The 288,358-nt window shown below is 38.6% G+C and overlaps 3 protein-coding genes across 6 annotated transcripts; 2 read left to right on the top strand and 1 right to left on the bottom strand.

Moving 5' to 3' along the window:
• Positions 1-84,476: 84,476 nt before the first annotated feature.
• FAM13C (family with sequence similarity 13 member C) lies at positions 84,477-218,773 on the top strand. 4 transcript variants are annotated; one of them, XM_059900591.1, is made up of 15 exons: positions 84,477-84,492; positions 85,417-85,455; positions 91,875-91,931; positions 95,423-95,618; positions 146,760-146,878; positions 165,013-165,070; positions 177,797-177,881; positions 194,240-194,450; positions 195,800-195,938; positions 200,832-200,913; positions 202,320-202,531; positions 211,656-211,751; positions 213,074-213,273; positions 214,798-214,899; positions 218,057-218,773. In XM_059900591.1, the coding sequence occupies exons 4-15, from the start codon at positions 95,544-95,546 to the stop codon at positions 218,178-218,180; spliced, it is 1,503 nt and encodes a 500-aa protein (XP_059756574.1). In that variant the 5' UTR covers positions 84,477-84,492; positions 85,417-85,455; positions 91,875-91,931; positions 95,423-95,543; the 3' UTR covers positions 218,181-218,773. The 4 variants fall into 4 exon arrangements, with proteins under 4 accessions (XP_059756574.1, XP_059756573.1, XP_059756572.1 ...); XM_059900590.1 differs by lacking the exon at positions 84,477-84,492 and adding an exon at positions 84,983-85,279; XM_059900589.1 differs by lacking the exon at positions 84,477-84,492 and having other exon boundaries at positions 85,288-85,455.
• On the bottom strand, positions 212,253-221,411 carry PHYHIPL (phytanoyl-CoA 2-hydroxylase interacting protein like). Its single transcript, XM_059899663.1, has 2 exons — positions 221,302-221,411; positions 212,253-220,721 (listed from the first exon to the last, which is right to left on the bottom strand). The coding sequence occupies exons 1-2, from the start codon at positions 221,409-221,411 to the stop codon at positions 220,181-220,183; spliced, it is 651 nt and encodes a 216-aa protein (XP_059755646.1). The 3' UTR covers positions 212,253-220,180.
• A 2,803-nt stretch (positions 221,412-224,214) lies between these two features.
• LOC132350481 (HAUS augmin-like complex subunit 6) lies at positions 224,215-226,643 on the top strand. The gene is given in 2 exon segments (XM_059899662.1): positions 224,215-225,278; positions 225,380-226,643. Coding segments are annotated over 2 exon segments (2,328 nt in total).
• The last annotated feature ends 61,715 nt before the right edge of the window (positions 226,644-288,358 follow it).

Raw genomic sequence — 288,358 nt, 5'->3', positions numbered from 1 at the left:
GAGCTGAACCCTGAGGGAATAGTCACAGCAAGTCCTTGCATGCCCATTAGTTTGCTGTAGTCTTGTGGGTCTCGTGAATGCAAGCTTCATTGTCTTTCAGAGCTAGGCATTTTGGAGGGCCCATTCTTCAGGTAGGAGTCTTGAAAGTTGGGGCACTAAATGTGGGGTCCAAACTATTCACTCAGGGGGAAGGTAGGGGTTGGGGTTTTCCCCCAATTGTATGATGTTATGCTGGAGGTTGGGAGAGTGGGTCTCAGCCTTTTCTACCTATTTCTGTGTTGGTATTTTCTCATCTGCCCAATGCATAGGAGTCACTCAGCTGGTTTTTGGACTTCTTTCAGAGGGAATTGTCTCATGTATAGTGGTATATTCAGTGTGTCTGTGGAAGAAGAGAAGTTCAGGAGCCTCATGTGTCACCATCCCTCTCTTCTCAGTTTTTGTTTGTCTCAGAAAATCTTTACTTCTCCTTCACTTTTGAAGGATAATTTTGCTGGGTATATAATTCTAGATTTTTTTTCTTTCATCATTTAAAATATTTCACTCTGCTATCTTCTTGCTTGCAAGAAAATTTTTCTTCTTTTTTCTGAAGAAAATTATGCTATAATTCTCATCCTTTTTACTCTATAGGTAAGGTTTTTATTCTCCCCTGCCTTCTTTCAAGATTTTCTCTTTGTTTTATTCTGGAGTTTAAATATGATATTCTTAACTGTAGAGTTTTTGGTATTTAGTCTGTTGGTGTTCTCTGAATTTCTGGATCTATAATTTGGTATCTCTTGTTAAATTTTGAAATTTCTTGGCCATAATTACTTCATATATTTTTTTCTGCTCTGTTGTCTCTTCTTTTTCTGGTATTCCAGTTATTCTACGTTATACCTTTTGGGATTGCCCCATAGTGCTTGGTTGTTCTGTTCTTTTTTTTTTCCCGTCTGCTTTTCATTTTGGAAAGTTTCTACTGATGTTTCTCCAGATTCTCTGATTCTTTCCTCAGCTGTGTCTAGTCAAAGGCATTCTTCATTTCTGTGACACTTTTTTCTTTTAACATTTATATTGATTCTTTCTTACACTTTTCATCTCTCTGCTTACATTATTTATCTGCCCTTGCATATTGTCTACTTTTTCCATTAGACCCCTCAATGTGTTAATCAAATTTGTTTTAAATTCTTGGTCTGATAATTCCAAAATGTGTGTCATATCTGAGTTTGGTTCTGATCTCTTCAGACTTACTTTTAGCATTCCTTGTGATTTTTGTTGTTGTTGTTGTTAAAAGCCAGACATAACTTATAGTAAGAAATAAGATACATAGATCTTTAGATTTTATGTTAATCTGGCTATCAGGCTGTATTTAATGTTTGTTTGTAACTGTAGGTGACACATGGACGTCAACTTTCTCTAGTGTCCTTGAGTTTGTCCTCACTATTACCTTTGCATTTCCCTGAGAACCCCTTCCTAAAGAATCTGAACCTTGCAGCTCTTTGAGTTGTAATCTACTGTTATACTGGAGTTCTGTTGATGTGGTGGTTAGGAGTGGGTTAGGAGTAGTGTTCTATAATCTTAAGATTAAATCTCAGTTTTTAGTGGGCTGTGTTACTGGGATGTGAGCTTCACCAGAGTTTCTTAACGTTTTTCCCTTCTCTCTGCCCTCTTTGGGTGAGAAAGGAGGCTATCGAGGACTGGGGCTGGGTAATTGCTCTTAGGCCTGTGTAAGATAAGGCTCTGCTGAAGTCTTTTCAGTGGAGAGTAGCCCTTTGTTATGGAGAACACAATGAACATATTTTTAAACGATTATTTTCCCCCACCCTTGCCAAATACATGAGGTGATTTTTCTTGGCTCTCCACTGTAAGAACCTGGTGAGGTTCCTGGAGGTATAATCCATGAAAGTGTGAGGGTCTGCCTAAAACTGCAGCCCCCAGGAACTTCTCATTTTCCATGCTAGTCTACACTCAGCCTCCAGCAATTCATCAAAATAACTATTGAAGTGTTCCTACCAATTTATGGATCTAGTGGCTTTTGCTCTGGATAAGCTGACGTCGGCTGTGTTTCTTTGTATTCTTCTGTCTCTCTAGAATTCAGAGTGGCTGTCTGCCCTGTGACCTCAATTCTCTGATGGTCCAAGAAAACTCATTGATTTTAAGTTTATTCAACTTATTCTTAGGATGGAAGTGACAACATCTAAGCTCTTTATGTGTCAGAGATAAAGCCAGAAGTCTCTTAATATTTACCTTTTATATTTTAAAAGTTTCTTCAAACAAGAGGCTTTGATAAATGGCCCTCTATGAATCTAAGGTACAATTATTGTTCAAATTTTGTGAATTTGATAGACTTGTCATCTTGGAAAAGAAAGGAAGGAATTGCTGTTTGAATGATGAAAGAGGATATCTTTTTTCTGCTGTCTGCGTGGGCTTGAAAAAGATGTGTCCTCAGTATAGATCACATTTGGGTCTTCTGAATCTGAAGTGAAGTTAATTGGAAAGACGTGACGTTTTATCTTAATTAGATTATAAGTATTGCTGTATGGGTCATTTATCCCCCTCTGGAAGCTTGCAGAGAGGAACCATTAAAAATCTTCCACCTTTGGCAAAATGTAGAGCAAATAAAGTGGCATTTCCCCTGGCCCTTCCCCAGTCTGCAGACATCAAAAAAAGAGAAGTGAAAATGGAAAATAATGGTATATCTGAACTGTTAGAAAATACACTCAAGCTTACTGGCTGGAAAATTACAAGTGTGCACACACAGAGAACTTTAACAGAAAGCTGGATCACCCTAATTTATTTCAAATGTGTCTGCTGTCCTATCAGTGAGAAATAAATCATGTCAACTTGATAAGATGAGTAGACATTCAACTAGGCTGTGAGACAAACATGAAATTCCACACAGAGAAAGACCCGTAGGGGAACATGCTACCAATTTCTTCTGTTAGATTTTATCAGAAGCAGCCAGAGGGTAGCACAGCAGTTTGGTTTTTTTTTTTTTTTTTTTTAAAGAAGAATTCTTTTTTTTTTTTTTTTTTAAATTTTATTTATGGCTGTGTTGGGTCTTCGTTTCTCTGCGGGGGCTTTCTCTAGTTGCGGCAAGCGGGGGCCACTCTTCATCGCGGTGCGCGGGCCTCTCACTATCGCGGTCTCTCTTGTTGCGGAGCACAGGATCCAGACGCGCAGGCTCAGTAGTTGTGGCTCACGGGCCCAGTTGCTCCGCGGCATGTGGGATCTTCCCAGACCAGGGCTCGAACCCCTGTCCCCTGCATTGGCAGGCAGATTCTCAACCACTGCACCACCAGGGAAGCCCAGCAGTTTGGTTTTAAATGCCAAAAATCTCTCTAAATGGACCCTTATGCCAAAGAAATGAACTACAGATGGTGTTTCTTATTCAAGGTTCACAGACACCTCCCACAAAAACCAGACAAAGATATAATCAGGCATTCAAATGAGAATAAGAATAAACATCTAAAATTGAGAAGCTATCTGAAAAATGGCAGTAAAACTTTGATCGACTGATCATAGCAAGTAGCAGAAGACTGAATATATAGAAGGTAGGCAGATATATTAAATAGCATCCTACTAAATAGAACCTCCAATCCTAACCAGAGCTGAAATCCTTTTAGACAAGTTGAAAAACAAAATATTATTGTACAGGTATAACTTTTTAAAGCTCATTGCCACAAATATCTTTTAGAAACTGTTTTAAAGTCCGTTCACCTTTAGTCCAATGGCCTGCACTGTCTGCCAGTCTATTTTCAGAAATAATCTCTGAAGAATTAAAGTCTAGAACGATGATCCTGAACCCATAAAAATAGACTTAATTCCATTCCCCATATTTATATTTTTAAGAATGACTCATACATTTTGGAAACTCTATTTTTGCAAAAGTTGTTTCTGCCTAATCCTTAGGTAATCAGAAAATCTGATTAGCGTGAACATTTTATTATTGTTTAGTATTTTAGTTAATGTTTTCCTTTTATCTGTTGTCCTTTAGCTTGGACCATAGTCAAGTACAAAGTCAGTTATATTCAAGGGCATTTGGGGAGGTAGCATTCAGTCTATGAAAAAAGTAGGTCAACATCAAGATAAATTCTCTTTAGTTTATAAAAACATAACAAGTTTAAACCAAGCTAACATTCCTGTTGCATCATTTTATAATCATGAGCTGTTGTACAGGAAGGGACTTGATCCATAAATACACAGGCCAGTTTTTCTGAACCCTAAATCAGGCTATATGGTAATACCTTTATGGAGAATGATCAATTATTTGAAATGTTGGTCTCTCCTAGAAAATTCAGGATGAAAGTCACTATATTCACCATTATTCTTTTCCTCTGGCTTGGAAAATTTTAGAGACTTCTTGAAGAGACTGCCAAATCTATTCATTTATTCATTTAAGGTTCAGGCTTTCCAGATGCCAGGCATTCAAATGTAGCAGAAGGTCTTCTGGTTTGAGTTGCTTGGTTTCTGCTTGACCCGTGCAAAAGCACTTTTCTTGAATGGAAGATGGGCCTCTTCTTAAATTTCACTGTGATGGAGAAGCATGCTTTTCCTATTCTGACAGATGTCTCACTTAAGTCTGGGTTGCAGACTTTACACCAGCTGGCCTTAGCCCAAATGAAATTTTTGATCAGTCCAGAATCTTTAATTAACAAAAGCAAAAAGCTTTGGTTGCTTCTGATTCATGTGAAGGTCAACCAGTGGAAATAAGAGCTCTAGGCCAATTTATGAGTGCCCCAGAATGTCTGTAGTTCTTCATTTTGAAAAAGGGAACAAATAACAAAGATAGAGGCAGGTGTTCAAGACTTGGTCTTTTGATTTATTTGTTTGTTAGACTTTTTTTTTCCCTTGAGGAAGAGTCGACATGTCTTGCACTCTTTCAAAACATGAATGTGAAGACAACAGTATGCTTAATTTGATATATAAAAAGCTGCTTATAGGTCTTTAACCTTTTGCATTTTAAGGTGATTATTATTGTTATTATTAATAATATTACCATTATCATGTCTGGCTTCATCTGGTTTTTTCATGTATTTAATTTTTTTCATTCAATAAGTATTTCTTAGGCAAAGCACTGACAGCATGACTGCTCTCCCCTTTCCCTGATCATCCACATTCTCTTTTCAGGTAAACCTTAATAACCCCTAATCATTTCTGGCATTCATTATTATCTGTTAAATAGCAAGTGTTTACTGTTACACTATAAGAGAATATAAATGTAGACCTTTCCATGGCTTGAGTCTGTCCTGGGCACAATCCTGGGGTTTAGGAAAAATGTGTGTGTGTGTGTGTGTGTGTGTGAATCAATTCGCCTTGCTTTCAGCATTTCCAACTATACCTTCTCCTGGTACCCAATTTCTTCTTCCTTTCTCTGCTGAATACCTGTATCCCAGACTCAAAGGGCTTGACTAATCTTTCCAAGATGTAAGCTAATAGTGGCTTAGCTGTTGTCACCCAAAGGATGACTTCCTACTCCTGGTGAACACTTGAAGGGTAGAAAATCTTCGAAATTCAAGGCAATATATCTCTAATATCAGAATTTCAGGTTACTTGAGGTCTTGGTGGAGATAGATTTCGTTTCGGCCAGCAGACAGCCCGTCACATGTCACTTCACACCAAGCGATCCATCACCCATTCTACTTCTAATGAAATCACACTTGACCTTCTTTGTTTACAGAATTTGACAGCTAAATTTTTTTCAGACTCTGGCAGGTGCACCTTCTGGATGCAGTATATTCATTCAGCTGAGATGGAGGAGGAAGGGAAGAAGTCACTAAAGTTATATTTAAGAGTCCAAGTATTAATTCTCTTGGGAGCAGATTCTTTCGGGCTTGGATACTTTTGGGCTTGCACCAGCTCCAAGTTTGACATCTGGAAGTTATAGATTTTATAGTGTTTTTTGAGCAGAGGCTCTCTTATGAACCTAAGTATCCTTCAGTACAACTTACTCAAATATGTGCTCAATAATTCCTTAATGATTGAGTGTATAAAGGCAATTAGTGGTTGTTCTCCTCATCAAAGAGAAATATATCTGTCCTCATTTTTGTATCTGTGTGAATCCAAACATCAGGCACCAGTAAACCAAAAATGATTCCTTTCAACTTATCAAAGATGATGAAGATTAGTACTTAAGTATTCAAACTAGAGTACACAAATAGAGTTAAAAACCAATATACTTTAGAAACAATTTGGGGGGGGAGGGATAAATTGGGAGATTGGGATTGACATAGACACTACTATATATAGAATAGATAATTAATAAGAATCTACTGAATAGCACAGGTAACTTCAATACTCTGTAATGACCTATATGGGAATAGAATCTTAAAAAAAGTGGATATATGTGTATGTATAGCTGACTCTCTTTGCTGTATAGCAGAAACTAACAAACATTGTACATCAATTATACTCCAATAAAATTTTTTTAATTTGGATTTTTAACCTTTTTATAAAACAAAAACAAAAGCAGAAACCTGGACATTAATAGTTTAGATGTAATATGACCTTTTATCCTTCTAATGAGAAACATTTTATATATTTTTCTTTCTAATTATGGAAATAACACATTCATTGGAGAAAAAAATTTAAAATCCAGAAAAAAAGTTTTTTAAATTTATCGTTCCAAAATAACCACCATTAGTATTTTGCTGTATAGCCTTCCATTTTTTTCAGTGAATATTGACATGTATTTCCTTTTTCGATTTTTACATGGATTGAATCATGTTAAAGCATACAGTTGTGTAACCAACCTTCTTGTCCTACGTATACTTGGCTTTGCATATTGATTGATAGCGATTTAGATCGCCACATGGCAATTCCATGACACTAATTTACAGAGGCAGATGGGCCTTTTCACTGTTATCATAGTTTTACTACTACTAACACAACATTTGTTGAAACTTCTTGCTCTTGACCTGCTTTGAGAATGTGCTTTCAAGGCCCCTGAAGTGAGGATGTTGAGTGAACTTTATAAATCACTGAGCAATCACCATATATGCTAGACCTGGGTTGCTACTGATTCTGGTTATTTAGAAATATCTGAATTCTCAGACCCCTGCCTTCATCAGGAAGAAACATGCTGCCCTCACAAATGGGGCAGTGCACTTTGAGAAACTGAAATTGGTTTTTCAGGCAACTTGAAAAAGTGTGTATCTTTCTTCCCATCCCCTCTTTCATATCATGCTTACCCTGAAGGATTTGGAAATCCTTTCACATTTATCTACATAGCTCTTACTTTTCCTACAGAAACATTTTACTTTTCAGAAATACCAAGTAAATATTTGTTGAAATCTGTGTCACGATGAATTTTCTGCCTACTAATAATAATATTATCTTATGTGCAGTAGGAGTGGGACATTTCAAATTTAGGAACAAGAATTTTTCTGCAGGAAGACTTGCCATGTGGGTTCAGCTTGTGGGTTGTTTTTCAATTATCTTTTTTTGGAAATAAATCCATTTGCTGATTTAACTCCAACTTGGATTACTCTGATTTTGCTGCTGAAGCAGGAGGAAAAACTAGTTTCTCTAAATATTTTTATAAATATTTTATCAGATTGCGTTTTGACATCCCAGAATTTTAGCTTCTGGAGCCAGAAGGAATTTAGAGAGTGCATAGATCCTTAACCTGGGGTTAAGGAGTCCATAAACCCCCAGAAATAACTGCCAAATGTGTGTGTGTATCCATTTTTCTTACAGACAATGTCCAAGGCTTTCATTAGATTCCCGAAGGAATCCATGATGGAAAAAATGGTTAAAAAACGTCCAAAACCCTCATTTTAAAAAAGAACAAACTGAAATCCAGAAAGCTTGCCTAAGGTCAGAGACCTAGTTGATAGCAAAGGACAAGTTGTACCCTCCTCCTAAGTTCTCTTTCTAGGCAAGTGGAGTCCAGGGTTTTGTGCCGTGGTGTGATGGTCAAGGTTTAACAATCAGCTCTCAAAAAAAAGTATGCATATATATAAAAACATAAGTTTATTAGAAATTTTATAGGCATAAAGAATGTATATCACATCATGTACAAATAATGAAATAGTATAATATACTTCCTTATAAGTTCCATGCGCCTGTAACTTCAGCGTGACTTGCTATTTCTTGCAAAGTCTATCCTTTTCATAACTTGCCAACAGTAGTGTCACAAAATCAAACTGTGACGACTATCCAGTGAAGAAGTCACTTACCTCACTGACAATCAAGTGTAGTTCCAACATAAATGGTGAGTATACAAAAGTGAAGTCACCCATTTGACAGTGAGGTGCGTCACTTCTTGGCTGAAGCTGACAGTTATTTTCAAATACTGTGATACTGACAATCTAATGACTATAGACACCCACACTTCTCAGTTTAATCTGAATTATTAACATATTCCTCATCACTTTTTTAGCCTAAACAATCAACAAAACTATATACTTCAAGCCCCAATTCGCATTATTTATTGTTTTCCATTGTGTAGGTATTCCCATCATGGCAGGTTTCAAGCTAGCAATGAAATCTCACTGGCTGAGGAGTTGGGAAGAGATGCCTGATAGCACACTATTATGTAGTGTCTTTACTGTTCAGAAATAATAGACATAAATAACCTCATAGCAGAGATAATAGTAAAATGTAATAAAAGATTCAGAAGTGATCATCTTTTAGGATTTTTTACCCTTATTTTTAATGTAATTTATTTCATTGTAAGTTTGTATGATTTAATTTTTAGTAATGACTGAGTTTAACAACGAACTTTCAAAGTTCCTGAAATTTTAACTGTTGGCTTTCGTGATACAGTTAAAGTCAAGTCCAGCCCACCCCTGCTTCTGTCCCTGCAGTGGTTTTCGAGGCCCTGGGCTGCGGGTGGAAAAGGAGCAAAGCTGGGCTAAGTAAGTCCCAGGATTATGAAGCATGAGGGAATCAAAACAGTATGTGTGGCAAAGACAGGGTCTACAGTCAAGGAGACTCTAAGTGCTCGAGACGTTATTAAAGAGAATGAGATATATCTATAAGCACTAAAGGAGAAAGCTGTCCATAACTTATTAGGAAGTAAAAAGTTTACTTACCAATAAAAACTCATTGTTTTTAAGTGTCTGTGACTGTGTGTGTGTGTGTGTGTGTGTGTGTGTGTGTGTGTGTGTGTGTAGGTGTAGGTCAATATACGGATACACCCTGAACTATTAACTGTGTCTAACTGGAGAACTGGTTAGGTAGAGGGAAAACTTTTACTCTTTACTTATTACCATTGTTTTTCAATGAATATTTGTACGTTAAGAAATGGCAAAGGCAAAAAAAAAAAAAAAAGAGAGAAAGAAAAAGAAAAAAAAATGAAGGACTAAGCCAAAATATAAACAAAGAAACGGTCCAAAAACTATGGTAGGAAGCCTAGAGTCTATAACCAGGGAATATCCATAGGGAGTAAGAAAATGAGACGATTCTAAAAGGCAGCAGGAGACAAATCCCAAAGAAATTTCCTTGGTACTGAAACATAGAGAAGCAGATATGCTTCTATCAAGAAGCCTGCAGCCTTTGTGCTGGGGAGAAGAGACTTGCTAGCAGTAAAAATTCCTGTTGCCATAATCAGCTGCTCTGCCTTCTTGGTTCTTTTAACCATTTTAACAAAAAGCGTCAACATCAACAGCATTTTAGAAAAGAGAAGAATGTTATTTTCAAAGAGGTACAAGGGAGTTGGACATCAGAAACATTTTCTCACCAAATAAAAATATAACATTCATTAAAAGGAAAAAACGCAAGATGTCAATGGTTACTAATTCATAATGGTCTGCACACGTTGAAAAAACTAGAAATTTCTCACAATGATAGCTGCAAAGGCCAGGGCATGTCTTCAGACGATAGTATTATAAACACCAGGAATAAAATTGTTTCCTTGAACAGGAAATGCTCAATGTTTCATTTATTTCAGGGAGCAGAACTTAACAAACTGACCTGTTATTTTTGGTTTATCTCAGTGCAAAGTGTTTTTTTCTTCCTTTCTGAAGATGGGTCATGATGTATATACTTACTTATAATGACAGAGGGCAATGTGTCCGTTTTGCTTCCACACTCAGAAACAAAGTAATTCAGAAAGATTGACAGTGAAGGAACAGAAAAAATATGTCTGGCAACTGAAAACCAAAGCACAGTACGTGTCACACTATTAATATTAGAAAAAGTTTAATTCAAACCTATGCTGAGAGTATACTGATGATCAAGCAAATCGGAAGAATAAGTTAAAATTCCCGTAAGATAGTCTTCTGAGGGAAACTGGTTGGCTAGAGAAAGAATGAGATTTTGTTAATAATCAGTTAATTATTATTTTGAATCAAACTATTGATAATTTCATGAAGTTCAAATTCAGTAGTGGAGGGAGATATAAGAGTTGCCCAGCTTATGCACGATTAAGAATGTTTGTGTTACTATATATAAAATAGATAAACAAGGTCTTAGTGTATAGCACAAGGAATTATATTCAATATCCTGTAATAAAGCATAATGGAAAAGAAGATTAAAAAGAATATATATATGTATAACTGAGTCACTTTGCTGTACAGTAGAAACTAACAACATTTGTAAATGAAGTATACTTCAATTAAAAAAAAGAATAAGTTTGTGTTAGAATACTTGCTAAACTTAAATGTTTCTTTAAAGCCATCCTAAACCTCACTGGATGGTACAAATGATTATTATTTTGATGTTTATCCTTCTCCTTTTTCCTTTTCATAAGTGGTGTAAAAGTTGCAGAAAGAAAAACGATGAGCAATTTATAATTAAGAAGGCTTGACCAAGCATCGGGGGCGGGGGGCGCTGGGTCAGTACTGCGTTACTCTCAGCTGTGCTCATCTCTGGAGATGCCTGAAACCATAATGCTGACCTTGGCTAAAGCTAAATGCAGTGTACTGTATTCCTGGGCACTAAGGTCAGGGGTAAACAGCTAGTCAGCATTGTTTATAGAAAACGTACTGAGAGATTTTTTTGCATCTGACTTGTATTTTCTTGGTTCTGCTATTGAGAATGGTCAATGTCCTGGTTTTGGCTATGTGACCAGAAGGGTACAAAAGACTCCTCTTTGAGTAAGTCGTTCTTCTGAGACCAAGTATCACGCACGTATCTTGGAGGTTCTGGACCTGAAGACAAAGCCCATCCTGTGAAATTGGGAAAGGACACTAGAATCTGTGCCTAGGAACTTGTTCCTCTCTGATGTTTGCCTGGGCTTTATTTCTGCTACTGTACAGTAATCCCTTACCTTCATTGAAACCTTTCCTGAGTACAACTTGAGGAATCCATGCATTCTTTCAGTTATCTGAGCCTGTATAATTACTGCAGCAAAGCTAATTTTTCTTCCATACACCTTAACAGTGACTCAGAAAGGTTGAATAGACAAAGATAATCAGGCAACTACAAAAGAAAGGAACCCAGACATCACATGACTAATATCAGGCAACCCTCCATTCATGGGTAAAAGTCTTTAACAGTATAAAGATGAGTTTATAATGATAAATAGTATTGGCGTTGGCCAAAAAGTACCTTCAGTTTTTAAGTAAAAATAAAAGAAAATTTTCATTTTCACCAAGAACTTTATTAAACAACATATTCACCCTTTTGTTCCACAACCTTCTGCCATTTTTCAGACAACTTCATAATTCCATTTTCCCAAAACTTTTTATCCTTTTGAGCAAAGAACTGTTCCAGGTGCCTTTTATAGTCTTCCAGGGAATTGAAATTTTTTCCATTAAGAGAATTTTGTAAAGACCTAAATAAATGGAAATCTGAAGGTGCAGTGTCTGGTAAATATGGCGGATGAATCAGAACTTCCCATCTAAGCTGTAACAGTTTTTGCCTGGTCATCAAAGAAAAATGCGGTCTTGTGTTATCCTGATGGAAGATTATGCGTTTTCTGTTGACTAATTCTGGACACTTTTCATCGAGTGCCGCTTTCAGTTAGTCTAATTGGGAGCAGTACTTGTTAGAATTAATCGTTTGGTTTTCCGGAAGGAGCTCATAATAGAGGACCCCTTCCAATCCCAACATATACACAACATCAGCTTCTTTGGATGAAGACCGGCCTTTGGTGTGGTTGGTGGTAGTTCATTTCGCTTGCCCCACGATCTCTTCCATTCCACATTATTGTACAGTATCCACTTTTCATCGCCCATCACAATTTGTTTTAAAAACGGAACATTTTCATTATGTTTAAGTAGAGAACTGCATGTGGAAATTTGGTCAAGAAGGTTTTTTTTGCTTAACTTACTTGGGACCCAAACATCAAATTAATGAACATAACCAAGCTGGTGCAAATGATTTTCAATGTTTGATATGGATATTTTGAGTATGTGGGCTATCTCCCGCGTGGTATAACATCCATTGCTCTCAATTAATGTCTGGATTTGATCGCTATCAACTTCAACTGGTTTACCCGACCATGGAGCATTGTCCAGAGAGAAACCTCCAGCACAAAACTTTGCAAACCACTTTTGACGCGTTCGACCAGTCACAGCACCTTCTCCATACACTGCAGAAATCTTTTTTTTGTGTTTCAGTTGCGTTTTTACCTTTCTTGAAATAATAAAGCATAATATGCTAAAAATGTTGCTTTTTTCTTCCATCTTCAATATTACAATGGCTACACAAAAATTCACCAATTTTAAGTCTTTTTTAAAATGCACGCCGATATGACAGCTGTCACATACAGTCTAACAAACTATTTTGAATGCAGTTAAGGACAACGAATTTCTACTAGAGCCATCTTATGGGAAAAAACCAAACGAATCTTTTGGCCAACCCAATACAATTCACAATGACGATATAACTGTGAATCTTTTGGAGCAAATAACAGCATTATGGGAAGACTAACAGAAATCTCAAAATCAGAAAGGAAGGTGGTATATGAGCACTGGACAAGCAGCTCTGTGTCCTTTTGGTCATCACACAATTGTGACACAATGATCACCTGCTCAGGCTCTGCAGACAGAAAGCCAAGGTTAACATCCTAGCTCTTTACATCTTCATAAGCTTCACATCTAGCTCTGCGATGCTCTTCAAGTTATCTAATCACTTTAATTGTGTTTCCATAGAGCAAAAAAGGAGATGATGACAATATTACCTACTTCATTGGTTACTCTTTGGGTTTAATGAGATAATACATGTAAGAGTGCTTGGCATTTAGTAAGAGCCAAATAAAAGTCAGATGTTTTTATTTTAAAAAGTATTATAACAACCTTGTTTGAAGGTTAGTATCGTTTCTCCCAAAGTCTTCTTTCTGGTTATCTTGACCACTGGGATGGAGGAAATGAAGATCTGCTTTTTTCACTTACCATACTTCATAATTTAAGAATCCCATTTCATAAAAGGGGGTTTACAAAGAAGTGACCTGTTCTTCTTTGGGTGTATGATTAAAAAACAACAATAACAGCAACTTTGTCTCTGAGAACTATAGCCCCCAAAGAGAATCTATTCTATTTTATTTCCATTGCTCTAACAATCTTATAAACTCTTAAAAATTTTTTTTAATTGTATATTGGAGTATAGCTGATTTACAATGTTGTGTTAGTTTCAGCTGTACAGTAAAGTGATTTAGTTATACATATACATACATCGGTTCTTTTTCAGATTCTTTTCCCATGTAAGTTATTACAGAGTATTGAGTAGAGTTCCCTGTGCTATATAGTAGGTCCTTGTTGATTATTGATTTTATATGTAGTAGTGTATATATGTTAATCCCCACCTCCTAATTTATCCCTCCCCCCCATCTTTCCCCTTTGGTAACCATACGTTTATTTATTTATTTATTTTTCTATTCTATCAGTTTTTTTCTTTTTTAAAAAAATTTTAAATTTTATATTGAAGTATAGTTGATTCACAATGTTGTGTTAGTTTCAGGTGAACAGCAAAGTGATTTAGTTGTACATATTCATATATCTATTCTTTTTCAGACTCTTTTCTCATATAGGTTATTACAGAGTATTGAGTATAGTTCCCTGTGCTATACAGTAGCCCCTTGTTGATTATCTGTTTTACATATAGTAGTGTGTATATGCCAATCCCCAACTCCCAATTCATCCCTCTCCCCCACTTTCCCCCCTTGGCAACCACAAGCCCACCCTCTAAGTCTGTCAGTCTGTTTCTGTTGTGTAAACAAATTCACCTGCATCATTTTTTTAGATTCCACATATAAGTAATATCATATGATATTTGTCTTTGACTTAGTTCACTTAGTATGATAATCTCTAAGTCAATCTGTGTTGCTGCAAATGGCATGATTTCATTCTTTTTGATGGCTGAATCATATTCCATTGTATATATGTACCACATCTTCTTTATCCATTTATCTGTCGATGGACACTTAGGTTGCTTCCATGTCTTGGCTTTGGTAAATAGTGCTGCAATGAACATTGGAGTGCATGTATCATTTTGAATTATGGTTTTCTCCAGATACATGCTCAGGAATGGGATTGCTGGATCAAATGGTAGCTCTATTTTTAGTTTTTTAAGGAATCTCCATACTGTTCTCCATAGTGGCTGTACCAGTTTACATTCCCATCAACATTGTAGGAGGGGATTTATTGTTTCTAGACTTTTTGATGATGACCATTCTAAGCGGTGTGAGGTAATACCTCATTGTAGTTTTGATTTGCATTTCTCTAATAATTAGCAATGTTGAACATCTTTTCATGTGCTTTTTGGCCATCTGTATGACTTCTTTGGAGAAATGTCTATTTAGATCTTCTTCCCCTTTTTTGGTTGGGTTATTTGTTTTTTGATATTGAGCTGCATGAGCTTTTTGCGTATTTTGGAGGTTAATCCCTTGTCGTTTGCTTTGTTTGCAAATATTTTCTCCCATTCTGTGGGTTGTCTTTTCGTTTGGTTTATGGTTTCCTTTGCTATCCATTTTAAGTTTAACTAGGTCCCATTTGTCTATTTTTGTTTTTATTTTCATTACTCTAGGAAGTGGATCAAAAAAGATACTGCTGTGATTTATGTCAGAGTGTTCTGCCCATGTTTTTTTCTAAGAGTTTTACAGTATCCAGTCTTACATTTAGGTCTTTAATCCATTTTGAGTTTATTTTTGTGTATGGTGTTAGAGAATGTTCTAACTTCATTCGTTTGCATGTAGCTGAGCAGTTTTCCAAGCACCACTTATTGAAGAGACTCTTTTCTCCATTGTATATTCTTACCTCCTTTGTCATCGATTAATTGACCATAGGTGCATTGGTTTATTTCTGAGCTTTCTATCCTGTGCCATTGATCTATGTGTCTGTTTTTGTGCCAGTACCATACTGTTTTGATTACTGTAGCTTTGTAGTAACCATAAGTTTAATAATATTTTAAGCAAGATGTCTAAGTCCATGGAACATAGTAATTGGATACCCTTTATGCGACCTAGTTAACAGAAACAGATAAAAATCTATTAAATGTATGTAGCAATTTGACCTTTGGAGTTGGACTCAAGGCTGAATGGCAAAAGCCATAATTTAGTACCTAAATAACTTTATAATCTTATTTGTACATATTTTACTGAAGATTATTTGAACAAAAATATTCTGATGTGAAAATGATATACCACCTTTAAGTGCTTCATTGGGAATAGCATTTGAAAGACTAATGACAAGCATCCTTTTCTACTTAGCCCTGGTATTTTGAATTCCACATATAAATCATTAAGAAATGATTTGGAGAACTACATATGTGATTTAAAATGGCATCACTCCATTTTGCTGCATATAACCTTGTTGACTCATTTTTCTTTTGAGATCTATTAAGCAGAGTCTTTGGGGGAAATTTATTTTTGGCTGTGTTGGGTCTTCATTGCTTCACACAGGCTTTCTTTAGTTGCCATGAGCGGGGGCTACTCTTCGTTGTGGTGCACAGGCTTCTCATTATGGTGGCTTCTCTTGTTGCAGAGCACGGGCTCTAGGCGCACGGGCTTCAGTAGTTGTGGCTTGCAGGCTTCAGTAGTTGTGGCTCATGGGCTCAGTAGCTATGGCTCGCAGGCTCTAGAGTGCAGGCTCAGTAGTTGTGGCACATGGTCTTAGTTGCTCTGCGGCATGTGGGATCTTCCCGGCCCAGGGCTCGAACCCATGTCCCCTGCATTGGCAGGTGGATCCTCAACCACTGCGCCACCAGGGAAGCCCTGCTTCTCTCTTATAAAGATCCTCGTGATTACATTTAGGTCTCCCACGTCATCCAAGAATCATCTCCCAAATCAGGATCCTTAACTTAATGACCTCTGCAAAGACCCTTTTGCCACATGTAGTGACATATTCACAGGTTCTGTAGATTAGGACATCTTTGAGGGTCATGATTCAGCCTACAGTAGGTGGGTAGAGAGGAGAAGGCAGGGACTTGGATTTGTTCAGCTTTGCTCTCTCCATGCTTAGCACTATACTCAGTGCCTGGTGAATATGCATTTGCCAAATTGAGGAGAGGACAGGAGGAAAAGTACAAAGGTGGGAGTAAGCAGTATGTGGCCTGGACCCTGACTAGATTGCTAGATGTGGACTGAAGGGTTCTAGCGTTAAGGGGGGTTGAAACTGGAGTAGAAAGGCAGGTTGGGGCCACATTGCTGAGTACCGCAAATATCAGGCTTTTAGACTTAAACTCGTGAGGAATTATTAAAGGTTTTTGATTATGGGAAATAAATGATTAGAGGGGTTTTTTTTTTTTTTTTTTTTTTGAAAGGAACTTGATTAGATACAAAGGGTGGGGGAATTCTTTTTTTTTTTAGACACCAATTGTACTTGAACATTTGTTATTTTATTTTATTTTTAATTAATTTATTCATTTTTGGCTGTGTTGGGTCCTCGTTTCCGCGCGAGGGCCTTCTCTAGTTGCGGCAAACGGGGGCCACTCTTCATCGCGGTGCGCGGGCCTCTCACTATCGCGGCCTCTCTTGTTGCGGAGCACAGGCTCCAGATGCGCAGGCTCAGTAGTTGTGGCTCACGGGCCCAGTTGCTCCGTGGCATGTGGGATCTTCCCAGACCAGGGCTCGAACCCGTGTCCCTTGCATTAGCAGGCAGACTCTCAACCACTGCGCCACCAGGGAAGCCCTAGAGGGGGTTTTGATCAAAGGTTAATCTGGTGAATACCAATCAAATTAGAGAGGAAATACTGGAGGCAGATATACATTTAGAGGTGACTTCAGCAATCCAGCCATGAAACGCTGAGGTTTCAGCCTTAGCTGGAGTGGTCCTAAGAATGACAAGGCAGAAGCTGAAACAATATGAATAAAGAATTGCCAGCATTTAATAGTTGAGTCACTATAAGGGGGTATAACTGTTAAGATTAACTGTAGTTGACACATATATACTAATATGTGTAACATAGATAACTAATAAGAACCTGCTGTATAAAAAATAAATTAAATTAAATTGAAAAAAAGATTAATTGTATTTGTGCTACAAGGAATATAAATTCCAATGTAATTCAAGTTGTTTATTTTCTTTTATAACATAGAGACTGAAGGTAGGTGGCTGTGAATTCACATAAGTGATTTTTCCTATGAAAAATTCTTGAGCAAAACCCAGATGGGAGTAATGGGCTACTGGGAATTAGAACAATCTTTTTGAAATAAAGTGGGAAATGTAAATACAAAATAAACAATGTTACCCCTGCAAAATGGAATGGGCTGGAAGAATGTTACCCTTAGGAACTTTCAGGTGTTTCTCAACAATAAGTGATACTTGACTAGGTCCTCACCATCCTTTGAATGACCTTAAGAGAAGGCAAACTATAAACTCAGGACTTGTATAAACCTCACAGCCTTGGACCACTTCAGATCTTTTGCTGTCTATTGATTGTATCTGCCATTGGAGTTGGAAGGTGTGAGGAATAGGAAATGTATTTTTTAATGGCTATTTAGTGATTTTTGGCAATGACCATATCTCCTTTCTCTCTAATATCTTAAGAAAAAAAAAAAGAAGAGAGCCTTTAGGTCATCTTTGGTGGTCACATATGGGCAGGAAGCAGAGTAAAAAGCTTTTTTATACAAAAGTTTTTCCTTTATAATTATACACAGCTGTCTGAAAATCTTTTAAAGTTCTTATTATATTGCAGATATGGTGAACTCATAAATACACAGATAAGGAGAGATTGAATATTGGCAATCTTCAGAAAATAAGAGGACATAAACTAATAATCCTGAAATTAACCAAGTTACTGACGGTTTGAAAAAATAGGCTGAATTACCTTGAAGGTATTCTAGGATCATAAATACGGTAACACTAAACATTAATTCCACCCTTTACTATAACTTTAAAAAGGAAGCTTCCCAGAGCAGAAACTTTGGCTGCCTGTACATGGCATTCAACACTGCCTGCATATCCCAATGAGTCCCTTCCATCGCTGAAGGTTTTTACAATTTCATGAAGCAAGAAGACATGAAAGTTTCAACCACTACCACGCTTTAAGAAAAAAGTTTAAAAACGTTGGTTGTTTATCAGTGTGGTAAAAGAAAATATCCACCATCACAAGAGCAAGTCACATGCCTTGCCCAGTTCTGCAGTATTCTTCCCAACACCCGAGGTGTCAGTTTTCCTTTCAGGGAGGAGCAGTTTCTTGTATTTCAATCATAAATTAGACCACATTTACCAAATGGTTCCCATCTTACAGCCTCTCTCTCACTCTTCCGTCTGCTCTATGCCGGCAGCGGGTAGGTGAGTTGAGAGGTTTTACTCTCCAGATTTGGACTTCTCTTCCCAGGTCGTGTGGGCTCAGATCCTATCCTGCAAACTGGCTCTCTCTACACATGTGTCTGAGAGAGTTTAGGATTTAGAGTCAGAAGGCAGTAGAAGACCTATGCCTTTTGTTCCAATTCCATTTCTTCACCTCTGCCTCAGGGGTCATCAGATGCTGGCTTGAAGGGTACTTTTTTTTTTTTAAGTATAGTTGATTTACAATGTTGTGTTAATTACTACTGTACAGCAATATGATTCAGTTATACATATATATATTCTTTTTTTTAGTATTCTTTTCCATTATGGTTTATCATAGGATATTGAATATAGTTCCCTGTGCTATACAGTAGGACCTTGTTGTTTATCCATTCTATATATAAAAGCTTACATCTGCTAACCCCAACCTCCCACTCCATCCCTCCCCCAACCCCCTCCCCCTTGGCAACCACGATTCTGTTCTCTATGTCCATGAGTCTGTTTCTGTTTCATAGGTAGGTTCATTTGTGTCATATTTTAGATTCCACATATAAGTGATATCATATGGTTATTGTCTTTATCTGACTTACGTCACTTAGTATAATAATTTCTAGGTCTATCCATGTTGCTGCAAATGGCATTATTTCATTCTTTTTTATGGCTGAGTAGTATTCCGTTGTATATATGTACCACATCTTCTTTATCCATTCATCTGTCGATGGACACATAGGCTGCTTCCATGTCTTGGCTATTGTGAATAGTGCTGCTGTGAACATAGGGGTGCATGTATCCTTTTGAATTATAGTTTTGTCTGGATATATGCCCAGGAGTGGGATTGCTGGATGATATGGTAATTCTATTTTTAGTTTTTTGCGGAACCGCCATACTGTTTTCCATGGTGGCTGCACCAACTTATACTCCCACCAACAGTGTAGGAAGGTGCCCTTTTCTCCACACCCTCTCCAGCTTTTGTTAATTGTAGATTTCTTAATGATGGTCATTCTGACTGTTGTGAGCTGATACCTCCTTGTATTAATAATCTTGATTTGTATTTCTCTTATAATTAGTGATGTTGAGCATCTTTTCATGTGCCTATTGGCCATCTGTATTTCTTCTTTGGAGAAATGTCTGTTTAGGTCTTCTGCCCATTTTTGAATAGGGTTTTTTGTTTTTTTGTTGTTGAGTTGTATGAACTGTTTGCATATTTTGGAAATTAAGCCCTTGTTGGTCGCATCATTTGCAAATCTTTTCTCCCATTCTGTGGGTTGTCTTTTCCTTTTGTTTATGGTTTCCTTTGCTGTGCAAAAGCTTGTAAGTTTGAGTAGGTGCCATTTGTTTATTTTTGTTTTTATTTCTATTGCCTTGGGTGACTGACCTAAGAAAACACTGGTATGATTTATGTCAGAGAATGTTTTGCCTATGTTCTCCTCTAGGAGTTTTTTGGTGTCATGTCTTATATTTAAGTCTTTAAGCCATTTTGAGTTTATTTTTGTGCATGGTGTGAGGGTGTGTTCTAACTTCATTGATTTACATGCAGCTGTCCAACTTTTCCAGCACCACTTGCTGAAGAGACTGTCTTTTTCCCATTTTATGTTCTTGCCTCCTTTGTCAAAGATTACTTGACTGTCGGTGTGTGGGTTTATTTCTGGGCTATTCTGTTCCATTGATCTGTATGTCTGTTTTTGTACCAGTACCACACTGTTTTGATTACTGTAGCTTTGTAGTATTGTCTGAAGTCTGGGAGGGTTATGCCTCCTGCTTTGTTTTTTTTTCTCAGGATTGCTTTGGCGATTCTCAGTGTTTTATGGTTCCATATAAGTTTTTGGATTATTTGCTCTAGTTCTGTGTGAAGGGTACTTTTTAAATTCAATCCCACTCTTGTCCCTTGAGTAGAGAGGAAACTTCCAGGGGCAGGAAAGAGGTGGTGGTCAGCAGAGCATTGTTTCCTCCCTGGCTGTACTATCACTGAATTCCTTCACACTTAATTGTCCTCCATATAACTTGGTATGGCCAGTTTGGAGAGTCATGTGGCTATATTGAGTAAAGATAAACATGCATATATACTCTGGCCAGCAATTTCACTCTAGATGTAGTGCTTGAGAAGCTTTCACACATAAGAAGATACATACAAGAGAGTTTGTTGCAGCTTTGTAATAGCAAAAAAAAAAAAAAAGGAAATAGCCTAAATGTTTATCAATGGGAAAATGGATAAATTTTGACATGTTGATAGAATACAGTTTTATTCAGCAGTAAAAAGTGAACCAGCTAGAGGTTCCACACCTCTCATTTATAGAAATACTATGTATGCATAGAAATGCATATGTATATGAGAATAATGGTACGTATTTCAATGGAGGCATACACATTGAAATGAAAATTGAGTTAAATTAAATTTAAATTGAACAATTTTTTAAAAATTGAATAAATTAAATTGAAAATGAGAGACCAAATTTTGGAGAATGATTAATTCTGGGTAGGGATACCAAGAAATAGAATTGTAGAGAGGTGGAAAAGGGTTTTAACTGTAATATTTAAAATTTTCAGGCCATGTGTGGGATACACATATGCTCATTACCTTATTTTATATACATTTTCGTATGCTTGAAATATTTTATTTCTAAAAATCTTCCAAACCCCTAAGAGATGCCAATAATATGACATATTGAACATTTACAAAAATAGAGATATATTTTAGATCAAAATACAAGTAATAACTGATTTCTCCTGAGAAGCTTTGCTGTTTTCTTTTCACTAACAAGGTAAATCACTCACTATTAATATTTCCCATTTCCTTTGCCTGCCTGAAAGCTCAGAACCAAATTTGAGCTCCAACTTTAATAACCAAGTAATATCTGTACGCTTTCTCCCTGAACTTGATTTTCTATCAAAATGTGCATTTTCCCTGATCCTGCATTTGTTTATTCTATTTTGTAGTGCTATAGCCTCTTCCCCATTCTTTGAGGGAGAAAAAGAGTTATAAAAAATATAAAAACATTTTTCACGTTCTAGTTTTCTCTCTGTTCACACAAGCAAACAGTATTCGCACAGGGCAGGACTGTGCATCTGCTTGTTTACCTTTGTACCCCTCTGTGTCTAGCATAGTGTCTGGCACACAATGGGCATTTCATTATTTGCTGATTAAATGAGTTTAATAAATCCACAAATTTATCCTTAAACAAATCTTGATTTTTACACATTTCAGAGGTATCCAATTTGTCTTGTTACAAATTTAGCTTTAGTAAACATCTTGGTGAATAGAGTTCTGGGTTATTTCCTAAGGTTATTTTTCCAGAAGTAAAATTACATGGGTCAAAAGATATGAGCACTACTCAGCCATAAAAAGAAATGAAGTTGAATTATTTGTAGTGAGGCGGATGGACCTAGAGTCTGTCATACAGAGTGAAGTAAGTCAGAAAGAGAAAAATACTGTATGCTAATGCATATTTATGGAATCTAAAATAAATAAATATAAATGGTACTGATGAACCTAGTTGCAGGGCAGGAATAAAGAGGTAGACATAGAGAATGGACTTGAGGACATGGGGTGGGAGGGTGAAGCTGGGGCGAAGTGAGAGTAGCATCGACATACATACACTACCGAATGTAAAATAGTTGGCTGGTGGGAAGCAGCAGCATAGCACAGGGAGATCAGCTCCGTGCTTTGCAATGACCTAGAGGGGTGCGATAGGGAGGATGGGAGGGAGGCTCAAGAGGGAGGGGATATGGGGACACATGTATGCATATGCCTGATTCGCTCTGTTGTACAACAGAAACTAACATGGTATTGTGAAGCAATTATACTCCAATAAAGATCTATTAAAAAAAAAAAAAAAGGTACATGTACACCTTCCCTATGTCCCAGCAATTCACTTCTAGAGAAAGAAAAACATATGTCCACAAAAAAGAAAAAAAAAAGTCACTTTGACTCCTGTGTTCATTGTACCATTATTCCCAGTAGCCAAAATGTAGAAACAACTCAAGTGTTTATCAACAAATGAATGCATAAACAAAATGTGGTCTATACATACAATGGGATATTATTCACCCATGAAAAGGAATACATTTGTTATATATGCTACAACGTGGATGAACTTGAAAATATGCTATGTGAAATAAGGCAGTGACAAAAAGACAAATATTGTTAATTCTATTTATATGACATAACTAGATAGGCAAATTAATAGAGACAGAAAGTAGAGTAGAGGTTCCCAGTGGCTGGGAGAAGAGGGGGATGGGAGATATTGTCTTAGGTTTATAGTTTCTTTTCGGGATGTTGGAAAAATTTGGAAACACAGAGCAGTGATGGTTGCACAACAGTGTGAGTGTAATTAATACACTGAATTTAACCCTGAAAATGATTAAAATGACATATTTTATGTCATATATATTTTATCACAATAAAAAAATTTAACCCCCCCCCCAAAAAAAATATGAGCACTTAATGGCTATTGAAATGTTTTTCCAAATTGTTCTCCAAAAAAGCTTTTACCAGTTTCTACAGCAACGAGCAATGTATGAGGGTAGCATTATCCCCATAACACTGTCTTTGTTCATGCAAAATTTTGGTTTGTTCTGTTTTAAAATTTAATAGATGTAAAATTATAGCTTGATGTAGAGTTAATATTTTTTAAATGTTAGTTTACCTACAATTTTTAAGGTGAACGTTATGTGCTTTTGTGAAAAGTCACTTGACTTTTCCAGACCTCATCATAGATTTTCATCATTTAATATAAACCAGCAGAGAAAAATCATCGATGGAAACTCTTGAGGCTTCTTAATTCCTCAAAACTGCCTTTGTGACCTATGGATAATAAACCTCTTTGGGCTTTGATTCCTGATCTATAAACTGGAGATGAGAATATGTACCCTGGATACCTATTGTATGACAAATCATGTATATAAAATACTTACTACCACATGGCAGGTGTCCAGTAAATAATAACTATTATTATTTTAATTTTAACCTATAAAATTAGGTCCACGATCTAGATGAATACTGAGTTCATTTCCTGGTCTGTGTGCATAAGGAACAAATATATACTAATGAGGGATTCTTTTCATAACCCATCTTGAACTACCTTAAGCAAAAAGTGGAATTTACCAACAGAAGGGTAGAATAGTGAGGAAGAAGAAAGGGCAGGGGTCTAGCAGGGCCTCTAAGTACAGAAGCCCTCAATCCTGATATTGCCAGAATGTTCTCTCATCAGCTCCTATCTTTGCGTCTGAGTGCCATTCTCTTTCTCTACAGGTGGACTTTCCCCACACACCTACCGAAAGCCCCCAGGTTTTACACCTTACAATTTCAGTTTTTGAGGAGAGAGTGTCTGACAGGTTCCCTCATGTTCTGAGTCCAAATAGGGAAAGGGCTTTTTGACCTAGCTTGGCTCAGGTGCCCATACCCCCAAGTCTGAATCAATTCTGGCCGAGGTGAGGGTATGTCTGGGTCACTTGAGAATATAACAGCTTCTACAGAAATTGTCAAGAAAAAGAGAAGGGGTATTTCCAGAATAAATGAGGGATGAACAAAACTTTCACTCTTGATCATAAATTTGAATGCTTAAGAACCTCTTGCCTGGGAGCAATTGAACTTTTGGGACGGATATTCTTACCAGATCTGGGATAAAAACATGATTAGAATAAAGTATTAGGTTCTGAGTGGTGGGAGGGTGAGCCAATGCTGTATAAGAAGAGTGTGTGTGTGTGTGTGTGTGTGTGTGTGTGTGTGTGTGTGTGTGTGAGTGCTTTGAAGGTCTTGCAGATTATCCTTGCTCAAGGTGCTCAAGAAATAATTGTTGAATGAGGAGAAACGTTTAATAAATAGCCAAGCACAATACTTGGCTCATAATATGTGCTCAATAAACAGTTGTTGAATTGGGTAACTACAAGCCTGGGTTATACTCTGGGTGTAATTCTAAAGCTGTTTGAAATAGGAGCCTGATGGTGACTGGAGGAGATAATCCAAGAAATGGGCATCACAGTAACCAGAAGAATTCGTGCACATAGCAAGTTGACAGTCAAAAGCAACTCCAGCTAAGAGCACTGGACCCCACTGAGATAGTGTATCAGGAGTGGCAGTGGGATCTGGTACAACACAAGCCAAACGCCCTTAATTTTTCATCTCTTTATGTTGTCTCCAGGGACTTGAGGGTCCTGGGTCCTGTAGCCAGGTAAAACTAACTAGCAGTGGGTCTGCAGGTGACCATTTGCTATCATCAGTGTTAGATGTTTCTGGTGTCCTAGCAAAGAAATATCAATAACTCCAAAAGAAAACATATATTTGAGCATTTGATTCATTTCATTTCACTAGAATTTTTCTCAGTCTAGGCTACATGAACTACAATCTAGACTACAGAGTGCAGCACCTCAGTGATTGTTTTGGTTCCCTTGGTCCTTCTGCCTCCTTAACCTTGTACATGTCTATTCCTGGATAATCCAAAACATAACCCTTTTCTGCTCCTACGTGTAGGTGCTCCTAGAGATCATCACACAGTGAAATTGGGGCCACCCAGGATTAAGAGCTTTCAATCCTACCTGGGCTCACTGTCTATTTTATAGCTTTCTTGTCTTGGTCAGTTCCCGTCCCATTTGCCTCTAGTGCTGTTCTCAACTTTAGCCATTCTCCTCAAGCATTATATCCATAGTTCACCTCCTCTGTCTCACCATGTGTCCTAGGCAACTAGTTTCTCAGAGAAAATGGAAGCCATCTACTGTGAAATACCTAAATATCTTGTCTTTCCCACCTTAAACATACCTCCACCTGTATCAGTGGTTGTCAACACTAGGTGTGCGTTAGCACTACCTGGAGAATTTTTTTTAAGTCTCTGTCTTGCCCTGAGATCCTGATTTAATTGGTCTGGGGTGGGAATTGGTATTTTTAAAAAGCTTCCCACAATATTCTATCAATATGTTCAGCCAAGGCTGGGATCCACTGACCTATATCCATTCTTCTCTCATTTTCCCAGATCTCTGAAACACATGCTCTATCAGGTCAAAGCCAAATCCTTAAACAGTGTTTTCATTCCGTCCATTTGAATTTTATTACTTCTCTTTTTTTGGAGGACAGGGAATTCCTGTCAGGAGTGCTAGACTTATGGGCTTGCACCTAAGTCTTGTCCTAGGAGCAGTTCATATGACTTGCTCCTCCCAAGTAACCAGAAGAAAACACACCCTGAGTGATAAGTACAGATTGTGCCTGGGGAGGGCAGTGGGGTACATGCGCAGTGGACTTGAGACTCTAGATCTCTCATATCAGAGCCCATCAAAGCAGTTCAGTTCCTGCTCTGTCACCCACCAGCTGTGTGACCTTGGCAGGTTCTTAAACCTCTAAAGCTAGGTTTCCTCTTATGTAAAAATGTACTTCCTTCTTTGGTGCTATGGGCATAATCTAGATGAGTATAAAGTTCTTCACACAGAGCTGATAGGACATGATCAATAACCGGTGATCATGGACAGATTTGTTAGCGCTAAGCATCTTTTTAAATTTCTTCACTAAAAGCTCTCCATGAGTGATTTCATCTGCTTCCGTAGTTTCCCAAGTATATATCTCCATTCCTTACGTAAATCTTGAACTTCAGCCCATCTCTGCCTAGGTAATCCAATCTTGATTTCTAATCTCTCATGTAGGGCATTTGTCAATCAACAAATCACTCATGTACTAATCATTCAACAATTTCTATTGATAGTCTACTATATGCCAGACACTGGTCTAAGTACTGTGGATATAGATACGAATAAAACAAAGTCCCTGTCTTCAAGTGTGTATATTTTGCTGTTTCTTTTCCATCTTCACAGTCATTGTATTAGTCAAGCCCATGGTACCAGTTTCCTGGGCCCCCTAGCCTCCCTGCCCCTATTATTGTTTTCTTCCAATTCATTCTTCACAGAGAAGTGGAGTAATTATTTTAAACTTGAAATCTTTAAAAGCCAACATCCTGCTTAATATGCTTAAAGAATTCCCAATAACTTGCTGGATTAAATTTAAGTTTCTTAAAAAGACCTTACTTCCTTTCCTATCTGCTTCGTCAGCCTCATTTCTTTCCAAGTATTCCTGCAAATTTGATATAGCAGCAGCAACACTAAACCTTTGTGGTTCCATAAACATTGCATGTTGCTTTGTGTGTCTGCATAGACTTCCCTCTCTGTGTGCCTGGAAAAGTCCTGTTAGTTCTTTGAGTATCCTGCTTTCCCTGATTCCTCACCCTTCTCTGATAGAATCTATCATTATGTCTGGATAATGTTAAATCTCATAAAATTCTACTATTTTGTGTTTCTTATGATGCTATATTTATTTATCTACATATCTATCTTCTCTTAAGCCAGAAGATCTTTTAGGGCAGGAACACAGTCTTACTTTTCACCTAGCACAATGCCTACACATAATATGTGCACGTACATTTACTGAACTTCATAAAAATTTAATTAGAATATATACATAACAAAATGTTCAAATGAGGCTCATTCTGTCTCAGTTTTGGCTGAGGCTCCAAGACAATAGTTGATGAGAATTCCCATATGCATATTCCTGGACCACTAGTGCTGGATTTGAAAAGAGGTAGCTAAAAGTCAGTTTTGTAACCTCAGGTAACTCACCCCTTGAGGGTATATGCATGTTTAAGACAAAGTGACCAAGGAATGGGGATTTAGAGATAAGGTGTCTTCAGAGGGAGTTGCAGTGTGTTCCTTTGAGCATGGAGAGAAGGAAAAACCTCTCTCCCCACAAAAGCTTAGAGGGTTTCAAGGAGATGACTTGAAAAACTTGACCTGTTACCCATGAAGACTGTAGGCTAATGTAAAATCTTTGCAAGGAAAAGCCTAAAGACTAGAAAGTGAGGTTGGCAAGCAAAGAGAGATTATTGCCTTGGAAATGGCGTGTGGTCTCAGGGTTCGTCAGGGTGAAAAATGCATGAGAAATGGGTATCTTGATATAGAGAGCAGACCTGGAGTCGTTTTAAAGGGACTTTGGACATGAAAAGCACTTCAAGGGACAGTGGAACTCTAACTTTTGCATGACGTGGTCTACCAAAAAACCAAGGGCTGACAGTCTGTGATGGTTAATTTTGTGTGTCAACTTGAATGAGTCTAGGGGTGACCAGATATTTGGTTAAATGTTACTTCTGGTGTGTCTGTAAGGGTGTTTCCAGAAGAGATTAACATTTGAGTTGGTAGACTGAGTAAAGCAGATGGCCCTCCCCAATGTGGGAGAGCATCCTCTAATCTGCTGAGTATCTGAACAGAACCAAAAGGTAGAGGAAGGGAGAATTCTCTCTGGTTGGAAGCTTGAACAGAGACATTAGTCTTCTCCTGGGACTTATCCCACCAGTGTTCCCTGTTCTCATGCTTTTGGACTCAGCCCAGAACTACCCCACTGGCTTTCCTCAGTCTCCATTTTGCAGATGGCAGATTGTGGGACTTTGCAGCCTTCATAATCCTGTGAGCCAATTCTTTATACTGTATCTTTTTATTATTTATGTACATATAACATATATAATAAACATATAGCTATATATTTTACTATATATAATATTATTTACAACTGTCCTATTCATTCTGCTTCTCTGGAGAACCCTAATACAGAGTCATAACCAGCCAGCTACAGGGGAGTGCCACCCAAATAAAGGAACCTCAAATAAAGAATGAGATGCCTTCTGAAATGGAGGAGATTCTGAAGAACTTGTATTATACATAGGCTCCAAGAAAGAGAATCCCTTTAAGCATTCAGCAAACTCATTTCCTTTGCTGTAGCCAAAGGAAAGCAATACTAGGTATCTCTTTGTTTTTCAAGCAAGATCTTGCCTGCCCTTTTCTTCTTCTTTTAGTTTGGGTTCCCACAGAAGCAGGCTCTTAGACATGGATATGAGCACATATAGTTTATTTGGGAGGTGATGCCAAGAAACACGGGCAGGGGAATGGGTAGCGAGATAAGCAAGGGAAGGAAGCCAGTAACACATTAGAAACTGAGTAGGTTTCTGCTATGGGAGCTGAAGCTCAATCCTGCTCTGGATACAGTGAAGAATGTACCCCAGATTTATCATGACCAAGGGAGTTGGGTCTCCATCAATTCTTGTCAGTCATGCGTTGAGGGATGGTCCTCGGAGCATGAATTCCTCAGAAGTTCTGGCCTGATCTGGATGCACAAGGAGTGGGCTCCAGTGGCCAAAGAAAGTCCTCCTCATGTGTAGACTCATGGCACTTGGAGGTGGAAGCTGAGGGTGCCCTGCACTGAGCGTGACGGTGATGGCAGAGCAATGACAGCCGTTGCCCCCCACCCCTCCCCCTCCTCCCACTTGAGTCCTGGAGGTGGAGAGAGAGGAGGAACAACACCCTGCTGGGAGACAGAAGAATCCCACTGTATGAAGACTTCTAATATTGCAGTAGCCCCAAGCTGAAGGAGGGGAGAAGCTCAACATTTGAATGGAGTTTCGAGTTTTACTTTTGCCAGAACTGAGCATTTTAATGGCTGAAATGAATACTCTTGGGACTAAAAGTGACCAGAGGATGATTTACACTCTTATAGTCACCAGGAAAGTCATGGGACCTGCCCTAGATTTCGTAATAAATAAATGGGGAAGAATAAATGAATAAATGGGGAAGAACTCCAAGGAAAGGGCTTAACGGATAGTATAAAACATAGTGGTTTTCTCATTGCATGAGTGCCACTCATATGCCACTCAGCTGAAAAATTAAAAATTTAGTTAATCAGATTTGTTGTCTATAGAATAATAAATACACTAATAAAAAAGCATTTATTGAGAAGTTTCCCTGTGACCAACTCTGCACTAAGAACTAAGATATTGTACAGGATCAATCCTTGTCCCTAAGTGGTATTCACTACAGTGTAGTTGGGAATCCAGATTATTGGCAGAATTTTTCATTAATAACTGAGCAATTTTGTGATCTCAAGGACTGATTTTTCCATCCATTACTTAGATACCGTGTTTTTTATAACTATTAGTAATTTTCAAATAAGCCTTTAATCCCTGCTGATTTACTTAAATATTTATTATTATGCTCACTGGCAGTTGTTGACTTAAAATTTCTGAGGGGGGGAAGAGGCTTAAGGTGAAGTAAAATCACAAATCTGTGTATAAGGTTTTATTAAGTACTGGATATATTACTTCACTAATTTGAATTTATGGGTCACCTATATGATTATGTAACTGAGGATTCCCAAAGCAACTGAGATGTTTGTTTGTTAGCTCCAGAAGTATCATGAGGTCAGCACAAGCAAAGGTGATAGAACATTTAAAATAATTTTTCCTTAACATTAATATCAACACAACTTTAGTTAAACAAAAATAAAATCATTGAAGTTAACATAATAAAAGATGCAAAATGGAACAATATACTATTTTTCCAATTTATCAGACCAACTGGTATAAAAGTGTTTGGTAGAAAATCAAACCTGATCATACATGTTGGGGGGAGGTCCTTGAGAAAAAGTTTATTAGACAGTGTATCTCTTTTTCTTGGTCTCTTCAGAGTGGTATGATGTTTTCCTAGATGGAATTGAGACCCCCCTGGTTATCTATGGTGGGTAAGGATTGGGGTTTAGGGAGAGGGGGTAAAATTCTCCGTTGACCTGGACACAGTGACTGTGGACTTGTCAACCATGTGAGGGTGATCAGATGTTTTGGATGGAGGAGGAGTATCCTGTGACGTAGTGAAAGAGCAGGGATTTGTCATGAGGAAATCAGGACCTGAGTCACACCTTTGCCCCTTGCTCTGATTGTAGGCAGTTCACTTGTCTCTGAGTCTCCCTTTCTACACCTGCAGAATAGAGATGCTAATTAAACTGAAAGTGAGGCCCTAGGTTCTGGCTCATGAGCTCCTGTGCCTGTCAGATTGGAGTAATAATCAGAGGGTCAATGGATTTTTGACCTGAAGAGAAAGGCATTAAATCCCAAAGCTGAGAAAAGAACTAAAGATCTTGATGATCTTTGGTTAGTATGTGTCCACCACCCAGTCATTGCTAATGCCATATAACATATTTTTACTTTACTGAACACTTTTAACTTTGCTACAAGGTGCATAGCATTGTTATCCCTGTTTTCTATATAAGGAAACCAAAATTCAGTGAGCTAAAACGTCTTGCTTAATGTCACAAAGCCAATAGAGAACAGAGTTCAAGCTAGGATAAGAATCCAGTTCTCTTTGTCATGAATCCTGTGTTCTCATTAAAAGAAAATTTGCTCAAGAAAAGAACTGGGCATGTCCAAAAGCAGAGTCAAGGAGCTGCAGATGAGAACAAGAGTAAGACAGGTCACTAGAGAGGTACAGAATGCAAAGGGTTGGGAATTCACGTGAGGGACAGAGAAGACAGACAGAAACACCTAAGACACCAAGATTAATAGTAGAAAATAAGGTGTAAGCCAGAAATTTTCTATCATCCAAGGAAGAAAGTCAGCAAAAAGCTGAAAAGCCCCCAGGTTGTGATTTCATGCCTGAAAAGATCTTAAGGTCGATATTGGGGAGGACCCTCACACCCTCACTAAACAAAACTATTCTACTTAACATTAGTTACTACAGTTAAATTCACTGTGTCAGAGGAAAATGTCAGTCATTTTATTGAATAGCGGTTTCTGTAAAAAACCAATTGAATTAACTTTTTTCTTTTTCTTACTTTTAAAATAGATGCTTGTTATTATGCAGACAGAGCCTATAGGTTTTATAGATATGTTACTGACTTTTCTCCCCAGCTCCTCAAAAAGTAATATTTAAATACCACTGTCTTAGCCACAAAAACCAGTCCAACCATATTCTGATTTTGTCATGGATACAAAGCCCAGTACACAATTTGGTCCTATATCACATTCACAGAGGAAATTGGTCCAAAGATGTTCGGGAATTTACCGAGAACCAAGACTTGAACCTATGTTCTCACGTTAGGTTCTTGTTGTTAACTAGTCTTTTATTCCTCCAAGCCAATCAAATAAATGCTTAAGAATAGTAGATGGGTTATGGTGAGGGTTTGGATTGTTCTAAGAAAATCTTTTTAATATAAATAATAAATGCAGCTGAAGACAAACTTATTATAAATGTGATCTCTGTAAGGGAGAGTGATTCATAGCTCATTTGCATCATGACTCATAGCTCATGGAAAAGAACAAGATTCCAAGGAAATAGTGATTTTTATTCAGATCTGATCAGTTGTTTAACCACTTTCATCTCCTTCTTTTTGAAAAACAACAACAGAAGTACTACAGCCAGGTAGAATGCTTAAAAAAGCATCAATATATAAACCTTCATTACCTAAATCACGTGATAATAGAAGCTCTCTGCTGTGTTCATACATCTGAGAGAACTGATAATAGTTATTTCTGGAAAGAATAGCTATTGATGAGAGACTTTAAAAAATAAGGATTAGGAGTGCATTATAACATCACCATTACTCATTATAGGCTTCTCCATTGCTATGACTCAGTCTTAACCCAGGTGTCTTTCAGAACCTGCAGCGTATCTTAAAGATTAACTTCTCATAACCCAAATTGGAGAGGGTATCAGAATTCATTCAGACTGAAAGTGTACTAGATGATGGGATGAGTAATAAAATGTGCAGGAGAAAATTCTCTCACGATAATAATCCCCCCCCACCAACAGCTTCAAGGGAAAGAAAAACAGCTCACTAAAAAAAGTACATCTTCTCTTGGTTTCCCAGCTAGGAGATTATTTGAAGGATTCCTGTTATTTGACACCAATGCAGAATCTCTCCTTATCCTTTTCATATTTCTTTTTCTTTTGTCTGCCTCTTGTTATAATCCAGGATGAAAATGAACATTGATAACTTGTGTAAATCAAGTCAGTTGCAAGTAATAACAAAATCAACAAAAACTCAGCTCAGACTAGATTATAAAGTGACTGATTTATTGGCTTATGTAACTAGAGAGTTCAAAGGAAATCAGCATGGTTTAGTTTAGGTATGCAAAGGATGCTCGTGTCTTTATGTCTGTGGGCGTCTGTCACTCAGGACTACTGTTCTCCATATTGGTCTTGTTCTGAGGCAGACTCTTCCCTGGAAGTGAGATTTACTGAACCCAATTTCCAGTATACCAGTTTATCAAGCTTAGGGAAAATGGGGAAAATTTCTATTGGATCTTTTCCAATAAATCCAGAGAAGCACTTAGACTCCCATTGGACCAGCTTGTGTTGAACTCCCCACCCTGAATCAATCACTGAAGCTAAGGGGATAGACTGTGTTAACGGTCAACCCTGGGGGTCATGTGACTACCATGGTTGAGAGGAGTGGGGCAAAGAGGTGAGGTCAGCTGATGTGATCCCCACGGACTGAAAGCAGGGGAGGAGAGCCATGTTTTCTGTTACTGGAAAAAGAGATGGGCAGGCAAAAGCAATTGATATTTACTGTATAACCTGCTGGTTACCATGTTTTGAACCCAAAAGTGTTCCCTAGGGCCCAGAGCAAACTCTTCTTCCCTATGACATTGCTCCTGAGGGACAAAATGTATCCTCCTCTCAGCAGCCTCTGCTGTGCCCCCATCTTGGACCCAAATTCTCTCTTAATAGCCTGCCCCTTGCTGGTTTCATCACAGCCCAATTTGCCTACAAAAGAACCATTTTCTTTAATCTGCCTGGAGTATATCACTATTAAACTTGAGAGGAAAGAAGCTTAGCAGAGAGTGAAGAGGAAAAATACTTTTTTCTTCCCAATATTATAAGAATTCATGTTGGTTACATTTCCTTTTCTCAGAGTCAAATTTCCCCCATCAAACTGGAGTTTCTAACACAAGTACAAGAGACTGTAGTGGCTAAAGGATTAGATATGGGATGGTAGCATGATGTGCCTTTGTTTACAGTCCTGATGTGCCAGACTTACCTGTGTGTAATAGATGTTGAAACATTTTTCTTAGATTTAAAAGAATTAAATCCTTTCAAGAAATAGAGCTCAAAATCAAATGAGACAGTTGGAGCAGCTGAATTAATACAATCTCTGCTTATGGTTATACTTTTACTCCTAAGGAATTTATGGGGAGCTGAAATTCTCTGGTCTGGAAATGGAAAACAGCTTGATGAATACTGACATTTATTTAACACGTAGTTCATGTTTTCTGTGCAAACCAGAATTCAGCTCACTGTTCAGATAATGTCTACTTTGTTACATCCCTGCTGTCTTAAATGTTTGGCAATTGAATTGAATTCACAACGAAGGTGCTAAGGCATTTTGCTCATCTGGAAACTGAATGCAAAACCACAGAGATGACAATTTTTAATTTCTTTTGGCTGTAGCTTCCAAGATTGTCATGTTCTATGTATACACATGCCAAGTACCTTCTCCCAAAGTAAAGGATGAACTGGGCAGGTGGCCAGTGGGTCGAACTGGAAGATTCTTCCTACGTTGTGCTGAGATGAGGCCCCAATCACTGGTATAACACTGGAACTTGATTTGAGTGATGACTTATAAAGAGACAACTTTAAACAACTGACTCACGGAGTGAGTCACCCTTGCTGAGCCGTGTACTTTCATTATCCTCAGAAAACTATCGAGAAATTGTCTCATCACTTGCCTAATGCAAATGGAAATATCTAGCTTATCGATTCCACTCCTAGTTTACGCTCTGGATAGAGACCAATTTACACCTGGGGAAGGTGCCAGGATCCTGCTCAGGCAAAATTGTGAAACAGGCAGAAATTGTCTTCCTGCAGCTGTTCTCAAGCCCCCTTCTAGTGCATATGTACCCCTTACCTCTCAGAACCCAACCTTTTCCCCTCTCCTCCCCTCTTCCCTCTCTCTCTGTGTCTCCCTCTCTATCTCTCTCCCTCTCTCTCTCACACGTACCCCATGCATTCACACACACGCACGCGCACACACACGCACGTGCACACACACACACACACACACACACACACACACACACACGCTCTCCCAATCACTTCCTGGGCTCTGATGGCGGGACATTGTGGTTCTCTCACCAGATGACACCTTCTGCCCTGAAACTTTCCCCAGTCCCTTGCTCCCTTCCTCTGCACCGAACTAATCCTCTAAGTTCCTCTCCCTTGGGCCTTGCTAAGTGGTTGAAGTTAATCTGATAAACATGGATTTGCGTATTGAGCTAGGTAGTTGATAAGAGATATTTACATAATATCAGAAAAACCTAATTTATGGAAGACTCATAACTTTCCTTCCAGCCAATATTTGCATACTTGGCACCCGAATAACTACTATTTGGAAAAGCATCACGGTTTGGTACAAAGTATGGACCAGGAGTTAGACAGATTGTCTTCTCCATCTGGGTAATCTTGAATAAGTCTTTTAACGTTTTTGAGATTAGGTATTCTTACCTCTAAAAAAGGAAGAACCAGTGCTTTCTTTTCTCACTGCAGTGGCCATCTGCTGGTTATGCCTGCTTGGCAGATATTTCCCCTCCTTCCCGATTTTCCTTTGCACAAATACCTCTTCCCACACTCAGTCCATGTGCTTTGCTTTATGGTACCCTGGACCCCACTCAATTCAGAACAGTTTGAGTTAGCCTGGGGACTTTTGCTGCAACTACTAGAAAAGAAGTGAGCTCTTTCCACTGGTAACTTCACGTGCCCGGTGGCCACATTTGCCACCACTTGCGGAGAACTACAGGCCTAAGACACCAGTTTGGCAACACCAGCAGAAGGGTGTGATCAGCTTCTTTCTCTGGGGATCTGCCTGTCAGTCATAGGAAAGATCACTGGCTGGCCCTGATTGGGTCAGGAGCCTGCCATCCTTGAATCTGGCCATGCTTGTTGCCAGATCTATTCCTAAGCTACAACAGATCCTCCTGTTCGCTTAAACCGTATTTGAGTTGGGTTTTGTCACTTATGGACAAGAGAGTTCCTACGAATCCAGCTTGAAAGTAATAAAAAGAATTCCATGAACAGCTGGCTGCTGTTCTATAGCAGGGTTTGGCAAACTTTTTCTGTCGGGGGCCAGGTAGGAAATATTTCCGAATTTGTGGGCTACAGAGTCTGTCACAACTCTCCATCTCTACCACTGTAGTAAGAGCAGTCCTAGGCAATACAGAGATGATTAGTGTGGCTGTGTCAGACTTATTTGTTTTTATGTAGAAGAAACCATATTTCATCTATAAATACTGTTGTTTTTTTCAAACATCTTTATTGGAGTATAATTGCTTTACAATGGTGTGTTAGTTTCTGCTGTATAACAAAGTGAATCAGCTATATGCATACATATATCCCCATATCTCCTCCCTCTTGCGTCTCTCTCCCACCCTCCCTATCCCACCCCTTTAGGTGGTCACAAAGCACCGAGCTGATCTCCCTGTGCTATGCGGCTGCTTCCCACTAGCTATGTATTTTACATTTGGTAGTGTATATATGTCCATGCCACTCTCTCACTTTGTCCCAGCTTACCCGTCCCCCTCCCCGTGTCCTCACGTCCATTCTCTACGTCTGTGTCTTTATTTCTGTCCTGCCCCTAGGTTCTTCAGAACCATTTTTTTTTTTTTTTTTTAGATTCCATATATATGTGTTAGCATACAGTATTTGTTTTTCTCTTTCTGACTTACTTGACTCTGTGTGGCAGACTCTAGGTCCATCCACCTCACTACAAATAACTCAATTTCATTTCTTTTTACGGCTGAGTAATATTCCATTGTATATATGTGCCACATCTTCTTTATCCATTCATCTGTTGATGGACACTTAGGTTGCTTCCATGTCCTGGCTATTGTAAATAGAGCTGCAATGAACATTTTGGTACATGACTCTTTTTTTTTTTTTTTTTTTTTTTTTTAAACATCTTTATTGAAGTATAATTGCCTTACAATGGTGTGTTAGCTTCTGCTTTATAACAAAGTGAATCAGTTATACACATACAATATGTTCCCATATCTCTTCCCTCTTGCATCTCCCTCCCTCCCACCCTCCCCACCCCACCCCTCTAGGTGGTCACAAAGCACCGAGCTGATCTCCCTGTGCTATGTGGCTGCTTCCTACTAGCTATCTATTTTACATTTGGTAGTGTATATATGTCCATGCCACTCTCTCACCCTGTCACATCTCACCCCACCCCCTCCCCATATCCTCAAGCATGACTGTTTTTGAATTATGGTTCTCTCAGGGTATATGCCCAGTCAAAAAATCTATAAATACTGTTTACGGATGCTGAAATGTGAATTTCATGTACCTTGAAATATTATTCTTTTGATTTTTTTCAACCATTTAAAAATGTAAAAATCACTCTTAGTATGAAAACAAGAGGCATGCAGTGGTTTTCTCACCCTTGCTCTACCAGAATAGTTGACTGCAAGACTCCCAGCAACTGCCTTTCCGGAGATTAAAAAAAAAGGTTCAGTTGACAAAGAACACTTACAACCCTCTGTACAGTCAACTGAATCCATCATTTTCAGTGACTCTGGGTTCTTTGTTTTTGTTTTTATTGGCTATCCTGACAGGTAATGTCTGCCTAGTTAATAGAATTGGGCACAGAGTGAATTTGATATGAATGTTAAATGATCCAACCATTAGATTTTCTATATATTTGTCAAATTATAATTTTCCCTAAGGGACCTTTTAAATTATGTAATTGACTCAGACATTGAATTGAAGAGATCCCTAAGTTAAGTAATTGATCAATGTAGTCAATAAAAAATAGACTCACCTAATAGAGAATACATTAAAGAGTACTTATCCATAGAGAGGAATGATTGCAACTGATTTATGGTCAAGACATGAATATAAAGATGGTGGCTAAGGTAAAATGTGGTATAAGAAACTCCAAATACTGAAATAGCATATGTACCAATGTAAAGTGTGTTTTATCATCATCATTAACACTCTCCTGTTATAGGCATGCCTATGTGCTAGGGGCTATTTACTTATTTTATATATCTATAACAGAAATTATGTGGACATCGTTTTATGTTAGTAAATTAAGTGATGCCAGTTGAAAGTTGTTCAAGGACAAGAAGCAACAAAAATATTAAAATTTTCAGGTAATGTTCAGGCATGTGAGAGTAAGTAACCCAACACCCCATTAGCTCTCTTTTCAAATTGTTCTGGGTACAGTGATTATTTTTTAACACTATGGATTATTACCTAAAACAATTATTGCCCATGGATTACCAAATCACTCTGAATGAATATAATTGAAAGACACTGCAAATACTTGAAATGACTTCAAAGTAATCTTCAAGAGCTAACCCTAAGGTCCTCCTTTCATATGGAAGAGTTCCTTAGCTGAAATACACCTTTAGAATGACTATGTGAGAAAAGCGAGGCAAAAATATACCTGAATGTCCAATCACCCTGACACCAAAATGTACAGCAATTTCATTTAAAAACAAAAACCCTGTATCTTCTGTGCAGCACTTAAATGTTATTGAGATAGATGTATTCTGTACACCAAATCCAACCTGATTCCCATAAATAAAGTTGAGTGGGAAAATGCGATCCTCCACTTTATTTTGCTTCAGAGAAGAACTGATTCATGAGAATTGGTGGTTTTCTGTTCTGTTTTGATTTGATTTTTTACTTTAGCACAGTTTTCAGACACCCAGACCACCAAGCTTTAATTCCTGTTGGGACAAAGGGACCTAGAGAGGTAGCCATCAGTAACATCAGTGTCAGGCTATAGTGTCTCCAAGTAAAGATGGCTCCAAGCCAAAGCGATTCTTACATGTGCAATAAAAAAGGCATACCCTTTCAAGCAGGATGAAAACAGTGATAAAATAATTCTCACTACCAACATCTTTCCATCTGGTTTTCTATTATTTCTAGACCTCAGTGCTTAAAGCACTTTTTCAGGAAAAGAAGTTCACCTAAAGTTGCCTTCTCTCTCTTTTCTATTTATCTCTCCCCTATTCTCTTCTACTTTCTGTTCTAAAATCACTGCTCTGACATTTATTCCCCCATTGAAAAACTCTCAGGGGCTCCCAAAGGCAAAGAACACATGAAGTTCAAACTCTTAGCGTAATATTCAAGGTGGTAATTTTGAATATTCAAGGATTCAGATCTCCACAGGAGATTTAAACTTGCCTTCCCAACCTTTATTCCCACCAGTGCCCTTCAGACATTGTTAAATAATCAGGAAGTTTCACAATTTCTGATTCATACTCTTTCTTTTTCTTCCCCAAACCTTTTCGCAAACTGTTTCTTCTCACACCATCTGCTGAAATTCTCTCTGTTCTTCAAATGTAGTCAGTTTTTCTAAGAAACCTTCCAATATCCCCAGTGGGGTTTGGATATTATTGTGTTCCCACATCACTGTTTTATAGCACTCATTCTAATGAGTGCTGTAATATTAATTAAGCACTCATTATATTAATTATATTAATGTTTGTATTTTTTACATGTCATCTTTCCTAGTAGAGAACAAAGGTGTTTACAGAGAATAACTAGATTTTTTTCAATCATTGTATCCCTAGGATTTTGCTTTAAAACACAAAGGCAGTTCGTAATATGTTTGCTGTATTAGAAAATAAAATAATACTTCTCTCTTTCCTTCTCCTTCCTTTTCTTTACTTCCTTCATGTCTTCTCTCAATTTTGTGGGCTCTCTTTTTTCCCTCTGTAATTCTACAAACTTTCTTCTTTTCCCTTTTCCTCTTTTTCTTTCCATTTTTTTTTCCTTCATTCATTTTTCCATTCCTTCACTTGCTTCTTTTGCTGCTCCTTATTTTCATCTTCACTATTGGGGATTTAACATGTATTTCCCACCATTTATTCACCTGTCCTTTTGTATTTTTATTGTAAAATGTTGAACATGTTCTAAAGCAAATTTTGGCAATGCATAATTATTTAATAACTCACTCATTTGTTTTATTTCATTTTATTAAGTAAATATTTTGTTGTTTAATCACTAGTGCCAGGCCCTGTTCTCAGCACTGGAGATACGAATTGGCTAACAGAGTCACTGTTCTCACAGAGATTATGTTATTGTTGGGGGAGACAGAAAAAATAAATCTCACAAAGAAGCAGAAAATGTTCTGTAATGATGAATGTTAGGTATAGAATTTGAAAATAGACATTGAATGGCAAATGCTTAATCCCAGCAATGACAGTTATGAGTATCAGACTTACCCTTAAGCCACACACAAATGTGAAAGTCAACAAGATAATAGGCAGCAACTCTTTTCAGACATTTAACAATAGACCTACTGAACAGTTATCCTTAAAAAAAAAAAACACATAAGGTGAACAACACATTTACCCTGGCTTTCTGGTTAGGAGCACTTTCCAAACCACAGCACAGTGAAATAGAAAACAGAGATCAGCAGTGTCCAAAATAGGAGTTTAGAGATTTGTGGTAGATGGAATTTTGAAGCAGGTGAGTAGAGAGAAGGTAGCTGTTTAAAGATGGAACTTCAGAAATCTTTACCAAGATTCCCTTGAGCCACTGGCTCTGCACTCAGGGCCAAGACTCCATGAGACTCAGAAGAGAATTACTTACGGCCTGTGAGATGAATGGAGATTCTAGAGGTTGAATAGTGCTGAGAAACATTAAAGGTCCATTGAGGCAGAGTAATGGGACCTTGTTCTGAATGAATACATTGGATGTTGGGAATTTAGTTGAGATGCCAAGAAAACCACATATTAGGGCTTTCATCTATTCTTTCCCTGGAGCAAGAGTTCCTCTAGACATGTTCTAACAAAGCCTAAAACCAAGCCTCAAAAGGATCAAATGGAGCCTCTACCAGCCAGAAAGAAACTCAGTACTCTTCAAGAAAAAAAAAAAAAAAACCATAGAGATTTAAAACAAAAGTTATGGTAAATCTGAGGCTGTACACCTAAAACTAACATGATATTGTAAATCAACTATAATAAAAAAACCCTCAAAAAATGTTTTAAAAATTGTGGTAAAAACCACATAACATAAAACTTACTATCTTAACCATTTTTTCAGTGTACAGTTAAGTGGGGCTTACTATATTCACATTGTTGTGCAACAAATCTCTAGAAATTTTTCATTGTGCAAAACTGAAAACTCTATACCATTTGAATATTTTTCCATTTCTGCCTTTTCTCAATCTCTGACAACCATTATTTCTGTTTCTATGATATTGATTTAGATACTTAGTAAGAGTGGAATATTACAATATGTGTCTTGTTGTGACTGACTTATTTCACTTGGAAAAGTGTCCTCAAGGTTCATCAATGTTGTATAATGTGACAAGATTTCTTTCTTTTTTAAAGCTGAATAATATTCCAGCATATGTTAATACACACTTTCTTTTTTCATACTTTTTATTGAATAAAGATTCTTTGAATTCTATAGTGCTTTACAATTTTCAAAAGTTTCACATGCATGATTTCATATAGTACCATAATAACCCTTATTTTCCCATCCCTTTGTTGTCCCTTTCCTTTCCCTCTCCCCACTGGTAACCACTAGTTTGTTCTCTAAATCTGTGAGTCTGCTTCTTTTTTGTTTTATTCAGTAGTTTGTTGTATTTTTTAGATTCCACGGAAATGATATCATACAGTATTTGTCATTCTCTGCCTGACTTATTTCACTTAGCACAATGCCCTCCAAGCCCACCCATGTTGCTGCAAATGGCATTATTTCATTCTTTTTATGGCTGAGTAGTATTCCAGTGTTTGTGTGTGTGTGTGTGTGTGTGTGTGTGTGTGTGTGTGTATACCACATCTTCTTTATCCACTCATCTGTTGATGGACATTTAGGTTGCTTCCATACTTTGGCAACTATAAATAATGCTGCTATGTATATGGGGATGCATGTGTCTTTTTGAATTAGTGTTTTTGTTTTTTTCTGATATATACTCAGGAGTGGAATTTCTGGGTCATATGGTAGTTACATTTTTAGCTTTTTTGAGAAACATCCATACTGTTTTCCACAGTGGTTGCACCAATTTACATTTCCATGAACAGTGTAGGAGGGTTCCCTTTTCTCCACATCCTTGCCAATATTTGTTATTTGTGTTCTTGATGATAGCCATTCTGACAGGTGATATCTTGTTGTTTTGATTTGCATTTCCCTGATGATTTGTGATGTTGAGCATCTTTTCTTGTGCCTATTGGCCATCTGCATTTCCTCTTTGGAAAAATGTTTTATTCAGTTCTTCTCCCCATTTTTAATTAGGCTGTTTGTTTTTTTGATGTTTGGGTTCTATGAGCTGTTTATATGTGTTGGATTTTAATCCCTTATTGGCCATGTTGTTTGCAAATATCTTCTCAGCAGGTTGTCTTTTTGTTTTGCTGAAGGTTTTTGCTGTGCAAAAGCTTTTAAGTTTAATCATGTCCCCCCCCTTTTTTTTTTTTTTTGCTTTTGTTTCCTTTGCTTTAAGAGGCAGATCCAAAAAATATTGCTACAGTGTATGTCAAAGAGTGTTCTGCTCTAGGAATGTTTGTTTTCCTCTAGAAGTTTTATAGTATCCGCTCTTACATTTAGGTCTTTAATTCATTTTGAGTTTATTTTTGTATATGTTGTTAGAGAATGTTCTAATTTCATTCTTTTACATGTAGCTGTTCAGTTTTCCCAGTACCACTTATTTATATGCATATATTTTTTTGGCCGTGCCACGCATTTTGTGGAATCTTAGTTCCCCGACCCGGGATTGAACCTGGGCCCTCCACAGTGAGAGTGAGGACTCCTCACCACTGGACCACCAGAGAATTCCCCCCAGTACCACTTATTGAAGAGACTGTCTTTTCTCCATTGTTTATTCTTGCCTCTTTTGTCACAGATTGACCATAAGTATGTGGGTTTATTTCTGGGCTCTCTATTCTGTTCCATTGATCTCTGTGTCTGTTTTTGTGCCAATACCATAATATTTTGATTACTGTAGCTTTGTAGTATAGTCCAAAGTCAGGAAGTGTGATTCCTCCATCTCTGTTCTTCTTTCTCAAGATCATTTTGGCTATTCAGGGTCTTTTGTGTTTCCATATAATTTTTAAAATTATTTGTTCTTGTTCTATGAAAAATACCTTTGCTATTTTGATAGGGATTGCATTGAATCTGTGGATTGCCTTGGGTAGTATAGTCATTTTCACAATGTTGATTCTTCCAATCCAAGAACATTGTATACCTCTCCATCTGTTTGTATCATCTTTAATTTCTTTCATCAGTGTCTTATAGTTTCCTGAGTACAGATCTTTTACCTCCTTAAGTTTATTCCTAGGTATTTTATTCTTTTTGATGCAATGGTAAATTAGATTGTTTCCTTAATTTCTCTTTCTGATAGTTCATTGTTAGTGTATAGAAATACAACAGATTTATGTATATTAATTTTGTATCCTACAACTTTATAAAATTCATTGATGAGCCCTAGTAGTTTTCTGGTGGCATCGTTAGGATTTTCTATGTATAGTATCATGTCATCTGCAAACAGTGACAGTTTTACTTCTTTTCCAATTTGGATTCCTTTTTCTTTTTTTTTCTCTGATTGCTGTGGCTAACACTTCCAAAACCATGTTGGATAAAAGTGGCAAAGGTAGATATCCTTTTCTTGTTCCTGATCTTAGAGGGAATGCTTTTAGCTTTTCACCACTGAGCATGATGTTAGTGGTGGGTTTGTCATATATGGCTTTTATTATGTTGAGTTATGTTCCCTCTATGCCCACTTTCTGGAGAGTTTTTAAATTATAAATAGATGTTGAACTTTATCAAAAGCTTTTTCTGCATCTATTGAGATGATCATATGGTTTATATTCTTCAATTTGTTAATGTAGTGTATCATATTGATTGATTTGCGATAGTGAAAAATTTTTGTATCCCTGGGATAAATCCCACTTGATCTCAGTGTTTGATTCTTTGAATATATTGTTGGATTTGATTTGCTAGTATTTTATTGAGGATTTTTGCATCTATGTTCATCAGTGATATTGGCCTGTAATTTTCTTTTTCGTGTGGTATCTTTGTCTGGTTTTGGTATCAGGGTGTTGCTGGCCTCATAGAATGAGTTTGGAAGTGTTCCTTTGTCTGCAATTTTTTGGAATAGTTTGAGAAGGATAAGGGTTAACTCTTCTATAAGTGTTTGGTAGAATTCACCTGAGAAGCCATTTGCTCCTGGACTTTGGTTTGTTGGGAGTTTTAAAATTACTGATTCAATTTCAGTACTGGTAATTGATCTGTTCATATTTTCTATTTCTTCCTGGTTCACTCTTGGGAGATTGTACCTTTCTAAGAATTTGTCCATTTCTTCTAGGTTGTCCATTTTATTGGTGTATAGTTGTTCATAGTAGTCTCTTGTGATCCTATGTGTTTCTGTGGTGTTCGTTGTAACTTCTCTTTTTCATTTCTAATTTCATTGATTTTTTCCTTGATGAGTCTGGCTAAAGGTTGTTCAATTTTGTTTATATTTTCAAAGAACCAGGTTTTAGTTTCATTGATCTTTTCTATTGTTTTCTTTAGTCTCCATTTCATCTATTTCTGCTCTGATCTTTATGATTTCTTTTCTTCTACTAACTTTAGGTTCTGTTTGTTCTTCTTTCTCTAGTTCCTTTAGGTGTAAGGTAAGGTTGTTTATTTGAGATTTTTCTCATTTCCTGAAATTAGCTTCTATCACTATAAACTTCGCTGTTAGAACTGCTTTTGCCATGTCCCATATATTTTGTATCATCATGTTTTCATTTTCATTTGTCTCTAGGTAGTTCTTTATTTCCACCTTGATTTCTTAAGTGATCCATTGATTGTTTAGTAGCATATTGGTTAGCCTCCACGTGTTTATGATTTTTGCAAATTTTTTCTTGTAGTTGATTTCTAGTCTCATAGCATTGTGGTTGGAAAAGATGCTTGATAAGATTTCAGTTTTCTTAAATTTACCAAGGCTTGTTTTGTGTCCTATCATGTGATCTATCCTTGAGAATATTCCATGTGCACTCAAAAAGAATGTGTATTCTGATGGAATGCTCCCTATATATAAATTAAGTCCATCTTGTCTAATTTACCATGAAACGCCAGTGCTTCCTCATTGATTTTCTGTCTGGATGATCTATCCCCTGATGTTAGTGGGGTGTTAAAGTCCCCTACTATTATTGTGTTATTGTCACTTTCTCCTTTTATGTCCATTAATATTTGCCTTACCCTATATTGGGTGCATATATATTTACAATTGTTATATCTTCTTGGATTGATCCCTTGATCATCTCATGTCCTTCTTTGTCTCTTGTAACATTTTTTATTTAAAGTCTTTTTCCATCCCCTCACTTTCAGTCTGTGTGTGTCTCTAGATCTGAAGTGAGTCTCTTGTAGGTAGAATACATACAGGTCTTGTTTCTCTATCCATTCAGCCACTTTATTTCTTTTGGTTGAAGCATTTCGTCTGTTCACATTTAAGGTAATTATTGATATGTATATCTTATTGCCTTTTAAAAATTGTTTTATATTTGTTTTTGTCAGTCTTTTAAAAATCTTTCTTCTTTTGTTCTCTTGTGATTTGGTGACCAACTTTACTGTTAAATTTGGATTCCTTTTTCTTTTTTATGTGTATATCTATTATAGATTTTTGGTTTGTGGTTACCATGAGGTTTTTGTATAACAGTCTCTCTCTCTCTCTCTCTCTCTATATATATATATGTATATATGTATGTGCATATATATATGTGATTGTTTTAAGTTGTTGATGTCTTCATTTCAAGTGAATTTTTAAAGCCCTGCATTTGTACTCTCCTCCTCTCATGATTACTATTTTTGATGTCATATTATACATTTAATTGTTTTGTGTATCCCTTATCTGCTTATTGTGGTTATAGATGATTTTACTACTTTTGTCTTTTAACTTCCCTACTAGCTTTGTATTTGGGTGATTTCCTACCGTTACTGTATGTTTGCTTTTTCCAGTCAGCTTCTGCATTTCATAATTTTTTTGTTTCTAGTTGTGGCCTTTTCTTTTTTTTTTCTTTTTCTTTTTTTTGCCTAGAGAAGTTCCTTTAAGTTTTGTTGTGAAGCTGTTTTGGTGGTGCTGAACTCTTTTATTAACTTTTGCTTATCTGTAAAGCTTTTGATCTCTCCATCAAATCTGAAGGAGCACCTTGCTGGGTAGAGTATTCTTGTTTGTAAGTTTTTCCTTTTCATCACTTTGAATATAAATATCATGCCACTGCCTTTTGGCCTGCAGAGTTTCTGCTGAAAAATCAACTGATAGCCTATGCGAGTTCCCTTGGGTGTTATTTGTTGCGTTTCCCTTGCTGCTTTTAATGTTTAGTTGTTTGGCCTGAGGCATCGCAGCAGTGACACATACAGGCTGTTGGGTGGGGACAGGTTTTGGCACTGATGAGCTAATTGTGCCCGCCATCACTGGCTTCCATGTGGTAGGATGAGTTCCCAAATGTGGCTGCTGCCAGTGTCTTATTTCCTCAGGGTGAGCCACAGCCACCCCCTACCTCTCCAGGAGACTCTCCAAGACCAGCAGGTAGATCTGGCCCAGTTTCCTATTGAATTATTGCTTTTGCCCTGGGTCCCAGAGTGCGTGAGATTTTGTGTATGCCCTTTAAGAGTGAAGTCTCTATTTCCTGCAGTCCTTTGGGACTCCTAAAATTAAACCCCACTGTCCTTCAAAGCCAAATGCTCTGGGGACTCGTCTTCCTGGTGCAGGACCCCTGGGCTGGGGAGCCTTATGTGGGGCTCAGAAGTCTCACTCCTGTGGGAGAACCTCTGTATTATAATTATTCTCCAATTCATGGGTCACCCACCCAGGGGTACGAGATTTAATTATATCATGAATCTACCTCTCCTACCCATCTCATTGTGGTACCTTCATTATATCTTTAGTTGTAGAAGATATTTTCTGGTATCTTTTGGTCTTTTTCATAGATATTGTTCTGCAGATTTGTTCTGCAGATAGTTGTGGTTTTGGTGTGCTTGAGAGTGGAGGTGAGCTCAGTGTCTTTCTTCTTCACCATCTTGGCCCAGACCTCTAAATACATATTTACTTTATCCATTCATTCTTTGATGGACTTCTGGGTTGCTTCAACCTCTTGGCTATTGTGAATAATGCTACAATGAACATGGGTGTGCAAATACCTCTTCAAGATTATGTTTTCAGTTCTTTTGGATATGTACCCAGAAGCAGAATTGCTGGATCATATGGCACTTCTATTTTTAATTTTTTGAGGGACCTTGCTTTTTGCATCTCTTCCATCTGGCTGTTCCTGAGTCATATTCTTTTATAATAAACCACTAATTAGTAAACTAGTTTCCTGAGTTTTATGAGGCACTCTAGCAAATTGATTGAACCCAAGGAAGGGGTCATTGGAACCTTCAACCTATAGCCAGTCAGTCAGAAGTACAGGTAAAAGCCTAGGCTTGTTCTTGGCAGCTGAAGTGAAGGGCAGTCTTGTGGGACTGAACTCTTTACCTGTGGAATCTGATCCTCTCTCCAGGTAGATAGTGCCAGAATTGAGTTTTATTGTAGGATACCCAGCTGGTGCCTGGGGATTGCTTGGTGGTATTGGAAATTACAATTGCACATTGTAATTGATGATTAGAATTCTTAAGGAGTTCTTTATATATTCTGGAGATTAACTCTTTATCAGCTTTATGATTCACAAATATTTTCTCACATTGCATTGGTTGCCTTTTCACTCTGATTATTTCCTTTAATGCATAGATGTTTTTAAGTTCAACATAGTTCCATTTGTCTATTTTTGCTTTTGTTGTGTGTGCTTTTGTGGTCATATCCAAGAAATAATTGCCAAATGCAAGTCATGAAGTTTTTCTCCTGTTTTCTTCTAGAAATTTTATAGTTTTATGTCTTATGTTTAGATATTTAATCCCTTTTGAGTTAATTTTTGTGTATGGTGTAAGGTAAGAATCCAAGTTCATGCTTTGGCATGTGGATATCCTGTTTTCCCAACAGAGAAAAAACTGTTTTTCCCCATTGTGTGATTGTGGCACCCTTGTCTAAAATCTTTCAACCATATACATAAGGATTTTTTACTGGGTTCTTTATTGTGCTCCATTGGTCTCTATGTATGTATTTATGCCAGTACTATACTGTTTTAATTTCTGTAGCTTTGTAATATGCTTTGAAATAAGGAATTATAAGGCCTCCAGTTTTGTTGTTCTTGTTCAAAATTGCTTTGACTATTGGGGGTGCCTTGATGTACCATATGAATTTTTGGATTTTTTTTTTCTATTTTTGCAACAAGCACTTCTGGGACTTTGCTAGGTATTGCATTAAGCCTGTAGATCACTTTAGAAACCATGGATATTTTACTAACATTAAGCCTTCCTATCCATGTACTTGGGATGTGTTTTCATTTATTTGAGTTTTACTTAATTTCTTTCAGCAATGTTTTGTAGTTTTCAGTGTATATATCTTTTGATTCTTTAAATTTATTCCTAAGTGTTTCATTCTTTTTGATGATATTTTAAATGAGATTGTTTTCTTAGTTTTCTTTTCAGATTGTTCATTGTTAGTGTATAGAAACATAATGGATTTTTGTATGTTGATTTTATATCCTGTGACTTTATAGAATTTGTTTATGAGCTCTAATAGTTTTTTGGGTGGAATTTTAAGGATTATTTATATATAAGATCATGTCCTATGTGAATAGAAATAACTTTATGTTTTCTTTCCAATTTAGATGTCTTTTTTTTTTTTTTTCTTACCTAATGCTTTGGATTGGACTTCCAGTAATATGTTAAATAGAAGTGTCCAGAGAGGGAATCTGCTATAGACTGAATGTTTGTGTCTCCTCAAAATGCATGTGTTGAAACCTAATCCCCAATGTGAGAGTATTTACATTTTGGCCTTTAGGAGGTGATTAGGTCATGAGTCCTCCTGAATGGGATTAGTGCTCTTATAAATGAGGCCCCAGAGGGATCCTTCACCTCTTTTGTTGTGTGAGGATACAGTGAAAAGACTGCCATCTGTGAACCAGAAACTGGGCTCTCATGAGACACCGAATTTGCTGGTGCCTTGATCTTAGACTTTCCAGCCTTCAGAACTATGAGAAGTAAATTTTTGTTCTTTATAAGCCACCCAATCTATGGTATTCTGTTATAGCAGCCTGAACACACTAAGACAACATGTTTGCCTTGTTCCTGATCTTACAGGAAAATCTTTCAGTCTTCCACAATAGAATATAGTGTTAGCTGTGGGTTTTTCATATAGGGTCTTTATTATGTTTAGGTAATTTCCTTTCTTTCTTTTTTTTTTTTAATCTTGAAATGTTGTTAAGTTTTGTCAGATTCTTTCTCTGCATCTATTCAGATGATCTGGTGGTTTTTATCCTTCATTATGTTAATATGATGTATTACATTGATTGATTTTTGTGTGTTGAACAATCCTTATATCCCAGAAATAAATCCTAATTGGTCAAGGTGTATAATCCTTTTAATGTGCTGGTGAATTCTGTTTGCTCATACTTTGTTGGGAATTTTTGCGTCAGTATTCATCAGTGGCATTGGTTTTTAGTTTTTTTTTCATGTAGTATCTTTGTCTGGCTTTAGTATCAGAGTAATGCTGGGCTTATAAAATTAGTTTGGAAGTATTCCCTCATCATCCATTTTTGGGAAGAGCTTGAAGAGAATTTGTGTTAATTCTCTTTGGTAGAATTCTCCAGAGAAGGCATTTGGACCTGAGGTTTTCTTTGTTGGGAAGTTTTTGATTACTGTTTCAATCTCTTTACTGTTTATGGGCTGTTCCAATTTTTTATTTCTTCATGATTACATCTTATTAGGTTGTATGTTGTCATGAATTTGTCCATTTTTTCTAGTTTATTCAATTTATTGTTATACAGTTGTTCATAGTATTTTCTTATAATTCTTTTTATTTCTGTGGCATCAGTTATAATGTCTTCTCTTTCATTTTTAATTTTAGTTATTTGAATCTTCTCTCTCTTTTCCATAGTTAATCTACCTAAGGTTTTGTTAATTTAATTGATCTTAAATGATCTTAAATCTTAGTTTTATTGATTTTTTTTCTATTCTCTACCTCATTTATTTCTGCTCTGATCTTTATTATTTCCTTCCTTCTGCTAACCTTGGGTTTAGTTTTTTCTTCTTTTTCTAGATCCTTGCAATATAAAGTTAGGCTTTTAATTTGAGATCTTTCTTCTTTTTTTTAATATAATCATTCATCACTATAAACTTAGCTCTTAGTGCTGCTTTTGCTGCAGCTCTTAAGTTTTAGTATGTCGTGTTTTCATTTTCATTTGTCTCAAAATACGCTATAATTTCTCTTGTGATTTCTTCTTTGACTCATTGGTTGTTTAAAATTGTGTTGTTTAATTTCCATATTTGTAGATTTTTCTATTTTTTCTTGTTATTGATTTCTAGTTTCATTCCATTGTGATTGGAAACATACTTTATATGATTACAATCTTAAATTTGTTAAAACCTGTTTTGTGGCCTAGTGTATGGTCTGTCCTGTAGAATGTTCCATATGTGCTTGAGAAAATGTGTATTCTGCTACTGTGGGTGGAGTGTTCTGTATATGTCTGTTAGGTCTAATTGGTCTATAATGTTCAAGTTGCCTGTTTCCTAATTAGACTTTTGTCTGATTGTTCTATCCATTATTGAAAGTGGGTTACTGAAGTCTACTACTATTATTGTGTTGATGTCTATTCCTCCCTTTGATTCTGTCAGTTTGCTTCATATATTTAGGAGCTCTGATGTTAGGTGCTTTTATATTTATAATTTTATATCTTCCTGGTGAACTGACCTTTTAATCATTATATAATGTCTTTTATTGTGTCTTGTGGCCATTTTTGAGTTAAAGTCTATTTTATATAAGTATGACCAGTTTTGCTGTCATTTGGTTATCATTTTCTTGGAATTTGTTTTTCCATCCTTTCACTTTCAGCCTATTTGTGTCCTGAGATCTAAAGTGAGTCTCTTGTAGGTAACATATCGTTGGGTCTTAGTTTTTTTAACCATTCAGTGCATCTGTATCTTTTGATTGGGGAGTTTAATCCATTTATATTTTAAGTAATTATTCATAGGCAAGGACTTACTGTTGCCATTTTGTTAATTGTTTTCTGTATGTCTTATAGCTATTTTGTTTCTCTTTTTCTCCCTCACTTCCTTCTTTTGTGTTTTGTTGATTTTTTTGCAGTGACATATTTTCTGTAGGTATTTTCTTGTGTAGATACTGTGGAGATACATATAACGTCTTAAAGTTATAACTTTAAGTTTTAAGTGATAACTTAAAGCTATAACAATCTATCCTAAAGTGATAACTTATTTTCAAACACATACAAAACTCTATTCCTTCACATCTCTGCTTCTCTCACTTTATGTTATTGATGTCACAAATTACATCTTTTTTTATTATGAATCCATTAACATAGGTTTATAGTTATTTTTTATGCTTTTGACTCTTAAATTCTATATCAGAATTAAAAGTGATTTATGCACCAACATTAAAACACTGTAGGATTCTATATATGTCTAATATTTGTCTTTAGCAGAGAGCTTTATGTTTTCATATGGCTTAATTTTGTTATGTAGCATCCTTTTGTTTCAAATTGAAGGGCTTCCTTCAAGTGCATGTCTAGTGGTGATGATCTCCCTCACCTTTTATCTTGGAAAGTCTTAATTTCTCCTTCAATTTTGAAGAATGGTTTTGCCTGATACAGTATTATTGGTTCACAGTTTTTTTTTTTCTACCTGTATTTTAAATATAATATCCCACTCCCTTCTGGCCTGCAAGACTTCTGCTGAGAAATCTGCTTATAATCTTATAGCAACTCCCTTATATTAATGAGTTACTTTTCTCCTGCTGCATTCAACATTCTCGTTTTGTCTATGACATTTGAAAGTTTGAAAGACATTTGAAAGTGTCCTGATATACATTTCTTTGGGTTTATCCTAGCTGGAGTATGTTGAGCCTGTTGAATTTGTACACTTCTGTCCTCAAATTTAAGAAGTTTTGGGGTCATTATTTCTACAAATAGACTCTTTTCCCTTTTGTCTCTTTCTTCTCATTATGTGACTTCCATGATGTGTATATTGGTCTGCTTGAAGATACCTCATAAGTTTCTTAGGCTCTTTTAACTTTTCTTCATTCTTCTTTCTTTTGCCTCTCTGACTCTGTAATTACAAAGGACTTCTCTTAATGTTTGCTGATTCCTTCTTCTGCTTGGTTTAGTCTTCTGTTGAAACCTTCTAGAGAATTTTTCAGTGCAGTGATGGTATTCCTCAGATCTAGAATTTCTGTTTGGTTCATCTTTTATCTCTTTGTTAATATACTTATTTTGTTTGTGCACTGTTGTCCCAATTTTGTTTAGTTTTCCATCTGTGTTCTTTTGGCTCATTGAGCATCTTTAAGACGGTTATTTTAAATTCTTTGTCAGGTAATTCATTAATCTCTATTTCTTCAGGGTTAGTCTCTGGAGATTCATTTTGATATTCTGGTTGAGCCATATATCCCTGTTTCTTTGTATGCTTTGTGATATTTGTTGAGATTTGGGCATTTGAAAACACAGCCACTTCTCCCAGTCTTTATGGACTGGTTTCATATGGGAGAAGACCTTCCATCAGCCCAGTTAGAGATTATCTTAAATATGTTCAGGTATATATCCTTTTTGGACTTATGTGTTTAATTACATCATTTAACAGATTTCCTTTTTTGCTTCCCGAAGAACACCGTGATGGTTAATTTTATGTGTCAACTTGACTAGCCACAGAGCGCATAGTTATATTATAGTATTTATGAGAGGATTTTTTGGATGAAATTAACATTTAAGTCAGTAGATTGAGTAAAGAAGATTGACTTCTCTATGTGAGTGGGACTCATCCAATCAGCTGAACCCCTAAATAGAACAAAGCCTGATCCTCCCCCTAGTAAGAGAGAATTTCTCTGGCCTGACTGCCTTCAAATTTGGACATGGGCTTTTTCCTCCCTTTGGATGCTAACAGAAACATCAGCTTTTCCTGGGTCTCAAGCCTCTTGGCTTTCAGACTGGAATTACACCATCAGCTATCCTGGGTCACCATCAGCTCTCTTGGATCTACCCTGTAGATCTTCAGATTTATCAGCCTCAATAATTGTGCAAGCCAATTTCTTATAATAAATATCTTTATATCTATATATCCAATTACTTCTGTTTCTCTGGAGAACCCCAATATAAACCTGTAATCTCTCGCTCACCTGGATGTCTGTTTGCAGTATTATAGTCTCTCTGGTGCTGTCATAAGCTATAATGCTCATCTTTGTTCTCAGCAGCCCCCAACCTGTCATCGAAAGTATATTTCCATTTCCGTCAGCCCTCTAAGTAAGACAATTTAGAAACCAGTCCCTTGGGCATCTCTCCCAAAATCCCAAATGTTTGACTCACTTTTCACTCTTCCCATTTCCTCCTGAGGGAGAAATTGAGAATTGGGAGTTTTTTTCATCAATCACACCACATTGTACCAGGGAAGGAAAGGGATTATGGTGGACAAATGCAGTAAACTTTCCTGTCCACTTTGATGCAGCTCTTCTTGGCTTTGTGTTCACCTGGGGTACTGAAGTCTCTTCACTGGTTCCAGGCAGTCTCAAAAAAGCAATTTGTCTCACATATTATTGCTAAGTTGGTATCTCCATAGGAAAACAAAGCCTGGGTCTTTCTCTTCTGTCATCTTGCTGATGTCAGAATTGTTCACATCTCCATAATTACTTTAAGCAGTATAGCATCTACAGTGTCTCCCATAGAATAAAAAATTACTACATACACAAAGACTATTAAAATGGGATGCATACTCAAGACGAAAAATAGGTAATTGAATCAGAAATGATACACATGTTGAAATTAGCTTCAAGGTCCTTGAAACAACTATTGTAAACATGTTTAAGAGTATTTTTTTAAAAAGGCAAACAAATGTAGAATATCAACTGAAAAATGCAAACAATAAAAAAGAAGCAAATTAAAATTATAGAAATGAAAAATAAAATAACTGAAATGAAAAATTCAGTAGGTGGGTTAACAGCTGAAGAAAAATATCATTGACAAAGACAAGACAATAGAAACTAACCTTTTTTTTTTTTAAGAAGAGAACCATTGTAATATATGGAAAAATATCAAGAAAACTAACATACAGGTAATTGAGTTCCAGAGAGAGGGGAGAGAGAAAAAACAACAATCCATTAAAAAATTGATAAATTGGACTTTATCAAAATTATAAACTTCTGATTTTTGCTATTCCTTGAAAGACTCTTATAGGATAATGAACTAGCAAGCCATACCTTGGGAGGAAGTATTTCCATATCATATATCTGAAAAAGGACTTTATCCAAAATTTTTATTAATGGGCAAAAGATTTGAACATACACTTCACCTTTGAAGACATAAAGACAGCAAATAAGCACATGAAGGAATATTAACATCATTAGGCATTAAGGAAATGCAAATTAAATCCACAATAAGATACTATTACACTTTCACTAGAATGGCTAAAATTGAAAAGACTGACCATGACAAGTGTTGTTGAAGATGTGGAGAAACTCGAACTCTCACACACTGCTGGTCAGGATGAAAAATGGTAGAAGCACTTTGGAATGCCTTGTGACAACTACCTCATAAATTAAAAGTATATCTACTGTAGGATCCAGCCATTCTATTTGTAAACATTTACCCAAGCATAACACTGAAAACATTTTTTAAACTATAGCTTTCGTCTGTTCAAGCCTTATATGTCCCCATGCAGAAATGTGACCTCTGCCCTTACTTCTTTCCACTTTGAGAATTCCCTTGAACAATTTTGTATTATATATTTTATCATTGAAAAGATAAAATAGACAAATGGCACAAATGAACAGACAAAATAGAATTTGAGTTAAAAACTGTTACTAGGGAACAAAGGAAGACATTTTATAATGATAAATGGGTCAATCCATCAAGAAGGTATAACAATTATAAACATACATGTAACTCACAACAAAGCCTCAAAATAGAGGAAGTGAAAACTGACTGAATTGAAGGGAGAAAAAGATGAACAATAACAGTTGGAGACTTCAGTACCCCACTTTCAATAACAGATAGGACAACTAGGCAGAAGACTGACAAGGAAACAGAAGACTTGAAAATACTATAAACCTATTAGACTTAACATATCTATAGAGCCCAACAATAGCAGAATACGCATTACTCTTAGGTACACACAAAATATTCTTCAGGATAGGTATGTTACACTATACAACAAATGTCAATAAATTTAAAAGGACAAAAATCATATAAAATATGTTTTCTGATCACCAAAGAATAATATTAGAAATCTATAACAAAAGGAAATTTTGGAAATTCACAGATATGTGGAAATTAAATAATACACTCCTAAATAACAAATGGGTCAGAAAAGAAATCACAAGAGAATTTAGAAAATACTTTGAGGTGAATGAAAATAAAAACACAACATGCTAAACTTACAGGATGCAGCTGAAACAGTTATTAGAAAGTTATAGTTGTATACACCTGTATTTAAAAAGAAGAAATATCTTAAATCAATAATCTAATGTACCATCTTTAAAAAAAACTAGAAAAAGAAGAAAAAACTCAACCCAAAGCAACATGAAAGAAAAAAATAATAAATATTATAGCCAAAATAAAATAGAGAATAGAAAAACAATAGAAAATAGATGAAATCAAAAGTTAGTTCTTTGAAAAGATCAATAGAATCAACAAGCCTTTATTTAGTTAGATTGACAAAGAGAATAAGAGCTAATGCTCAAATTACTGAAGTCAGAAATAACAGTGGGGACATTAATTCTGACTTTATAGAAATAAATCTAGTGATGAAGCTTCCATAAGTTTACTTCTGCCTTGGGCCAGCCAAGCTTAGGTAAGACTTAACGCTGACCCTTTCACAGAGGTGTAATGACTAAAGTATTACAAATCAGTAGAGTTTGTAAACAGTGATCCACAAGCCAAATTGAACTAGCAGATGATTTTTAGCTGAGTCACTCAGTGCTTTTTAAATTTTTAAATAAGTTAATGATATGTAAAAACCAGGAGATTGCACATTTAAAAATTTCTTCTGTAGAAAAATCTGAAGATTTAGCTGACTACATTTCAACATGACAACTATTAGGCACAGCTGAGAAGGACCCTGACCTTCAGAGGAGACATGTATTTCTAGTTGTTCATAGCCTTGTTGTCTTATACCTGATCATTTCTTCCATTTACTCAACCTTCCAGCCCTTCTAAGAATTATATTTTCAATCCTTGTTAACAGACCTAGATCCATGACCCATTCAGTTCAATATTCAGTGTATGACAAAAACTCATTTTCTAAATATCAGCCTCAAGTGTTAGTTTTAGAAAATATCAAATCCAACCCTTTTTATTCCTGTTGCAGATGTATAAGTAAAGTAAGATGCAAGAATATAAAATGCTTTACCGAAGTTCGCAAAGCCAGCTAATGGCAGAGCTGGAACTAGAACATAGGCATGTCTTCCAATTCTTTTACATTCCACTGTGAAAACTTTACATCTTCCAAATCTTTTTGACAACTAAATATTTAAATATTATCTATACTGATTCTTTGAGCTATGAGTTCCATGTTTGTTAACCTCTGTGTGAAAATGCCTTCTCATAACTTGTCTTAATTTTGCCTCTTTGCAAGGATGGTATAAAGAGGTTTGGTTTAAAAAAATCCATATTCACCCTTTCTCTATGACCTCTTTTTAAAAATATGCTTTGGTCATTTCTCCTCCGGCCTTTGTCTTCTTTTTTTTTAAGATTTATTTTTAGTTATTTATTTAGGCTGCACTGGGTCTTAGTTGCGGCATGTGAACTCTTAGTTGTGTCATGCATGCGGAATGTAGTTCCCTGACCAGGGGTCAGACTTGGGCCCCCGCATTGGGGGCATGGAGACTTACCCATGGACCATCAGGGAAGTGCCCAGCCTTTGTCTTTTGAAGAACATTAACCTCTCTTTGGGGCTTGGCTTGGAATTGTCTAGAGGTCAATCTGCTGTAGGTTTCTTTTTTATGCTTTAGGATGACTCAAGGAATATGTTTGCAAGATATCTCCAGCCTACCTGCAAAGACCACCCCACTTAAAGGGAAGCTCCTTATGAGGGCAGAAAGGCTCAGCCTAAGAGCTGCTGACAGTTTCCACATCACCCTCTACTGGGTACACCCTCATGCTCTACCATTTCTTTCCAATGATTTTTCTAAACTTCAACTTTTCATTTTCAGACCTTTACACATAATTTCCCTTAATCCCTTTATAGTGATGTTTTTCCATATATATATATTTTAAATTAATTTAATTTAATTTAATTTATTTTTGGCTGCATTGGGTCTTCGTTGCTGTTCACGGGCTTTTCTCTGGTTGCAGCGAGCAGGGGCCACTCTTTGTTGTGGTGTGCGGGCTTCTCACTGCAGTGGCTTCTCTTGTTGTGGCGCGCGGGCTCAGTAGTTGTGGTGCATGGGCTCTGGGCGCGCAGGCTCAGTAGTTGTGGCGCATGGGCTTAGTTGCTCTGCGGCATGTGGGATCTTCCCAGGCCAGGGCTCGAACCTGTGTCCCCTGCATTGGCAGGTGGATTCTTAACCACTGTGCCACCAGGGAAGCCCTCCGTGTATTTTTTACTTTTACTTTTTTATCTCCTAACTCCTGCTCTTAATCTTTAATCTCCTATATTTATATGGGTTTTGTCTAAAATTTTATTTCATGGATTTTTATCCTTTATCTCTTTTGCTTTTAGATTTTTAGTCTTTAATCTCATTGACCTCTAGCCTTTTATACTTTATTTTAAATGTCATTTATTTTCTTTTATTATTTTTGACTGTTAATCTTTTGCCTTTGTTAGGCTTTTTAGTCTCCCATTTTAATCTGTATTTTATTCCTTTTTCTTTTTATTTCCCTTCTCAGTGTTATAATGTTACTGTCTTTCTAACCTCCCATTCTTCCTTAATTATTAAAAATTGATCATATATTTTTCCTCAATTAATTTTTAAAATCATGGCTGAAGGAGTGTGATTATAGAGGTAGGAGCCACAGACAAGACCTGTACTAGAAGTGGGGGGAATGGGAAGCTTTCCTTTCTGCCCATGCTGCCTTCACGGGTCTCCTCTTAGTAACATCATTTGCTTATCTTTCTCCTGAACGGTTCGTCATTTTTTCTTATGATTACATAAGAGTGTTCAACATTTATTTATTTCAGTTTCCTGCAGCAGAGTTATTTTTCTCTGGGGAACTGAATTTTGAAGTTAGCAGTGGTCTTGCAGGGCTCACCTAGAATCAAGGGGAACAAGAAGATTGATTCCCTATGGAACATTCTTTTATTGACATTTATTTATTTCAAATACTTCATCTTTAATGTGTAATTCATCATTTTTGAAAACATGAACAAAAGGTTTTTAAAATTTAATATCGTCTGAATGCAGTATTACAAGAGAAGTAAGTAATTCTAGTTTTTTTCTCTCTTACTTTTGTTTTACCCTTGCTTTCATTCTTTTCTCATCTGTAAAAATGAGTATTATAATTCTAACTCTATAAGCTTGCAATGAGAATTAAATGAGAAAAATGTATGTAATTATGAATAGCATAATGCATAAACTATAGTAGCTTCTCAATGGAAATTTCCCTTTCCTTTTCTTCCTAGCCAATTAAAAATCATATTAACTAAATTGCATATATATTGATCAGAAGAATTAATTTTGACCTTCATAGCTTATAGAAACAAGGAAAGCATATGCTTATTATTAAATACAAATAGTCTATGGATATAAAAGACCTAACAAACACACAGCAATTGATTTTGTTAATAGTTATTTCCTTACTTTGAAATATATTCTTTTTTTTTTTTTTTTAAACTTTGGGTTTATTTATTTATTTATTTATGGCTGTGTTGGGTCTTCGTCTCTGTGCGAGGGCTTTCTCTAGTTGCGGCAAGTGGGGGCCACTCTTCATCGCGGTGCGCGGGCCTCTCATTATCACGGCCTCTCTTGTTGCGGAGCACAGGCTCCAGACGCGCAGGCTCAGTAATTGTGGCTCACGGGCCTAGTTGCTCCGCGGCATGTGGGACCTTCCCAGACCAGGGCTCGAACCCGTGTCCCCTGCATTGGCAGGCAGATTCTCAACCACTGTGCCACCAGGGAAACCCCTGAAATATATTCTTTTACTGATGATTGATGTCCTTATTAGGGACTATACCAGACCAGAACAAAATTTTTCTCCCTCCAAGTAACCTTAAGAATCAAAGAGCCAGTGTAGGAACATTTTTTAGCATAAGGTGCATTACTTTAAATGAAAAATTTCTCAAGGTGGTTCCATGATGCAATGGATAGGGGGCTTTGGACTTCTAAATGAAAAATCTCTCACAAAATATACCTAAGAACCGATGATGGTGGTGCATATGGTAGCTTAGGAAAAAATTCCAGAGAATTTCCATCCCAGGGCCGCCACATTAGAGAACTTCCAGGGTGTGTCATGCACACAGGCTGTAACGTAAGTGATGCCTCCTGGGCTCATGTGATTCCGGCGACCTGTGTCTCTAATTCTGATGTCAGCACCATTCATTGTGCCGGGTTGCCCTCTCTACTTATCATCATCTCAGTATGATTTATTTTTTTCCCTGGGAAAAATAAACACAACATTTTCAATATATAGCCGAACTCTCCCAGAGTCTATTACTCGCTCTCAGGCCGGGAGCTGAGAGAAGGAAGGTGGACCAAAGCTTTCAAACTCTGTTCTGGGGACTTCCTGGTGCCAGTGCTTAAGACTCCGTGCTCCCACGGCAGGGGTCACGGGTTCCATCCCCAGTAGGGGAACTAGGATCCTGTATGCCTTGCAGCGCTGCCAAACCGCGCCCCCCGCCCCAGAACCCCATAAACTCTGTTCTGACCTGTTGCCACTCAAAGCCTGTTTAAAACTCTGCCCTGGATGCCTCAATGGAAAGTCTATTCCTTCCCCTTTTATCAGTGATTTATTTGAGCTTAAATAGGTCCATCTTCATGATGTCACAGCAAACGTGGGTCATCCAAGTGCCTGTTTTAAAATAAATGGTGGCCGGTTGAGAGTGACCCGAAAAGACTTTCACATTCTTTTAAGTCAAATGTAAATGTTACTACAATTTTCTTATCACTTTAAAAAACCCTCAGGTTTAATAAATGGAAATAGGAAGAACTGAATTTGGGAAGCATCGTTGGGCACTGAGAGCAGGTACTGGACGTGTGAAGCTAAGGTCTTGATGACTGCTTGGCAGGAGGGGTTCGTTTTCTCAGTTTCGCAGATCAAACTCAGAACTCCAAACTCTGAGGAACAGAAGCTGCTCTCTGATCAGCTGTCATAATTTTATTATCATGAACCAGCAGAGCTCTACTAGGTAACCAAACTGGCTCTGTAATTACTGCTGAGAAAAAAGAAGGAATTCAGATCAAATATTTTAATACCAAAGATTTTATTTTGGGAGGGTGAGGTTTACCCTGACACTTAACTGTGTTTTAGTTGACATTTCTCTACGGCAAGTTTTAATTCTTCAGTTATGTTATATTATAGTTTGCAACTGGTTTATTTTGGAGGAGATATCAGAGTGCACAATTTAAATATTTTCTGGCTTTCCTGACAGTATGTTTTTAATTGCACAGTTGGGTACCTATTTCTTTAACTGTTTTCCCGGCTAACAATATTTTGGCTGTAATCCGTGGTGTAGAATTTGGGGTCTCAACCACCTTTTCTTGTGTGTACTAAAGAAGAACCAATACAACTTTTTTCCCATTTTATATTGAAGTATATTTGATTTCCAATATTATACTAGTTTCAGGTATACAGCATAGTGATTCAGTATTTTTGCCGATTATACTCCACTAGAGGTTATTACAAGATAATGGCTATAATTCCCTGTGCCATGCAGTATATCCTGTTTTATACATAGTAGTTTGTGTCTGTTAATACCATACCCTTAATTTGTCCCTTCCCCTTTCCCTCTCTGCTTTGGTACCACGAGTTGGCTTTCGCTATCTGTGAGTCTGTTTAGAGCCATCATATGATCCAGCAATTCCAATACAACATTTTGAGGGGCTGCTTGGCCGGTGTAAACATCCTCTCTCTGCTCGGAAGTAGAGCAATACATGCTTGTCAGTCTCCACATTTTTCATTGGAGAAAATTAGCCCCACTCCATCTCAGTTGGTTGTTAAAATATACATTTCCACATTTAATCCAGGTCTTGACAGCAGGCACCCGGCCATCTATTGCTTTGTCTGTCAAGCACTGTTCCCCTCTTCTGGAAGTAGCAACCTTCTTTATTAGAAGATTACTGGCCCACCCTGTTATAGAATGAATGTTTGCGTCCCCCCCAAATTTATATGTTGAAGCTCTAACCACCCAGTGTGGCTATTTTTGGAGATGGAGGCACTAAGGCAGTAATTAAGGTTAAATGAAGTCATAGGGTGGGACCTTTAAGATCCAGTAGTTCCCAGTGGTCAGGATCTAGGCAAAAGAAATCGGTCTGAAAGAATGAAGCTAATATTCCTGGAAAAGCAGAGATGAGAGAGGGAGAGGGTATTGATTGTGGTCAAGGCCTTGATTCCAGTTGTTTTGCAGGCCCAACTGCACCTCTTTCCTTCTGGTAATTTCATGGATGAGCCTATTAATTCCGTTTAGCCTAAGCTAGTTTAAGTTGGGTCTGTGTCAGTTCCAACTTTAAGTTCTGCCTAATACAGGGAGCATGACTTCCAAGCTTAATGGAACTCAGGACTCATAAACATTTGATGAGATAAGCACACTGCCTGATGGGTATGCAGCCCATTCATCCCCCCAAAAAGTTGCATAAAATTGTGCTCCAGCATGATATCAGGAGCAACCCCTTAACACTGTTGTAATTATCCTAAGAATCTTAGGGAAATTGTACATGACATAGTATCTCTTTTCTTAAGATGAACAAGATAAATGGAGGCACTAAGAGTGTTTTTGAGGAATAACATCATGCTTTAGTGAAAGAGCATAGGATTGAATATGAAACCCTAGTGTTCAAATGAGGCTCTGGCACTTAGAAAAGTTGTGAGTTCTTCATGGGTAGGCTTGGAGGGCATTATGCTAAGTGAAATAAGTCAGAGAAAAATACTGTACAATATCACTTATATGTGGAATCTTAAAAAAATACAACAAACTAGTGAATATAACAAAAAAGAAGCAGGCTCACAAATATAGAGAACAAACTAGCAGTGATCAATGGGGAAAGGGAAGGGGGAGGGGCAATAGAGGGGGGATTAGGAGGTACAAACTACTATGTATAACATAAGCTAGAAGGATGTATTATACAACATGAGGAATATAGTCAATATCTTATAATAACTATAAATGGAGTATAACCTTTAAAATCTGTGAATCACTATATTGTATACCTATAACAGATAATACTGTACATCAACTATACTTAAAAAAGGAAAAAAGTTGTGAGTTCTTTCAAAAAGTACGTTTGTGAAGTAACGATACATAACGTATGCCTACATATCTCACATTGTGGTTATAAGCCAGTATATGTGCAAAGTGCTTTCTGAATTAGGAACCATAAATCATAAATGTGATTCATTAATTCCAATCTCACTTTTATCATGTGAATTTCAGGGTACCTTGTTCAACCCTTTTTTTCTTGCTGCACTAGAGCTCTGAATATTGCTGCTTGTGGAAATCTGCACCTTGACACGAGGAGTAGGTTGTGGGAAAAAAGTCAAGAATATTGGCAAGATGGGTCAGAAGTTCCATTGGCCTGGGCTGATGAGATCTTTTATCTGCCATCTAGCTCCAAGCCCAGGGCTCTGGGCGCTTTGTGCAGATGAAAACCAAGGTCAGCCAGGGGTTTGAGTGTTCACCACAGAATCATTTAATTTGGCTCGTCCAAGGGTTTATTTGGTTATCAGCATGTTATCTGCTTCCAGTTTAAATCTATTCTGTTCCAACTTTGGATTTCTCCCTTTAGGGTTGTGTGTGTGTGTGTGTGTGAGAGAGAGAGAGACAGACAGACAGACAGACAGAGAAGACAGATTTTAATTTTTTTCCTTCTGATAAGTGTTCATCAAAAATTATGGGATATAGATTCAAAGAAATTATGGGATATAGAGAAAATATTCATTAAAAAATTTATCCCATAGCTCTCCTGCTAGTTGTAAATTTCTTTTCTGTGCATAATATATTTGTATAGTTGAGCTTATACGTATATACAATTTTGCATCCTGGCTTTTTTAAATAGCATAATATCTTGATAATTTCCCAGAGTCATTAAAATTCTTAGCAAATATAACTCATGACTGTGTAATAACTCATAATCTAGGCATATCTTTTATCTTTCATCATTATCCCATTTTTAGATATTTAGGTGAATTCCAAATTTTTGCTCTTATAAATAACATTGTGATTAATTTTTTCATTAAAGTCAGTACTAGTACTCTTTATAAAGAATTTCCTATTTATTTGTGGCACTTCTTTTGCCATATTTGGAGACTGTCCTACTTAAAGACAGGTTAGTTCTGTAGATTGTGTGTAAGTCCACTTGTTTTTACGTCCAAAAAACCCAGCAAAAACTAGTGCCATCTGTTGCCAGTAGGCAACGACAAGGGACCTTGCTCTGGCTGGTGGTTTTATTTATTTTTGTCTAGGTCTCTAGGCTGAACATTCATGAGCTGGTGAGTTTATGTTCTAATTTCTTAGATACTGAATTTGCTTCTGTGCTATTCACTAGTGCTCCCCAGTTATCCAATTTTGTACCTTATTTTTATTCAACTGGCATGTTCTGATTGTATACACACAGAACACATTTATTGCAAAAATATGAAAAACATTGGAAATTCTGAAGAAGAACGTTAAAGTTAAAATGATCAGTAACTGTACTGCATTTAAGCTTTTGATATACTTTTATCTCAGTGGGCATTTGTGTGTGTTTGTACTTTGCCCCACGTAATCAGACTTGTACTTTATATACATTGTATTCATGGAAGTCATCCTGAAATGATCAGTCCTGGTGGTATCAGTTTCACATCTGGGTGTGTGAGTAACTCTTGTTTTCTGTGGACCATCTCTTTGCACTGTGTCCTATCACTTTGCCAATCATACGATCGGGTGACAATGATAATGAAATTGGTGCATGAAGTATATTTCGTGGTCCATGAAGAAGGCAGAGGTAAATTGAAATTCCATGTTACATCTACTAACTCTGTGACCTTGGACAAAGTTTAACCCCTCAGAGCCTTTGTTTCTAGGCCTATAAAACAGAATAAATAATAATAGCTACTTTACAGGATTGACATGTGGATCAAATGGAATAATGGATACGAAAAGCAAAATGTGACCTGTTCAGCCCTGTAGCCCTGTTGGCTAAGAACTAAAAGATTTTTTAAAGTGGAAAAATGGTGGGAGCAGCATGTGAAAACAAACATCAGGACGCTCTTAGCTACAAAAGCCTCGAATCCAATACTTTCTTCCATTTAAGGGAAAGTTTGAGTTTTGCAATGCTGACTCATCTTTTAGGCCTTGCCCACTTTCAGCACTGGTTTAGAATCTTGTGAAAATTTTACCTTTGTAAGCAACAGCAGCAGAGTTATATAGTATACATTAACTCATTTGTTCATTTACTCGTGTATTCATTGAATAAAATATTATGCGTATCTTACTGTTTGTCAGTTACTGTGCAAAACTCTAGGGATACAATGTAAGTGAGGCATAGAAACTGATCTTCAGGAGTACACACAGGGGTAGGAAACAGTTATATAAGCACAATCTTATGTTCATAGTGTTGATGCAAACGACCTTCTGGGCAAACGAAGGTAAGGAAGCAGTCAATTCTGAGTGGCAGTGGTGGGGAGGAGGGCTTGGAAGATCCCAAAAAAAGCGGCACTGGAATAAGTCTTATATATACAAAGCATGAAGAGTTGTCCTTCTTGGCTAGGAGGACAACGTATGCAAAGGCCAGAGAAGCCATGCTTGGAGAAAAAAGAGCGAATAATGGGGAAGCCTAGAACAGAGCAGGTAAAAGAAAATTTTGTAGGAAATGAGGGATTTGAGTCTGGGGTTTGGGGTTGGATGTGTTTTTGTCTGCCCAGCAACTCAGTGAACTCTCTCTCCTATTCTTAGTTCAAGTCATTTCAATAGAGCTGACCCATCTCCATCTCCTCCCTCGAGTGACAGTAGATGTGACTTTAAGAAAAATTGGGAAAATTAGTTATTTAATAAAAATATCTTGTAAGATTCACAACCTTGTACAATGTAAGATTTATGGAGAAAATTAATAAAAGGAACTCCTGGCCTTGACAAAGTTTAGGAAACACTCACCCGTATGATAAGAAACATGCCTCCAATGCTAATATTCAATTCAGCATCGTCTGAACCAGGTCATGGATGCAGTTCTACCAGCAAACATGAGAGAGATTTTCCTGGTGGAAGAGACAGCATAAAGTCATATTGACTAGATAACTAAAACATTTGCTCTTGTGTGAAAGTCTTTAAAAATAATAGGCCAACCAATGGAACCCGTGTTCTCAAAGGTTAAACATTTATTTTGTCAACTGTTTAAGTGATTTGGGTTAGACTCATTATTTTTCCTGCAGTTTGTGTGTCCTGGAGTCAATGTACATTTCTTTAGGCTTTGCTTAACTTGCGGTGGTCAACTGGTGAATATGTTATTGGCAGTGTAATAAGGAAGGGAAGAATATATTTTTAGCGAATATTCTTGGGTCGCCTTAGAATGCTGTTGGCTATTCCTACAAACCCTGATTCTGCCAACTGTGAAATAGAGACATTGCTAAGCTGTGGGAGACCTTTAGTGTTTTGATACCATCTTGGAAACAAACAAGAGAGGAATACTTGATTGCTACAGTCTGCCTTGTCTTCTCTTGTACGTTCAAATGTGGAGCCAACCTCCCACCTCACAAGACAGAAAACCGGTGAGAAGAAGCAGCTCCAGTAGTCAATGGAAGAAAGGATTTTGAGGTACAGAGTGCCGGCTGGGTGGGAACCCCCGATGGGTTAGAATTAGGAGCAAGGAGCATCCAGCCTGGAATGCTTACTTTTCCATTAATAATGAAACTGTTGACGTTATCGTGATCTTGACTCTTATCACGGTTATTAATCTTAAGGTTTCTCAGCTGTCTGCTGCTGGAGACGATAAACCGAGTGGTTCTTTTTGTGTGGGATTGGAGCTAGGTCTTAGTTCAGAGGAACCAACCGTTCCTAATGCCATCAGTTTGAAGTCTAGTTGAAAGGTTTTCTAGGCATCTCACCCAGCAGCTACATGGAAATAAAAGCATTTTATCTGGAAGATGTGTGAAGCTAGAAAAAAAAAAATGTATAGGTACAAAGCATACTTTGTTAGAGTTTCAGGTGGGGGAAAGAGATTCTCTGTGTTTCTGAATCACACTATTTCGCCGACTTCTTTTAAAAAAGGAGGAAATGGGACATTCTAGCTTGACACAACTGAGAGGAAATCAGCTTGATCCAGCTGTCCGCAGCATCAGAACTGATTGCAGCGGCTCACCTCTAATTATAGAATCTCTGTTATTGGTGATGTAAGTGGCCAAATCTGTGGTTTGACTTCTATGATCCCTGGCTTTTGAAGAGCTGGGATTTTGAGATTATGTTCTTCTCTCTGCATAATCAACTAAACAAATTTAAATTAACTCTTGGGGCAAATATAATTAAGGAGCTGCAGATGATATTTTTGTTCCTTTGGCTGACTAGAGTATGTCCTAACTGTGACTTTGGATGAAACTATTAAATCCTGTTTCCATGGGATTCAGTCTAGAGCATTCAGCTCTGATGTCCTAAGGTATTTGGAGAGGCCAAGGTCAACATAAGCAATTCTGAGTTTCAGAGAAAGTTTATTTCTCTAATGGTTTGAGTTTAGAGAAGATTTCAGCAGAATTACTGCGTCTCAACTTTACTCTGAACCCTTCATTGATCATTTGCCTTTCTTGTTCTCATTCTCTCCATTAATTCTGTTTTTGCAGACTGGTTTAGAGAGAAACAAGTGGTGAGATAAGTTATCAGTGTCAATGTATTCATCTACTCAGGCTGCTATAAAAAGTAGCATAGACTGGGGGACTTAACAGACATTTATTTCCCACAGTTCTGGAGGCTGAGAAGTCCAAGGTCAATGTGCCGGCTGATTCATGTTCCTACTGAGAGCCCTCTTTCTGGCTTGTGGATGGTTGTCTTCTTGCTGTGTACTTACATGGTGGATAGTCCTCTGGTCTCTTCTTCTTTTAAAAATTATTTATTTATTTATTTATTTATTTTTGGCTGTGTTGGGTCTTTGATGCTGCGCACAGGCTTTCTCTAGTTGCGGTGAGCAGGGGCTACTCTTCGTTGCAGTGCACGGGCTTCTCATTGCGGTGGCTTCTCTTGTTGTGGAGTACGGGCTCTAGGCATGCGGGCTTCAGTAGTTGTGGCACGCGGGCTCAGTACTTATGGCACATGGGCTTAGTTGCTCCGTGACATGTGGGATCTTCCCAGAACAGGGATCGAACCTGTGTCCCCTGCATTGGCAGGCAGATTCTTAGCCACTGTGCCACCAGGGAAGTCCCTCTAGCCTCTTCTTATAAGGGCACTAATCCCATCATGAGGATCCCACCCTCATGACCTCATCCAAACCTAGTTACTTCCAAAGGCCCCATCTCCAAATAGTATCACATTGGGTGTTAGAGCTTCAACATATGAACTTCATGGGGCACAAATAGTCAGCCCATAATAGTCAGGAAAACCTTGGTTAGTTAGAACTTAACAAACTAACTCTCAACTTGTCACTTTAAGAGAAGGAGACACATCACAGATTGACTTGGCTAGAAGGTATCTTAAGTAGCCCTAAGATGCTCATCCACCCAGCATCAGGTATCATCTTTGTGTTTGGTAGCAAGCCATCATGATTAATGGTGAGAACGTTGATCAAACACTGAAATATCTTAAGATGTTCGTCAGTCAACATACAGTATGTTTTCTAAACACATTCATAAACCCAGACTCATAAACCACAAAGGTTTTCAATTTGTTTTGGAGTGAAAAGATTTTAATTACAAGCAAGCCGGGAATTTTATATACACAGTATCCTTCATTCCCTGAATATTGAAGCAAGATATTATCTGGCTATTATAAAAATATCCAACTTCTATTTTGATTTTTCAGATAGATAGTTGTTGGACAAATTTAACTGTTCTTTACCTCCACACCGATCTGTTATTAAGTGATCATCAATCCTAACTCAGAAAATGTCTCTTTTCCTTGATCCATTAGCAAGCAGAGCCTAAGGCGAGAATTGAAGTGCTGAAACTTTTAGAGGTATAAATCTGGGGTGGCAAGGCTGAGAAAGAAGGCAAGTGAGCCAAAGAAAGATGTAATGCTGTGTGACGTGATATATTTTCATACTGGCTACCACGTCCCAATGAGTCACAAAGAGAATTGGCAAGTCATTCAGGAAGCATGCTCACTTAGCATGAAGGACCCTCCCGAAGGGCTGTGAGAAGGACATGCACCTCAAGGTGGTCCAGACAAGTGGGAAAGGAAGGCAGATTATCCATCTGACACTCTCCTGTCCCCCATTTCCCACTGGTCAATTTTCACTATGTAGGGACTTAACTCTCCACATTTCTGGATTGTGCCATCAGTCCCCTGGGAAGCGGAGGAAGCCACTGCAAGGCATTCATGTCCTAAAAGGCAGGAGTAATTTGCATGAGGGTCATGGGGCCATGGAGCCCTGAGAATTTAACTCATACCTTCCATCTCGGGGAATTTAGTGGAGCAGTGGTGTGGTCCAGGAGATAGCCGTTGCCTTAGAAAGCAGAGGGCAGTCAGCCCATTGGAGTCGGCATACAAGGTTCAACGTGATACAAAATCCTACTGTCCAATTTGAAACTTTGTAACATGAGAACTTTAGAAAAAGTAAAAATATAGAAGAAAAAGCATGGAGATGATTACTGTTTAGGAGAATAGACTTATTCATAAACAGTCAGGATTCTCCACAGAAACAGAGCCAATAGGAGGTATCTATATCTATATCTACATCTATCTATATGTCTATCTATCAACATACATATAAGTACAGAGATTTATTATAAAGAATTGGCTTATACAATCACAGAGGCTGGTAAGTCCAAAATCTGCAGGTTGTCCAATGGTGCAGGAGACTTACAGAGAGCTAATGTTTCAGTTCGAGATTGTCAGGCAGAAAAAGCCAATGTCACATGAAGTCTGAAGGCAGTCAGCTAGAAAATTCTCTCTTACTTTGGGGGAGGGTCTTTTTGTTCTATTCAGGCTTTCAACTGATTGGACGAGGCCCACCCACATTACTGAGGGCAATCTGCTTACTCTTACTATTAAAATGTTAATCTAATGGAATGTTAAAGTCTAGCAATTTAAATGTTAATCTCATCTAAAAAACACCCTCCAGAAACACTCAGAATAATGTTTGACCAAATATCTGGGCATCCTGTGACCCTCAAGTTGACCCATAAAATTAACCATCAAAAGCGGTCTTCTGTCTTACTGGAAAGTTCTATGTGAAACAGTAGGAAGGTATTTAAGCAGTTCTGAATTCAAGCCCAGGCTCTGCCAGTTATTAGCTTTTTGACCCTAGGTAAGTCAATTTATGCCTTTGGGTCTTGGGCTCCTCATCTATAAAATGTGAGGTTAGATGTCTAAGGACTTTATAAGTCCAAAATTTTCTGATTATATAATTCTTGGTACTTACCTACAAAAGCTGAGCTATAAAGAGATTAGAGGCCATAGTCTACCTACAGTTAAAGCCAAACACAAGACATCTATGTAAATTTGTAAAGCAAGATAAATTTATGTCAGCTAGATGGCAGAACCTCCTGATTTACTGAATGGGATGAGAAAGACTGAAAATGGAACTAGATTTGAAAAGGACAACTGCTGGAACATTAAGTGAGATGCAGTTTTCCTCTCCTGTCTTTTGTGACTACACTATAAGATCTCTGGCATTTAGTTTGCCAATTCTCTTTCCGGGTTCTTTGTGGTAATTTTCTTCACACCTTTCTCTTCTTGTCCCAGTTGTTTTCTATCCTGTTGCCCTTGTGTGGGAGTAGATGTGTTAGCACACAGAATCTAGCCCTAAATGTACTGCCAGCTATAAGAAAGAATACATCTTCTTAGATAATGATCATCAGGTCTGAGTATATGTAACAATTATAAGGAGATTATACTGTAGGTGGTATGCATACATGTATAATAATAAGTATTGGTATTAATATGGCAAGTTGGCTCTGTTATTCCAGTTTGAGAGTATGTGAGATTGATAGGTTTGGTAACTTTGCATATAAAATAGTAAACGAGAAATAGCAGATATTTGGTCATTTGGGTGCAAAATTTTATTTTTATTTTTTAAAATCCAAATATGCCTTCTTAAGGCAGTTTATTCTCCAACCAGTCAATTTGCCATCCTCCTGTGCAGGATACCGTTGGTGCCCAAACCACGTTCTCTGGAAACTCCTCTCCCTGTTCATACATCAGTGGTGCCGAGAGACTTTTCTCTCTGTGGCTGGTTATTTCTAATTGTAACTGAAGTGACAGTGTGTGTGGCAGCCATATTTCACAATGGGGACAGTAAAACAGAGAAAGCCAAACTGGAGGGAGAGGGAAGGGGGAGGAAGAAAGGGAGAAGGAGGGGAGGGGAGGGGAGAGGAGAGGAGGAGAAGGGGAAAACAGACTCAGCCCTGAGGAGGACAAACGAGAAATGGCAGAAGAGCACGAGGCAACTGTAAGTTCATGTCCTTGTACCTTGTATCTAAAGTAAAGGTTGCGGAGGGAAATTCATTGGTTAGATCCAGCCCGTAGAAACATTTTGTTTGATCTACATAGCTTAAAAAAATAATTTGCAACTGAGAGATTGTATATAAAAGATCCATATTCATAACTTGTGTTTAAAAAAGCGTATGTTCTGGCAACTTTTGCCCCACATTCCGTCATGGCAACGATGGAGCGACGGGCTGCAGGTGAGCAGCTCCATTAGACAGAACAGGAGCTCCGTCCTCTTCTCCGCAGTCACCGCCCCCCCACCAGTGACTCCTTCCCACCTGCTTCGCTGGCTTAGGATGGCTGTCTGGCCTCTCTGGGCTTCTGAGTTAAAGACCTTTGCAGGAGTCTCTTCTATGGTCTAATCACCTTTAAATACTTTTCTCTCTAATCTACTCAGCACATCATAGGTGCCAATGACTAACTGTGACTGAAGCATAGAGATATTGCTGGAAACAGGCCTGCTCCAAACATCGGAGGGGCCTGGAGCAATACAGGTATTGCGAGTTAGCAGGCTGTCAAGTAAAATCCATTCTACCCTCCCCCTGCGGCACATATATCTTTGTAATAATAAATCGAGAATATCCTTTAAGCTTTCATAGAATTAAATCCGGCAACGTGCCAAAGATGACTGATTTTTTTTTTTTTTAGAATTAGTTTTGCACATGTCTGATGGTTCTTTGAATGAGATAGTGGGAGCAGTAAAATAAAGACCTACAGAATTTATGAATTGCTTTATATTTATCCCATAAAATTTATTTTCTGCTTTTATTTCAGCAAAACAAATACTTATGTTGTTAAAACAAGATTTTCAAATAATTGTGGTGTGTTCTCGGCCATGCCATCTTTGTGAGTTATTGTGGTTCTAGACAGTTTTTTATTAACTTTATTTCAGAGAAACTTTATGTTCTTAAAGCAGTAGCAAGTGGAATTGTCCAAAAAATGCTTAAGGCAATATTTCGACTTGGAAATAATCATGAACTTTATATGTACAAGCCATGAATTTACAGATCATGTTTAAACATTGTAATAGAATTGCATGTGGTAAAATATGATCACAGAAAATATTATAAAATACTTTAATTTCATTATATAAATCTATTATACTTATTCCTTAATTTTCACCCTATCTAACAGCAATTTTAGATCCACACAGTAAACTAAAGAGTTGCTATCATGCATGTATGTCTTTAGATATGGCAGGGTGTGTGTGTTTGTGTGTGTGTGTGTGTGTGTGTGTATGTGTGTGTATATTTGAACCATGCAGGTTAATCTACCACAAAAGGGAAAATTTTGTATGGTTCAACCTGGTATGTCTTTAAGTTATTTGAATTGTTTCATGTTGTAAAATGGTTCTCAGCTGCCAGCACCTCACTAATTTGTGTCTCTCAAACTACGAGTGGAAAAGAAAAGAGGCGAAATGGGTGATCCACCTTAAACCAGACCCCACAATCTCCTAAATATCCCAACTTTGCCATCCTCCCTTAAAGAGGGTAGTAAGACTCTGGGATGGTGGTATTCTCCCTTATCAGGTAAGAATAAATTCACCTTTGTCTTATGAAAAGGCCATTTTGATGATATTTTGGGGGGAACCAGCATTTGGCAAAAGAAGAATGGCTGAACACTGATAACTGGTGAAGCCGAATATATAACATATAACAAACACATATGGTGTTTGTTATACTGGTCTCTCTACTTCTGTGTGTGTTGGAAAACTTAAAAAAAAAAAAAAAATTAAAATGCTTGAGTTAAAACCTAGCTGGGCTGCAGGCCGAGAAAAGGAACTGATGCGTGAGTAATGAGAGCTCAAGACAATGTGATACGTGAGGCAGAAAATGGAGCCCTGGTGGCAGCGCCCTGTGGCCCCGTCACAGGGTCTCCCTCAATTTGAGGAGTGAGAACATGAAACTCCCAACCCCATTCTTGACAATGTACAGCACAGCCAAGCTCACTCCTGAATGGTGCAAGGCAGACCCCAGGCCAGCCTCCTGTTCTCATGAGCGTGCTCTCTGTCTGTGGTGGTGCTCACTCCAGAGCTTGGAGAGTGGGAGGTAAACCCTCTTCCACGGTGTTATTTCTTTTTACTTTTTAATTTTTAAATCTTATTGAGGTATAGTTGATTTACAGTGTTGTGTTAACTTCTTGTGTACAGCAAAGTGACTCAGTTATACCTGTATATATTCTTTTTCATGTTCCTTCCCATTATGGTTTATCCCAGGATACTGAATCTAGTTCCCTGTGCTATACAGTAGGACCTTGTTGTCTATGCATCCTATAGATAATAGTTTGCCTCTGCTCATCCCAAACTCCCAACCCTTCCCTCCCCTGCCCCCCTCCCCCTTGGCAGCCACAGGTCTGTTCTCTATGTCTGTGAGTCTGTTTCTGTTTCGCAGTTATTTCTTACTGCAGTAGGAAGAAGGTAGATACATCAGTAAGGGGATTGTTAGCGTGTGAAACAGCATAGGAGCGAGGCAGTTGGGAGAATCCCAGGGCCTGACTGGAAATCCAGATACCCCCACTGACTCTTAATATCCGCACGTGCTTTGCCATGTCTTTCCTCATTTCCTTTCATACTTCTCATAATCCTCAGTTTTCTCCTTCTGAGCCTTCTCCATGACCTCAGCAGCCTCCAAGCAGTTCCCTTCCTCCACATCTACCCCCAGACCTTTGGTAATTATCATGGGGATGGGGTGCTGGGAGAGGGAGCTGTCCTCTTACTCCCTTCAGCTTCCTACCGTAGAAACGACTCCAGGAAGCAACCTATGTGCCCATCGACGGAGGAATGGATAAAGAAGATGGGGCACATACGTACAATGGAATATTACTCAGCCATCAAAAAGGATGAAATAAGGCCATTTGCAGCAACATGGATGGACCTAGAGATTGTCATACTGAGTGAAGTAAGTCAGACAGAGAAAGACAAATATATGATAGGGCTTGTATGTGGAATCTAAAAGAATGGTACAAATGAACTTATTTATAAAACAGAAATAGAGTCACAGATGTAGAAAACAAACTAATGATTACCAGGGGGGACATGGGGGGAGGGTGGGAGGCTGGGATTGACATGTACACACTACTGTATATAAAATAGATAACTAATAAGGACCTACTGTATGGCACAGGGAACTCTACTCAATACTCTGTAATGACCTCTATGGGAAAAGAATCTAAAAAGAGTGGATATAGGTATATGTATAACTGATTCACTTTGCTGTACAGCAGAAACTAACACAACATTGTAAATCAACTCTACTCCAATAAAAATTAAAAAAAAAAAGAAGGCAAAAAAAGAACAGAAAAAAGAAACAGCTCCAGGAAGGGCGGAGTTGTAGGCAGCGAGGCCCACCCACAGAAGCCAGTTTACCCATAATGTAGCAGCAGCTGCAGGAAGACAGTATTGAAACAGTCCCATTCTATTTCCAAAAACAGAGCCCAATTTGCTGAGTGGATCATTGAGGCTTCCTAGAAGTTAGGTAGCACCCACAAGTCAACATACCAAGTAGTAAGCCAAACAATGTTTAGTAGCATTGTAATACCATCAGTTCAGATTCTTATCCCCTGGCCAGTCCTTTACCACTTTCATTAAGTGATTTATTGTGTTGATGTGGTCATTGCCTAGATAGAGTTTTAACTTCAAAATTTTTTTCCCTGTATCTATGCAGTTTTTTTTCTCTTCTTTCTTTCTTCTCTATATCCCTTCCCTCTCTGCCTCTCACTTTCCCCCTTTCTCCCCTCCCTCCCTCCCTCTCTCCCTCTCCCTCCCTCCCTCCCTCCCCCTCCCTCCCTCTTTCCCTCCCTCTTTCCCTCCTTCCTCTCCATCTCTTTTTTTCTTTGTTTTCTTCCCTCCCTTCCAAAAGCAGGTCATGCAACTTTTTCACATTTCCCAAGAATCACAAAATTTTAAAGCTGGCCAAGTCACTAAAGACTGTCAGTCTAGCTGCTTCATAATTGAGGACACTGAGCTCTAGGAAAGTTTAGCCACTCACCACACACAGTTGAGTGTATTCATGGTAGACCAGAGGCAGCTTTCAAGCCCCAGAACTCTCCACCTGTACTTTTTTTTGCATTATGCTGCTTTCTAGGCTTTTCAGCTTTCAGCATTTTAGTTATTAAAAGAACAGTATCTCTAATGGGTGATAAGCCTTTTAACATTTATATTTCTTTGTAAGTTGATTCTGGATATTCTATTTTTGCTCACTAGAGTGACCATTTCTGGTCAGTTTTGTGGTAGTAATTCACGTCCTCTTGTTCCAGGATTTGATATTTACTGTTGTAGCTGAGAAGCACAGTATCACACATGAATTTTTAATGATTTCTTGAGGACCATTAAGAAGTTAGGTGGTTTCTGTGCAAAGTCCAGTCCAGTAACAACACTCCCAGCAGCGATCTGAGTTGAATCCTGCACTGAGTTATTGATACCAAATATAGATACAGAGCAGCCTTGACTGCTCCAGGGCCCAAGGGAATGCGTTCTCTCTGGATGTATGTAAACCACTTGCAAATGACAGGCAGCTCACAAGGTCCATGGAAGGTGGAGCTAAGCCCTTGTCTCAAGGAGGTGATAAGGGCAAATTTTATTTTATAACAGTATGTCCTTAGTCATTAGAAATAGTTGTAGAGTGAGACATTATGCTTTTGGAACTATAAATATCTGCTGTTTTTAGTTTTAGCAAACAGTATTCCTGCCCAATCTTAGCAATGTATGACTTTTGAGTTATTTTTTTTTCCAGTATGATTGGTAGCCGGTACATTTTATTACATTTCACTAGCCTACATTTGTGAGCCCACTGGGGAAAGGGCTGGGAGAAGGAGAGAGAAGGCCGAAGAGACAAGGGAGGATATGCCTAGAAGGTTTTTCTTTATTGCTACCGAGCAAAAGAAAATTCAAAATTGCTTCATGTTTGGATTTTACCCAGCTTTTATCTAGCTAGCTAATACTGGCTCCATTAGCAACATGCTCTAAGCTGGGAGTTCTTAATCTTTTTTTTTTTCCTCTAAGCCACGCAGGATGCGTGATGGCTGGGGTGTGGAATTTTCCCATCGTGTGCCAGGGTTATGAGCAGTTCCCAGTGGAAGAGCTGCAACAACTCCACCCCTTAATCTCCACCAAAGAATGCAGCTGGGAACGCGTGGGAGACAGAGTGATGCCATTAGAGAAAAAAGCGTGGATCGGCTCTAATTTATTATTTAGAAATTCAGTTATTCACAACTGTCAATATTTGACAAATGACTTGCAAGTTGCAACATACCAGCGTGTTGAAACAGCACTGGTGAGGACTGTTGCTTGAATTAGCTAAATTAAGTAGCCAGACATTTTGTTCCTTGGGAATATCAGAAATCTTGTCTCTCTTCTTAGTTAATACTTATATCATACCCCATATCATATATATATGATATATCCCCCCCAAATTCTAGATTAATGGTCCATTGAAATGAGAAGTATACCTATCTACTGTCATGGCTCTAAGGGTGAGGAAACCAACAATCAATGTAAGTGTCTGTGGCAGAATAAAAATGGATACGAATTCTTTGATGCTCCTCTCATTAGGAGGTGGGTCTATTATCCTGCCCTTGAAAGTGAGCTGACTCATATCTGCTTTGAGTGATAGAGTATGGCAGAAGTGATGTTATACCCGTCCAGGGTAAGCCTTTCAGTGGGCTGGCACCTTCTACCTTGGTCTCTTGGAGGTCAGCCACTGTGTAAAAAGATAGATGACCCTGAGACTACAGTGCTGTGGGAAGTTCAAGCCACATGGAGAGGCCCTTAACGAAGAGATGCCGTGTGGAGACAGAGGCCGGGAACATCCATCTGTTGGCTATTGGAGTGAAGGAGCCAGCTTGGCACGTAGTCCTCCCATCCCACCTGCCCCAGCTGACAGCACACGGATCAGAACTGCCCAGCTGAATTCTTTTGGAATTTCTGACCCTCAAAATCATGAGCAAAAATAAATTATTTTTTTAAAGCCATTAAAACAATAGATAATCAGAACAACCTAGGTTGAGAATTTTAAAGAGACACAGAAGATTGTGTTGCAAGCCTTGGCATTTATATAAGGAGATTACCAGTGGAAATGTGAGCAGATTTCTACGGACCAAAGCTCAGAGAACATGTACAAAGAAAGATGGTCCTATTGAGACTGAAAAGCAGAGTAGTTAAATGGAACCGTGGGAGGAGAAAGAAAAACTTAGAAATTTCTCTTGGAAAGTGTAGGAGGAATTACGGGGAGAAAAATACACTTTCCCCTTCCTAGAACAAAGGAGGTTTCACTGAGTGGGCCCCAGGTAGCTGAGATGTGTTCTGCTTATGGGTACCCATGGAAGTGTGGGGCTGTCCTTCTTCAACGGGATGACTCATTAAATTGCTATCTGTGTCTGACTAGAGCTTCGGCTATACCACTTTTTAAAAAAAATTTCTTTAATATTATTTACTTTTTAAAATTAAAAAAATTTTTTAAACATCTTTATTGGAGTATAATTGCTGTACAACTAACAGCTATACCACTCTGCTGGGAGGAAGAGGGTGCTGAAGAGGGTGGAACTGCCCCATCTACCTTGAATCAGTTTACGACTTCAGGCTGCTACCTGGTAACCGTGGGGCCCCTACTGTGCTATCTCTCACCCTAGTAGCACCCCAACTATTGGGCCCAAGCCCTTATTCTCATTTCTTCTCTGCCCACCTACCCTACTCTGCCCATAAAGTAACATAACTTCAAATATTCTAAGTTTTACTCTATTAAATAATTACTTAATACATTTCTCCTGATTTATATAAATGAAAAAATTACAAATTGACTAAAAGTATATTTATTGTATGCTCCAGTTTTTGGGAGGGCTGTATCTACAGCATACTGATTCCATGACACCGGAAGAGAGAGCCAACATAAACTTTGCTAAAAATATATGTTCTAAAAAGATGTGAAAGGTTGGATTTGATTGTATGCAATGTCAGACGAAACAACCTAGGATTTCATAGGAATGTATGCAAAGCTGGGACTTGGGTTCCACACACCAGTTACTCTCTTTCTGGAAGGCACAGATGTGGATCTGGAGTAGCAGTTGACTCCAACAATCTGGGTCCGTGGGGTGATGTAACCACCAGAACCACGCACAGTTATCTTGGGCCACGTGCAAAGAGTATAATGTTAAAAAGAGGGAGGTGCGAATCCCTTTTCAGTCTTCACTGAACAAACCATGCCTGGAGTAGTAACATGTTCATGGTAGTACGTGCACTTTAAGAAGACATCTTCACAGTTTATCCAGTGCTACACAACCCAGAAAGACGCTGAAGGGATTCTAAATCACACCATGTGAAAATGTACTGAAGGAATGGGGAAGATTTGGCCAGGAGACCAGAAGATGGAGTAGATTCATTTTTAGGGGTGTTCATTCACGGTTGAAAGTAACAAGAGGCGGGGGAGGGCTCAAGTGGAAAGAAATTTTTTTCAAGAATTAGAGGAGTCCAATAAAAAGGAGCTTGTGGAGTGTAAATTTCTTGTTCCCGAAGGTTCTAAGCAGCAGTTGGGGGATTGTCCTGGTACAAGCTTAGATATTAAAAAAGAATTAGACCAGTTAACTCCTGAGGTTCTTAAGAATCCCATCAATAGGAAGGATGTACTTGATCATCTGAAAATTAATTCAAGCTAAGGTGTTAATCATGAAATGTGTTTTTTCCCAAGAAGATTTTTGTTTTAATAAGGCGTTCTAAATCAATAATTCTACTACCATGCCCCCATCTTGTCCCATAGCAAACACTGGTGATTGATCAATCCCCTATTGTCTTTCTGGCTGACTGGGACCACACCTCAGGAACAAACAATGTTCTGGGCAACGGGTACCATCAACTGTGTTGGCATAACAGCATGAAATCTGTTTGTTATCCCTGCAAAGCCAAGGAAGAAAGGTCTGAAACAGGAAAGCCTCATTACCCGAAGGTAACTTGTCTTGGAAAAAGCCCACTTAAGGTGAGTCGCTTAAAACAGGAGCTAACATTTCAAAGTAAATAGAAAAAATAAGGGGTGAATAGAGCTTTATCTTGAAAAAAAAAAAAGTGGAAGTGAATATTCACTCATTCATTTCATTTCACAAGCATTTACCAGGTAGCTACCATGGTAGACACCATTTTCAGCCCTGGGGGTACAGTAGTGAGTAAGACCCACAAATCTTTGCCTTCAAAGAGCTCCCATTCTAGTGGGGGAGGCAATTATAACACAAATAGACGAACAATTATTAAGCATCAGGTCCTATGAAGAAAATAAGACAGAATAAAGTGATGGGAGCTGCTAATTTAGGGAGTGTGGTCAGGCACATTTTCCTCAAGGAAGCACATTTGAGCAGATCTGGGGGTGGTGTTCCCAGCAAAGGGAATAGCAAGTGCAGAGGGCCTAGGGAAGGATCAAGTTCACCTGTTGTAATAAGAGCAGGGAGGCCAATATGATTGGAGGGAAGTTCAGAGTTGTCTCAGGGCCAGGGTGCATAGGGCCTGGTAGGTCATGGTAAACAGCAAATATGTTATAAAAATGTTCTTACTTTCCATTATGGATATAATTGTCATAGTGAGCTAATTCTTAGAAACAATCAAGAATAAATTATGCCCATTGGAGGGGATTTATATATAATTTTTCTGCAAAAATTTTAATAGCTCAGAATGATCACTTGACATTTGACATGCACTACATAATTATAAAAAGGTAACATTTACAAAATTAATTAAGGGCTTCATACATTTTTCCAAGAACCACTCTTAATCCTTTGATATTTAACTCATTCCCTTCGGTATTGACGTGTCACCATCCTTGTCAGTTTTTTATTCTTTACTTGTTATTGCCAAAACCTCGTTTATCACTGGTTTTGAATGTGATTCAAACCAGTCTCCACCATCACTTCCACTGACTTCATGGAATCCTGAATCTTTTACACAAATTAAAACTTTGATTAGCAATCCATTTACATATCTGCATTTTGTTGTCAGATGTGAATCAGAGAGAGATCATCACACAGAGGTGGACTTGCTGTACACTAGCATTAATTGGAGAGTGGGGGGATGTTTGAATGGAAACCATTATCATAACCAGTCCTCCCTTGGTTTATATTTTTGGTATCTCAACTTTGCTTCGCTGGACGTCTTTGAATCTTCGGGAGCTCAGAGAGGTCGATCACTCAGATAATGAGCCCTCTTTGGTTGCCACATCAGGTACTGGGGCTGGAGAGGGAAAGGACAAGAGGACAGAGAATTAGGGAGAGTTTCCTTTACGGAACACTATCTTTTCAGGCAAGAGTGCTCTCTTTGCACAGGGAAGCCTGCTCACTCCCAAGGGTGCTGGCAGGAAGCTACGAGTCGCTGTGTGCCGACCAGTGGAGCAGGCCTTTGCTGGCTTCCTGGCATTGTTAGGATGCTGGCTGCTTGCCGCAGGAGCTTGCAGAAGGTGATTTCTCAGAATGGAATGTTCTTCCAGGGACGTGTGGGTATTTTACATCAAAGAACTGTAAAGTGAGCACAGAGCCAGTCTGGATGGAGCTCATTTCATCTTTAAGAGCAGCCCATCTACATTTAGTAAACTTTTCATTTTTATTGTTCTTAAAAAAATAACAAAAACAAAAAAACCCTATATAAACACTGTGCCATTATGAGAAATAGAAAGAAAATATCATCTTTTAAACCTACTACCCAAGCACAGCAGTTGGTTCATCCTGTTCCAAACTTTGTTTATATATTCTTATTTATGGTGATAATAATAAAAATTATAGTGATGAGAACATTTATTGACTTTTTCTGTCATTTTCAGTTGCATCATTTAGTCTCCATTAAAATCCATGAGGTAGGTCATTATTACCTCCAATTTTACAGTTGAGAAAACAGGCATGGAGTGGTTGTCCAAGTTCAAACTACTAGTAACTGGTGGGTCTTGAATCCTGGCAACTCTAGACATTTCTTTCTTGACCACTATATTATTGCTTTATATTTTGCATATAGCCAAGTCCATACATTAGAATTAATTTATCTTCAATTATAATAAAGACTATTAAGTCTGAAATTCAGATGTTGATTTTAAGAGTACTGATAGAAAAAGTAAAACATTGAAACTTTCAACATTTAAGTGAATTAACCATATTCAAAGCTAGCATCTTTATTTCCCCCTTATTCTACTTATATTGTATAAAATAGGGTTGTACATAAAATATATACTATATATTATATGTGTATACATACATTCATAATAACTCTAAAAGCATCATGATGACAGGGACGGTGTCTGGCTTGTTCATAGCTATGGAATAGTGACAATCATGTAGCATCATTTGTTCAATTAATAATTATACCAGTTAATCTGTTTTGCATTTTTTTTTCCCTTATACACTCTGGAACTTTTTCCTCAAAATTCCCAGTTCAACATGATGTTAATAGATAACATTGAACAAAAAACTGTTTGGTCTTCATTGAGTTTGAGAAATGTTGGTTGAAAAACAAAATACTGCCTAATATGCATTGTGAAGTTATAATATACATCCTTTCAAAAACTTATTTCTGATCATGTAACTCTCTTTTTTTCTTTTCTTTTCTTAGACCATCTGGGAGACTAGAATTCCACTGAGGACACTTTGGGAAACACTGATCTACAACTTACTTCTAGAACTCCAGGACTGTAGGTTTTCTGCTTCTCTTTTTAAACTCATCTTGAACTACTATTTAGTCAGTTAGTGTCTCCAAAATAACTGGATGTTGTATGATTATTCATCAGTATTTTCCTATTCCAAGTTGAATAATACAAAATATCAGAACAAAACAAAGCCCCAGACATTATAAAGATAAACTTTAAACCTGATTTAAAATGAAAACAAATAATGTTAGAAGAATTGGTTAAAAATACGAATTAAAATGGTCGAGTTTTTTACATGCTGCGAAAAACAAGTATTTTTTTTTTTCTGGGACATTTTTGTGTTTTTTTTAACCATAATCAACTATATCAAAAAATTGTTTCATTGAATGAGAATACTACCTAAAAGCTAATTTTAGTCCATACTATTCATGGAGCCACTGAAAATCTTTATTTCTTATCCATGGACATTATTGAATATCTGCACTTATTTTATACAGTTGTTATTTCATGTTATTTTTGAAGGGCCCACATTACTTCATATACTTGTCCAAGTCCTGTTTCAAAGTTGAGAGCGTTATATTCTTCCATTCCAAATAGATCACTAGGAATACTTAAATGAGAAAAGTATGAGCTTTCCCTGCATTAGAACATTTGGAATCAGCACCATAGACAATGAGTAAAAGAGGTTTCTGAAAACTGGCCACCTTTGAATTTTTAGAGTCAAGAATGCTGAATATAAACTTACCTTTTTTGGTCTCAATAAAACAGAAAGAATAAACCTCGTTTTGTGATTTTTAAATAATGTGTACACATACATAGTGAAGAGGCCATGTCTGACACTCCTGAACATAACTCATATGAGGCAGTAGGTGGCTTAGGAATGTATTCACGCTATATATTAAATCATTCAAGGGCTGAATACTTCTAAAGTTATTTTAGTCCATAGAGTTCAAATCTGAGACCATACAGGCACACCTCATTTTATTGTGCTTCCCTTTATCACTCTTTGCAGACACTGCGTTTTTTTTAACAAATTGAAGGTTTGTGGCAACCCTGTGTCAAGTAAGTCTTTTGGCACTATTTTTTTTTTTTTAAAGATTTTTTTGATATGGACCATTTTAAATTTTATTTATTTATTTATTTTTGGCTGTGTTGGGTCTTTGTTTCTGTGCAAGGGCTTTCTCTAGTTGCGGCAAGCGGGGGCCACTCTTCATCGCGGTGCGTGGGCCTCTCACTATCGCGGCCTCTCTTGTTGCGGAGCACAGGCTCCAGACGCGCAGGCTCAGTAGTTGTGGCTCACGGGCCCAGTTGCTCCGCGGCGTGTGGGATCTTCCCAGACCAGGGCTCGAACCCGTGTCCCCTGCACTGGCAGGCAGACTCTCAACCACTGCGCCACCAGGGAAGCCCCATGGCACCATTTTTCCAACAGCGTTTTTTCGTCTTGTGACTCTGTGTCACATTTTGATAGTTCTCACAATATATCAAACTTTTTCATTGTTATTGTATTTGTTATGGTGATACGTGATTAGTGCTCTTTGATGTTACTATTGTAATTGTTTTGGGGCACCACGAATTGCGCCCACAGAAGATGATGAACTTAATTGATAAATGTTCTGTGTGTTCTGACTGCTCCACCAATTGGCCATTCCCTGTCTCTCTCCCTTTCCTTGGGTCTCCCTATTCCCTGAGACACAACAGTATTGAAATTAGTCCAGCTAATAACTCTACAGTTGCCTCCAAGTGTTCAAGTGAAAGGAAGAATTGCACATCTCTCACTAGCATCAAAAGCTAGAAATGATTAAGCTTAGTGAGGAGGACATGTGAAAGCTATAGGCCTCTTGTGCCAAACAGCCAAGCTGTGAATGCAAAGGAGATGTTCCTGTAGGAAATTAAAACACAGCATCCATTCTGCAGCCCGTGAATCGAGGAGTACTTTAGACTTTCAAGTCTTGTTGTCTAAGAAATAGATCTTGTAAGGCTGTAGCTGCCCTAGGTTGTGATTCCTCTGATGGATCTGGGCGAAGTAAATTGAAAACCTTCTGGAAAGGATTCACCATTCTAGATGCCATTAAGAACATTGGTGATTCATGGGAAGAGGTCAAAATATCAACATTAACAGCAGGTTGGATGAAGTTGATTCCAGCCTTCACGGATGACTTTGAGGGGTTCAAGACTTCAGGTGAGGCAGTAACTGAAAATATGGTGGAAATAGCAAGAGAACTAGAATTAGAAGTGAGCCTGAAGATGTGACTGAACTGCTGCAATCTCATGATAAACCTTTAACGAAAGAGTTGCTTCTTATGGTTAATAAAGACAGTGGTTTCTTGAGGTGTAATCTACTCCTGGTGAAGATGCTGTGAAGATTATTGAAGTGGCAGCAAAAGACTTAGAATACTACACACACTTGGTTGAGAAAACAGTGGAAGGGTTTGAGAGGACTGACTCCAATTTGAAGTTCTATTGTGGGGAAAATGCTATCAAACAGCATTGCACGCTCCAGAGAAATCCTTCGTGAATGGAAGCTTAAATTGACGTGGCAGACTTCCTTGTCTAATTTTAAGAAATGACCACAGCCTCCCACCCTTCAGCAACCACCACCCTGACCAGTCAGCAGCCATCAACATGGGGGCAAGACCCTCCCTCCGCCAGCAAAAAGATTACAACCTGCTAAAAGCTCAGGTGATGGTTAGCATGTTTTAGGAATGAAGTATTTTTTAATTAAGGTATGTACATTGTTTTTTCAGAGATAATGCTATTGCACACTTAGTAGACTACAGTATAGTGTAAACATAACTTTTATACATACTGGGAAACCGAAAAATTCGTGTGACGAGCTTTATTGCAACATTTGCTTTATTGTGGTGGTCTGGAAGCAAACCTGCAGTATTTCCAGGGAATGCCTGTGTTAGGCTTTTATTCAGCTACTTTAAAAAATATTTAGAGAGAGGAAAGGAAAATTGCAAAGGACCTTAAGGAAACCTTAAGTTGTTCTTTGAAAACTCAATTTTGATTTTTCAAAGTATAACTTTGAAAGTTAAAGATATGACTCTGATACAAATATAGGGACATATCAGAGATCTGTTAACTTTAATAAGGGGATCCATAAGGGGATCTATAAGATGATGATTAATGAGGGGATCTATAAGATGATGCCCTTGGTTCCAAGAGCGTTTTGAGGATCTGAACATTTGCAGGCATTTAGAAAGAATGTTAGTATAAGATTGTTAGGTTAGATGCAAAATTGGTTAAAGCTGCACAATGCAATAAAACCATCAACGCTGAGGTTACCTTTTCCTCTGGACAGATTGGACAAAATGTGCCATGTTAACACGTAACTCCACACTGTCAGGAATCTAACTAAGAGTGAATAGCATGTCAAACGCAAGTCTATTTTTTTTAGAGAATTAAGCAGCCCTTGGGTGGACCTGTGAAAAATGTGTCGTGACACTGAAAGGTCTCGCTTTTCCCCTTAGTACCAAGTTTTGAGTAATTTTTCTGATAATCTGAAAATGAAATTTTTTGCTATTGTTTAACTCACCGTCTGATATAATTTTGACTAAAAACCATCTCAGCTGCTTCTGGGAGTGGAGAGATTAAAAGAAGGGAATGGGGAATCTTCTTAATTCGAAATTCAAAATAAGCATCTTTCCCAGGTGACTGTTCACTCCATATCAAGGTCAACGGGCAGGAGAAATTAACAATGGAAAGAGTGCAAGACAAACATCTCCAGGGGAACGAAGCAAGTACGGACTAACAGCCTTCCCCTCCCCCAGCAAGGCTGCCTTTATTTAAAGGCGGTAGCGTGGGTGCATTCGTTCTCTCATCTTTTGTAAAGGTGGTTGGGAGTGGAGCTCGGGCGGGCTGCTCTTGCAGAGGAAACCCCATCTCGCGCACGGTCCCCCCCAGTCACCAGCTAATGCCTGGAACAAATTCTCCACCCGCCCTGCGTGGGCTCACTCATTCACAGCTCTGCAGTCCGGGGCTGGGCGCTTCCTCTTCGGGACTGAAATAACAGAGTGCAGACAGATCTGGTGTGATGCAGCTAGCCCTCTTTCAGAGGCTTTTCTTTTTCCTGGGCAATAAACACACACCCACACATCCACACCCCCAAAACAGCAGCTATGTTCCCCTCCCCCTTCTCGTTCCCTTCCAGCTTTTTCTGAACGGTCTCTGAATCTCTGCGAGCCTCCATCCCTAGAGGGAGGTAGCTCTGTAAAACTGGTAGGAGACGTCTGGAAGAAAGCAAGTCCCCCGCGGATTTCAGCACCTAGGCAGAAACAGTCAGGCTTTCCCGGGGGGTGGCGGGCACCGGGAGGCCCGGATAAAGCGCGGCGCCCGGCTGGCGAGATTGGGGTCGCGCGGTCACGCTCCAGGTGCCCCTCGAGGGGGTCCCGGGGGCCCGGCCCCGCCGCCGCGCCCCGCCCAGCTCTGTCCCCGCAGCCTCGCGGGCTGCCGGGCTTTGTGGTTCGCCCGTGCGGCCGGGCCCCTGCTGGGGGTGTCGTTACGAGCATGTGCAGACAGCAGCCCAAGGTAGAGCGAGTGTGCCCGGGAGCCCTGAGACTTGCCTTGCAATGCCATGTTTGTGTATGTGCTCTAACTCCCGGAGAGCAGTCAGGGAGACGGCTCCCCGGCCGGACTTGGCTGATGTTTTCTTGTTTCTGTTTCAGCCTTCAGGATAATTCCTTCAGCAGCACCGCTGTAACAGAGTAAGTGATTCTCGTCACTAAAATAAGATTTGCATGCCTTTCTCAGGGAGCAACTACCGGGAAGGTATCCTCCACCGTTTCCAGCCGCTCTGGGTACTAGATGCATTGTCTCCTGTAATCTGGGGCTGTGAAGACCGCGAGACGTGGGGACTGATGGGGCCCGGAAATCTTTACAGGTTGAAATCAGCCTTTTAGCAACTACGGGAGAGCTATTAAAACAAACTGACGGCCTGCGGGAGCTCAGTGCTCCAAAATATGTGTTCTTGGAGTTCAGATTTTAAAAAAATAAATCTCTTTGACGTGTCAGTAGGGGAGCTTTGTTGTATTTTGCCAATGTTGGTGTCTGTTTTCATGGAGCATGCTGTGTACATTTACGGCAAATAGGAGACGGATGTGAAATGAGTTGGATTCCAGCATGTGATAAATAGGCTAAACTTAGTCTCACCCTCTGCTGTGTACAGACTTTTAAGACACAGTAGAGTAAACTTTTCTTGCATGCCCTTTGTCAATTTTGTCTTCTGCCCTCAGAGATCTGGCTATAGGAAGAATGCGTTATCTAGTCTCATGGTTAAAGCTTTCGATTGGGACGACTAACACCGTTCAAACATGGAATGAAGGAGTGAATATTTTACTCAAGGCCAGCATGCATGGTATTTTTTTATTAGATATTTACAGTTTGTGGTTTTAATTCTTGTCATCCCTTCCTTAATATGTTTTTCTAATACTATGTTATATGTATGTGTTAAAAATTAACAGGTAATATATTATGCTAATACTATATGTAACTGACATATAATTTACATATATCCATATATGTATGAAATATCTATACTTTATTTAGTAGTCTTTCTCTAGGCTAACTCATTATGTTTACTTCCGGGACCTCATGATAGAAGTCACTCTAAACAGTTTTTCAGGAAAAAGGGGGTATAAGGTTGTATACGCAACTACATTTAAAAACGCTGCAAGTTTGATACAGAAGTCCCGGTAACTTGGGAGTTATTTGCTAAAGTTCCCTAAAAGGCAAATGAATTATGTGAGTTTCAAGTCACTGTCACAGTGACTTGGTGATGGAGGGTTACAGGGCTTCCCAGGCCCTCTTGTTTTTCACATTCCTTTGTTCCTCTGTTTGGATATGCTGCTCTCTCAGTGTTGAGCTTTGGGCTCACTTAAGTTTAGTTACTTTTTTTTTAAAAAAAAGGCCCAGGGTTGATTTTTAGAAGATCCAATGTATAATACTCATTGGGACCTGCTGTGTCCCGTTAATGAGATTGCTTGGTAACCGGGCTACAACTTGGCTTTTCTCAAAGCCTAAGAGTGGAGAGAGATGCAGGCCAAAGTATGCAGGCCAGAGATGAGGCTGTGACTCCCTGCTTCAGGTGCACAGGTATTGCTCTCCTCCTTTTGCTGTGCTTACAGCACCAGATGCTGTCTGGGCCTGATTCTCAGGACCCCTGTGTGGCTGAATCCCCAGAGTCAGCCATAGGCATAGCAGCTTCAAAATGGAGTTACTTAGTTCTAGATTTCACATGGACAGTTTTTTAAAAAATGGTTTTATAGTTAGATGCTGGGGAAAGTCTGGTACCTTGTCTTTGGACACTCCCCAAAGAGCTCTGATTGCATAAGATCCTGTTGTTGTTTTCACAGAAGTGACAGTGATTTATTTTAAAAGGCACTGAGTGACAATGGGAATGCCATGTGACTAATCTAAAAATCTGAGGAGAACATTTGAAGCATACCAAATCTTCATAGGTGTAACAGTACAGACGAGGGTCATTTAAAGCTAGTCATCGTCTAATATAGTATTTTCTCCTCCCCTCAGTAATATGAACTGTTTTCCGTGGTTCTTTGGGCATGACCCTAAAGTCAGCAGGACCAGGATGCACTACACTGAGACAAAGAAGTAGCATGTAATCAGTAAATGTTCACGTCTGGTCTCGGCATGCACAGAGGAGGCACTGGCCTCTCATATGTTTTAGATACGAGAAAACGTCCCCTTTCTCCTATCCCCACCCCACTCCTACTTCCTCCTACCCACATGTACTTATCTTTTTTAGTGCCTGAAATTCTACCTAGAGATGATTTTGTTTTTGGATGAAGAACTCTGGTGGCGACCCTCATTAAAATGGAAATTAAAAAGTCTGTGCCCCTGGGAGGTGGATTCAAATTGTCATTAATACTTTAATATAAATTATGTTATCAGCTAGTCTAACCTAAGAGGGTTCTGCTTGGCCAGCTGGGGGTCTTATAAAAGGGGAATTGGGAGGGACTCAAGGACGTATTTTATGCTTTTCTCAGTTTCTCCCATGCCTGGCCCTGTCTGTGCAGCTCTGGACCAATTCAGTTTCTTTTGCTACCCAAATTCTTCTGAGATCAGAATGGCCTTGGCCTTCCCTTCTGTATCTGCAGCGCCCTTTCATCTGTTATTTTTCCATGGTCATTTCCTCTGTTGCCCTGGCTAACCCGTTATTTGAAATGAAGCCTGCCCAGCAATGAATTCTGCAACAAATTAGTTAACATCCAAAGCAGTAATTCTCAAAACCGACTGATTATCAATATCAACTGGGGAAGGGAATGGGGGCTTGTGAAAAATCCAGCTTCCCAGGCTATATTCCCAAGTGGGAACCTAGAAATGGGTGATTATGTTGGAGTCAGCCCACTTGCTGGTCTGGGTTTTTAAACCTTTAGGTCAGTGTTGAACTGTTTAGAAGCATACTAGTTATGTGGGGAGAAGGGCAATCTAATTTAAAAACTCGCATTCCTGGGCTCCACCCCCAGAGAGTTGATCTAGTGGGGCTGGGGGTGGGGATGAGGCTGGAACTTGCTATTTTTTTTTCCATTTTTAAAAATTAATTTATTTTTAAAAATTGAAGTAGAGTTGATTTACAATGTTGTGTTAATTTCTGCTGTACAGCAAAGTGATTCAGTTAATATATATATATATATGTATATATATATATATATATATACACACATTCCTTTTTATATTCTTTTCCATTATGGTTTATCCCAGGATATTGCATATAGTGGAACCTGTATTTTAATCAGACACACTTTGAGAAATCCCACAGGATTGCAGGCTATACCCCTGCAACTTTGCCTTCAAGGGACATGGTACTGCAGGGAAGAGAAGTCCCCTTCCGGGTACAACTGCATTTTATCTAATCACCAGTCTGAGATCTCTCTTCTTATTTACCCCAAGACAAAAAAGAGAACCTCTCATGGGTGCTTCTTTCTCCACCATTATTCTAAGAAACAAGTCTTTCTCTCTCTTGTGAACCCCTGGGAACATAGACTGAAGAGACTGTCCAGTGGGCTTAGTGTGGTGGAGCAGAAACGACTCAGGCATCACTGCTTTACACCTTGGAATCCTGGGAAATTCCTTAGCCACTGTGTGAAGGTAATGCCTACCTCACACCACTGTCAGGCTTAATTGAGATCATATGAAAGAGAAGGTGAGCTATAAAGTACCATCTAACTTTTTCTTGTTTGTGGTTGATAGAGGAAGCAAAAGTCCACATAGAGAGAAAAGTTACAACCCTGAGCATTTCACAAAGAAATGATGGCAAGAACAAATTATCCATGTATTGTCTGGGCAACCACAAATTAAGAACTCTGGGAACTTAGAATCTAGTTGATGAGAACCTCAAAGGAAGTCATTTAATAGAGGTGTCTTCACATATTTTACTGTGAACAACGATAAACACGTTTTATGTTGCAATCCAGCACAAACGTATAGACATGGTTTATTTAAACAAGTTTTGTGAAATAACACTTAACCCTCACTATACTGACATTTTCTATTCTGTTTCTCTACCAACAGTAACAACAAAATGCTGGTAGCTGCTGTCTAATTTCAGGACCTCCTAATAGGTCACAATTTACAGTTTGAAAAAGTTTGTACTAGAAGATGCCTGGTTTTGATAATTGACAAAAAACATCATTAAAGGGTTGGTCTTTAAATTATTTTATTGGAATAACATGTAGGAAGAGAATCTCATGCCCAAGACCAGTTGGACACTTGATCTGAGTTGTTTTTTTTTTTTTTTCCAGGAGTAGGAATATTCGGATACGGGTTCCCAGTGTGGAATCCAGTTTTCTAACTGGGCCAGTATTGTGCATTTGCGGGGGGCTCCTGGGCGAGGAATCAGTAGAACAATCAGAAAGAAGATGTTAATTGAGTAGAGCTTGATGGTCTTCATAAAAGCAAATGAAAATTGAAGTAAAAGAGCTTGTATATGTGTGCCACGGAAGCCGTAGGGAGATCTATTGCATCGCTATATCTGAAAGCTAGGAATTGTGTTTTCTTGAGTGATGACTGGAGTTGTTCAGTAGTCCTTAAAATCGGATCAGCTAATTAGGTCTGGCTTCATATTCCAGAAAGCATCTGAAACTTTGTATTTTCTGGTGCCAATTTCTCATTTTTAACTAATTGTGCTTTGGGAAGAAAAATTAATAAATCAACTGAGGGGGAGAAAAAAAAGTTCTTGCCAAATTCCCAAACAATAGGTATTGTTGAGCTCTAAGGTTGAAACTCTGTTTGAACCCTAGTTCTTCGGAAGCAACAATTCTAGATTTCTGTTCTTCATTGGCTTTTCTGCTTAGCTAGGTTGTTTTTATTGGGAAATATTTTTATTCATTACACAGCTCAGATGATCTATTACAGTAAATGCCTCTAATGGAGGAGAACAAGACAACGTTTAGGAATTTAATTGTTGTTTTCCATGAGGTGGACGAAGTGGGTTATTGAGCGTCAAAAAAAAAAAAAAAAAAGGGAAAGCAAGGAAATTGAGTTCATTTTGTTGAGGAGAGCATTTTGTTAAGTCGATGGATTTTTTTTTTTCCCAGCTGCCAGCAGGTAAAGAGGGTCAGAGTCTGTAGGTGGCCTTTGTTTAATTCATTACAAAACCATAATTTAAAAGGGATAGTAAGGGAAGAGGACTGAAGCGTTCATCAGTTTGTTTTGTGGGTAAATTATACACCATTGCTGGTAAGGAATATTTTAAATTTTTAAATGATTTCATGTAGTATAAATACTGTATTAGGGTTATATCTGCATATGTAGATATTTATTTAGTTATGTCTACTCATTACATTGGGACTCCGTCAGAGCAGGGGCTAGGTCTTTCTCAACTTTCTGTCCTTCAGCAGTAGTGCTACTCAAAGTGTTGTTCACAAATTGTCTGTAACTTGTCTGAGATGAGAACAGTACAGAAATAGGGAGTATGCCTTTAATAACTTTTATAGGAATTTGATATTCCTGCGACCTTTTTACCAGATTATCTCTCCACAGTGGATTGGAAATAGAAAATCAACTGGTCAGTCGTGAATCCCAAAAAGTTTGAGAAGTACAGCTCCAATGCCTAAGGCAGTACTTGGAAGGCAGCGAGTGCTCAATAAATGCTTGTTCAATTATTCCAGGGAACAGACTTGCTGAGGGGCCCGAGTTAATGATTTGATTCAAGCATTTATTGAGTGTCTACTCTGGGGTAACATTGTAGGCACTGTGGCAGTGTATCTAGAAAAAGAAATGATGGTTATTTCTTTTCATGGAATTTAACAACTAATTTAAAAGATCTCAGAGGTACAAAGGAATTACATAACAGTGCTAGGCAAGATCTGGTTGGTTACTGAAACCTCAGAATGAAGAGTAAACCGTTCTGTACTAAGGTTAAAATGGGAACATGGCACGTGGGTGAACTTGGCGAGAAAAGTTCACAGAGCTTGTGAGGCTGGAGCAGTGAAGGCTGAGTAGGAGTTGAAGACGGAAAAAAGCATTCCAGGCTGGAGTGGGATGGGGTGAGGTGGGGTGGGAAGGGCTGAGAATAGGAACAAAGGCTCCCTCATACACTAGAGTGAGAGAATGGTCCTCCTCCAGAGGCACTTAGGCAGTGTGGAACACTGGAGAGTTTTCAATATGGAAGAGCCAAGAATTTTTCACAAGGTTATTTCAGAAGTTTTGTGAAAAGGAAGGGTGTCAAGAAAGTCTGGAGGCCAACGGAGTGAGCCAAAGGGCAGCTGGTGTGGTTTGGGACTGCCTTGAGGCAGAAGAAATGCCAAGAGGCATGTAGCGGAGTCTCTTTTGAGCCAACAACAATCCACCAGTGTTGGTGTCAGATGTTCCCTCAAGTGCTGTGAACACTTAGGTTCTTGCTAAGATCTTGTTTGCTTAGGTGATGCAGAGTAGTGGACGAAAAAGGAGTGTTACCTCTGGTTCTAAGCGTTTAAGCTCACATGATATGACGACATTGGTATCATTACCTGGTGGACGTTGGGGAATTGACGCTGGTTTGAGTGAGAGTGGTAAAGATTGTTCCATTTTTTAGTTTCCTGTGCTAATCTTCAGATAATTTTAGACTGTTGCTGCTTCTGCTGCAGCAGACAGTTGGGTCTGATGTGGTTTTATCTCCTCTCTCCAGGTGTGACGAAGACACAGTCTCTCTGCATGAAGATCAGACTGACTGCTCTAGTCTCAGGTAGGACCCACCATTGCTTGGTTCTTAATTATGAAGGACAGAAACCATCTGGGTCTGGTATCTTAAGTCTCTCCTTTGAATTCTAATAATTTGTTCTCACGTTCTACTTCTTCTAATAGATTATCAGCTGTTGAAGGAAGTTTTGTCTTGTCCACTTTTGCATCCCCCCCTTAGCACTCAGGACGGTACCTTTTCTATGGAGAATGCTCAGTAAATGCCTATTGAATTCAACATTGATTAGCACATCTGTTCCCATCATAGACCTTAAGGAAGAGCTTCTGTTCACCAAACATGGCATTGAGTGTCTGGAGTGTGATCTTGGTCATCACCGGGTTCATGATATGATGGCAGAACCTTCACGTTAACCATTTCTTCTACATTTGCTTCACTCAAGCACTTTCACATGCATTTTATTATTTAATCTAAACAACTGAAAGGAAGCTGATGTTTCCCTCCTCATCCTAGATGGAGAAACTGAGGCTCAGAGGGATTATAGCTCATCCAAGATAGCACAGCCGCTGAGGCAGAATTTGGACACTGGTCTGTGTGACACTTGTTGGATAACAGACATTTGTTGAAGGCCTTTGTTTCACACATTTTTGTGTGCCAGAAACCAGTGGAGATACGGGATGGAGAGAGACAAACCAATCCCTGCTCCCAGGAATTCAGTTCACTGGAGGAGATAGGCAAGAATATAGATGACAGTGCTACAGTGCATTAAGTGCTGTTTTACTAGCGGGAAACAGAGGACTCACTTAGAATGACCAAATAGCCCAGTGAGGTTTCTGGGATGGATTCCTGAAGAAAATTACACATGGCACATGACTCTTTTTTTGGTGGAATATAAGGCCAAAAAACCAAGCAGAGCAAGCAACTTACTGGCAAGCCAGCAGAGAGCAGAGAAAATAATTCAACTTGAAGGTATAGCAAGCAGTTCAGGATGGCAGGAACCCTGAGAGCTGAGGATGCCAGGAGTGGTAAGAAATAAAGTTCCAGAGATAAACAAAGACCTGATTACAAAGGGTTTATATACCCTGCTAAGGAGTTTGGAATTTATCCTGGAGGTATTGGGAAGACTAAAAATAACCTTCAGTTTTTTCTTTGCAAATAACCACTCGCCCAAGGCCTCAAGTGAGAGTAGCCCCCATTTATTGGATTGTGGTCTTGAGCCAACTTTCTTTGGTAGGCATTTCACAGAGGCTGTACTGCCTCTGTCAGGTAGAGATGCCGGCATCTTATGGATGAGGGTCACAGAGGTGAGGTGGTGTGGCTCCGGCCGCATTTCTAACAAGTAGGAGGATATTTTGGACTCTTGTTCTTTTCAGAACTCCGGGCTCATTCTCAGTTATGACTGATTCCAGTAAGTGGTGACATTACATTACATTACCTGTATTCTGTTTTGGGGATTCTGAGGAACCAGTAATAGGTTGGAAATGTATTTCTAAAGATGACTTTTCTATTTAGGTTTTATATTTGTGTAATGAGAGAAAGATGCTTTTTGCCCCGTTTTTCAAGTCAAGGATGACATTTATACCTTTTGGGCGCCTTGAAAATATGATATATAAAACAAAATTCAGGTATTATTTTAGGAAGGAGTCTATCAAAAGGGTCGTTTTAGTAAATTTGAAAAATCATTTTTATTCTTGAGTGTTCTAGAATCCTCCTCGAATGAAGAACATTTAGGTTATGGTAGAGGTCGCTGTTGCTTCTTTCATTGTTCACCCAGGAGCACAGGGTGTGTGGATGAGTAGTATTTGTCACTAGTGAGAGACATGCATTTCAAATGAACTAGTGTAGTTCCAACTCATGGTTTGATATTGGTTTCCAAACCCATTAGTGACATACAATTTTTTTTTAATTATAGATGATCTTAAGGGAAAATATTAACCAGTGTCACTGACATTGTTTTGTTGTTTGTTTGTTTGTTTTGTTTTTGTTTTCAGTTACTCATGAAGAATTATTTCACCTGTTGGGTTTTCCTTTACCAGATACTAAGTTTGTCCTTAAGTGTTTGTCCTTAAGAGGCTTAAGTTTAACTCTTTCACATAATTTTATTTCCACATCTTGTCCAACTGCATGCACCCCGGCCATGCTCCAGACCTCCTGGCCCAATGTTTTCTTTGTTCTTATCCCAGAGACTCACCGGAGCTCATCTTCCTGATATCAGCTTAGTGAGTTTAATCTTCTATTTGTAAAAAGGCATCCTGAGCAGTCGACATAGAAATCCTTCTTTTGCTGATCTTGTCTCTTGGCTTTATGTATCCTTGAGCCATGAGGAATTGCTTGCTAGCTGACCTTGCCAAAATCTCTTTTATGGGTACTTCTGGTCAGGGCACAGGAGGGAAAAACACCACCTGGGGGAAGTGGCCAGTCCTACAGAATTGCATGATCTAGTACTGAATGATTGCCAGTGGGTTAAGGACAATCATATTGATCGTATAAAGGGAATGCTCCATCTGGCTATGGTAGTTGCTGAATTCTTAGCAAAATATGAAAATAAAATGCATCTAGATTTAAGAGGGACAAATGACTTCAAATAAGAGTGTAATTATGTCACTGTTTTTGAGACAATTGAAGGGGCAGGGCGATGCTGTGTTGAATTTGATTGATGCGTGAAAATGAGCACTGCTCTCCCAGCGCTGAGTGTGTGGAGGTGAGCAGCCGGGTCAGTCTTCTCCAGCCGTTCCACACCCTCAGGACCCAGATACTGGGATCTTTGGCTTTGCATTGAGAGGGTTGTTCAGATAGATGGCTTGGCTGGGTAAAACTTGGCTCTTGTCTTAATTCTATTGAGGCAGTATGTATTCTATTAAAATAGACCCCAGTTAGACTCTTAAATGCGTCTGAAAGTTGTAAGGAGATGGTTAAAGACTTGCCAGTGAGGAGGAAGCATCATGCCTTGAACCAAGGACACATGCATGAGAGACTGGGGACCCACCTGACCACTCCAGGTCTGGGTGAATTAGCCCTTTATTTAATCTCTGGGGTTTAGAGTGTTAATCTATAATGTAGGAATGACAATAGCTAACTGGAATATCTCACATTATTATTGTGAGAGAAAAACATGACATATGTGAAACCATCTTGAAGTGAAAAATGAAAAACAAATATGATAGTATGTGCAAAGCTACAACTACAGAAAGTATGTATCCACTAGCAAAGATGGGAAGGGAATGTGATGTGATCTAAAAAGTGACATTCAGTTCCTCTGAAGCAGTCTACGCTAAAAAGTTTGCTAGGTACCGTGTAAATGAGCAGCAGCGAGTATCACCAGTCTCTCTTTCCCAGGGTGGATTATTAGACTCTTTTTTTGTTGTTGTTTTCAATTTGAAAGCAGTCAGTGTTTATTAACTGACCAGATTACAAAAATAATCATGGTAGATACCTTAGTTCATCCTTCTAATAAGCCTGTTGATCTGGTCTTCCCTGTTGCCAGCATCTCCACCTTCTACAAAATGGGTGCTTTCTAAATTGGGTCTTTCCTCTTCTAGAGATGAAGACAATAAAGAAAATTATCCCGATGCCGGGGCTCCGCTAGAGGAGCCCGTGCCGTCCCGCGAGCCGCCGCAGCATGTAGAGCAGCCCGCGAGGCTGGACGTGCTGCGACCCAGCATGGGCAACTTCAAGTCCCGGAAGCCCAAGTCCATCTTCAAGGCCGAGAACGGGAGGAGCCACGGAGAAAGTCAGGTAGCGGGCTCCACCTCCTCAGACCTTTGCCAAGACAGGTGCTTCTCTGGCGAGAGCACCGTTCCGGTGACGGTGATGGTCTGAGCACGTTATTTTGCAGGCGGATATTAGCGTGACTTGTCGTTGCTCACCTGCGACCTGGGGCGCGTGCGTGCTCCCCTCCCGTGGCTTAATAGAGGAGTGCTCTCGGCAGGCTGCTCACTTAGCGCCCTTTCAAACGGATATTCTTAAATGCCAGACTTTGACATTGATTTAGGGGAGCTGCTGCGTCCTTTGTGGGGGAGGGTGGAGGAGGATTTCCCATGAGCTTCACTTATCCAGGGTGTGTAACTCTGGCCCCAAACTTGGAGCCTCTTCTCAGCAAATCAAAAGTCCCAGGTTTATCCAGAGCCATTCTTCTTAGGCTGCAGTTTAGTGGCTTTGGAAAAACAGTCAACCGTGTACGTGCATGATTGTACGTGTGTGTAGAATCTGGTTCTTTGAGGTAGATAAGTATTTAAATGTATGAATGAAGCATCTTTCCAACTTCATTCAAGTAATACATTTTATACACACACACTTATTTATTTTACTTTTCTAGTCGTAGAGGGATGTATCAAAGAATGTGATTTTTAAGACTCTTAAATACCCCGCAAATAATTTATGGTGCCTTTAAAAGAGATGAAACGAATATAATCCATTTTAATCTTACTGGGAGGTTAATGGTCCCAGCATTAAGATTATACTTGTAATGCACCTAACACAGTTTTGCGGACATAGGTGCTTCATTAATGTGACCTTTGCTTTTTTGTTAACACCTAACTGTTAACTTTAAAAATAATGTGGGAGGCTCTCAGTGTAATACATTAATTATCTGATAACTTGGAAGTCCAGTCCAACTTTGCAAATGGGCATCAGGTGATCTTCCTGGTAGAACAACTTTGGCTGGGCAGTTTATTTGACCTTGTAATTTTCTTATTTGCCTTGTGTTTTTTATCTCATTTCTTTTTTGGCATTGTGACCTCTTATTTAGTCAGTTAATTTTGCAGTGAGATGAAATGCCGTCAGCATTTATGAAGTTCTGTTGTAATTTTCTGAAACTGAGTTGAATTGTAGAGAGAGGTTAAGTGTGAAATATCATTTGAGTTATGATTAACTTGAGACCCTGCCTATTACTGAGTGTACCCAACACTTGTTTGATTAGGAGTCTGGTGCTGGGGAGGACACAGGTACCCAAAGGGCTGCCTGCAGAGTCTGACTGGGTCTGGAGAGACTCTGACCTTGAATCTCCTACTAAGGGTCACCTGTGACATTGTGGGCTTTGGGTGACCAGCCGTCTCTCCTAGAATGCCCTCTTTCTTGTCATCCTGTAGTCTGGCCTCAGAGAAATTACACAGTTGTCACTTGTAATAGGGTGCTAATGGGGCATGTAATTTCCAACATGTTGCTCATGCACAGGAAGATTCCAGGAGAGTGAGATGCTTGTACAGTCTTTGCGGATAATACAGCATTGGAATCCGGGACTGCATGTAAAAATTCCAGTTCATTCCTAACATCCCTGTGTACACAATGAGATTGTTTTCCCTGTAATGACTAAGAGAACTTCAATAATATCATTTTAGGTCTTCCATATTTTGGAGAAATTTGAAACAGATTTCATTCTTCCCATTTTCTTTGGAGAGATATAATTAACACTGGTTGAGTACTGATCAAGAACTGAGCATCTATAAATACTATTATTAATAAAATCAGCTGACACTTATTTAAGCATTTACTGTGCTCCAGGCATGTACCATGTTTATGACAATCCCGTGGAATGGCTATTATTATCTTTTTGTACAAATGGGAAAACGAAAGCTCAGAGGGCATTACATAACCTCTTTAGTCAGATTTGGAAGAACTTGAGTGGAATGTCTCTTCCATAAAAGCACAGTATTTCTAACAAGAGGTATCCAGAACTTCCAAGTATGATTCTGGTGATTTACTTACCCATTTTTATACAAAACCTTTTATTTCACTCTGGAATTTTTTTCCTTTGGTCATATATTGTGTTGCTAAGCAGTAATTAGTTGTTGAGAAAGGATTACTTTGGAGAGAATTTTATAAGTGTGTTTTTCTTCTCTGCCTTAAAGCTTTGTGATGTTGGTCACATAAGCTCGACAAACATTGAGTGAATGTTAGCTCCACTAGGACTTAGGTTCCTTGAGGTCAGTGAGTCAGTCTTTCTTGTCCACCTTTGGATCTCTGGCACTCAGTCACTCAGTATTATTCAATGAATGACTCAAAACTGTTTATATATATATACACATACACACGTTATATATACAGTTACATATATAATTTTTTTGTAAAATGGTATATATATATATATTTCTGTAAAATGGAAGCATTATATCTTTATTCAGTTATAAAAAGTCACATTTCAAAAGAGCATATAGAGAGATTGGTTCAAGATGGCAGAGTAGAAGGACGTGCTCTCACTCCCTCTTTCGAGAACACTGGAATCACAATTGCTGAACAATCGTTGACAGGAAGAAACTGGAACTCACCAAAAAGATACCCCACATCCAAAGACAAAGGAGAAGCTACAATGACATGGTAGGAGGGGCACAATCACAATAAAATCAAATCCCATAACTGCTGGATGGGTGACTCACAAACTGGAGAACACTTATACCACAGAAGTCCACAAACTAGAGTGAAGGTTCTGAGCCCCACGTCAGGCTTCGAAACCTGGGGGTCTGGCAACAGGAGGAGGAATTCCTAGAGAATCAGACTTTGAAGGCTAGCGGGATTTGATTGCAGGACTTCAACAGGACTGGGGGAAACAGAGACTCCACTCTTGGAGGGCACACACAAAGTAGTGTGTGCATTGGGACCCAGGGGAAGGAGCAGTGACCCCATAGGAGACTGAACCAGACCTACCTGCTAGTGTTGGAGGGTCTCCTGCAGAGACGGAGGGGTGGCTGTGCCTCACAGTGAGGACAGGGACACTGGCAGCAGAAGTTCTGGGAAGTACTCCTTGGCATGAGCCCACCCAGAGTCCATCATTAGCCCCACCAAAGAGCCCGGGTAGGCTCCAGTGTTGGGTCGCCTCAGGCCAAACAACCAACAGGGAGGGAACTCGGCCACACCCATCAGCAGACAAGCAGATTAAAGTTTTACTGAGCTCTGCCCACCAGAGCAACAGCCAGCTCTACCCACCACCATTCCCTCCCATCAGGAAACTTGCACAAGCCTCTTAGATAGCCTCATCCACCAGAGGGCAGACAGCAGAAGCAAGAAGAACTATCATCCTGCAGCCTGTGGAACAAAATCCACATTCATGGATAAATAGAGAAGATGAAAAGGCAGAGGGCTATGTACCAGATGAAGGAACAAGATAAAACCCCAGAAAAACAACTACATGAAGGGGAGATAGGCAACCTTCCAGAAAAAGAATTCAGAATAATGATAGTGAAGATGATCCAGGACCTTGGAAAAAGAATGGAGGCAAAGATCGAGAAGATGAAAGAAATGTTTAACAAAGATCTAGAAGAATTAAAGAACAAACAGAGATGCACAACACAATAACTGAAATAAAAACTACACTAGAAGGAATCAGTAGCAGAATAACTGAGGTAGAAGAACGGATAAGTGACCTGCAAGACAGAATGGTGGAATTCACTGCTGTGGAACCGAATAAAGAAAAAAGAATGAAAAGAAATGAAGACAGCCTAAGAGACCTCTGGGACAACATTAAACACAACAGCATTCGCATTATAGGGGTCCTAGAAGGAGAAGACAGAGAGAAAGGACCCAAGAAAATACTTGAAGAGATTATAGTCGAAAACTTCCCTAACATGGGAAAGGAAATAGCCACCTAAGTCCAGGAAGCGCAGAGAGTCCCATACAGGATAAACCCAAGGAGAAACACTCCGAGACACATAGTAATCAAATTGGCAAAAATTAAAGACAAAGAAAAATTATTGAAAGCAGCAAGGGAAAAATGACAAATAACATACAAGGAAATTCCCATAAGGTTAACAGCCAATTTCTCAGCAGAAACTCTACAAGCCAGTAGGGAGTTGCATGATATACTTAAAGTGATGAAAGGGAAGAACCTACAACCAAGATTACTGTACCTGGGAAGGATCTCATTCAGATTCGATGGAGAAATCAAAAGCTTTACAGACAAGCAAAAGCTAAGAGAATTCAGCACCACCAAACCAGCTCTACAACAAATGCTAAAGGAACTTCTCTAAGTGGAAAACACAAGAGAAGAAAAGGACCTACAAAAACAAACCCAAAACAATTAAGAAAATGGTCATAGGAACATGCATATCAATAATTACCTTAAACGTGAATGGATTCAATGCTCCAACCAAAAGACACAGGCTTACTGAATGGATACAAAAACAAGACCCAATATATGCTGCCTACAAGAGACCCATATCAGACCTAGGGACACATACAGACTGAAAGTGAGAGGATGGAAAAAGATATTCCATGCAAATGGAAATCAAAAGAAAGCTGGAGTAGCAATACTCATATCAGATAAAATAGACTTTAAAATAAAGAATGTTACAAGAGACAAGGAAGGACACTACATAATGATCAAGGGATCAATCCAAGAAGAAGAAATAACAACTATAAATATATATGCACCCAACATAGGAGCACCTCAATACGTAAGGCAACTGCTAACAGCTCTAAAAGAGGAAATTGACAGTAACACAATAATAGTGGGGAATTTAACACCTCACTTACACCAATGGACAGTTCATCCAAACAGAAAATTAATAAGGAAACACAAGCTTTAAATGACTCAAGACCAGATAGATTTAATTGATATTTATAGGAAATTCCATCCAAGAACAGCAGATAAAACTTTCTTCTCAAGTGTGCACGGAACATTCTCCAGGATAGATCACATCTTGGATCACAAATCAAGCCTCAGTAACTTTAAGAAAATTGAAATCATATCAAGCATCTTCTCTGACCACAATGCTATGAGATTAGAAATCAATTACAGGGAAAAAAACGTAAAAAATACAAACACATGGAGGCTAAACAATACGTTACTAAATAACCAAGAGATCACTGAAGAAATCAAAGAGGAAATCAAAAAATACCTAGAGACAAATGACAATGAAAACATGACGATCCAAAACCTATGGGATGCAGCAAAAGCAGTTCTAAGAGGGAAGTTTATAGCTATACAAGCCTACCTCAAGAAACAAGAAAAATCTCAAAAAAACAATCTAACGTTACACCTAAAGGAACTAGAGAAAGAAGAACAAACAAAACCCAAAGTTAGCAGAAGGAAAGAAATCATAAAGATCAGAGCAGAAATAAATGAAATAGAAACAAAGAAAACAACAGCAAAGATCAATAAAACTAAAAGTTGGTTCTTTGGGAAGATAAACAAAATTGATAAACCATTAGCCAGACTCATCAAGAAAAAGAGGGATAGGACTCACTCATATTAATAAAATTAGAAATGAAAAAGGAGAAGTTACAACAGACACCGCAGAAATACAAAGGATCCTAAGAGACTATTACAGGCAACTCTATGCCAATAAAATGGGCAACCTGGAAGAAATGGACAAATTCTTAGAAAGGTATAACCTTCCGAGACTGAACCAGGAAGAAGTAGAAAATATGAACAGACCCATCACAAGTAATGAAATCGAAACTGTGATTAAAAATCTTCCAACAAGCAAAAGTCCAGGACCAGATGGCTTCACAGGTGAATTCTATCAAACATTTAGAGAAGAGCTAACACCCATCCTTCTCAAACTCTTCCAAAAAATTGCAGAGGAAGGAACACTCCCTAACTAATTCTATGAGGCCACCTTCACCCTGATACCAAAACCAGACAAAGATACTACAAAAAAAGAAAATTACAGACCAATATCACTGATGAATATAGATGCAGAAATCCTCAGCAAAATATTAGCAAACAGAGTCCAACAACACATTAAAAGGATCATACACCATGATCAAGTGGGATTTATCCCAGGAATGCAAGGATTCTTCAATATACGCAAATCAATCAATGTGATACACCATATTAACAAACTGAAGAGTAAAAACCATATGATCATCTCAATAGATGCAGGAAAAGCTTCTGACAAAATTCCACACCCATTTATGATAAAAACTCTCCAGAAAGTGGGCATAGAGGGAACCTACCTCAACATCATAAAGGCCATATACGACAAACCCACAGCAAACATCATTCTTCATGGTGAAAAGCTGAAAGCATTTCCTCTAAGATCAGGAACAAGACAAGGATGTCCACTCTCACCACTATTATTCAATATAGTTTTGGAAGTCCTAGCCACGGCAATCAGAGAAGAAAAAGAAATAAAAGGAATACAAATTGGAAAAGAAGTAAAGCTGTCACTGTTTGCAGATGACATGATACTATACATAGAGAATCCTAAAGATGCCACCAGAAAACTACTAGAGCTAATCAGTGAATTTGGTAAAGTTGCAGGATACAAAATTAATGCACAGAAATCTCTTGCATTCCTATACGCTAATGATGAAAAATCTGAAAGAGAAATTAAGGAAACACTCCCATTTACCATTCCAACAAAAAGAATAAAATACCTAGGAATAAATCTACCTAGGGAGACAAAAGACCTGTATGCAGAAAACCATAAGACACTGATGAAAGAAATTAAAGATGATACCAGCAGATGGAGAGATATACCATGTTCTTGGATTGGAAGAATCAATATTGTGAAAATGACTATACTACCCAAAGCAATCTACAGATTCATTGCAATCCCTATCAAGTTACCAATGGAATTTTTTACAGGATTAGAACAAAAAAATCTTAAAATTTGTATGGAGACAAAAAAGACCCCAAATAGCCAAAGCAGTCTTGAGGGAACAAAACAGAGCTGGAGGAATCAGACTCCCTGACTTCAGACTATACTACAAAGCTACAGTAATCAAGACAGTATGGTACTGGCACAAAAACAGAAATATAGATCAATGGAACAGGATAGAAAGCCCAGAGATAAACTCACGCTGTGATGGTCAACTAATCTATGACAAAGGAGGCAAGGATATACAATGGGGAAAAGACAGTCTCTTCAATAAGTGGTGCTGGGAAAACTGGACAGCTACATGGAAAAGAAAGAAATTAGAACACTTCATAACACCATACACAAAAATAAACTCAAAATGGATTCGAGACCTAAATGTAAGACCAGACACTATAAAACTCTTAGAGGAAAACATAGGAAGAACACTCTTTGACATAAATCACAGCAAGATCTTTTTTGATCTACCTCCTAGAGTAATGGAAGTAAAACCAAAAATAAACAAATGGGACCTAATGAAACTTCAAAGCTTTCACACAGCAAAGGAAACCATAAGCAAGATGAGAAGACAACCCTCAGAATGGGAGAAAATATTTGCAAATGAATCATCAGACAAAGGATTAATCTCCAAAATATATAAACAGCTCATGCAGCTCAGTATTAGAAAAACAAACAACGCAATCCAAAAATGGACAGAAGACCTAAATAGACATTTCTCCAAAGAAGACATATAGATGGCCAAGAAGCACATGAAAAGCTGCTCAACATCACTAATTATTAGAGAAATGCAAATCAAAATATAGTAATTTTGTGAGGTATCACCTCACACCAGTTAGAATGGGCATCATCAGAAAATCTACAAACAACAAATGCTGGAGAGGGTGTGGAGAAAAGGGAACCCTCTTGCACTATTGGTGGGAATGTAAATTGATATAGCCACTATGGAGAACAGTATGGAGTTTCCTTAAAAAAACTAAAAATAGAATTACCATATTACCCAGCAATCCCACTACTGGGCATATACCCAGAGAAAAGCATAATTCAAAAAGACACATGCACCCCAGTGTTCATTGCAGCACTATTTACAATAGCTAGGTCATGGAAGCAACCTAAATGCCTATCAATAGACGAATGGATAAAGAACATGTGGTACATATATACAGTGGAATATTACTCAGCCATAAAAAGGAACAGAATTGGGTGATTTGTAGAGACGTGGATGCACCTAGAGACTGTCATAGAGAGTGAAGTAAGTCAGAAAGAGAAAAACAAATATCGTATATTAACGCATATATCTGGAACCTAGAAAATGATACAGATGAACCGGTTTGCAGGGCAGAAATTGAGACACAGATGTAGAGAACAAACGTATGGACACCAAGGGGGGAACGCGGCGGGGGGTGGTCATGGTGGTGTGATGAATTGGGCGATTGGGATTGACATGTATACACTGATGTGTATCAAATTGATGACTAATAAGGACCTGCTGTATAAAAAAATAAATAAAATATAAAAGAAAAAAGCATATAATCATGACTCTTATACAGATATGAAGTAGAGACATATCAAAAATTTCATTTAAATCATGAATTAATGAGGAAACAAGTAAGATATTACAACCAGTTCAAAAAAGAATGCAAAGTATTGCACATTTATAGTCTGACAAGGAATGGTGAGATAAATTTTTAGATGCACACAAAATTGGCAAAACTTGGAATATCTATAGGGTGATAACTACTTTCCTGGCGACACAGTTTGCATTTCTGTGGAGGGAAATTATTTGCACTGTCACTGGTTTCTACAAGCTAACTGCTATCTGCGTAACCTTGTAAATTAGCCTAGTCATAGACGAACAAAAGCTGAGATTATCCAGATGGGTGAGCTAGCCAGGACATCCACTAAATTTCAGAGTCTTTTATAATTTTTTCTTATGTTCTCTTCCTCCCTCCCTCCCTTCCTCCTTCTTCCTTGTTGTCATAATAATCTCAAAGAGATATTAACCTTGGTCACAAGGTAAGACTAGTCTCATTAGGTTTGGCCTTATTATTTACCTGAGTATAGCAAGAGTGTTCATTTATCATATAGGCATTCTTGCATATGCTTTGCAAAATCTAGAGCCATACGGTTTTGAATAATTACAAAATTAACTTCTCTCTGGAGGTTTTCATAAGGAATCTCAGCTTGGACCTTAAATGCCTCTATTATTTGCACTCCTAAGGCAAATCAAGTTCAAGAAATTCTCTCCACCTTATTTCACCTGCAGTACTTATGCATTTGGGTAAATTCCTCTTTTCTTGAAGTCCCCGAAATAACTTTATGTTCCTGGACTGCCAGGGAGTGATGGTCCTTACCACCTGTAAGGTTGGACCCTGTGAACTAGATAGCAGGGCAGTTATCCTGAGAGTCCTTTGTAGGCGTTGACGCCATAATAAAGCCACATTAGTTCCTCACAATCGACCTGTTCTACCTGATACAAGGAGCATCATTCTCAATATGACATTCTAGGCAAGATGTTAGTTATGTAACAGATTTCTCCAATTATATCGTGGTAAAAAGGAAGACATTATTATTGAATATATTAAATAACCTGATCACCATTGAAAGTAAGGACATTTGGTATGAGTTTCTGAACTCTGGGGGTGAGACTCAGATATCATTTTTAAATATTTCATTTCAGTTTATATAAACAGAATGGTTTTTAAATGTAGGTTCTATTATCATTCAGGTATGATGAGGCCAACAGAACAGAAGATGACTACCATTTGGAAAGGTTTCTACTTGCAGTTCTTAAGAGGGATGGGGCATGCCATGTCATGCAGGGCCACATGGGGAAGCACCACGGTTGATCCAGGAGGAAGATGGGGCAAGGAGACAGCATGGGTGGAGACATTATTGTGGTTTTTATTGGAAAGGTGAGGCAAGGCAGAGTAAGCAGGTTTAAAATTGGCTGGTCTGAATGATTTCAGCAGACTCTGAGGTATGGGGTTCTCGCTCATGGTCTGGTACCTGGCCCTGGGTGATAAGGTAGAGGAGAATTACCTCTTGGAGCATATGAACCAGATAGAGGAGGTGGTTGAGAGTATGGATTCTGGACTGGTTAGTTTGCATATGAAAGGCACACTCTGGGACAAGTCATTTGTCATGTTTGCTATCCCTAAGAATTGGTTAGTGCTGGGAGAGACAGTCTCTCCCCAGTCACTGAGGCTGGAAATGCCAGAGCATCAAGGATAAGGAAAATCATCAAAAACCGTTAATACAAGAATCTACTAAATTGTATGGGTAGCAAATCACTGAAGTAGAGAAAGGACTTTCTTATAGATCCAGAATAGAGAACATTAAAACAACTATATTCCAGTCAGATAACCAGTGTAAAATTTCCCTTATCAGTCCATTCACTATGGACTGTGTAATTAATTCTTGTTCCACTTGATCTTGGGTTAGCAGTAGCATGAAGTTGTCTGCTTCTTGACTGAAATTCTGCAAGTCCTGACTCAGCCCATTGGTGTCATCAGATGCCTATACCCAAGAGTCTGTTCCTTGACATGTCAATTATTTAAAATATCTGGGCCTTTACCATGGGACTCCTGAGAGTATTCTTCTTTGTTGAAGACACAAACTCTGGCATGAAACTGATAATAGAACCTTCAGGCAAGTATCTGAGGAAAACAAACATCTGTAGATGACAGAAACTGAAAGTGATTTTGGTTAATTTACCACTAGTAATTTTCAAATGTGAAAAGTCTAATGACATTTCATAATAAAAATGATACATTAATGTGACATGCAAAACACGATAATAAAACCATTCCCCCCAAGTTAGAAAGTTTCAAAAGATAATAAATAAGCCTGTTTTTAAAGAACTCAGGGAATTTAGTTCTGGTTGTACAAAAATGGAGGAATATAATTCTTACAGATGAAAAAATCCTTGAAATATAGAATAATAATCCTAAAAGAAGATGCCAAGAATATCAAGTAAAGAATTCATTAAGTCCGATGTGGGTCTTAGATATCTGCATTGTTATTAAACTCCACAGACAAGTCTGCAGTGCATCCCTAATTGAAAACCACTGGCCTGGATGGTGCTAGATTCAAATGAAAGAAGTAAGGCTGTGGACACGTCAATGTTTTAAATAATAACTGCAGTTATCACTGATAATATTAGAGTGTTGCTGTCTAATATCATCATGCAAAGCTCCACAGGACCAGAGCAGATATACAAGAGTTTGATAGAACTATGTATTTCATAAGAGTTTTGATCAAAGGGTAAGTGACCCATTAACTACATTTACCATCCACTGTGATAGAGAGAGTAGTTCTATTCATAAAGCTGGGTTTATTTGGGGAACTTGAGCTTATGCTACAAATCCTGCCTGAGACTTGTTGTCATCAAAACACAGTTCTAACTGGTCTGTTATGAGAGCATTATTCCCCGAAAGTACCTGTGAAGAACCGATGGTCACAACTTTTATAACTTAGAAGCAACCCTCTTTGAAGCTGAAGGTTTAGCTAGTGCCATTTCTGGGTTCTGTTGTCACAAAGTTTGTATTCAGGAACCCAGAGTGGATCTTCAGTCTGGTCCTAACCAGGTTGGGAATGACAGTATGGGCAAGGGAGAAACGGCCAGATAGGAACCATTGAAAGTTTTGATCAGTCTTACCTTTTTGATCAACCCCAAAGTCAGAATCAGAAATTCTACTTATAGAGGGTCAGATTAAATCTAATTTAGAGCAACTTTCCTTTAAACCATAGAGTAGCAGAATCTGAGGTTTTGTGTGTATGTCTGAATGTGATTTCAGTTTTGTACCTACTATGAATGATGTAAAAGAGGGGGGCTTTAGGTGTATTTGCTGATCCAATAAAAGTTCAGGAACCAGGAAGGCAAGGCAAGAGTCTCCTCAAAGAAATTAAGATATTTAATATCTCAACATAATAAAAGCCATTTATGGCAAACCAACACCAACATAGTACTAAACGGTGAATATCTGAAAGCCTTCCCACTGAATTCTGGAATAAGACAAGGATGCCCACTCTAACCACTTCTATTCAACCTAGTTTTAGAAGTTCTAGCCACAGCAATCAGACAAGAAAAATAAAATTATCCAAATTGGAAGGGAAGAGGTAAAATTATCTTTATATACAGTTGACATGATACTCTGTGTAGAAAACCCTAAAAATGCCACACAAAAACTATTAGCATTGGTAAATGAACTCAGCAAGGCAGCAGGATACAAGATTAATATACACAAATCTGTTGCATTTCTTTACACTAGCAGTGAAATAGCAGAAAGAGAAAGTAAAAAAAAAAATCCCATTTAAAATCACATTAAAAAATTATCTAGGAATAAACCTAACCAAGGAGGTAAAAGACTTATATGCTGAGAACTATAAAACATTCATAAAGAAAATCAGAGATGATTCAAGGAAATGGGAGGATGGAACGATATCCCATGCTCTTGGATTAGAAGAATTAATATTGTTAAAATGGCCATATTACCCATAGCAATCTACAAATTTAATGTGATCCCTATCAAATCCCCTATGATGACATTTTTCACAGAATGAGAACAAATAATCCTAAAATTTATATGGAGCCATAAAAGACCCAGAATTGCCAAAGCAATCCTGAGGAAAAAGAACAAAGCTGGAGGCATAACCCTCCCAGACTTCAGACAGTACCACAAAGGTAGAGCAATCAAAATGGGGCAGTATTGGCACAAAAACAGACATATGGATCAATGGAACAGAATAGAGAGCCCATAAATAAACACACACACCTGTGGTCAATTAATCTTCAACAAAGGAGGCAAGAATATACAATGGAGAAAAGGCAGTCTTTTCAGCAAATGGTGTTGGGAAAGCTGGACAGCTGCATGTAAATTAATGAAATTAGAATACTCCCTCACACCATAGATCAATACAAAAATAAACTCAAACTGGCTTAAAGACTTAAGTATTAGGCATGACACCATAAAACTCCTAGAAGAGAATGTAGGCAAAACATTCTCTGACATAAATCTTAGCAATATTTTCTTAGATCAGTCTCCCAAGGCAATAGAAATAAAAGCAAAAATAAACAAATGGGACCTAATCAAACTTAAAAGCTTTTGCACAACAAGGGAAACCATAAACAAAATGAAAAGACAACCTGTGGACTGGGAGAATATATTTGCAAATGATGCAACCGATGAGGGATTAATTTCCAAAATACATAAACAGCTCATGAAACTCAATATCAAAAAAACAAACAACCCAATCAAAAAATGGGCAGAAGACCTAAATCGACATTTCTGCAAAGAGGCCATACAGTTGGCCAACAGGCACAGGAAAATATGCTCAACGTCGCTAATTATTAGAGAAATGCAAATCAAAACTACTATGAGGTATCACCTCACACCGGTCAGAATGGCCATCATCAAAAAGTCTACAAATAATAAATGCTGGAGGGGGTGTGGAGAAAAGGGAACCCTCCTACACTGTTGGTGGGAATGTATATTGGTGCAGCCACTATGGAAAACAGTATGGAGGTTCCTTAAAAAACTAAAAATATAGTTACCATATGATCCAGCTATCCCATTCCTGGGCATATATCCAAAAAAGACAAAAACTGTAATTAAAAAAGATACATGCACCCCAATGTTCATAGCAGCACTATTCACAATAGCCAAGACATGGAAGCAACCTATGTGTCCATCAACAGATGAATGGATAAAGAAGATGTAATGTGTGTGTGTGTGTGTGTGTGTGTGTGTATACATACATATATATACACACACATATATATGTAATGAAATTACTCAGCCATAAAAAAGAATGAAATAATGCCATTTGCAGCAACATGGATGGACCTAGAGATTATCATACTAAGTGAAGTAAGTCACAGAGAGAGACAAATATTATATGATATGTGGAATCTAAAATGTAATACAGATGAACTTATTTCCAAAGCACAGAGAGACACACAGACAGAAAATAAACTTATGGGACTTCACCGGTAGTGCAGTGGTTAAGAGTCCGCCTGCCAATGCAGGGGACACGGGTTCGAGCCCTGGTCCGGGAAGATCCCACATGCTGTGGAGCAACTAAGCCCATGCGCCACAGCTACTGAGCCTGCACTCTAGAGGCTGCAAGCCACAACTACTGAGCCCTCGTGCCACAACTACTGAAGCCTGCACACCTAGAGCCCATGCTCCGCAACAAGAGAAGTCACCTCAATGAGAAGCCCGTGCACCACAACGAAGAATAGCCCCCGCTCACCGCAACTAGGGAAAGCCCGCGTGCAGCAGTGAAGACCCAATGCAGCCAGAATTAAATAAATAAATAAATATATTTTTAAAAAAAACCAAAAAACTTATGGTTACCAAAGGGGAAGGGGGGAAGGATAAATTAGGAATATGGGAGTAACAGATACATACTAGCATATATAAAATGGATAAACAATAAGGATTTACTATATAGACAGGGAACTATATTCAAGATCTTGTAATAACTGATAATGGACAAGAATTGAAAAAAATAATATATTGATGTATATATATATATTTGAACCACTGTGCTGTACATCTGAAACTAATACAGTATTGTGAATCAACTATACTTCAAGAAAGGAAAAAGTTGAGGTATTTAGAATAAGGAGAATGTTCATTTGACCAGGATCAGTTGCAGATTTCCTTTCTGCTTTTGTATTCCTGTCTTCCTTAGAGGGCTTTGTGAAAGAATGGCTTGGATAAGGACCATTTAATGACCTGTCTCCTGAAAGGTCAAGTTTTATTGATGCTGATATTAGAGTTTACTGATATGATGAACTTGAAGTTAAAACAAGACTTGTGAATTTGTGCTGACCAGGAACGGTTCATCAAAGTAGAATCCAGTGAACAGTTTGCTATCCTGTGGAATGTCATATTAAATAGCAAACACTTTTTCTAGGGAGGAGAACTAATTGAAGGCAATAGAGTATATATATTGTAATATTTTGTGAAAAATTGCACAAAATGTGGCGAGTGGATGAAATGGGTGAAGGTGGTCAAAAGATATAAACTTCCAGATATAAGATAAATAAGTCCTGGGAATGTAATGTACAGAATGGTGACTGTAGTAAATAATACTGTGTTGTATATTTGAAAGTTGCTAAGAGATTAGCTCTTAAAAGTTCTCATCACAAGAGAAAAAATATTTGTGACTGTGTGGTGATGAATGTTAACTTGACTTATTTTGATCATTTCACACTATATACATATATCAATTCATTATGTTACAATGTTATGTCAATTATATCTCTATAAAAAATATGTGTGCCTTATCTCATGATGAACAATGAGCTCTGGAGGTTTCATCTCTCGCCTTTAGAATATTTAGGTAATTCTTCATCTTGGAAAACTTTGGAATTGATTGACTGTGAGACCCTCACCCCGCCCCAAAAAGCCCCAACACATATACTTTTTATTTATTGTGTGTCACCACCAGTCTTGATCAATCTTTCCTGTTTTGGGTACAGTTTCTACCATTTTCTAGAACTATTTGTCTCACATTAATCTTTTGTATTCACAGTTTCCTGATTACCTAGTAAAAAATGTAGAAACCTACTATTTAATTTAAAAAATCCCTATTTATTGACATTCCTCTGCTGATTAAATTAACATATCCTAAACAGGAGTTTGGGGTTAACATATACACGCTACTATATACAAAATAGAAAATCAACAAGGACCTACTGTAGAGCACAGGGAACTCTACTCAATATTCTGTAATAACATAAATGGGAAAAGAATCTGAAAAAGAATAGATATATGTATACATATAACTGATTCATTTTGCTGCACGCCTGACACTAACAAACAATTGTAAATCAACTATACTCCAAAATAAAGTACAAATTAAAAAAAATAGGGAATTCCCTGGCCTTCCAGTGGTTAGGACTCGGCGCTTTCATACCGAGGCCTGGGTTCAATCTCTGGTCGGGGAACTAAGATCCCGCAAGGCGCGTGGCATGGCCAAAAAAAAGGCAAACAAAAATAAATAAATAAGTACAATTTATCATTATTCCAGAAAAAGTAAAATAAAATGAACATATACTGGTTTTTAAAAAGGCAATAGATTTTATATGTTGTAATACTTTGTGAAAAATTAAAATCACTTCTGTATTGCTATAGTATTAATCCCTGATAACCTGATTTGTGGATGATTAGATTTGACTAACAGAGCCAACTTCTTGTATTGGACCTCGTAAGTGTCCAGAGGGCATTTAGAGTTAGCCCTGGTAGATCGAGTCTAACCATCTTCACTTCCTTCCAGCTGGCATCAGGCTATGCACCATCCTTCTGTCCTCCTCCTCTGGTAACTATTTTAGCAGAAGACAAAAAGTAGGAGGCTATATAGAGAGTTTTCTGCAGTGAGCTGTGTACTGTGATCGTGCTGTTAATCCACTTCCTTGGGGAGACCAGCTGTTCGGTCTGGTGTACCTCAGCATTAGGTTTCTTCCACTTGGCTCCAGTAGATGTGTTAAGAAGCTGGAAAGGGATCTAGGTCTGATTGTGAAAACTGCATTTTTATCTTTTTGCAGAAATGAAAACCCCCTAAACACGTTTCAGGCAAAATAACCTAACTTTGAAGTACTTACTACATTTCTGTTTTTGGAGAGTATAGCCCTTATTCTTACTGTGTTCGACTCTTAATTAAAAGAAAGACAATAGTTAATTCTGCGTCATTTTTTTTTACCCAAAAAGGAACTAGGGTTCTGTTTCTAATGGTAAATCTACTTTATGTACATTGTTCTTAATATATTACTGAGCCACTGAGCTGGTGCAAATGGTAAAAGCAAGAAAACCGGTACAGCTGATTGACTTTGAAATTGAGAACCCTGGAAAGCTAAAGTGAACTTCAAATAGAATTTCACCTGCTTTTCAGTAAAAGGAAGATGTCTGGGTTCTGAATATGCCTTTGAAGGCTTTTTGCAGTGTGTCAAAAGCATGAATTCACTGTGATTCTAACAATAGGTCTTAGATAATTGTTTTGACACATTAGTTTGTGTTGCATTAGTTCTCTTGTGTGGTTTTGCAGCTCTGGTGTAGAGGTTTTACTTCAATTCTTGTTGAGGTATGGATTTTTGGGAAGACCTGTTACTGGTCAGGATGAAAGGTGGTCCTATGGATTTTTTTTCCAGGTTCCCCATCACTCCTCCGAGAGTCAAATGGTTGATATTCAGGGGGATAGAGCGTTGAGAAATTTAGGGTCCTTGAAAGTGAGCCCATCAGAGTCAATGTTTGGATTTACTTGTTTCTCATGGTCTATCAGATTCTGATTCTCCTCCTTGAAATAACAACCAGCGTGTTCTTAGTGATTAAGCTGATGAAGAAAGATATTTTTAGGAAGGAATCTGCAATGTCTGTAATATAACTTGATTACTTTTTTCAAGTAAACGACTATATTTAGTTTAATACTGAGAAGAAGGAATCTTAAAATTAAGCGATGTGCCTTTTTTGCCTGGGCACTGAATCTCAAAAGTTAAAAAAAATTGTCAGAGGGAATCTGTGTTTACGTAACTGGTTTGAGACAAGGTTATGAGCAATGGGACATTTTAAATGTTGGCACTGTAGTGCTCAAGGCCACATTATCTAATTGATATTCCACCTATGATGGAAGTAACAGTAATTTCCCTTAAAAACATGAACAAGATAGTATTGATGGTATTGGTTCTTCTGAGTATAGCAATGGAAGATGGCAAGGAATGATCTCCACTGACACGCTGACTATACTATTTAGCAGAGATGCAGATGGCTCCCATATAGGATGGCTCTTAAACTCGTTTATCTTCTTCTTCTTCATCCTTTGCCTAGGTAAATAAATTCTGGTTTAAAGAATCTCTGATTCCCTTACATAGTTCCAAAGATGGTTTCTAACATTATACATGTAGCCCTATAAACTCAGCCCATAGTCAAGACCTATCAACATTTAGAAAGGCGAGTAAAGCATCCATGGGATACCATTGTCCCTATTGGCACCTGCTGCCCTTCCATGGCGTTCCAAGACTTGCTCCGTCTACTATGGAGGATTTTCCTTTAATAACTCCCAGAGATAAACAGTTGAATGGCAGTATAGTGTGGTAGTGGAAAGCATGGTCTATAGTTCCTGATGGATATGGGTTCAAATTCCTTCTCAGTCACTTACTTTCTGTGTGAATTTAAGCGTCTACTTACTAGCTCGTTGTGTTAGTTTTCCATCTATAAAGCAGAGATGATAATTTGTATTTACCTTAAGAGTTTGTTGAGAAAAGTGATAACCATACAACCTTAACTGTTCAGCAAGTTTCAGGGGGCTAAAAAGAGCGTATAGAATGTTTTCTTATAGACTCATTTGGCCGGATATACACTAAAACTTCAATAATTGCATGTCTCCTGAGTTAGGCTAGGCTGGGCTCTGCTGCAATAACAAATAATCCCAAACCTTTGTAGTTTAAACCAACAAAAGTACATTTCTTATACACGTTATATATCCATCATTAGTTACCAGGAAGTGTGTTCATGGCAGTCAATTAAGGACTCAAACTAACCAAACAGTGACAATCTTCAACCTGCTGGTTTTGAGTCAGAGCAAAAAGAGAGCTCTGGAGGATTCTGGACCAATAATTAGAAGATTTAGGCCTGAAGCCACACGCGGTATTTCCATTCTCTACTAATTGGCCAGAGCTGGTCATGTATTTCCCCTATGACCACAGCTTTGTAACATAGGGACAAGGCAGTCTAATCCTACAATGTGTCCCCAGGGGGAGACTGAAATCCTGGCCAGCAGCACTAATGACTTCCACATCTCCTCTCCAACTAGCATATAACCTAAGGCAAGAAGAAGTTAATTGGTCTTTTTCTCTTCCAGTTCTTCAAAATACTGAGGTATTAATGTTCTTAATGTCAAGGACTGGATGAAGAAAGAGAGCATTAATTAGGCTAATTCACCAAAGGAGATACATGGCATTATACTATTGTTTCGTACAGGAATTGGAGTTTTAGATAAGCATCCCATCTGCTAAACACCTGCTTCATTATTATCAGGAAAAAAAAAAAGTAGGTTTAGTTATTGATTTTTCCTCCATTGCCAAATGAAACTTCAGAGTTCATCAACTTTTATTTAGGAATAATTGTGGTTTTAGTCTTGCCAGAAGATGGTAGTGATTTTGGGTTATGCTAGCTAAACGTGTGGTACTATGATTAAGAGGCATTTTAAAATTTGATTCCCAAATAATCCTTTGTATAGAAAGTGGATTTGACAGTTGGGATCTTGTCAGCTGGGTTTCTCCATACACACAGATATGCAAATTCACATCCTCATGTATTCAGTGGTATTTATCCAAGAGCAGGGTGTTCTATAGGCAAAGAAAACAGCTTAGTGAGGACTTAGCCAGCCTGTTTTGGAGCTTGGAAGCGAAGCTGTTTGAGAAGTCTGGAGAGCAGAAACATAATGAACTGACATTTTGGGGAACTAAGAATTGCCAATCTAAACTTTATCAAACATGGTTAAATATCACTTTGGGACTGAGACATAACATATCAACCTCAAGCCTGCAATTTTAGGCTCCATATTTTGCAAGAGATGTAGTTGCTGGATAGAATATGGGCTGCACAATTAAATTTGAGTTTCAGATACACAGTGAATAATTTTGCAGTGTAAGTATGTCCCATGTAGATATTGCTTTGAACAGGAATGGGAGTTTTGTGCAAGCAAATATCTATATGGGATATACTTATACTACAGTGTTATTCATTGTTTATCTGAAATTCAAATTTAACTGGACATTATGAGTTTTTATTTACTAATATGGTGACTGTATCAAGAATGAATGGCATGAACATTTAGCCTCACTCACCTTCTCTTCCAAGGTAGAAGTAACAGTTGCTCCCATGTAGCCTGAGAGTATCAGGATTAAATTTTTTTTTTTAGTTCGATCCTTCTAAGGTAGTTAAAACAGGCATAGGAAGGGAAGTCAGCATCCTGTCCGGATCTAGAGGCTTATTGCTATATATATTTTACATCTATAGCTATTTTTCAAATAGCTTGAAACATTCTGGAAAAAGCAGATGATAAAGCCTTAAAAACTGGATAGAAGTGCAAAAAAGTTTGAAAATCTGCCCTCGAAGTCTGCAGACTATCCCGCTGGACCCTCCTTGCCGTGAGTAGTAGCTGTCATCAAGTCAATAGAAAGGCTGACTTTAATGAGCCCGTTTCCATGTTAAAATGATCAAAAGCAACATTAATTGATGTCAGACGCAGATAGAACAATAGTGCTGTGTTTTGAGCATTAATCCTCCTGGAGATAAGCAGAGACAGAGGATTGCCGCCTTGAACATTGCTGCTCTAGCCTGAGGCTAGTGCCACATATAAGAATGGCTTTTCTATCTCAAGCATTCTTTTATCATGTAGTTGATTGACTCTGGCACAGGTAACTGGTGGTTTTTGAGTCATGATGGCACTTTGCCTTCCCACCCAATTATAAACCCTGCTTAGTTTTGTTATGAGTTTTTTTTTTTGTTTTTAAATGAGTCCTCTGCAATGTTAACTATTGCTTAATAAGTTGTAGCCACAATTAGGGGATTTCTTGCAGGAACAGAGATGTTCAACTCTGCATCTTTTGTTCCTTCACACGCAGAACTACAATATGATGAATTGCTTGGCTTGGTAATGTTGCTGTGTGCCAGGGAAATTTCCAGCAGAAAAGGTCACCCCAGTGTTAGATTTTCAGACTTTTCAGCTGTAACTAACATTAAATGACCAAAGGGTTACTGTCAAGGTTTAAAAAGCTCTCTTAATCAGTCTGCCAGCGCCGTGGGTGTAAGGGGTTGGCTTTTAGTGTGGTTTAATCCAGAAAACGCCAACTGTACTGAAGTTATGACCTACCAGATTTAAAATCCACCAGGGGAAAATTGTTGAATGTTGTGCTTGTGGATCCATAGAAGGGCACTACCCCCACCCCCCTGACCTTTTCTCTGTTCTCTCTGCTGTCTTCTCAGTTGTATTGGAACGGACATTTGATTTAGACACCGGGACAGCCTGGTCCAGATACCGCTCCCTCTGAAAGACAAGAGGACTGAAAAAAAGACTGAATTAGTTTACCTCTAAATAAAAAACAGGCAGATACTCATGATTTAAGGCTCCTTTTAAAATTCTGTTTATTTGGTTTTTTACTGGTTACTTACAAAGACTTCAACAACTGTAATCTTTTCTACCTGATGTGAAACATCAAGATGGAAATAGAGAACAAATCAAAACATAACACCCTATTAAATCTCTGACTGTCTCACTTCCACCTAATGCTAAAAAAGAGAATGGGAAGTCAGTGATTGGTTCCCAATGTGATAGAGTTTGGAGGAACCAGGGTCTGGATGTTAGAGCCTTCCCTGGGCCATCTACAGGGCAGGAATCTGGTGAGCTCTGCTATAGCTGATGCAGTCTTGGGTCTCTAGGGTTTAGAGGCAAGTGAGGGACCCAGCAGACAGTTCCCCCAGAGGAAAGCAGATACTGGGGTGGGCTTGAAGTAGGCATCAGGATGAGAGGGCAGCAGGGAGCTCACCCTAGAAGAGAGACAGGGATCTAACCTCTGGGAGTGGAGATAAAATTCGAATTCACAAAACAGTGAAAGATACTATTGCAGATACTATTTTAAAAGACTTTTACATCAGAAAATGCAGAAGCTGCAACTGTACTTGAGCATTATTTTCCTGTCATTGAAAATTCCATTATTTGATTAAAATTTCTGAAATGACACTTCTAGAATTTATTACAGTGTCTGATTGCAATGCTGTAACTCTGAACACATTTTGTCATAGACTAGGGTACTTTTGAAGTTTGTTTATTTTGGCTTCCTCTTACTTGTGACCTAACTGCTAAAAGCGATTTATCTCAGAGCCTTTTAAAGTTGTATTCTTTAGAAGGAGGTTTTTCCATTGCAAACAGTACTAAAGAGTCTTTAACACACATACAAATGACCCTCTGTCTCTTTCTTTGCTTCTTTTTTTTTTTTGGCCGCACGGCGCCACATGTGGGATCTTAGTTCCCTGACCAGGGATTGAACCCATGCCCCTAGTTCCCTGACCAGGGATTGAACCCATGCCCCCTGCAGTGGAAACACGGAGTCCTAACCACAGGACTACCAGGGAAGTCCCTCTTTATTTCTAAGTGGATATTTTAATGTCATCTTCTTTAGCCTTAGCGATTTCAGGACCTACATTCTATTTCAAAGATGGCCTTATCTATGCAGACTGACCTGGCCTTTTCTTTCACTTCCCAGGCTGTCGGTTTCAATAATAGTCCCTTCCTGGGCAACATCATCTATCAATTTTGCTTGATTTGCCAAAACAGGCTCAGTAACATGGTGTTTCATCAGTGATGCTGGGCTGAGCATGCCAGAGGGGGCCTCTGTTTCCCCTCTTGTAACTTGAGGAGTGTAATGTGTTGGGTACTGTCTCCCCAAAATTCATGTCCACGTGGAACCTTAGGATGTGACCTTATTTGGAAATACGGCAATTGCAGATGTAATTAAGGTAAGAATTCAGATGAGATCATCATGGATATAGGATGGGACCCTAAAGCCAATGACTGGTGTCCTTCTAAGAAGAGGGGGAGGGGGGGAAAGAGAGAGACACACAGGGAAGAGGCCATGGCAAGATAGAGGCAGAGATTGGAGTGATGCTGCCACAAACCAAAGAACACCAGGAGCCTTCCAGGCCTAGAAAAGGCAAGGAAGGATTCTCCCCTAGAGCCTTTGGAGAGAGCGTGACCCTGCTGACACCATGACTTTGGACTTCTGGCCCCTACAACTGTGAGAGAATAAATGCTATGTAAAGCCACCAAGTTATGTTAATTTTTACAGCAGCCCTAGGAAACGAACATAAGAGGCTTCCTGAAGTTAGGCTGTGTTAGGCTGGCTTCTCTGTGCCCCAGGGGACCTGGCCAGAGCTGGATGGGATGCCAGTCCTGGTGGTTTCGGGGCACCGAGCAGACTGGCAGGGCAGAGACGCAGACATAGAGTGTTACGACTGGGATCCAGTTACTACAGTGGGGTACAGAGTGGCATTTGGAGACAGGAGCAAGGCAGACAGAGGGAGTAAAACTTCAGAGCGGCAGCTGCAGCAGGACACATCTGTTGCCGCGTTACCCACACTGACTTCTTTCCTTTCCTTTGACAGAGGACAGAGTTGCCCTGGGTCCTGTTAGAGCTGAACCTGACAGAGGCCAAGGGGCAGATGGGCCCTTCTAGGAGTGGAGCAAGGGGGCCAAGCAGCCCATCACAAGAAACAGTGGGATAACTAGAAGTTTCTGGATGTACAATCAAGTGTTCACTACTTGCACAGTTGTTTAGCGCTGGGTGTATTCCATGCGTTTTTAGAAGTGGATAGTGGATGAGTTGAAGACTTTTGTCTTCAACCCCAGAGTGTCACTCCCAGGTGTCCTTTTCTTGACAATATTACTGCAGCAGCCCTGGTTCAGACCTTCTAGGTCATACCGGAGAGCTGTACTAATTGTGAAAATATTACTTCTGTGGTAATGACCATGCACAGCCTTGTCTTTTTTTTTTTTTTTTTTTAAATTAATTAATTAATTATTTATTTATTTATTTATTATTTTTGGCTGTGTTGGGTCTTCGTTTCTGTGCGAGGGCTCTCTCCAGTTGTGGCAAGTGGGGACCACTCTTCATCGCGGTGCGCGGGCCTTTCACTATCGCAGCCTCTCTTGTTGCGGAGCACAGGCTCCAGACGCGCAGGCTCAGTAATTGTGGCTCACGAGCCTAGTTGCTCGGCGGCATGTGGGATCTTCCCAGACCAGGCCTTGAACCCGTGTCCCCTGCATTGGCAGGCGGACCCTCAACCACTGCGCCACCAGGGAAGCCCAGCCTTGTCTTTTTAAACAAATTTATTGAGGAATAATTGACAAATATAACTGTATACATTTAAAGGGTACAGTGTGATGATTTAAAATACATATACATTGTGGAATGATTGCCAAGGTCAAGAGCACTAATATATCCATCACCTCACATAGTTAAAACTGTGTGTGTGTGTGTGTGTGTATGTGTGATGCGAACGCTTACGATCTACTCTCAGCAGCTTTCAAGTTTACAACACTGCATTATTTTTTAAAATTTTATCGAAGTACAGTTGATTTACAATGTTGTGATAATTTCTGCTGTACAGCAAAGTGATTCATTTATACATATATATATTCTTTTTCGTATTCTTTTCCATTATAGTTTAGCACAGGATATTGAATATATCAATAGTTCCCTGTGCTATACAGTAGGAGTTTGTTGTTTATCCATCTTATATATAATAGTGTACATCTGCTAATCCCAAACTCCCAATCCTCCCCCACCCCCCGCCCCACCAGGGCAACCACAAGTCTGTTCTTTATGTCTGTGAGTCTGTTTTGTAGACATGTTCATTTGTGTCATATTTTAGATTCCACGTATAAGTGATATCACATGGTATTTGTCTTTCTCTTTCTGACTTACTTCGCTTAGTATAATAATCTCTGGGTCCATCCATGTTGCTGCAAATGGCATTATTTCATTCTTTTTAATGGCTGAGTAATATTCCATTGTATATATATGTACTACATCTTCTTTATCCATTCATCTGTCAATGGACACTTACATTGTTTCCATGTCTTGGCTATTGTAAATAGTGCTGCTGCGAACATAAGGGTTCATGTATCTTTTCAAATTATAGTTTTGTCTGGGTATATGCCCAGGAGTGGGATTGCTGGATCATATGATAACTCTATCTTTAGTTTTTTGAGGAATCTCCATACTGTTTTCTATAGTGGCTGCACCAACTTAAATTCCCTCCAACAGTTTGAGAGTTCCCTTTTCTCCACACCCTCTCCAGCATTTACTATTTGTAGACTTTTTAATGATGGCCACTCTGACCAGTACAACACTATACTATTAACTATAGTCACCATGGGAACAGCCTGGTCATGAGTGCTTTATCATAGTAATAAATTTATATTTAATATTTATATGATATTTAGTATATAGTAAACAATATATAAGAATTCATTTAATTCTCGTAACAACCCTATGAGGTGCCGGTACTCATTCGTTTTTACAGAAGAGGAAACTGAGGCACAGAGAAGTTAAGTAACTTGCTCAAGACTACAAAAATGGAATGACTAACTGAATGGTATTACTAGGTATTAATTATGGTTGTATTAAAATTGATTTATGTTTTTTATTGATTGAGGAGTGGATTAACCACATTTGGGTCCTCAATATACACAGCAAATGGTTACCACAGAGTTTGAATGTGTCCGGGGCCTTGTAGGATAAGACCTGGCTGGGCTCAAGAAAAGGAGGGATCCAATGTTCCTCTAACTTGTTGGGATAAGAAGAATATATAATTTTTAATAAAGGAATCAATTGCAGAGGGATTTCCTGGTGCTTACTGAGGAGTGATGGGAGGGAAATAGTGATATTTTAATGGCATATCTTTGTCATTAATGACAGGGCCTTTGTCAGGTGAATGCTGTGGTTTGGATGCTGGTTGGTATGTTTCATACGACTTAATTTTTTCAGGCGGTGTGGGAGTGCTTTTCTTTAGGCATGTGATTGGGGCAGTCCTGTTTGGGTGTAGGCATGTGAGCAGAGAGCGGCAAGACAGTCAGCTGCCACTTTGCTGCAACTGGTGTTTCTGACTGTGTTTGGGTTCCTGGAACCTTGCCACCTTGGGCAATCTGAGGCATGTTGGTGACCCATCTTTTAGGCTTAGCAGTTGCATCAGAGATGGAGAATTGGCTCCAAAGTAATTAGAAACCAGGTAGAATATATTATCTTCAAGCCTGGCTTTCTTTTAATTAATTAATTAATTTGGCCACACCACTTGTGGGATCTTAGTTCCCCTACCAGGGATCGAACCTGGGCCCACAACAGTGAAAGCCCATGTCTTAACCACTGGACCGCCAGGGAATTCCCAAGCCTGGATTTCTTAACATCACAGATGTTGCTGACAGTTTGTACCAGGTGTTGGTTTATTGTCTTCCTTGGGTGTGGTTGGATGGCAAGATGCAGAGCTTTTGACCTTCAGATCAGGCTGTGAACACATGGAGTGATGCAGGACCCTCTCTTTCTTCCTGTAACAGCAGGCATTGAGGGTGCCTCTGCAGGAGAGGCTCCGAACCAGGGTAGTTGTGGGACTACTTTGCTCGAGGTGAATGTATTATTACTGGGGAGAGGGCGACAGGAGCCACAGTGGGGTCTCTGTAGTGCCCTGGGTGAGAGTGCAGCCTCTGTTGTCATTCTGTTTGTACTTGGATCCCATTGAGGCCCCTAAGGTTACCCATAGGTGAAATGGTGGATAATAGTTTCCTCCCCCGCCGATAAGGTTGTTCAAGGATTGAGATAATCCTTGTGAAGTACTTACTGGAATGCCTGGTACGTAGTAAAAGCTCGATAAATATTAGCATGTCAGCTGTCAGTATGGTTCTTACACCTAATACATTGCTGTAATAGAGTGAAAAGTTCCTATCCTTTTAGGAAAAGACAGATTGTTCTGTGGCCATGGTTACCGGTAACCATCAGAACCTGTTTTTATATTTGTCTAAGCTGATCAGTAACAGCAGTCGTTCCTGCTTCGGTAAGCTAGCTGAGCAGTGACCACCCCGCTAACACACCCAGTTGTAAAGCCAGTCAGCCAGGGCTTAACTCAAGTGAGCCGGTCAACTCCGTTCTCACTCCAGCTTTGCTTCTGCACCTAAAGGTCAGCGAATGCCTTCATATGCCAGCCTCTGGAAGTCTCCCAACCCTCGGACTCAATGAGTCTCCAAACCCTATATAAGACCAGCTCTCCGTGCACTGCTTAGGGGAGAGGGTCTGTTAAAGTGCAGCTCTCCCATGCTCGGCAAGCTATCAATTTGGCTTTTTGTTCAGATATTGAGTTGAGATCTCTGCCTTCAACAGTCGAGATGTGTGTTATGTGCTAAGGGATCATAAAGATGGGGATATAAGGAAGAGTTCACATGAGGGGTGATTTCTGGTCCAAGTTGTCTGATAGGAGTTAAATAGAGAAAAATCACGGGAGGAGGGAGGTCTTCTGACTTGAGGGAACACACCATGAGTGATAATGGCAATTTAAGGGCTGCTACCTAGTTTGTCATCCCTGGACTGTAGGATGTGCAAAGGGTAGGGTGATGGAAACTAGGACTGGAAAAGTTTCTAGGGGCTGGATTGGAAGGGCCTTGGATCCCGGCCTAAGCAGTTTTCCTGTTCCTCTCAAACATATTTCTAACTTTCTAAGTCCTAACCACAGAAGAGACTGAACTTTTTCCATAAGAGGGCGTTTCTTTGAAATCTCCCTATAGGGGATATTTGTCATTCTATTTTGGCTTTCCAGCCTCTGAACTCTGTTCTTGAGCTTGGAGAGTTTCCCACATGAGGGAAAAAAGCAGAATCTTTTTTTCCACTATAGAAGTTAAAAATGCCAGTATTTGCTTTTCCATCCTCCCTTTCAGCTAGGACACGGGCAGAACCTGGGGTGGGAGCTGATACAACAGGAGAGGAGACCTGGGCTGTGTGCTGTGGTCATGGCAGTGGTGCCCATTGCTCCTGTGTGAGTGAGCATTGCACGCTGCAGAATCCGGTGCTCTTCATCAATCCAGAAATGCACATATTCCCAAAATTTTAGTATTGCTGAAATCAGGGTGATCCTGAAAATCAGTGTTGTGATAGAGTTTGATAAGCTGTATTATCTACTTTTTTCCTTAAGAAAATAAAACAATAACATAATGGTCTTAGGGTCAGCAGCATTGGAGATACTCAGTGGTGGCAGAAGTGTCCATGTTGGACCAGTTCCTGAGCACAGTTTTGGCCTCATAGCCCCACAACTCGTTCTCCAGGCCTTTGGGTTATTTTGTAAGCTTCCCAAGAAATTTATTCTTTGATTAAATTAGAGTTTGTTTTTATTGTTTGAAGCAAAGAATCCTGACTGGTACATGCAAGTCATCTTAAAAAGTCTTAAGAATGCTGCAGTTTATTAATATAATGGTTTTAATGGAAGCAGGGTTTTTTTCTCCCCAAATCTTCACTTAAATTTGATGTCCCAAGAAACTATGCCATGTTAATAGCTCATCATTCAGCCAACATTTATTGACAACCTCTGTGTGATATTATGGAGAATGAGCTCATAATGGAGCTGTTATTCCAACATGTATCTTGTGGGTTTGCACCCCCCTGGCACAGCACCTAATACCTGCCATTCCTATCCTGGGGTATTTGACCCAGGTTAAGAAGCACAGTGCAGGTAATGGAGAGCTGGTAGATGCTTTAACTTGAAGAACTGATGTGACCTGATTTGTAGAATTGCTTCTTAGGGGCTTTCTTCAGTTATTCTCATCATCACTCATTTGGTGGAATCCTGTCTCCCTTCAGGGTTTCCTGTATCTTGAAGCTCTATGGAAACAAATTCGGAGCAGGGATCTATGACTTTTGGGTTTGAGATGCCAGATATCTGTGGAGCTCCAAGTGCTTTTGAGTTCAAATGTTCTGGATGTTAAGCTTTTTTTCCATTCCAGATAATTGCTGGGTTTCCAAATTAAAAACTTCCTCAAGCATGAGTTGTGCTACAATAAGTATTTGGGTCTAACAGTTCCTTAGAATTCTCCCAGGTCCACATAAAAACTTTTTCATGAGTTGCTTTTACTTGGAATATTCAGTCCACGTGTGTCATCTGATCTTATTGTGTGGAAGGAAACATTCTTCCTAAATAGAGCCCCCCTTTGAAGCAAAAACTTTACATATTCTACAGTGGCTAAAAAGTCTGATAAAGGACTTAGAAATAAACAGTTGTAGTTTATCAGTCTAAGTTCACTGAGAAATTAGACATAGAGATTGCTTGTGTGGCCTTTGATAAGACAAGTCTTGGCTTCTAGAGAGTTGGTCTTGGTTTGTACTAACATTATAGATGGAGATCTTTTAAGAGGGAGCTAATATTTTACACCTTTGTGGGATCCCCTAAAGTCTGGTATGTGGGGTATTACCAAGGAAAGCTAGCATCAAAGACTTGGCATTTTCGACCACTGTTAAAATGGACCAGAAGCCACAATGCAAGTGAATGTCAGGTATTCACAAGATACCACTATTTTCCATGTGTCTGTTCTCTTTAGCTATCTTAGAATAATTTTGTTGGGATTTATTGTCTTACTGCTGTTATTTTAAATTTGAGTTAGTATAGTACATCATAGTATTTCATTTTCACTTCAGCTTATTTTAATTCCAGTTGTAAAATGCTTTTTAAAATAAGTTTCTGTGAAATTAAAATCCATCCAGGCATTTCAGGTTTCTGAGATAACATTATTTCTCTTCCTCTTTCCACTGCCTTCTACAGCCTCCCTCAAAAGAAAGAAAAAAAAAAAAGCCTAAAACAGAACCATATGTTTCAAAGATGGGAGAGATCTGGTGCTTCCACAAAGTCTTTAAAAGGAGAATGTTGGAATGACATGATTCTCCTTTCTGTTAACTGTCCCACATTTTGTGAGAACAGTTAGACTTCCCTAAAAGTCCTCAATGACTGGTTCAACAGGATGAAAGACACATGTTCCTTGTTAATACAGGAAGGTGCTTAGAGCCCGGTGTTGAAAGCTGTGAAACACCCTTGTCGAATGCTGTGTTTTGTTCAGCAGTTGGGTAGCAGTTCAGTGTTCCATAGGAAGACCTGAAGTTTTCATTTGTTCAGAATTTGTAAGAACAATTCTGGGTTGAATTCGACATGACCATCAGCTTTGAAAAGCTATTCAACATAATAATGATGTAGACAGGATTATAGTAATTATAATATTATAACATTATTATAAACATTATAATAATAATGTGTAAAACGGATTCTTTCCAAGTACTTAGATGTCCTTATTTTAAGACACATACTTGATAAATTGTGCTAATGGATGGGAAAACAATTTGAGAAGTTTACATACTGCAAATGCAAGCTGCTGTTAGTGTCTGGCAGTCTCTGATTTATTCAGTGAAACAGCTGTTCAAGGCCCTTCCCTAGGCCAAACTCTCTTAGCCTCATTCCAGTTACAGAAATGAGCACGCAAGCAGTGAGACAGTGGCATTTCAGTAAGAATATTTAGTTCTTTATGTTGTGGAGGGTGGTGTGTGTGTGTTTAGATTTCCCAAATCCACAGCAGCAGGCTCTGGTGCTTCATGGACATGTTATGACTGAATGAATGAATCAACAAAATTTTGTACAGTGCTGAAACACTTTGACAGACTGAAAGAAATGCGAGACACAGACATCCGCTCTTGGGGTGCTTGCTTACATTTTAACTCGAGGGACGTAAGCTAAGCACACATTCTGCATAGACTGTGGAACAAGGCTGTACTGGATTAAGCACACAGAGAACAAGAGGAGAGTCCAGAAGGAGAGAGCTAGGGCTGCTGATGTGGCCTAAAGTCATCAGAGGACATGGGATTGGAGGAGGACCACCCAGGATCCGTGGGATATGGTATGGATTGTATATTTGTGTACCCCCCCCCCCACATGTGTATGTTGAAACTGTAATCTTTAATATGATGGTATTTGGAGATGGAGCCTTTGGGAGATGGATTAGTGCCCTTGTAAGAAGAGAAAATAGAGGGCTTGCTTCCTCTACCTCTGCCATGTAAGCACAGAGCAAGAAGGCATCCATTTGTAAACCAGGAAGAGGGCCCTCACTAGGAACCCAATTGGCTGACCCCTTGATCTTGGACTTCCCAGCCTCCAGAACGGTGAGAAATCAATCTCTGTTGTTTAAGCCACCTAATCTGTGGTATTCGTGTTACATCTACCTGAACTAAGACAGGATATAGATAATACTGGAATGAGGCAGACATCCTGGGAATGAGGAAACTGCATTGAGAGGGCAAAGGATATGAGTTGAAAGGTGATCAGGGCACAGAGGGATCTTCTCAGAAGATATTATGTATCTTGTGGTGCTCTTAGGCTGATTGATTTGATCATCTGTTATTACAGTAGAAGGTTGGAAATAGGGAGGAATATGCATTGACTTGGCAAAGACTAGAACTGTCTTCTTCTCCTTTTTTTCTTCCTCTTCTTTTTTTTTTGTTGTTGTTGTTATCCTGAGTGATGATCTGTTTTATTTTCCACTGTGGTCCCACGGCTAGAACCATCCCTGGCACTGTAGAAAGTATTCAGTATGTATTTGAATAAGTAGCTATCAAGAAACCACAGAGTTAAGGCCCCCTTTGCCACCTACTCATTGAGTATGGAAATTTTTCTGAACTTGAGGAGCCCTAGTTCTCCTGTGCTTGACATCAGTGGGGAAGCTTGAGGAGCTGGGGTCATTTTTGTGATGGTAATTTTGGATTTTTCTCATGGCTGCTTTGGGAACTGAAGAATAATTTGATTCTTGCTAAACTACATAAAATAAACAAGGGAGCTTGTGAAATGGAACACTGAGGGATATTTGAAAGCAAAGAATAACAGACATAGTTTCATCATTTCAGAAAATAACATGGTAGAGTTTCCATATCAACAGGCTGCTCACTTTCTCTGTGCAAAGGAGAATAAAAGGTGATTTTTTCCTGGGAAGGAAATATTCTATAGTAAAAAAGAGGCATTTAGAGGAGTTTAAATCTCAACTCAGAGGGAGATGATTTAAAATATGCATAAATATTTAATTTATACTAAAATCACAGAAATTATAGTAATCTTTTAAAGTCAAAATGAGGCACTAGCTTAAGTCATAGGCTTAAGAGGCAATGGGGCAGAGAAGGGAGTGTAGACTTTATAAAGGTACCATCATGTCTTTCTTTCATGCCTCTGCCCTGTGGATATGACCGGGTTCTAGTAGGAGGGCTTATGCTTGTGTCACCATATTTATAGGTGCTGACTCACTGCACCCCTTGTCCCATTTGGTTATAATTTTTGATTCCTTGCTGATGGAAATTGTGTGTCTTTATTAAAATTTAACATACCTAGAATGTAAGAAACAGTGGCATCTATTTTAGAGAACATTATTTATAACATTTTCAAACAGAAGTCATATGGTTGGGTGAACTCTTACTAATATTTATTGTTTCTTTTTTCGCCTTACCCTGATTTCCCACATAGACTTAAAATCCTTTAGCATTACAGTGAGATAAGACCTAAGTAGGGTCAGGCAATAAGCCTCCTTCTCTCTGCATTTTCTTCCCATTTCTCTTTCTTGGTCTTCTTTGCGGCTTCCTTCCCATCTTCCTGTTTCTTAAAGGTTTGTAAAATGAAATACTGTTATGTTAAATTATGAAAACAATATATACTCATTAAACAATTCAAACAATAGAGTATAAATTAACATGTCCCACAAAAAAATAAGTACACAACAGTACACACACTGTCAGATACACACACATATTTGATCATCCCCTCCACCTTTCCCATGGGCGCTTACTGTTTTTTTTTTTTTTTTTTTTTTGGTTTTTTTTGGCTGACCTGCATGGCTTGTGGGATCTTAGTTCCCCGACCAGGGATTGAACCCACGCCCTTGGCAGTGAAAGGCGTGGAGTCCTAAACACTGGACCACCAGGGAGTTCCCTTCCATGGGGTCTTATTGTGTATACTATTTTGCAGCTTAATTTTTTAATTAATTAATTAATTATTTAACATCTTTATTGGAGTATAATTGCTTTACAATGTTGTGTTAGTTTCTGCTTTATAACAAAGTGAATCAGCTATACATATACATACATCCCATATCTCCTCCCTCTTGCGTCTCTCTCCCACCCTCCCTATCCCACCCCTCTAGGTGGTCACAAAGCACCGAGCTGATCTCCCTGTGCTATGCGGCTGCTTCCCACTTGCTATCTATTTTACATTTGGTAGTGTATATATGTCCAGGCCACTCTCTCACTTCGTCCCAGCTTACCCTTCCCCCTCTCCGTGTCCGCAAGTCCATTCTCTAGTAAGTCTACATCTTTATTCCCGTCTTGCCCCGAGGTTCTTCATGACCTTTTTTTTAGATTCCATATATATGTGTTAGAACACGGTATTTGTTTTTCTCTTTCTGACTTACTTCACTCTGTATGACAGACTCTAGGTCCATCCACCTCACTACAAATAACTCAATTTCGTTTCTTTTTATGGCTGAGTAATATTCCATTGTATATATGTGCCACATCTTCTTTATCCATTCACATGTCGATGGACACTTAGACTCTTAGCTTAATTTTTAATTTAACAATATATCATCAGTCCCATAAGTACTGGTGTTTCTAGGGTTCTCGTCTAGGTTTTCTCTTCTCTCTCTGCACATACTGAATGCAATTCTTCCGCTTGTTGTGTTAGTCACCTTCATGCTTATTTCCAAACATTTATTCCCAGCCCCTGTCTGGCTCTGGGACCCCAGCCCATCTATTTACCATTGCCTGCTTGGATGCTGCACAGGCACGACAGCCGACTTGTCCTGAACACCGTTTCTCTTCCTGTTTCCATCTCAGGGAGCAGCGATATTATTCACCCCATTTTCCAAGCTCAAGATTTGGCCTCATCTTCAGTCCATCCTCTTTTTCATTCAACCACATCCTGTCAATCACCAGGCCTGTTGTTTCCACCGATTCAGTATCTTTTAAACCAGTCAGTCTTTTCTCCATTCTGACTGCCACCTCTGTAATGCCAAGTGACAGTCATCTCTTGCTTGGGGTGCCCTATTGTCTGACTGTCCCTCCTTTCTGTCACTTTCCCTCCTCACCTTCTAATTCACTTGCCTCACAGGTCCCAGATGATCCTTCTCCAGTGCGAATCTAAACATGTCTTACTTATAATATTCAGAGACTTGCCAGTGCCTTCACAATAAAGCCCAAACTCTCATAGGGCTCATACGATCTGGCCCCTGCCTGTGCCTTGCCCGCCTCATTGGTCACCTCCCCACCTGTGTGACTCTCACCGCATATACCGCCAACCGCTCTGAGTTCCTGGAACATGCCAATTTCTAGCTGACACCTGTTTGCTTTGGTACATTCTGCCTCCCTGTTTCTGCTTCATCCTTTAGACCACTTCAGGGATGCTTCTCCCATGAACTGGGTTTGGTGTCATTCCCACCTGTTCCCAGGGCATCTCACACAAACCTGTATCCTATTGTAGCACTGCTCATACTGTACTGGAGTAGCTTGTGTGTGGCTGCCACCACCATTGCCACCACTAGACTGCAAGCTCCCTGAGGGCAAGAATGAGGACGAGCACAGAATGTAGCCCCTGATAGAAGCCGCTTATGTGAATGATAAATGTATGGATGACCCTTGAACAGCATGGGTTGGGCCATGCAGATCTTTTTCAAAAAATATAGTACCTGCGTTTTCATTTTACAGATCTGTAAATGAGCTAAGTGTGGGAAAAAGTTTGTGTTGATTAGAGAGCACAATATGTGGAATCAAAAGAACTAGGGTTCAAGTCCTCATTCTATCCAAATGGTTTCAACTTCCTGCCCTTGGGTGAGTCACTTATCAATTCCTTGGTTTTTGAGGCAGAGATAATAGTACACGGATTTTCGACTGGGGGTGGGAGTAGGGGGTCAGGTGCCCCTAACCCCTGTGTTGTTCAAGGGTCCACTGGAGTCAGAAACCCAGGAAGCCCCTAATGCTGAAGACGTGGCCTGTCCCTGAATCCTAGGGGTTAGAATGGTCAAGTCAGAAGCTTCACACGCCTTGAGGGATCGGGCGGGTTCAAAGGTCAGCATAAGCACTTTTCAGGGCCTGGGCGTGGCAGTTTGAGATACCAGTGCTACTAGGGAGTAGAGCAAAGTGATGGTGACCAGCATCTGCCTTCTGCTTTCCTTCAAGCTTCATCCTGTTTGCAGCCTTCTGTAGACTCAGTGACACGTTACAGTTGGAGTGAGTGGGAGAACTGGAGGCTTGTACAAGGTCTAACTCCTCGGTGGGGCAGGAGCAGACGTGAGGCTTCCTGGAACGGGGTACTTGGGTTTCGGGCAGTCGCAACACCCAAGGCGGCTAATCTTGCCTCTCGTGCAGCTGGTTAAACCTGCCACTCCCCGCTGGCTACAACCTGTGTAAACTCATTATCGGAAGACCTTCATTTCCTTATGAACCTCTCTCACTTTGGAGTCCCGTGTCCTTTATCCACATGCTGCAGAGGAACAAAAATCAGTACCACTGAGAACCCAAATGCCTGGAGACCCTCTTTGATACTCTATTGTATGCTCTCTTGATTTTACACTTGAATACCACCCACCCCAGCTGTTACATGTTGTTAAATGTGACTGCTTTCACGCTGATTTGCATGGGATACTTCTCGGGTCTGCAGTGATAACGTTAATTTGTTTATCAGTTCCCATAAAATAGAGGCCGCCCAGGGGCCCAGACCACCTCACAAACCTAAACCTGCCCTTATGGGAAACACCTGTCAAGGAAATTGAGCACAAACCAATCACAATCCTCTAACTCAGCTTTAGCTAGTTTATCTTACCCTAGAAAATAGACTCACCAGCCTTATAAGGAATTCCCGTCCGCCTAGCCGATCATGCGCCCCTTCCACGTTGCCGCTTCGAACGCTCTTTGAAACTCACGCTTGCCCAGTATCCTTTGGGAAGAGAGGTCCACTGATCGTGAGGCCCTCTACTTTCCCAATCCACGGATTGTAGCCCCTTGGATGAAAGATATCACACTCGTTACCAAGTTGTTTTAGTTTGGTCATTCGACAGTGGTGATGAGATGGGACTGGAAAATAGGTGCTGAAGATTCCGGGGACGGCGCCATAGATGCAGATGAAGGTACCAACAGAGCCATCTTGGTTTGCTGCCTTTTGGGCCTCTCTGTGGGGTCTCCAGGAAGCTTCTCTCAGGTGGAGTTCTGCTTCTTTTGCATTCTGAGCTCTTTGAGTTTGTTTGTCCTACTTTTTCCAGGTGGAAAATTGGGGTGTGAGAGCCTCTAGGTTTTCATGGTGAGGCGTAAGGTCTCAGGAACTGTGCACAGGCAGCCAGAAACAGTAAATCTGGTTGAATTAGGGAGGATTATTTCAAGGGAAAATAATAGTTACCCCTCAATCTAAAGAAAGCAAGATGGCAGCTGTTAGGGAACTCACAAAGCTGCCAGGTAAGCCTCCACAGCATAAACTGCTGGGGGATTTGGGGAAATAAATAAAGAGAAGAAATTCAGACTTCTTTGACCAGGGGAACATCAAAACCTAAGTAGGCACAAGTCAGCTGTTAAAAACCATCAGGGAATCCTCCACTATAAAGAAATCTTTTTTGTCTTCAATTGAGGTTAATTTGGTATATAACATATTAGTTTCAGAGTATAACATAATAATTCGACCTTGGCATACACTACAAAGTGATCACTACAATAAGTCTAGTTTCCATCCATCACCATAAAACTGACCTCCTTCACCATTTTTGCTAACCTATAACCCCTTTCCCCTCTGATAATCATTGTTCTGTTCTTTGTATTTGAGTTTTGTATGTTTGTTGGTTTGGTTTTTAGCTTCCACATATAAGTAAAATCATGCAGTATTAGTCTTTCTCTGCCTGACTCATCTCACTTAGCAAAATACCCTCAAGGTCCATCCATGTTGTTGTAAATGGCAAGATTTCATTCTTTTTTATGGCTGAGTAGTATTCCATTGTATATATGTACCACATCTTCTTTATCCATTCATCTGTCAATGGATACTTAGGTTGCTTCCGTATCTTGGCTATTGTGAATAATGCTACTATGTACATTGGGGTGCATACATCTTTTCAAGTTAGTGTTTTCCTTTTCTTCAGGTAAATACCCAGGAGTGAAATGGTTGGACCATTAGATAGTTCTAGTTTTAGTTTTTGGAGTAACCTTCATACTGTTTTCTAGAGTGGTTGCACCAATTTATGTTCCCACCTATAGTACACAAAGGTTCCCTTTTTTCCACTTCCTCCTCAACACCTGTAACCTGTCTTTCTAATAATAGCCATTCTGACAGGTGTGAGATATTATCTTGTTGTTTTTACTTGCATTTCCCTGAGATTTAGTGATGTTGAGCATCTTTTCATGTGCTTGTTGGCCATTTTTATGTCTTCCTTGGAAAAATATCTTCTCAGATCCTCTGCCCACTTTTTAATTGGGTTGTTTTTTTGTTATTGAGTTGTATGAGTTCTTTATATTTTGGATATTAGCCACCTATAGATTCATGATTGGCGAATATCTTGTCCCATTCAGTAGGTTGCCTTTTTATTTTGTTGGTGGTTTCCTTCACTGTAAAGATGCTTTTTAGTGTGATGTAGTCTCATTTGATTACTTTTGCTTTTGTCGCCATTGTCTTTGGAGTAGATCCAAAAAAATATGGCTAAGAGTGATGTCATGAAACTTACATGTATGTTTTCTTCTAGGTGTTTGATGGTTTCTGGTCTTACATTCAAGTCTTTAATCAATTTTGAGTTGATTTTTGTGTATGGTGTAAGATAGTGGTCTAGTTTCATTCTTTTGCACATGGCTGTCCAGTTTTCCCAACACAATTTATTCTTTTGCACATGGCTGTCCAGTTTTCCCAAAGGAGACATTCTTGTCTCTCCTTTGTCATAAATTAATTGACTACATATGCGTAGCTTTATTTCTTGGCTCTGTTCTGTTCCATTGATCTATGTGTCTGTTTTTATGCCAATACCATACTGTTTCGATTAGTAAAGATTTGCAATATAGTTTGAAATCAGGGAGCATGTTACCTCCAGCCTTGTTCTTCTTTCTCAAGATTGCTTTGGCTATTTGGTGTCTTTTGTGGTTCCATACAAATTTTAGAATTACTTGTTTTAGTTCTGTGAAACATGCCATTGAAATTTTGACAGGATTGTATTGAATTTGTAGATTGCTTCGGGTGATGTGGAAATTTTAACACTATTAATTCTTCCAGTCTATGAGCATTGAATATGTTTCCATTTATTTGTGTCTTTTTCAATTTCTTTCATCAGTGTCTTATTAAGGTACAGGTCTTTCACCTCCTTGGTTAAATTTATTCCTAGGTGTTTTATTCTTTTTGATGCAATTGTAAATGGGATTGTTTTCTTAATTTATCTAATAGTTTCTTACTAGTGTATAGAAACACAACAGATTTTTGTGTATTGATTTTGCATCCTGCACCTTTACTGAATTTGTTTATTAGTTCTATTTATTTGGAGAGTCTTTTAAAAAAAATTTAACATCTTGATTGGAGTATAATTGCTTTACAATGGTGTGTTAGTTTCTGCTTTATAACAAAGTGAATCAGCTATACATATACATATATCCCCATATCCCCATCCTCTTGCATCTCCCTCCCACCCTCCCTATCCCACCCATCAAGGTGGTCACAAAGCACCGAGCTGATCTCCCTGTGCTATGCAGCTGCTTCCCACTAGCTATCTATTTTACATTTGGCAGTATATATAAGTCCATGCAACTCTCTCACTTTGTCCCAGCTTATCCTTCCCCCTCCCCGTGTCCTCAAATCAATTCTCTACGTCTGTGTCTTTATTCCTGTCCTGGCCCTAGGTTCAGAACCATTTTTTTCTTTTTTTTTTAGATTCCATATGTATGTGTTAGCATACAGTATTTGTTTTGCTCTTTCTGACTTACTTCACTCTGTATGACAGACTCTAGATCCATCTGCCTCACTACAAATAACTCAATTTCATTTCTTTTAATGGCTGAGTAATATTCCATTGTATATATGTGCCACATCTTCTTTATCCATTCATCTGTTGATGGACACTTAGGTTGCTTCCATGTCCTGGCTATTGTAAATAGAGCTGCAATGAACATTGTGGTACATGACTCTTTTTGAATTATGGTTTTCTCAGGGAATATGCCCAGTCGTGGGAGTGCTGGGTTGTATGGTAGTTCTATTTTTAGTTTTTTAAGGAACCTCCATACTGTTCTCCATAGTGGCTGTATCAGTTTACATTCCCACCAACAGTGCAAGAGGGTTCCCTTTTCTCCACACCCTCTCCAGCATTTATTGTTTGTAGATTTTTTGATGATGGCCATTCTGACAGGTGTGAGGTGATACCTCATTGTAGCTTTGATTTGCATTTCTCTAATGATTAATAACGCTGAGCATCCTCTCATGTGTTTGTTGGCAATCTGTATATCTTCTTTGGAGATATGTCTATTTACGTCTTCTGCCCATTTTTGGATTGGGTTGTTTGTTTTTTCGATATTGAGCTGCATGAGCTGCTTATAAATTTTGGAGATTAATCCTTTGTCAGCTGCTTCATTTGCAAATATTTTCTCCCATTCTGAGGGTTGGCTTTGAGTCTTGTTTATGGTTTCCTTTGCTGTGCAAAAGCTTTTAAGTTTCATTAGGTCCCATTTGTTTATTTTTGTTTTTATTTCCATTTCTCTAGGAGGTGGGTCAAAAAGGATCTTGTGGTGATTTATGTCATAGAGTGTTTTGCCTATGTTTTCCTCTAAGCGTTTTATAGTATCTGGCGTTACATTTAGGTCTTTAATCCATTTTGAGTTTATTTTTGTGTATGGTGTTAGGGAGTGTTCTAATTTCATTCTTTTCCATGTAGCTGTCCAGTTTTCCCAGCACCACTTATTGAAGAGGCTGTCTTTTCTCCATTGTATATTCTCACCTCCTTTATCAAAAATAAAGTGACCATATGTGCATGGGTTTATCTCTGAGCTTTTTATCCTGTTCCATTGATCTATATTTCTGTTTTTGTGCCAGTACCATACTGTCTTGATTACTGTAGCTTTGAAGGATAGTCTGAAGTCCGGGAGCCTGATTCCTCCAGCTCCGTTTTTCTTTCTCAAGATTGCTTTGGCTATTCGGGGTCTTTTGTGTTTCCATACAAATTGTGAAATTTTTTTGTTCTAGTTCTGTGAAAAATGCCTTTGGTAGTTTGATAGGGATTGCACTGAAACTGTAGATTGCTTTGGGTAGTATAGTCATTTTCACAGTGTTGATTCTTCCAATCCAAGAACAAGATATCTCTCTCCATCTATTTGTATCATCTTTAATTTCTTTCATCAGTGTCTTATAGTTTTCTGCATTCAGGTCTTTTGTCTCCTTAGATAGGTTTATTCCTAGGTATTTTATTCTTTTTGTGGCAGTGATAAATGGGAGTGTTTCCTTAATTTCTCTTTCAGATTTTTCATCATTAGTGTATAGGAATGCAAGAGATTTCTGTGCATTAATTTTGTATCCTGCTACTTTACCAAATTCATTGATTAGCTCTAGTAGTTTTCTGGTAGCGTCTTTAGGATTCTCTATGTATAGTATCATGTCATCTGCAAACAGTGACAGCTTTACTTCTTCTTTTCCGATTTGAATTCCTTTTATTTGTTTTTCTTCTCTGATTGCTGTGGCTAAAGCTTCATAGCTATGTTGAATAATAGTGGTGAGAGTGGACAACCTTGTCTTGTTCCTGATCTTCGTGGAAATGGTTTCCGTTTTTCACCCTTGAGAACGATGTTGCATGTGGGTTTGTCATATATGGCCTTTGTTATGTTGAGGTAAGTTCCCTCTATGCCTCCTTTCTGGAGGGTTTTTATCATAAATGGGTGTTGAATTTTGTTGAAAGCTTTTTCAGCATTTATTGAGATGATCATATGGTTTTTCTCCTTCAATTTGTTAATATGGTGTAACACATTGATTGATTTGCATATACTGAAGATTCCTTGCATTCCTGGGATAAACCCCACTTGATCTTGGTGTATGATCCTTTTAATGTGCTGTTGGATTCTGTTTGCTAGTATTTTGTTGAGGATTTCTGCATCTATGTTCATCAGTGATATTGGCCTGCAGTTTTCTTTCTTTGTGACATCTTTGTCTGGTTTTGGTATCGGGGTGATGGTGGCCTTGTAGAATGAGTTTGGGAGTGTTCCTCCCTCATATTTTTGGGAAGAGGTTGAGAAGGATAGGTGTTAGCTCTTCTCTAAATGTTTGATAGAATTCGCCTGTGAAGCCATCTGGTCCTGGGCTTTTGTTTGTTGGAAGATTTTTAATCACAGTCTCAATTTCAGTGCTTGTGATTGGTCTGTTTATATTTTCTGTTTCTTCCTGGTTCAGTCTCGGGAGGTTGTGCTTTTCTAAGAATGTGTCCATTTTATTGGCATATAGTTGCTTGTAGTAATCTCTCATGATCCTTTGTATTTCTACAGTGTCAGTTGTTACTTCTCCTTTTTCAATTCTATTGATTTGAGTCTTCTCCCTTTTTTTTCTTGATGAGTCTGGCTAATGGTTATCAATTTTGTTTATCTTCTCAAAGAACCAGCTTTTAGTTTTATTGATCTTTGCTATTGTTTCCTTCATTTCTTTTTCATTTATTTCTGATCTGATCTTTATGATTTCTTTCCTTCTGCTAACTTTGGGGGTTTTTTGTTCTTCTTTCTCTAACTGCTTTAGGTGTAAGGTTAGGTTGTTTATTTGAGATGTTTCTTCTTTCTTGAGTTAGGATTGTATTGTTATAAACTTCCCTCTTAGAACTGCTTTTGCTGCATCCCATAGGTTTTGGGTCATTGTGTTTACACTGTCATTTGTTTCTAGGTATTTTTTGATTTCCTCTTTGATTTCTTCAGTGATCTCTTGGTTATTATATAGTGTATTGTTTAGCCTCCATGTGTTTGTATTTTTTACAGCTTTTTTCCTGTAATTGATATCTAGTCTCATAGCGTTGTGGTCAGAAATGATCCCTGATATGATTTCAATTATCTTAAATTTACCAAGGCTTGATTTGTGACCCAAGATATGATCTATCCTGGAGAACGTTCCATGAGCACTTGAGAAGAAAGTGTATTCTGTTGTTTTGGGATGGAATGTCCTGTAAATATCAATTAACTCCATGTTGTTTAATGTATCATTTAAAGCTTGTGTTTCCTTATTTATTTTCATTTTGGATGATCTGTCCATTGGTGAAAGTGGGGTGTTCAAGTCCCCTACTATGATTGTGTTATTGTTGATTTCCCCTTTGATGGCTGTTAGCATTTGCCTTGTGTACTGAGGTGCTCCTATGTTGGGTGCATAAATATTTACAATTGTTATATCTTCTTCTTGGATCGATCCCTTGATCATTATGTAGTGTCCTTCCTTGTCTCTTGTAACATTCTTCATTTTAAAGTCTATTTTATCTGATATGAGTATTGCTACTCCAGCTTTCTTTTAATTTCCCTTTACATGGAATGTCTTTTTCCATCCCCTCACTTTCAGTCTGTATGTGTCCCTAGGTCTGTAGTGGGTCTCTTGTAGACAGCATATATATGTGTCTTGTTTTTGTGTCCATTCAGCCAGTCTATGTCTTTTGGTTGGAGCATTTAATCCATTTACATTTAAGGTAATTATCAATATGTATGTTCCTATTACCATTTTCTTAATTGTTTTGGGTTTGTTATTGTAGGTCTTTTCCTTCTCTTGTGTGTCCTGCCTAGAGAAGTTCCTTTAGCATTTGTTGTAAAGCTGGTTTGGTGGTGCTGAATTCTCTTAGCTTTTGCTTTTCTGTAAAGGTTTTAATTTCTCCATCAAATCTGAATGAGATCCTTGCTGGGCAGAGTAATCTTGGTTGTAGGTTTTTCCCTTTCATCACTTTAAATATGTCCTGCCACTCCCTTCTGGCTAGCAGAGTTTCTGCTGAAAGATCAGCTGTTACCCTTATGGGGATTCCCTTGTATGTTATTTGTTGTTTTTCCCTCGCTGCTTTTAATATTTTTTCTTTGTATTTAATTTTTGACAGTTTGGTTAATATGTGTCTTGGCGTGTTTCTCCTTGGATTTATCCTGTATGGGACGCTCTGTGTTTCCTGGACTTGATTGACTATTTCCTTTCCCATATTAAGGAAGTTTTTAACTATAATCTGTTCAAATATTTTTTCAGTCCCTTTCTTTTTCTCTTCTTCTTCTGGGACCCCTATAATTCTAATGTTGGTGCATTTAATGTTGTCCCAGAGATCTCTAAGACTGTCCTCAATTCTTTCCATTCTTTTTTCTTTATTCTGCTCTGTGGTAGTTATTTCCACTATTTTATCTTCCAGGTCACTTATCCGTTTTTCTGCCTCAGTTATTCTGCTGTTGATTCCTTTTAGAGAATTTTTAATTTCATTTATTGTGTTGTTCATCATTGTTTGCTTGCTCATTAGTTCCTCTAGGTCCTTCTTAAACGTTTTTTGTATTTTCTCCATTCTATTTCCAAGATTTTGGATCATCTTTACTATCATTACTCTGAATTATTTTTCAGGTAGAGTGCCTATTTCCTCTTCATTTGTTTGGTCTAGTGGGTGTTTACCTTGCTCCTTCATCTGCTATGTATGTCTCTGACTTCTCATTTTGCTTAACTTACTGTGTTTGGGGTCTCCTTTTCACAGGCTGCAGGTTCGTAGTTCGTGTTGTTTTTGGTGTTTGCCCCCAGTGGCTAGGATTGGTTAAGTGGGTTGCATAGGATTCCTGGTGGAGGGGACTGGTGCCTGTGTTCTGGTGGATGAGGCTGGATCTTGTCTTTCTGGTGGGCAGGACCTTGTCCGGTGGTGTGTTGTGGGGTGTCTGTGGCCTTACTATGATTTTAGGCAGCCTCTCTGCTAATGGGTGAGGTTGTGTTCCTGTCTTGCTAGTTGTTTGTCATAGGGTGTCCAGCACTGTGGCTTGCTGGTCGTTGAGTGGAGCTGGGTCTTAACGTTGAGATGGTGATCTCTGCGTGAGCTTTTGCTGTTTGATATTATGTGGAGCTGGGAGGTCTCTGGTGGACTAATGTCCTGAACTCGGCTCTCCCACGTCAGAGGCACAGGCCTGACACCCAGCCAGAGCACCAAGACCCTGTTAGCCACATGGCTCAGAAGAAAAGGGAGAAAAAAAGAATGAAAGAAAGAAAAAAATAAAATAAAGTTATTAAAATTAAAAATTAAAAAAATTGTTAAAAATAAAAAAACTTTAAAGTAAGAAATAAAAGAACGAAAGAAAGAAGAGAGTAACCAAACCAAATACAAAGCTACCAATGATAACAAGTGCTAAAAAGTATACTAGAAAAAATAAATAAATGAAAAAAAATAGATGGACAGAATCCTAGGACAAATGGTAAAAGCAAAGCTTTACAGACAGAATCACACAAAGAAGCATACATATACACACTCAGAAAGAGAGAAAAAGGAAAAAAAAAAAAATATATATATAAAAAGAAAGGAACAGAGCAACCAAATCAATAAACAAATCTACCAATGATAATAAACTATAAATACTAAACTAAGATAAACATAAAACCAGAAAAAAATTAGATGCTGAAAGCAAACCCCAAGTCTACAGTTGCCAAAGTCCACCGCCTCAATTTTGGGATGATTCGTTGTCTATTCAGGTATTCCCCAGATGAAGGGTACATCAAATTGATTGTGGAGATTTAATCTGCTGCTCCTGAGGGTGCTGGGAGAGATATCCCTTTCTCTTCTTCGTTTGCACAGCTCCTGGGGCTCAGCTTTGGATATGGCCCCGCCTCTGCATGTAGGTCGCCTGAGGGCATCTGTTCTTCGCTCACACAGGACAGGGTTAAAGGAGCGGCTGATTAGAGGGCTCTGGCTCACTCAGGCCACGGGGGCTGGGGGGGTATGGAATGTGGGGCGAGCCTGTGGCAGCAGAGGCCAGCATGACGTTTCAGCAGCCTGAGGCGCACCGTGTGTTCTCCCGGGGAAGTCATCCCTGGATCACGGGACCCTGGCGGTGGCGGACTGCACAGGCTCCCGGGAGGAGAGGTGTGGAGAGTGACCTGTGCTTGTGCACAGGCTTCTTGGTGGCGGCAGCAGCAGCCTTAGCATCTCATGCCTGTCCCTGGGGTCCACGTTGATAGTCGCAGCTCGCACCCACCTCTGGGGTCTGCGTTGATCGCCACGGCTCGTGCCTGTCTCTGAAGCTCATTTAGGCAGTGCTCTGAATCCTCTCTCCTTGCGCAGCCCGAAACAGTGGTGTCTTGCCTCTTCGGCAGCTCCAGACTTTTTCCCGGACTCCCTCCCGGCTAGCTGTGGCACACTAGCCCCCTTCAGGCTGTGTTCACGCAGCCAACCCCAGTCCTCTCCCTGGGCTCTGACCTCCGAAGCCCGAGCCTCAGCTCCCAGCCCCCACCCATCCTGGTGGGTGAGCAGACAAGCCTCTCAGGCTGGTACGTGCTGGGCAGCACTGATCCTCTGTGTAGGAATCTCTCTGCTTTGCCCTCTGCACCCCTGTTGCTGCGCTCTCCTCCGTGGCTCTGAAGCTTCCCCCCCCCACCCCACCCCCCACCTCCACCAGTGAAGGGCCTTCCTAGTGTGTGGAAACCTTTCCTCCTTCACAGCTCCCTCCGCAATGTGCAGGTCCCATCCCTATTCTTTTGTCTGTTTTTTCTTTTGCCCTCCCCAGGTACGTGGGGAGTTTCTTGCCTTTTGGGAGGTCTGAGGTCTCCTGCCAGTGTTCAGTAGGTGTTCTGCAGGAGTTGTTCCACACATAGATATATTTCTGATGTATTTGTGAGGAGGAAGATGATCTCCACGTCTTACTCCTATGCCATCTTGAAGGTCTCCCCTTTTTGTAGAGTCTTTAGTGTTTTCTCTGTATAATGTCATCTGCAAATAGTGACAGTTTTACTTCTTCCTTCCCAATTTAGATGACTTTCATTTCTTTTTCTTGCCTAATGGCTCTGGCCGGGACTTCCAATGCCTAAGTCAGCCTGCACTTACTGGAAGCACCTGTCCAGGAAACCTAACACACATCAATTACAATCCTCCAACTCATCTTCGGTTAGTTTACCTTACACAAGAAGATAGGCCCTGCTAGCCTTATAAGGAAATCCCCATCCTCTTAGCCAATCATGCCCTGTTTCTGTGTTGCCTCTTCTAATGCTCTATAATACTCACTCTTGCTTAAAATCCCTCAGGAACAGTGTTCTGTTTCTTAATAGGTACTGTATTCCCCAACCCATGGTTTGTTTCCTCTTGAGTAAAGGACATCAAACTAGTTACAAATTGTTTTAGTTTTGTCATTTGACAGTAGTAAAGTTGGGATGTTGAAACATAGTGGACAGAACTCCAAATTTGGATTTAGGGGATTGGGATTAGGATCTGGGTTCTCTCGCTCAAGTGGAACAGTATGGTCCTATTTCATGCAATTTTGAATTAAATATTGAATATAAAGTATTAAGTCTCTCAATGCAAACAATTTGAAATAGTGTAATTCTCCCCCTAGATATATCAAGATTTGCATAATTGCAAAGCTGTTTGGGTCTATTGAATTATAAGCTGTGTTTATTTTATTGAAATATTTCCACTTTAGCTAGTGAACAGAAATACCCAATATCTTCTGTTATGGGAATGGTCTTAAAATATATAAATCTCAGTTAGATTTTTCAAGGTCTTCAGGAAGACATCTCTTGTGTAAAAGACAATCTTTCTGTCCTAGGTAAGTCATCTGTCTTGTCTTCTCTTGATTATTCTTATTCTCACTGCAGAAAACTGGGAGAGTAAAATCCACCTCCTAGTTTTAAATGAGGAAATATAGGTTAAACATGCCTAGTTTAGTGTTGGTACAGATCAGGCACTCAGTGAATGTTATTTGGAAAGTGGACAAGATAGACAATATAATTTGAATGTGTGTTTTCTACTAGAAATTCTTACAACTCTAAGCAGTAAACTAGGTGATATCTCTGTATTACAGGTAAGGAAATAGGATCAGAGGAGATTCTACTTTGGGGGTATGTGTGGATTTTGAACCAATGCCTGCCTTCCTACATGACTTACTTTATTCTTTGTTAAATAGTGACTAAGGTAGGCAGAAATTATTTTTAAAATGGGACTGATAGGACTGAAGAAATAGTGATCTACGTTCCCTGTTTCTTAAGGGGTCAGAACATTAATAATCAGATGCACATTTTTAAAAAGAAATTTAAATAATCTCTTCCAGGGTTTCCTTTCCCCCAATTATGAAATGAATGTGATAATAACAAATAGTTCTTTTAATCAGGGGTGAAAGTCTTTAAAACTCCCAATTATTCAGAAGGACATTAAGTCACTTTCACAGACATGTGCAGGTTTAAGATAATAGGAACTTTAAGGTGATATAGGATAGGGTATATTTATAACACTTTTCCTGTTTGTTCTAAGAGCTGAAAATATGTGCTCTTCTGAACTATGGAGATATCAGATGCATTAATCATGTAGTAATTAGAGCTCTTGGGAAGAACACGCTCTCATAAATGCAAGACATTTTTATTAACAATGGAGTGATTAGTTATAAAGCCATTTAATTTAAAATTTAAGCCAGCAATCGGAGGAAATAACATTCTAAATAAATTTCAGAATAGAATGGTCATAGATAAACCCTCAAGTGTGAGAAGATTGAAAAAAGTGACTGTTTTGACTCGCCACATCTTGGAAGGAAGATTTAGAAGATGCATATTTCTTTGAGGCCCAAGGGTAATACTCTGGGCACACTAGAGCAGATGGGCAAAAACTGGAATGAGGATGGAAAATTCTTTCTCCTGGGTCATGGATTTGTACCAATTGGAAAACTTGGAAGGGCCTGAAGCAGTGGACATGCCATTGGATTAAAACTAGATTCTCTCAAGTTCTTTAGGAGCCAGCTGAACTCACTAAAATCCCAACAAGGACAAAATATCATATTTCACCATTTCTACTTAGGGACACCTGTTTTTTTCCTTAACTCAGCTAGGGTTTTGAGCCTCTGAACCTGATTAGTAGACAGCTTTTGTCATTGTGTATACTATCCTAGCCTCTGCTCATGGATCAGAATATAACCAAAGTAACATTTGTTTTAGTATGAAATATCTTTCTTCTGAGAAATATCTTTCTTATGAAATATCTCAGATCTTAATCAGTTTGTTTGTTCCTGCATATAAGAAGAAAACCCACAAATCACTTTACTGAGGCTGGGCTTGGGACATGCGGGAGGTGAGGTTGAAGGGTAGAAGAGCATGGTTGGGAGCAGGAAAAGATGTAGGTTGACTCCTCTTACAGATGCCCCATCCAGACTATGCCTGACCAGGTGGCAGGAAGACAAACCTGGAGAAGTACTTGGCTTCTACTTCCCTTGTTCCCTTGGTCAGTTTGGACCTGCCCATTTGACAAACACGTTAACACAGAAGTAGGCAAGTTAGTGTCTGCCCTCTCACACTTTAGTTTTTGTTAGAAACAGATTTTAAAGCTCTTCGGGACAGGGATGTCTTATTCACTTTTATATAACCCTCCTAACTGTCAACATCCTTGATATGTAGTAGGTGATTGCTTTTTTTATTGAAGTATAGTTGACATTTAATGTTGTATTAGTTTCAGGTGTACAACATAGTGGTTCAACATTTGTATGTATAACACATTGATCACCATGATATGTCTAGTAACCATCTGTCACTGTACAAAGTTGCTACAATATTGTTGAATATATTCCCTATGTTGTACATAACTTACCTGTGACTTATTTTATAACTGGAAGTTTATACCTCTTGAATCCCCTTCACCTATATTGCACGATCTCCCACCCACCTTTCTTCTGGTGATCGTCAGTGCTGTTCTCTGTATCCACGTGTCTGTTTCTGTTTTATTTTGCTTGTTCATTTGTTTTGTTGTTTAGATTCCATATGTAAGTGAAATCATACAGTATTTGTCCTTCTCTGTCTGACTTATTTCACTTAGCGTAATGCCCTCTAGGTCCATCCATGTTGCTGCAAATGACAAGATTTCATTCTTTTCTTGTGACTGGGTAATATTCAGTGTGTGTGTGTGTGTGTGTGTGTGTGTGTGTGTGTTTATACCATCCTTTTTATCCCTTCTTCTATCGATGGACACTTAGATTGCTTTCATATCTTGGCTATTGTAAATAATGCTGCAGTGAACATAGGGGTGCATATATCTTTTCAAATTACTATTTTTATTTTCTCTGGATAAGTACCCAGAAGTGGAATCACTGGTCATAAGGTAGTTCTAGTTTTAATCTTTTGAGAAAACTCCATACTGTTTTCCATAGTGGCTGAACCAATTTACATTCCCGCCAAAAGTTGCATGAGGGTCCCCTTTTCTCTACATCCTCACCAACATTTATTTGTTGGCTATTATCAAAAAGACATTCTGACAGGTGTGAGATGATATCTCACTGTGGTTTTCATTTGCGTTTCCCTGATGATTAGTGATGTTGAGCATCTTTTCCTGTGTCTGTTGGCCGTCTGTATGTCTTCCTTGGAAGAATGTCTGTTCAGGTCCTCTGCTCATTTCTTAATCAGATTTCTTTTTGTTATTGAGTTGTGTGAGTTCTTTGTATATTTTGGATATTAGCCCCTTATTGGATACATGATTTGCAAATATCTTTTCCCATTCAGTAGGCTGCCTTTTCATTTTGTTGATCATTTTCTTTGCTGTACAAAAGCTTTTTAGTTTGACATATTGCCATTTATTTATTTTTGCTTTTGTTTGTAAAATCCATGGGAATCCAGCAGTGTGTGGCCTGTAACCCTTCTCAACCTTCGTGGGTTCAAAGGATTAGATAAAACACTGTCTTTGGGGGAAAAAAAACTACTCTTTCTTAAAAGGGTTAAGTTTTAAAGGAATGGAAATTTCTGGAAATTTCTGATTTAAATTGTTTAGAAATGAGAAGGGCCATTTCTTTAGGTCTACAAGTAGGGTGGCTTCTAAATACGATGTTTGAAATAATATTATTAGTATAGAAACCTGAAACAAGCATCCTACCACAAAAATAAGTTTGCTTTTGCTGAACTCACTTGGGTTAAGTCTCCAAGGATTTCCTTAACACCAGTTTCAGAATGCTGAGCTTTGAGGGAATTTTTGTAAAAGGACTGTTAACATCATCAGTAGCTCCCATCCACTGTGTGCCTCCAGTTGGTAAGTAGTAAAAGAGCATCTTGTTCAACAACCTTGTGAGCTTGGAGTATTATCTCCATTTTACAGACAAGGAAACTGAGGTCCAGATAATGGATGTGATTTGCCTAAGGTCACATACCTAGCATACTTGCAAGGAGAGCTGTCTCACTTGAAAACCATTGTTTGGGGAAACTTGGCCAGTATTTGAATAGCTGTAGAATTTTTCACAAGCAACTACTATGTCTAGGGAACTATTGGATACTAATGGAACCCTTTCATGTGGTGTGTCTTCTTGCCTGAAGCTGGAGGCTTAGAAAATTTAAAGAAGGGATCTTGGTAGTTCTAATTCATTCCTTTTCCTCAACTCTGCTCCCACTTTCCATTTTACCCCTCTAATAGGAAGGCATTCCTATAATTTTGCTCTAGAAGCTTGTGATGGCTACTTGGCAAATAGCCCCACCAAATTATTCTAGTACAATATTTTAGAAAAATGATTTCTGACATATTGAGACACCTGACATATTGGCACTTGTACTGACTTCAGCCCATACCCCTAAGAGGGGAGCTTCGTCTGTATTGTCACCACAGTGTATACTGCACCGTCAGACCCAAGTTCACTGCATCACATGAATATTTTGACCGCATGACAGTAGCCATCTGGATTTTCTGAGTTTCTCACTGATTTTGGTTTTAGTATTTCATTTATCAGGTAAAGAGGGGCTGTTTTATCCTATGGAAAATTTGTCAGAGGTTTGGCATTGTTCAAATACTGTAGTGGTTCAACTGCTGAACATATAAAAATCTTTCATTTTGGGTTTGTGTGTCCTTGTATTGAATACAGATTCATTTTGGCTTTGGTGTGTTTATGATAGTCTCTAGAATTAGCTTCTGGAGTTTTTGTAAATTAATGAGTGGAGTTTATCATGGGATAATGGGACCAACATAGTGATTTCTTTGGATTCAGTGTAGCCAACGACAGGTGTAGGGGTGTGTGTGCGCGTGTGTTTGGGGGGGGGGGAGGGGAGGGGAGAGTACCAAGCATACTTGGGATTTGGATTTTATAAAAATGACTTGTTTCTTGGTTTTCAGATTAACTTAAAGTTCTTTCTTATTATAGGAATAATGTATGATTATTGTATAGATGAGTACCCAAAAGAAAAAACAAATGACATCTTAAGTGTTAGTCCCTGTTAAGATTTTGGTTTACTTGATGCCAATTTGTGTGTGTGTGTGTCTGTGTGTGTGTGTCTGTGTGTACATTCATACATGTTTGTGCAAAAATGAGCTTATGCTATAAATATTCTAGAAATTGTATTTGCAAATCTATTCATTAAATACTCTTCTCTCATATTTTTAATATAAAAAATAAATTGTAAATTTTAGGTTATTATTATTTTTTCTTTATTCTGAAATCTTGCAGCAACTGACTGTTAGAAAGAGGCTTTTTACGTTTCCGATCACTCATGGGCCCCCTTCCCCACAGCCCTTGGTAGCGTATGTTTTGTACGGCTGCTGCCCTGCCCTGTGGCCCACACCCCGCCGGAGAACACTGTGGAACTGCTGGCTGCGGACAGTTCATCTACTTTTCCTATTTTTCTTGCAGGAGACAGAGCATGTGGTACCCAGCCAGTCAGAGTGTCGGGGGAGAACAGGAACGCCAGCTCAGGACAGTCCACAGAACCACACCTTCAGGTGCCAAGAAACCGTGCGAGCTCAACGAAGGTGGGTCCCTTGTTGTCAGAAGTTGCACTGGGCCTTGGGGTCCTTTCCCAGAAACGCTAACACCTGTGCTTGCTACCCCTGCACAAGAGGCAAGGCTTTCTGACTTTTGTTGGCATCCTTTGAAGGTCAGAGAAGCTCCTTAAAGGGGCCTAGAAGGAGAATCATTGAGTCTAAGGGAAATGCAAGTAACCTACTTTCTCTGCCTTCAGTTTGAAGATAATCAGCCTTAAGGCTCAGAGAGGAGCGGAGACTGTCCTGCCCTGAGAGAGAGAAACGCTGATTCCATTTTGTCCTCTTTCATTCCACGCCAGAGAGGACTGGGTCTTTTTCTGTGATGATGGTAATTGGCGATGACAGTGTAGAAGTCAGGCCAATTGCTTTTCGCATATTCTGTCATTTAGCCCTCACTCCTTCCCCGAAAAGTGGGTACCCCTAGCCCCATTTTATGGAGAAGGAGCCTGAGGCTGAGACGTCAAGGCACTTGACTGATATTGTACAAGTGAAAAAGGCTGAGCCAGAATTTGAGCCTACAGATGTCTGATTACAGCATAGCAGCCGTGGCTCTTGTGCTGATCCAGGTGGTGTCTCTAAGCCCTGAGGTGGCCCTGGGGCTGACCCCTCTGGTCTCCCAGACCTGCTAGAGATGGCCCTGGGTCAGGGCAAGAATGTGGGTGGGAGGCTGTCCGAAGCAAGGTTGGCATGGCATTCGGATGGGAGCCTGGCCTTGCAGCTGTCTATGGAAAGTCTCTTCTGGAAATAAACAGAAGAAAGAATTCCACTGCTAGTTGTGTCAGCTGTCTTTGTAGGATCTTGTGTACAGTGTAATCATAGCTCTCACTCAGTGGGAAGGGAGGGCTGTGCTTCTGGGCATGACTTTTCGCAATTTTTTCTAAGGCAGCAGAGTCTAAATGAATCAACAACGACAGACAAGATTGGCTGTGCTATGAACTTGTGCTTTTTAAAAATTTTTTATCAGAGTATAGTTGATTTAAAATGTTGTGTTAGTTTCTGCTGTACAGCAAAGTGAACCAGTTATACATATACATATATCCACTCCTTTTTAGCTTCTTTTCCCGTATACATTACAGAGTATTGAGAAGAGTTCCCTGTGCTGTACAGTAGGTCCTTATTAGTTATCTATTTTATATACAGTGAAGTTGTGCTTTAAAATATTCAACGTACTAATTTTAGAATCAGAGAGCCCCAAAGGGTTGATGGAGACCCCAAAATAAGGTGATCCATTATCCAGTTGGATTCTTCGACACCTTTTCTCACCTCCTCCCTGGTTGCCATCTCTTGTCTGTTTATTCTTACTTGACCTCAGATCGGGTAAGACTCAGCCCTGTGATTTCTCTGCTAATCGGGACACTCACCTTCCTGTTGGAGGCCTTACTATAACAAAGCTGTTTTAGGTTGACTAGAATCAATTTAGGCAGTGACCCTGTCTCCCCCCACCAGACTGGTGACTGCATCTGTCAGCAAGAATAAGGCCAACTATATTCCCATGCATATTTCAAAATCATAAAAAAGGCAGAAAAAAACACACACAAAAAACAAGACGAAATCCTTCATGCTTGCGTATGAAATGCATGGTGTCCTTTGGGCTGGATATTCCACAGAGGCTGATAGGGGAAAATGACATTAGCAATCTACCTTCTCAAAGACGCTCGATGTTTGGTAAACTTAAAACCACTCTATTTCCCATCTGCAGTGGAGAAGGTAAATGGTAATATTACTGTTATCAGAGGGCAAGTCAGAAATTTAATAGGATTCTGCGCTGGGGATCATTCACATATGACTAGGGAGAGCTAAGTGTATTGAATTAGGAAAGTCCTCATGAGGAAACATACAGAGCAGCAACTCTTACACTTGGGGGTGGGGAGTTATGGTTCATTCGGATTCTCAGATCTGTGGCGCTTTTCCTCAGAAAAAAAGAGATGCACATACACACAAAAGCTTGTGTAACATTTTAGGCGGTTGCTAGAGCTCTTCTGCATGTCAGGAGAAGGAACCGAATGCATGGTCACTGGGCAGCCTTCCTCACTGAGTCAGGCTTGTCTCCTCCAAAACAGATCTGGCCTTCTCCCTCTACGCTTTAGCAAACCTCCATAGGACCCCAAATACCTTGTTGTTCTTTTCTTCTTTTTCCTTTCTCGCCTCCATGTTCTACTTTGACAGGATCTAGCTTTCTGAGCTAGCAGCATTCCACAATTGCCTGTGCACCAGAGCTGACAGTCACAGCGTCTGGTGTTAAGTTGCAGATCAGGAGTTGTGAGGCCAGTTACGTCTGGTATATTAGGTTGAGTACTTAGATCAGGACGGTAACCTTTAAACTACAGGGGTTTTTTTTGTCACAGCCATGGTGGCGTCACCTAGGATCACTCTAATGGAACTTAAAAAGAAAACTCTAAATATTACAGGGATTGTGAAATTTGATGAACCGGTGAAATGAGAGCTGAGGCTAAAAACAACTTTGAGTCAGGTAGCTCACATCCCTGATAACATTGCTCTTCCATCTTAAAACCAGCAAACGGCCAGGTGCAGGCATATCGTGTCCAGTAAGATCTCAGTGGAGACGTGAGGACTGTAATAGAGCACTCCAGACCTAACTCTGGCTCAAAGTGAGGGAAGAAGCCAGGCTAAATCTCAGCAGGTGTAAAATGCCACCTTCTTGGGGAGGGGGGCTGGGGAAGAGCACGATCTTATCATATGAAGACTTTGAGAAAGGAAGGAAAGGTCTTTCTGCAGCAGGGAGCTGTCACGGGGTCACATGTGGTTTGGGTGAGACTCAGAAGGGTAGCTAGCGTTCAGAGAATGAATCCCTCCTTGTAGAAGTGAGGTTTTGGAGCCGCTTGTGTCATGGGGTGGTACTGATCTTCTCACGCGTGCCAAAGAGAAATAGTTTCATACCTTCAGCTCGGAGGGCATGTTGTTGAGCTCTTCCTAGCGCAAGGGACGTTTATCTGTGTGTCTAAATGTGCTTTAGGGAGGTCTGTGAATGTTTTTGCCAAAGTTTGAGTCTCTGTATACTATATTGGTTTTCTGTTGCTACTGTAACAAATGACCACAAACCTGTGACTTAAAACAACACAAATGTATAATCTTATACTTCTGTAGGATAGATGACCCACATGGGTCTCGCTGGGGTAAAATAAAGGTGTCAGCAGGCCTGCATTCCCTTCTGGAGGTTCGAGGGGAGAATGGATGTATTTCCTTGCCTTTTCCAGTTTCCAGGTGCTGCGTACATTGCTTGGCTTATGGTCTTTTCCTCCATTTTCAAAGCTAGCAACGTTGCATATCTCTTAGCATTCTTCCGTATGTTTCCTTCTGACCATATTACTGAGTCCAAGCTCCTGCTGCTTGTCTCATGAGAGGCCATTAAATCGAGAATGAGGTGTTGGGGCAAGGAAGAGTGACTTTATTTGGAAAGCCAGTAGACTGAGAAGAAGGTGGACTCGTGTCCCAAAGAACCATCTTCCCTGAGTTAGAATTCAGGCTGCTTTTGTACTAAAAGGGGAGAGGATGTGGCTGGTTGGTGCATGCTTCTTGGTGCCGGAATCCTTTGGTCTTGCAGCTGCCAATGTAGGTCTGATCACAGTGTTCCCATAAACCTCCAACAAGACAAAGGTTATCCTCTGTTCTGCAACTTTTAATCTCTGTATGAATGGAAAAGTGTTAAACCTTTAAAGGTCAGAGCCTTGAGAATGGGCTACCATGAATATTTCAGGCTATGGGCAACATTTTTTTTTTTTTTTTACAAAGGTGCAGAGCCAACATGACTAAGCACAGCCAACAGAGCACAAGGGTTAGAGCTAAAGGAACAGATTCAATATGGGGTCAGGTTTGTTCTTTTCTTACAACCAAGGGCAGGAAACATGTTCTGATTTTAAGGATTCAGGTGATTAGATTGGGTCCACTCAGCCCACTATAATCTCTCCATCTCAAGGTCCTTAGCTTAATCATATCAGCAGAATCCCTTTTGTCATGTAAGGTAACACGGGGAGGGGGATAAGGAATAAGCACCTAGACATCTTCATGGGCCACATTATTCTGCCTACTACATATGTTTATTTTTCCAGGGAAAAATCTCTAAAGCATTTATCAGAATTTCCTATGCTACCCATGATCCCCCAAAAGATTTAGACTCACTGTCTTAATCTCTTCCTACCTCCAAGTTTGCTTGTTCTTCTGAATTCCCTCAACAGAGCCAACCTCAGATATTGATGTAGCCCACTCTGTCCTCTTTCTTTGCACCCTTCCTTCTATTTACCAGCTCCCCTCCTCTTTCTATTATATTCCTTGGCAGTATAGCGCCCCACATCAGAGATCTCAAACTCAGTGTCCTGCATGTTTATCTTGTGTGGAGGTATATTTGACTTGTAGACTGTTGTAAACGTATTTTGATTCAGTGTTTAAATATCAGAGTCTTTATGGCTTTTTTACATTGTTTTGGAAAATCTGAAAATGGGATAACCCAGGATGTACATTCCTACAAGGCAGCAGATAGCTGGAGTTGAGGGGCAGCTCTCCATTTTTTCACAGTTCCGACCCAGATCTCTTTATTAATTTATTATGCTTTTGCCTGGCTCCTATAGGCATTTGATTTAAAATGCCTGCTTCCATCCTTTTCTTCACAGCAACTGCTCATCCTTAGGACTCTAGCAGCCTGGAGCTAAGCCCTAATAAGGTGAAGGCTGATAACACCTTAATGCCTCCTTCTCCAAGATGATGTGTTTACATTTTTTTTTTTAAACAGCTTTATTGGAGTATAATTGCTTTACAGTGGTGTGTTAGTTTCTGCTGTATAACAAAGTGAATCAGCTGTACATATACATATATCCGGATGTGTTTACACTTTAACTTGGATTTTCAGTGCATCTGAGTGGTGAGGCTGCATGTTAGCCTTCTCTGGCATGCTCTTACGTACCTGGAGCTTTTCAAAACACGTAAAAGTATAGAACTGCATTTAGTCATGCAGCCTTAGTAATCATTTAATACAATCCTCTCATTTTCTAGTTGGACCCCCAGTGAGGCTGTGATTCGGTTAAGCCCTCACTTCCCTTGTAATAGAACCAAGATAAGCACCATCAATCTGTTTAGACCAGTCAGTTGATGAATGTGCATCAGTTTGATTGATTTTTATGGCTAAAGCCAGCGCCAATTCTGTAAACGCTCAGATATGACAAAGGGGAATTTATGAATGTAAGAGAATACAATGAAGTTGGGGATTTCTTACCCAGCTAAGTAAATTTACTTTTGAGAGTGATTAAGTCCCTTGTGTTTAAAATATTGTATTAAAATTTATGACAGCATTAAGCCTTTTAATGTCGTTAAAGACCTCGCCTGTATAAACAAGGAGCTATCCTGTAGCAATGTGTTGCTACTAATTAAGTTGGTGGTTACATTTGTGAATTGGAGTTCATTAGCCTCTTCATCGGGAAGTACCCAGTTAGGGGGGGTTGAAGGTTGGGGTATTAGCAAGGATAATGGCCTTTTATGGCTTTGACTATTTTTGTAACATTCCAGATGAAAGAAAAAGCTTTGTTGCTTTATGGAAAGAGGGAGTTTTGTTGCCAGCAACTTTTCCATGGGGGATAAATCCTTTCATCTTTTGTTTTTGAGATAGACAACTTGTGTTTGTTTTAATAGCTACTTGTTTCTTGTTCAAATGTTTTTTGAGAAGTAGGCAGAGTCTAAATGGGCTCTGCTAAAAAGAGAAAGAATGAGTAAGGGAATGAGCACCCAGAGAGTTTTAATAATAAAGAGCTTAAGATCTGCCTTCTTGGACTGTAGCAGAGCAGTGGCTCTGCGTGCTGTCAGCGTGTTCTTCTTGTTAGTGTGCTTTTAGGATTTCTTTTTCTTTTTTTAAATGGGGGGTAGGGGTATAGTAAAGATAAAAACATTAGTTTGTCTTGACAATATTTTGAGAGTCCCTGGTATGCAGTTGGGTAATGAGTGGGTTCTAAAAATAGCTTTCTTTGCTTATACTGCATAGGAAGGCAGCCGTGTAGTGAGGGCTCTTCTCATCTCCCCATCCTGCCTTCACCCCCATGGGTGCAGAAGCAAGCTGGTGGAATGGAAAAAACATTCAAATTAAGAAATGCAGGGTCTTAAATACCATATGATATCACGTATATGTGGAATCTAAAATATGACACAAATGAACCTATCTACGAGACAGAAACAGACTCACAGACATAGAGAACAGACTTGTGGTTGCCAAGGGGGAGGTTGGTGGGGGGGAGGAATGGACAGGGAGTTTGGGATTAGCAGATGCAAACTATTATATATAAGATGGATAAACAACAAGGTCCTGCTGTATAGCACAGGGAACAATATTCAATATCCTGTGATAAACCATAATGGAAAAGAATATGAAAAAGAATGTATATATATAAGTATAACTGAGTCACTTTGCTGTACAGCAGAAATTAACACAACATTGTAAATCAACTGTACTTCAATAAAATAAATTAAAAAAAAAAGAAATGCAGGGTCTTATCTCATGTCTATCAGGTGACCTTGGTCACATCCCTGAAATCCCTAAGTCCCCTCCCCAGACACAAGTTTGGGTCAGATGATTTCTAAATTCCCCTCTGGCTCTAACCCTGAAAATGCTCAACACTCTGGATGTTTAAAGGATTAGACACAGGAAGACTGTAGCTTAATAATACAAGCTCTTGCAGTCACAGATAAAAATAATTCATCCTCCCTGCTGTAGAGCACAAAAAAATCCCACACCAAATCCTTAAACTGTTGATTGAAAAAGAGCCCACACTTGATTATTCTGGGAACGAAGCCCTCTTTTCCTTCTTCTTTTCTTTTTCTTTTTTTCTGAAGGAGTCTGCCCTTGATCACTTGATAAAATGTTAGCTCGTTCGCTGGACAGTGTTTCGCATAAAGATAAAAGGGAAACTCATTCTTTCATTAAAAAAATCATAATAATAAAATAAGTGAAACATGGTTTTATTGGAAAATACAGTAAATTCCAAGGAAATAAAAATTTCTTGTAATCGTACCACTCATATATAACCTCTGTTACCACTGTAGTATATGTTTTTATGTTGTTGCTATTGTTTTAATGTGGGCATAAAGAAGAATGGTGTGTGAAAGGGACTTCCTGATTCATTAGGGTTTGAATCTGTTAGAAGTACTGTTTATTTAAAGCAGGCCCCAGAGTATAAAGCTAGACTAGAACGCATTCTGATGATACAGTCTTTATGCAGAAGCTAATAGAGTAATGGTTTAATTATCACAAGGCTGCTGAGTTCATCTATAACTAAGGTGAACAAATTTGATTTTCTATAACAAATACTTTAACATACAATTTTCTATAAGAAACTTGTTTTACAAACTTTGGTGTCATTATAGCCCTGTGCTAGAAATGATATTTCTAGGAGATTGAACAAAAAACTTTGTCCTTAACATCTCAATATCTTGGAAAGCTTCTTGGCCTAACTTGGAATAGATTTAAGAGAGAAATGTCAATAATGATTATAGGAGACTGTGTGTTTAAACTTAAATCTAATTTAGAACTTTGACTAGCTGTTTAAGTGTGCGGTGTTCCTGAGGCCATAGGCTGTTCTTCAGCTTACTCTTCATCTTCCCAATGAGGCAATGGTTCTGTGATGTATTATGACACACACACACACACACACACACACACACACACACACACACACACGTCCTATATAATGACGCACACAGCTCCCACCACACCCCTCTATTTTTTTCCTTTATCAGTGCTAGATAAAACATTTTTGATGTAATTTATACATATGTATATATATGAAATATATATATATCAATTTTCTTCATATATGTGAAATCTTAGAGACATATTTCTGTGTAACTTGTTTGTCCCACTTAATACTGTATTTTTCAACATCATAAAATATTCTAAAATATTCATGGCTGGAAATATTCTGTTCTATGGATATACCATCATTGATTTAACTAATTCCAAATTATTTGATATTTTGGTTAGTTCTAGGATTTATATCTGTAGATATTTCTGTAGTAACAATTGTTGAAAAATATTTTTATGTACATCCATTGTAGTTTCCTTGGTTTGTACTTAAGGGTAATAGCTGTCTAGGTGTAGGATTTGAAATGGGTAACCCAGCTGAGACTTAGAATGTAAATTTTTCAATTATCTGATCATGGAAGGAGCTAGGAACATAATGGATAATTGATACCTCTGAGAGAACTAGATAGAAAGTCACGTGGCTGGATTCCTATATATGGTGGAATCACAGGATAGTGGCTCTGGGTGAAACACTTGAGACAGTTCAATCCAATCCCCTTCTCCACACTTGGATACTCTAGATACTTCTATTTCATCCACTAGCCATCATCATTTTCTTTTTTCTTTCTTTTTTTTTTTTTTTCATCATCATTTTCTAGTTCAGATTGTGCTGAGAGCAAGTGCCCGTGACTCTCACGTTCCCAGAGGACATTTGGAAGTTCTGCGGGGGTGGAACAATTCTTTGTTGTGTGGGGCTTCCCCACGCATGTCAGGGGCACCCCAACCTCTGTGCCCATCACAAATAACCCTCAGTTGCCTAAATGCTCCCTAGAGGGCATACCACCATCCGCTTAAGAAATGCCAGCCTGTTGTTGAGCTGCATGAGCTGCTTGTAAATCTTGGAGATTAATCCTTTGTCAGTTGCTTCATTTGCAAATATTTTCTCCCATTCCGATGGTTGTCTTTTGGTCTTGTTTATGGTTTCCTTTGCTGTGCAGAAGCTTTTAAGTTTCATTAGGTCCCATTTGTTTATTTGTGTTCTTATTTCCATTTCTCTGGGAGCTGGGTCAAAAAGAATCTTGCTGTGACGTATGTCATAGAGTGTTCTGCCTACGTTTTCCTCTAAGAGTTTGATAGAAAGAGAAAAACAAATACAGTATGCTAACACATATATACGGAATCTAAGGGAAAAAAAAAAAAAAAAAAAAAAAGGCCATGAAGAACCTAGTGTCAAGACGGGAATAAAGACACAGACCTACTAGAGAATGGACTTGAGGATATGGGGAGGGGGTGGGGTGAGATGTGACAGGGTGAGAGAGTGGCATGGACATATATACACTACCAAATGTAAAATAGATAACTAGTGGGAAGCAGCCGCATAGCACAGGGAGATCAGCTCGGTGCTTTGTGACCACCTAGAGGGGTGGGATGGGGAGGATGGGAGGGAGGGAGATGCATGAGGGAAGAGAAATGGGAACATATTGTATATGTATAACTGATTCACTTTGTTATAAAGCAGAAGCTAGCACACCATTGTAAGGCAATTATACTTCAATAAAGATGTTTAAAAAAAAAAAAAGAAAGAAAGAAATGCCAATCTGCATGATAGATATTTAAAACCACATTTTGTGGGAGTCTTTACTTACACGGGCACATGTTCATGATCTAGTGGGGAAAAAAGCAATTACGTAACAGTATTACACTGTGATCCTCAGACAGTCCTCAGACATACCCCTCTGAAAGTTGGGGATCCTAGTGTTTATCCACACGCTCTCCTCCGTGTTCCGCTGGCTAAGGATTGCCCCCAGCAGAGGTTAACTCTCCCACACTTTCAGGCTAAGGGATTGAGCTCTGCCTTGAGGCAGGAAAATGAAGAGACTTGGCAGGTGCTTGAGGCGGGTAATGCGAGTGAGCAGAGCTGTCTGTGGAACGGAAGCGTCTGCTGAGATCGCTCTGCCCCCTGGGCTGAGCGTGGCTTGCCCCAGGAGCAGGTGTCTGATCATTCTGTACTAAGTGAGTGGAATAGTGCGATGATGGAAGCAGAGAGCCTTGTGTCCTGCTCAGCAAACCAGGTGTTGCGCTCATCATTATTAATGAAAATGCATTATTGGGACGTCTACTCCTGCTGGGTCTCCTGTCCTCAATAGCCTGTCCCAACTCTACCTTCTTACCTCTCCCAGTCCCGATACTGTGGGCCTGACTCACTGCTCAGTTATTCTCCAGGCATTAGCGGGGTTCTGGCTGTTTCTGGGCTCTGTTCCAGCCCACCAGGGAGGGGTGCCTCTTCCAGTGCGGCTGGGCTGCCTTGTGTTTCGAGTTTCTCAGAGCGTCTCCAGGGACTTAGCCCTTCCCTCTTCTGGAATGTGTCCCCTGGGAGGCCAGGCCAAAAACACCCAGGTCACTGCCGTACTCCCAGAAGTCCCCAACCTGCGCCCTTGAGCCGTTGGTCTTCTCGCATGTGGTTGCACCTGAACCTTTAGGATGATGTTTTCCGGTTGGGGGTGCCCTGGAGTACTTGCTAATTTCACATGACCAGTCCACGCCTCGGGAAATCCTGACCTAGTGAGGGTGGGTCCAGGAATCTTTGTTTGTTTGCTTTTCTAAATTAATTTTTATTGGAGTATAGTTGCTTTACAGTGTGTTTCTACTGTACACAAAGTGGATCAGCTATCCGTATACACATATCCCCTCTTCTTTGGAGTTCCTTCCCATTTAGGTCACCACAGAGCACTGAGTAGAGTTCCCTGAGCTATACAGTAGGTTCTCATTAGTTAACTATTTCATACATAGTATCAATAGTGTATATATGTCACTCCCAGTCTCCCAGTTCATCCCACACCCCCCTTTTCCCCCTTGGTGTCCCTATGTTTGTTCTCTACGTCTGTGTCTCTATTTCCGCTTTGCAAATAAGATCATCTGTACCATTTTTCTAGATTCCACATATATGGGTTAATATACCATATTTGGTTTTCTCTTTCTTTTTTTAAAATTAATTAATTAATTAATTTATGGCTGTGTTGGGTCTTCGTTGCTGTGCGCGGGCTTTCTCTAGTTGCAGCAAGCAGGGGGCTACTCTTCGTTGCGGTGCGTGGGCTTCTTATTGCAGTGGCTTCTCTTTTCACGGAGCACGGGCTCTATGCGTGGGTGTTTCAGTAGTTGTGTCACGTGGGCTCAGTAGTTGTGGCTTGTGGGCTCTAGAGCACAGGCTCAGTAGTTGTGGCTCACGGGCTTAGTTGCTCCGCGGCATGTGGGATCTTCCCGGACCAGGGCTCGAACCCGTGTCCCCTGCATTGGCAGGCGGATTCTTAACCACTGCGCCACCAGCGAAGTCCCTGTTTCTCTCCTTCTGACTTCCTTCACTCTGTATGACAGTCTGTAGGTCCATCCACGTCTCTACAGATGACCCAGTTTCGTTCCTTTTTATGGCTGAGTAATAAGGAATCTGTTGTTAATAACACTGGTTGATTCTAGTCTTCAGAGAAGTACAGTGGGAGGAGGGAGCCAAGCTTGGGTCCCCACTGCTGGGGGGCCTATTCCTGGGGGTCAGCATTCCACCTCCAGCCCCAACACCCTTGTCCGCCTCTGAGAGTTCACTGGCCTGGACGAGGGGCTACGTGGATGGAAAAGTCAGCTCTCGGCGTCTAGTTTTGTTTTCTGTCAGCCATCTCTTTGAAAGCCATTTTGAACTCTGTGCCTCGGTTTCTTTCTCTTTGGAGTTGGCTGCCCAATATTTGATCTCAGTCGTTTAGTGTAGAAATTTGGTAAAAACCAGTAAGAGAATGTCTTTAATAGAGCCTACACTCTGCAGGGAAAGGAGCTTTATATTTGCTGGTATCGAGGGCTGTTACCGTTTGTGATAATATTACTGGAATTCCTTGGCATCTTGCCTGTGTCTGCGTATAGAGCGATTGTTTGTATATAATGAATATTGTGCTCAGAGGGTTGTCCTCTTGGGATATACCTTTTGTTTTCAAAAGAGTTTCAGGAAACAACAGTCGTCCAGCCAGCAGACACTCATCCGGGTATACATTAGTGCATCCTGTGTTGTTCTCTAATACAGAGGCTCATCCGAGGCAGTGGAATATCTTGAACTCTTAAGATGTGACCCATGGTAGACACTGTTTAGCTTCCAGGTTCTGGTTCTTTATTGAAGGACTCTGAGAAGCGTGTTGGATGCTCTGCTTTTACTTTCTGCCCAGATTTTCTAAACGTGTGTTGGAAAGCCACTTGCTCAACTTCAGCAGGTCTCCTCAGGCGAGAAATGCATCTGCTTGTGGGAATGAGGTGCCAGTCCTGCTACGTGCCACAGGTGGAGGAGGGCGTATGAGTCTCATCCTAATCATTAAACACATGCAGGAGCATACCGGAATTGACAGCAGCCCATGACCCTGGGACTAATCCTTTATTAGCAAACATGTGAGTGCCTGCTCTGTGCCAAATGCCAGGCTTAGCTCTAGAGAGAAAACATTGAGCAAGACTCATATGATCCCTGCCCCATAGAGCTTGCCATCATGAGAAAGAGACAATCAAATAGTTAGACAAATACACAATTCGGGACTGAGACGTGCTACGCGGCAGATGTGAAAGATCAGAATACAGTAAGACCTATGAAAGGGAGACCTGATTGGTCTGGTACCTGGTGTCTAGAGGATGCATGAGTTAATTAGGAGAGAAAGTGGAGAGGGAAGAGTGTTCTGGGCACAGGGACAGCACGTAGAAGGTCTGAGGCGGAAGGGAGCATGGAGGAGGAGAATGACGTGAGTTGAGGTTGAAGAAGTGGACAGATGTAACTCCTTCAGGACGTCACAGGATGCTGGAAGAATTTCGGTCTTTATTTTAAGTGTGCAGAAGGGTAGCGACAAGGTTGCTGTGTGGGCAGTGGTTTGGAGAAGGTAGAGGAGAAGTAGAGAGACCAGGAAGGTAGCCCAGAAGACAGATGATGGCGACTTGGCCTAAGGTGGCGGTGGGAGGACAGATCTAAACGTGATTTGGGCTAAGAAGTTGAAGGACTTGGTCATGGCTTGGCTGTTGGACTTGAGAGAGAGGAGAGTGTCAGATAACTCTCAGATATCTTCCGTGAGCAATTGGATAGGCGGGGAAGCTTTTTACTGAGACAGGGAACATTTTAATCTGCTAAATTAATTATAGTAAGTTGATATAAATCAAATATCCTATGCTAAAATACTGCTTCTTCACAGATGATCGCATCTGGGGTTTGACATTATCTGTAGGCCAAGAAAAGTATCTTAACGCTTTGTTCACTTTGCTGTTTTGAATTTCAGTCCACCTCCCAGGGGAAGGTCACTGCAGGATGCGCCTACGGGCTGGCTCAGCACAGGCTTTGGGGTTCCAGCAACGTGGGAACGCCAACAAGTTTTAGAAAAGTTGCACCGAGCTGATCTCCCTGTGCTATACGGCTGCTTCCCACTAGCTATCTACTTTACATTTGGTAGTGTATATATGTCCATGCCACTCTCTCACTTCTTCCCAGCTTACCCTTCCCCACAGTTCTGCAGCCACAGAGTCCAGGAAAAAGCTCGTTTAATATCAGCACACAATTATGTTTTATGTTCCTCTGTTAAGAAGTGTTTTGTTTTGAACTATGTCATGGTGGTGGTCGTCACGGTGGCAGTGGTGGTGTTGGTGGTGGTGATGGTCATGGTGGTGGTGGTGACGGTGCTGGGGTTGTAGTGACAGTGATGGCGTGGTGGTGATGGGGGTGTCGGGGTTGGTGGTGATGGGGGTGTCGGGGTTGGTGGTGATGGAAGGCATCAGTGCTGAGAGCTCTGAGCCCAGGCTGCAATTTCCCGCTTCCTGGGTCTGGGCTGGAGAGCAGGGTTGTATTGGAGTTGGCAGGATTGTAAATGGTTCAAACACTACCTTTAAAGATCTTAAGAAGAAGGGAATTTGAGACACCTAGCTCCTGTTCCGGTTCTTCTCTTTTCATTGCTAAACTTCTCTAGTGAGAAGCTTCCGTTTCTGTTTCCTCTTCTGCCATGACCTTTATCTTTTCTGATCCAGTGGCCTTTTTATTTCTCTGCTTTCATTCTCATTATCTCCGGATGACTGCAATTTTCTAGCAGCGTGAGCTTGGGCAGTCTTCCTGCACGTCCTCTTCTCCTTACCGTGCTTTCTTTTTCTCCATAATATTTAGCATCTGGTGCACCAGGTTTATTTCTATATGTTCTCTCTGCTTCTATGACAGTGAGGCAGAGACTTGTTTTATTCCCTGCTTTATTCCCAGCACCTGCAATAATACTTGACATAAGTTGCTGTTTAATAAATATTTGTTTATTCATGGATAAAATTATTTAATTGCCTTAACTGTTTCCTGTTAGGTCACATGGGCCTAATAATGCTAATCTCATGTGGTTACCATGAGGATTAGATGAAATAATGTAAGTAAAGTGTCTGGCATTTACCTGAAATTGTTAGGCTCTTCTTTTTTTTTTTTTTAAATCTTATTGAAGTATAGTGGGTTTTTTCTTAACATCTTTATTGGAGTATAACTGCTTCACAATGGTTTGTTAGTTTCTGCTGTATAACAAAGTGAATCAGCTATGCATATACATATATCCCCATATCCCCTCCCTCTTGCGTCTCCCTCCCACACTCCCTATCCCACCCCTCTAGGTGGTCACAAAGCACCGAGCTGATCTCCCTGTGCCATGCAGCTGCTTCCCACTAGCTATCTGTTTTACATTTGGTAGTGTATATATGTCCATGCCACTCTCTCACTTCGTCCCAGCTTACCCTTCCCCATCCCCGTGTCCTCAAGTCCATTCTCTATGTCTGCGTCTTTATTCCTGTCCTGCTGAAGTATAGTTGAGTTACAATGTTGTGTTTAATTTCTGCTGTACAGCAAAGTGACTCAGTTAAACATATATTCTTTTTCATATTTTTTCCATTATGGTTTATCATAGGATACTGAATATAGTTCCCTGTGCTATACAGTAGGACCTTGTTGTTTATCCATCCTATATATAATAGTTTGAATCTGCTAATTCCAAACTCCCACCCCTTCCCTTCCCCGCCCCCCTCCCCTTTGGCAACCGCAAGTCTGTTCTCTATGTCTGTTAGTGTGTTTCTGTTTCGTAGATAAGTTCATTTGTGTCATATTTTAGATTCCTCATATAAGTGATATCATATGATATTTGTCTTTATCTGGCTTACTTCACTTAGTATGATAATCTCTAGGTCCATCCATGATGCTGCAAATGGCATTATTTCATTCTTTTTAATGGCTGAGTATATTTCTGTTAGGCTCTTCTTGACACTCTTTTTTCTTATAACTTCTTTCTCTTCACTATTCAAAGTGTTGTTCTGGTTGCCTTCTTATCTCCTTAGTGATGCATCTGTATTTTCTTCACGGCCCTTCTTTCTTCTGTCCCCTAATTGGCCAATTTCAGAAACCTGCCCAGTGGTCCTGAGTAAGGATGACTCAGCGTTTTATCTCTTTCAGCTTATTCACAAGGCTTCAATTATTATAATTAAGTATACCATTATTTATCATCATTTATAGTTCTATTATGGTATTTTTTTACATTTGATTATAGAATCCATGTGTTATTTTTAATACAGCCAACAGTAGTCATAAACATTTTTCATGAACTGTCCTTCACATCCTGAATTATCCTGTGCTTTAGCTGATATTATCTTCACTTGACAGATGAGGAAACTGAGGCTGAGAGAGGTTAATATCTTGCCAGGGGGTACACACACCTAGGAAGTGGTAGATCAAGAAGTCATTCTTGGGTCTGGGTCCTTCTGTTTCTTCATCTTTTCATCCATCCGAAAGGCATGTAGAGAGCATGTGACGTGTGCCAAGCAGTGTGCTAGGCTCTGGCCACACAGCAAGTGAAAAACTGATGGAGAACCTGTGACCACTGTGAGTCACTGTTAGCCCCGCCCTCACCCTCTGGAACACGCCGTCGAGTGCCCCATGCTACCGTGAGCCCGGCTCAGGGATTTTCACCTCCCTATTTTATCCTCAGTTCAAGCTTCAAATGTCTAAATCAAAACGCATGCCAGCTGCCTGCTCTCCCCTCCCAAATGACCTATTTTTTCTTTCTCCACTGGAAAAACCACCTATCATCTTTCTTGTCACACAGGCTCAAAACTTTGGATTACTTTTCATTACACCATCTCTTTCATTCCATACTTGCAATACACACCCAACACCTCTTGTTGTTTTTCTCTTTGAAAATGTCTCTTTCATCTGTCTCTATTTCCCCAGTCCCTCTCCACCATTCTAATATCAGCTCCTGTGCGCTCATTCCTTGATTTATGGAAAGAACCTCAAGACTGGGTTTTAATTAGTTTTATTCTCTGCTTCAGGATCCACTAGACTGTAAGTCTCCTAAAGGCCTAGAGTCTGCTCATTGATTCTTATTTCCCCAACAGTGTACCAGTCACATAGGAGACATTCAGATGGCTATTAAATTAAAGCGTCTTTGATGCTTAGACCACAGTTCTTAAACTTGATCTGGAGGTTTATCTGGAGATGACAAGTAGTTTTCATTGAAGATCATGTGAGTGTATTACATGTAGCTATTCTCTGCATCTCAATAATATATACTATATATTTTAAACAAAGTCTTATTTCTGCTTTCTTCCATTAATGTTTGCTACCATGCATTTGTTTTACCATCTGCTGGCATCAGAGCCCTGGAGAAATTTATGGTTGAAAACTGTAAACTGGTAAATATTCTTTCCATTAGAGAACACGATTCTTTCATTTTTCTGGTGCTACTATAACTATAAAAACACAATTTGAGAACCACTTTAGGTTACAGGGAAATTATGAGCCATTCAGAACTTTAGATGTTACTGGATAGGTCAGGGTAACCCCTGTCCCCAAGAGGGTTTCTCCCATTTTGCAGGAAAGAGCTACTTGGTATTTTCTGAAGCCCTGGAGTCACTATTTGTGGCCCAGCGAACTCATGGGCAGAGGATGGGCGTGCCAGCGCTTTCTTCCCCTAACTAACTTTCTCACTTGGGCCATCTCTCCCTGGGCTCGTGGTTGGGACCCTTAGTCTTCTCTCACACCCAGGAGGGACATTTGTGCAGACGTGGTCAACATCAGCGTGACCGTCAAATTCTGTTTTAACATCTCCTCCATTTCTCATTAGAAGTAAGTTGTTTGCACAGTTAACAGTACTCATGGACTGAAAGAACTTTTCATTCTTAAGAATACTTTGAAGAAGTTAGGCTCATGGCATTCCTAAATGTGCATCATTACTTTCAGAAATCATTCATCTTGATGACCATTCAGAGGACATACATACTTTTTTCAGGACTCAAACCAAAGCAGAATAATAACTGTAAATAATTATGTCCCCAAATAAATCTTTTTATAAATGACTTAATACTAAATAAATACTAAATACTAAAGCTTTTATTCCTTAAGATAGCAAGCCTTTTAAAAAGAATAATTATAATTTAATATATTTATTATATAATAGCATGCAAACTGCTGCAGAAAAACTTGAATGTTATGTGGTAGATGCCATTGGACCATAGCATTTGAGGAATCATGATTTGGAGCTGAGCATCTGCCAGTAGTGGAGTTTTGTTGTTTTGTTTTTAACCTGAAGAAATTTATTCAGAGTAGATTTGCCTTAAGTCCTTTTTCTTCTGTTGGAAGCTATGAAATGGCAAAACCTAGCTTTACCGTGTTACCCAGAAATTGCTGTAACTTTTATTTTGTTAGGTAAGTGATAGAATGAAATTTCCAAAAGCTATCTTCAGTGAACAAATGGTATCTTTCTGTAACAACTGTATCAGATCACATTTGGTCATAAAAATACTGACTTTGCACTGGGTGCTGAGGATTCAGCAGTGTAGAAGATGGACAGAGTCACTGATTTCTTGGAGCTTACATTTTAGCGTGGAAATGCAAATAAGCATCATAAGTTTAGGTAGTGACAGCGCTAAGAAGAAAATCTAAAGACAGTGCAGTAGAGAGTGAAGGGGAGGGATAGTTTGATTAGAGAGATCCGGAAGGACTCATTGGGAGGTGACATAGGAGCTGAGCTGATGTTGCCTGCTGGGCAGAGTCAGCTTTGTGAAAATCTGGGGGAAAAGCAAGTGTGAAGATTTGAACAGGGAGCCAGCACTGTGTGTTCAAGAAACTGAAGGCCAGAGAGGCTGGAGGGTAGAGGACAAGGGTGAGAGCGATAGGAGGTGGGACAGGAGGATTGGCAGAGTTCAGACACTGTAATGTGTTGCAGACCATTATAGGGATTCTGGATTTTGTTCTTCGGGCAGTGGGATACCACTGAGGGTTTTTAACAGGGGTGTGGTCAGATCTATAGCTGCCAACTTCAAATGTACATTGTTGAAAGGTTTCTTTTAAATGGAAATACTTTTTCTTTGTGTTTTATAGAATAGACCAGAGGGCGGCCGTGTGGCCAAAGGATGAAACTCGGCAGGACCTCAATGAGGTAGGTGCAGTCATTGCTGGTTGTATGAACATGAATTAGCCAATCGTGAAATTTATTATTCTTTTTCTTAGTACTAGGAATTTATTCTGATTAGAACTTTAAATGTTTTTGCTCTGAAGTGAACGTGTTTTCCTTGCACTTCTTTGGGTGCTGTTTCTCCTTGCTCTGGAGCAGATACATTTAAAATATAATTTGCAAGACCGCACAGTATGTCTTGGAACTAAACCAAGTCCAGCAGTCATTTCATTACGCTTCTTTCAACTTTGCTTCAGGATTATATAACCATGGCTGTGCCAGTTACATTTGTAAAATTTTCTCTTAATTTTATTTTATCTTCCCAACCCCTGCTTTTTCTAATGCCCTTTGCAGTCTCATATATGATCATGCTTACCATTTTTCCATGGAGTGTGATATAGTTTGGTATTTGCAAAATGGTCCTCTAGTATGCTTTGAGACATGGAAGCCACGTTTTCCAATGCAAATGGTTTCCCACTGAACTGGACATCACAGTGTTAAGCTTGTTCTAGATTTTCTTTGAAATATATAATTTAATTCTCCCATTGGAAGTCAGTATAATATAATTAGGATCCCTGTTGTGGTGAATGCCTTAGCTTAAGACATTGGTTTGGAATACTCTAATTTCTCTTGGCCTCATTGTATAATTAAGGAGCAGTGGGTGTTATGTCTGACTAAGACCATGGCAAAAAGAATGAAAAGACTTGATGTTCAGATGCCAGGAAGAGAAATGATGGGCTTCAGGCAAATTGTTCGTCATTTGATGCCATCTCTCCTCCGCCTCCAAAAATATGACAGTTGATTGAACTTAGGTGATTTTCCTTTTTCTTTTTTACTGTAGAACTTGGCATAAATGAGTAGCCAAAGGTAAACCAGGTGCCTAATTAAACCCAGTTAAATAAATTACTGAAGTTGTGGAAAATGTCCTAAAGATAACAACACAGAACCCTGCTTGTTATTCCTTTGTGCACTGGAGACAGTCTTCAGATTCCACAATCTTGCCTGTGGTAAAAAGAGTGAAAAAAGGTTTGAGAGAAAAAAGGCAAGAGCCTGAATCGGTGAGCACAGCTGTTTGCCCCACTGGGAATAAGCAAAATGCTGGTTGTAAAGAAGCACTGACTTGTTTTGACATAAGTGACTAGAAAAATGAGGTGATTGTAAGAGTCAAGCTGTGATAGGTTTCAAGTATTTGGGAGAAACTCTGATTTGTGAGCTGCAACCCCATGAGAATGTGAAGATGACTTGAGCATTCTCAAACTACAGTTGCAAAATGCTCTCTTTGAAAACCTGCTTTTCTGTATTCCTTCATGCTATTGTACTTGCAAATTACATGAAATGTGCTAGTTCACTGCTCTGGGATTACATGGGTGCAAGAGTGCTGATTGGAGACAGGCCTCTGAAAGAGCAGTCAGCACCAGATTGTAAATACGCGCTCTTCCGTGAAAAAGTGGTGATGCTATTCCAGACTGGTTGATAACAGTGTGTGCTCAAGTGGAATTGTTCCAATCGGGATAAATCAGACGTGCAGATCATGTTGTGGCTAAGATTTGGGGGCTGGAGGAAACCTTAGGAAAGCTTGAGCAGGGGCAGCTCATGGCCCAAGGCCATGGAGGGAGGGTTGACTCATTCAGATTCATTGATGGAGACGTCCGATAGAGTGGGAACGTATTAAACGCGGTCTTGCCTAGCATTTCCCAAACTTAGAGAACACCAAACTCTTTCATGGAATAACCCCATAATAACATTTCTTTAGGCAACAGACTCCTATGGAATACAGGTGGGAAATACTACCTTAATATTTTTAATACACATAGAAAATACATATGGAAAAGTGCACGTGTCATAAGTGTATGGCTGGATGAATTCTCACAAAGTGTGTAACCAGCATCAAGAAACAGAACATCATTAGCATCCAGACGCCCTTATTTAATTATTCCAGTCACTCTTCCCCTGGAAGGATAACTGTTCTTTGGACTGAAGTAGATTTGTTTTGTCTCTTTTTGAATTTGTTAAAGATGGGCTGGATGTACTCTTTTGTGTCTGGTTTCATTTACTCAGTATTTTGTTTATGAGATTGATACATGTTTGGCACGTAGTTTTAGCTTTCATTCTCCTTGCTGTAACCCATTGTATGGTGGTTTCTAGTTTTTGACTCATGATCAGTTGCTACTAATTGTACTTTTTAAAAATGAACTCTCTTTCAGTCTCTTTGTACAGCTGATTTTTTATAGGAGTATTCCTTCCATCTCCAAGTGGATATGTAAGGTAGAATTTTTTGTTCTGTTACCTATCTTCATTGCTCTTTGCCCCTTTTATTTACTTATTTCAAAATTTTTTATTTATTTATTTTTGGCTGCGTTGGGTCTTCGTTGCTGCGCGCAGGCTTTCTCTAGTTGCGACGGGGCGGGGGGGACTACTCTGTTGCGGTGTGTGGGCTTCTTTTGTTGCGGTGGCTTCTCTTGTTGTGGAGCACGGGCTCCAGGCACGTGGGCTCAGCAGTTGCGGTGCATGGGCTCAGTAGTTGTGGCCCACGGGCTTAATTGCTCCACGGCATGTGGGATCCTCCCAGACCAGGGCTCGAACCTGTGTCCCCTGCATTGGCAGGCAGATTCTTAACCCCTGTGCCACCAGGGAAGCCCCTGTCCCTTTTATTTATATACCACAGCCTCCAACACACAGCCTTCTAGTTCTTTAAAAAGAACCCGCTAGTTCCATATCTGCTCTCTTCCTTCCATTCCAACTTGCAAGTCTAAAGTAAAAAAACAGTTTCTTGAGCATTGTGAGAAGCATGGTCCACAAATACTTTCCAGATGTTTCTATGGACCCTAATGTTGTAATTGTCGATTATAGCAATTTTAAGGTGTTACATATGTGCTTTATATTTTCTCCAAATTTCACATCTCGTATTTCACATCTACTTTTTAAACTTCTTAATTCCACTTGCTCTGTCACAGATAGATGGGGCTCAGCTATATTTGATTCCAGAGCTGGTGCTTGACCCGAGCTCTCCTCTATGTAGTAAGGTGATACATGATGTGACATAGCTACCTATGAGCATCTGTCTCTGGGTGTGTTCCCAGTACTTTCCCAGTGAACTGAAAAACTCATTTCTTATTTCTACTGGGTGTGAGTATAGATCTGATTCCTGCCAGCCCCACTTCTCTTTTGCCAGTCTCAAGCTCCTAGTTTTTGACCTTGGGTCTCTTGATAGGACTTGCCTCTCCATTCCATGAGTTTTGGTGTCTCTGGGAGTATACTACAGGAGTTGGTTTCTGAAAACCTGATTAAGTGTCCATTCTGGCATTGAGCTGAACCTTCACACTCTGCCTCTATAAGACATCAGGAGATTTTATTTGTCGGGGTCCCCTGGATCCTGTTTGGAAAATATCTGCCTCTGTAAAACATCAGAAGATATTATTTGTTAGAGTGTCATAGATCCTGATTGGAAAATATTCTAGACTTGAGATCATCAATGTCTAATCCACCTTGATCCTTGGTTTTAGTCATTTCCCCATGTCCATGTAATCAATAAGCAGTCAATAGTTCAAAAAGTTGCTTGAAGGATAAAAGGAGAAAAAATATTGTTTTTCCTCTCCACATCCTAGTAGATCCCATTCCTGGCTTCAGTTTCATTTAAGTAAAATAACAGATGTATGAAGAAAATGAATGGATCTCCCCTTCCCTGAGAAAACATGCCATATTGGGTCCTCCTACTACTTTTTCCACCTCCCAGACTGCATATCATAAAGCATCCCATCAACTTCTTTTAGTTTTTCATTTGTGAAATTGAGGCAGGTTTTGAATTGGGTTAACTCTAGGACTGCTTTCAGTTTTAACACTCACTGATGCCACCTTTTTTTGTTTTTTTTCATTTTCCCAGCACTTGTAAAATTTAGTCATAGGTTCCCATGACGGTTGGAATGAGGCAAATTGTGCCCCTTTTTGAGTGTATGTGCACATGTCTACGTGTGGGTCTCCATGTGAAGGATTTGATTGTCTTTTTATTACCATCCATAGTTTAGCATATAGATATGTTTTGGCATCAAGCCATATCACACCTCCAGATGGTACTTACTGTTTTGTTTGAGATGTGTTTCTCCCTCAAAATTGTTTTAATTTTGAGAAAATGGTCTAGCAAGAGGCTTTTTCAGGCCCTTGATACTCCTGAGTTGGCTGAATGGTATTTTTTTCTGTAGGAATAGACAGCTGTCTTTTTCTATTGAAATGCAAACCCAGTCTGTAGGGTTGGGCCTTAGATCAGAATTGACTGAGAATTTTTTTTCCAGTATCTGGGTTTTTCTTCCTTGTGACTGAAAGTCAATTCAAGCTGGTTTTCATAAATAATAGGATTTTATTGATTCACACCCCTGAAACTTCAGGATCAGGATAGGCTTCCCAAATGGCTAGATCCAGGGATTAAAGACTCGTCATGTAGATGCCGTCTCTTTCCATTTTGACTCTGCTTTCCTATATTGACCTTATCTTTGGGTTGACTCCTCTCTAGGGACACACTGTTCTTACAGCTAGTAATTCCAGTGTACATTAGTTTTCTATTACTGTGAAACAAATTCCCAAAAGCTTAACAGCTTCAAACACCCATTTATTAGCTCACAGTTGTGTAGGTCATAAATCTGAGTAGACTCCATTGGATTCTCCGCTCAAGGTCTCACAAAAATGAAAACAAGGCATTGGCTGTGATAGACTCTTATCTGGAGGTTCCAGAGAAGAGTCCATGTCCAAGCTCATTCAGGTCATTGCCTGAATTTACTTCCTTGAGGTTGTAGGACTGTAGACCCCATTTCCTTGTTGGTCAGCATCTGGGGGGTAGCTCTCAGCTTCTAGATGCTGCCTGCGTTCCCTCTCACATGGGCCCCTTCATCTTTGAGCCAGCAGCACCAAATCCTTCTGTGCTCCAAATCTCTGTGTTGTTGTATTCTGCCAGCTGGAAGAAACACTCTGCTTTTAAAAGGCTCACCTGATTGGGTCAGGCCCATCCAAGCAATCTCTGTATCCTTGGTCACCTGAGTTAGGACTTTAATTATATCTGCAAAATCTCTTCATAGCAGCATCTAAATTCATGTTTGATTGAGTAAGCAGGGTACAGGAATCTTGGGGGCCATCTTTACGATTTTGCCTATCACACAGTAGAAATGGAGTCCTTTCTAGATCCATAAAGTTCCATACTTGAGTCTCATTTATCTGGCTTGTGACTTGTAGCCCATTCTTGAACCAATCATTATGACCTTGGGAAACTATTGAAGTCCATTCCATGAGTTGAAAATGAGACATATTCTATTTTTCAAAAATCCACGTCTTATCATGTAGAAAAGCTCAGAGTCCTGTATTAAAACGTGAGTTTATAGAACTGTATTATTCTCTCCCAAACATCTTGTTTTTATTGTTTATTTAATAAAGTAAACATATTGAGGATATCACAAACAGGTAAAACTAAGTACACGACTCCCTCTTCCTAAGTTGAAATCAAATCATCTGGCTGGAAGGAAATTTGGTTTGGGTTATCATGTGTGGTGGCAAGATTGCCCTTGTTTAAGAAAGAAGTGCTGCTATTATCAGAATAGGACCTGGATCCTCTTGTCAACAGAGGACTACTTGAAGTGAATAACTTGTTCTCTTATATTGAATCTCTCCATTGGGTAGTGCAGGACAGTGAGGGCTGACCATCCTGAGGAAGCTGGGATGGGCTGAGCCGAGGTGTGCTGGTCTTCAGTTAGACTTGACTGCAAAGCACACTGGGACATAAGCAACACAGGCCCCACAGGGATTAGCCAAATGCCCAGTGTCCCTAGGGATGGGGTGAATTTGGCGTTTTTTTGTAGCCATCACCATTGGAGGAAGTCCCACTTCTTTTGGCAAGAACATCCAGAGGACGGCAGCAGCAGTTCAGGAGGTAACACTGCCTTGCTTCGGAGCACCCCATACTTTATACTTCCTGATGTGGAGGTCCCGTTCCAAGGAGGTGGGTACCAGGGCTGGAGGCCAATGAGGCTGTCAGAAGGCTGGAGGTCAGGGAAAAGCTATTGTTCCTGGGACGGGTAGAGCTAAACAGGCAACCAAGGCAGCATTTAGGGTGGGTCAAGTCCCTAGGGAATAGGGCAGTATTTCTCAAAGCGTGGACCTTGGACCTCCTGCATCTAAGTGACCCTGCCCCAGGCCACAGAATCCGAGTCTGTCCCTGCCTGGGAACGTACATCTTTAACAAACTCCTCAGTGATTCGTAAGCATTTTAAAATTTCTGAACCAGGGCAGCAAGGAGGCTTGAAATTGGATACTCAAAAGGGCCTCCCAAGTACTGCCTAAAGGGTCCAGGCAAACAAAACTAATTTTCAATGGCAGGTTTTTTATGGTTGGCTCCTATTCTACTCATTGTGCTGGGTACAGCCGTGAACAATGGCAGCATGCTTCCAGCCCTTCTGGAGCTGGAAAGAGCCAATAAACAAGTAGAGAAATAAATAAAATTCTATATTATAGTGAGTGTTGGGAAGGAAAAAAACAAAATGCTAAAAGAGACATTGGGGGGCCCTCTTTGGATGAGGTAATCAGAACTGGCTCAAGATTTGATGGAAATTTGACTGTGAAGCAACTACAGCTGAATTCAAGGCCTGGGGAGGTAGGGGCAGGGGGCAGATGGAAAGGAGGGGTGGGGTGTGTGCGTGTGTGTGCGTGTGCGCATGCGTGTGTGTGTGTGTGTGTGTTGGGGTGGAGCCTACACAGGAAACAGGAAAGCTCCGGGAAGAGAGTGGTAAGTAGAAATGGGGTTGTTTGGGGACCCTGTTGTATCCTCAGTTTTGAGCAGATTTCCAGTTTGATTTTGCCACAGAGAATCTATGCACAGTTCTTGGATAGATAGAGGGATGGGAGAGGGTCGCGAAACCTCTTCACAGAAATTAAAAGTAAGCTGTCTCTGCTCTGCAACTGGTGAATTGCACACAAAGGCATCCTAAAATAGTATTCCACCATCGAGCCTGTGTGGGTGTTCTCCACTCCAGCCAACTAAAGTGGGGCCCGGTAATTGTAGAGGAGAGAAAATGAGTAGTGTATTTTCTAAAACAAGTCGCGTATTTTCCATTATGTAAAAGAGAAAAATTAGCTTGTAGAAAACCACACCTAGGTTTCACGGACGTCTCTCTGGTTTCTTTGATGACCAGATGGGAGAACTGGGGAAGCAGAGGTAGGCATTGTTCTTTAGAGGATCCATCAGCCTTTGTTCAGTTTTCCTGCAGATCGTGGAGACCCATTCAGGGAGACTTTGGATGTAAACCTGGAAAAGCCAGCTGGCTGGCCTCAGGGAGGGGCTGGGGGCAGCCTGACAGGGAGCAGGAGGGCCCCCCACCACCACCCAGCCCCCGAGCAAGAGAAGGGCCGGAGGTAGCACTAGGGCCACAGGGGTTGGCTGCCCTTCATTTTTCTATAGGGGTAAAGCTTATTCCTGCATAAAAGGTCACCAAGTCAGGCAAGGTTGGAGAGTGAAACAGCTGCTTGTTCACTCCGTCTGCGGGCTTGTGGTATCTTTCCTCCATCACCCTATGACAGTAATAACTGGCATTATTGTTTGATTTGTTTGCTTGTGTAGTAGCCATCTTCCCACTAGACTGGAGCCCCACGAGGAAGGGGCTGACATCAGTCTCATGCTCCAGAGCCCAGTGTATCTCTTTGTGCATTGAGAGCTGCCAGAGCCTGGGAGCTGCACGTGTGCTGGTACAGCTGCTGGGGGCATGACCCTCACGTGTGTGGTGCAAGCTGTGCTCCAGCCTTCTCAGGGGAGGCTCTGTGGGGCTCAGCCCTGATGGGACAGGCTGGATTCCTCCTGCTGCCCACTGGAAGGACCTGTATGTGACAGTGGCATAGATTGCTCATAGGTAAAGCCTCCAGCTTCCCCTGTCGTGCGTTCTCTGGTCACCAGGCTCCATCCCACACAGGGCGTCCAAGCCTCCACTCTCTGTCCCTGTGCTGAGGAACAGCAGGTGGTCCTCAGGTAAGGGGTCAGTGAGGGATGGGGAGGGACATAGTTGATGACAGTTGGTGTGCAGAGTTTCTTCCATTCGGCCTCCTGGTCCTCAATTCCAGCAGTTTATGTTTTCCCTTCTCCTTGGATGTCTTCTTGTCCCTCGAGACCTTCATCTCCTCTCTCCTGTTCCATTTGCCACTCTGTTCTCCCCCATTCCTTTAAGCTTCCTCCTATCTGGTGTCTGAGAGAGGAACAAACCAGCCGTGCAAATGGATCTCCTTCGATGCTCGGAGCGTTGGTTCGGCTTCAGTATGAGTACAAGTGAGGGAGGAGGAGGGCGGGGAAGACGGGTGAGAACCACCTGTGACTACTCCCAGCGGTAACTGGGTCTCAGCATTACACCCCGCTCTCCGGGGGAGCAGAGAGTCCTCTGAACGTGACCTGACGAGCTCCTCTGCAGTGAAATTCTTTGCTGTTGATTTGTGTTGTGTGAACACGTGGTTCAGTTCCACAAACACCTTCCAAGCGTCCACTCTGGCAGGTTCTGTGCACCAGCCTCAGTACACGGACATGTTTGCTTTTCTTTCCTGGAAAGTTGGAAGGGAACTTTCAAGTCACGTAGTCTCAGGTCCTTCCTGGGCAGATGCAGAGTGAGGCCCTGGGAGTAGAGTGATGAGTCAAGGTCAAGAGATGCTATGGGGTCTGGCCTCCCACACCACCAGCCCTCTGCCCAGCAGCCCCCGGGGTTTGGAGATGAACATAATAACCACGGAGTCCAGTGCTTGAGTGTTTCCCACGTGCTGATGCTGTGCAAAGTGCTCTGTGTGCCTTCCCTTGTTTAACTCTTCGAGCAGGTGCCACTGTCACTGTCATTATTGCCTCTTTTTATGCATGAGGAAATTAAGGCTTAGAATAGCCAAGATTCTTGCCCCAAGTCAGCTGCATAGTATGTAGCAGAGATGGCCTCTGGTTCGGTGTGAAGGCCGTGTCCTCCCCTGCTTTGTAGAATCTACAAGAGCACGTAGAGTTTACAGGAGGTGGCTGGTTCCACGTCCTCCCTCTAAACGTAGAGAAGGACTGGTTTTCTTTCTTTTTTACTTTTTGTTTTTTAAAATTGTGGTAAAATAGATACAACATAAAATTTAACGTTTTAACCATTTTAAAGTATACAGTTCAATGGCATTAAGCACATTCACATTGTTGTGCAACAATCACCACCATCCGGCTCCAGAACTTTATTTATCTTCCCAACCTCAAACTCTGTACCCATTAGACACTAACTCCCTTTCCTTCCCCACCAGCCCCTGGCAACCACCATACTACTTGCCATCTCTATGAATTTTACTGCTCTAGATACTTGTCCTTTTGTGACTGGCTTATTTCACTTAGCATAATAGCCTCAAGGTTCATTCATGTCGTAGCGTGTGTTAAAATTTTCTTCCTCTTTAAGGCTAAATAATATTCCATTGTATGTATATATCACATTTTATTTATCAGTTCGTCTGCTGATGGACACTTGGGTTGCTTCCGCCTTGTATTAATCTGCTAATACCCTATTAGGGCTGCCATTAAAAAAAAGATACCAGAGACTCGGTGGCCGAAACAGCATTTATTATCTCACAGTTCTGGAGGTAGGAAGTCCAAGATTAAGGTGCCGGCAAAATTGGTTTCTCCTGAAGCCTCCTCCTTGGCTTGCAGATGGCTGCCTTTTCACTGTGTCCTCACACGGCATTTCCTCTGTGTATGTGCATCCCTGGTGTCTCTCTCTCTCTATAAGGGCACTGGTCATATTGGATTAGGGCCTCACCCTTATGACCTTATTTTACCTTAATTGCATCTTAAAAGCCCTGTCTCCAAATATAGTTACATTGGGGGTTAGGGCTTCAATATATGAATTTGGGGGAGACAGTTCAGTCCATAATACATTTCTTTTTTTTTTTTAATTTTTTTTGGGTTTATTTATTTAGTTATTATTTATGGCTGTGTTGGGTCTTCGTTTCTGTGAGAGGGCTTTCTCTAGTTGCGGCGAGCGGGGGCCACTCTTCATCGCGGTGCGCGGGCCTCTCACTATCGCGGCCTCTCTTGTTGCGGAGCACAGGCTCCAGACGCGCAGGCTCAGTAATTGTGGCTCACGGGCCTAGTTGCTCCGCGGCATGTGGGATCTTCCCAGACCAGGGCTCGAACCCGTGTCCCCTGCATTGGCAGGCAGATTCTCAACCACTGCGCCACCAGGGAAGCCCCATAATACATTTCTTGGTTATTGTGAATAATGTTGCCATGAACATGGTATACAAATATCTGTTGGAGTCACTGCTTTCAATTCTTTCAGTGGGTTTGCTGGATCATACAGTAGTTCTGTTTTCAGAATTACCATATTTGAGGAACTGCCTATTTTTAGAAATACCTATTTGTGGAACCACCATACTGTTTGCTGTTGCAGCTGTACCGTCTTACATTCTCATGGCGCTATTTCTTAATTTTCAGAATAGTTTTGCTCGTTTTGAGAGGTCGCTCCAGTCACTCCAATGTCCAAAGTCCTTCAGTAGGAAGCTTGCCTGGAATCATTCTTTTTGCTTCCCAGATGCTTGGGTAGTAAATCTTTCCAGAAACTTGGTGCCCTTGCTCCTTCTGTACGTCCTGTCAGTAGCCTTGGGCTCTTGCTTCCACACTTAGCTTCTGGGAAAACATCCCAGAGAGGAAGAAGAAGCTATAAAAAAATGGCCTGGTGTCAGGCAGATGCTTCATCCCAGCTGTGGGCTCCCATGCAGCAGCCCCCGAGCACAGGGAGGTTTGAACTAGGTCCTGCTCCGTCTCTGAGCTGAGCAGAGGAGGGGTCCTGAGCTTGCGAGGGACCTGCCACTTTCCAACTGGCCGAGAGACAGCAGATATAAGACATTCCTCAGTGAGCAGCTGTTTTTTAAAATTTTTTACTTATTTTATTTTTTTAAACATCTTTATTGGAGTATAATTGCTGTACAATGGTGTGTTAGTTTCTGCTTTATAACAAAGTGAATCAGCTATATATATATACACATATATCCCCATATCTTCTCCCTCTTGCGTCTCCCTCCCACCCTCCCTATCCCACCCCGCTAGGTGGTCACAAAGCACCGAGCTGATCTCCCTGCGCTATGCAGCTGCTTCCCACTAGCTATCTGTTTTACATTTGGTAGTGTATATATGTCCATGCCACTCTCTCACTTCGTCCCAGCTTACCCTTCCCCCTCTCTGTCTCCTGAAGTCCATTCTCTACATCTGCGTCTTTATTCCTGTCCTGCCCCTAGGTTCTTCGGAATCTTTTTTTTTTTTTTTTAGATTCCATATACATGTGTTAGCATACGGTATTTGTTTTTCTCTTCTTAGTGAGCAGCTTTTAAAACACTGCTGTGGGTTCATATGTACTCACATCAACAGCATGATGAGGGTATATGTGCGGGGAGGGGTTGGGACGTGAGGAGGTGCGGGGCGGGGGTGTGTATGTGAGGTGAGGTGTGAGGGTGTCAGGGCACGAGGGGCGGGGTAGGGTGTGAGAGTGCGAGATGGGAATGAGGGTGTATCTGGGGCGGAGTGTGTGTGTGATAAGGTGTGTGTGGGCCAGGGGCCGGGGGGGGGTGTGTCTGGAGTGGGATGTGGTGTTGGTTATGAGGGTGTGTGGGGAATAGGTTATTGAAGGCGGGCTGTCAGCAGGTGCTTGGGTGCGTGTGTGCGCATGCGTGTGTTGCAGGGTCAGAGCAGGGAAAAGGACGCACGGCTCCGCTCCGGGTAGCCCCCCACGCCCCACCAGGAGCTCTGGGGCCTGCAGAGCTGCCCTGTCGCAGGGGACTGGGGCCCCAGCCAGGGACTCGGCGTGACTCACTTTCACCTGGTTGGGGGAATGAATTTGCCGGGGCGTCTGCATCACGGCAGCATACGTGCGTCAGTCTGTCTGACTTTGCCCTTATTAAGAACCGCGGGAGGAATTTAAAATGAGAAAGGAGGAGGGGGAGTGGGGAGTTTGTGCTGGCAGTGATGAACGGTAAACTGCTTCTCCCTCAGTGGCTGGGTCAGACTAAGGGACCAAGGTCATCTCCCTCCGTCCCTCCACTCTGTTCTTGGTAAAAGGCAGCTGTATCCATTCCATGTGAGAAAAGTAACTTCAGAAGACACACGTACAGACACACACACACACACACACACACACACACCCCTACACACCTACAGGCACGCACGCACCCCACACGCAGATGCAGATAAGGGAGCCCCGAAGCACCTCCCAGCTGCCAGACGGCCTCTGCAGCAGTAACTCCGTGCACTGCGGGCTTTTATGAATGGTAGCCTGGGAGGGGCCTAATGTCATTCGCTCCTGATGTCAGCACAATGAATGAAACACTTGCAAAGCGTAAAGGCTCAACCACTGGGGAAGCAGATACCTTCTCAGACTGGTTCTCCGGGTGCAGTGTCTCTTGCTGACGAAATCACCAGTCCCGTGTGTCACAGATAATCAATATACGTTAGGATTGATATGAAGCAGAAACAGAGACTGCCTGTGGAAGAACACGCCTCTGATGCTGGCACAACCAGCCCTGCCTGAAGCAGCTGAGGCCGAGACCCCCTTCCTGCCAGGCGCCGGAGAAAGGAGCTGCAGACCTAGCGTTGCTTCAGGATCTAACTGAGCCAGCCCGATGTTCTGCTTTTGCTGGCAGAATCCCTTGCTGAAGCTCCAAGCCCTGGAAACTGATCTGTGCTCTGCCTTTTTGACACACCAGGAAGAAGCCGCTCAGGTGCACGGAGTCAAGGATCCGGCCCCAGCATCCAGCCAGAGTGCACCTGCTGAGGGGGCAGATGCCACAGGTAAGAGCCTGGGCTCGAGGGGGCGGGGTCCCCGTCTGTACTCTCAGGGTAGTTCTACCTCTTGCTGCTTCCTCCTAAACCTGGCCCCGTGGGAAACGGCGCCTGGTGCACCGGGGAGCTGAGAGGGAGCAGGAGGCATGAAGATGTGCTGGAATCTAGGTCTCCCTCTCTAGCCGGGGGCCAAGAGTCAGACTTCCAGACGTGGTGTCAGGTGAAAAGCACCCATAATAACTGGTCTCCGTTTTCCTATTTGGTCTCCTGTGACACACAAGTGGCATGTTTATACATCACTGGATTTAGATCATCTGTGCTGTCTTGAGACTCAGCTCATGATATTTCTGAGGGATTAGGGGAGTCTCCACCTCGCTACTTCGTTTCTTCTGTTAACTGCTTGTAAGATGATCCATCAGCCCAGGGAAGGTGGAGGTGAGTGACACAGCTCCTTCCGATCCTACCTTGTCTTGTTCTGTCTCATTTTTTTAGCATTAATTTCTGTGTTGAAAAGTCTCAAACTTGGGTCTCATTTGGCTGTTAGTTCCTCTAGTTTTAATCTCGGGGATAGTAGGTTGGTTAGCAAGCAGAAGGGAAATCAATGCTCCCAGGAAGACTTTGATGGGAAAGAAATACTAAATTTATATGGGAAATGAGAGCACAGCTTATCTTTTGTAACACCAGTGGGTCACAAGTTTGCACACTGGTTTCTGAGTGGATGGTAGAAATAGGCTTAGGTGAGCTTGCTTCATGAGATGTCCTTTATCTCCAGGAACTGAAGGAAGAGATTTACGAAGGTAATCTATATCTGTACCATTAGCAATAGTGCATCGAAGATATTACTGTTTAAAACAGACCCACATGGTCTAAGTAGGCAAAACAGCCATCTCCAGTGTTTGAATATGTATTAATAATAGTGGCTAATGATAGCTAGTAATAGTAGCTACTATTATTATGGAAGACTTTCCGTGATCCAGGCACTGTTCTAAGCACTTCGTAGCTATTAATTTAAATCCTTAAACCTGTGAAATAATACTATTCATAGTAAGGACGCTGAGGCCTAGTGTGGCCCTGCTGGTAAGTGGTAAATTACTTCCCTATGGGTGCAGGTGGCCAGTTGGCTGTCCTTGTCGCCTGGTGAGCTCCTCTGCTCTGTTGGCCATTGTGTTTGGATGAGATGCAAATACCATCAGGTAGGAGCCAGTGTCAAGCCAGTTAGGGATTTGAGTCAGATTATTAGACAATGCCCTTCTTCTACCAACCCCATATTCCACACCCTGTAAACAACATACAAAACACATAGAGAAGTCCCAAGCCAAATACAAATTAACTTTTGAATTATCTGATGCTTTGTATAGCTTCACAAGTATCTGGCAAAGACTGTTTAATAAAATATTTGCTGCATATTGGATATGGAGATACATATATAGATATATACACACACATATACATATATGTGTATATATACATATTTTATCATGACTTTTATGCGTATGTGTCTTATTTTTTCCAAAGGTCAATAACAGTTTTACGTTTTCTCATTCTGGATGGACGGGATTTTGAATAAACTTATTAACACATCCTTTATAAAATAGAAATATGTACTAAGTTTATGTAGGGATCACCCACACAAAGGAACCATCAATATATTCCATGTTAGGTGTCAAATGGCAGAAATGGGCAAAAGGCTCTTTCTAGAGGAGGCCTGTAGGCTGGATGCTGGATTTTCCAAAATGTAGGTGAATCTGAGATACGCCAGGGTGCTTCCAAGAGAGTTTATGAAAAAGAGAGGTTTCCACTCTGGGGTGTGTTTGTGTGTGTGTGTGTGTGTGCACGTGCACGTGCACACGTGTGCTAGGCAAGAACAGCTCCTGCAAGTTTTCAAAGATAAAACCCATCCTGATGTTTTTGGCCTTTGCAGAGCTTAGGAATAAGGAGTCTCGTTTAGCTAAAATGACTGCCTGGGAATTGATGCAGGGAAAGTGAAGAAGTCCCAGCCTCTATTTATTTTGGACCTTGGAATGCTTTATTTGGCCCATGTTTCACTGTAATTTTATTAAAAAAAAAATACCTTTGACACAATCTATAAACCACCTACTAGATGTTTTCAGGGACCTAAGGAGTTTCTTCATTTGGCAGGAATATTGCCAAAGTGATAAGCATTTGAAAGAGGCTTTCACAGTTCAATTTATGGGATAGTGTGGTCTCATTGGCTTCCAAGACACACTCTTCTAGGAAGGCCATGCATTTTCTAGTCCACGTGTCACTCAGAAGGGAGAAATTTATGCTCATATTAGATCAGCTGTTCTTAACTCAGGGCCTGTGAATGGATTTCTTGAGTGATCTTTGAACACCTGGAAACTATAGTTCTGTGTGTGTGCATAAAGCTCTGATGATAGTGTGATTGCATAGATGAGCACAGATGCCGTAAGTCTGTAAAAGATGACAATAACTTAAAAAAGTATTTTTTCTCTTAAAGTCTAGAATCTAACCCTGGGCCTTGGATGTCTATAAATATTGGATTAGTAATTGTTGATGTTAATATTTGGTATAAGAAGGACAAAATCCAACAAGGGATTTTTACAGGAATATCTGGATATAATATGCTATTAATTAACCATTCAAAGCAAACATTCAGAAATATAAATTGTGATTTAAGTAGGTTTCAACCTTACTTTCGACTTGATTTAAGGCATGACTTAAGTAAAGTTGTTTAACTTTTCTTTAAACATCAAGGTTAGATTTTTAATTTTTTAATTTATTTTAATTTTTTTTTTTTTTTTGGGCCGTGCCACACAGCTTATGGGATCTTAGGTGCCCAACCAGGGATTGAATCCGGGCCCTCGGCAGTGGAAACGCCAAGTCCCTAACCACTGGACCACCAGGGAAGTCCCTAAAGTTGTTTAACTTTTGCAGGGGGCATCTGAAATGCTGGTCTGAGCAAAGTACCGTATTCTCTATGTCTTGAGATCAAATATTGTGTTTTAACTTGCGTTTACAGGATACAAAGATTAGTCTCACCTAGTAAAATGCCTGAGATGCTCCCTTGTTCTAGAAATCCAATTACAAACTGCACTTGCAGCAAGAGCAGATTTTATGGCACCCCGAAGGGACACTGTGTTCTAGAGAGTGTTCTTGAAGCTTCCCGCACATCACAATTATCAGGAAGCTTTTATACCTGGGGATTTTCAGTCCTCATCTCTAGACAGTCTAGGGTTGGAAGTCCTGGAATCTTTATATTTCATAAACATTTTTGAGTATTGGGAGCCACTATTTAAGTGGACAGTGTCTTGAATTAAGAGAGGAAGAAGGTCAGGTTCTCTTAGGTTTTCTTTGACTCAGTTTCATCAATGCGAAGAAGCTCACAGACCACATGGACTTATACCTTAGGGTCTGTGACCAGTTGGCTCAGTCCATTTACTTCAGGAGAAAGGTGCTCAAGCTAGAGCTCAAGATGGGCGGGATGGGGACAGGGACGGATCTGAGGGATGCAGAGGGCTTTAGAGAAAAGCGATACAGAAGGTACCAGCTGCAAGGCAGCTTCGGGACTGTACAGAGGGTAACCATCTGGCCCAGTTTTAGCATGAAAAAATCCACATGCTGGGAAGTCCTCAATTCCAGGCAATCCAGGACAGCTGGTCACCCTACCTGTAGGTTGCAAACTGCATAATGCGAGATGGAAACCCACATGATAGTGAGGCTCAGATCCCTCTAACTGAATCAGCAGCCCTCTCTTACTGCTGAAGCAAACGTTTCCACCGGACATTAGTAAGCATCTATTCTGGTGTTGTTGATGGGAAAATGGAATGAGGATTGTCTTTTCACTTGCTTGTCATTTTCAGTGTATGTACGAGGACCATTTGACGTTGCTCCCCATAACTAAGCATAGTAACCCCTGTTCTGTCTGAGCACAGGTGATGGCATTTTTAGCAAAAGCTGTCACTGGAGATAACTGAAGACTTATTACTGTAAGTAATAATTCTAAAGCAATACCTAATTAATTATTTTATTATAAAATCTTGACTTTCACATTGAGCTTTCTATTTGGGTAAAAGCCTTGTTGCTAACGTTGATTGACAACACTAATGTAGTATATCTAGGTACAGTCTATAATTATTCCCATAAAGAATACTGTGTGGTCTGTAGGTCTCTTCCTAAGGTTGAAGTTGAAATGGGGCACAGTCAAAGAGAACCTGACTTTCTCTGTCGTATTTTAAGACACTGTCTACCTGACCAGATGTTCCCCATTACTTGGCAGTGCTTATTAAATGTACAGATGTCTGGGCTCCCCACCCTAAGATGCAAAATTAAAATGTAGAGATGAGGCCTGAAACTTTCCATGTTTGAAAAGCCCCCCTTGATGATTCTGATGTTCAGGGAGATTCAGGAACACTTTGTAGAACTCAGTACCCTCCAAGGGCTCCACGAAAGGTGTTTTTGCTGCAGGTGCAGTTTATAAGTGGGTTTCAGGAACAGGGAGCATCTCAGGTCTCCTACTAGGTGGGTCTGATCATCCGCGTAATGTCTCATCCTATCTGGCAGCAGCCCCAGACAGTCTTTTAAAGTCAGTAAGAGGGAGTCTACATTACCTCAGCGTCAGAAGTACCCAGACTCCAAATGTCTTTTAGAAACTTTATACATTGAGTTTGTGTGTGTGTGTGTGTGTGTTATTTCTAAATCCTTCTTGAACCTTTTTATGTTTTTAGTATGTAGCACTGGTTGCTTTCACTAGAGAATGGCTATCACTGTAGAAAGTAGTACTTCATCTTGTCCTAAATTGGTTCCTTTAAAACAGTGGTCGGTGGTTTTCAACCTGGGTGTTTTTGTTTGTTTGTTGTTTTTGTTTTTTTGCCCCCTTCGGGACATTTGGCAATATCTGGAGACATTATTTTCTTGCCACAGCTGGAGTGTGAGTGCTACTGGCATCTAGTGGGTGGAGTCCAGGGGTGCTGGTAAACACCCTGCCATGTACAAGACACCCCTTGCCCCTAACACTGCCCCAACATATTGTTATCTGGTCCAAAATGTCAAGAGTGCCAAAGTTTAGAAACCGTGCTTTAAAGGTCTTTCAATGAATAATATCAACCTTAGCTAACAATAACCTCTTCATTTGCACCAGGCGTTGTTGCATGAATTTTCTTACCTTATGGCCATAACCACCCTAGGAGGAAGGTGCCATTATTATCCCCAGATGAAAGATGAGGAAATGAACTTAGGGAGTTAATGTAACTTGTGGGCGGTCCCACAGTACTGAGAGGTGGGGGGTTGGGAGGAAAGGGGAGGAGTTGGGGGAGTTTCCTCAATCAGACTCCGTGGTCTAAGTGTTTCACGCGATATCATTTGCCATCCTGTCTAAATGTTAAGTCCACATGATTCTAATATTCTAGAATCTGAAATTAAGCCCAAAGACAGCCTATGTGCCCTCTGTATAACTAATAGGTTTTAAAGTCATTTTAAAAATCCATCCCTGACTTTGTTTTGTTAGACTGGAGGCCTCTAGATTTGTAGTTGATTAACCTATTGCAGCTCCTCTGTTCCTATAGTCATTTCAGCTCCTCTGATCTTAACCATCTCTAGGCCCCTGTGCCTTTCTTGATGTGTATTTCCCTGACCTGCATAGTGTTTTCCAGATGGAGTCGAAGAGTAGAATTTTGTTTGTAAATATGGGCATAGGTCCTATACTTTTGCAAAGTGATACTCTTGGGGGAAACTGCGCAAAGCATACAAGGGATCTGTCTGTTGTTTCTCACAACTACATGTGGAACTACAGTGATCTCAATAAAAGGTGAATTAATACCTAAAAAATATGGGCAGCGGGAATGTTTCATAATCTAGTTACAAAGTAATTATGCTTGTTGGATTGCTTTCCATACTCTTCCTAGAAATGTACACCATCTTCTAGACCTTTTTGTCATATCAGTATAGTCTATAAGAGCTCCAAAAATCCCATTTCCCATAAAACTAATAGTTTAGTGCTTCTTACGTGTTAAGTGTAGGTGGCTTAGTTTTGTCTGGCTGAAGAGCCTGCTGGCCCACAGTGAAGGTCATCTGCCACTATGCAGTCTCCTCATGGTTTGTGAGCTTCTCCTGTGGTTGCTTTGCATTTTACTCTTTGAAAAATACTAACGTCATCCACAAACTCAGACTTGTGACTCTACTTCCACTTCATTGTTATTTCTGAAATGTGAAATAAGATTAATCCAGGATCCATCTGCAAGGATTAGTACTGACACATCTGTCGTCAAGATACTAATTCAGCTCTTTCTTTGGGGCATATTATTAAGTGAATATGTTTTTTTATCCATTACAAAACATTTAGCCCGATCATCATTCGGTTTTGTTTATAAATAACTCTTGGTATGAACACCATGCCATAGACTTCTTGAAAGCCCAAATAAATTGTATTCATTGGCTCTACTTTGTTCAGAAACATAGCTCTTTGTAGAACTTGATGTGCTCGTTGGGTGATCTTGGACAGGTTATTTGACCTCTCTGCCACAGTTTCCTTTTCTTTAAAAAGGGAAAAAGGATAGTATCTACTTTTTAGGGTTGTTGTGAGGATGACATAGCATAATACCTATCAAGGTCTTAACACGTCACCTGTGGTAAATGCTCAGTAAATGTCAGCCATCATTATTTTAAAAGCTGGGCATTCAGAGCTTATATGCCTTTCCTCCAGTTGATAATGCTTGCATTTGTCTTTAAATGTCTATTCTATCATAATTTCTAATGACTTTCAAGGTGTGGAAATGACATTTAGTACTGTTTATTCTCTAGGTCCTCTCTAGAGTCCTGCATTTGATTGACATTACACTAGTTCTCTTAAGCAAAAGGTATTTATAACAGCGATAATCTACAATGCTGATGGTTGAGTAACTACCTCTTATTAAAGGTGAAACTACATTTGTTACCATAAAATCTATCCTGTGCTAAACCTATGACATGACAAACTTGGCTGGAAAAGATCTTTACTGTTAGTAATTCTTCTCTGATGCTTTTATCGCCATCTTCATAGTTTCTGAAAGAGGGAGCTTCACATTAACCCCTTGTTTTCCAAAGAAAGCATTTTAAAAAATGATTTCAAAATTCATAGATGACAGTATAATTCTCAGATGCCATTTCTATAACTGCCTTATAAGGAAGGAAAAAATCAGTCCTATGACCTAAACCACCAGGTGATTATTAAATTTTTTTTTTTTTAATTCAGTTGTTAAGACAGGCCAAGGACTGTGGTGTATGTATTGTCCTATTTGTCTTTGCCACACTTTTTACAAAGGATTCTGAGTGTGAAGAGGCTCATCTGGCCAAGGACCTAATAGTTGTTAGTAAGTGGCATCTTGGACCAAGCCCAGGGCTCTGACTCCATAGCCCAGGCTTTTAACCAGTGGGCTTATAGACATGTTAGTTTTTTAATTAATAGATTTTATTTTTAAGAGGTTTTAGGTTTATAGAAGATCAAACATACAGTACAGAGAGTTCCCATATGCCCCCTTTCCCCTGCACATAATTTCTCGTATATTACAGTCATTTAAATACCTTTCTTTCTGGTTATTCTTTCATGCTTATGAAGGAGAGTCTAGAAGTGATCAGACAGTTTGCCTAGATGCTCAGTGTCTGACACTGCTCTGAACAGCCCCCAGGCCCAAAGTGGACAACCTCTTCTGACTCTTCCAGTAACCTAGAATTATACTTTTCCATGTCTCCATGTGGAACTGTGGGTCCAACTTTTTTTGATTCATTTTTCCTTACTGACATTGAATGAGCCTGTGAACGTACGGCCTGCATCGAAGGTTAGAATTTCTTTCTGTAGTGTTCCTGTTTGCTTTGTATATAAGTTCCCTTTTGCTTTTCAAAGCACGTCTGCTCGTAAATGAAAACCCTCTTTTGAAAATGGCTCTTGTTACCTTCCTAGCAGATTTTTCTCAGCTTTCCCGCTGAGGTGCTCAGTTGCACAGAAATCAACTAGAAGACACGGAAAGTTGTTTGGGCTGAAAAATGATCAGCGTGCCGGCACCCAGCTTTCTCTCTGTACCGGCAGGGTGCGTCTGAATCTTGGACACTATCATGGGTGATATTTGCTCTTTCTTCCCCTTCCCCACCCTCACAGCTTAGCTGAGCGCTTGGCTCCTCTTTTGTGACACAGGGAGGGGAAAAGAGGTTTTCAGAGATCAGACACCATCGGCCATTTATTTCCCTTGGTTATTTCTCAATGGTTCTTTGACAGTGTGCATATAGGCAAAGAAGTTAAGTCTTGAATAATCAGAGGAAAGTGTAGACATTCCTGTAGTCGCTCGGTAGATTTGTCTAGAAGATCATTTCTTCTTTTCTCCCCAAGTGGTGCATTTGGTTTGGTGCTGTGTAGAAGCTGCTTCCAAAAATATGAATGATCCCTGCCTCATATGTGCTTCTCCAGAACAATGCAAAGAACAGACTTCTTCCCTTTCCCCATACAACAGAGATCTGGCGACCTGACCCTGTCCTCCGTGTGGCTCACACTGCTGTAGCCCACAGCACGGTTCTGAGCTCTGGTAGAAGTCACTAACGTCCGAAGACCTCAGTCTGCCTCGGGCTAGAAGTTTGCTTCCACCACATGTTTCCTGAGAACGAACTCAGCCTTTGTCACCCTGCCGCGCCTGCCTCCTCACCCACCCTCACCATCGTGGTGTCTGTGTTTCTCTTCTTCTTCTTCCCCCACAGCTTTCCGGCTGCTCCTCTTTCTCACCCACTACCTTGCCACTTTGTCTTCCTCTGTTTCCATTCAATCTAGTGGTCTCTACGCCCTCCTTTTCCCTTGGCACTTTACTTTGCTAAGCCAGTTTCCATGTGAAATGAAAGCGTATTTAAGATAGTTATTGAATTTCATCTAGACACTTAAATTTATTGAATATCACTATAATACTGAAAATTTGGGTGAGTTCAAATCGTTTACACCTCCCAAAATGATACTGTGATCTTCCTTTGCTTGGGCCTTTGTTGATACTACCTTTTTTAAACTGGAGGTCATTTATTCCTTATTTCTACCATTGAGACAGTGAAAATACTTAAAAAGAACTGCAGAAGTCTCTTATCAGAGTGCATAGAAGTTATTATTGGACTTCTAAAATAATCAGTGACAGTATACCCTGAAGATTTATGTATTTATGTATTTCTGTGACTTAAATGTTACGTTTACTTGGCAAAAAGTGTTGCATATGTTAGAAATAATAGCAGTGACTCAAGAAAACAATATTCCAAAATTGTCTTTCCATAATTCTCTAGGGAACAGGAATGATAGTATTAAGTTTGCCTTAAGAACTACTCAAAAACCTAAAACCTGGATCTGTATTTACTGATGGAAATTTAAATAGAAGATTGTAATCAAAAATGCAGAGGCAAGGAATAAGTTTAGATCTGAGCTGAGGCTTCTTGATCCGTGTAGCTTTCTGGTTTCCAGGAAGGATTTTGGAATTTCTCATCGCCCAGCTAACCCAGTGCCCTAATCTACCGGTTGTTCATTTTAATTGAAATCAGTACATTGGCTCCTTCAAAATAAAAACGATGCTCACCGTCCCACCCCCTACTCCGGAAGGGGCGTTTAAATGGGGAAGTGCATGATGAGGTCGGACCCAGTTAGATTATGTCTCTTGAGCTCCATACCTACACGTATAGAGGGGCTATTGGGCACCTCCACCTGGATGACCAAAAGTGCCTCTTAACTCAGTGCATCCAGAACTGAACTCATTTTCCCCTTCGGCTCCCCTCTTTAATTCCCTAACTAGGTCAGAGGTACCACCATAAATATAAACAACAACAGCTATCATTTATTGATGAGTTATTATGCCCTCTCCCCCAGGCACTATATGAAGCACTTGAGATTCCTTATCTTTTTTTTTTTTTTTTTTAAAGGAATTCCTTTATTTTTATTATTTATTTATTTATTTATTTATTTTTGGCTGTGCTGGGTCTTCGTTTCTGTGTGAAGGCTTTCTCTAGTTGCGGCAAGCGGGGGCACTCCTCATCGCGGTGCGCGGGCCTCTCACTGTCGCGGCCTCTCTTGTTGCGGAGCACAGGCTCCAGACGCGCAGGCTCAGTAGTTGTGGCTTACGGGCCCAGTTGCTCCGCAGCACGTGGGATCCTCCCAGACCAGGGCTCGAACCCGCGTCCCCTGCATTGGCAGGCAGACTCCCAACCGCTGTGCCACCAGGGAAGCCCTTTTTTTTTTTTTTTTTTAATAATAAACTGTAACCTGTTTGCACGAATCGGCCTCTTGTTGTTTTTTTGTTTTTTTTTTTTTTAATTTTATTTATTTATTTATTTTTTGGCTGTGTTGGGTCTTCGCCTCCGTGCAAGGGCTTCCTCCAGTTGCGGCAAGCGGGGGCCACTCTTCATCGCGGTGCGCGGGCCTCTCACTGTCGCGGCCTCTCTTGTTGCGGAGCACAGGCTCCAGATGCGCAGGCTCAGTATTTGTGGCTCACGGGCCTAGTTGCTCCGCGGCATGTGGGATCTTCCCAGACCAGGGCTCGACCCCGTGTCTGCTGCATTGGCAGGCAGATTCTCAACCACTGCCCCACCAGGGAAGCCCGAGATTCCTTATCTTTTTAAAATCCTTCCAGCAGTTTATGAGGTAGATACTGATGTCATTTTCACTGAAACAGATGGGAGAACCGAGATTGAAACAGATTGAGTAGTGGGTCCCAGGTCACACATCTGACAGAACTGGGACTTGACTCCAGGTGTCTCTGGCGCTGTAGCCCGTGCTTTATTCGTGGCGTCAAACTGCCTCCTGGGATCTGCAGGGTGCTTGCCGTGGAGCCAACCCCTGTTTTCATGCTGACGAAGTCCTCACCCCTCTAGCTCACTGAGGTGTCCGGTGCTCCTCCACGGAAGCTGGCCCAGAGAAGCCTGCTTGGAGTGCCGAACTTGTCCCACTCGGTGGCTCGGTCGGCCTCACCTACCGGAAATCCGTCTTCATCTGCCCTCATTCCTACCCACCCATCCTAACCTCACAGATACTGCTTTCCTCTCAGTGCTCTCTGAGCAAGCAAGCCCATCTGTTTCCCCAGGCTTAGTTACTGGGATGACTTCAGGCTACCTGTATTCTCTCTCTTGTGAGCCATTAGTGCCTTAGGTTAAATTCAACTTAAATTCAACACACCTACAACTAAATCCATGGTGTATCCATCAGATGTTTCTGAGTTGTTTTTTGGTTTTATTTTGGTGGCCCTTTTTGTGTGAGGCTGGCCGAGAACTCTGATACTTGAGCCTCATTAGAATCATGTACATGTTTCTGACTCTTTTAGTTTTTAATACCATCAAAGGCATGATGTTTGGCATTTTGGAATGTATCTGAATGCTACCTATGGGCCCACCGTGATGGGTAAACCCAAAAGTGCAAATTAACAAACCCACAAGCCTGTGGCTAATTTGTGACTCAGATCTCAGCAGTCCATCTCAAGTGGTTGCAGATAGAGATTTATTTAAACTTTAAATCACTTTTAATTTATTTACTTTTTAATTAAAATTTTTTTATTGAAGTATAGTTGATTTACATTTGAGTCACTTAAAGATTCACATTAGAAAAATGTTTTTTAAAATCTGACTGATTCATTTAACAGCTGTAATACAGCATCTGTTCCTGCCTGGGGTTGCAGCCAGATCAGAAGTGGGCTCTGGCCTTCACACCTGATGATAATGACTTCTCTAAGCTGTGGTCCGTATTGCTCAGTGAGTGGCCTGCTAGAAATAACTCTCTGGCCTCCAAGGTCGGAGATGTGGAGTCTTCTACCACGGGCATTGGTCAAACCCTCCCTGACTGGAGCTCGCATAGTCATACCGCCTTCCCTCCTGAAATTAAAATGAAGATCACACTACTCCCAGCCTCCTGTGGTTATTGTGAAGATTAAATACTTGCAAAAACTCTTATTACAAGCTTGAGGACACAGTGACTCACTGCATGAGTATTAGATATGATTATTATTCTTACTTATTTATAAATGACTGGTAGGAGGTACAATATGTTGAGGGGTGTATTGGTCCTCATTTCCCACATTAACCCCATAAGGACTCCTAGTGGAGTTGGTGGTCAGTAAGAGAAGATAATATTCTTCCTTATTTTGATATTAATAATTGTTAAAATGATGGTTCTCATGGTTACCGATTTAGCAGTTTCTACGCCTTATCTCAAAGTTTCGCCAAATATACTATACAAAGGATGCATGGGTGAACATTGTTTTAATAGGAATTTATTTTAATGTGTATTAGTTGAAGAAATGTAACTAGCACATCAAATTTATGATTTCTTGGCCATTATTGCCTAAGATGAAGCTGAAATTTTGGAAAACTGTAGATTGAAATTAAGATTGTATTTAATATATAATCTTATATATATTATAAGGGGGGAGGGATAAATTAGGAATTTGGGAGTAACATATACACACTACTATATATAAAATAGATAAACACCAAGGACCTACTGTACAGCACAGGGGTCTATACTCAATATTTTGTAATAACCTGTATGGGAAAAGAATCTGAAAAAGAATAACTGAATCACTGCTGTACACCTAAAACTAACACAACATTGTAAATCAACTAACTATATTTCAATAAAAAAGAAATTAAAACAAGGAAATTAAGATTATATATATACACATAAACATATATACACACATAACATACATATATACATATATATTAAAAATAGGTTTATGTGGATATGGCAAAAATTTGTAGGGGATACAGTTTTCCTATTTCATCCTCCCTTAGTCTTGAGAGGCAGGGAGAAAGCTCCCTTAGTCTTATTCTCCCCATTTTACAGATGAAGAAACTGGGGTTTAAAAAGGCCCATTTTTTCTCAAGTGCCTCTTAACAGGTGGTGGACCTGGGATTCAAATTCACAATCTTTGTTCTCTCTTGTTCTGCCTGTGGGGTTGTTTCTCACTTCTCTTCCCAGGAATGCATTTTTTTTTTCCAAATTTTTACATTAACTTTTATTGGTTGTTTCTTCCTATACATTTAAGACACTCATTACAGAAATTGTAGAAAATACAAAGAAGGATAAAAGAAAAAAATTTTTTTTTATTGTGGTAAGAACACTTAACATGAGATGTACATTCATAACAACTTTTTACGTGTATAATACAATACTGATAACTAAAGGCATGAGGTTGTACAGCAGATCTCCTTTGACTTTCCTGTCACAGCCCTGTCAGGTGGTCCAAACAAGGACACAGAGTGAGGTCAGTGAACTTGCTGGAGCCCCACAAGAAAGTATGAGCACCCCGAGCCCTGGCTCCCAGGCCCTCCCTCTAAAGCATAGTGCATCACAGCCTGGGCTCTGCAAGTTGTGCCTTTCTTTGGAAGAAAAAGCAGTTTGCTTCCAGGGTCCCATCAGAAGCCACCCGAGTTTAATATTGCCATAAGCTTCTCCCTGTTGGGGAGCAGGGTCTGTAAGTGGTGGCCTGGGCTTTGTTCCCAGGATGGCAGCAACGCTGGTTGGCTCTGAATCTACCCTTGTCTCTTCTGAGCAAGGAGCTCAATAATCCTGTCTACACAAATGCGCACACATAGGCATGCGCCCACTGATTTAATTAAGCCACTTCTTGACTCAAATGGTTAGTTTAGACAAAGAACTCAGTCATTACCAGATTACCAGTGTTTCTTTTTAACATCTTTATTGGAGTATAATTGCTTTACAATGGTGTGTTAGTTTCTGCTTTATAACAAAGTGAATCAGCTATACGTATACATATATCCCCATATCCCCTCCCTCTTGCATCTCCCTCCCACACTCCCTATCCCACCCATCAAGGTGGTCACAAAGCACCGAGCTGATCTCCCTGTGCTATGCGGCTGCTTCCCACTAGCTATCTATTTTACGTTTGGTAGTGTATATATGTCCATGCCACTCTCTCACTTCGTCCCAACTTACCCTTCCCCCTCCCCATGTCCTCAAGTCCATTCTCTACGTCTGCATCTTTATTCCTGTCCTGGCCCTATGTTCTTCAGAACCTTTTTTTTTTTTAGATTCCATATATATGTGTTAGCATACGGTATTTGTTTTTCTCTTTCTGACTTACTTCACTCTGTATGACAGACTTTAGGTCCATCCACCTCACTACAAATAACTCAATTTCATTTCTTTTTATGACTGAGTAATATTCCATTGTATATATGTGCCACATCTTCTTTATCCATTCATCTATCGATGGACACTTAGGTTGACTGTCACTTTTCAACTGGTCACTTTGGGATCTTTCGGGCTCACTGCTTCCTTTAGTGGTGAATTGGGGGGAAGAAAGGTCAGGATGTTAGTTAGGCAGCACTGGTTTTTTGAGTGCCCACAAAAAACAGATGCCATGTAAATGGAGGTTTACAGTTACTATTGCAGTGGCGTTCGTAGTGGCCTGTGATTCTGTGAAGTCATATCTTAGGTCTCTGTGGGTTTCAGAAGCTAAGCTCTTACATCCACGTTAGTCATATGGCTAGGAATCCAAGTGCCCCCATTTTGTCATTATAAGACAGCACCAAGAGACTCCTGTTAGTTTTGACCCTGGCACCACAGATGAGCTGAAGAGAAGGCCTCCCGTCTTTACAATTTCAACAAAAATATGCTGGTCCCAGGTGCTTGCTAAAGATCTTTTTCTTCCCCATCATTATTACCAAAAGATGCTGCCCCGAAAAGGGTAACATGAATAAAATGCGTTTCTTCTTAGCGTCTCATGGTTTGAGAAAAGGGTTTGGTGAGGGACTCAGACACTTCCTGGTGGGTGTTGAAGGTCACTGTTAGTATATGCTGTCGTTTGCTGGTCAGTAACTATCATTCGTGTTTCTTCTTAGGGCTCCCGCCAAATGGCAGTGTTTTCTGGCTAAATTATTCTCAGCCAGGGTGTTGCCTGTGGCGAGCTGTGTCAGGCACACCAGCACACTTGCCTGTGGGCCTGGGCTTTGGCATTCGTCTGGCTCCAGCTTTCCCCAGTCCTCACCCCATCCGCTTCTGACCAGCCTCAGCCGCTGACAGAGGTGCTGTCGATCGGCTTTAAAGGCCCGATCGGAGACATTGTCCACCCTCCCAGTCTACAGCCCAAAAGCGGAGAAGCCAACTGAAAACACACAAGGATCTAATCAGAACTTTGATGTTACGCAAAGCAAATTGCATTTCAAGCTCTAGAGAGCTCGAGCCATTCTAAACCTGATTAAGATTCATCCGGTACCAAATTGTGATAAATGTTATTTTGGAAAAGTGGATTGTCAGTATTTTCAGATTCACTTGTTCACCCAGAAAAATCTGTGTTTTTTCCTCTTTCTTTAGGGTAGTCAGAATAAGAGAAAGCCTTGGGTTGCCCTCACTTGTTTGCTGGGCAAAATTGAGACGGTTTTGGCTGCTCCTTGAGTAGCTCTGGACAGCACGCCAGGATGGAGAGACTCTCACTCCGGCCACCGTGACTCAGCGTCCTAATGTCCCTCATTGCCCTGCCCTCACCTCTGTAGCACAGGGGTGCCCACTTTCTGGACTGACCTGGTTGGGGAGCCAGTGAGCTCATTTAAAAGGGGAATGATCACAGTGAGCATTCAGGCAGAGAGCTGCCAAGCTGGGGAGAGGGTTTAGAGCAGGTTTCGTTCTTGGTTTTTGTTTTTGTCCCAAATAAAATGCTACCTAAAATTTTGGAGAAGAAACAGAACCATTCCTAATTCCACCATGCTTTGTAGTTGCTATGTAGCTTCTTTGATCTTTTAGTGCATTTATTTGTAGACATAAATGTATGCTGCTTATATCAAATGGAATCATTACTGTTCTGTGTTGAAATGCGTGGTTTTCATTTAGTTTATTCCGAACATCATTCCATACTGATGTTGAGTTCTCCATCATTTTTAATGAGTGCTGAGTAATTTTCTATCTGGGGACTTCTCGCCCCTCTCTTCCTCCTTTGTTTTCTCTTCTCTTTTCCTCCCTACCCCCTCCTCTCCCTTCCTTCTCTGGCAATTCTGTTATAACTCTTCTCCCTCATAATCTGTCATCTTTTTCTCCAGTTCCATGTCATTGTTTTCTTTTTTTCACTCTAACATGTTGTTATATACTCTCTGACATATGCAAATAATATGAAATAAAGAGAGGATTTTTGTAGTTTTGGACCATGCTGACTTGTGTAACTCAGACCAAAACAATCTGTGTTTCCATCTTTTGGTGTGTGTTGGCTTTCTAATATTTTCTGTCCAGATTCTGTGAGAACGAACATGACAGAATTTTGAAAGGCTCTCATATCCCCAGAAGGAAGAAATGACAAAGAGGCAAGACATTATAATGAATGTTTATAATCTTTGTTTAAGAACATGACAGTCTCAAGCCCTCTGTCACTTCTAAGTCTCGATGATTTATCTTGTTTCCTCAGACCCTGTGCCGGCGCACAAAGATGTGCAGAATGAAGCGGACAGTGCACCAGAAGACCTCCAGTCTGTTGAGACTAGCAGGCTTCTCTGTCACATCACTGATGGTGACAACCCGCTTCTGTCACCACGATGCTCCATCTTCAGCCAAAGCCAGAGATTCAACTTAGACCCTGAATCAGCCCCTTCTCCACCCAGCACTCAGCAGTTTATGATGTAAGAAAACCTTGTTTTGTTCTTGTCTTCATTTCATGCAGTTTTTTAAAATACCATTTACAATACAACCCAATACATTTATAAATTCAGTGAAGTGTGTGTCCAAAATAGAGCAAACATGCCTACCAAAAGCAACTGCAAGCCCTGAACAATAAATCAGAGTACTTTCTAGTTAAGAATGCTGTTTCAGGCCTTCCTGAATCAGGAGGAGATGGTCTCGAGACACAGGCTGCCCTACGGCTCACATGTCTGAACATTTTTGGTGAAATGACCAGAATCCTAAGAAAGTCTGTGTACATGCAAGTACCAGGAATTCTTGATGAGCTCATAAGTATTCTTTCCATGTCCAGCAGTGGCCTCGATGGATGGATTGTAGCAATGCTTGTGAGTTGTACATCTCAATTTCTTCTTAGAGTCTAGAAAAGTGTTAGCTTACAGTAGTTCCCCCAGACAAAAAAAATGTGAAACTATGTGTTCTTTTTTTTTTTTTTTAAGTTGCGTAAGTAGTTTTGATGCGTAGCTAAAATGAGTCTCCCTTGACCAAAAATACGTGCAGGGAATTCCTAGTTTCTCCTTAATAACTCCTGCTGTTACTCATGAGTTTATCTAGACCAGGGTCCACGGACTGTCTACTGGTGGACTTGAGGGATTTAGTGAATTATTACTGTTGTAAAGTGTGTCAGGTGAGAAGCTGAACGCGTTTTCTGGAGAGGGGGTCCATTCCTTTCATTAGATTCACAAAGGCTCTGTTATATAAAGAAGAGTTAACTACTCATCTAAATCTTCCTTGAAATTGTTTTTAGGTGGGGTTCATGCAACTTATTGAGGATGACGGTGCAATAGGGCTCTCTCATTAGTCTGAAATTGGTGTCCCCCAGGCTTTAGGAAATACATTTCCTAGACTAATATTCTGACATTTGTAGACTAAAGTCCCTGATGACGTTTGCCCATAATGGAGTTCTGTGATCAGGGATTTCCAATAATGAGCAGATGCTACCACAGTAGACTCATCAAATAATGAGCTGGCCTCTGGGCTTCTCTGATAATCTAGGAAGCTTGGTTTGTAGACCAGCAGCAGTGTTTACTGGAAGACCATTTTTAAAAAATTTATATCTTAAAAAAAATGTTATTGGAGTATAGTTGATTTATAATGTTGTATTAGTATGTGCTCTACAGCAAAGTGAATCAGTTTTACATATATTCACTCTTTTTCACATTCTTTTTCTCATATAGGTCATTACAGAGTATTGAGTAGAGTTCCCTGTGCTATACAGTAGGTCCTTATTAGTTACCTCTTTTATATATAGTACTGTTTTTGATGATTCTTTCCCTCTCTGGAATCACTGCAGGCCCCGAAGTTCTTCACGGTGCAGCTGTGGTGACGGCAAAGAGCCACAGACCATCACCCAGCTCACCAAGCACATCCAGAGCCTCAAGCGGAAAATTCGGAAATTTGAAGAAAAATTTGAACAAGAAAAGAAATACCGGGTAAGGACCCTGTGGTTTGAAATGAGTAGATTGTGTCAGAAATGCATGGGCTTTTCTGTCCTTCCTTTTTGAGTACATCTCTGTGCCAGGGGGCAGCTCAGTTTCCATTGGCCAACCCAGGACCTATCATAAATTGAGTTTCCATCCTGGGTCTGTCTTGTTCTCACATGCTGTTAGCTGATCTCTGCTAAGATAATTCCTAGTAGCAAATTACAACTCTTATTTCTAAACTGATTTGATTATTGATCTCTCCTTTTTTTTTTTTTTTTTTTTCCTGAGGAACCTTACCATCATTAGTGTTCCTAGGACTAAAATTTGGAAAGCTTTTGAATTACGGTCTTATTTTTTCTTTAGCCTTTTCTCATTTGCATTTGATAAGAACCTATTAAGGACTCAAAGGGCAGAATCTCTCATTGTGGAACAGAATGAGGGAGAGTTGTCTTTGACAATAAAGTACTTTCTGGTTGATGGGTGAGGACCTATCAAGTGACATCTATTCAGGCCACTCTTAAGAACAAACCCTGATCCCATCCTTTCCTGTCGGAGAGACACCAGCCTTCTTGCTGGTGCTGCAGTGTTACAATCATGAACCTTTCCTTTTCTTACTTAAGACACAATAGAGTCAGAGGTAAGTGTCCTGATGGCCAATGCTCGTTTTATTTATTGTCTCTACTGGTGACTGTGGCATAGAGAAGAATCATATCCATGTAGAATTGCACAAAGATACTGGGTCTTTGGCAGAGGGTCCAGAGCAGCTTGTTATTAAAATAAATGAGACCAGGGAATGTCTCAAACATCTTTAAATATTTAAAGGCTTACTAAGCTCTTGGTCCAGAGGCAATCTGCAGGTCCCTGTAGTGTGGGTTAGTTCTGGGGAGGCAGGTGAGAGTAGGTAATATTCCACTCTCCTGTTATTCCTGTTCTGTGTTTCCCACAGTGACTTCAAATTCACTAAAAGAGGGGTTTTAAGGAGGGAGTTTTAGCTTTGCTAAAAATTGAAAAAAAATCAGATTGGCTTTCAAGACAACCTTAAGGTGTTGAAGATTCTTCTCTTCCTTGAGGGCAGGCAGTCACAACTACTTATTGTCTTTTATAGAGCAGGAGGGTGCTCTACACATTGTGAGTACGGGCCTTTATTTTACAGATAAGGAGACGGAGGCCCAGCAAAGACTTATAACCTTCCTAAGGTGGTTGTGTTCTATCAGCTCAGGCTTGGGGTGGTTAAAGATGAATAGTTTTTGCAGTGGAGAAGTACAAGTAAAATTCATTGTGTCCACTGAAAGTTGAAAGCTCCAGATAGCCTGAGAGAAACTGATTTTCCTTACTTGCTGCTGGAGTTTTATTGGATCTGTGATGCCCTCATATTGGAATCTGTAGAGAAACAATTAGGGGCTCCATCCCCAAGGCCTATTGATATTTCTAACCTGGCAATTCTTGAATCAGACTGATCTGGATTTGAATCCGCACAGCCACTTAGGAACTCTGTGACTTTGGACTTGTTACTTTATCTTTCTGAGTCTCAGTTTGTCCATCTGTAAAGTGGAGTTAATATTAGTAGTGACTTCTTAAGTTTGTGAGTATTAAATGAGGGAGTGCATATATAATGCTTTTTACGGTTTTGGCACAAAGGAAGTAAGTGGTCTTAGATATTATTAACTTTTTAGTCTGTTTGCGTGATATTTGAATAGGCTATCCCATGGCAACCTCTGCCTTGTCAAAAAATAAAGGAAAATTATAGACATTAATTTTCCACTGGATTTTTCTACCTGCAGCTGCAGACCCTGGATTGCTTTTCTCAACTATAAGAGCCACCCAGCAGCTGAGTATTTTAGAGAAGAATTTCTCCTGGCACCTCCTGCCTTTGTCTGGAGAAGCTTTAGGGCCACAGTAGACAGATGCCCACACACTTCAACATGCAGATGGATGAATTTGGGAGCAGTAAAGGAAGAAGGCTTCATGGTCACTGCTTCCGTGTGTATTAAAGTCTTTGAAGTAATCAGAACCTTCCACGTCTCAGGAAACAGGGCTTCCCCTCACCCTTCCTGTCTGGGTGCCAGGCTGTGGTTAGAGGTTTGACATGTTAATGGGCTTTAATTGGTTGCTGTGTGTATGGCTTTCCTTCCTGGCAGCCTGACGGTGGGGTTAATAGCACCCGCTGCTAATTTTTGAATCCGAGCTCCTGCTGGGCCGCCATGCTAGTCTGATGCCCTGGTACGATATACATCTTTCCTTCTCTATTGAATGTAACCATTTCACTTCATATCCAGAACTGTATTTATTCCCTACAATTGATTTTACATTTAACTATTGTTAGACTCATGGACTTAGAAAAGGCTGTTTCAGCCAGATGTTCACTTTCAGTAGAATTAGAGAATGTTAGAATTAGAAGGGATCAGTCAGTCTTATCTTATTTGACCATTGAAGAAACTGAGGCCCAGAGAAGGGAAGCAGCTTCTCCAAGTTCATACAGCAAAGAATTGATGTAGCCAAGACAGCAACATAGGTCCTTTCATTCCTGATCCATAAATCTTTCTAAAGTGTCTTTTGAATCATCTTTGGCAGACCACAAATCTGGTCCAGTAGTACCCTCAGTTATGTGACTCATGAGCTCCGTTTTAATTACACTGAACAAAATCTACACTGTGTAATTTTTGGGTGTATGGCCCTTGGGGCCTATTAAACTGAAATAGTTCAGACGTTAGAAGGCTTGAAGATCCACAGCTTGTATATAAAAACTTTCCATATGATCTGAGAGCTGCCATCCTTGTGAGCTTGATTTAACCTCTTTTGAAAGCTCGCCCAAGAGCAGGGAAATACAAAATTCATTTCAGAAAATGATTTCAGGCTTTAAAATATTTTGTCAGAAGATTCAGCCTTCAATTTCTATTAAGTCCTGTTTTGCAGTAGTGAAAGCTTCTTTGATGATCATTGGCTTAGGGTCTTAGGTTTTCATTTTTGTTTTTAACAGTGTTTCAGAAGATTGCATTAACTGTGTGGAACATATCCAGTGAAAAAGATGTGTTCCAGAGAACAAGATGTGTTTTCAGATCAGAGTGAAGAATTCTGTGAGGATTTCGAGAAATCACGTGTAAAACATTGACTGTTCATACAACCAGACTGTTACCCAAAGCCAAAGTACTAAACGTTATATCAGGGAAGTAGTACAGTGCATCATTCTAGCAGACCATGGGTAGGACCAGGCACAGCAGTTTGGAGGTGTGCCCTCGGTGTGTCACTGTCCGTGGTCCTGAAACCAGGGCTTCCCTACTGGAAACCAGAGTCTCCCTTCTGGGCTCCCCTAGGGGAAAAATCACTGTCATTTTCCCTCAGTGTTATTTTCCATCTTGATTTTAAACTGTATGGTTTTTACATCACTCTAGAAGTGACAGAACCATGTCTTGTGTTTCACAATTAAAACATCTAATCCCATGTACATTTGATGATCCTCTTACACAAGCACTGTTTTTTCCTTCGAACTTGAGAGGACCACACTCCTCTTCCTATGTCTCTCTCTCACCAACATCTTGCTGATGTTATATGGATTTAATGGATTCTTAAACATGGCAGAGCCACTAGACTTGTCACTAACATTGTACACGTTTCTGGCTACTATTACAGTGTTTGTGATGTCTTCTTGAGCATGCTTATTTAGCTCTTTGTATATCCCCAATTCAAAGTAACCACTAATCTTCTTGAGCCTCCATTTAAGTTACCAGGGTGGCCTCAACTTGTTTAAGAAAGTTTCCTACTGACCTGTGGGGCTGGAGGCTAGGTATGTTTGGCTATTCTTCTCTTCCAGTTTCTCTTTCTGTGGAAAATTTACTTTTAGGCTCTGAAAAGAAATCCAGAAATTAAGGTGAATGATTTGTATGAACAGAGTCATATCCTTCTGGAATTAAAACTATATTCTTATTGCCACATCCAAGTGCGATTAGCTACTAGGTAGGACATACATACCCCTACGTGTATGTTTGTTAGTGAAGACTTATTCACCATTCCTTTGAAGGTCTGGTAGTAACACTACTACTACTACTGCTATCACCTCTGCCAGTAATAATAACAATAATAATATTTTTAATTCTAGCTAACACCTCTATAGTGTTTAGCATGTGCCTGGAACTCTTTTCAGTGTTTTACGTATATTCACTAATTCATCCCTCACAACAGCCCTATGTGGGAGATGCTATTATAATCCTCATTTGGTAGATGAAACTGAGGCATGGAGAGCCTAAATAATTTGCCCAAGTCCATACTCATATAGTTAATTTTTACTTTAATGCTAGCCCAGTAGAATACTGAGTCTGTAAACAGTGAGAGCAGTTGAAATCTGGGTATCCCCCTTACATACTGACTTCTCAGACTGTTGTCAGATTTTAGAGATCCTGGGGTCTCCTTTCTTCAGCTTGGAGGATATGACTGATAGGAGCTAAAGCTTCCAGTTTATCAGTGTTCCTCAGGCAGGTTTTGGTCATAAGTTATGAGCAGAGGCAAGGGAGGAAGTGCTGGTTTGTATCAGTACAGCCATCTACATTGATACAAAGAATGACCTGGCAATGGGGTGTCGGGTATGGGTAGCCCACAAGGTGATTGAGGGTTAGACTGTAGGGGGCACTGACATAGTTAGGACTATGTAAAAAATGCTGGGTGACCAGGTGTGTTTAGAAACAGTGTCCATGGCAAGGATGAAAGAGTGGAGGAGGTCAAGAATGTTCACTGTTTTCTGGAGGCAACTCCATCAGCTGGAGGTATCACGCCTGAATCTCTCTCCCAGCTTTATATGTTCCTGAACTACCTTCGTGTGCCTTAGCTGTTTAAAATTTTGTTTTTCCTTTTCTCTCTTCTCTTCCTCCCTCCCTTTACCTCCTTCCATCCCCATTTTTCCCTCCCTTGCAGCCTTCACATGGTGACAAGACATCTAATCCTGAAGTCCTGAAATGGATGAATGATTTGGCTAAAGGTCGTAAACAGCTCAAAGGTAAATGCCAGCCAAGGGTCTCCTTTCTCAGGAAGGAAGCAGATAAAATCATGATAATGTGCTCCAAGGAGTTCTTGATTCTCTTCCACCTGTGCCCTCTTTAACCTTGTCTCCTGCCTAGATCAGAGGCCCCATCTTGAAATAAAGGGTCCTAGGTCCCCTTCATTGTTTGATCCCATTTAATATATCTCCTTATAAAGAGACTGAGGAACTCCAGACTCCCAGGTGGAGTGATTCACTTCAGTGCCAGGAACATTTCAACATGTGGAGTATTCACTTCCCTGGGTTATTGGTTTCTTGGATGTTAGAAACAGAAGAGGCCTGAGCAATCATTTATTCCACACACCCCATTGCACAGATGAGGACATTTATGTCCAGAGAGAGGGAAAGGTGACGTAGCTGGGAAGTGGTGACCTAGGAGTAAAACTTGGTTCTCCTTCCTCCTAATCCAGTGTTCTTTGTCTCTCTGGAGATGGTGGTGTGAGTATTAATTAAGTCTAAAATCTATCTTAAGGGATGATGGTTATTTACCAATAAAAATTTATTTTCTTCCTCTCTCTACACTTTTTATTTCAATACTTAGAGACATGGGAGTTTTTTCCAGATTTCTAGAAGGATGGTGATAAAGAACTGAAAGGAATATTAATTCAGTGGTATTGAAGTGTAGTGATGTAGCAGGTTTATAATATACGTGGTGTTTAAACACCACGCCAGAGCCTAACTAAAAAACAAACATCAAACAGAGAAGATGAGGTATGTATGTAATTGAGAAATCAATATAAATGGCCTTATTCAAACAAGCAGTCCCCTAGCATATTCTGAAATCTAATTTCTTGATAAGTCCCAGGTGGCCTTTTTATTTTTAATTACGTAGGTTTATATAAAGTCACATTGCAATAATGGTGATTTCTGGATTTTAAATACTGGCATTAGACAAAATTGTGAAATCTGTCAAGTTGGGGCTGGCATTCCCATGTCCCCTTCCCCACCCCTCCGATGTATCCTCAGACGTCTGCACTGTGTAATGCCTTCCAGAAGTACTTGCATTTCTGCAGGGGCTCTTAATGGCTGCACAACTTTCAAAACCCAAGTAAATGAATCTTTGAGTATAGAATTTCAGGTGTTGTGATAGATAACAGGTGAAAACTTTGGGGCCAGGTACCACTGGTCTTCCTCCAGGAATCCTCCTCGGAAATCTAGACCACTGAGTTACTCCCACAGATGATCTTCCACCTCCATGAGATCCCAGCCTCAAGAGCCCTCTATTTTCACATCTGGGGAACCATCATCGGCCCTGTTCATTTCCACTCACTTGGCATCAGGGAAGGAATTCCTGAAAGGCTCTCTGCTCTTATTAGGGCCAATGAGTCCTCCTGGCTCCTGGTAACTCATGGCATTTCTCTTAGAACTAAAGCTGAAGCTGTCAGAAGAACAAGGGAGTGCTCCCAAAGGCCCACCTAGAAATCCATCCTGTGAGCAACCCGCAGTCCCCCGAGAGAATGGGAAGCCGGAAGCTGTGGGCCCTGAGCCAGGCTCCTCTGGAGAGGAGACTCCAGATGCTGTGTTGACATGCGTGAAGGAGAAGAGAGAGCAGCTTCCCTCTCAGGACGTTTCTAAGGTACCTCGCCAACCTTCACAGGGCCCCACCACTCCACATGGTGCCACTGAGATCATGATTTTGACCAATTTGTAAGAGCACTTTGGTACCACATAAATATCTTTAGGAGACTGGCTCTGAACGTTCAGTCAGATGAGTTCCTAGTGGGTTATTAGCTATGACCTAGGGCGTTGCCATTCTGGAGGTTACAGTGTTGCATGCTGGTGGGAGACGCATGGTAAAGACACTAGGGCATTTCATATTCCTTTCTCCCCAACTTCCCCCGATAAGTTAGCAAATGAACCTGAGACTAGGATTACAATCTCATCTTACTGTATGTTTTATTAAGAAATAATAAAGCAGGGATGAGGTATAAATAGTAAGGAAAGTGGTTTAGTATTTTATATGATAAGAATAGAGACGTAGGGTTTCTTGAGGAATGTTAGATGAGATGTCCAAAGACTTCAGCTTAGACATCTTGGTTTTGAAATCTTTGTGAGATACCCAGATAGAGTTGTCAATTATGCATTTGGATATGGGCGCCTGGAGCTCAAAGAAAAGATTATATTTTACAAAAATGATGATGAAAGCAGTTAGTATTTAGTATTTACCTGGTTAATCCGTCCTCCTCCTGCATATCTATGCTTACATTTTACTTACGCCAAGGAACCTTCCTTGTAGTCCTTCCTGTCTGAACTCTGAGTGATGTGGTCGCCTTTCATTTCTTGAATAATCTGTAGCTACCCTAACATAGCTCTAACTATGCTCTGTGCCATTTTCTGTCTCTCATTATAGTACTTGAAACTTCTTGAGTAGAGTTTAGGCTGTTTATTGTTCATGATCCTCAGTGTCTGTACAAAGTAAGTATTGAATAAATGTTGGCAGAGTGAATGGATATATGAAAGAACAAACTAGCATGTTTGACTTTGAAATGAAGTCTTCTTGAGGAGAATGCTGGCTTCACCTGTTCTATTGTACATTATCTAGTCTTGATCATAAGGTGGCAACATTTACCAAATCCCAAAAGGCTTACCATATGCCCCCGGACTAGTCCTTTACATTGGTACACGTGATCTACAAGTAGAAATGGGCCCTCGGCTACCTCTGTCTTTATGAAATACCTTTAAACTTAAAAATAACCAATATATGTTGTGACCAGTGGTTTTCATCCACTCAGCTAACCTGTCCCCTCCTCCCACCCCCAAATATTCTAGACTTTGTGATAGTCAGTGGATAAGTGGATAACTAACTTCTCTGTGTGTGTGTGTGTGTGTGTGTGTGTGTGTGTGTATAAACACATACACACAGTCAAGCACATCTGTGGTTTTCCATCCTTCAGTGCTTCTGATGGTCTTCCCTGTATTTTACAGTTACTTTGACCACATCTATAAAAGCAGCTTGGTCAACACCCAAGTCCTAATTCTGTGTTCTACTCAGTTGACTAAGGAGTGAGGGATGAGTTGGGACTGGTATAATAAACTTAGAGCGGGACTCAGTCCTTGAACAAGACACTTTCTAATCATACACACTTGGCAAGTGAACTAATTCTCTGATATTCAACTTCCTCATCTATCAAATACAGATAATACCTATTTATATAATTATTGTGACAATAAAAGGAGATGCCTGGTGACCAGTGGGCAATCATTCATTTGCAAAAAGATTTGATTGCCTACTATGTGTTGTGAACACATGTGTATATCCATGCTGGATATAAAAAATAAACACGATAGAGAAGTGATGTGGGTTACCACCTTCACGGAGCTCATGTTTTCCTGGGAGTTGGGATACAACAAGAAATAACTCAATAGATAAAATTATTAAAATTTTTTATAAGTACTGTGCAAAGAAACAGATGATATGATAGAAAATAATGAGTATGGATGGTTTCTATTTTATATAGGGTGATTAGGAAGGCCAATAAGATGACATTTAATGCAGAAGAATCAGCAGGCCAAGAGAGCAGCAAAGTGCATTCTAGACGGAACTGCAAGTATGAAGGCCTTTGAAGGAAGAGCTTGTTTGTAGTTGGAGTTCTCAGGTCTGAGGGCTGGAGCACAGGATGGCATGTGATGAAGTCAGAAAAGATAGATCAGGGCACATAACACGGGACCTTTTAGGCCACTGAAAGTATTGGGAAGCTGTTGAATGGTTGTAAGTGTGAAAGTGACATGGTGTGATTTACACTTTAAAGATCTTTTTGATTGCTGTATGGAGAATTAATCATAGGGGAAAAGAGTGGAAAAGGGAAGATGAAATGGGTGGCTTGGACTAGTATGGTAGCCTTGGAGATGGAAGGAAGACACATTCAAAGTATATTTTGGATATAGAATCAAAAGGATGTGCTGAATCATTGGATGGTAGGGAGTGAAGGAAAGGAAGATGGATCCATTTACTGAGATGGGGAAAAACTAGAGGAGGAGCAAATTGAGGGTGAGAGTGAAAACTCAGGAGGTCTGTTTTGGACATGTTTGTTTTAAGATCTTTCAGGAATAGGGTGACCGACCATCCCAGGTTTCCCTAGACTTTCCTAACTTTAGCACTGAAAATTCCATGGCCCACCAAAAGCCTCAGTCCTAGGAAAACTGGGATGGTCGATCACCCTACTGAGGTATTCAAGTCAAATAAAAACATGTAAATGAAAATCTGAAGGTCAGAGAAAAACTCTGAGTTCTTTAGAAGTCATCTTTATTTAAACGGCAATTTATTTCTGTTATTTTAAAAGAAATAGCCATTAAACTGTTTAGTGTCAGAAGCCCCTTCAAATAAACCTATCTTTGCAGTAGGCTAAAGTGAGGCCCTTTAAATAGAGAGCATCTGCAGTAGAACATGTATGTCTCAATATCTAAAGTTGCAGTATTGTTCCTGGGAGAGCTTAACACAGCAGACCATGAAGTGGCTAGGCAGCTATTAGGTGGTTCCTAAGAGGGAGTCCAGAAGCCACAGAAGAATCAAAGGGAGGATTGAAAATTTCCACAATAGTATTATTCCTGGCTCCTCAGTGAGCTTATTCACATTTGAGATTATCTCATTAGGTCCCAATTCTTTAAACTCAAATTGATGGATGATTTTCATCTGGAGTCTTTGCTCTGCTGCTTAAAATGCATTAAATATTAAGCTTCCAAGATGAAGTTATTTCTTTTCTAGAGAGACCTTCGTTATGACTCCTCTTGAAAATTTTGCATTTGGTGTTTAGTCAGAGCTCATACTAAAGCTGATAAACCCTACAGTATTGCCTTGTCAGTTCAGATACTGCTACCGAGTAATCTTCTTCCTCCATCATCTATGGATGATTTTTGGAGATAATCACATTTCGGTCACAGGGCATCCGTTGAGCACTGGAAATGAATGAATCAACCCTAGGTCTGATTGTGGTGCTTATTTATGTCCTTTTCTTTTGAAAATCCTGAATTGGTACTGGCATATATCCCCTTTTTATTGTCCTTTCCAAGAACTGTAGGTGGAGTCAGGTGCACAGCACACGTTACCAACTGGATGAGTAATGGCAGTTACTTCTTCTGGCCCTTCATTAACTGCAGCATCTTTGAGGAGAAAAGCAGATTTTTTTTTTAACATCTTTATTGGAATATAATTGCTTTACAATGGTGTGTTAGCTTCTGCTTTACAACAAAGTGAATCAGCTATACGTATACATATATCCCCATATCCCCTCCCTCTTGTGTCTCCCTCCCACCCTCCCTATCCCACCCCTCTAGGTGGTCACAAAGCATGGAGCTGATCTCCCTGTGCTATGCAGCTGCTTCCCACTAGCTATCTATTTTACATTTGGTAGTGTATATATGTCCATGCCACTCTCTCACTTCATCCCAGCTTACCCTTCCCCCTCCCCATGTTCTCAAGTCCATTCTCTACGTCTGTGTCTTTATTCCTCTCCTGCCCCTAGGTTCTTCAGAACGATTTTTAAAAAAAATTTTAGATTCCATATATATGTATTAGCATATGGTATTTATTTTTCTCTTTCTCACTTATTTCACTCTGTATGACAGTCTCTAGATCCATCCACCTCACTACAAATAACTCAATTTCATTTCTCTTTATGGCTGAGTAATATTCCATTGTATATATGTGCCACATCTTCTTTATTCATTCATCTGTCGATGGACACTTAGGTTGCTTCCATGTCCTGGCTATTGTAAATAGAGCTGCAGTGAACATTGTGGTACATGACTCTTTTTGAATTACGGTTTTCTCAGGGTATATGTCCAGTAGTGGGATTGCTGTGTTGTATGGTAGTCCTATTTTTAAGTTTTTTAAGGAACCTCCATACTGCTTTTCATTTCTAATTCTATTGATTTGAGTCTTCTCCCTTTTTTTCTTGATGAGTCTGGCTAATGGTTTATCAATTTTGTTTATCTTCTCAAAGAACCAGCTTTTAGTTTTATTGATCTTTGCTATCGTTTCCTTCACTTCTTTTTCATTTATTTCTGATCTGATCTTTATGATTTCTTGCCTTCTGCTAACTTTGGGGGTTTTTCGTTCTTCTTTCTCTAATTGCTTTAGGTGTAAGGTTAGGCTATTTGACATGTTTCTTGTTTCTTGAGGTAGGATTGTATTGCTATAAACTTCCCTCTTAGAACTGCTTTTGCTGCATCCCATAGGTTTTGGGGCGTCGTGTAGAAAAGCAGATTTTTAAAAAACATAATAATTCATTTTATTTTTTTTAAATCAAGTAAAAATTTGGTAACTGATTAGTGAGTAGTTGTGCATTGGAGAGAGGGAAGACTTACAGGTAAAATGCACCAAAAGGAAGATCCCATCAAGTTCTTCTACTTACCCTTTTAACAGAAATTTAATTTGCTGAATAGGTAATACTTTCTCACATAGTTCAAAAAATATAAAAGGTTACACATTAAAAAGACTCCTTCCCACCCCATCTGCCAGCTCCAGTTCTGAGGTCTCCCACTCTAAGCAGGTGTAACTATTGTTATGAATGTTTTAGGTGTCCTTTTGGAGTTTCTATATAAAGCATATACAAGGAAGTATCAATACACATTCTTAATTTGCCCCTTTTGAAAAAAGGTAGCAGGCTACATAATTATGTATCCTTTTTTCACTTTGCATATTCTAGATAGCTTTTTATATCAAGACATAGAATGCTTCTCAATTTTTTTATCTTTAAAATTTATGCTTTAATAGCACCATGGTATTTATTCCTTTATTAGTAATTTACAACATTGATAGTAACCTCAAATCAACTAGTTTGATAGCTTAAATAACATTTAGTATGCCTGACTCTGTGCCAGGGACATTTACATAAGATAATTTAAAATGATCCTCATTCTGTATATTAAGAATTTGCACATTAAGAATCTAAGGTTCAGAGCTTCCATAATTTTCCAAATTAAAAATAGTGTGTAATTCTTTTTTTTTTTTTTAGATATTCAAGAAGTATTTATTTATTTTTTAACATCTTTATTGGAGTATAATTGCTTTACAATGGAGTGTTAGTTTCTGCTGTATAACAAAGTGAATCAGTTATACATATACATATGTTCCCATATCTCTTCCCTCTTGCATCTCCCTCCCTCCCACCCTCCCTATCCCACCTCTCTAGGTGGTCACAAAGCACTGAGCTGATCTCCCTGTGCTATGCGGCTGCTTCCCACTAGCTATCTATTTTACATTTGGTAGTGTATATATGGATAAACAAGATGTGGCACATATATACAATGGAATATTACTCAGCCATAAAAAGAAACGAAATGGAGGTATTTGTAGTAAGGTGGATGGAGTTAGAGTCTGTCATACAGAGTGAAGTAAGTCAGAAAGAGAAAAACAAATACAGTATGCTAACACATATATATGGAATCTAAGGGAAAAAAAAAAAAAGGTCATGAAGAACCTAGTGGCAAGACGGGAATAAAGACACAGACCTACTAGAGAATGGACTTGAGGATATGGGGAGGGGGAGGGGTAAGATGTGACAGGGTGAGAGCGTGGCATGGACATATATACACTACCAAATATAAAATAGTGTGTAATTCTTGAAGCCAGTTATCTGAACTCATGACCTCTCTTTTCAAGGCCAATATTAATTGGCAGTATGCTTAGAAATCTGAATTGACCAAGCCATTCTCTTCAGCAGTTGCTTTGTACGATTATGTTCATTATTGACTTCCCATGTTGTTGGACTGACGGGTTAGTTCAAGCTGTCAGACTTGTTCCACGTATGCTGTCTCCCTCAGTGAGGGGCTGGGGAGACTTAGACACAGGGAAAGTTTGGCAAGACTTGAGTCCCTAAAGCTAAAGAGTAATAGATTCTCATCACTCACTGTCCAGAGAGGAGAACGTCAGTTTTACCTCCCTCTCAAGGAGAGAGCTTGTTTATGGTGACGGTTTGACTGATTTTTATGTTTCCATGGTTTACTGTGAAAGAATACATGGGACCAGTGCCATGGGGAGAGCGGAAAACAAGCGTGGTGGTAAAAGCACTTAAGCTGTGGCAGTTTTTTCCCCAAACAACTTTCTGACCAGGGCCTAGAAAGAAATAAGATTTGGGCTGACCACTTAGCAGCAGTTCTGCTTGGAAAGCCAGCTTGTTTGGGGGGTACTATTCCAGATCTTGATAATTCGAGTAACCTACTGCATAGGGGGCCAGGAGTTTTTCATGACGGAATTGTCAGGCTATCAACAAAGTATATCAAACTTTGTTCTATGCACAGTCCCTTCTTGCTCAACCTCCTTTAAGTTTCATTTCTTCTGATGCCATATAAAATGGAGGAGCAGGAAGTAAGGATAATTAGCTTTGGGGTTTATCTCCTTATATTTATCTTTAAAATCTGACAACCCCATTCATGCGCTGGATATCTCTCTCTGGCTCTTGCAGGTTATTCAACACAGTCCTTGTTTTCTCCATTTAAATAAAAATCATAAGTTAGATACTACTAACATACCACAGTCAGCCACCAATATGCAGAATTAGGGGGGGAGGATGCATTTCAGAAACAGAGCCATTGAATTAAGAGGAAAGAATGGTCTGATTCTTAGTAGAAAGTGGCCGAGGAATAGCAAAGTCTAATGTATTTCTGCCCCTTAGATTTGAGGTACCTATCTTGCAGAGCCTACATCTTGACTCATTTTCCACCATGAAGATTGACATTGCAGGCCTCATAATAGCTGGTGTCCATAGGCCCCTGAGTAGAAGACAGCTCCTGACACATAATCTCACCACTAACTCTTCTTCTTCAGGCAGCGTGCCTTCCTGTGCACATATATTTGAGGATAAGCACTTACGGCATTGAAGTCCTGTACTTACGGCCATTGAACCCTCACATCTGTCTTTGGGGATTACTTTAATAACGATCCTAAAAGTAAAATCATAGAATCATGAGAGTGAAAGATGAGTGCCATACATTGTACCTGTACCCTGACTTTTATCTAGCATCTGTGGAAGGAACTTTTTTATAATGACATTCATCATTCTAACTTGCTTTTTGGTCACTCTTTTCTTTTTCTCTTTTAAGACTAAATTTAGCTTTTCTAGAATCCGGACAATATACTAAAAATAAATTTAAAAAATCAAACTGCAATAGAGATGCCAATAATAGTTAAATGCATCATTTTCTGAAGTGCTTTCTCTGGAATATAAGTCCCAATAAGATACTGAATAAAAAACATTATTTGAGTGTTTTCTGAACTTAGAGATTTCTTTTTCTTTGTCACCTATTAAAATCCCATGAAATACATGAGAGAATTTTTTATTTTCTGTGTAAAAATGTGTCATGACTAAGAAAATGTTTAAGGAATGATTGAGCTAGAAAATGAAAGGCTCTTGGAGTTACTTAACCAATACTTAAAATGCTCTACAGAGAGAGGTGGTCTTTCTTTCTACTGAAAATAAAAGAGCCTTGGGTTATATAGCCTGTGGAATTTATATGAAGACCTCTAAAAATTAGACTACTTTTGCATATGAACCTGGGTTGTTAGATGGGTAGTAGGAAAGGGGATACATTGGGTACTGTGAGAATTTGAAGAAATATGTGATATAATTTATTTGGGCAGACAAGACTGAAACACAGAAAACAGTTAAGGCCCAGACAGTGAGACACAGAGAAGTTCAGAGAAAAGGAAGATCAATATGGGCCAGAATGGTTCTCAACTGGGATGGGGTAAGGCAGCATGAGAATAACTAGAAAGCTTAAAAAATATACCTGCTTGAGCCATTTTCTTTTCCTTCAGGATTCTCAGAGGGGATCTGGAAGGCAGAGTCAGATAGGACACTTGGGCAATTATGCTATGTGCTATTTCTACCATTTCCTTCCCACTACCTGCTGAGTGAGAACCATTGGACTAGAATGAAAAGGAGGTTGTGTGTAGTAAATATGTAGAAAACTTAATGCAGGACACACATCAGGGAGGAAAACGAAGGCAAGCAGAGGAGTTCGGTCATTTTGGCTGGAGAGGTAGATAGGTTGGGATAGGTAGGTAGGTAGATGATTAATAGATAAGTAGGAAACTATTTAAAATTTTATGTACTTTGTTACATGTTAAAAATGGTGCTTAGGGATGAGTCAAAGAGCAGCAGGGTAATAGAATACATTAGTAAACAAGAGGTTATGAAATTTTTTGGTTGGAAGGAACTTGTTAACTCCAACTTCCTTGTTGTATAGGTAGGAAATTGAGAATTCAGAGAGGTTAACTGTTTTATCCAAAATATTTAGTTTATGTCAGATTTAGCCAGTAAGCTAGCATATAATCCAAGTATGTAGTGATGAAGACCTGGACAAGGTTGGTGTCTGTGGATATAAAGATCTTGAAAGTCAGATAAAATACATGTTTCAGAAGAAAAATCAATAGCTCTTGGATCACCCATTGGTTTTTTAAGAATGAAGAAGTAATTAAAGAACAGGCTCCTTACCATTTAAACACTGAGGATTCCTTCAGTAAGCTTTAAAAACGTATTTCTAAACTTGGACCTATCCTTTAAGAAACTTTCCTAGAAGAAAATTGGCGTGTGCTTCATACAGTGTCTTATAAATGACTTACCTTTTGAAAATTACTGTTGCATTTTAGTATTGTAATCCCTTAGAGGCTTCAAAAAAATTTTTTTTTGGCCTGCTAAAAACATTGATGTGTTTTCATTCTTGTTCGAGAAAGGAACAATAATTAATTTCATGTTTTCCAGGTAACTAAGCAAGACAAGAACCTCATAAAGCCTCTTTATGACAGATACAGAATTATCAAGCAAATCTTGTCCACGCCTTCCCTTATTCCAACAATTGTAAGTTGGGATGTTTGCATTAACTAGAAATCTGTCCTTGTGCTTTGTATTGATGTTTAGTTAGGGAGGCAGCACCATGAGAGTTATAAAGGAGCCTTCTTTGCAGGATAGGCTGCTAACAAGGCCAGTTGTTATTTCACAAAGTAGAAACGTGGTCTCCCTCAACTCCAATACTACACTTAACAGTGGCTGATAATTAAAACTATTGTGAAACAGGAATAGATAGCAATTCTATTTTTGAAGCCAGTTATTACACTTGCTTTCACTGCTTGGGTGAGGAGAACAAATGATGGATTTTAGTTTGGCATTACCTAATTTACAACAACACAGCTAGACAGAACAGAGCTGTTCTAGTCTGTGTGTTGTTAATTTTTCTCCTTTAATAAGAAAATTGATAGTATGTTCCTTGATATAATGCAGCATTTGTTTTTGGTACCATTTGACCATCTCTGTGCAAGATATAAGTAGATTTATTTCAATAGAAAATATGAATACTGAAACTGAGTTAGACTACTTTTAATAAAGAATGATTTATGGGAATACAGAACTTGAAAAGCACCACAGATCCTACTCCATCAATATTAGAACAGTCACTTGCTCAAGATATCAATATTAAAAGAAATATTAACAAATTCAAATTTAAGTATACTTCAGTACATTTGTATTTCCACAACTCTAAAGACAAAGACAATAGTGATTCATACTCTTTGGAATTTTCCAATTAAGGAAGCATAATTTTAAATGGGGTATGATTTTCAGATTTCCTTGCAAGAAAATCTTTTGGTTGTGATAAGCATTACCTGAACAGGTTAAGCAGTAACTCCATTTTGTTTTGGCCTTCATAGAACTCTTCCCTGAATTTGTCAATTATCTGAGTATTCTCTGTATCTGAAAGTGGCCCACACCAGGACCTGATTTGGGGTATTTCTGGATGACAAAAGAAGTCTCTGGTCCATCTCACCCTAACCCATGTAACTGTTAAGAAGCTGGGGCCCAGAAGGCCTGGGTGAAAGGGAAGAATTACTAGGCAATGCAGCCCAGATTGGAACATATCCTAGATGTCTGTGCCTGCTTTGGCCCAGCAGAGAGATCTGAGCTTGGTGAGCATTTTAGCCCAGGATGGGTGCTTCTTTGCTCATTAACTTCTGCAAGTTTTTTGATGCAACTGAGCAAGAGTTCCTCTTGGTTGCCTCCTTCTTGGTTCTCAGTAGGCACAGGGATCATCTACTGTTTTCATTGTGTCTATTTATGGTTCCCCTTCCTGTTTTTGCTTCCTCAAGAGGCACTTAGCATTTTGTAACTTTAATTCTTCCTATGATAAGCAGGAGGAAGAAGACTCTGATGAAGACTGTCCACAGGGAAGCCAACAACCTTCTTTGCCAAACCCAGCATCCCACCTTCCTATTGGCGACCACCTCACCTACTCTAATGAGACTGAGCCTGTTAGGCTCCTGCTACCAGATGAAAAGAAAGAAATCAAACAACCAGCTCTCTCCATGTCCAATTTACATGAGGCCACCATGTGAGTGTGAATCCTAAGTGTGGAGTCTCCTTTGAACTCCTTCTGGTCTGGGGGACATTATATGTCCATACACACAAAATTCAGAAGAGCTATTACATGCTCTAAAAAATGCTATCCAGCAGAAAGCATAATCTGGTTATCCTTTTAACAGGAAAATTGAGAAGACAAAACCATGAGGAACAAAGGCTCCCAATAAGGTCCCAAAGATGTCATAAATGCTAATGGTCCATTTGCTACACTTGCACATCTTTTCAGCAGGGTCTGGCACCAATCTAATGCTTGGCAGTGTGTAAAGCGGAGTTGGCCTTTGAAAATGCTGGACCAAAAGGAACTGGGATCCTGTGTTGGGTCAGCAGTTGTCAGGGCCGTTATCCTAGTCTATTCTATTTAGATAAAATGGTTTCTCCAGATTGGGACTTAAGTAAATGAGCTGACCTTTTTCCTCCTAATGGCCACTCAGTCAGGAGTCGTTTGGATTTTCATTAGTATTATCATTATTGTTATTATCATTATTCAGTAGCTGGCACTCCTCTTGATCATTTGGCCTTCTTTGGTTTGTATATTACAGGCCAGATCATGAGATTTTCTTTAACATGTATAATAGTGTGGTGAGTATATGCCCCAAGATAGGGATGGAACCCCCATAAATATGAGGTAAGACCAAGCACTAAGTTGCAAGCTGAGATTTTAGTGTGCTTCTATCAGTTGGTACCCTAATTTCAGCTCAGAGAAGAGTGACCTGTTTGGAAGCAGAACATCAATCCTTCCTTCTTCCCTCCCTTTCCTCCTCTTTCCCTCCCTCCCTGGCTCCCTCTCTCCTTTTCTTCCCTCCTCTTCTCCTCTTTCTTTCTTGGTTGGTTGGTTGGCTGGCTGGCTGTTCTTAACTTCTTGGGGGATGTTGGACTTTTTTGAAAGCAATGGAATCTTTTACTTTTTAGAAAATGCCCATATATAATTTCAGGGAGTTCACAAACTTTCTGGAACCAGACACAAGTTCCCCAGATAAAAATTCCTGCTCTGAAGTATCTGACTTTTCTCTCTTGTCTTAGAATGAAGTGAGTAGAATCTGTGACATAATTATAGCTTTCTCTGGGTCTTTGTTTCATTCCCAAGGGTTTTGCCACTCCCCCTATACTCTAGATTAAGGGTCGAATTTTCTTTCAAATCTCTCCCTTTTGTGCCTCTTATGTTTAGTCTATCACCAAATGCTGATGAGTATTCCTCCAAAATGTCTGTCTCTCCCTCATGCATTCATGTGGCCTTTACCCTCACCACTTTTTATAATGGACTCAGTCTGCTTGCCTCCTGTCTGCCCTTTCCATTTTCCTAGGACATTATTTTCATCAAGCAATGTCCTCGGTGATGTGCTCCCCTGTGGTCATGCTCTACATGTGTCATATTTAATCAAAAGACACACGTTTAGGCAGAACACTTCTGTATCATAATATGCTTTTGCTAAATAGGTAACTCTGCTCATGATGAGCTCTCAGTTATGCCAGAGCATATATATTTTACCTGATACAGGCCTGTACTTCTTGACCATCTCCGAGAAACTAGGGCTGACAAGAAGAGACTTCGGAAAGCCTTAAGAGAATTTGAGGAACAGTTTTTTAAACAAACAGGAAGGTAAGTGTGGGCAGAGATATTTTTTAAGCTAATATTTCCTAGAGAACTGCTGTTAAGAGTGAGCTGTAATGTTTTCAGAACAGTGACTTTATACAAGACAAATAATTTCCAAAGTGACTTAGACCCAGGATTTGTCTAATGCAACATTTGGGTAGTACCATTATTGGGTATGTTTTATGGGAGGCTGTAGCTATCAAGTATGAGACATCAAAGCTTTAAAAAATAAAAGATGAACTCCCCAAATCCCTAACTTTGCATAATAAATCTCATTACAATTGAATGTACCTAAACCTTTAAAAAAAAAAACTATAATATTTGATTTTTCAGCCCATATAACTTCTTTGTTCTCGGTTACTTCGTTCCACAGGTTACTCCCTACTTTATTAAATAATTCTTCATTTGCTTTAAATATATTCTTTAAGCTTCAGGATCTGCCCTTAATTATTTTATTTCAGGATTTGGTCAAGAGTTCATTCCTATTCTTTCTATCCCTTAAATAAATGTTTAGCTATATCCTCTCTTTTTCTGTGCCAACCCAGTCTCACTATGCACTCCATTAGTTGCTTCTAAATTTTGGTGTTTTGTGAACAAAATTATATATATGCATATATATAAAATCATGAGAAAAGGATTATTAATCTACTTCTGGAAGAGACAGAGACAAGCCCATTAGCTATCCTGAGCCTGTTTCCACAGTTGTAAGTAGAGTTCCTGGGATACTTTGGGAAGCTATAGTTGTCGTGTGGGACGTCAGTCTTTAAAAAGATTTTAAAGGGTGTAACTTTCCCAAAGTCGCAGAGTTATTAGGGTGGCAGAGGTAGGAGTCAGTGATAAACTGGCTCCTCAGTGTTCTTCTCCATCTAGGTATCTGCCTTTCTTGAATTGCTTTGATTTCAGCAGCCTGAGGGCTGCCCTGATGGAGAAGAGACTGTTTTCTAAAAGCATCCTGCAAGTTTGGTCTACTCACCTCTTAGTCAGTAACTTTCTATTTCAGTCCTCCAGGGCTGTTCGCTAGGACTGGACCTCTCAAACTTTTTGCATTTAGCAAGTACAGATGTAATCCACCTAGTTTTCTAGTGGAATCTTCAAGTTGACTGTTATAAGTCCAAGTTACTTACCTTTCTGCTGATATTATCTAGTGAGAAATGTTACACGGTTGTTAAATTTAGAATATAAAACATAATTTCTTGTTTTCTTTCTCCATTTCCATTTTTTCCTTTACAAAATTTCCATACAACTTTTACATTTTTTTTTTTTAACCTATCTGAACCCAGAAATTTACTTTAAAGAGTTTGAGAACTTTCCAGTGTGTTACTAGTCCTGCCAAATGGGTCTGCACTGGTACTTGGCATGCCTTTGACATACAGGGAAGTTAGTTATGTTATGTGTATAGTATTCTAATGCACCAGTGAGTCCTAAACTCACTTCAGATATGCCTAAAACTTGATTGAGGTTATATGCCCTCTTGTGGTAATACACTTAAACTAAATGCAGAAGTAGTGCTATATTACAAGTAAAATCAAATAGTTGAATGGCTAGGAAATATGGATCTTGTTTTCCTAAAACATTTCATTGGGAAGGGTTAACTGTAAATAGCTAAAATAACCATGCAAATGGATTACTAAAAATTTTAAGGTACTATAAGTGTCCTTGGTAACATTCACCATGTGAGAAGCATAATTATCTAGATATGACATTAACAGTTATGAGCCAGGAATGGTGCTAAACACTTTAGTATGTTTTATATAATGAGAAAACTGCTTAAGGAAATACTTAGCAAAAATTTTCACTCTGGCCAATGAACTCTTGTTTATTAGCCAAAACGGAGTATGCAGGACCAGGGACAATTGCATAATGGCTTATAGTATTTCCCTATAAATTAGAACATTTCTTCACTTAGATATGTTTACACAAATTAAGGTGGTATTTAGACACCCAGTTATGATAAGTTTGGCTCAGAATATTGAAGGGAGGCAAGGCAGTTATGTTAAATAATTGAGACAGCGTTGAAGAGGAACCCTGTCTAAAGATTTGTGTGCTGTTCTGAGTCCTGAACTAGAAATTTCAGGGCAGTATATGTAGTGTTACAACATAAGTAGGTAACTACATTCGTAGGGGATCTTTATAGATTAGCTGTTCTTTTATTTGGAAGTAATATAAATATATCTTTATCAGTACTGGGAAAAGAGAAGGGGTACAGGTAAAATATTAAGTGTTTTCAGCCATACTAATATTGGAGAGTATCTGTATTTATATTCAGTGGGAATTGTGGTGACTTCACCTGTGTACCCACCCCTTGTATTTCAAAGTCATGGGTGGAAATATTTTAAAGGCAATTGGCCATCTTTATTAACAAAGGAGGAAAGACCCTTCTGAGATCCTGAAGTAACTACTTTCCTTTAGAAAACATATCCTGGCAATGTATTTTTCTGGGAAGGCAATGGCTTTAACTCCAAACGCTATCCAATTATTCTTCAAAATAAGTGTCAAGAACATCTGGTAGTTAGAAGGCATATGTATAAAAATATGTGCATCATCATATGCCTAGTCTTAGTACAATTAGTGTGCAAAGAGAACCACTGGAATTTAGACTCAGATTCCTTAAAAAAACTCTGATTCTACTATACATTAGCAGAGTTAGGTATTATAATTACAGGAAAACTTAGAAATATTTCATGTTTGTAAGGTAACTACTTAAGTTTCTTCTCCTATTACCATAAATTTATAAGTTATTTCTGTTAATGTAATTTCTGTAGTATCTTTAGGTTGATATTTTAAAATACAACTATCACTGTAAGGGCTGAACATTCTACACAGGCATGGATCATGGGAGAATGACTAGATAAGAATGCCTTGAGGGTTCTGGCTTTTGTTTATTTCCCTCGGAACTTTTCACTTGCCCCAACGTTATATGTTTATGCACTGGATATATTTGCAAAACACTTAGAATATTTAACTTCTCAGAGTACTGTTATACTGAAACCTAGTAACACGTGGAAGAAGGAGTGAATGAAGGTAAAAGGGAAGGGAAAAAAAGACATGATGAAAAAATCAAGTGGAAACTGCTACCCTGTACTTTTCTCATGTAAGAGTTAGAAAAGGATTTTTAATGACTTGGTTCATTATTAACTAATGGACGATATTTTCTTTTTTGCAGAAGTCCACAAAAGGAAGATAGGATACCAATGGCAGATGAGTACTATGAATACAAGCATATAAAAGCCAAACTGAGACTATTAGAGGTCCTCATCAGCAAGCAAGATGTGGCCAAAACTATTTGAGGTTCAGGAAATGTTTGTGATCACTTTGACCCAAGATAAGTCAAGTTTATTTTCCTCTGCCGTTCTTGCTAAGTAGTTATGACAGATGAAAATTGAAGCACTTTAGTGTATTAGCTGTTTTTAAGAATGGATGGCAAGTGTAATTATAAATGAGTAGAAGGGATTAAAAAGGGAGGAGATACAACAAGGAACAGTATAATTGGAAGATAAAATTCAGCCTTCTCCATGCCAGGGAGAAAATGCACAGTCAGTCAATATAATTATTTCAGAAAGCATCTATTTTATCAAATCTAAATAACACAAAGCATCCACCTGTTTAAATGGGCTACTGGTTAAGAAAGTCTACTTAGTGTCCAAAGATTACTTATATTGACATATGGAAAAGAGCATAATTTTAAAAAGTCAGTAAGAGGAAGAAAAGAAACTTTATTTTATGTAGGAAGGAATACAGCTAGTAAGAATGTAATTTATTTGAGACTTCTAATAGATTTTTAAGTGATAAAAAAAAAATCTACTACCTTGTTCCTTAAATTTGCTAGGCTTTCAGCACCCTAAAATATACTAGAATGTGTCACTGATAATTTTTATTTCTATATAAAAATAGCACATTATTTTATCTGTTACTTAAAATTTTACATTTCTGATTACCAAAGTTCATTCTGATAGCATGTACTTTGTGAATTATCTTTGTCTATATAACAGATGTTTATATTAAAATAAAATATTGTATTAAAATTTGAAAATAGGTATTTTGGATAGATGTGTCTAGTATATAATCTAATGTGATCATAGTTATGATTGCTAATCTTTGTTTACTATAAGATTATATAACTATTTTTCCATTGGAAATTTTTTTTTTAATGTTCCAAGGTCTATACTTTGTGAAGTCAAAAAACTTTCCCATGAACTATATAGTTGTTCTCCATTCTGTATAAAATGAAAGGTTTAGAAATTGTTGCTACAACACCTTGGGAAAGAAGCCAGGATATTTTATTTGCTTCATCCACTTTAGCGTGTGCAGTTATTTTGTACTAAACCAACCACCTGTTTATTACTTTTGCTTTTGTAAAAATAAGTAAAAGGTCCACATTTTCTCTTGTACCAACCATGTTTATATTTCTCTTTTCTGTAATGTTTAAGCATGATGTTGAACAAATTCACACTTTCACGTAGTTTGGATGGGAAGAATACTGACTATTTCTGAAGCAGACTATTTCAGAGGCTTATTGTTTTCTCTGTATTTACCTGATATTTTATAAATCAGCATAATGTCCTTCATAAATTTGTTTAATTAAAGGCATCTACTTGTAACAGAACAGATAGATACACAACTATTTGAGGTTTACAAACTACATCTTTGATAAGGGAAAATGGTTTCGTGACATGTATACAATTGCTGTTAAAATGTAACTCTATATATTCTATAAGATTGTAAATATTTTATACAATACAAATAAAATATTTTTCTATTATATTTATTATGTTGAAACACAGTAGTTGTTTCCTGTTAGCTAATATAAATAACACTGTCAAACAACAAGTTGGAAGTGCTGACAATTCTAGGCTTCAAGATTTAACTCATGCTGCAATTATACCCTTTCATGCGGTTTGGAATAATCCCAATATTTGCTCAGTAGATTAAAATGAGTGCATATTTAAACACCATTTATAAGCCATTATTTTCCATTATTTTGTACTTTGCTAAAGCAGTTTATATAATTGGTTATGTTTGGCATAAAGGAAAAATTAAAACATTGCAGCATCTAGGCAACAGAGTGTCAGAAGGACAACTTAGGATATTTCAGCATTGAAAGGAGGGGGAAGGGTAGGGAATAGGAAACACTAAAACAGCTCTGAATGAAATTTGGTAAGTGGCAGTTTGCTTTTGGTGAGAGCGGCATGTGCATGCTTCAGTGGAAAACATCTGGTGATGAAAATGGACAACAGAGGATCAATGCTCCTAAGGGAAGAAAGGGGACTAAGAATAAGAAAAGTGGGCATTAACGTCCAACACTAATATTACAGGTTTTGCAGCTGGGATCTTTCTTTGCATTTGCAGTAGATAAACTCATGAGCTGATGACCAGTGATTTCTGCCACGGTGCCTAGAGAAAGATCCACAGGGTCAGTGTAAATGACTTCTAAAATGACATCCTGGGCATGGTGGTAAACCAGCATCCCATCTTCTTCTCTGCAGGTCAAAAATTTATTATCCTTGGAATTTAGCTGAGGAAGGCGCTGCTTACAAAATTCATCTCCTGGTGATCCCACAGGGGCAATGACAAGAATCACATAATGATAAGCAGTGTACATACAGTAGAAGTCCCCAAAGTATAAGTTAGTGTTGGGGTTAAAAAGTTTTTCTGCTGCAATCTCAAACCTGTATCTTCCATAAGGTGAATCCTGGGGTGGCTTCCCAGTATTGAATTCAGTGCTGCAGCTGAAGAAGATGCCTTCTAATTTTCCACTGATAGGGGAGCCATGGCTACCACTGTTATCCTTGACAGAGGGCTGCATTGCATTCCCATGATGTTCTCTGCAAGAGAAAATAAATGGTCACTGCTTGGTACGACAGTGGTAAAGCTACTGATTTACAGAGTTTAATGGTGATAGGCCTAAAGGTCAACTGTCTACTATTAAAAGCCTGAGTGCTCATCCATCCTACCATCAGATCAAGGAGAATGCGTCTTTTAACATTTCCTATAGAAGGCTAAATTTTAGCCTTGACCCTAAGGTAAGGATGCTCTGCTACAAACCTCAGAGGTCTTTTACATAATAAATTTCCTGACCAGGAAAACCAAAGTGAAATTAGAAATCTTATGGCTGAAATCACATCCATTATATGCCTACTGGATTTTAGAAGTGGCTTGGTGAAGAGAAAACTGGATTAACAACACTGGTTAAATATGTTGAATGTTTCTTTAAAGTATGCCAGAATTTAGATCTAAAATGAATGTTGTCCATGTACATTGGTACAAAAGCATCTTGTTTCTTTTTTTGCTTTAGTTTTTTTTTACCCAGACACAGTTCACTAATCAGGTCCTCTTGCCTGCGTTTTCCTTAGAATAGAGCTGGTTATCTCCCTTTACCCCACTCTCATATCTATTCTCTACCCTTCTCACCTTCCACTGTGGGCTAGGACTGTATCATCCAGTTCTTCCTGTTCCTTGGTCCCTTTCATTTCAGTTATACTAATGGGAGACACAGTAAGAGAAACGGACGGGTATCCCATGCTCTTGGATTGGAAGAATTAATATTGTTAAAATGGCCATACTATCCATAGCCATCTACAGATTTAATGCGATCCCTATCAAATTACCCATGACATTTTTCACAGAACTAGAACAAATAATCCTAAAATTTATATGGAACCATAAAAGACCCAGAATTACCAAAGCAATCCTGAGGAAAAAGAACAAAGCTGGAGGCATAACCCTCCCACACTTCAGACTATACTACAAAGCTACAGTAATCAGAACAGCATGGTACTGGCACAAAACCAGACATATGGATCAATGGAAGAGAATAGAGACCCCAGAAATAAACCCACACACCTACGGTCAATTAATCTTTGACACAGGAGGCAAGAATACATAATGGAGAAAAGAGTCTCTTCAGCAAGTGGCGTTGGGAAAGCTCGACAGGCTCATGTAAATCAATGAAGTTAGAACACTGCCTCACACCATACACAAAAATAAATGCAAAGTGGCTTAAAGACTTAAATATAAGACAGGACACCATAAAACTCCTAGAACAGATCATAGGCAAAACATTCTCTGATGTAAATTGTACCAGTGCTTTTCCTATGTCAGTCTCCCAAGGCAACAGAAATAAAAGCAAAGATAAACAAATGGGACCTAATCAAACTTATAAGCTTTTGCACAGCAAAGGAAACCAAAAACAAAATGAAAAGACAACCTACAGAGTGGGAAAAAATATTTGCAAACAATGCGACTGACAAGGGCTTAATTTCCAAAATATACAAACAGCTCATACAACTCAACAATAAAAAACAAACAACCCAATCAAAAAATAGGCAGAAGATCTAAATAGACATTTCTCCAAAGAAGCATACAGATGGCCAATAGACACATGAGCATATGCTCAAGTCACTAATTATCAGAGAAATGCAAAACAAAACTACAATGAGATACCACCTCACACCAGTCAGAATGGCCATCATCAAAATGTCTATAAACAATAAATGGTGGTGAGGGTGTGGAGAAAAGAGAACCTTTCCACTCTGTTGGTGGGAATGTAAATTGGTACAGCCACTATGGAGAACAGTATGGAGGTTCCTTAAAAAACTAAAAATAGAGTTAGCATATGATCCAGCAATCCCACTTCTGGGCATATAACTGGAAAAGATGAAAAAAATATTTTACACCCAAAGACAAAGAAGAAGCCACAGCGAGTCGGTAGGAGGGGCGCTTCCGTGATATAATCAAATCCCATACCCTTTGGGTGAGAGACCCACAAATTGGAAAATAATTATATCCCAGAGGTTCTCCCACAGTAGTGATAGTTCTGAGCCCCAGGTCAGGCTCCATAGCCTGAGGGTCTGGCATCAGAAGGAGGAGCCTCCAGAGCATTTGGCACTGAAGGCCAGCAGGGCTTGAGGGCAGAAGCTCCACAGGACTGGGAGAAATAGAAACTGCACTCTTGGAGGGCGCACACAAGATTTCACGTACACTGGGACCCAGAACAAAGCAGTGACTCCACAGGAGCCTGGGCTAGACCACCCTGTGTGGTGTGGGGGGTCTCCTGGGGAGGTGTGGGTTGGCTGTGGTGCAGAGCGGGGGCAAGGAGACTGGAGGTGGAGGCCCCATAACATATTGATCGGCACGAGCTGTCCGAGAGGTGGCCATTTTGGCACTGAGACCTGGCTCCACCCACCAGCCTGCAGGCTCCAGTGCTGGGACGCCTCAGGCCAAACAACCAGCAAAGGGGGAACGCAGCCCCACCCATCAGCAGACAGGCTGCCTAAAGTGGTACTGAGCTCACAGCCACTTCTAAACACACCCCTTGACGTGGCCCTGTCAACCAGAGGGACAACACACAGTTCCACACACCAGTGGGCAGGCACCAGTCCCTCCCTCCAGGAAACCTGCACAAGCCCCTGACCCAAACTCACCCACAAGGATGCAAACACCAGAAGTAAGAGAAACTACGATCCTGCAGCCTGCGGAAAGGAGACCGCAAACACAGAAAAGTCAGACAAAATGAGACGGCAGAGGAGCATATTCCAGATGAAGGAACAAGATAAAAACCCAGAAGAACAAGTAAGTGAAGTGGAGTTAGGCAATCTTCCCCAAAAAATAATTCAGAGTAAAGATGATCCAAGATCTTAGAAAAAGAATGGAGGCACAGATCGAGAAGACACAAGAAATGTTTAACAAGTCCTAGAAGATTTAAAGAACAAACACAGATGAACAATACAATAACTGGAATGAAAAATGCACTAGAAGGAATCTATAGTGGAATAAATGAGGCAGAAGAATGGGTAAGTGAGCAGTATCACAGACCTCTGGGGCAGCATTAAATGCAATAAATTCACATTATAGGGGTCGCAGAAGGAAAAGAGAAAGAGAAAGGTCCAAGAAATTATTTGAAGAGATGACAGCCAAAAACTTCCCTAACGTGGGAGAGGAAACATTCAGTCTCGAAAGCATAGAGTCCCAGGCAGGATAAACCCAAGTAGCAACAGACCGAGACACATGTTAATCAAATTGACAAAAATTAAAGACAAAGAAAAAATAGTAAAAGCAACAAGAGAAAGCACAAATAACATACAAGGGGTGGTGACTTCTCTTTGGCCGCTGTGCAATACTACCGTTAGAGGCTCTGATTCCCTGAGACTTTAGAGTTTCAGGCCACTTGAGGCATGTGAGGCAAAATGGTTCCGGGCGAGAGGATCAGGTGGTGGCAATGGAGGGGCTGCTACCATCTCAGGATGCCCGTAGGGAAAAAGCCTGAGGGCCCTCTCAGTCGTTGGAGACTGCGCTTTCCTTTGCCGGGCCCTGCCTACCACGAAGATGAGTTCGGCCTGGGTCACTTCTTTTGAGAAGGAGCATCTCTGGATGTATCTGCAGGCACTTAGCTTCGAGCCGGGCTTGGCGACTGTAGCCGGTGGAAGGATCGTGTCCCGCACGCACCTCGGAGTGAACATGTTTGACAAGTTGAACAGTGATGTCTTTCAGATAGCTTCTTATTTTTTGTTTCAAACGCTTGACCAGTCTCTCACTAAAGAAGTTTTCAAACTTTGTTGGCCTCCATTTGACCAAAAAAGTGACACTGAATTCCGAAAACATTGCTGTGAATGGTTAAGAAAGATTTCTGCTGAATGTGGAAGTAGCTTTCCTCAAGTTGTTGGTTCACTATTTCTTTCTCCTGGTGGTCCTAAGTTTATTCATCTGATGTATCACTTTGCAAGATTTGTTGCAATAAATTATATAAAAACCCATTCTAAAAATTCTTCTGTACATTTTACATAGACATTTAACGTAAAGCCACAAGATATGTGCAAGTGCATTGCCAGATGCCATGTAGCACGTAACAGATTTTTACAAATTTTGCAAAGAGAAGATTGTGTTACCCGAAAATACCAGGAAAATGCACAATTGTCAGTTAAACAAATACGAAATTTGAGATCAGAATGTATAAGACAGCAAAACCAAATAAAAAAAATGGAACCCTATGACGACCAAAGTAATATACAAGAGAAAATTCAAAAGGTTCGGTCTTTGTGGGCTTCAGTGAATGAAACACTCATGGCTTTGGAAAAAGAGAGAGAAGTTGCTGGTTCAGTCCTTAGTCTTGTTAACCAATATACTTTAGATGGAACTAATGTTGCTATCAATATTCCAAGGCTCTTACTTGACAAAATTGAGAAACAAATGTGTCAGCTGCACATAGGAAATGTTTAAGAGGCTGGAAAATTGAATCTCTTAACAGTTATTCAGTTATTAAATGAAGTCTTGAAAGTAATGAAATATGAACATTGTCAGGCTAACCAAGCAAGACTGACAACAGACCTTCACTTCCTTGAAAAAGAGACCAAATTTCAGAGAGAAAGACTGTCAGATCTGAAGCATATGAGGTATAAAATAAAAGAAGATCTCACAACTATAAGACATTCTATTGTTGAAAAACAAGAAGAACGGCATAAAAATTGGAAAGAATATCTCGGCCTCCTTTCAGTCTAATTAAAGGTTGGACTCCAGCTGTGGATCTTTTATCACCTATGTCTACCCTTTCATTTGATCCTGCCTCAGAAGAAGCATATATGAAGAGTATTCTTTTGCAGCACCCTGCTTCACTTCCAGATACACCTAAGTAACATATCCAGGAAAATGATTGCAGAAGCGCAAGTGATATACTGGAAACTAAATGTGATCTAGCCAAGAGCCCTGCTTCTTTCCTGTGGCAGCCCATTTCACCATTATATAGAAACAGTGTTACACTACTTGAAAAGGACACAAAGTCCACAACTCCTAGAGAGAAAAATGAAACAGTTTCTAAGAAAACACCAGAATCTGAAATGGAAGACTCTTCATCATCAAATATTTCAAAGAGTAGTGCATTTGGAGGGTCTCTGCCAGCTAAAAAAAGTGATCCATTCCTAAAAGAGCAAGATCATCTGGTAGAAGAGGTTGCAAGGGCAGTTTTATCTGATTCACCACAGTCTTCTAAAGGAAAAGAAGTAATATTAAAGGAACTAATTGACTCTCTAGTTTCTAACCCATTCTTAACAAGGAATCAAATCCCCCAAACTCCAGAAAACTTGATAAGTGAAAGCAGGAGCTCATGGAGAAAAGCTGTTAAAATAGAAGATAACAGAAGTACAGAACCAATTCAAATGGATACTGAACATACAGAAGTATTGCCAGAATCCTTACCTGTGGTGCATAATCAAAAAGAGTTTAACATGGCCAGTTTTTTCTCAGCAACCACTGTGTCCGATTCTAGCCATTTTCATTTGCCTGAAGAGAAAGTTTTTTCAGATTGCCTCAAGTGTGTGCTTCAGAAACCTGTGCTGACCAGTTGCATAGGTGAACCAACAACACAAAAGCTGTCAGATTTGTTAAATAAGGACATAATTTGTAAGCAAGATTTGGAATGTACAGCTTTACAGAACAAGCTGTTAGAAACTAGCCAAATAGAGACATTCTCCCCTGCTGTAGGCAATAGGAGAGATGTGATAGGTAGCAGTGAAGAAGAGTATATTAATAAAATATCAGACCACTCGAAAGCTTCTTACAAAGATCTTTCCATGCATAAAAGTATGTTATGGAACTCTTTTCAGATATCAAGTGGAATTAGTTCCAGTTTTAAAGATAGTGATTTTGGCATATTACATGAAACTCTTCCATAAGAAGTTGGTCACTTAAGTCTTAATAGCTCCAGTAGTACAGAGGCCAATTTTAAACTGGAACCAAATAGTCCTATGCACAGTGTAATTTAAATACACATTGGAAGTGTAACTGTTTTTCAAGGTCTAAAAAAGTCCTAAATAATGCTTTTTAGCCCTCTCTACTGATTTTAGGTAAGGAGAGCATGTTTGGATTTTCTCTCTCTGTATGGATATGGGGTTGAAATGTGAAGTATTTGGAAAGCAAACAAGTTATGAGAAGCCATTTTGGTTTCTTACACAATCTTGTAAGCATGAAGTAAACGGCAAAGTATTAGGTTAACTAATTCATTATGCTCTAATTGCAGATAACTAACATAAGGAGGAGTAGTTTTTGATGTGTTTTATTAAGTGGTTAACTTAATAGCCATTGGATATACTGATCTTTCTTTTTAGGGAAATAAACAACTTTTATTGTTTCTTTTTAGAACATTCTGGTACTAAACAAAAAACGTGAGGAAAGTAATGCTTTGGGGTGTATAGTCAAAATGACAATATTTAAGTTTGGGAAAGCTCTAAAGAGGCTTAATGATTATTCAGGTAGGTTGATCCCGAAAAATGATGTTTGATGGAATAAAGTGCATGTGATGATAGGGAAGACTGGAGCAGAATGAATTTAGAAAATAGGAAAAAGGTGGAAGATGACTAGATACTTTTGAGGGACACTAACTATAAATCCATTCAGTGGGTTGTATAGCAGTTTTATATTTAGTCTAATTTAGACTTTGAGGATTTAACTAGTTTTTTATTTTAACAGAAAAAATGTAAATTAAAAAATTAGTCTGTGTTTGGTTTTTTTGTAGGGCCACTGTTTTGGGGGAAGGGAGCTAAATTTTTTAAAATTTTTTTATTTTTTAAAAATTTTTGTTGGAGTATGGTTGCTTTGCAATGTTGTCTTAGTTTCTGCTGCACAGTGAAGTGAATGGGCCATAATCATACACACATCCCCTCCCTCTTGGGCTTCTCTCCCCCCCACCCCCCATCCCACCCACTGGGCCATCACAGAGTCCCGAGCTGAGCTCCCTGTGCTATACAGCAGGTTAAGGGAGCTAATTTTGATTGTTACTTTCCTCCTCAAAAACCATCAGTTCCCCACTGCCTACAGAACAGCTTCAAATTAACTTGAGAAAATTGAATTTGGGGTTAAATAACTTGTTCAGTGTTACACAGCTAAGTCAGTGGTGAAGCTAGGATTTGACCCTATTTTCCTTCCTTAATATACCAACAAGACCTCCTAGAAGTAACTAAAGGGCCAGGATGTAGGATATGGCTGCAAGAGTGGGCCTTCTGTACTCTAAATGGGAGTCAGATGTGAGGCCTCTTGTACAGTGTCCTGCCTCATGTAGTCAGACCCCCTGGCCAAGAAACGGGCTTGTCTTTAGCATCCAAGTGAACACATGCCATTGCCCTCTGCGAACCAGGAGGTTAAGCACACTCTGGAAGGGTGATAGCACCTACAGCACCCCTGTGTCTAGCCTCAACTCTTAACCATCACAGCCTTGGTCCAATTTGCCAAGAAACTGGCAAAAGAGGAGAAAAGTTTTAGGGAAGAGTTCTGGAAATGGATGGGCTTAATAGTTCATCTTCCCTTACTCATTTTGGCTTACTTTCTCTGTGTTGCTTGTTTGATCCAAGTTTGAAGGCCAGTCTTTTTTTGTGAGAAAAGACAGAAGAAAACCACAAGTAACTACCTTCTTTGGAGTGGAAAAGAAAGAGGAAGAGAAAAGCTTCTCCTAAGGTGCCATATTCTTTTATTAGTTAATAGAACAAATAGGGACTCTGTAAGTCTACTGGGAAACTATCCTCTAGTCTTAAGAAACCTAGTATCGGTAAATCCAAAATTAACACGTTAAGGAGACGGTAGAGCTATCATATTAGCATCTACAAAGTGCCAGAGCTATTCCTGGATACTTAATAATACATATTATATCATTTAATTCTTACACCTCTGTAAGATAGTGATATTGTACCTATTTTACAGGTAATGATATCAAAGCTAGGGAGCTTAAATGACTTGTCTAAGATGGACTCGAGGAATTACCTGGGATACATCTTAAAAAAACGTATATTCTGTAGGTCTAAAATGAAGATTAGAAATCTGCATTTTAAATAGCTTCCCTGGTAATTCTTTGGCTCAATAAAAAGCTTGAGAGCCACTGCTAGGGGATACAGATTCACATTTAGCCCTGGGGTATCTTAAAGAAGCTAGGTACACTATTACATACATACTGCTTTAGAGATTTTAGCTCTCTGATGAGGAAGCTGAAGTTCACCCATAAGTGTGGGCTCTGAATAACTGAGAATCAAAAGATCAAAATATCTCTGGATATTAATGGATTTACAAAAACCGCACTGCTGTTAAGTGAGTCATACCTGTGATAGGCTGAGAGTTTTTGGCATTCTTCCCTGTCCTTTGTATGCCAGTAGTATAAACAAAAGTATATTAAATCTGTCACTTTCTCCTAAACCATTTTGATTATGACTTACTGCCTTCAGCCTCTACCTTATCCAATATTGCCTGCATACCTGCCTTTTGACCTTAAGGGACTGCTTTGACCATATTACTTCTTTGTTTAAAATTCCACTAATGGTTCATTGTTAATTCCAGAATCGAGTTCAAATTTAAAGGCATATAAGGTCTCCTCCATAGATTGCTCTTTTCTCCCTTCCACTATGATCTCCCTTTTTTTTTTTTTTCCACTGAAATGCTTTGGTGGACATGCGTCTTTAAAAATCTTAATTCACAGTTCTGAAGCTGGAATATCCTACCTTCATCTCCCAGTCTTTCACAGTTATAGTTGTCCTTTAGGGTTCAGAACAAATCTCACTTTCACCTTGAAGTCTTAATCTCTTATCCATGGGACTGTCCCTTCTCTGAAATCTCCTATGGTTTATGTTAACTTTTATTCACTTAGTATTTTTCATTTATTGCTTTTATTGTATTTTTTCATGGTTGTATGTGATTTCTCCAGTTGTATTGATTAAATACATACAGACATACATACTTACATAGATGTGTGTGGGGGGTGTGTCCATATATACATATACTCCAAGGGCCATAGATCATCCTTAGCAGATACTGAAGTATTGGAATTGTTTTCTTTGCCTTCTGTGTGATGGAATTCAAGTAATGGTAAAGAGGGAGGGCTACTTTATTGCTGTAAGAGTACTTTTTCTCATTACATTCACAGCAGAATATACCTTATTTTATTAACTATTCATAAGATGGAGGTGTGTAAACTGACTTCTCTGTCAGTTTGAAACTTTAGATAATGTCCCATGTCCTAATTGTTTTAAATGTTTAAAGAGGACAAGCATATAATGTTGCTTAACATGAAAAATGTTATCAAGTGGAATGAAGACTATTCATTGTTAAAGAAAATAAATTTGGGGGAATTTAATTGAAAACAAAAATATAAGTATTTTGAAACCCTACTTTACCATGTGTTTCTTAACCCTGATCTATGGAGTCAATTTTATTTAATTCTTGAGACCTGTATAAAAGGAAACTCTGTTTTATCCCTACTCTGAGTATACTAAAATTAAAGAAGATATGTTTAACGACATTTTCCTCAATGTAGAGAAAGTATTTGCTAAAGTAAAATTCTCTTTCACATTAAGTTGCAGATACATAGTTGATATACCTTTCGCCTTATGCACTGTGAATGTTAAACCCACATCCTGAATTTAAAATATTTGTGAATCCTCCATGGGACTATTTGTAAATATTTTACATACTAGTCTTGAATAAACATTCAGTATTATACCAAAAACAAACAAACAAACCAAAAAAACGATACAAGGGAACTCCCATAAGGTTATCAGCTGATTTTTCAGCAGAAACTCTGCAGGCCAGAAAGGAGTGGCACAATATATTTACAACCAAGAATATTCTACCCAGCAAGGCTCTCGTTCAGCTTCGACAGAAAAATCAAAAGCTTTACAGATAAGCAAAAGCTAAGAGAATTCAGCACCACCAAACCAGCTTTACAACAAATGCTCAAGGAACTTCTCTAGATGCAAAAGAAAAGGCCACAAATAGAACAAGAAAATTACGAATAGGAAAGCTCAACAATAAAGGCAAACATACAGGAAGGAAAGGAAATCATCCACACACAAACATGATATCAAAACCAGCAATTGTGAGAAGAGGAGAGTACAACTGTAGGATATTGGAAATGCATTTGAAATTAAAAGACTAGCAACTTAAAACAATCTTGTTTACATATAGACTGCTATATCAAAACCTCATGGTAACCACAAACCAAAAAACTACAATAGATATATACACACTAAAAAGAAAGAGGAATCCAAACATACACTAAAGACAGTCATCAAATCACAAGAGACGAGGACAAAAGAGGAAGGGAAGAAAAAAGACCTACAAAAACAATCCCAAAACAATTAACACAATGGCAATAAGATCATACAAATCGATAATTGCCTTAAAGGTAAATGGATTATTAGAGTCCAACCAAAAGACACAGACTGGCTAAATAGATTAAAAAAAAACAAGACTTGTATATATACTGTCTACAAGAGACCCACTTCAGACCTAGGGACACATACAGACTGAAAGTGAGGGGATGGAAAAAGGTATTCTATGAAAATGGAAATCAAAGAAAGCTGGAGTAGCAATACTCATATCAGACAAAAATAGACTTTAAAATAAAGACTGTTACAAGAGACAAGGAAGGACACTACATAATGATCAAGGGATCAATCCAGGAAGAAAATGATACAATTGTAAATATATATGCACCCAACACAGGAGCAGCTCTATATGTAAGGCAAATGCTAATGGCCATAAAAGGGGAAATCGACAGTAATACAATAATACTGGGGGACTTTAACACCCCACTTACAACAGTGGACAGATCATCCAAACAGAAAATTAATAAGGAAACACAAGCCTTAAATGACACATTAGACCAGATAGACTTAATTGATATTTATAGGATAGACCATCCAAAAGCAGCAGAATACACTTTCTTCTCAAATGCACATGGAATATTCTCCAGGATAGATCACATCTTGGGTCCCAAATCAAGGCTCGATAAATTTAAGAAAATTGAAATCATTTCAGGCATCTTTTCTGACCACAACACTATGAGAGTAGAAATCAATTACAGAAACAATATGTTACTAAACAACCAATGGATCACTGAAGAAATCAAAGAGGAAATCAAAAAATACCTAGAGACAAATGACAATGAAAACACGATGATCCAAAACCTATGTGACACACCAAAAGCCGTACTAAAAGTGAAGTTTATAGCAATACAATCTTCCCTCAAGAAACAAGAAAAATCTCATATCATTGAAACTGAAAGCTGGTTCTTTGAGAAGATAAACAAAATTGATAAGCCTTTAGCCAGACTCATCAAGAAAAAAAGGGAGAGGCCTCAAATCAACAAAATTAGAATAGAAAAAGGATAAGTTACAAAGGACACCACAGAAATACAAAGGATCATAAGAGACTACTACAACTATACACCAATAAAATGGACAACCTAGAAGAAATGGACACATTCTTAGAAACGTACAACCTTCCAAGACTGAACCAGGAAGAAATAGAAAATATGAACAGACCAATCACAAGTTCTGAAATTGAAACTGTGATTAAAAATCCAACAAACAAAAGTCCAGGACCAGATAACTTCACAGGCAAATTCTATCAAACATTAGAGAAGAGTTAACACCTACTCTTCTGAAATTCTTCCAAAAAATTGCAGAGAAAGGAACACTCCCAAGCTCATTCTACGAGGCCACCATCACCCTGATACCAAAACCAGACAAAGATAACACACAAAAAGAAAATTACAGGCCAACATCACAGATGAACACAGACGCAAAAATCCTCAACAAAATACTAGCAAACTGAATCCAACAACGCATTAAAAGGATCATACACCATGATCAAGTGGGATTTATCCCAGGGATGCAAGGAGTTTTCAATATCCACAAAAATCAGTGTGATATACCACATCAACAAATTGAAGAATAAAAACCATATAATTATCTCAATAGATGCAGAAAATACTTTTGACAAAATTCAACATCTGATTATGATAAAAACTCTCTAGAACGTGGGCATAGAGGGAACATTCCTCTACATAATAAAGGCCATATATGACAAACCCACAGCAAACATCACTGTCAATGGTGAAAAACTGAAAGCATTTCCTTTAAGATCAGGAATGAGACAAGGATGTCCACTCTTGCCACTATTATTCAACATAGTTTGGAAGTCCTAGCCATGGCAATCAGAGAAGAAAAAAAAATAAAAGGAATCCAAATGGGAAAGGAAGAAGTAAAACTGTCACTGTTTGCAGATGACCTGATACTATGCATAGAAAATCCTAAAGATGCTACCAGAAAACGACTAGAGCTTATCAATAAATTTGGTAAAGTTGCAGGATACAAAATTAATACACAGAAATCTCTTGCATTCCTATACACTAACAATGAAAGATCAGAAAGAGAAATCAAGGAAACAATCCCATTTACCATCACATCAAAAAGAATAAAATACCTAGGAATAAACCTACCCAAGGAGGCAAAAGACCTGTACTCAGAAAACTATAAGATACTGATGAAAGAAACTGAAGATGACACAAACAGATGGAGAGATACACCATGTTCTTGGATTGGAAGAATCAATATTGTGAAAATGACTATACTACCCAAAGCAATCTACAGATTCGATGCAATCCCTATCAAATTAACAATGGCATTTTTCACAGAACTAGAACAAAAAAATTTTTTAATTTGTATGGAAACACAGAAGACCCTGAATAGCCAAAGCAATCTTAGGAAAAACGGAGCTGGAGGAATCAGGCTCCCTGATTTCAAACTATACTACAAAGCTACAGTCATCAAAACAGTATGGTACTAACACAAACACAGAAATACAGATCAATGGAACAGGATAGAAAGCCCAGAGATAAACTCACGCACCTATTGTCACCTAATTTATGACAAAGGAGGCAAGAATATACAATGAAGAAAAGACAGTCTCTTCAGTAAGTGGTGCTGGGAAAACTGGACAGCTACATGTAAATGAATGAAATTAGAACACTCCCTAACACGTTACACACACATAAACTCAAAATGGATTAAAGACCCAAATGTAAGGCCGGATACTATAAAACTCTTAGAGGAAAACATAGGCAGAACACTCTTTGACATAAATTGCAGCAATATCTTTTTTGACCCACCTCCTAGAGAAATGAAAGTAAAAACAAAGATAAACAAATGTGACCTAATTAAACTGAAAATCTTTTACACAGCAAAGGAAACCATAAACAAAATGAAAAGACAACTCTCAGAATGGAAGAAAATATTTGCAAATGAAGCAACTGACAAGGGATTAATCTCCAAATTATACAAACAGCTTATGCAGCTCAATATAAAAAAAAAACCCAATCCAAAAATGGGCAGGAGATCTAAACAAACATTTCTCCAAAGAAAACATACAAAAAAAAAAAAAGAAGACATACAGATGGCCAAGAGGCACATGAAAAGATGCTCAACAACACTAATTATCAGAGAAATGCAAATCAAAACTACAATGTGGTATCACCTCACACCGGTCAGAATGGCCATCACCAGAAAGTCTATAAACAATAAATGCTGCAGAGGGTGTGGAGAAAAGGGAACCCTTCTACACTTTTGGTGGGAATGTAAATTGGTACAGCCACTATGGAGAACAGTATGGAGGTTCCTTAAAAAACTAAAAATAGAGGAACTTCCCTGGTGGTCCTGTGGTAAGACTCCGCACTCCCAATACAGGGGGCCCGGGTTCAATCTCTGGTCAGGGAACTAGCTCCCACATGCCGCAGCTAAGAGTTCACATGCCACAACTAAAGATTCTGCATGCCGCAATTAAAAAAACAAAAAAAAAAAACCCAAAAAGATCCCGCACGCCACAACAAAGATCCTGCACATTGCAACAAATATCCCGTGTGCTGCAAATAAGACCCCATGTAGCCAAATAAACAAATAAATAAAATAAAGATTAAAAAAAACCTAAAAATAGAGCTACCATATGATCCAGCAATCCCACTCCTGGACATATATCTGGAGAAAATCATGCTTTGAAAAGATAAATGCACCCCAATGTTCATTGCAACACTATTTACAATAGCCAAGACATGGAAGCAACCTAAATGTCCACTGACAGAGGAATGACTAAAGAAGATATGGTACACATATTCAACAGAATATTACTCAGAAATAAAAAATGAAATAATTCCATTTGCAGCAACATGGATGAACCTAGAGATTATCATACTATGTGAAGTAAGTCAGAGAAAGGCAAATATCATATGATATCACTTATACGTGGAAACTAATTCAAAAAATGATACAAATGAGCTTATTTACAAAATAGAGACTCACAGACTTAGAAAACAAACTTATGGTTACCAAAGGGGAAAGGTGGTATGGAGGGATATGTTAGGAGGTTGTGATTAACATTTATACACTACTATGGATAAAATAGATAATGAACAAGGACCTACTATACAGCACAGGGAACTCTACTCAAATATTCTGAAATAGCCTATATGGGAAAAGAATCTGAAAAAGAATCGATATATGTATATGTAAAACTGACTCACTTAGCTCTATTCCTGAAACTAACATAACATTGTAAATCAACTATCCAATATAAAATAAAAATTAAATTAAAAAAGAAATCGTATGCATTATGACTGTCTACATACTTTCAAACAACAGTGAAAAAATTGTTTTTTAAGAAAAAAATAAAGCTATTTAGCATTCGATCCAATTGAATGAAAATACAACTTCAATATATTGACAGTATCTAAAATACTATATTTTGCCATTTAAATTTCCAGTATTGTTATCTTTTCAACCTTAAAGTTATAAACAATTATTTTCTAGAATATAATACTTTGTTTTATATGGTTTCTCTTCTACTTGTTAAAACTTGATTAAAATTTTGTTACCTTTATTGAAAGGTGGAAACTTCTGCTCATATCATATTTTGCTATTCAGAATATAAAGCTCAAACCTATAAAGGATATGCTATATCAAGAACCCTCATTTTCAAGCTACTTATCATAATACCAGTTCTTAACAAACCTACTTAGCCTCTATGCAGCTTTCCTACTTGGGACGAAAAAGATAAGAATTTAATTTAATAATTCCTACCAGTTTACACGTAACTTGCTTCCTACTCATGCTGTGTGAATCAATTTTTAACTGAGATTTTGAGATAAGTGACAGAAGACAATGATTCTGTCTTTAAAACCGGTGAAACAACAGTGATCCACATGATGTTAATATTCAATAACCAGCCAATACTATCTTAGATCTATACGATCAAGTGTACTTCCAAATGCAGCTTCCCTTTTCTAGTAAGACTTCATCTTAAAGGTAATTCTAGCTACATTTCTCTACTTTACACGCCAAATAATTCTAATAACTCTGGCTATGCCGCTCACTGGTAATACTGAATGGAGAACAAATAAGTGGCACTTTCTATCCATCCAAAAGATGAAAACTGCTTTTTCAGAACAAACATTTCAAAAGCACTTTTCCAACAACAGCAATTATTAAAATGTAAACTGAAAACATAGCCAAATTATACTGATATATTTTATATGTTTGGCTCTTCTCTCACTGAACTTAGGTTGCCTTGCAAAAAATGATCAGATATTTTAAAAAAAGATTTATTGAAATATAATTCACTTACCATACAGCCATTCGTTTTAAGTGTACAATTCAACGGCTTTTAGTAGATTCAAAGTTGTGCATCCGTCCCCGCTATCAATCACAGAACATCTTTTTTTTTTAATAGCAGAAGAAACCCTGCACACCTTAGTTGTCACTCTCCAAGCCCAACCTCTCCATGTCCCCTCTTCCCTCAACTACTAATCAGTTTCCTGTCTCTGGATTTGCCTATACCGGGTATTTCATTTAAATGGTATCATATAATAAGTGGTCTTTTGTGACTGGCTTCTTTCATTTAGCATAATATTTTCAAGGTTCATCCATGTTGTAAAAAGACTTTATTTCTTTTTATTGCTGAATAATATTTCATTGTATGGATATACCAGCTTTTGTTTATTTACTTGTCAGCTGATGGACATTTGATTTGTTACTACTTTTTGGCTATTATATATAGTGTTACTATGAACATTCACGTACAAGTTTTTTTTTTTAAATAAATTTATCTGTCTATCTATCTGTCTATCTATTTTTGGCTGCATTGGGTCTTCGTTGCTGTGTGGACTTTCCCTAGTTGTGGCATGCAGGGACTACCCTTCATTGCAGTGCACGGGCTTCTCGTTGCGGTGGCTCCTCTTGTTGCAGAGCACAGGCTCTAGGCACGCAGGCTTCAGTAGTTGTGGCACACGGGCTCAGTAGTTGTGGCACATGGGCTTAGTTGCTCTGCGGCATGTGGGATCTTCCCAACCAGGGCTCGAACCCATGTCCCCTGCATTGCTTAACCACTGCGCAAGCAGGGAAGTCCTCATGTACAAGTTTTTGTGTGAACATATATTTTCTCTTCTCTTGAGTGTATGCCTAGGAGTTGAACTGTTGGTTCATATAGTAACTTTGTGTTTAACTCGCTAAGGAACTGCCAAACTGTTTTTCAAAGTGGCTACGCCATTTTACAATCCCACCAGCAGTGTACGTGGGTTCCAATTTCTCCACAGCCTCATCCACACTTCTTACTATCTAACTTGTACTTTTGGTGTCATATCTAAGAGACCATTGCCTAATTCAAGGTCACAAAGATTTACACCTAAATTTTCTTCTAAGAGTTTTATAGTTGTAACACTTACATTTAAGTTTTGGATCCATACTCAGTTAATTTTTATACATGGTGTACAGTAGGGGTCCAAGTTCATTCTTTTTCATGTGGATATGCAGTGATCTCAGCACCGTTTATTTAAAAAGATTATTTTTTCCTCATTTAATTGCTTTGGCACTATTGTCAAAAATCAATTGGCTATTGTATGATTTATTTCTAGGCTCTCAATTCTATTCCATTACCACATTGTCTTGAATACTGTAGTAGCAGTGTAGTATATTTTGAAATTGAGTAGTGTGAGTCCTCTAATTTTGTTCTTTTTCAAGATTATTTTGGCTATTCTGGGTCCCTTGACTTTCTACGTGAATTTTAGGATCAGCTTTTCAATTTCTGCAAAGAAGTTAGGTGAAACTTTGATAGAGACTGAGTTGAACCTATAGATCAATTTGAGTGATACTGTCATCTTAATGATATTGTATTCTAATCCATAAAGATGACTGCCATTTATTTAGGTCTTCAGTTTATTTCAACATGACCAGATCTAAATGCCTTAAAAGTATTTAATGAGGAAGTAAATTTACATTATCAATGAAAAGATCACTGTAAATTCATTCCTTGTTAAAAGTCTTTCTATTATGGAAGTTAACAAGCATACACCAAGTTTAGAAACAAATATAATGAATCCCCATGTACATATCACCCAGCTTCAACAATTATTAACATTTTGCCAGTTTTGTTTCATCTATTTACCACCTACTTATATTCACCTTTTAATTTTTTGATGGTATTTTAAAATATAATTTCAGGGCTTCCCTGGTGGCGCAGTGGTTGAGAATCTGCCTGCCAATGCAGGGGACACGGGTTCAAGCCCTGGTCTGGGAAGATCCCACATGCTGCGGAGCAAGCAGGCCCGCAAGCCACAACTACTGAGCCTGCGCGTCTGGAGCCTGTGCTCCGCAACAAGAGAGGCCGCGATAGTGAGAGGCCCGCGCACCGCGATGAAGAGTGGCCCCCGCTCGCCGCAACTACAGAAAGCCCTCGCACAGAAACGAAGACCCCAACACAGCCAAAAAATAAATAAATTAATTAAAAAAAATAGTTATCATTAAAAAATATATATATATATATAATTTCAGACTTACAGAAAAGTTGCAAGAATAGTACTAAGTGCTCCCGTATCTTTCCTAAAGATTCTCCAATTATTCCATCTTAGACCCTCCGTTCTCCTCTTTTCTCATTCCTCAAGTTTCGCTGGATCTCCCCTTCTCTTTCCAGTTGCTCTAGGGATGGACTTTGGAAAGGAGTTTGAGAAATAGCTGCACTGATTTTTTTTTTTTTTTTTTTTAACTTAGAGGTAATTTGAAGGTTATACGTTCTCAGTTTAAAGTTATTCTGAAGGTGTGGGATTTAGGTCATGATATATATTTTTTGTTGTTGTTGCTGTTAATCTCTACCTAATATCTGGGTTGGGAGATTCAGATTCAGCTATTTAGAAATCAGATTCATTCACTTATTTTTATCTTGTGTTAAGTTGAATCATTGTTGGAAAGAATTTTTTGTATTTTTAATTTTAGTAAAACTTCCTTAAAGGAAGATTTTGAAGTGAAATCTCTATCTTGGATGATTTTTAGCTATATTTTTAGCAGGTGGTTGAACTAAGTGGCTTCTCACATTGACTTTGACAAATCATTCAGATTTGTAAAACTGGTTGAGGATGCTTACCATTCTGCTACTTAAATGTGGGTCCCTTCATATTTTTTTTTTTTTTTACTTATTACAACTTTTATTAAGTACCAATTATTTACATATCAAGAGCATACAACAGAAGAGGTGCAAAGATGTATAAACTAGCTACTGTCTCAAGAATATAAAATGGGGAAGAATGTGGAAAATGCAATATTAAAAGTTATCACATAATCTAACTGAAAGACAACATTAAGGGAATCAAGAAGTGTTTCAGAAAATATGTGACACTCTTCCTTGTAGGAGAAGTAAAAACAATTTATTAATATCAATATATAATTGACATGTAACATTGTTTCAGGTATACAACTGTGTTGATTTGATACATATGTTAATATAATTTATATATTGCAATATGATTACCACTGCAGAGTCAGCTAATACCTCCATCATGTCCCATAATTATCATTTCCTTTCTGTGGTGAGAACAATTAAGATCTAGCTTCTCAGCAACTCTGAAGTATATAACAGTCTTATTAGCTCTAATAACAATGCTGTGGGAGAAGCAGAATTTCAACAGCTGAAGACAGTAGTGAAAAAGCTGAGGACATGGCATTCTAAATGGAGGCAACAGAAAAAGCATTAAGAAAAAGTGTATTTTCATTTTAGTTAATTCATCATATTGTATATGAAGAAAATACTGAGTTAGAATTCTAAAAGAGACTAGAAATGTTGTCAACAAAGGTGAGGAATTATTTCTAAGAGAAAAAACTAATGGTTGCTTAACATGGAGTTCAATAGGTACAGCACAAAAGATAAAATTTCACTAAAATGTATCCTCAGACTCATAGTTAGTTCAAATGTGCCCTTCAAATATACCAAGAAAGCAATTTTTAAATATCCATGAATATCCAGTGTAATTCCATGTATTTAAGAAGATATCTGTGAAGTGCACACACAAACTCTGTATCTAAAGGAACTTAAAAGGATCTAGACTCACTAAAACCTTTTAAGTGTACAAAAGGATAATAAACTCACTTTGCATCTACATTTAGTATCACATACTACAATCTATGCATATAAAACCAATGTTACTGCATCATTATGAGTTTATATATATTGCTAGAATACTGTCAATATATTCCATAAATTATCCATCTTATAAGAAAGAGATTCTTCAAGTTTGCATATTTTTCCTTTTCCCTCTCAAGAATTAGAAAAGTTACTCTAAACAAACATTACACATTATAATCCTTACTCCTTCATTTTAGGGCCATGTTCAGAATAGAAATCTTGCAACATGATGTTTTTGTCTCATTATATACATGTATGCACATTCATTTGTTTGAATATATAATACACACATATGTAATACTTTTTCTTTTTGATAGCTTTGGACAGAGATTTAAATTATTTACCTATCAAAGTCCTTAGCTAAATTCCTTACAACCTGAGATGTCTTTATATTTACCTTTTTGAAAGATACATAAGACAAAAAAGTTACTTGGTTATCAGATTACCTCAGGAAGTATATCCCCCAATTTGATTAATCCAAAAATGCAGTTTTATCTTGAATAAAGATTAAAAATTTCACCCACCTAATAAACAAATGTACTCGGACAAACATTGCAACAGAACACGTTTCTATTTATTGAGGACCTCTATGTTTTTAGCAAGAATTTTACACCATTGTTCCTTGGCCCCCAAGTTTTGTAAAAATGAGTAATTTTTCTTCCTCATATTATCTTCTCTAGAGTGCTATAATAGAAGCCAATCTAAAATCTTAGTTACAGTAGATAAAAGGGCATAAGTGACTCAGTCTGAATAAAGTAAGAGTGTTTTAAAAAGTTAATAAATGTAGTTACTTTTAAAAATAAGTGCTGGGCTGTCCTAAGAAAAAAATTGCAGGTGTTAGGTTCACTTCCCTTAAAAACAGCAATTAGGAGCAATTTCCTCATACCATATCTTTTTTTCCTTCCTTAAGTTTTAGTGATGAAAAATCAGCTAACATAGTACAAAAAGGAAGACTTATTATAATTTTATAATTAAAATTATATATGTATATATGTTTAAATAAATATATATGTTAATAATTTTCATTATAAAAATAAGAGATACAGTCTGCTGGGGTAAAAATAATTTTCTCTTCATAAAAACAACTTTAAAATGTTGCAGTACTTTTAAAGTCATGAAAGAAAAACTCATTAAGACAGTAATAAAATTCAAAATAGTAACCACTACAGAACCTGAAACTGTTCTCTGCTTTATTCACAATAAACTCCCAAAATAAAAATACTCTTAGTGGTAACATTGAATATTGTTGGAACTCTTAGGAAAAAACACAAAGAAGAAAATAAAAATCATTTTTAATTCTCTATACTATTAACATACTATAGAATATTGTTTTGTAACTTGTTTTTCACTTACTATATTATGAACAATTTCCTATGGCTACATATCATTCTAATCTTGTGTATTCTATTCTACCAATCAGTCATCCTAACACTGGACATGTAGATTGATTGTTTCCAGTGTTTTCCTGTAATAACACTCAGTTAACACTACTCTATGTAAATTTTTGTGCATATCTATGATTATTTATTTTTGGATAAATCCCACAAACTGCAAATGTTGAATCACATTTGGTTTCATCGATTTGTATTCGCAACTACAGTTTTTGAGTGTCTATTTTTTGCACCTTTATCAATTCCATTTACTACTATTTACAATGTCCACGTGTTTTGATGGGCAAAAATTGGAATCTTTATCTTAAAAAAACAAAAAACGAGACTTTACTTAACCTGCACACCTTACACAAAATTAGCTCAAATTGATTAAAAAACTTAAATGTAAAACATAAAAACCACAGAAGTGCCCTTCTACCATTGTTTTAGCTAATTTCTCCTTTTTACTTTCTATATCTTGATGCCACATTGTGTGTGTGTGTGTCTTTGCATATAGTTATAGCTTCATTGGGCATTACAGTCTTTTTAATTAAAAATGACCATTTTCATCTTAATAAGTGTAATATATTAATTATACTCTGAAATAATTTATATCCTGTTTTATTTCAATTTGCATGTGTATGAAAAATTTTGCTCATTCCTGCATTTTATTTTTCACTTTAAATCTTTTTGGGTAAATTTGTTTTAGGTGTATCTTTTGTTTAGGTGTATCTGTTTCTGAGCTCCATATATATACTATCTTCTATTTTCATTTTTGACTTTTCCTTTACATTCTCAGCAAAAAATCCTAAGTGTTTCCTCCATATCTCTGATTTATTTTCTTCAGTGTGCCTTCCATTCTTTGCTGTTAATGGAATTTTAGTTGGTATAGCATTATTAATTTTCTTATATTCTCTCCTGTTCACAATTAGGTCTCTTTATATATTGGTTTATTATCTAATCTTTCATTTTTTTGTTTTATTAAATCTAATTTTGAATTTTACTGAGAATATATAAATCAGAATCTATAAAACTTACATGGTTTTACTACAGAAAACCTTTCTCATAAATGCTATTCTGCTTCTTATTGCTAAATTTTTCTCCACCTATTTCTTTGTAGAATCTTTTCATAGCTAGGTCTCATTTTAACTATTCTGTGTATTTATCCTTGAACAAGAACACATCTTTAGGTTTGGTATAGGACAGATCTCCTCACTTGCTGTAAGAGAACACTATCAAAATTTTGCTCTTAGATGTTAATCTGAAGGGGCAATTGTATGTTTATTTTTCTGGTTAAGGAATTCTGAAGTCTGTGTGAAGAGGAAAAGAACCAGAGGCATGGATAATTCGAGGACAGAAACTTCATCTTAGCTTATTTTCTTGGTTTTGGCTAACCAATGAGCAGGGGCAGGTTTGCCACCTCTAGCATTCTGTGTGGTCTGACTGCTTCCTCCAGTTACAATATATAGCTAAGTTTGGATTCTTTTTATTAAATTGCTGGTTCTCACATTAGAAAAGTGTCTTACTACTTTAGGGATATGCCTCATTGCCCACCAGGTGGTACTGGTGGATAACTTCACTTTCTGTGGCCCCCAGCACACCTGCTTTCAAGAACTACTGACCCACAGCAACAAGGGAAAGTTCAAGTGGAGTTGTGCTCCCTATCCATCCCGCTATCCACCAAATCAGAGGGTTCTAGAACAGGTCCCTTCTAAGAGCTTCTCCACTATTTTTCCTGCAATACCACATGGTTTTCTGAGGAAAAGGAGTCAAAATTATAAGCTCCTTTCTACAATGGGGATTTCATGTGTAAATTATATAACAGAGACACCCCAGTGACTGGAATGCCGATGGAAGTTTTCCATAATGTTTAGTATTAAAGACATTTTTCCTCTATTTTAATTTTTCCTTATTCATTTTGGCCAAGATCTTGTAGACAAGATTAGTTTGATATTTATGCTCAAAATGACCATCTTATTGAGATTCTTTAATTCACTTAAAAAGTAGTAATTTCTCATCCCTTTTCTTTTTTTAACTTGAATTCTTTGTGGCAGCATTCACCAGACTACCCTTATGCAATTTATTATAATATTATCAGATAAAAGTAAACAGTAGAGCTATATTTACATGTTTGTAGAATTATACACTCTTCTTTCTGAGCCTGGCCTTGGAGATCCAGTCAATAGTTCTCAAATCTTTTCATTCAACAGATTAGCAAAATTTCATACAAAACTAAGAGAATTGTTTTTATTTTGTGAAGAGTAAAAACAAAACTGTAGTTTATTACAATCACAATTATAATAAAAGAAATTACATTTTAACATCAAATGTCAAAATACCTGATCTCAGAATAAAAAGTCTTCTAAAATTGAATAAATTAACTTTATGAAGAAATGACTAAATTTTCTATATTTTCGCATTTAACAGAAGACTAATGAAAACTTCTCTATGGCTTGGTACTAGTTCTAAGGACTGATATTTGAAAACCATTTGATACATAGTTCAATTTCCCTTCTTTGTAGATAAATAAACTAGGGCTCAGGGAAACTAAATGATGTGGCTACAGTTAAAGACTGGGTAATTAAACGAACACAAAAAAATGTAAATCCATGTTTTTTGCTTTTTTTTAAATCCAAGTCCATGGATTTTTTTCATTACATTATGTTGTCTTTCCCAGTTTAGTTTCTTGCTGGTTTTCTATTTTGAACATTGTGTGTTATATGTGTGATCAGGGAAGTGTGGGCAAAGATGACAGTGGTAAGATCAACTAAATTATTTGGGTGCTCTAGAGGCTGTTTTGCATGAAGCCTAAAAGATGATCACAGCCCTTAACATCTTTGCAGTCTAACTGAACAGCTTAATGGTAATTCATACTGAACTCATCTAATTTCACATGGTACTGTTTCTCTGACTCTTTCACTGAATTCATTAATTTCTTAAGTCTGGAATTAAATTGAATGAGTTTCTAATAAAAATGTATATTAGTCTATACCTTTACTAATTTTGACCCCTCAGCCCCCACCCAGGGGATATTTGGCAATGTCTGGAGGTATTTTTGATCAGTACAACATGGGGAGGGTGCTGTTGGCATCTGGTGAGTTTACATTTTGAAGCTTCATCAGTCTATGAAATAAAATATCTAATCAATTCAGTTAGTTAAGTTAGAAACCTCAAATAAGTCAATTGCTTAATGTTAATGTATATATCCTTTGGAAAATAAACTAAACAGTTAATAATTTAACTGATGTTTTTGATATCATTGAACTCATTATTATTTTTTAATATTATTATTGTTTTACTATAAATTATTTAGTGGTAGCCCATCTACCTGAATACGTGTTCTTCAGATTTAAGATAAGTTACAATTCTGGATATCCAACTTCCAGAATTAAAGGAATCTAGGAACTGAGAATAAATGTTCCTTAGGTATTAAAATAGACAGAAGATAAGATGGAGGACAGGAGGCAATGATTATGCTACACTACACAAGAGAGGTAAGAATAGGCTTGCATACTGAGGCAGCATTCAAAAGAGGACAAAGGGGAAGAGCCAAGAATGAATTGCAGGACTGATCCAGGAAGGGAAATGTGAAACAGGACACAGTTAAGAAAAGAAATAGAACCCATGAGCAATCTCAGAGGTGGGCCAAAAGCAATTCAAATTTTTTAAGTCTCATTTTCAATAAGGTAAACTGCATTTGTTTGTATATCTCTGAATATTTATCACAAATTACGCATCTCCATTGTGCTAATACTCAAATTAATTTCCTACGTTGATAGCTATATCTCACATAAATAAGTATACAACTATTAATTACAGATTGGCTAAGATTGTTTATACTAGTTAGACAGACAAGTGTTTGAATTCTAGCTATGCCACAAGGAATTGTCTGATCTTGTGTAAATATTATAACCTGCTAAGCCTCCATTTTCTCAGAGGGTCAATGAGTATTAAATGAGGCAATGTAGACATAAAAAACATTTAATATAGTATCTAGCATGTAGTAGACAATAAATGTTAGCTAATTCAACATTACTTTGATAGAAAAAGCAATACTAATTGACTCTATCCTTTAGTCTAATTAATGAATAACTTTTCTAATTCACTCCAGAATGTCAGTCTTGAATGATTATTCCTTCAAGTCTTGAATGATTATTTTCTTTCGAAATCCTTTAAATATGCTGACATTCATTAGTGTCCAGATATATGCAAGTATTTTTGAATAAATCCATATATTCTGAAAGAGGCTATAATTTCCTAATCTTGATGTGATATTTGAGTATAAATAATCTCTAAATTACCTCATGCTTCCCACTCAAATATACTCTTAACCATTTTTTAAAACCAAATCACTGTAGATCACATCTAATTTCCTGTTTTTAAAGTGTTATTTAATCTTATAGCTTGCCACCCTGCTTGCAGTATTCTTTCTTTCCACAGGCTTCTAGTTTTTATTTTTTCACAGTATATCACTTTTTATTAACTTCTTTTCTATGCACCTAATCCTTAAACCTCTCTTTCTGAATTATTTCTCTTAGATTAATGCTTATAGCACATCCTAATTATCTGTACCTTTTTCATGGTTATTTCACATCCAAATCATTAATAGAGATTTTTTGAAAGCATATTTCCCAATAACCATAGTATCCAAATAGCATTTCACCCCAATTTTGGATCTTAAATCTCTTTTCTGTGATTATCGTTCCTGGGGTTATTTTAAATCCACGTAACAGCACTTCTTTATTAAGGGAATTCCAGTTCACTTTTCAAGAAACTTTTATGAGGTACTATTTTATTCTTCACCAATGATGAAACTGCATTTACTGAACCAGCTGCAGGGCTACTGAAACCTCTTGATACCAATACTTTTTCACAGCTACTCATTACTCTAGAGGTTAGGAGTTACAAATGGAGGACATAAAAATTCAACTGTCACAATATTAGGAAAACTATTCTACAGGGAACACTGGCACCTGAATATTAATGAAAACTTTTCCTCTTTGTAAAGGCTATCTATGTGGTCAAAAGCAGGGGAATATGACCACCCTGGAACCTCAGACTCTGAAGTCCAAGTCACCAATATTCAAAAGAATCCTAATGTAGTTTAATTACAATGCTCATGGACTTTACAGAGTTTTGATGTTTTGTGTAAAACCAAGAAAACCGTTGATCTCTGTGGTGCTGACCCTTCACAGATAGCACTGGATGCTCCAGTTCACAGCAGAAACACAAGATGCTGGCTTTCACTGACATAAGAAGCAGCACAAGATTAATGTTTCACACTATTTGTGGGCTTATCTCTTTTGGCCATATCCAGTGTTAAATTCCAAATTAAATTGTCTAATCAGTTTTAAAATGGATGCGATCCCTTCCACTAAAGTTGAACTGAAACACTAGTAAATGAGTAGTAAATGAAAAAGTGAAACTCATTCGGTATCTCTTGTGCAGTTAAATTACTCAAAATATATATACATGGTCTAAAAACAGTAAATAAAATACCAATGATTTCTTTTGTCATTTCTCCTTATAAAAGCCAAAATGGCAATGAGAAAATGAGTGCACTTTGTTAAACAAGTTTTAAAGATAAGATAAATTTGTTTTTCACTTTTTTCACTACTCAAATGTTAAAAGTATTCAGAGAGTAAAACTGAAAAAAACCTTGGCAAATAATTACGTAATAAAACAAATCTGTAACAAAAGAAACAATTTTATATGATTGAAAAGAAAAACACTAGATGACAACTGTAGACATCAAGGGTCTAGCCTAGGTTCTCCCAATAACTAGGCAAATCAAGGTATAAAAGGTTTTTTGGTTAACTAAAATAGACAATATTTAAATAAAGCATTCAATCAAAATCTTTTAGCAATAGAAACATTTATTGAACACCTGCCTGCTATGCAGTGTTCTGAATATATTTTTTAATCCTCATAAAATTTATGAATTAGTATTATTATTATCATTATCATCCCATTTTAACAGATGAGGAAACTGAGATAAAAAGAGTTTACAGGATTTGCCCAAGGTCAAATAACTGATGTAGAAGCCAAAATTTCAACCCAGGAGGCAGGCATTAAATTGTAGGCTCTTAACCACTGTAACTACAGCTGCTTTCTGATAGTTGCTCTAGAATTATTTGTATTGTTTTGGGCAAATCACCTAACCTTCATTGTTTCCTCATTTGTAAAATAAGAGAACTGATCTGCAATAGATTCTCTCTAAAGTCACTTACAACTCCACACTTAGCTATCACTATTTTTCTCAAGTGCAATTTTAAGCTTCTTGCATGTATTATTAGTTAACAGTACTTTCCATTACCTCATGACCAAATTAAATATCTTTATATCCAGGAACTCAATTCTTTTCTGATTATATTTCCTTGCCATAGGGCAACTAATTGGGACACCATGGTGTAGTGCAGTAGGAATAGAGAAGCTTAGTATCTAGTCCAAGCTCTCTTACTGACAACGATCTTCGTTAGCTAAGTCACTTAACTTCTCTTGAACTCAAGCTCCTCTTTAACTTGAGGGGACTGGTCAGTGTGTTCCATTATTTTTAGAGATATTATATTGTTGTTCTTGATTTGAAAAATCTTAAATGACAAAAAACAGAACTGATCAACTTTAATTTACTTAAAAGTTGACCATTTATGCCTGATTTTTGCCATTTTATAGTATTAAATACTCTACAAGGACACCCAGGGGCCGGTAAAATAGGCAAGAGGCATATCAATTTATTTTGTCAGTTATCAGCAATTCGGCATAAAAATGGTGTGAAAAGAGGCAGAATTTACATTAAACTTAAGGTCTGAACTGCTTTTGCTGCTCCTTTTTCGAAGACTACAGAACAAACACAACTTCTTTGCATAATCCTATTCTCTGCTTTTTTCAATTTACCTGGCCCTTTGTTATTTTTATATGAATTCAGTAAGGCCTGTGTTTTGTGCTTAATATCTTGTAGTATACTAGAAACTCAGAGGAAGATATGCATTTGAAGTGGAATTACTGCATGAAATAATCCTTTCTTAGGGAAATAGATACTGTCCATGATGGATGCCAACTAAGAGTTCTTCTCTCTTTCCCTTTCTCTAATAATGACCCTTGTTCCCCCCGTGTATTAGTAATCTTGAAAAATTATCAAGCTATAAGCAAATTCATTTAATTGACATATATGAAGGTACTTCCATGTAGTAAAATAAAATGAGCATCAATTATCAAGTCTAAAACTTCCAGCAAAATAGTGGTCACAATTCATATCAAAATGAAAATAAATTAATAACTTTAAATATAAATGGATCCAATTAGCATTATGTTGTGACTTATAAAAGAAATTATGGATAGAACAGTTTGGGGTATAAAATAAGCCTGCTGCATGAAACTATGTGGAGAGACTAGTTAGTGAGCCAAATTTTAATTTACTTATTCCCACCTAGGTAACTAAAAACACTTTTATTGTAGGAAACCTATATATGGATACTTCAGTTTTACATATCACACTTCAGAACATAAATATAAAACTATCTAAAAAATACCGACATATGCAAGGCATTATGCTATTAACACTATAATTTATTTGTAACTCTGTTTATTTGGCTTTCTACTTTTTATCATTTTTTAAATAGTACTTTCTTATTTATTTATGAATACATGCAGGCAACAGTCCCAACATGACAAAGGGATATCAAAAAGTCTCTTAAAATACTTAGAATATAATTTTTCTGCATGTGGTCAACACCAGCTAATTTCAAGCAAGCTTACACAGTATGATAATTCCACAGCTTTCCTGCCCCCTCCCACCAGAACACTGCATACAAAATCTGTACTTCTACATTGTAATGAGATGCTTTATCATAAGGTTAATGAAGCTTAATATTCAGGGCCCCTCATTCGCATGGTCCTCTTACATGGCCCAATACATAATATTTTATTTACAATTATGTATTCTTTTTTCTAAAGAGGGTCTTCCAAATTATAAATATAACATTGAGGTGACACAATATTTAGATCCACTCCTCCAGAGTAGGATTAAATGTTTTTTGAATGAATCTAGCCAATTTTTAACCTATTCTTTTTTTAATTTTAAAATAAAAATACACCTTTATACAACTGTACACAAGGTGTATATTTTAATACACTTTTATATAAGGTATACAACATGATTATTTGATACACATATACATAGTGAAATGATAATTACAGTCAAGCTAATTAACATAACATCTCATAGTTACCTTCTTTTTTTAATGGTGAAACACCTGAAATCTTCTCTTAGCAAAATTCCAGTACTTGATATAGTATTGTTAACTATAGTCATCATGCTGTACATTAGATCTCTAGATTTATTCATCCTACATAACAGTAACTTTTTACTCTTTGACCAGTATCTCTCCATTTCCCTTACCTTCCTGCCCCTGGTAACCATCATTCCTTCTACTCTCTGCTTCTATGTATTCAACTTTTTTAGATTCCACATATAAGTGAGATCATATACAAATCTTTCTCGACTTACAATGGGATTACGTACTGATAAACCCATTGTAAACTGAAATGTTGTAAACTGAAAATGCATTTAATATGCCTAACCTATCGGACATCATAGCATAGCCACCTTAAACGTGCTCAGAACACTTAGCCTACAGTTGGGCAAAATCATCTAACAGAAGGCCAATTTTATAATAAAGTGTTGAATATCTCATGTAACTTACTGAATACTATACTGAAAGTGAAAAACAGAATGGTTTTAAGTGTACTGGTTGTTTACCCTTGTGGCTAACTGGGAGCTGTGGCTCAATGCTACGCTACTGCCCAACATCATAAGAGTGTATAGTACTGTATATTGGTAGCCCAGGAAATGACTGAAATTCAAAATTTGAAGTACAGCTTCTACTGAATGCATATTGCTTTTGCAAAATCATAATGTAAAAAAAAAAAAAAATCCTAAATTGAACCACTGAAAGTTGGAGACAATCTGTAGTTATTTTCTTTATGTGTCTGGCTTATTTCACTTAGCATAATGTCCTTCAAGTTCATCAATGTTGCTGCAAATGACAAGATCTCCTCCTTTAAGGCTGAGTAACATTCCATTGTTTATATGTATAGCACAATTATTTTATCCATTTATTCACTGACAGACACTTAGGTTGTGTCCATAACATAGCTACTGTGAGTAAGGCAGCAATAAATATGGGAATGTGGCTATCTCTTTGAGGTACTGATTTCATTTCCTCTGGGTATATACCCAAGAGAAGAACTGCTGGATCATACAGTATCAAGAGCAATCAGACAAGAAAAAATAAAATGCATCCAAATCAGAAAGAAAGAAGTAAAGTTACCTCTGTTTACAAATGACAAAATCCTATATGTAGAAAATCCTCAAGGATCAACAAAAAAATGGTTCAAACTAATAAATGAATTTAGTATAGTTGTAGGACGTAAAAATCAACATACAAAAATCAGATGCATTTCTTTACACCAATAATGACCTATCTGAAAAGAAAAGCAAAAAAATAATCTCATTTACAATACCATGGAAAAGAATAAAATACTTAGGAATAATCTTAACCAAGGACGTGAAATATCTGTACACTGAAGACTATAAAACACTGACGAAAGAAATTGAAGAAGACACAAATAAATGGAAAGATATACTGTATTCAAGAATTAAAAGAACTAATATTGCTAAAATGTACACACTACCAAAAGCAATACACAGATTCAAAATAATCCCTATCAAATTTCCACTGGCAGTTTTCACAGTAATAGAAAAAACAATCCTAAAATTCATCCGGAACAACAAAAGACCCCAAATAGCCAAAACAATCCTGAGAAAAAAGAACAGGGTTGGAGGAATCACCCCTCCTGATTTCAAGTTATATCACAAAGCTTGAGTAATCAAAACAGTATGGTAATGGCATCAAAACAGACACATAGACCAACAGAACAGAACAGAGAGCCCAGGAATAAACCCAAGCACATATAGCCAACTAATTTTCCACAAGGGCATGAAGAATACACAATGAGGAAAGGGTAGTCTCTTTAACAAATGGTGCTGGGAAAACTGAATGTCTACACACAAAAGAACGAAACTGGACCCTTATCTTAACTCATACACAAAAATCAACTCAAAATGGATTAAAGACTTACACATAAGACCTGAATCCATAAAACTCCTAGAAGGAAACACAGGGAAAAAGCTCCTTGACACTGGCTTTGGCAATTATTTTTGAATATGACACCAAAAGCTCAGGTAACAAAAGCAAAAATAAACAAGTGGAACTATATTCAATGAAAAAGCTTCTGAACAACAAAAGAAACATTCAACAAAATGAAAAGGCAACCTACAGATAGGGAGGAAATATTAGCAAACCATGTATCTGATAAGGGGTTAATATCCAAAACACGTAAGGAACTCATAATAGCAAAACAAACAAACAAAATCCCAAAAACAAACAAATAAAAAATCCAAGTAATTCCATTAAAAATGAGCAAATGACCTAAACAGACATTTTTCCAAAGAAGACACACTTAACAGACAGGTAGATGAAAAGGTGCTCAATTATCACTAATCATCAGGGAAATGGAAATCAAAACCACAATGAGATATTATCTCACACCTGTTAGGATGGTTACTATGAAAAAGTAAAGAGATAAGTGTTAGTGAAGATATAGAGAAAAGGGAATCCTTCTAAACTGTTGGTGGGAATATAAATTGGTACAGCCATTATGGAAAACAGTATGAAGGTTCCTCAAAAAATGTAACCTATTCTTCAAAGTTGATCTTATACCACATCTCTGAAAGTCTATCCTGATGACTCCAGGATCTACAAAAGCCTTCTCTCAGAACTCTTATAGAACTTTCTGTTGTAACTGTGTAGTCCACAGATTTTTCCAGGCTACCCTATTTCCCTATTATATGGGCTTTGAAATTAGACAAGACTTTGATATCTCTGTCACTTCTAGTTCTGTGATCTTGGGGATATTAAATTATTTGTCCTCAAGTGATTCACCTTGAAAATGGGGAGAATAACACTACATCATGAGAGGAATTTACCAGGAAACTAATGAAACTTAAGCTTCTAGGGCTCTTTACTTGTTCTTGTTTCTGGTACTTGATTTTACACCCATAATTTTATATTATTTTTTCTCAAATAAGACATCTAAACTTGTATAAACTTCAGTCACCATGAAATATGGATCCATGCCTCTCTAGAGTAAAAAATATATATATAAATATGCAAACCCAACATGTTCAAAAACAAGAATAGCTAGTTAAGCAAAAATCCTTAGCTCAGGGACTTGGATGACTCAGAGCATTGGCAGTGGAGTGGCACCCTTGGTTTAGATTTCAATGAAACTTATGTTAATCTTAGAAAATTATTCTTTTTATTTTTTTATTTTTTATACAGCAGGTCCTTATTAGTCATGAATTTTATACACATCAGTGTATACATGTCAATCCCAATCGCCGAATGCATCACACCACCACACCCACCACCCCGTGGCTTTCCCCCGTTGGTGTCCATACGTTTGTTCTCTACAACTGTGTCTCAATTTCTTCCCTGCAAACCAGTTAATCTGTACCATTTTTCTAGGTTCCACATACATGCGATAATATACGATATTTGTTTTTCTCTTTCTGACTTACTTCACTCTGTATGACAGTCTCTAGACCCACCCACGTCTCAACAAATGACCCAATTTCGTTCGGTTTTATGGCTGAGTAATATTCCATTGTATATATGTACCACTTCTTCTTTATCCATTCGTCTGTGGATTGGCATTTAGGTTGCTTCCATGACCTGGCTATTGTAAATAGTGCTGCAATGAACATTGGGGTGAATGTATCTTTTTGAATTGTGGTTTTCTCTGGGTATATGCCCAGTAGCGGGATTACTGGATCATATGGTAATTCTTTTTTTAGTTTTTTAAGGAACCTCCATACTGTTCTCCATAGTGGCTGTATCAATTTACATTCCCACCAACAGTGCAAGAGGGTTCCCTTTTCTCCACACCCTCTCCAGCATTTGTTGTTTATTCATTTTCTCATGATGCCCATTCTAACTAGTGTGAGGTGATACCTCATTGTAGTTTTGATTTGCATTTCTCTAATAATTAGTGATGTTGAGCAGCTTTTCATGTGCTTCTTGGCCATCTGTATGTCTTCTTTGGAGAAATGTCTATTTAGGTCTTCTGCCCATTTTTGGATTGGGTTGTTTGTTTCTTTAATATTGAGCTGCATGAGCTGTTTATATATTTTGGAGATTAATCCTTTGTCCGTTGATTCGTTTGTAAATATTTTCTCCCATTCTGAGGGTTGTCTTTTCGTCTTCTTTATGGTTTCCTTTGCTGTGCAAAAGCTTTGAAGTTTCATTAGGTCCCATTTGTTTATTTTTGTTTTTATTTCCATTACTCTAGGAGGTGGATCAAAAAAGATCTTGCTGTGATTTATGTCAAAGAGTGTTCTTCCTATGTTTTCCTCTAAGAGTTTTATAGTGTCCGGTCTTACATTTAGGTCTTGAACCCATTTTGAGTTTATTTTTGTGTATGGTGTTAGGGAGTGTTCTAATTTCATTCTTTTACATGTAGCTGTCCAGTTTTCCCAGCACCACTTATTGAAGAGACTGTCTTTTATCCATTGTATATCCTTGCCTCCTTTGTCATAGATTAGTTGACCATAGATGCGTGGGTTTACCTCTGGGCTTTCTATCTTGTTCCATTGATCTATGTTTCTGTTTTTGTGCCAGTACCATATTGTCTTGATTACTGTAGCTTTGTAGTATAGTCTGAAGTCAGGGAGTCTGATTCCTCCAGCTCCGTTTTTTTCCCCTCAAGACTGCTTTGGCTATTCTGGGTCTTTTGTGTCTCCATACAAATTTTAAGATTTTTTGTTCCAGTTCCGTAAAAAATGCCATTGGTAATTTGGTAGGGATTGCATTGAATCTGTAGATTGCTTTGGGTAGTATAGTCATTTTCACAATATTGATTCTTCCAATCCAAGAAAATGGTATATGTCTGCAGCTGTTGGTATCATCTTTAATTTCTTTCATCAGTGTCTTATAGTTGTCTGCATACAGGTCTTTTGTCTCCCTAGGTAGGTTTATTCCTAGGTATTTTATTCTTTTTGTTGCAATGGTAAATGGGAGTGTTTCCTTCATTTCTCTTTCAGATTTTTCATCATTAGTGTATAGGAATGCAAGAGATTTCTGTGTATTAATTTTGTATCCTGCAACTTTACCAAATTCATTGATTAGCTCTAGTAGTTTTCTAGTGGCATCTTTAGGATCCTCTATGTATAGTATCATGTCATCTGCAAACAGTGACAGTTTTACTTCTTCTTTTCCAATTTTTATTCCTTTTATTTCATCTTCTTCTCTGATTGCCGAGGCTAGGACTTCCAAAGCTATGTTGAATAATAGTGGTGAGAGTGGACATCCTTGTCTTGTTCCTGATCTTAGAGGAAATGCTTTCAGGTTTTCACCATTGAGAATGGTGTATGCTGTGGGTTTGTCGTATATGGCCTTTATTATGTTGAGGTAGGTTCCCTCTATGCCCACTTTCTGGAGAGTTTTTATCATAAATAGATGTTGAATTATGTCAAAAGCTTTTTCTGCATCTATTGAGATGATCATATGGTTTTTCTCCTTCAATTTGTTAATATGGTGTATCACACTGATTGATTTGCATATATTGAAGAATCCTTGCATTCCTGGGATAAATCCCACTTGATCATGGTGTATGATCATTTTAATGTGTTGTTGGATTCTGTGTGCTAGTATTTTGTTGAGGATTTTTGCATCTATATTGATCAGTGATATTGGTCTGTAATTTTCTTTTTTTGTGTTATCTTTGTCGGGTTTTGGTATCAGGGTGATGGTGGCCTCACAGAATGAGTTTGGGAGTGTTCCTTCCTCTGCAATTTTTTGGAAGAGTTTGAGAAGGATGGGTGTTAGCTCTTCCCTAAATGTTTGATAGAATTCACCTGTGAAGCCAACTGGTCCTGGACTTTTGTTTGTTGTAAGATTTTTAATCACAGTTTCAATTTAATTACTTGTGATTGCTCTGTTCATATTTTCTGTTTCTTCCTGGTTCAGTCTTGGAAAGTTATACCTTTCTAAGAATTTGTCCATTTCTTCCAGGTTGTCCATTTTACTGGCATAGAGTTTCTTGTAGTAGTCTCTTAGGATGCTTTGTATTTCTGCGGTGTCTGTTGTAACTTCTCCTTTTTCATTTAATTTTATTGATTTGAGTCCTCTCCCTCTTTTTCTTGATGAGTGTGGTTAATGGTTTATCAATTTTGTTTATCTTCTCAAACACCAGCTTTTAGTTTTATTGATATTTGCTATTGTTTTCTTTGTTTCTATTTCATTTATTGCTGCTCTGATCTTTATGATTTCTTTCCTTCTGCTAACTTTGGGTATTTTTTGTTCTTCTTTCTCTAGTTCCTTTAGGTGTAAGGTCAGATTACTTATTTGAGATTTTTCTTGTTTCTTGAGGTAGGCTTGTATAACTATAAACTTCCCTCTTAGAACTGCTTTTGCTGCATCCCATAGGTTTTGGATTTTCGTCTTTTCATTGTCATTTGTCTCTAGGTATTTTTTGGTTTCCTCTTTGATTTCTTCAGTGATCTCTTGGTTATTTAGTAACGTATTGTTTAGCCTCCATGTCTTTGTGCTTTTCACGTTTTTTTCCCTGTAATTCATTTCTAATCTCGTAGCGTTGTGGTCAGAAAAGATGCTTGATATGATTTCAATTTTCTTAAATTTACTGAGGCTTGATTTGTGACCCAAGATGTGATCTACCCTGGAGAATGTTCCGTGCACACTTGAGAAGAGAGTGTAATCTGTTGTTTTTGGATGGAATGTCCTATAAATATCAATTAAATCTATCTGGTCTATTGTGTCATTTAAAGCTTTTGTTTCCTTATTTATTTTCATTTTGGACGATCTCTCCATTGGTGTAAGTGAGGTGTTAAAGTCCCCCACTATTATTGTGTCACTCTCGATTTCCTCTTTTATAGCTGTTAGCAGTTGCCTTATGTATTGAGGTGCTCCTATGTTGGGTGCATATATATTTATAATTGTTATATCTTCTTCTTGGATTGATCCCTTGATCATTATGTAGTGTCCTTCCTTGCCTCTTGTAACATTCTTTATTTTAAAGTCTATTTTATCTGATATGAGGATTGCTACTCCAGCTTTCTTTTGATTTCCATTTGCATGGAATATCTTTTTCCATCCCCTCACTTTCAGTCTGTATGTGTCCCTAGGTCTGAAGTGGGTCTCTTGTAGACAGCATATATATGGGTCTTGTTTTTGTATCCATTCAGCAAGCCTGTGTCTTTTGGTTGGAGCATTTAATCCATTCACGTTTAAGGTAATTATTGATACGTATGTTCCTACTACCACATTCTTAATTGTTTTGGGTTTGTTTTTGTAGGTCCTTTTCTTCTCTTGTGTTTCCCACTTAGAGAAGTTCCTTTAGCATTTGTTGTAGAGCTGGTTTGGTGGTGCTGAATTCTCTTAGCTTTTGCTTGTCTGTAAAGCTTTTGATTTCTCCATCAAATCTGAATGAGATCCTTGCCGGGTAGAGTAATTTTGGTTGTAGGTTCTTCCCTTTCATCACTTTAAGTATATCATGCCACTCCCTTCTGGCTTGTGGAGTTTCTGCTGAGAAATCAGCTGTTAACCTTATGGGCATTCCCTTGTATGTTATTTGTCATTTTTCCCTTGCTGCTTTCAATAATTTTTCTTTGTCTTTAATTTTTGCCAATTTGATTACTATGTGTCTCAGCGTGTTTCTCCTTGGATTTATCCTGTATGGGACTCGCTGCGCTTCCTGGACTTGGGTGGCTATTTCCTTTCCCATGTTAGGGAAGTTTTCGACTATAATCTCTTCAAATGTTTTCTCTGGTCCTGTCTCTCTCTCTTCTCCTTCTAGGACCCCTATAATGCGAATGTTGTTGCGTTTAATGTTGTCCCAGAGGTCTCTTAGGCTGTCTTCATTCTTTTTTCTTTATTCTGTTCCGCAGCAGTGAATTCCACCATTCTGTCTTCCAGGTCACCTATCCGTTCTTCTGCCTCAGTTATTCTGCTATTGATTCCTTCTAGTGTAGTTTTCATTTCAGTTACCACATTATTCATCTCTGTTTGTTTTTTTAATTCTTCTAGGTCTTTGTTAAACATTTCTTGCATCTTCTCGATCTTTGCCTCCATTCTTTTTCCGAGGTCCTGGATCATCTTTGCTATCATTATTCTGAATTCTTTTTCTGGAAGGCTGCCTATCTCCACTTTATTTAGTTGTTTTTCTGCGGTTTTATCTTGTTCCTTCATGTGGTACATAGCCCTCTGCCTTTTCATCTTGTCTATCTTTCTGTGAATGTGGTTTTTGTTCCACAGGCTGCAGGATTGTAGTTCTTCTTGCTTCTCAGAAAATTATTCTTTACACAGTCAACTGGAAGGTAACACTGAGTGAAGATAAAATAAATTTTTGATCTAAATCAAGGTCATAAAGGATTATGCTGGCACCATACCTGAATCTCTCTCTTTCTTCTGGTAAACATCCTTAAAAAGAACTGTTTCTCAAATAAAGGTAAGAATGATGGCATGTTATTACATCCATTTAGTAGGAAGTGTTATACATTCAGTTTTCCTTACATTTTTGGTTATGAATCATCATACATTAAAATTATCCAAATTTCATTTTTAAAAGTGAATAATGGTTTATAAGATGTAATTTGTTATGTACCATATTTTTATATATTTTCTCCACATCTGCCCCTTCATTGTGATGCATAATAACTTTATGCAAAAATATTTAAAAATGCAAAATACATTAAGAAACGAAGACCATCACAGGTATCACTATGCACAGAAACAGCTAAAACATTTCAAAAGCAAATATTTCTTTCAACTACAAATATCACAACTGTGTTTTATAGAGAAGATAGATGAGGAAATTTTAAAAAGAAAATTTATGAGGAAAACAGGTGTATTTTTTTCAGCATTAGAAATTCAAAAAATGAAAAATTGAAAAAAATATACATAAGTGATTGGCAAATTACTTATTCATTTTCTTTTATTCCAGTTTTCACCAGCAAGTATGCTTATAAACACTAGAGAAGCTACTGCATCAAACAGTGTTTTTTGTTAAAACTGAGCCTCTATCTGGATTCAGAGCACTGTTATAAAATTGATCAGCACAATGAAATTTATCTTCCTAAAAATAAGAAAAAAAGGACCATTTTCCCTTCTCACTTCAAATTCCCTTTATACTTGAAGGCTAAAAAGCATTTGGTTGCAAAATAAATATTGGAGAAAATGTGTTTTTGTAAAAGGTGGTCTAGTATACTATTACTTGTCATCTCAAGAATATGAAAAGGCAGTTCTCCATAAGTAAATATATAAATTTTGAGGATGAGAATCTCACTCCAAGAATAGCAAAATAAAATATTATAAACTGTTTTCTCAGATACAGTTAGAAGGCTAATTGCTATGTTCAACAGATATTGGTTGAATGCCTAAGGGTAAGAGGATTAAAAGATGAATCAATGACAGGTCAGAAGGGAGTGGCACGATATATTTAAAGTGATGAGAGGGAAAAACCTACAACCAACACTACAGTACTCAGCAAGGCTCTGATTCAGATTTGACATAGAAATCAAAAGCTTTACAGACAAGGAAAATTTAAGAGAATTCAGCACTACCAAACCAGCTTTACAACAAAGTCTAAAGGAACTCCTCTAGGCAGAAAAGAAAAGGCCGCAACTAGAAACAAGAATATTAAAAATGGGAAAGCTCACCAGTAAAGGCAAACATACAGTAAAGGTAGGAAATAATCCACACACAAATATGATATCAAAACCAGCAGTGATGAGGAGAGTACAAATGCAGGATATTGGAAATGCATTTGAAATTAAGAGATTAGCAACTTTAAACAATCCTGTATATATATAGACTGCAATATCCAAACCTGATGGTAACAGCAAACCAAAAATCTACAATAGATACACACACAAAAATAGAAAGGAATCCAAACACAACACTAAAGATAGTCATCAAATCACAAGAGCAGAAAACAAAAGAGGAAGGAAGAAAAAGACCTACGAAAACAAACCCAAGGCAATTAACAAAATGGCAATAAGAAAATACATATCAATAATTACCTTAAATGTAAATGGATTAAATGCTCCAACCAAAAGATAGACTGGCTGAATGGATATAAAAACAGGACCCATATATATGCTGTCTAAAGAGACCCACTTCAGATCTAGGGATACATACAGACTGAAAGTGAGGGGATGGAAAAAGTTATTCCATGCAAATGGAAATTAAAAGCAAGCTGGAGTAGCAATAGTCACATCAGACAAAATAGACCTTAAAACAAAGAATGTTACAAGAGACAAAGAAGGACACTCCATAATGATCAAGGGATCAATCCAAGAAGCAGATATAACAATTGTAAATATATATGCAACTAATATAGGAGCACCTCAATATGTAAGGCAAATGCTAACAGCCATTAAAGGAAAAATTGACAGTAACACAATAATCGTGGGGGATTTAACACCCTACTTTCATTAGTGGACAGATCATCCAGATAGAAAATCAAAAAGGAAACACAGGCCTTAAATGACACATTAGACCAAATGAACTTAAGTGATATTTACAGAGCATTCCATATGAAAGCAGCAGGATACACTTTTTTCTCAAGTGCACATAGGACATTCTCCAGGATAGATCACATGCTGGGCCATAAAGCAAGCCTTGATAAATTTAAGAAAATTGAAATTACATCAAGCATCTTTTCTGACCACAACGCTATGAGATTAGAAATCAATTACAAGAAAAAAGCTGTAAAGAACACAAACACATGGAGGCTAAACAATATGCTACTAAACAACCAATGGATCAATGAAATCAAATAGGAAATTAAAAAATACCTAGAGACAAATGACAACAAAAACACGATAATCCAAAACCTATGGGATGCAGCGTAAGAGGGAAGTTTATAGCAATACAGTCTTACCTCAGGAAACACGAAAAATCCCCAATAAACAACCTAAACTTAAACCTAAACCAACGAGAGAAAGAAGAACAAAGAAAATCCAAAGTTAGCAGAAGGAAAGAAATCATAAACATCAGAGCAGAAATAAGTGAAATAGAGACAAAGAAAACAACAGAAAAGATCAATGAAACTAAAAGTTGGTTCTTTGAAAAGATAAACAAAATTGACAAACCTTTAGCCAGACTCATCAAGGAAAAAAAGGGAGAGGGCTCAAATCAAAAAAGTTAGAAATAAAAAAGGAGAAGTTACAACGGACACCACAGAAATACAAAGGATCATAACAGACTACTACAAGCAACTATATGCCAATAAAATAGACAACCTAGAAGAAATAAACAAATTCTGAGAAATGTACAAACTTCCAAGACTGAAACAGGAAGAAACAGAAAATATGAACAGACCAATTACAAGTACTGAAATTGAAACTGGGATTAAAAAAATCCCACCAAACAAAAGTCCGGGACCAGATGACTTCACAGGCAAGTTCTATCAAACATTTAGAGAAGAGTTAACACCTATGCTTCAGAAACTCTTCCAAAAAACTGCAGAGGAAGGAACACTCCCTAACTAATTCTATGAGGCCACCATCACCCTGATACCAAAACCCGACAAAGATAACACAAAAAAAGAAAATTACAGGCCAATATCACTGAAGAACACACACGCAAAATCCTCAACAAAATACTAGCAAACAGAATCCAACAATACATTAAAAGGATCATACACCATGATCAAGTCGGATTTATCCCGGGGATGCAAGGATTCTTCAGTATCCACAAATCAATCAGTGTGATATACCACAGTAACAAACTGAAGAATAAAAGCAGTATGATCATCTCAATAGATGCAGAAAAAGCTTTTGAGAAAACCCAACATCCATTTATGATAAAAACGCTCCAGGAAGTCTGCATAGAGGGAACCTACCTCAACATAATAAAGGCCATATATGACAAACCCACAGCTAAAATCGTACTCAATGGTGAAAAGCTGAAAGCATTTCTTCTAAGATGAGGAATGAGACAAGGATGTCCACTCTCGCCACTTTTATTCAACATAGTTTTGGAAGTCCTAGACACAGCAATCAGAGAAGAAAAAGAAATAAAACGAATACAAATGGGAAAAGAAGAAGTAAAAATGTCACTCTTTGCAGATGACATGATACTATACATAGAAAGTCCTAAAGATGCCACCAGAAAACAACTAGAGCTTATCAATGAATTTGGTAAAGTTGCAGGATACAAAATTAATACACAGAAATCTCTTGCATTCCTATACACTAACAATGAAAGATCAGAAAGAGAAATTAAGGAAACAATCCCATTTACCATCACATCAAAAAGAAATAAAATACCTAGGAATAAACCTACCTAAGGAGGCCAAAGACTTGTACTCTGAAAGTCAGGCTCCCTGACTTCAGGCTACATTACAAAGCTACAGTCATCAAAGCAGTATGGTACTGGCACAAAAACAGAAATATAGATCAATGGACCAGGAAAGAAAGTCCAGAAATAAACCTACGTACCTATGGTCAATTAATCTATGACAAAGGAGGCAAGACTATACAACGGAGAAAAGACAGTTTCTTCAGTAAGTGGTGCTGGGAAAACTGGACAGCTACATTTAAAGAATGAAATTAGAACAGTCTGTAACACTATACACAAAAAATAAATACATACTGGATTAAAAAGACCTATCAATAAATCTACGGCCAGATACTATAAATCTCTTAGAGAAAAACATAGGCAGAACAATTTTTGACATAAATCGCAGCAGTATCTTTCTTAACCCACCTCCAAGAGTAATGAAAATAAAAACAAAAATAAACAAATGGACTTAATTAAACTGAAAAGCTTTTGCACATCAAAGGAAACCATAAACAAAACGAAAAGACAACCCTCAGAATGGGAGAAAATATTTGCAAACAGAGCCACCGACAAGGGATTAATCTCCAAAATATACAAATAGCTCATGCAGCTCAATATCAAACAAACAAACCAATTGAAAAATGGGTGGAAGTCCTAAATAGACATTTCTCCAAAGAAGACAGAGCAGGCCAAAGATGGCCAAGAGGCACATGGAAAGATGCTCAACATCACTAATTATTAGAGCAATGCAAATCAAAACTGCAATGAGATATTGCCTCACACCAGTCAGAATGGCCATCATCAAAAAGTCTACAAACAGTAAATGCTGGAGAAGGTGTGGAGAAAAGGGAACCTTCCTACACTGTTGGTGGGAATATAAATTGGTACAATCACTATGGAGAACAGTGTGCAGGTCCTTACAAAACTAAACATAGAACTACCATATGACCCAGCAATCCCACTCTTGGGCATATATCTAGAGAAAACCATACTTCGAAAAGATACATGCACCTCAATGTTCATTGTAGCACTATTTACAACAGCCAAGACATGGAAGCAACCAAAATGTCCATTGACAGAGGAATGGATAAAGAAGATGTGGTACATATACACAATGGAGTATTACTCAGCCATAAAAAAGAATGAAATAATGCCATCTGCAGCAACATGGATGGATCTAGAGATTATCATACTAAGTGAAGTCAAACAGAGGAAAACAAATATCATATCACTTATACGTGGAATCAAAAAAATGATACAAGTGAATTTATTTACAAAGCAGAAACAGACTCACAGACTTAGAAAACAAACTTACACTTACCAAAGGGGAAAGGTGGGGGTGGGGAGGGATAAATTAGGAGCTTGGGATTAACATATACACGTTACTATAAATAAAATAATCAACAAGGATGTACTGTATAGCACAGGGAACTCTACTCAATACTCTATAATATCCTCTATGGGAAAACAATCTGAAAAAGAAGAGATATATGTATCACTAAATCACATTGCTGTACACCTGAAACTGATACAACATTGTAAATCAAATATACTCTAATATAAAATAAAATTTTAAAAGACATGATTCAATGAGACACTAGAGTTCATTCTTTCACAGAGCTTACATTACAATCTAGTAGACACATATGTATGCATATATGTGTATATAAGTGTTTGTGTGTTTATTTATAAATATATATGTCAATTTTTAAAGCTCTTAGTCCTATATACCCTTTCAGATAGTGATCTATTTCATTGCTTCCCTTCATAACCAAACTTCTCTGAACTGCCAAAATACGCTATCTCCATTTCTTCACCATCTATTCACTTTTAAACCCATTTAAATCTAGTTTCTGCCTCCACCAGCTCAGACAAGTCTTCTTGTCATGTTGCCAATAAACTACATGGTAGCAAATCCAATGGATACTCCCCCTGACTTTTCCTCTCAACAGCATTTAACACAGTTGACCATTTGCTGCTTCTTAAAACATGCTCTTAGTTTTTCTTTTTCACTACTCCTTCATATTCTCCAGACCTTTGTGCCTAACCAGAAGTTAGTGTTTCTCAGGGATCTACACTAGTGCTGTCCAACAGAACTTTCTGCAATGATGAAAATGTTTTTATATGTGCTGTTTAGTATGGTTGCTACCAACCACATGTGACCGTTGAGCACTTGGAATGTGGCTACTGTTGATGAAGAAATACACTAAGTTTGATGTAATTTTAATTAATTTAAATTTGAAGAGCCATTTGACCCTAATGGCTACTACACTGGACAACACAGCTCTAAGGAATGTCTGCTTTTCTTTCCTCTCCTTAAAAGTGATCTATCATCTGTTTGCTTATAATTTCCAAATTTATATCTCAAAATCTAAAGCGTATTTAAACCTCCACTTGGATGTCACACAGACATCTAAAATTTAAAATATCTGAAACAGAACTCTTGATTTTCCTTCTCAGACTTATGCTCCAACCCAGTATTCTCCCATTTTAGTAAACGGCATCAGCATCTACCCAGATGCTCCATCTAGAAATTTTATACTTCAACAACTAATAAAGGTTAACTAATCTTTTTTCAATTCTTTAAAAATCTAAGCTCCTTTCTCCCTGAAGGCTGATTCTCCTGTCTTACAATGCTTTACCTCCAGTTATTTAAAAGCTACTTCTCAGCCTTCAGGTCTCTTATCTAAAGTAAGTTTGTCTCCATAGTACTGATACTCTCCATAAGCTCCTTATTTATTTTTTTCACAGCACTTCCATAATTTGTATTTGTCTATTTTTATCTTTAATCTGTTTTTCCAACTTGATCATAAGATATGAATGCAGGGATCATGTCCATCTTGTTACCAATATTTTCACAGTGTTAAAATAAATATTTATTGAATACATGACTACTTAAGTAAAGGAATCCATCCATTCCTCAAATTCAGAAATAGGACATTATTTTTATGGTTCTAAAATACCACTTTATTGACAAAGGAAATTTTAATTATTAATCATTTGATTCCCAAAGGTTCATAACAAATTATCCAAATTTTTTCTTGTACTACTCATGTGGTAACCTATTAGAAGGTAATGCTCACTTCTGTAGATCCAATAAAGAAGTTAATAAGTATACTTTAAAACACACATATGACACTACAATGTTTTTCTATCACATTAAATGGGTAAATACTGCCAACCTCAACCCCAAGTAACATGCTCTTTCAGGCATACAATAACAATGAGTAAGAATTTATCTCTCCAAATAATTTTTAATGATTTTATCATGCTGAAAACAAAGAATGCACAATATGCAAAAAAGGATAGAGAGCCCTCAATTCCCCTCCCCAGCAACAACCGTTATTAACAGTTTTTCTGTGTATTCTTCCAGAATATTCTACACATATAGTCTTGTTATCTGCCCTTTCCAGGTCTGTAATCAACCATTTTTTCTAGGATCCCTAGAGGTTTTTCACGGAAAATGACATTTTAAGAGCATAATCTGGGCACTAAGGATGGATCTTTGTTTCTAGGATTTTTCATTTGACAGAGCTAGGAAATAATTGTTTTATTCTTAAAGAGAAAAGTTATTATGAGTTCTACTAATACTTCTAATTCAAGTTCAGTACTACAGGGTTTTAATTTAACCCTTCCATCTTATATTCATATTTCCTTTCTCCCATGCCTGGTTCTCAAGGGGATCAGGATGATAAAATTAGAATACTCCTTATTTACTCATTTTTTAAAAATCCCACAATCCACACATAACAGTCTGAGAATAAGAATACTAACATTACTATCAACTATATGATTTCTGTAAATAGTTGTTAAACAGTTGTTTCTTTTTTCAGTCCTTTTTTCTGTAGGGTATATGTCACTAGGGAGGTGCATTCTAACAGCTGTGTTTTTAAATCACTTGGAATACTTCCTCTCTGTGTGATTATGCCACCAATTGGATAAATTTTGAGGTTCAAATTGATTTACTTTATTTTAAATTTTAGGGCTCTTTTTGTTTTTGTTTTTACTGTAGTAAAAGGTATCTTTCCTACGATTTCTTGGTTTTGTGTCATCCCTGAGCGTCTTCTTCATTCCAAGAGTACATATTTAAAAATATTCATTCATGCTTTTTTCCTTGTACTTTTATGATTTTATTCTCTAAACGTTTAAAACTTTGATCTGTATGGAATTACGGTAGAGGAGGAATCCATTTTATTTATTTTTTTTGTCCAAATGGCTACGTAGTTTATTTTATTGAATAATCCATATTTTTCCTCATAGATTAGAAATATCACCATTTATTAGGAGTCCAGACTCACAGCAGGAGTTTCTAGTGGCAGGAGAGTTAGTGACAATGGCTGAGAGTATCTACTGGCAATGGCACTAGTAGTAGTACCTAAAGTAAACTATTGCTGTGGCAGAATCTTAGCTGTGTTACATCCTTTGTTTTCTGCCCAACCTAGATGCTCTGGATTTAACACTGATTAAGAGTCACTTGAATTTTTTCTAATATATTGTGTTTTGTTTTTTAATCAAAGTAGTTCTGGCTGTATGCAGCCAAGAAGCCTAACTTACACAATATGATTTTTCTCCCATAATTCAATGGTGAGTATTCCCAAAACTCTAGCCTATGGGTCTCTGCTCTACATTCTGTAGCTGAAACTCATGTCTGTAATTATAATTACCAGAATTTTCACTACTATCTTTAGTAATTGACTCTTAACATGTATCACTAACCATAAGCTAATATCACCTCATTTTATATATTATATATATATATATATTCATTTCAGAGGGTAAATATACCTACAGTTGGTTATCTTAACATTTGAAACTACCTTTTCAATATTATTTTTCTAGAAATATTCTGAAGCTTTAAAAGATAGCATGAGGTGTTGAAGGCAAACCAAGCATTATGATATGGTTAGAAAAAGACAGGAGAAATGGCAGGAAATAAGGCTGGTTTAGGAGACAAGGGTAAAATCACAGAGTATTTTTAATGTTACAGAGTTAATATTTAAGAATATAGACAATAAGCAACCACAAGGAATTGGGACATCTTCTCATAGTCTAACTTTAAGTACAATGACTTTATATTCTTTTAACAACTTTATGAGACTCCTTTCTACTGACCCAGAGTGCCTGGCACTAATAAATATTTGTTGAGTGAATAATAAATGCATGAGGACTTCCCTGGTGGCACAGTGGTTAAGAATCCGCCTACCAATGCAGGGTACATGGGTTCGAGCCCTGGTTCAGGAAGATCTCACATGCTGCAGAGCAACTAAGCCCATATCCCACAACTACTAAGCCTGTGCTCTAGAGCCTGCAAACCACAACTACTGAGCCCGCACACCTAGAGCCCATGCTCCACAACAAAGAGAAGCCACTGCAATGAGAAGCCCGTGCACCTCAATGAAGAGGAGCCCCTGCTCGCCGCAACTAGAGAAAGCCCACGCGCAGCAATGAAGACCCAACGCAGCCATAAATACATAAATAAATACATAAATACATAAATAAATAAATAAATTAAAAAAAATAAATGCATGAATGAGGAATATGAAAACATGAATATACGACTAAAGCATACTGGAGATGGCACTCCCTACCAAGGCTGGCAGTACTTAATATGTTAAGAAAAAGATTTGAGATTAAAAGCCAATAAAAAGTCACACAGAAGATATTTACTCAAAAGGGAAAGAAATCTACATTAAGTGAGAAGCTGGGCCTCCAGTTCCCCCAGATGACATGGGAACAGAACCAAATTAAATTTGTACTAACCCAGGGACTTTAAAATTAATGAAACTCTTCATCCTTCTTCTTCTTTTTTAAATAAATGAATCCTCATTTGACTGACAGGGGAAATTTAAAGCCTCATAAAAAAGGGATCTGTTAAAAGTCATCACACCTAGACTCACTATATAATAAAATATGACTTTTAACATTGTAACTACTTAGACTATTTAGAATGGTTATGAACTGGCCTGTCAAAAAATACCATGTACCCTAATAGTTACATACAATTTAAATAGCAGCAGTTAGTTACGAATTTTCATATTTCAGGTTTAACTTAAGGTCTGGTCTCCCAGCAAGTTAGAACTTTTAAAATTTAATATTTGGATATACTGAAAGCATATTTTGTGACTTGTTTTACCTTCTTTTGATAGGTCTTTTTATAAAGTTTATCAGAAACTTGGTTTATTGGCATAAACCCTATCAACATTCTATAAACACTACACATTCTATAGCTATATAAAGACTTTTCATGGAATTTGACCTTGGTGTAGATTTCTATAACAATGAAACCATTTAGCCCTCTTTTGCTCCCTTTCTAGTCACCGGAAAGGAATTCTTCTCCATGCAGCCAACTGATCAATTTACCATAATCTATGGTCTCTTAAGTAATCACTAGTCTGTCAAAGTTGAGATGCGTACTGCAGTTTATGTTAGTGTGACTTTTAATCTGTGAACTACAATATGTACATAGTGGTGTAAATTGCAAAATAAAATCATATTAATAAAACAGTTTGAAAAAAAAATGTCTGAAGTATACCTATTACTGATTTTATTTTGTGGGATGATATATTGGTTAAGAGCATAGGAATTAGATAAAACCGATACAAATCCTGACTCCGCTATTTACTAGCTATACAACATTAGAAAGGTTACTTAACTTCAGTAGTCCTTGATTTTCACATCTAAAAAATGGAAGTTTGAATTAGATAATTTTTAAGGTATTCTCTAAACTCTAAAATTCTGTTTCCTTAATTCTAGTTATAAATTTAATACTACTTAAGCACTCAATGCACCAAAATGGTATAAAAGTGAAGTAGTATCATTCAGAACAGGGAAACATACACACACACACACATACACACACATACACATCCCTAAATTAGCTAAGTCATTGCTAAATGACTTAGTTTTAATTATCTGAACAACAATTGTTTAAATTCTCCTCTTAACCATTCATGTGAAGATATCAATGACTTAGTTTTAATTATCTGAACAATTGTTTAAATTCTCCTCTTAACCATTCATGTGAAGATAATGTTACTCTCATTCTTTAAATCCTTCCTTGGATAACCTTGTGATATAGTTATTAATATGGGATAACTATCTAAATTGGCCCTTCAAGATCTGGTATATTGTCCTCTCTGGCCTAAGCTCTTCTAACTCCCATTCTCACTCTCAACAGTCACTATTAAGCCTCTGTTGGAGTGATTTCTCATACCTGGCTTAGTACTGCCTATCTTATTTCTCTCTCCCTATCAACATCTCCAGGAATTTTTTGCCATCCTAATCTCTACTCATCCTTCAAGTTACTTTACTCTCCTGACCCTCCCCCAACAAGTCATCTAGGAGACCTTCCTACCTATTTCTGTTAGATGAATAAAGAATAAATGATAAACCTTTAATCTTCAAATAAGATTTCACATACATTTTTAAGTAAAAAACAAAGGCCCAGATTTACCTCCAATATTTTCAATTTATAATTTTCATAAATCATTAAGTTTTTCAGTTTAATTTGAACTTTCATTATTCAAAGGCTAAAACTGGAATGGGAAAGGCTTTATGACATTCTGATTCCTCAAAATCATTGTATCATAGCCAGATTACTACAAAAATGAGAAGGCAAGTATCATACAGATCCAATTCCAACTCTTCTTCCTATGCTCACTCTTCCTTAGTGTTTCATCCCACAAGAGGGCACAAATGCAAATCAAGCCTCAGATACAACCCTGAGTACTCAGCAACAAAAACACACAAATGCAACTGTATTTGACCTAAGATAAAACAAAAAGTAATGAATACAAGTAAGGTGCAAGAGGAGCACAGAATAATTTTGGCAATAGAATAAATGATAATTAAAATAGGGATAACTGTGTTTTAAGACTGAATTTAAAGGAAAGCAGCCTCTTGAATTATGGAGGGGATCAAACATGTACAATCCCACAGAAGTAGGAAGTAAAGCCTTAAGCAAAAGACAATAAATCTGGTAGCACAGCCAGAATAGAAGACGACATTGGTAAATTGTGGGACAAGAGTGAAAGTAGGGAATGCTGGCCCTGGCAGTGTGGTACAATGACTTGTACATGGTAAAGCAGTTCACTTCGAACTTGGCAAAATTTTGGAAGAAAACACATGGAATGTAGGGGGAAAAACAGTACAGGTGACTAGTCAGCTAGGTGAGCTTGGTGAACAATGGGGTGACATGTGTCCAAACCAAATAACCCTAAAAGAGGGAAGGTTGAAATAGCCTTCATGAAACTCTGCAAGTGTATTGCAGTTCAATTAAAGTTTGTTAACAGGGAAGACAGATACTGAAAACCTCTTGCCAAAAAAAAGATTACTTTTAGACCAAGAATAAGATTTGATTGGAAGAAAGACTAGTGATATTAGATCGTCAAGGAGGCTTTCAAAGTTATTCAGTTACAAAATTATGAAAGATAAAATCAGATTAGTCCAATGAAGAGAAATAATTCAAGGGATATTATGTTAAGATTTTATATTAAAAATGTCTCTAAATATCAATGCCTTGGTAGTTGGGGAGGATAATGAGAACATCTGGAAAAGAGAACTATTAATGGGAGTAGTGGATAGCAAGATGTTTCTAAATTTGTTGTGGTGTTTTAGTTCCTTGATGAGCAGCTAAACTTTGATTTCATACACATAACTAATGTTTTTTTTTTTTTAAACCCAGGGAATTCATCATACAGCATCATGTTTAAAAAAAACACATTTAAAGTTCCGGTTCAAGATGGTGATGTAGGAGGATCCTAAGCTCACCTCCTCCCATAAACAGACCAAACTTGCACGTAATATAGAACAACTTCCTCTGGAAAAAACCTAAAAGCTGTCTGAGTGACTCCTGTGCATCGGATGAATGAAAGAAGTCTCTCATCAAAGTTGGTAGGAGAGCCTGGGACACAATTTTGCCATGAAATCCATCCCTGTTGCAGTGACCAACGGTCAGGAGGGAACTTAGAACCCAGAGCTTCTCCCTGAGCAGTAAAGGGCTTGAACCCTACACTGAGCACCCCAACTTATAAGTCCTGCACCTGAGAGATGAGCCCCAAAGCATCTAGCTTTGAAAACCAACAAGGCTTGCATCCACAAGACTGTAATGATTTGAGAAATGGCTCTTAAAGGGCTCAAGTGTTCAGACTCACCCACCCCAGGGCTCAGAGCAAGTGGCAGCCACTAGAGAAGCACCCAGACTTTATGTGAATGACATTCATTTGCTAATCATAAAGCTCTGGCCTGAGCTTTAGATGCAGGCATCTAATTTACCACACATCTAGGGGCCTGCCGGCTGGGGGTCACCATCTTCACACTCTACCTCAGCTTTGCTCTAGCTAGTGGGTGCCATCTTTTTTTTCTTAAGCTATGCTTTTTTTCTTTTTTCTTTTCTGTTGGCACCATCTATATGCTCTCCTTTTGTCTCATACCAGGAAGCAAGTGTTATCTTTGTGCTCTCTCTAGCCAGCAGGTACCATCTTTCTATTACCCTCTTTCCTGGTGGGTGCCATCTATATACTCTCCCTCTGCCTCATTCCAGTCAGTGGGTGCCATCTTCACACTCTCCCTCTGTTGTGCTCCAGACCATGAGTATCTCCCTGAGGTGAGTTTTTACACAATTCTGGTTCCCCAGTTTTTGCAGCTGCCACCCAGTGGATGCTCCTTGATGATCTGGTTCTGGTGGCCAAGGGGGTTTGTGTTCTTGGGTCCTATGGGATTGTTCCAATAAGAGAGACAGTTCTTGGCAGGCCACTACTCCCAGGGTATTGTGCAGACAGTTGACTGAAACACACTCCAGTCTTTCTGTGAAAGAGGCTTATTTGTCCTAGGGCTTTGACCTAAGGGGCAGGCTTCAGGACTGGCACACAACAGGGACCTACGGAGGTGTTCACAGGGAACAAAAGCCAATGGATGCCATCTTTGCAGTCTCCCTCTACCTTCCTACACGTCACCAATATGTCCTAGAAAGGAGGTTATACACTCATCTGGAGCCCCAACTTTTGTGACTGCCATTGAGGTCACACCTCCAGATCACCTGGTTCTGGGGGCCAGTGGGGTTTACACTAGTGGTCCCACAGGACTGTATATATTTGCATACTCTAAAAGCTGCTTTTTGAGGGTCCGGCTTCCAAATCAGCCTGAATCTAGGTGCTGACTGAAATCCTCCCCTTTGGGACACTGACACCCTCAACTACTGGGAGTCATTAAAAATAAAATAGTCTACTTGAACAATCACAAAGATTTGAGAAACAACCAAGAGCTAGGGCATGGTTGGATGACAGCGTTCATCTCCCACATGAGACCACTCCTACAAGACTGGAAGAGGTAGCTGTTTAATCTAATGCTTAAAAGCCAACACAGACAGTCAAGCAAATTGAAGAAACACAGGGATATGCTCCAAATAAAGTACCTAGATAAAACGTTAAAAATCCTTAATGAAACAAAGATAAGTAATTTATCTGATAAAGAGTTCAAAGTAATGATCATAAAAATGCGAACTAAACGTGGGAAAAGAATAGATAAATGTAGTGAGAACTTTAACAAAGAGAGATAATGTAAGATAGTACCAAATAGAAGTCATAGAGGTGAAGCATACAATGGCTGAACTGAAAAATACACTAGAGGGGTTCAAAAGCAGACCAGATGAAACAAAGAAAGGATCAGTGAACTCAAGGACAGGACAGTGGGACTCACCCATTCAGGGCAGAAAAAAAAGAATGAAAAAAAGTGAAGCTAACTTAAAGACCTATCTATATGCTGCCTACTAGAGACTCACTTCAGATGTAAGGACACACACAGACTGAAAGTTAAGGGATGGAAAAAAGATGTTCCATGCAAATGGAAACCAAAAAAGGTGAAGTAGTTATAGTTATGTCAGACAAAATAAACTTTAAAACAAAGACTATATCAAGAGACAAAGAAGAGTGTTACAAAACGATAAAAGGGTCAACCCAACCAGGAGATATAACATTTGTAAATACTTATGCACCCAACATAGGAACATCTAGATAGATAAAGCAAATATTAACAGACCTAAAGGGAGAAATAGATTGCAATACAATAATTGTAGGGGACTTTAATACCCCACTTATATCAATGAATAGATCATCCAAACAGAAAAGTAATAAGGAAGCATCAGCCTTAAATGACACCTTCTTCCAAATAGATGTAACAGATATACACAGAACATTCCAACCAAAAGCAACAGAATACACATTCTTCTCAAGTGTACATGCAACATTCTCTAGGACAGATCATATGTTAGCCCATAAAACAAGTCTTCATAAATTTAAAAAGACTGAAATCATAATCAAGCATCTTCTCCTACCACAATGGTATGAAATCAGAAAACAATTAGAAGAAGAAAACTGAAAAATTCAAATATGTGGAGATTAAACAACATGCTACTGAATAACTAATGGGTCAAAGAAGAAATCAAAAGAGAAAGTAGGGCTTCCCTGGTGGTGCAGTGGTTGAGAATCCACCTGCCAATGCAGAGGACACGGGTTCGAGCCCTGGTCTGGGAAGATCCCACATGCTGTGGAGCAACTAAGCCCATGCACCACTACTCCTGAGCCTGTCCTCTAGAGCCCGTGAGCCACAACTACTGAGCCCGCGTGCTGCAACTACTGAAGCCCGCGTGCCGTGATTACCAAAGCCCGCGTGCCTAGATCCCATGCTCCACAACAAGAGAAGCCACCACAATGAGAAGCCCGTGCACCACAACGAAGAGTAGCCCCTGCTCACCGCAATTAAAGAAAGCCCGTGCTCAGCAACAAAGACCCAACACAGCCAAAAATAAATAAATAAAATAAATAAATTTATTTTAAAAAAAAGAGAAATAAAAAGTACCTTGAGAGTAATGAAGATGGAAATACAGGATGCCAAAACTTACAGATTCAGCAAAAGTAATTCTAAGATGGAAGTTCATTGCAATAACTACCTATATCAATAAACAAGAAAAATTTCAAACAAACATCCTAACTTCACATCTCAAGGAACTAGAAAAGGAAGAATAAATGAAGTCAAAAGTTATGATGAAAGGAAATAAAGATCAGAGCAGAAATGAAGTAGAGACTAAAAAGACAGAAAAGATTAATGAAACTAAGCTGGTTATTTGAAAAGATAAACAGAACTGACAAAACTTTAGCTAGACTCACCAAGAAAAAAAGAGAACGCAAATAAATAAAATCAAAAATGAAAGAGGTGACATTACAGTGGATCCCACAAAAATACAAAGGATAGTAAGTGACTACTATAAACAATTATATGCCAATAAATTTGAAAACTTAGAAAAAATGGGTAAATTCCCAGGAACATACAATCTACCAAGACTGAATCATGAGAGACAGGAAATCTGAACAGACTGATTACTAGTAAGGAGATTGAAGAAGTAATCAAAAACCTCTCAGCAAACAAAAGTCCAGGACCAGATGGGTACACTGGTGGATTCTACCAAACATTCAAAGAATTAATAACAATCCTTCTCAAATTTCTCCAAAGAATAGAAGAGGAGAGAACACTTCCAAACTCATTTTACAAAGCCAGCATTACCCTGATACCAAAACCAGACAAGGATGCCACAAGAAAAGATAATTACAGGCCAGTATCACTGATGAACATAGATACAAACATCATCAACAAAATATTTTTAAACCAAATTCAACAATACATTAAAAGAATCATATACCATTCAAGGATGTATCAACATTCACAAATCAATATAGTATACCACATTAACAAAATTAAGGATAAAAATCGTATGATCATATTAATAGATGTACAAAAAGTGTTTGACAAAATTCAACATCCATTTATGACAAAAACTCTCAACAAAGTGCATATAGAGGAAATGCACCTCAAAAATAATAAAGCCATATATAATAAGTCCACAGCTAGCATCATACTCAATGGCGAAATCCTGAAAGCTTTACCTCTAAGGTCAGGAATAAGACAAGGATGCCTACTCTTGCCACTCTTATTCAACATAGTATTGCAAATCCTTGCCTGAGAAATTAGGCAAGAAAAAGAAATAAAAGGCATCTAAATTGTAATGGAACAAGGAAAACTATCACTATTTGCAGATGACATGATATTATATATAGAAAACACCAAAAAACTGTTAGAACTGATAAACGAATTCACTAAAGTTGCAGGATGCAAAGTCAATATACAGAAATCTGTTGCGTTTCTATACATTAATAACACACTATCAGAAAGAGGAATTAAGAAAACAATCCCCTTTACAATTGCATCAAAAAGAATAAAATGCCTAGAAATAAATCTAACCAAGGAGGTGAAAGATCTGTACACTGAAAACTATAAAACGTTAATGAAAGAAATTTAAGACACCTTTTATTTCTTTCTCTAGTCTGATTGCCATGGCTAGGACTTCCAATACTATGTTGTATGCAAGTGGGAATCCTCTTCTTCCAGATTTTAGCAGGAAGGCTTTCAGCTTTTCACCTTTTAGTATTATGTTGGCTGTGAGTCTGTCATAAATAACTTTTATTATGTTGAGATATGTTACTCCTATACCCACTTTGGTAAGAGTTTCTATCATGAGTGGATGTTGAATTTTATCAAATGCTTTTTCTACATCTCTTGAGATGATCATGTGGTTTTTGTCTTTTGTTGATATGGTGTATCACATTGATTGATTTACATATGTTGAACCATCCTTGTGACTCTGGGATGAATCCAACTTGACTGTGATGTATGATCTTTGTTACATGTTGTTGGACTCAGTTTGCTAATATTTTGTTGAGAGTCTTTGCATCTATATTCAAAGATATTGGCCTGTAATTTTCTTTTTTGGAGGTGTCTTTGGTTTTAGTATCAGGGTAATGGTGGCTTCATAGAATGAATTTGGGAGTGTTCCCTCCTCTTCAATATTTTGGAAGAGTTTGGGAAGAATCGGTTTAAGTTCTTCTTTGTATGTTTGGTAGAATTCCCCAGTGAAGCCACAAAAAACCCCCAAGAATTGCTAAAGCAATCCTGAGGAAAAAGAACAAAGCTGGAGGCATAACCCTCCCACACTTCAGACAATACTACAAAGCTACAGTAAACAAAACAGTGTGATACTGACACAAAAACAGACATATGGATCAGTGGAACAAAACAGAGAGCCCAGAAATAAACTCATACGCCTATGGTCAATTAATCTTCAACAAAGGAGGCAAGAATATGCAATGGAGAAAAGACAGTATCTTCAGCAAGTGGTGTTGGGAAAGCTGGAGAGCCGCATGTAAATCAATGAAGTTAGAACACACTCTCACACCTTACACAAAAATAAACTCAAATGGCTTAAAGACTTAAATATAATACATGACACCATAAAACTCCTAGAAGGGAACATAGGCAAATATTCTCTGACATAAATTGTACCAATGTTTTCGTACGTCAGTCTATCAAGGCCATAGAAATAAAAGCAAAAATAAACAAATGGGACGTAATCAAACTAACAAGCTTTTGCACAGCAAAGGAAACCATAAACAAAACGAAAGGACAACCTATGGACTGGGAGAAAATACCTGCAAATAATGCAACTAACAAGGGCTTAATTTTCAAAATATACAAACAGCTCATACAACTCAGTAATAAAAAACCAAACAACCCAATCAAAAAATGGGCAGAAGACCTAAGTAGACATTTCTTCAAACAAGACATATGGATGGCCAACAGGCACATAAAAAGATGCTCGACATCACTAATTATTAGAGAAATGCAAATCAAACTACAACGAGGTATCACTCACACCAGTCAGAATGGCCATCATGAATAAGTCCACACACAATAAATGCTGGAGACTGTGAAGAGAAAAGGGAACTCTCTCACACTGTTGGTGGGAATGTAGTAGTGCAGCCACTAGGGAAAACAGCATGGAGGTTCCTGAAAAAACTAAAAATACAGTTGCCATATGATCCAGCAATCACACTCCTGGACATGTATCTGGACAAAACTCTAATCTGAAAAGATATATGCACCCCTATGTTCATAGCAGCACTACTTACAATAGCCGAGACATGTAAACAACCTAAATGTCCATCGAAAGGTGAGTGGATAAAGAAAATGTGGTATATTTACACTATGGAATATTACTCAGCCATAAAAAAAGAATGAAATAATGCCATTAGCAGCAACATGGATGGACCTAGAGATTATCACCCTAAGTGAAGTCAGAAAAAGAAAGACAAATACCATATGGTATCACTTATATGTGGAATCTAAAATATGACACAAATAAACGTATCTATGAAACAGAAACAGACTCACACATATAGAGAACAGACTTGTGGTTGCCAAGGGGGAGGGTGGGTGGGGGGAAGGATGGATTGGGCATTTGGGATTAGCAGATGCAAAATATTATATATAGAATGGATAAACAACAGGGTCCTACTGTATAGCACAGGGAACTATATTCAATAAACCATAATGATAAAGAATATATGTATATACATATACATATATATATAAAACTGAAGCACTTTGTGGTATACCAAAAACTAACACAACACTGTAAATCAACTATACTTCAACAAAATAAATTAAAACAAAACAAAACAAAAAAGAAATTTAAGACAATACAAATAAAGGAAAGGTAATCTATACTCATAGATTGAAATAATTAATTTTGTTAAAATGTTCACACTACCCAAAGCAATCTGCAGATTCAATGCATTCCCTATGAAAATATCAATGCCATTTTTCACAGAAATAGAAAAAAACAGTCCTAAAATTTATATGGAACCACAAAAGAATTTGATTAACCAAAGCAATCTTGAGAAAGAACAACAAAGCTGGAGGCATAATGCTCCCTGATTTCAAACTACATAACAAAGCTACAGAGATCAAAACAGTATGATATTGAGCATAAAAAGACACAGATCAATCGAACAGCATACAGAGCCCAGAAATAAACACATGCATATACTGTCAATTAATTTATGACAAAGGGGTCAACAATACACAATCAGAAAAAGACAGTCTCTTCCATAAATGGTGTTGGCAAACTGGACAGCCTAAACTACTATCTTTAACCATACACAAAAATTAACTCAGAATGGATTAAAGACTTGAATGTAAGACCTGGAACCCTAACACTTTACAAGAAAACATACGCTGTAAGCACCTTGAGAGCCATCTTGACAAGGAGTTTTTTGATTTGGTAATGGAGGCAAAAATAAATAAGCAGGACTACATCAAACTAAAAAGCTTCTGGGAATTCCTTGGTGGTCCAGTGGTTAGGACTCCACGCTTTCACTGCCAAGGGCCTGGGTTCAATCCCTGGTTGGGGAACTAAGATCCCACAAGCCATGCAGAGCATCCAAAAATAAATAAATAAATAAACAAACAAAAGCTTCTTCACAGCAAAGAAAACCATCAACAAAATGAAAAAGGCACTGTACTGAATGGGAGATAAAACCTGCAAATCATATATTTGATAAGGTATCTGATAAAATATATAAAAAACTCACAAAGTTCAATAGCCAAACAATAAACAATACAAATTAAAAATGGGCAGAGAGTCTCAATAGACATTTTTCTAAAGAAGACATACAAATAACCAAGAGGTACATGAAAAGATGTTCAACATCACAATTCATCAGGGAAATGCAAATCAAAACCATAATGAGATATTGCCTCACATCTGTCAGAATGGTTATTATCAAAAAGACAAGAAATAACAAGGGTTTGTGAGGATGTGGAGAAAAGGGAGCTCTTGGGCACTGTTGGTAGGAATGCAAATTGGGGTAGCCACTATGGAAACAGTATTGAGATTCCTCAAAAATTAAAAATACAAGTACCATATGATCTAGCTATTCCATTTCTTTTTTTTTTTAATAAGTACCTGATTATTTTTTATTTTATTTTTATTTATTTGTTTATGGCTGTGTTGGGTTTCGTTTCTGTGCAAGGGCTTTCTCTAGTTGCGGCAAGCGGGGGCCACCCTTCATCTCGGTGCGCGGGCCTCTCACTATCGCGGCCTCTCTTGTTGCGGAGCATAGGCTCCAGACGCACAGGCTCAGTAATTGTGGCTCATGGGCCCATTTGCTCCATGGCATGTGGGATCTTCCCAGACCAGGGCTCGAACCCGTGTCCCCTGCATTGGCAGGCAGACTCTCAACCACTGCGCCACCAGGGAAGCCCTAGCAATTCCATCTCTGAGAATTTATCTGAAGAAAACAAAACCACTAATTCAAAGAGATATATGCATCACCATGTTCATTGCAGCATTGTTTACAATAGTCAACACATGGAAACAACCTAAATGTCCATCAATGGATGAGTGGATAAAGAAAATGTGTGTACACACACACACTGGAATACTATTCAGCCATAAAAAAGAATGAAATCTTGCCATTGCAACAACATAGATGGTTTGTGAGGGCATTATGCTTAGTGAAGTAGATCTGATAGAAAACAACAAATACTGTATCTCACTTTTATGTGGAATCTAAAAAACAAAAACTAAACCAAAAAGTAAACAAACAAAAAACAGACTGTAGTTAATAATACTCTATTGCATATTTGAAAATAGCCAGATCAGGACTTCCAAGGTGGTCCAGTGGTAAAGAATCGATCTTACAATGCAGGGATGCAGGTTCGATCCCTGGTCAGGGAACTAAGATCCCACATGCTGCCGGGCAACTAAGCCTGTGCGCCACAACTACTGAGCTTGTGCTCCTCAACTAGAGAGCCTGCATGCTGCAAACTACAGAGCCCACGCACTCTGGAACCCACGCGACACAACTACAGAGCCCATGCACTCTGGAGCCCGCAGGCAACAACTAGAGAGAGAGAAAAGAAAAAATAAAACCCGCACTCCATAACTAGAGAGAAGCTCATGCACCGCAACAAAGAGCCTGCGCTGCAACGAAAGATCCCACATGCCTCAGTGAAGATCCCACATGCCACAACTAAGACCAGATGCAGCCAAAAATAAAATATAATAAATAAATAATATGATAAAATCTAAAAAGAAAAAGAAAGTAGCTAGACCTTGAAAGTTCTCATCACGAGAAAAAAATTATAACTAAGTATGGTGATGGATGTTAACTGGACTTATTTTGTGATCATTTTCCAATATATACAAATATGAAATCATTACATTGTATTACCTGAAACTAATATAATGTTATGTCAACTATACCTCTATAAAATACATTTAAGGAATGTGTTTGATGGTAAAGAATACTTAATTATGTTATGTAATCTTAATATCCACCTTTGAACATTGAGTGGATTTATACAGATATACCTTGCTATGTAAAGCAAGATGTGTAAAAACAGAATATAATAAAAATTCATTCTTAAAACTTTTTTTGATCTTGTACTCCTATACAAAAAAGTGCTGAGAGTGTACTCATAAGTGCAGGTATTTCTTCATAAATTATACACAAATACTATCGTACGAAATATACAGTCACCCCTTGGTATCTGAAGGAGACTCATTCCAGGACCCACTGTGGATATCAAAATCCACAGATGCTGAAGTCCCAGAGTCAGCCTTCTGTATCTGAGGTTTCACATCTGGGATTCAACCAACTGTGGATGGTATAGAACTGTAGTATTTATTGAAAAAAATCTGTGTATAAGTGGACCTGTGTAGTTCAAACCTGAGTTGTTCAAGGGTCAACCATATTACGAACATTATAGATTAAGGACAAAATAGAAATTTAAAATAATAAAATACATATTTTAAAAATTTTATTACTAAAATAAGTATATGAGTATGTGTTCTTATTTTGATAATCTATTTTAATATTTTGTGACATAGCAATTCAAATGACAACCTCTAAACTTGATTTATTTTTTACCTGTTTTGAGGGCTGTCACATTTGCAAAAGATATCACACAAGAATGGGTACATCAGAATGGAGAAAGTGCATCAGTAGGTGTCTTACTAAATATTAATATTTTTTTATTTCTCAATTCCATACACCAATCATATAAAGGCACCCCAGGCACATACAGTATAGACGACATTTTGATATACCAAGTATTAATCTATATAAGTAAAATTAATCGAACTTACTTTTTCTTATATTAGATAAGATAAAAATAAATATTACTAGAACTTCTATTACTTTCTTCCATGGCCCAATTAATTATCTTATATGACCTCTAGCGTTCATACACAGTATACCCATAGCATTTACGCAACACTCTTGAAAGTCCTTACATTGTAGAAACAAACCATATAACTTTCCCATAAAAAGTAGCAGAGTATAACAGAAAAATGGAAGTAAGCCATTTGCAGACTCTTAATGATAATACAGGACTGTGAAAGTCATTTTAAAAGCAACTAAAGTAAATTTTGACACCATAATAAATTATGATACCTTATACTGTTAGTATAATAACATTAGTCAATGCAAAAATTTTGCAAAACTACTTTTCAATTTAACAAAAACTATTCTGGGTAAAAATCCCTCTTCTCCTTTCTGCTTCCTTACATCATCACGCTTCGCTTTCTTAGGAGTCATTTTTTACTTAAAAACAATGTTTTTGACATTTCACAACAGTTCTGTGTGCTCAGAGAAAAAAATTAAAGAAATGTTGATAGAAATGCTGGGCAAAAAACTTTGCAAACTCTTAGGTAAATGATACAAATGCAGCATTCTAGAGTGTTTTTGAAATTTAACTATCAGCACAGTAACAATTTAGCTATCTTTGACATGGCCTATAAATAGATGAAGATAAAAATGTTATATCTTTGTATTTCCAATGTCTACTATTTACTTTCCCTCATAAAAATTTCAGAAATAATTTAAGAAAGCATAGTTTAAGACAATTTAGTTGGTATTACATCTCACTGCCATTTTGCCCTTCTGTCAAATTTTTCAGAAGGAAACAAGCACACTAGAGAAATGACAGCGAGCACTATTGTGGTTGATTAATGTGTTTTGTAAGTTTAGATTTCATATTTTAGATTTTCTTAAAGGACAGCATATCTGCATTTTAAAGTGTAATGAATATAAGTAAGTACACACACATACATACATTTTGTTTGTGCTAAATAGCATCATGCATGTATTCAAGAAAATACATTTAATTTTTTCATTAAAATATTAATACATCATAATGAAACTAAGTGGTCTTTTTGTATGTCAAAAAATTTAAATAGTAATATATTAATACTAAAAGCAAAAATACTGGTAAAAATATTTTTCAAATTACTGTGAAATCAGTGAAGAAAAAGTTCAGTGACTGCTGACCCATATGAAGCTTTTAGAAATATTTGTGAAGCTCTTAAAATATTTATATAAATGAAGATACTCTTCTATAATACATAGTGCAGAATAAAAATTCTGGTAGAGGTGGCTAGATTGTATTTGGAACATTTATCATTATTTCAACCTCAAATTTTATTACTGTAAATTTTATTATTAGAATTTGAATGAATAAAGCTTTTAGCAAAACAAATAATGCAAACAGCAAATTCCAGAATCACTGCCTTTTTAGTCATTAGGCTTTCCTGTTTTTATTTTTCTTTAATCACTAAAAATAACAACCAAAAAAGCATAGCAAGCTCCAGGGAAATTAATATTGGACATACTGAACTGTACTAAAATATGTAAAAATAGGCTCAAATACCCAACCTTAGCACAGCTCGAAAAAGTTATACAAAACTATATGTATTAAAATGGAAGGTTTACCTAAACTTATACCAAAAAATCTGCAAGGAACAAAAATTAAGTGAAAAAAGACAATGTCTTATTTAGGCTAGCATTCAATACATACCATAGCAAACATTAAATTTAGTAGGTTCGAAGTCAAAAGAAAATCTTGTAAATACATGTTCAGTATGAAAGTTTTAGAAATAGCTTTGGTGTGAAGATTTTAGTTTCTGTAGTCTCAAGTGTTTACTTTATGCACTGTAGACTGTTGTCAAGGAGGGAAAAATTAGTCCAGTGTATTTCCACAGTAAGCATAGAAAATTATATACTTAACTCTCTTTCCAGTGGATATAAGAGAGAGAAATCTATCAAGTATAGAGCTTAGGTCAATTGTATTTCCTCCATGTTAACTGCCCCAAATAACTACTCCCAAGCCAAATTTAATTATATAAAAGTAATTAATTTTCAAATGCTCTTTTTAGACACCACAAAAAAGGACACCAACATTTGAATTTATTCATTCTAACGAGCAGTTCAACAATTTGGCATGAGTCTAAAAGACTGACTAGAAGATGAAGGAAAAAACACTTGATAAAGGAGCAATAGAAAACAGCTTGAAAAGGCCTACCAAATTCCATCTTTATCCTCAAACGCACTCCCTATGAGACATAGACAGATATTTCTAACAGCCTCCTGGATGTTTCCATCTAGGTATTCCACAAATATCTGAAACCTAGCTTGCCCAGAAAAGAGTTTAATAGCTTGTTAATAGCTTGTTAACAAGGCTTCGCCTTCACATTCACTCCAACCAACAATTACTACTTTATTTACTGGCATCAAAATGTACCCAATCTCCCAATCTAGAAAATTTAGCCATCAACAACAACTCCTTTTTCACGTCTCACACTTCCAATTTAATCACAAAGTCAACAGATTTTTAGTTCAAAAATGTTATTCAATTCCACCCCCAATTTTTATCTTCTTCTTAACAATCCTATTATCTATAATTGCCCTGTAAGTGGTTAGATTCCTGAGCTCAATATCTCAGTTCATTCCCCAAATGAGTATATTTATTAAAACAAAATATGCAATATCTCTTCCTTACCTAAGAACTTCTTTGGTCGTGCTACCACTGCAGTGGTTCTCCAAGTGTGGTCTCCGAATCACCAACATTAGCATCACCTGGAAACTTGTTAGAAATGCAAATTCTTGGGCTCCACCCCAGAACTAAGGGATCAGAAACTCTAGGGGGTGGGGCCGAGCAATCTGTTTTAAGAAGCCCTCTTGGTGATAAATGTTGAGATTCCATGGTTTAAGTTGGTTCTGACAAATGATTTATTTATTTTTAACACAAAGGTGATTAAGATGTTCAGCAAGCATTATCATTTAACTTTCTTCTTAATTTTTGAACTATTTTGAAAACTGAATACAAATAGCATACATCAAATTGTGCTGTATCATGTGATTTGGGTTAAACATCAAAATAAAAATTTGCCTGCTACTTCAGTGCACGAAATGGCACAATGTATAAAAAGGTTACGGCTCTGATCATGTTTCATGTTTGTTTTTTAAATTCAAGACAGCAAGTATATACTCAAGTAAAATTTTGCAAACATTATGTGTTTACATGCAGTGTTCAATTAGTTGCAGGCAAGGCTCAGGTGCCTCTCTTTGTCCCTTCAGCTCAACAGAACAAATTAAATAGAAGGGCTTATTATGAATTTTGTGTACTTCTTGATGTTTGTGATAAAGTTATTCTAAGTTTGGGTTATAGTTACACTTTTTTCCAGTATAGGTTATGAAATAATTACCTATAAAACTAGAAACGGATCCCTAGTTAAAAGCAGGAATGTTGAATAAATGTTAACATGGATGTACTGAGACTGATTTGGCTCAAGACGTCTCAAAGTTTTACTACTAATTAGTAACAGCTGATCTTTCAGCTAACATTTGGGAGCTCTCATCAAAGCTAAAACATGATGCTAAATTTCAATGATAGTCATCTGGTCAGTAGAATGTACATTGTACTGATAAATTTTAAATGATAAATTTTCATTGGGTTTCATACGTCAAGGTTTGCATATAAAGATACGCTTTGCCTTCCAAAAGTTTGCTTCATGTCACTTCACTTTTACGAAATATCTACACTAGTACCTGTTTTTGCCAACCAAAAAAAATCCAAAAAGGATTTTTCCCTTCTACAAAAAGAGGCAAAAAGCAAAGAATAGCTTTCAGCGTTTGTTTTGCAGAGAGCCATTATTGAGGCAGTGTGCACCCCAAACCAGGAGAGCTGCACCGCCAAGTTCCTTCCCTGGGAACTACACTCTGAATCTCAGCATCAAGCCTCCAGAGCTCTGAACTGTGTCTGTGAGCATCTGTGCTTTATCTGGATTTATTATGTGCATCATTAGCAAGATGTGTCCTAAGGTAACTGCTTCTTCACTTTACACCATTTTGGCTTACTAAAGCTTTCAGAAGAAAGCTCTACTTTTGGATATCGAGAGGAACCTGTAATGATACAGTCTTTGACAAGTTCCATAATTTTGAAAAAAAGTGTGCCTGAAGTTATTGTAAATCTTGGAATTAAAATAAAATGTGCTCAGAACAAAGTCACCATTTTACCCATGAACAACAGCATATATGATTGGAGGAAAATCTTATTAAATCCTGTATGACAGTGTAACAAATATGTTAAATTAGTAAACTTATCAAAAAACTGAAATAAATATTGGTACATGTCTAAAAATGCAGAGAATACAATATTATTCATCACATATGCTTGATTAATTCAAATACTGAAATTATATAAAATCTTTCGAATTTAACTGCATTAGAATATGAATGTGGCAGATCTCTCCATTTGCTTTTGTAGAAGTTTCTCAAATAGGTCAATTCAAGGATGCTAAAACAACACACGATGGACAAGACAATTTTAATGTCTACATCTGGTTTTTACACATCATCAACTAAACTGTCAGAATTGTTGAGACAACTCTATTAAGGGAAGCAGGTAAAATTTTTAAAATCTCAGGAGTGGTAGCTCCTATAAAAGCTGTTGTCAGCTTTCATTAGGTAGCAACTGTTCACTAACAAAGAATGGCTATTAAGATACTTCAAAATAGTTTTGCCTCATCACATACAGACTATAATTTAAATTGATGGATTTTTCTCCTTTTTTTTTTTCTGAAGTTAGCTGTAATGTTACAGATAGAAAATTTCAAAATTCATTTTTTTCACACCAAACTTAGATAGGTGTCCTGAAGCAAGGTATTAATATTTCAAAAGAAACAAGAAATACTTTATTTATTCATTAAAAAGCCCTTTTATAAATCTTTCAAATATAAATAATAGGCACACTAATATGATTATATAGCTTTGTAACAAGTTGAAAAACTCAATCTGACAAAACAGTCACAAGCATTACCAAGCTTATAAATGCAGATAAAGTATCAGTAATGAAACTGATCCTTACAGTTAACAGTCATCATTCAAGTAAATTAAATTAAGCTGTTCTGAAATTTTAAGAGATCAGTGAAAAAATATGAGCATTTAAAAATGTTGTCAATGAATATCTTAGAATATTATAAGATACATTATTTTTGCACTGAACAATGAAAAAATGAACTGATGGATGAATCAATTCTATCACTTCCCTCCAAAAGGATTTATTCAATTGGGACTTAATTTGATTCATTTTGGGGGAAGAAATCTTACTATTTCTCTAAAGTCTGAATCAATTTATGTGAAGAGTATCCTGAGAAGGCAAAATAAGTTTAAAAGAAAAACATTACCATTTGCCACTACTTATTTGTATGAATCAGAATTTCCTACGGACAATGCAATAAAAATAAAATTCAGAAATAAAGTGGATGCTGAGGCTGATATTAAATAACAATTTTAAAGTATAACCGCTAATTTTAATTTCTCACTTAATCGACTTAATTTGAAAAACGATGCATGTTTGAAATTCCAGGATAAATGTATACTAATAAAATGCTACTTTTACTTGTTAGAGTTTTGTAAAATGTGGTATTTTTGTTTTAAAAGGTTCTCTACAAATTAGAAAATTTGAAATCTACTAATAAGATTTCAAACTAGATAAATCCAAACTATAGATCATGGCATAATCTAGCTAGCCCTAACTAGCGTTTAGTTTATTTTCTCACAAGTAGCACTTCTTTCCTTCAGCAATACTAAATGCTATGTATTCCTAGGACATACATGGTGTTATGCCTTTATATACGCACTTATTCTGCTGGAAATTCCTTTATCCCGCTTCTAGAAATTTTTTACTTTACTTTTAATACCCAGAAAAAATGTTGTTTCTCTCTGTGAAGCCATCTGAGAGGCTCAGGACAGAATTAACCACTTTTTCTTCTCTATTCTTATTTATTTATTTTTAAACATCTTTATTGGAGTATAATTACTTTACAATGGTGTGTTAGTTTCTGCTTTATAACAAAGTGAATCAGTTATACATCTACATATGTCCCCATATCTCTTCCCTCTTGCATCTCCCTCCCTCCCACCCTCCCTATCCCACCCCTCTAGGTGGTCATAAAGCACCGAGCTTATCTCCCCGTGCTATGTGGCTGCTTCGTTCCTACTAGCTATCTATTTTACATTTGGTAGTGTATATATGTCCATGCCACTCTCTCACTTTCTCCCAGATTACCCTTCCCCCTCCCCATATCCTCAAGTCCATTCTCTATAGGTATGCATCTTTATTCCCGTCTTGCCCCTAGGTTCTTCTGACCAATTTTTTTTTCTTCTTCTTTTTTTTTTTTAGATTCCATATATATGTGTGAGCATACAGTATTTTTCTCTTTCTGACTTACTTCACTCTGTATGACAGTCTCTAGGTCCATCCACCTCACTACAAATAACTCAGTTTCATTCCTTTTTATGGCTGAGTAATATTCCATTGTATATATGTGCCACATCTTTATCCATTCATCTGTTGATGGACACTTAGGTTGCTTCCATGTCCTGGCTATTGTAAATAGAGCTGCAATGAACATTTTGGTACATGACTCTTTTTAAATTATGGTTTTCTCAGGGTATATGCCCAGTAGTGGGATTGCTGGGTCATATGGTAATTCTATTTTTAGTTTTTTAAGGAACCTCCATACTGTTCTCCATAGTGGCTGTATCAATTTACATTCCCCCCAGCAGTGCAAGAAGGTTCCCTTTTCTCCACACCCTCTCCAGCATTTATTGTTTGTAGATTTTTTGATGATGGCCATTCTGACCAGTGTGAGATGATATCTCATTGTAGTTTTGATATGCATTTCTCTAATGATTAATGATGTTGAACATACTTTCATGTGTTCGTTGGCAATCTGTATATCTTCTTTGGAGAAATGTCTATTTAGGTCTTCTGCCCATTTTTGGATTGGGTTGCTTGTTTTTTTGATACTGAGCTGCATCTACTCTTATTATATCCTTATCACATATTATATTCATCTATTTAAATATATCATCTCCCTAATTGTCAGCAATTCCTTTGAATGCAGGATCCAAGTTACATTCATTCTATCTATCTATCTATCTATCTATCTATCTATTTATTTATTTATGGCTGTGTTGGGTCTTTGTTTCTGTGCGAGGGCTTTCTCTAGTTGCGGCAAGTGGGGGCCACTCCTCATCGCGGCGCGCGGGCCTCTGACTATCGCGGCCCCCCTTGTTGCAGAGCACAGGCCCCAGACGCGCAGGCTCGGCAGTTGTGGCCCACGGGCCCAGCCGCTCCGCGGCATGTGGGATCCTCCCAGGCCAGGGCTCGAACCCGTGTCCCCTGCATTGGCAG

The sequence above is a fragment of the Balaenoptera ricei genome, chromosome 16, assembly GCF_028023285.1.
Source record: "Balaenoptera ricei isolate mBalRic1 chromosome 16, mBalRic1.hap2, whole genome shotgun sequence".
In the NCBI taxonomy this organism is placed as follows: Eukaryota; Metazoa; Chordata; class Mammalia; order Artiodactyla; family Balaenopteridae; genus Balaenoptera; species Balaenoptera ricei.
The sequence above is the reverse complement of the archived record's forward strand: the minus strand, read 5'-3'. Positions and strand labels throughout refer to the sequence as shown.

Excerpts from the sequence above, each read along its gene's own strand:
- FAM13C (XM_059900589.1), top strand. The coding sequence starts at position 85,394 with ATGTTTTCTTGTTTCTGTTTCAGCCTTCAGGATAATTCCTTCAGCAGC. Across the intron at positions 91,932-95,422 it reads ACTGACTGCTCTAGTCTCAG|AGATGAAGACAATAAAGAAA; the intron begins GTAGGACCCACC and ends TTCCTCTTCTAG. Across the intron at positions 202,532-211,655 it reads CCTCTCAGGACGTTTCTAAG|GTAACTAAGCAAGACAAGAA; the intron begins GTACCTCGCCAA and ends CATGTTTTCCAG.
- PHYHIPL (XM_059899663.1), bottom strand. The coding sequence starts at position 221,411 with ATGGGATACCCGTCCGTTTCTCTTACTGTGTCTCCCATTAGTATAACT. Across the intron at positions 220,722-221,301 it reads GTCCTAGCCCACAGTGGAAG|TTGCAGAGAACATCATGGGA; the intron begins GTGAGAAGGGTA and ends ATTTATTTTCTC.